At 38.5% G+C, this 288358-nt stretch overlaps 1 protein-coding gene across 1 annotated transcript; it reads right to left on the reverse strand.

Moving 5' to 3' along the window:
* Positions 1-55910: 55910 nt before the first annotated feature.
* LOC150091266 (uncharacterized) lies at positions 55911-212581 on the reverse strand. Its single transcript, XM_090383017.1, has 13 exons — positions 212119-212581; positions 137225-137488; positions 90309-90581; positions 87135-87401; positions 86137-86312; positions 81023-81165; positions 74202-74347; positions 72968-73049; positions 71247-71400; positions 64326-64551; positions 64034-64213; positions 60483-60602; positions 55911-56773 (listed from the first exon to the last, which is right to left on the reverse strand). The coding sequence occupies exons 1-12, from the start codon at positions 212198-212200 to the stop codon at positions 60499-60501; spliced, it is 2097 nt and encodes a 698-aa protein (XP_090239143.1). The 5' UTR covers positions 212201-212581; the 3' UTR covers positions 55911-56773; positions 60483-60498.
* Between the last annotated feature and the right edge of the window lie 75777 nt (positions 212582-288358).

Raw genomic sequence — 288358 nt, forward strand, 5'->3', positions numbered from 1 at the left:
CTCATTAAAAAGAAAAACATGGTTTTCACTGATGGCATGAAAGGAAAATTCAGACACACTGGTCCTTCTTGCCCTAACGGATGCCTGGTGTTGTTGAATTCACATCGAAAGATAAGATAATTTTGGGTAGAACCAATGTAAAAAGAGTTACATTCCCCATACGCAATGCTATAGACTATGTTGGTTCGTTCCATTCTAATGATTGTAATTATCTTCCTCATCTTCAATACTGTGTGCCGTTTACTTATGGGCTGCGCAACAATTTTAAATTCCGTGCTTTTAAAAATATTAATAAATTGTTTATACCACTGTTGTACATAAGGAACTTTAATTAAGTATTTTTGTGTAGTGTTCTTATTAAGTGAAACCGATTCTGATTTTTGTTTCACCTGTCGTTGAATACTCTCAATCGTACATAATGTATATCCCCTGTTCAAATATCTCGTAGAGAGTTCCCTAAGTTCATTATTAAGAGATTCCTGTGTAGAACTATATCTGTATGCATTATAAAATTGGTTGAAAATGATACTTCTTTTTTAAATAAAAGGGTGATAACTCGAATAATGTAAAAATTTTCTTGTGTTTGTTGGTTTGCGGTATATTTTAAAATCTATGTTATCGTTGACTCTTGTTAACGTTTGGTAACTTGGTTTTATTCAACATTATGGAATCACTGTTAAGCAAATCCCATAATGTATCGAGTGAATAATTAACATCTATATTAGTATATAATGAGAAAGTATATAATATACATTAGTATATAATCTAGGGAAAACAATATATCATCATCTAACTTTTTGTCTTTTAATTTATTAAAAAGTGACTCCGAATTTTTTATACTGAATTTTAAAATAAGACGTAAAGGTTTTTTAATATCATATTAATATGACGTGAGGGATGCAAAGGCCAAATTTTTTGTAGGAGACGTTAGATCCAATCGGATACCCCATTTTATGCAACTTAATTTGTCCAAACAGGGTAGGTACATTATTGGTTCTAGCTTTTAGATTCTTTAGTGTTGCCATTGTAATATAGTCTTTTTTTCCTGTATTCAGTTAGAGTGTTATTGTACTGTTTTATCAAGTTGTCGAATGTACTTCTATTTTCCAGTTGATAGGTCAAGTTATTGGATATAATATTATTTAAATTTCTCAATATAATCCTTCCTGTTTAAGATGGCCACAGTGTCCCCTTTATCCATTCTTTGTATTACAATATTATCATTTTTTCTTAATTTTTGTAAACCGATCCTTTCTTTTTTTTTGATAATTTGGGTATATTAGGGTCCTTTGAATTATTGATAACATTGTTGATCTGCTGTATTAATCCTTCTTTATTCTTACCATTTCTTAAGCCATATTCAAATTCAATTACTGTTTGTTTTTTCGGAAGTCGTGTAGATGGCAGATTATAATTAAGACCTTTATTAAGTAGATTTATTTGAACCGTGGATAAATTATACACTTTGCTCTTCCAGTGGATAGATAATGGAAATTGAATACAAGATTAGTTTTTAAGAAACCTGCATATATTAACAAAATTTTAAAGAATAATATCGTGTTGTAAATTTAGTCCTTTCACATAATGTATTAATTGGATCAATTTGATGTGAGTGTCAGGCTAAAGAATTTTCCTATCAAAAGGTATGAGAAGATCTTTATACTTTACAAACAGGAATAACATATATTTATTAGTTAAGTTTATTTATTTTTTTTTTATAGTAGCATATTTTCTTTATATAGAATATATATTACTACTTTACATTTTGGGTATATATGGTCATTACATTAGATATGTGGTAATAACCATATAATTATAAGATAAAAATAATTAAATATTAAGATAAATTCAAATAAGCAAAACTAAACAGATATTGAATAATAGTAAATCAGTTGAAGGAGAGATAACAGTTTACCCTGTTCAAGTTACTTAACATGAATATTGACAAATGCAAACCAGTCTTATCTCTACTGATGTCTGTAACCATGATAATTTTAACCATGCTATAAAGCACATCTAAATATAATGAGTGGGGAACTATTTTGGCTAAGAAATGTATGCATTGCTGAAAAACTAGTGGTAGTAGCATACTGCCACGAGACATTTAACTGTTAAACAAGTGTATTAATTTTCTACAGCTTCAATAATATTGCAATAAACACTGAAAAACTGTGTTAATTTTGCCATATTGTGATGTTAGATTACCCACAAGTAATAATATCACTAGAATATACTATGTGAAAATTACTTCATAAACTTCACTTACTAGGCCCAACACAAAAGTTTTATTAAAACTATTAATTCACTGCCATAGATATTCTTTTTAACAAAGTCAGAGAAGCCTTTATGCAAATGACTAAGTGTCCTGCCTTTTATACTATTTGTTTGTATAATATTTCTTAACTAAAGATTGGATGATATATTTTATGAGATGCTGGACACTGGTTCTCTGCTATTATTTTATAACTAAAACTTTTAATACAGATAAACCACAGTGATAGTAAATTTATGTTATTGTAAGTTACATGGAAGTAAAACTTATATTTGTTAACCTAAAAATTGACTTTTTCTCTTCCTGTAATAAAAGATTAAATCTATGCTGAGTGTTGTTGAAAGAGATTTGAAATTGTGTTAATATTTTATAACTTTGATATAATATTTTTATTATTAAAGTTATGAGAAAGGGTTATGTAATCAGGTGTAGCATATTTGAGTAAAATCAGCCTTGTAAATAGACAAGAATTTTAATTATTATAATATATTTTATGTTTATATATAATAATTTTGTGAAAGCCATATGCCAGTAAAACCTGAAATGTCTAAAATTAATGAAATGTAGGTAACTTCGTCTGTTAAGGTGTGCACTTTTACTGCACATAACATAAAAAAAGTAACTCTGTAAAAAAAAAAAACTATGTAAAACAGTAACTACATAAAGTAACCTTGCCTAATCTGAAAATCTTTTATTAGATCATTTACTTGGCATTTTGCTTTTCTTGTGTTATTAAACTAAAGCTTTCTTTCTTTTAACTTAATATTTTTTCAACTAATAAAATTTTTTGAAAATATGTATGTTAAATTAAACCTAATAGATGAATTAATATATATAAATTGTCTCTGTATACAGGAAAAAATATTTATTGGTTATTTTTTGTTGTGCACCCTTTTTGAGAATATAAGTGCTTAGCATGTATACTTCTGTTTATCTACTGAAATTTGTTATCAAAGAAAATGTCAGAACACTGAAATTTAATTTCTCAAATAAATTTCAAGTGTAATTTTTATTTTTTATAGTGATTTGTTCCAGCGTTTCCTATTAACATTCATACTAGTGATCTGAGCAAATAAAAGATAATGTAATTGAATGATATTTTTAGAAACTTTGAAGACTATTTACCATATATATATATATTTGTTTCTATTTTATATATACATTTGATGTATTTACATTCTTTTAGTCTGATCTATTTACTTTGTTATTCTGGTATACACTTGAAATTCCCATATGGCTTGCACTTCATTGTACAATGTTATTTAATAATATTAATAAATTATACTTAAGTCATTAAATTATAAATTATCTCGTCTAGATATTTCATGAATATTTAATTTTTTTTAGTAAGTATGTAGGAGCTTACCTCCTAAAGTTTTCCTTTACACACTAACCATGCAAACAATTGGAAATAGTTGCTAAAAAAATGGTTTATTTTTTTTTTTTTTCTGTGTTATTCTGCTGAAATAACAGCTCATAGAATAGAAACCTTCTTCACAGTTATTTATTTTGCTTTATTTTAATGTTTTAATAGAATTTGAGGAATTATTTTGTCTTCCAAGTAAAAAAAAAAAAAAAAAAGGAAAAAAAGTTTATAATAAACTTTTAAGTATATAGGGACTTTAGTATGGATAAGTCATATTGTTTGAACTAAATTAAAGTGCCAAACTACAAGTTGTAAAACAGTTACATTCATCCAGTGTGCAATCTAATTTATAAAATGAAATCATTATCTTTCATTCTATCATAGTAATATAACAAAGTGGCCTTTGAAATGTTAAATGAATACTCCCCCCAACTTTTTAACTTAGGTTTTTTTTATTATAATTAGCTCACTCACAACCTTTAAACAGTGAGCATTCTGATGTTATCATGTGAAGTGATGTGTGAGCACATTTATTATTAGCCATATGATGTAAGTAAGCCTGAGGCTTATGCTGCACCAGCCAAAAAAAAATTTCCAAGTTACCCTGAGAGAGAGAGAGAGAGAGAGAGAGAGAGAGAGAGAGAGAGAGAGAGAGAGAGAGAGCAAGTCAGAAGTAGAGAGGAATCACCAAGAAAGAGAAGAATGGTGATATCCAGCTCAGGACCCTGGGTGTGCCAAGCACGTGCTCACCAGATGTGAGCCCATGGGGTATTAGCATTAGTAGAGGCACATGATGCAAGAAAGCAAGCTTACACAGCCAAAAAAAAAAAAAAACCTTCCCATTTCACACATCCATTCATTCCAAATGTTTGTCTAGCTCTGCCTTGAATTTATTTAAGCTGTCAACTTCCACAACTACAGATGGAAGTTTGTTCCAGCAATCAACTACCCATTTGCTAAAGGCAAACTTCCACACATCTATTTGACAACTGTGTTTCCTCAGTTTCAGTTTATGCTCCCTCAGGTTTGTATTCTGGACAAGAGGAAGAATCCCATCAGCATTGAGCCTGCTCAATCCATTCAGGGCCTTTAACACCACAATCAGATCGCCTCACAGGTGCATACTCTCCAGACACAGGACTTGCAGGACTTAAGCTGTTCTTCATAAGAGCACCGATTTGTTCCCCTCCCAGGGGAACAACCATCCCAGGTCAGTGGAGTTTACAGTAAATCGTCTATACAAACTTTAATTGCATTTAACAGTCAAGGGATTGAACCCCGGTCCACTCAAAGGGCATGTGCTACTGCACTCTCACTCCTGACCACTTGGCTTCTCTAGGGTTACTGCTACCCACATGCAGTACTTTGCATTTGTCAATGTTAAACTTCAGTTGCCACTTCTCAGCCCATCTGCCCAACTTCTCCAGGTCCTGTGCCGACCGGGCTAGCCGAGTGGGTAAAGTACCTACCCGGCAACCCAAAGGTCGCGGGTTCGATTCCCGCCTCGGGCTTGGATCAAAGTACTGCAAAAACCTTGGGAGGTGCAATATGGCCACAGAAGCCGATGCGCCAACAACTACCAAAAAAAAAAAAATCCAGGTCCTGTTGCAGCAACGTACTGTCACGACTGTTATTAACAACCCTGCCAATCTTTGTATAATCTGCAAACTTGGACATTAAGCTTAATATACCTTCGTCAATATCCTTGATAAATATACAAAACAACAATGGGCCAAACACTGAACCCTAGGGTACACCACCACTAACATTAGTCCATGAAGAGCAGTGTCCATTGATTACCACTCTGTTTTCTCCCACTCAACCATCCTTTTATCCATTGCATTAACTTGCCCTTAATGCTATACTGCTCTAAAATGTACAGTAGTCTTCCATGTGCAACAGCATTAAAAGCATTCCTGAAATCCAAGTATATGATATCAAAATTATTTTTTGCATCCAGTTCTTTGTAACCACATCATAGTATCCAATCAAATTGGTCAGACAAGAATTCCCCTTAACAAACCCATGTTGTGTATGAATTATTATTGCAGTCTTGTCTAGATAATCATGCAATGCTTCCTTAACCAGTGACTCCATTATTTTCCCTGGAACAGAAATCAAACTAACAGGTCTGTAATTACTCGTGTCATGCTTTGATTTCCCCCCCCCCTTGTGAATTGGAGATACATTTGCCCATCTCCAGTCCATGGGGACCTCCCCTGAGTCCAAGGATGCTCTCCTAATTATGGCTAAGGGTTTGCTTACTTCCTTTGCTACATTCTTTAATATAACTAGATAGATCCGACCCACCCCAAATGCCTTTCTTATGTTTATCTTCAACAATTTTTCCTCCACTTTGCTTTCAGTTATTACAAAATCATTAACTCCCTGTTAGAGTTTGATAAACATCCATCTGGTCTTCTCCTTGAATAACTCCTTATGTGTGAAAGTAGCTGCAAAATACTCATTTAGTTTGGCAGCTATCTCAGAATGATCATCTACAGTCAAACCATTGATATCAAGTGGACCAATCTAATTCAATCCCTTCCTTTTAGAGGTATATAAGTAAAGAAGTCTGTTGTTTTCTTTGCATCCTTTGCCCAAAGATTTCTCATAATTTGCCTAATCTCCTTTGTGACTTGATTACAGACTAGCTTATATTCTGAGCTGGATATCATCTCTGTCTCTCTCTCTCTCTCTCTCTCTCTCTCAGGGAAATTCAGAATTTTTTGTTCTTTGGCTGGTGTAGCATAAGCCTCAGGCTTCTTTGCACCACATGGCCAATAATAATAATATCCACCATAGGATGTTGCGTCTCCTGATAATTTATATGCATCCCATGCATTTTTCTTCTCTGCCATGAGTCTCATTTGTGCCTAAACCTAGAACTGTATTTCTTAGTATGAACAAAAAGCCTAGTAGCTTCCAAGATTACTTCCTTGAATGCTTCCCATTTAGAATTTGCTGTTGGTAGCATCATCAGTTGGTCCCCCTGTATATATAATTTTAAAAAAATCTCTGAGACCATTGTAGTCACCTTTATGAAATCAAAAACCCTTCCCTTTACCCCTGATGGTAGTTACATCTTTAAGTAAATCTCATATCAGTAGACTGTGATCACTGCCTCCTAGTGGTTCCTTTATCTGTAAATTCTTAATGCATGAATAATCAGTGCTGGTAATCAGATCAAGAGTGTTACTCCCTCTGGTTGCCTCTCTAACATGCTGCTGTAAAAAACAATCATCCAATAAATCCACAAAAACCTTGCTAGTGTATGAGTGACCAACCCTCAAGTTCCAGTCAATATCTGGGAAGTTAAAATTCCCCATTTTATATAAGACATTCTGATTTACTGGCCCACTCTATTTCTCTATAATTGTTCATTGTACTGACCAGAGACATTAGGCCTATAACTAATTCCTACCCTCATTTTTGCTTTCCCAGTGCTTATGTCACACCAAACTGACTCAACATTGCACTGATATGTCAGCTGGATGCACTTCCTTAGATTTTATGTATTTTTTAACTAACAGCATAACCCCTCCTCCCTCGCTGATTATAACAGTATATGAAAATGTTTACATTCAAAACAAAGTTGAATATAAAGGGGCAAAACCAAACAGAATATGAATAATATGATTTTATTAAACAATAAACTTTAATGTATTAAATTTACTATGAGTATTATTAGGACAAATGATGCAAGGAAGCAAGCTTATATAGTATCAGCCAAAAAGGAAAAAACTACCCACTTCATCTGTCCCTCTGTTTAGTAATTTGTCCAATTCTTTAAATTTATTCAAGCTACTCCACTTCCACAACACCAGATTTTAGTTACTGTCTGGCTGAAAACGAATTTTTTCACATCGATCCTGCAGCCATTCTTTTGCAATTTCAGTTTATGTCTCATTATGTGTCTTGTCTGAGGGTAAGGATGCCATTAGCCTTTAATTTAAAGACTGAAGTGTTTAATGCTTTAAACTGATTTAAATATGATTCAATCAATTTAAAGTCTTAAACACTTCAATCAAGTCTCCTCACAAATACCTATTTCCACATGCTGAAATTTAAAGAACTGAAGTCTCATGATAAGAGTATTGTTTTATGTCCTCCAATAATCTGGCTGCTCTTCTCTGTGCCAAGACTTCCAGACCTGTATGCAGTACTCAAGATGAGGCCTAACCTTATACAGTACAATGGAATAATCACCTCCTCGACCCTACTGGCAAAATTCCTGTATATCATTGACAAAACCTCATCCTAGCAGCCTGTATGTACTACTCAGAAAGCTTCATCCAAGACTGTACAATTATCCCCCCCCCCCAAGTCTCTTTCATTTTCTGCTATTTTGAATGTGTAACTGGTATGTTAGGTGGTACGACACTTACTACCAGTATATGGATAGTAGTAATCCCATATTGCTACTGTACATATGCAGTACCGTGTGTTTATCAATGTTAAACCTGGTAATTCTCTGCCCAATTTTTCTAGGTCTTGTTTTTCTTTTTCTAGGATGCCTTGATTCCTGCAATTAATCACCCTGCCAACCTTTGTATCATCTGCCAGCTCAGACAACAAACTTCATATTCCTTCATCAATATTGTTAATAAATACTGAAAATAGTAAGTAGCCGAGCACTGAACTCTGGTGGACTTCACTAATAATAGTCCAAAAAGGACAGTGTCCATCCTTCTGTGTTCTGTCAGTCAACCATCCCTTTATCTATAGCAGTAACTTGCCCCTAATGCTACAGCGCTCCAATTTGAAGAACCTACTCTTCAAATTGGAGCAGTGTGGAACATTGTCAAAAGGTTTGCTGAAAACTAAGTGTATGATGACAAAATTATTTTTTGGCATCCAATTCTGTTGTTACTGAAATCCAATTCCATTGTTCTTGTCTGACCAATGATTAGCCTACTGTAGGCTAATCATTGGTCAGACAAGACCTCCCCTTAAAAAAATTTATGTTGTGGTCCATATAAATCTGTTCTGTCAAGATAATCTTGCAATACTTCTTTAAGCTCTGACTATTGTATTCTCTGGAACAGAAGTCCAACTTCCAGGTATGTAATTACTCTCTTTGCCCTTTGATCATCCTTTGTGCATCAAATCTATAGGGAATCTTCCTGGATACCAGGATGCCCTCATAATTATGGCCAAAGGGTTACTTACCTCATTTGCTGCTTCTTTTAATATAACTGGAGAGATTCCATCGACCCCATGTGCCTTATTTACTTTTAGCTTCAACATTGCTGCTAAAATCTCATTAATGTTTTTTTCTTTTCTTTTTCTTTTTCTGTGCAGTTTATTCCCATATGACAAGTTACTTCATCCCCTGATATAAAAGGTATCCTATTTTATAGGGAAAGAAAGGGAAGAGGTAGGACAAATATCAGTACAATATACCTGTGGTTGCTTTTACATACATAAAAGCTAAAAATCAGTGCAAAAGATATTGTTCATTACAAAAACGATTTGACTTGTCAAACTATTTTAGTTATGGAACAGCAGATGGCAGCACTCTACCCAAAAGTGGCAATCAGACGTTGCATATAAAAATTAAGAAAACAGTAACCAGAATATAAAACGAAGTTCAATTTTCATATTAAGTATTTTTGCACAGGGTGCAGGTAAAATCTTCATCCTGTGGCCTTTATATTTCGCTTTCGACAACCGCATGGCTGGATATCTTCATTCTTTTCTTTCTTGATGATTCCTTTCTACTTCTCTTTCTCTCTCAGGATAACTCGGGATTTTTTTTTTTTTTTTTTTTTTTTTGGCTGGTGCAGCATACGCTTAAGGCTCCTTACACCATATGGCTAATAATAATCTGATATGATATTATAAGGCGAATTTCTACTATGATCTTTGAATGTATTTGTAGTAGGATGATCTTTAGAATTATCGGATCTCGTTGGAACGGCTAACGGTTCTGTCCTTTCACCTAATCTTTCAGCTCTGCTTATCATTGGCCTTTATCAACTATAATCACGCTCATAATTTTTTTAATATGCACATTGCACATTTCTCGTCTTTTAAAAACACTATTTTGCATAAGCAACAATAATTTGTAGTACGTGAAGGGGCCAAATGCCACCGCTTAATTGTCTTATGGCTAAATCCAGCACTGGAGATGTATGGATAGCAGAGTCAATACTGTTGCAGGCTTAAAATGTAATGTTTTACTGGAAGAAATAAACTGAGTGATCACTGAATTATGACCACCCCTGTGAAAACTGAATGCGACCTTTTTACCATGTGTGGTACGAGAGTGCACAGTTAGTCGACCTACGTAGCATAGATAAGGTGTCAGTGGTTCAGTAAGCAGTAAACTTCCGAGCATGGGTAAAAGAAAGGATTTATCGGACTTTGATAAAGGACAGATTTTGGGAGCTCGACGAGCTGGTGCCTCGATTTCCGAAACGGCTGAACTGGTGGAGTGTTCGAGAGCCGCCATTTTTAAAGTGTACCAGGACGCGTCAAAATGGTCGAACAACGACTCGACTGCAAAGGTCAGCGAAATATCAATGTTACAGGTGAGTGCCGGGTCCGACGATTCGTACAGGCGCAGAATTGTTGAAGAGTTGACTACCCAATACAACATGGGCCAACCCAGAACAATATCTGGCATGACCATGCGTTGCACGTATGGGCTATATAAGAAGACGACCCCTACGGCATCCTCTCCTAACCAATGTTCATTGGCGTAAAACATTAGCCTGGTGCAAAGAGTGTGCAAGTTGGACGTTTGAAGACTGGAAGAAGGTGTGCTGATCGGATTTGATTTGATTTGATTTTGGGTTTATTGGCGCAAAAGTGCTGATCGGATGAGACGTTATTTACTCCACTGTGGATGGTCGTGTACAGATTTGGCGTCAACAACATGAGACTCCTGATCCATCATGCATGGTATCAAAAGTGCAGGCCGGTGGAGGCGGCTGTATGGCGTGGGGCATGTTTCACTGGCAGGAACTTGGACCCCTGGTGCATGTGGAACAACGTATCAGTGGTCTCCGCTATCGTAAACTGCTTGCTAACTGTGTACACCACGTTAAGTTACACTTTTTCCCGAATAGCGATGGTGTATTCCAAGAAGACAATGCACTGAGCCATCAGGCATTTGTGTAGTGCAGGAATGGTTTGAGGAACACAGTTCTGACTTCCAGAATATCGATTGGCCTCCTAACCCCCCCCCCCCCCACGATATCAATCTCATAGAGCACTTGTGGGACACTATGGAAAAGCATATCAGGCGTCTGGATACACCAATCACCTCCATACCTGCATTGCTGACCGCATTACACACAGCTTAGTTGGTCATACCTCCCGACATCTTGTTGAATCAATGCCACGTCGGATAGCTGCTGTACTGAGGGCAAAAGGAGGACCTACGAAGTATTAGGTAGGTGGTCATAATTCAGTAATCACTCACTGTATTTCACCAATGCCCGCCTTATAACCATATATATATATATATATATATATATATATATATATAATATTAAGTTTAATATAAAGAACCATTAGAATAAGCAAATCAATCCAATAATAATACCATCAGGAACCTAAGAAAACGCAAAAAATTATTATCGCTTTTTACCAACAATCTAGATGACTTCAACTGGGGCCAACCACCCAGAATGAAGGCAAAAAACGACAAGAGGTTCTCTGTTTCTGTGATGATCAATATATGCTAAGTAATTTAAATCTAAACCAAATATATACCAGTATAGGCCGAATGTAAATCGAATATAAATAAATCGAAAGATGATAATAAAAGTTAAGAAAATTTTGAAATATGAGAATCAAAGGTAAGAAATATAAGTAAAATATAAAAGTAAGCATATATTAATCATCGTTGACCCGACAGAGAACGTAATTTAATGATTAAAATAAGATTAAATATATAATACATACTACATATTGACCGTATCTAGGACATAATATAATAGTCGTCAAAATAATATGTGGTGCCCCCTATGTGATGGATACTGTAAAAATAAATAATTAAATTAACGCATAGAGAAACGTGCAGATAGTAAAAAGAAAAACTAAAGGAGTAGGAATAATAGAACCTGAACTCCACAAAGGCGAAAAATAGTAGTATAGATAAGAAATAGTTTCTCCTACGTCCTCGGATTGCCCTAATAATTTCGGAGAAATAAAGAGAATCTATTTCTTATCTATACTACTATTTTTCGCCTTTGTGGAGTTCAGGTTCTATTATTCCTACTCCTTTAGTTTTTCTTCTTACTATCTGCATGTTTCTCTATGCGTTAATTTAATTATTTATTTTTACAGTATCCATCACATAGGGAGCACCACATATTATTTTGACGACTATTACATTATGTCCTAGATACGGTCAATATGTAGTATATATTATATATTTAATCTTATTTTAATCATTAAAATACGTTCTCTGTCGGGTCAACGATGATTAATATATGCTTACTTTTATATTTTACTTATATTTCTTACCTTTGATTCTAATATTTCTAAATTTTCTTAACTTTTATTATCATCTTTCGAATTATTTATATTCGATTTACATTCGGCCTATACTGGTTTATATTTGGTTTAGATTTAAATTACTTAGCATATATTGATCATCACAGAAACAGAGAACCTCTTGTCGTTTTTTGCCTTCATTCTGGGTGGTTGGCCCCAGTTGAAGTCATCTAGATTGTCGGTAAAAAGCGATAATAATTTTTTTTTTTTTTTTTGCGTTTTCTTAGGTCCCTGATGGTATTATTATTGGATTGATTTGCTTATTCTAATGGTTCTTTATATTACCCTTAATATTATAGACATTATGGGTGTATTGCATGATTGCTTGCAACTTGCATTGACTCATAAATATTATTTACATATTAGTTACAGTTATTGTCGTTTTAAATAAATAAATATATATATATATATATATATATATATATATATGGTTATTATTGGTATTATTGTTATTATTAATATTCATACCAATAATAACCGCTTATCTTATGCCTAAATCCTATATATATGTATATAGGATTTAGGCATAAGATAAGCGGTGGATTTTGTTCTCTTCACGTAATACAAATTATTGTTGCTTATGCGATAATAACGTTTGTAAAAGACGAGAAAAGTGCAATGTGCATATTAAAAAAATGATGAGTGTGATTATAGTTGATAAAGGTCAATGATAAGCGGAGCTAAAAGAGTAGGTGAAAGGACAGAACCATTAGCCGTTCCAAGGATATCCGATAATTCTAAAGATCATCATCCTACTGTAAACACAGTCAAAGATCAGAGTAGAAATTCGCCTTGCGGTTGTCGAAAGCAAAATATAAAGGCCACAGGATGAAGATTTACTTAGAAGTCCCCGTGGAAAAACCCATTAAATGCCTAGGAAATAGCAAGTGCTGGATTTCTGAACTTTTCACAGGATTTTTCTTCAGACGAGTGGATAAATGTATTAAAAATTTTAAAACTCGTAACCTGCATTCATCTTTGGGTGCCTGCAATATCTGACTTCAAATTTGCGCGCAGCTCAGGGGGGTACCACATTTTGGAAAGAAAAGAAATTCAAAATCTTAAATTTGTTGTCCAGAGTAACCAAATTATTTGAGATTAGCATCGTAGATCGATAATTTGGTTGCAAAGCTTTATGAATGCTATCAGCCGCTTAACTATTTGAACATCTGGAGTTCAAATAAATGGGAATTTTATTGCCCAGAATAAAATCTCCTGGCCATAAGGTCATGAGACATTATGGCTAGGAGTAGAAAGGAACAAAATTGATATAGACAATATTTTGGTTATTTTGCAGGTACAAAGCTAGTTAAAAGACGATTAAGGTTTTTTTTTTTTTTTTTTTTTCAGCAGTTTTATGGAAGGTTACTTGATTCATACCAAGCAAAAACATGTTGAAAGCTACTGTCTGCCACTAAACTTTTCGAACGTCAGGGAAATTTTTCGAATCCAGATTATGCTTCGTATTAGACGGTGAAAGGAGCTGGATGGGACTATGAAACTTGCAATGGAGTGACACAATTTTTAGAAAATTGTGTCACTCTATGCTTTTTATGAAATGGGGCTGTTGTTGGATTTTACTCACATCAGCAACTTAGACCATATCGTGCCGTATATTTATATTTATGTGCCGTATATTTATAGACAGTATGTCTATAAATTGCCTGTGTTCTGTGGTCTATTTTTTGTGCGAAAAACCCTCGTTTCTGGGAGAAAAATCGTATAACTCTCGCCTGAGACCGACTAAATCAGCCAGGTTGTGAAAAATACCCATAAAAATTTCTGTCATTGGCGAAATTCGAATTCTGGTCTTTCCCACCCTGTATTTGAGAGAACGGTAATTATACTAACTGTGCTACGTACGAGGGTGAAATGGTCGCTCCTTCCGAAATGGTATCATGTGTTCGTATTCATCGATATAAAGAAATTAGGCAGATACACAAGGATGCTGTGCATGTACAAGAACGGGCAAGGCGAATGACTTAAGTGGCATTGAACGTGACGTAGTAGTCGGCGCCAGTATGTGACTACATGTATCTAGAAAACTAACCCACATAGGGTTTTCACGTACGACCTAGATAGCAGTGAACTTTTTCCTGGAAAAAGTATGGAAAGAATACTTCAGTCACTCCAGAGAGTAGGTTTTTTGCTTGGAGTATTTATCTCGGGATCTCCAGAAAAGATTATCATTCTGAGAACACTCATTATCGGCATATACACTGTGCTGCCACTTTATTAAGTACACCTACCTAGTAGCGTGTTGAGTCTCCTTTAGCCTTCGAAAGAGCCTGAATTCGTCTAGGCATGGATTGAACAAGTTGCTGAAAACGTTGTGCAGGAATGGACTACCGTATAGACATGAGTGTGTCACGCAGTTCCTTGAGATTCGACACAGATGTAGACCTGCAGCAAACAGCCCTTTCCAGCTCATCCCAAAGATGTTCAATAGGATTGAGATCCAGTGACTGTGCGGACCACTGCAGCAAAGAAAAGTCATTGTCATGTTCCTGGAACCATTCCATAGTGATTCGGGCTTTGTGCAGCCGCGCATTATCCTGCTGGAAGTAACCATCTGACTGAGGGTAAACTGTCAACATGAACGGATGCACTTGGTCAGCAACGATGTTTAGGTACGATGTGGCATTCAGACGTGAATCTATGGGTATCAATGGACACAACGTGTGCCAAGAAAACATTCCCCCACACCATAACAGTGCCCCCCCACCACTTTGCACAGTAGTCGTCAGACATGACGGGTCTATGGATTCATGTTGTTTTCGTCAAATTCTCAGCCTTCCATCAACGTGATGAACCAGGAACTTTCGACTCGTCAGACCAACCAACTGTTTTCCAATCCCGGATAGTCCAATGCTGGTGTTGCTGTGCCTATAGGAGGCGTGCTCTCTTGTTCTTCATTGATAACAAAGGTACGCGATGTGGCCATCGGCTGTTGTAGCCCATTCGCGACAAAGTGCGACTAGTGGTCCGTTGCGATATTTTGTTCTGCACACCAAGGTTGTCTTCTGACGTGATGTGTGACGTTGTGGCCCGTCTGTTTGTTTGCACAATTTTAGCCATCCTCCTCTGACCTCTCTCATCAACAAGCGATTTTCTTCCACAGGAGTGCCGTTGAGAGGACGTTTTCTGTTGGTGCACCATTCTCGATACACCCTTGAAACTGTGGTGCGTGAAAAGTTCAGGAGAACTGCCTTTTCAGAGATGCTTTGTCCAGCACGTTTTGCACCTACTACCATGCCACGTTCGAAGTCCGTTAGACCACTCCTTTTTCCCATTCTTGCTACGGTTTGTACGCTTAACTGATACCAGAAAGGTTGTTCTGCTGCATTTATATCCAGAACTGTGGTGATGTGACTTGCAACGTTGTGGGACAAACCATTTGTGTACACAGCAGGGATGTACCTAATAAAGTGGCAGCACAGTATATATTACATGCAGATTCTGGTAATGAAATTGTATTGAGTTTTTGGTAGAGGAAGTATAGGCATATGTGACCAATGGCGTGTAGCAAATGGTAAATTCAAATTCTTTAAAGTAAGTAAAGTGTAAAGTGCCTTATCTGTCTGAGGTACCAGGGGTTTCCCCCATCTCCACGTTGTATACTCTGTGTATCACAGTGTATACAACGTGGCCAGAGTATCACAGTGTAGGCCAGAGATTTAAAAGTGTGTGAGTAATGAAATGTCGCGTAGTGTTATATTCTGTTGTTCTTCTGGCCATTTAGCCATTGGACCCCTAGTGGGACCCGCCGTTGCCTGCACTTTGTCACGAGGAGGCAGGTCAGGCACCCAGTAGATTTTTTAAGTACTCTGGCAGGCCCTGCCACCTAGTTTCCGAAGATTTCAGTGGCAAGGACCTATATATATAAAAATTTCGGTGAATTTACAGCCGAATTGGGTAAGGGTTTAAGTGAGAAGGGTTAAATTTTGCGCTAGTTCAATTAAGTTACTTTGTGGGCATACTCGGTAAGTTAAGTTTGAGTAGGAGGGATAGACTAAAGCTGGAGATAGAGATAAGGGGACAATAGGGAAGGCGTCCCCGTGAAGATCAGTGGGGACAGGCCCCACCAGGAGAAGAAGGGGAGGAGAGGAGACGGGAACCCATCACCTTCCTCCCTGCCAGGGGTTGAGGATTTAAAGAAACCAGGTTAGGGTACCCGGTTTAGATCGCCAAATGGCGGAATATCAGATTCAGCATACAGTTCCCACATGACAATGCTGGGGGGACTTGAAGGTCATTCCATATGTTGGTATTTGTCGTCCGTCAGTTGTATTTCCAGTTCTTCCATTTGTTAGTTTTGGTTTTGGTGGGGAATCTTGTGCTACTAGTACTCGGCGCATTGTAGGTAGTCAGTTCCGGTCCATCAGACATGAGTCTAATTTGGGACGTATCGGTCATCAGTGTCAGGTCGCCATAGACATCCTCCGCTTTGTTCACTGCCTTCTCTATTTAGTAACGTGAAGTTTAGGTGTCATTTCTAAGTGTTTAGTCAGTAACTATTCGTTGATAGGGACACCATTCCCTTACTTAGGTTCCTTGCTGCTCTTTTCTTGTATGTTTGGTGCGGGTCTACGGTCTGCTTTGTTAATCTCCTGCGTTGTTTTGCAACGCGATCAATGCCCTCCTCCTTGCGAAAAGATCCTGCACAAACTTACTGAACACTTTGTATTTTTCCATGTCCAGTAAAAGCCGTTCCTGGTTATGGGGATGGTACGTAGTCTTGGTTATCAGGATACTTCGGAGATCCTCATAGTATTCAAAGTCATACATTATGTGTTGCCAAGTCTCTAACGCTCTGCATCCACAGTTTGGGTCGTCTACAATTCTTATTTTATTTAGCTTGGCATTTATGGCACCATGGCCCGTTAGTAGGTATTAGTGTGTAATCCTGAGAAGAACCAACGGGGGGTCCTGAGGAAGACTCTGCTGACTTGCGATATGAATTTTCTTGTGATTTCTCCTTTACAGGAGTAGGACTATCTCTCTTGTCATACCTGCCGCAGGTACAGCACCAGCTGCGTTTTTTCCTGCTTCCGATTATTTGCTGGATCTGCTGTGTACCCTATGAACGTGGTATGAACCATCTCTAGATCAAGAGGAAGCACGCCTGCCAGGGTCTGTAGGGCAAGGGTGCTCACTGTACAGCAGGCACGAGTTATAGATAGTAGAATATTTCTCTTGATGATGTCAAGAATTCTTTTGTTAACGGCTGTAACTGCCTTCGAAAACCATACCGGCGAGCCGTAGGTTATTGCTGGGATAAAAATCGCTTTGTAGTAGAGTGCCCGAGTTCTTCGTTTTTTCCCCAGTCTTTTCTAGTGATTCTTGTAATCATCGCCGTTTATTGTTGAGTTTCTCCTTCCGGTAGAGGAGATGTTGTTGAAGGATAAGTTTGAATCTAAATTCCAAGATACTTTAGTTGTGTGCTAAACTTGATGGTTGCGCCCTCGATTTTAATTTTGGGCGCCGACGAGTGTCTAGTGTCCCTTTTAATAGGATTGAGCCCGTCGTTGTCGGCCATATTATCAATGAGTGTAGCTCCGGGCCGAATTTCCAAAAAGCCTGCCCTTGAGTTCGCCTCCACGGTGAGGATGAGGTCATCTGCAACCGCTTGACTGTTAACCTCTCTCAGGTCCATCAATGGAAATCATCTAGAACTACATTCCACAAGAGCACCGAACCCTGCGGACAGTTTCTGTACAGGTCTGGTTATTTTCTGATACGAACTTCCACTTTTCTGTTCTGTAGATATGATCTTATGGTGTTGTATAGATTCATCGGTAGGCCTGCTTCTCAGAATTTGCCGAGGACGCTCGGCCGCTAAAGGGAGTCCAATGCCCCAGCAAAGTCAACGGAAAGCACAGGAAGTATTCCTTAGAATACTCTTTTCTGCTTGGATAAGGTTTTGGAGTGCATCTATTGTTGCTGAGCCGCCCGGTTTTAAACCATATTGTCTGCTAGACGAGAGGTTTGCCAAGTTGTAGTGGCTAATAATTCTCGTGTGTAGGAGCCTCTTGAACAGTTTGCTTACCTTGGAGAGCAGAGTAATTGGCCTATAGGAGTCCGACATATCTGGTTTCTTGGTTCGATTTTTTATAATCGGCTTCAAGTTTTCAGTTTTCCAACTAGTTGGAAATGTTCCTGCCTGGAAGCAGCGATTGCATAGTTGGAGTAGGTGGTCTGGGGCTATTTCTACGACTTTCTTGATAATCTCTGGCTCCAGCAAATCTGGGCCAGGACTTTTTTTTTTTTTCATTCTCATTCATTTTTTTCTCATTTACGCAGTTGCAGCTTGAAGTTCGTCCATTGTAAAGTGTGGTTCCATGCTATGCGTAGTATATGCATCGTTTGCTTGACAACATGCTCGTCTGTTGACCAACATGCTCGGTGGTTCCCGTAGAACTGTATTCAGTATGTTAGTCATTGAGTCCTCCCAGGTTATTGTTGTTATAGTACCTTGTGACCACTGGGATGCCGTTTGAACCTCTCCACTGGGGAGTTTGGATTCCTCTAGAGAGCATGTACATTAGCCCACAACGCACCACCTCTAGATCAAGGGAAAGCACGTTCGCCAGGGTCTGTAGGGCATGGATGCTCACCGAACAGTAGGCACGAGTTATCTGAGTATCCAATATTTAGTTGAATAGATACTATAAACTGTGATTTTTTTTATTTTTAGTGTTAATAGTCTTGCACTTTAAATAACTAAAAATGACAGCCCTCTCCATGGTTTTCTCGATTCGCGCCAAACCGTCGAAATAGCAAAAGGTAGGCATTTTTTCTTACCTTGACTCCATTTCCTCAACTGTTCAGTGCAAGTATCATTAACTTTGCGTGTAGCCCATGGTTTATTTTGGTCGCCAAGTTTCATCCAGAAACAATGAAAGTAAAAGAACAAATTCAGTTCTGAATTATCTGTAGTAGACTTGTGAATACAATTCACTATCCGATAGGAAGTTTAAGCCAATTAATGTTTCACTGGTGATTGCAGTGGCTTTTGTAGTCATACACTACTCGACAAAATTAAGAGAAGAAAATGTTTTTCAGGAATATTTTATTGTGAAGAGGTTATCCAAAGGCGAATATTTGATATAACAGGCATTTGTCATGGAAATTCTGAGCATTTAATAGAAATCGACCTAACACCTTACAGAACCGCACATTCTTCAAATTATTCATTACTATAAAAACACGGATTGCAACCATATCACTTCATTTCCGTTTTTTGGCTTGCTCAATGGGATAGACACATCTCCAATACTCAAGATGGCAAGTCACCGTTATTTAGAGCAGTGCACAAACTGGTGAAGGACCAGTTTCTTTTATTTCTAGTCCTTCGTGGACCGATACTTTTATAAAATACACATCATCGCCGACCGGTAACGGACGAATCGTCGTGGATGGTACCGGTCCGCAACGGTTTTCCAATTCATCGCAGACCGATAATAAACAGTTCACGGACCGGCAACAGTCCGCGGACCACACTTTGAGCAGCACTGGTTTAGATGATTCTTTGAGATGGCGAGCCGTTGGACGATTTGAGTGGGGCAGTCACAGGCGGTCGCATGTTGGCTTAATGTGCCGCAGTGTCGTCTCAGGCACTATGGAAGAGTTTCAGGGTAAAAGAACCCAAAAAGTTGTTTATTTTACCCGGAAGGCTATTTCCTCTACCTGTGTGTATTGTGTCTGTAAATTGCATGTGTTCTCTGGTCGATTTGCCTGCTTTTCTGGACAAAAAACCCCGGGTTCCGTGGGTAAAAACCTTGCTGTCTACACCTGAGACCGACTAACTCAGCCAAGGAGTGAAAAATGCCCATAAAAGTTCCTTGCCTCATGAACGGGATTCGAACTTGGGCCTTTTCCATCCGGTGTGGGAGAGTACGGTGACAATACCACTGTACTACCGTGAAGAAGACAGGAACCATTACAGGATCTGGTCAAGGCTGCCTGAGGGGTATGCCAGCCAGAACAGACTACTCTCTGGCTCTAACAGCAAGACGGAACCCTACGATGCCCTGTTATCAACGGTCTCTAATGGTCTCTTGAGGTTTCTGCAGACACAGGTGAAAACATTTCCAACTGGACTGCATTAAGAAGATTCTGTTCAAATAAACTCTACACAAGGAAGTATCCTATACACCCCAAACCACCATAGTGATAATCGAAACGGGCACCATAAGCATGTGTCTTGGAGCCCTGACAAATCAGATACAGTTATGTTCTAAGATGAGTCCCGTTTTAGCCTACAAACACCTTTTAGACGTTATTTCATCTGGAGACAACAAGGAATGCGGTACCATCCCTCCAACATCAGAGAAAGGGACACTTTCTTGGGGACTGACGTATTCTTGGAAATTCTCAAGAATGCTTCTGTCGTTATAAAACTGCTCAAATTTTTCTCCACATTCTTGCACAACAGGTCCAACAAAAATAAGATAAGAAACTACTTTAAAAATGTATGTTATTATTATAAAAAATAACACATTCTATATACCATAATTAGCAGCGGCGGTAACTATTGTATATTATTTTGCATTAAGAAATATGTAAACGTCAAATGATTAAATCATTTGCCTTTTAAATCACACCCAAATTGCCATAGTTATTCTCGCTTCATAATTTTACATACATGAAAAAGTTTTAAGCGTTGGACAAGATGTGAAATATGTCACACACTAATAACAAAATGCTAAGTGGGGCCTTGGTTTTGAGAATAATGCTGTACTACAGTTACAAGTAACTACGGTATTATTCTCGAAATCACTGCTAATTAATATTAACTAGTACCACTGCTAAATATCTAATATAAAACAATATTATTATATAAAATAACACTAATATTTACTAGTACTGCACTAATACTAACACTAGGTGTTAGATGACTCTCATCAACCGGTGCAATACCACCACTTCGCTTATTGGAAGCTTGAAGTGTTGAAACCCATGTTTAGTCACCAGAGCAAAGATTCCGGCATCCCTCCCTCCCAATCTCCTTTGACCCATGCACGGTACTAAGTACTATAGGTTTTGACACCTTTCGAATTTTCCGCTTTCACTAAAAAAAAAAAAAAAAAGAAAGAAATAAAGAAATCCACAAAAGTCTAGCTAGTGTGTTGGTGACCAACCCAAAAATTCCAGTAAACGTCTGGAAAGTTAAAATCTCCCACTGTAAGACATCCTAATTTGGTGGCCCACCACTAGCGTAGCTACCCTTTTTCAGGCCCGGAGGCAAAGAATATGTTCGGGCCCCTACTTAATTAATGAAACTTGCAAAAACAGGAGACAGCCAAAGACGACGGGCCCCTAAAGGACCCGAGCCCGGAGGCAATTACCTTGCCTGCCTACATGGTAGCTACGCCACTGTGGCCCACTCTATTTACCTGTGTAGCTGTTTAGTATACTCATCACAGTCATCAGGCCTATAACACACTTCTACTCTCAATTTTGTTTTCCCAGTGCTGATATCACACCAAACTGACTCAACATTGCACTGGTCACTCATGTCAACTTGATGCACTGCCTTAGATTTAATATTCTTCTTAACTAAGAGCATAATCAATCCACCTCTCCTGTCCTGTCCTGTTTCTCCTTCCTGTCTACTTTGTACTCCCCATATTCAAATTCAGCATCATTTATGTCTAAGTGACACCATGTTTCTGCTATCCCTGCAATGTCTGCATTTGACGACTAAATCACTACAATACCTCAAATTCATCAAATTTATTTAAAATGCTCCTAGCAATTAGTGTACATGCACGGGTTCTTACTTTTACTTACCTAAACACAGCCCATGTATTCATTTGTTCCATGATGACCTACAACAGGGCCTCAAATCCCTGACATCTTGCTTTCCAGTCTGCTGCATGTACCAATAGTAGCAATGCAAGAATCACTTTGAATTCTGCTTGTGCTCCAGTTACACTGTTAGTCTGTGTAGCCCCCAAGCTAGCAGTTTTTCGACCCACTTATCACTGCCTCGATAGCATCATCAAATATTCTTGCACCCTTCTATTCAAGTGTATCCCATCCCTGTAAAAACAGTCTCTCCTATTAACAAGGACAGATCACTCTGCGAAAAATTCTACCCCATGAGCGTTATACAATCTCTCCAGGCCCGAACTGATTGACAAGACTCTCAACATATACTCCCTCCTATCATCGCAACTTTTTTCCAATATTGTCCTGTACTTAATATCATTAGTGCCAACGTGTACAACAACATCACCTTTTTGTGCCCTTAAAAGATGATATATGCTCTACAACGTGATCTAGTTTTTCCCCTGGCAGAGATATCCCGGTTCTATTCCACCTATCCTTGAATAACATATTTCCCGTTTCACTGACACATTTTTTTTTTAGGCTGTGATGCGTTGGAGAATTGCCCCCTTCGGTTCTCCCCGAATCACAGCACTCCCGCTACTCTGCGCCCCTTGCTTTGCTGCTCTAGTCTGAAGCACGATTTCCGTTTAAATAAAATTTAGTTGATTAACAATGAAAATTAATAAGATTTATAAATTTAATTATTTAATGGACAGTACTACTCAATGCTAATAGATTCCTAAATGCAATAATATGTATTACGTCATCTAGTTTTACGTTATATCATGCGCTATCAAGTTTAAGATACATCAGTTCTGCTATAACGCGCATTTTCGCAACGCGAATTTGCTCTAATGCGACTGATGTATCAGGTGAATATAACGCAATATTCGCATTGGCTCATGCGCGATTTTGTCTGCGAGTAACACTAGGTGAGCGCAAAACCCAGCACCAAGCTGAATGTAGCTACCTGTGCAGCAATACAATACATACAAATTTACGAAACTTAAAAAATGTCAAACGTCGAATGTGTGAGAGCTATATTTCCCATTTACCGTAGTTGTATTGGTTGGAGACACACTGTTATCATTCGCTGTATCACAAGATAACACGTGATATTGTAGGCTGACTCATGTTTTCGGGAGCTCACATTTTTCTGTTCGAACAGAAATTTCGTGAGGCGTCAGAGTGTGAGCGGAGGAGCACAATTCTGGAGGTCACTACCATAAAATAATAAAAAAAAAAAAAATTGAAGTTCCCGGTTAATTGGGCTTTTCAGTCAGTGCAATCTAATTATGAACGGGCAGTAACTCGATCTTACTGTATTTGCGATAATACCGTTAGCTGGAATTGTGTAGGTTTTTACGTTATTATGGTGAAATGTTTCCCCTTCCATGAAATCTTCAATCATAAAAAACATAAATAAATTTTCAGAATCCTCTCTTCATTCCTGTATTTTTTAAGCTTCGTAAACTTGTTACTCCATATCTCAATTGTGCAATTTGTGTGTGTGCCGTTATTGATTGCTTATATAAGGGCGCCTCCGTAGCCAGGTGGGAAGGAACAGCAGTGCGTAGCATACGCTTCTTAATTAGACCGGGGTTCGAGCCCGTGACCACCAAATAAGGATGCAGAAAGGTCAGGGAATGACCACCGCATATCCCGGAGCAATATGGCCTTAGTTGCTAATGCTGCTAAAAACCAAAAAAACACAAAATTGATTACTTACTATGTTTTGACTTATTTTGATGTCGGGAAAAGAATGAATTTCTAGTGGAGCACAACTCTCTCTTTTGATAAGACATTTTTAAGCTGCGAATGGGCGAATGATGGTATTAATATCATTCCAGGTCCATTCCGTAACAGAAATGTGTCTGAATTATTTCTGGGACATCAGTAAATTTTTTTACAAAGCAAAAAACTTTTCGCACAGATCGCTTAAGTAAGTAAGGCGAAAAATATCGCAGCAACACCTTAATGGGACTTTTGATAATCTCTTATAAGTTCCTTTTAAGTTTAATAATCTCAGTCGTCGATTTAAAATAATGATTATACAGTAATCAGTTTTTATTCTACATCCAGTTGCCTAAAAACCTTTTTTTTCAAAGATGAGTTTTCTCTCTAAAACATGGCTGTGGTCACATCGTTGCTATAGTTACTCTATTTCAGTTATTTCATCTGATCAGAAGAAAGTGGTCGGAAAGATTTTTTTTTTTTTTTAATACAGTTAAAGTAATTAGTTTCTTTTTCTGTTTTTTTATTTCATGGGTTCAGAAAATGTGATTAAAAGCAGATAGAAGGTTATTGGAATTTCCTCAAGGCATGCGAACCAATTATTCAAACAGCTCCCCTGTGTTTAATTAAATCTGTGGGATCGGGCAATTTTGGCACACATGAAAAGCCTTCGGGCACGCAATTAGCAACAGCTATCGGTGCCTCTGGTAACGACAAAAATTCTGATTTTCTTCCGCAAGAAAGAATTGCATTGGTAATGGAAACGATAGCAGCAAAGAGCGAATAATAACTTCTCATTTAGCAATTCGCGGATTAATACACTACTCACGAACTAAGCGCAAATAATGATTGGATTCAACTAACCAATTTAAGAAAAATCGTTCCAATTTCTCTTAAATCCAACGAAAGATGATATATAAGTAAAAATTAATAGATTATAACCAACACTTCTTGAATTATTCCAGGATATTGGGAAATTTGAAAATTCCTTGGTTATTTGCTCCTCTGAATCCCAACTGTTTTGTTTCCCATAAGTTTTCACAAGTCTATTCGAAGCAGTAAGTTTGATAATTACATTGCATTTGTGTTTGCAATGAGGGGTCTCCATGTGATTCATTTATAACAGGTGTCCTGTAGATGGTGTGCTTCAAATGTAAATTGCTTGAGTGTGTTAACACAGTGGGTGGTCGGGCCTCGTACGTTCCGCATTGGTGGCTTTTGCAAGTCAACACGTAACAATACAATCATATAATATAAACAAAATGTTGTTTGGTTTTTATCCCTCTTGTTTCCCCAGTGGGTTCTCCTATATGTTAACGTGCCCAGTACAGAGCCTGACATGGAGTTTCATCAAATTCTCTAGTCTTATTTGCTTCTGACATGATAACAATCAGAAGGAACGTCGATTGGAGAGGGCTTTGCGTTTCATTCTTGCCCACTAAACAAACAGGAGAGAGCTAATTTGAGTTGTTTAGATTAGTTACAGTGAAGTGCAGACTATGCGGCACCAATGCTCCTGTTTGTAAATTTCTTTTAAGATTAGCTTGTCTGGCTGCGATATCAAAAACCTCGGAGACAATCGCTTGAGAAATCTTCCTCCTCCTGCTCCACTTGGGACTGCAGTCCTAACTGAATTGGCATCGCTTCACCTAATTCGGGGAATTTTAATGTAATCCCCCCCTCTCAGTCCTACAGTGTTGCTTATGTCTTTTAAGTTTGCTTTGCGATTGTGTACGAACTTACGGATTAAATAGTATGACTTTCAAGGAAAACTCCAGCGGGATTTTGGCAGGAGTAACTGGTCATTGGAATCTGCGTGTTGAATTTATTAGCAGTTTCACTCAGTGCCTCACTCCACCAACGGAGATGAAGGGTTAAAACGAATCGCTTTAAGTGATATTATTTAATAAGATAACTGTGACGTATCTAATTTCTCTGTTTTATATAGGTGCCTTCAGTGTTCCTCGTGAAACTGTCTAATTTCGGTGAGATATAACACAATTTGGCACTGATTTTTAGGAAGCTAGATAAAGTATAATGGGCCATAAAACTTACTTGTTCGAACCTGACCCATTGTTATGACTGTTATGACAATGCGCAAGAAGAGCTCCGTACCCATATTCAATAAAAAAGCTAGTTTTTACACCTTATTGGATATTGCTAAGCTATTGCCACAGTTTGCCTATGGATAGTGGTCCCCCTCTGACAATATAGTGGTTTCGGCACTTGTCACTCAGTTGGAAAGGTAGAGTCAGGTCCGGCGCAGAATGGAGGAATTTCTAATGACCTCCATTCTTTAGTTATGCTGTAGTTAATCGGGTAGAGTTTTCGCAGGAGTTATTCTAGGTCTTTCAGCCAACACAACATTCACATCAGCACCGGAACACACGTACACGCTTGTACAGACATAATACACAATGGCATAATATGGCCGAAGTCGCTAGTGCACCTAGATCATACAAATTCAAGGTTGCCGAATAACAAAAGATGGACAGTGAGCCCAAAATGCATAATATACACACAAAATCTTTTGAAAGTATGCGATATACTATATATTATTATATAGTATATGCCATACTTTCAGTTCTTTTTTTAAAAAAAATTATTCATTCAGGAAATTAATAAATGTGGGTTAACATTTGGCTTTAATGATACTGGATGTAGCTTCCAGCTGCTTACTCAAAGAGGAGAGGACCATGTTGGTTGTTCTCTGATCTGGTATTTCAACACATTGCAAAATGCTCCATGAGGTAAAGGTTAACCTCATGGAGCATTTTAACCTCATAACACTGCCTGATTAAGTCTGCAATCTGCCGAAGTTCAGGTTTAGTTGAGTTACTTCACGCCAGAGTATATGCACACGGAGATTCGATTTTTTCCGCTAATTTCATTTGAAAAAAAAATAAAAAAACACGAAATAAGCTTATTGAAATATGTTAAAAACTATCTATATTTAAATTTTTATTTAATAATTTTTAAATTAGTGCATAACAAGCGTGAAAATAATAATAATTATTATTTTTTTTTCTTTGAGACAAATGAAAAGAGAGAAACGCAGTTAATATTATGAAAATTACAGTTTTTTTGAGTAACTACGTAAAAAAGCAATACCATGAAATGAAATGTACCTAATGAAATTTAACTGCATTTTTCTCTCTTTCATTTTTCCCCAAGTGAAAATGATATTATATTTGCCTTTATTTATTTCTTAAGCTATATATTTCTCAATAGTGCAAGAGTTCGCAATACTTTGTAGTGACTACCACTGTTGTTATTAAGAAATTAATAACGACAAATAAAACGATACGAATGGAAAAATTACGTGTGCAATATATATAATGTATATATAATAAACACTTCTACATTAAAGTAAAATATTAGATATATCTCCACCTTTTATTTATCTTTTTTTTCAATACGTTATTATTTTATACATCCGTATTAATTAAATAATTATATATTCTTATTTTATAACGGTAGAGGGCAGGCTATTCAGTTCGTCTGCTTATTTGCATTTCGGTTCATAGTTACAGTACAAGCTCCATTTTGATGAACTAGCTCATTATAACGTAAGTCATTTTTTATTCAATTTTTTTATTTATATTGCATTTCTATCCATGTCTCCATTCTCGTTCTCTTTTAGATATAAATTGAAGTAATTTATTGTATTGTATTTCTGTTTATCACACTTCAGTGTGATAAACAGAAATATTAATCCTAATAAATATCACGAACAGATTGATAAAAAGTATACGACTTTTTTGTACAGGTTCTAAGGCTGTTAAGGCACAAAGCTACTAATGGATTTAAAGTACTGTACTTTCAAAACGAAAGTTATAGTACTAATTGCATTTGTGGTCTAGAGGTGAACCATATGGACATTAATACGCATACTGTATTGTGAAATTAAACCCGCACGCTGCAACGAAAATATGTGCAGCCCGTTATTAATTATGGGGTCACCCACTGCCAAGAAACATTTGGAACGAATTGTCACCTAGCCGCTTTGAGAGGTGGGAAGCGTTACTGAGGTCTAAAAAGAATTTATTATTATTAAAATAGAAAAACAAAACAGTGGAATTGAGTCAGAATTTCGCAAAAGATTTCGTCAGAATACAACAGTTCATGTAATTCATGCAAGAATACCAACAACTTTTTATAAATTATTTGATGCATTTACAGTATTAAAAATAAATTATACTATAATTTAAACGTATAAAATGATAATAAAACTTACCCGATTAGAAAATAAGGGACATTTATGTATCCAGAATTTGCTGAAAAGCCCTTACTAACTGAGCACGTTTCCAACTGTGAAAGAGGGGGTTGATATCTTCAGACATCAGTCTGAAGGTTTAGTTTTATTTAGGTTTTGCTGGAGAAACAAGAGTCCTCCGGTTGCAGTACGTATGTAGGGAAACGACCCCCCCCCTTCCAACACAATGCACCAGATTACAAAAGATAGATAACGAATGCGTGGTTTGAAGAGAATATCGAAAAACTGCATGGCTAGCACAGATCCAACTTCAGTCCACTTGATGTTGTGTTAGTTGTGCGTTAAGCCCCAAATAAAGTAAGAATTTTTAGTTTCTGCATGCGCAGAAAATAATAATATTCTTGGTTGCGCTGCATTGCACATGTGCAAGCCGTTGAACAGCTGTTTTTTTTAAAGACATAATTAATGAATTATCACTCTTTTTATTCCTTTACAGAATATCTGCGAAATACGTGTGGCATTTTAATTTTTATTAAAATCCAGGAGAGAAAAATTGAGTGAATATTATAAGTCTGTGCGGTGAAGTGAAAGGAATTACTTTTATACATTATTAGTTAATTCATTAAAAAAAAGTTAGTTATTTAGCTTTATTTTATATAAGCGCAGAAATGGAATTACCTATTTTTTTTCTTTTTAGATGCGTTGGCATATATATATATATATATATATATATATATATACTGTATATATATATGCTAAACGCCTATTGTCTTTACCATGTCAGTCCTTCAGCATGTATCAGAGAGACTCCCAGTGGACGTATGGACATGAAATTTTATATTTGGGCTTGTTATAAACCCAATTTTATTCAAATTAAAATCGGACCAATAGAAATCCGGCAATTATTGTTTCCTTTTTCCATGCACTTTGTATGTAAAAAAGGAAATTCATAGATGAATGTAGTTTTGATGCAGTGTTGTTAGCTTTAGGCAGTCCGTGCACGTTCGCGTGGATTGTTATGTAAGACTCGTGCACGTGATGTCGCTTGTGAAGAGATGACTTTTAAGTGTTCAATAAAGTTAAAATCTTAGTACTGTAATTAATTGATAAGGAGATATTTACTTTTCATTTCTATTAAGTGCAGAAAATGAAAAAAAAAAAAAAAAAATCCTTTAATTTAAAAAAATAGAACGTGCCCGAAATGAACCTCACTGCGTACATTAACTAACTTGTTTTAATTTCACTTTCATACTGTGATTTGTGATTTCTTTTGCAAAGTACTGTCTTGCTCCACTATTCAGAGACCATATTTTTCTATCAACTAAAATCCTCTAAAAAAAAAAAAAAAAACACTGAAAAAAAATATGCTTATACAGTATTAATCAGTTAATTTATTACGTGAGAATAAGCAATAAGGTGTTTTCTGTATTCATATATCGCTTATAGTGGTTTTAAGTTTATTTATTTTTATTATTGTTTATTTATTATTACGTTCTATTTATTATTACTGTTTTTTTCTCATTCGAAGTACGTTTATCTATTCATATCTTTTTTCTCTTTTATTTATTTTTTTTAATAATTGATATGGTGATTTAGTAAGTTATTGTTTCATTGATTAGGATCCATGTTTGCTGTATCATCGTTCGACTTGTAACAGGCAAGTGAACTGCAAGTATTTATTTATTTATTTTAGGTTATGTTGCGCTACAATAATGATAATAATAGTGCATAAAAATGCACTATTACGAGGGCACAATTTTCTTGAAAATTAAAGGTGAACATAATATAGACTGCAATTCAAAACTTATTAAGTTCTGAATTATATTGTGTTAAGTAAAATCTACGTATGGCTGTAAAAAAAAAAAAAAAATTAAGCATGGGCTTGAATTTGAATAAATTTATTTCCGTTACCTGTTGGTTCTTCATTTATGTGAGAATGAAAATCGTTCAGCAGCACCTTTAAATGTATAAACTTAATATTAAATCATTGACCATGTATAAAAAATCCTTTTTAACATTTATGTTAAAAAAAATCTATATATATATATATATATATATATGGCTTTACTACGTGATATGAACCCCCTGTTTTAAACTTGAGTAGAAAAACAATTAAAATAAATAAATATATATATATATATATATATATATATATATTTTTTTTTTTTTTTTTAATTCATATAGTGTTATATTGTTCATCTATTTTTGTTAACATATTAATGCGTTATATAGTGTTTATATGATCCAATTTTTTTAAATTCATGTTTAAAATTAGAATCAGAATTTTTTTAGAATCAAACCACAGGGTTGCCTTAGTGCATATAAAACTCTCAGATTGGAACTACTTTACCAGATTCTACTCAAAATGAAACGGTCTTAGAATGGGGAGTTGGGGGAAAGAAGCGAATATAAATCTTTTTACTGGTTTTCAGTTTAGAATAAGAGAATTACGAAGTATGGTGATGAAAATTTTGAGTAATTTGACTTTCTTTTAAAGTCTAACCTGAATGGGATCCCGTTTCTTGTTTTGCAAATATAGTTACAAAACAGACTATTCTTTACTTTATTTAAATAAAAAAATATCTAGTTTTCCATATCTTCGTGCCTTCCGTCATAAGCAGATGAAACAAATCGTGAAACTGTCTATTTCATTTGCTTTGTCAATGTCAATGTCAAGCGGTAAGACAGATTTATAAGAACTGCAGTGCCTCGGAGGGGTTCATTAAAGATGTACCATGGGAAAGTTAGTAAACCTCACGAGAAGCATGATTTATAGATACCCTTGCAGCTGGAACATCGTTAATAGCAGTGGAGTTGACCCATGTATCCACCTAAACAACGTGTAGGGTATTTAGTCAGTCACTGTAATGGAACGAATCCAGCAAGGAGAAGAACACGTCCAACCGGAAGAAATATATATGTATATACATATATATATATTCTGTTTATACTCCGGGACGGCCAAACAGTCAGAGGAGTTAACAAGATAGACAGAATACAAGAAACAGCACCGTATTCAGCAGTCACGGGCTTTAACCCCGGTCACTCAAGGCACGTGTACTTATGCACCCGCCCGCCTGACCACTAGGCTACGGCGGCCCTTATTACGATCCAACAGATATGTCGACTGCTGTGCACGCAAGAATCGGAAGGAATAATGCAGACAATTATCAAATCCTCCAGTGCCGGTTGGCAGAGATCAATTTCCACCAGCAAAGCATACAAGAGCTCAGGACAACTGGTCTACGCAGCTGCACGGCAATCTGTGGGTTTAAAAGACGGATCCGTTTTGAGTAGTACCTGAACCGACTCCATTGGTGAATACTGTCAACCTGTGATGTGTCAGACGAATTACGGTTCACATTACATGTACTTAACATTGCGGGCACATGAGAATGTGAAGGAAGTAGCACATGAAGTATTGGATCGCTAATGAATCCTGGCTTCTTTTGAGTTCGTTGTTGGTCTTCTTATTTGGGGATGCCTTGACGATACAGGACGAGTCCTCTCGTTATTTGGGAGTTTCGTGTCACCAGAAAGGTATTTCTGAATATTCTTGTGAACCAGGTTCGTCATATAATGATATTTTACCCGGACAGGGACGATCGTTCTAAGGCAACAACGCCACAGGGAAAAACGAATTGTCAGATATGGTATGCAGAGAGCACTCCAGCGATTTGCGGTATCTGTCATAGCTCTCCCAATTGTTAAACATTCTGACGAGAGTCTGTGGATCATCAGGAAGATGCATTGGAGGTAACCTCCAGTAACGAACGAATATTTGCTGCCATTGTTGCTAAAGGTGATATGCGGTTTTCCTAATATTTTGGTAGGACAATATAATTCGTAAAGTACGTCTGCTACACTTCATAGTTAGAACGATTTTTATGCCCATTTCGTTCTTTTAGAGAGAGAGAGAGCTGTCTTTTTTTGGATAAGTTGAGAAAAAACGTAAAATTTAAATGCTATTTTATTTTTAAGCTCAGTGTGAGATTTGTGCAACAAATCCGCTTATTAAATAACTATGAGCAGATATTCTAACTTTATCACTATTTGAAGATAAACAATCCTTAGAACCTTCCATAAAACATTATCGTAATAACAAAAGTAGTCCTTAAGGAGTGAAGTGAAGAAAGAGAGAAAGAAAAAAAAAAAATTTTTTTTCTACCTATTGATCTTCGGTATCTCTTAGCAACATGCACCTCAGTTCTTGTTAACATGGCTATCGTTGATGAACGTAACGGGGGGGGGGGGGATTAACAGATAAAAAAAAAAAAAAAAAAAAAACTCGATCATTTTAATCAGGGATTTATCTATTTAGGGCTCGTTTGCTGCTCAGTCTTCGACCTTGATTATTGATTGTGCACAAGACATTCAAGGTGTACGTTGCAGCGGTTCGCGATGATAGGCTACGACCAAACAGTTTCTTTGAAAACTAGTATTGGATGCGGTTATTAGTACACATTAGTAGACGTTTCCCATTAGACAAAAGAAGTGTATTCAGATAGCGGGACAGTGTAAATAATTCATCGCAACTACTGGAGTTCTTGGTCCGCAGATCAATAACGCATTTTACCTTCTGAATACTGATACAGGCCTGATAAGAAACGGATACTGATCAATAAAAGTCTCATTTTTCCTGCGACCGTTATTGAAAGAGGGGATACTGCTTGTCAAGATCGTTAGTGGCAGTACGTTAGTGCCATCTAGCGGAAACTGAAACTTCACATTATTTTCGCTCTTGAAATAACCATAAAAACGCCGAGAAAAGAACGCAATTGAAATGAATGTCTTTACCAACAACTTAAACAATCTTATCATTATTAACTAGACCATATCTACACCCAGACGCATTTTTCTTGACCGTCGTATCCAGTGTACCGTAGAAAGTCAACACTAGCATTATGCGTCTAGTTAAAGCGATCAAAACGACATCTATCAAGCAGAATCATAACCTTCCACTTACCCTTGATTAAAGGGTAATGCCACACTATTGTCTACTGAAGATTTATTTATTACTGCGATTTTACGATTGGGAAGGGAATGAGGGGAGAAAGCGCATGAAAGACAGATAAGTAAAGAACGAAAGGATGACAGTGATACAATTAAAGTACAGACAGTTCGTGGCCGTTGATACCTCTCGCACTCGGCTATTCATGAATGATAAATTACAACCTCTGAATCGAGTAATGTCTAACGTTAGTGTCGCTACGGTGTCAAGGTTAGAGTTTCCGACTCCTTGAGTTCTGGTTCCTTATTCCGCTGATTGCCGACGCCTATATTTGGCTCTTGACACCGTGTACTTTACGGCAGAGTTTTAAAACGATATAAAACGAGAAGAAAAAGAAGTCGCATCCGCCGGGCAAACTCATCCAGTAGTTTATTACGTGTCCGCGGCCTCCCCTCGGCACCACCCCATAGAGAAGTGACGTGCGTCAAAATAGTCGAACCCGCCTTCTTCAGTTCAGTCTGCAGACGTTAGAGATTTTTCCCGAAACGTCTCTCAAGAATTCGGATGAAGATTGGCACCGGCTGTCACTTGTATTCAACGTCTGTGTAAAGCGGCCAATTTTGAACTCCCTCCGTAATTAACTCACCAGACTATTCATCCTTTTCTCAAAGAAAGCGTCAATTATTTTCGTCGAGCGACCTGTAGGTGTTCCCATTAGCGGTTGTTTGCGAATCAGATCGTAACCCAATGGAGGATAAAGCGAGATTTATTATTGTTATTTTTTGTTGAGTCCCTCCTGACCGAGAGAACTTGTAAGAAATGTGACGGCTTCGATAGACACAAGGTGCAATAACTTCGAAACTATAAACATTTTTATAACCTGGAACCACTATAACCTACTTGCCAGTGCTAGGTTTACTGGGACAGCTACATTCGCCTCACCCCAAAGACCAGCTGTTTCCAGGAGTTGGTGTTGTCGATGCAGAACAAAAATCTTCCACGAAGGAAGACTGAAAATGAAAATTAAATAAGTGAAAGAAAGAGACAGAAGCATTAAAAATGCAGAATATTATGTACTTGTTATTTTTCGTAGAAATAATTATTCATATTTTAAATATTAATAATTGTATGGTAGCTAATTTTCGCGTCTCTGTGGAAGATAAATATTGATTTTGTTAAGTGAAGTAATTTACTGTACTTAATTTTGATTTCATTAACACAAATATGCATAGCACTACTTTGGACAATAACGTAAGAGTTAACGAAGATGGAATTCAGAACTGGTAACAGTAAGTAATTTAAGTATTAATAAATTAAGAATCGGGGAAAACTATGAAGGTAAATAAGTCAAAGTAATCTCTGCCGGTTGTGGGAACAGGAATGTTTCTATTTGAATATGGATTGCTATCCGGAGAGACCGACAATGAAATAATAGTAATAAATGGGATAATATTGGCACAGTAAACCTACTCCTGGGTTTTCATGAATTCGGTTTTACAATTGGACTAGAGATTTGTTTGTTTTCATTTTTTGTGGTGAATATAAATCATAATGCGACAAGTCCAACGAAGAGAGGAATACACAAGTAAGTAAAAAAACTCGACACACTCACCCTCGCGAGTAGCACAGCGAATGCAATCACCATCCTCCGCCCTTTCGGAAGTTGGTAGAATCGTCGTTCTACTTCCCAACTGGGTGGTAGAGACCTGAGTTCGAATCTCCTCAAAGACGCGAGGAATTTCTGCTGGCCTTTCACAACGTAGCCGAGTTAGTTGGTATCAGGCGAGGGCATGGTGTTTCCTCCCGGAAATTTGTGTTTATCGTCCAGAAAACAGCAAATTATTATTATTATTATTATCAGTTTATTTCTCTTAGGAGAACACACGGTTACAGACACTAGCTAGGGGGTGATCATACATATACAACTATGTTACAAAATGTAATACAATTATAAAATACATGAAATACATAATATCTGATTTATAAGTACATTTTATCTGGAATATAAAATATTTGAGTTATTAATTACTCGCAAAGGCTTTTACTACTTAACTACTGTAAACTGGTAAGAACATGATACCGTGACAATTGAAGCATACCTTCTGCTTAAACACACACACAAATGGGAGTTTCACCATATTTACATAAACACAAATATTTACAGCCAAACAACGTACAGTATATGAAACAACGTGACAACAGGAATGGCCGCGATACAGTAAAATAAAAATTTGAAAGTTCAATTTTCCAGCAGTCATCTTCTTCTGTGGGGATTAGAGTGGGGTAGGTAGGACAATCCTGACACCTATTTCTTGATGCGGTCGGATTTCCTAAAGCCCAGTGGCTCGTGCCAGGCCGAACAAGGTGCTGAAACTGTATCCTTACATCTGTATTTGCAAGTAAGAGTTTCTGAGAACTTCCTTTCTGTAGGATTTCCAATTGCAGAGCTTTTCAGGATTGATATTGAGGTTGTTGAATAGCTGGATGGTGTTTGTTGGAAAGAATCTTCCGAGGCTATCCAACTGCGTAAATTCCGCTTTGAATTGCGCTTCCTTCTCTGCAACTCGTCTTGGTTTTTCGCTGGGTATTATTATCTACTCTCGGGCTGAGCAAGCATCATTATATTTCTTGACGTGATTATTTGTCTCCAGGGTGTGACCTCTAAATTGGAGTATAGTATAGCTCTTGAGATGGTAAAAGGCTTAGCTGAAATTCTGTTCAGCCATCTCAAGAGCCAGTATTCGAGTCCTAGAAAGGCTTTGATACTGCTTTCGGGAGCTGAAGACCAAATTTGTGCCGCGTATAGGGGAATAGGAGTAACACATCTGTTGATGTATTGCTTCATCAGACCGGGGTCTCTAATACCGGTGAGTTCCTGCCTGGTTGCCCAAAGCGCCGCGTATGTTTTGTTACGGATGTATGCGAAGTGCAGGCGGAAGGTCAGGCCTTCTGCCCACTTGAGTCCGAGATCAACGTGTGACTGCGCCTTTTGGACGAGGATGCCGTTCACAAATATTTCCATTTTGTTTGGCTTTATTTTATTTATGAAAGTCATTTGTGCCGTATTTTTTTCATTCAACTGCAGCCCGATACAATCTAGATACTCTTTAAGTTCATTTATTTTAGTATTAGCCACTTGGTTGTGGTAGTCAGCTGATTTCTGATCTTCTGAGGCAATAAAAAATTTTATATCATCGGCGTATGTGATGAAGTGCTCCTTGTTCTGGGCTATCACAGAACACACGGTTTACAGACATAATATACACGATGCAATATCGCCTAAGTCGCGCGTAAAACCCCACAACAAGCAAATACCGTCCTTCCCACACGGGATAGCAAAGGCCCCGTTCGAATCCCTCGGTTCAGTGAAGCGAGGAATTTTTATGGACTTTTCTCACATCGTGGCTGAGTTAGTAAGTCTGTCTCAGGACGAAAGTTTAATGGTTTTATCTCTTAAAAGAGACAGGTAAATCAACCACAGAACACAGCAATTTAGAGACACAATATACTGACCCCTCGTAGACTTATTTGTTTTGGTGATTAACACACAAACATACCTCGACACAACCCATTTCAATAAGAAATTTGTTATTATCTCTCCTTAACTTTTTGTAGCTTTATTTAACTTCCTTTAGTGCCTTCTTTTACTTTGTTCAGAAATTTGGTTAATGTTCTTTAAGGCTCTGTTTAAGAGTCTTTTGACTTTCCTTAGATCCAGATTTGACTTTTATCAGAGTCTCATTTAACTTTCTTAGAGCCTTGATATTCTTTAGAGATGGTTTGAGTTCCTAGTTTAGCTGACTTCAGAGTGCTATTTGCCATCCTATTTAGGAAACAGGACTCCAGACCCACTTCCAAATTTCCTTTAACTTTTCTTTAAGTCGTGTTTTACTTTACTTAGGGACCTATTTATTATGACGTTATTTAGAATCCGATTTATCTGCCTTCAAATTTATATTTGACTTTCTTGGTCCTATTTAAACGTTTCATATAATCCTATTTTGACTTTCTTTAAGAGGCCGTTAAACCAGGTTCTTAAACTTTCTCTGTTTGTAATGGAGCATTATCGTGCTGGAACATGGAGGGTCGTCCCGGGGTGATCCAAGGTTTCTTGGGAAATAAACTGATTTTAATAATAATAATAATACTGAAGTGTGTGTGCGCATGCACACACACTTTGGCAATTCATACTTACCTTTCTTCAGAATCCTGTTCGATTTTAAGGATCGTTTCAGTCCTATATGACTTTTCTTAACTTACCTTAGTTTTTAACTTCTTTAACCTTTCTTTAGAGCTGTATTTGATTTTTTTAAAAGTCCTATTTGACTTTTGTCATCGTCCTGTTTAGCTTTCTTACAGTCCTATTTGACACTTTTCAGAGGCCTATTTCGTCGTATTTCCTTTTCCTTACAGTCCGATTTAAATATCCTTAGTTATTTAATTGAAGTCTGTACAATCTTTATACTCAACGAGGCAACACGTCATCACCCCCCCACGTCACAGTTTTCTGTGCATTTATTTTGTCTTTGTCACGAACGCATTATCTGTCTGTGATTGTCTTAATACAGAGATTCGTATTGTATTTTTTTTTTTTTTTTTGTGCACCAAGCACGAAAACATGCTTAGAAATGCAACACACTTTTGTTACCACTTGTTGCACTATTCGTATAATTTAACTAGATTATTGTTTTATTTAAAAACTATTTATTCGAAATACAGTGTAAGGTATAGGTTTTTTTTTCGTCTTTTTTTTTTTTTGCTATACTGATATACACCATATTGTTAAAAGTAATCGAACACCTGCATGTTTCAAAGAACCTTAAATTGATACAATATTTAATAACGTGTCGGCCCACCTTTCGCCTTAATTACACTTTGTATCCTCGTCGGCAGCCTCTGAACCAGTTTTTGAAGTAGTAGGGGGGATCGTATTTTGGTCCATTCCTCCTTCAATACAGCAGTCAATTCAGCTGCTGACAGCGGGCATGTTGGCCTGGCCCATAGCAGCGCCACCTTCAATTGATTGTTCTTAAGGTGGCGCTACCCATAGTCGGTTACAGTTCACCCCAAAAGGTTACAATGAGTTTGAGGTCAAGGCTGTGGGCGGGCCAGTGGAGTTTTTGGGCTCGCATGTCTTTATGCCAAGTCACTACAGACTATAATCTGTGACATGGTGCATTTATTTATTTTAAAAAATACGCTTAACAGGAATGAAATCCCCCGTTTACAAATTGCAAAACGTTATGTGAATATTAACATATTTTATCAATGTACACTGAATTAATTAAAATAAGGCTCACAAAAATCGTCAACTGAAAAACAAAAAAGGAAAGGTAGCATCGTTTTTTCTCCCAGCAAATCGACCATAGAACACACGCAATTTACAAATAATAATATATATATATATATATATATATATATATACACACACACGGCGCAATATTGCCTAAGTTGCTGATGAGCCTAAAACACTACAACAATCAAGCAACCATTGGTTATGTAGTGCGATGAGTTGGTATTCATCCAGTAACAGTAATAAAAGAATTAAGAGGGAGGGGGGCTGTTTCTTCCATACTTAGTTCTGAACGAGTTTAGATTATGAGTGTTTTGGGAGCGTTTAGATTTATATCTCCTAATAAGTAGTATTTAAACAAATACTGTTTGTAACGTTGCACATTAGTTTTAATCCTTTGGATTGACTTCCAGAGATGAACCCTGAGGCACTCCAGTATGATATTTAATTTGTCTAGAGATGTTACTTTGATAGGATTTGATATAATCTACAGGAGAGGAGATATATTCAATTATCCAAAGAAGAACTGGGATGTAACGCCGTAGGATTGCCATTTCAGTTTGATCTATTCAATCAAAAGCCTTAAATAGGGAGGTGTAAATAACATCCATCCATCTTCCCCTGTCGATTTCGGTAGTAACGAAATGTCAGAAGCAGGTGAGGTTTGTGATCACAGGCCCACCTGGCGAAATCCATCTAAATCAGTCGATAAAATAGGGTGAAAATATTGAGGAGGGTTTGTGATGAATAATATATAAAAGTCTTAGACTGTTCAGCAATGTGATTGACCGATAATTATAACTTATAGTTTCGAACTTTTTTTTTATGTATGGGAGAAATAAAAGCTAATTTAAGATAATTTGAATTTTCTTCACTATCTTTTAGTAATTTGTTAAATATATTCTAAATGTTCTCTCAGATGTTTAAATAGCATTTCCAGAAGATTAGGGGTATATCATCCCTGACCATCCCTGAAGTCTATCTAGGTCACTCTGAAGAAACTCTGCTTGGCGGTGATAATTAACTACTCTACCAATCTTTACATTATCTGCAAATTTAGATATCACGCCCTCTATCCCTTCATCGATGTCATTTATGACAATCAAAAACAACAGTGGTCCTAATACTGATCCTTGGAGAACCCTGCTTCTTACCTCAACCCAATCCGAGGGATAACCATTTATCACAACCTTCTGCCTCTTGCCCTGAAGCCTTCCTGCTATCCATCTAAGAGTTTTCCCCAAAAGCAACCGCTTATGTGGGACTGAGTCAAATGCTTTGCTGAAATCTAAATAAACAATGTCGAAAATAAACTGCAGCCATTATAAATAAATAAATAAATATTAATTTATTGCACAGCACATGAATAGGGGCATATAATAATACAAAGGAAATAACATAAAATAATCGAATACATAGCAGATTTCTTATAAACATTAACAATTACTAGGAATTATACTTGTGAATTAAAAAAGAATTTGCAGAACAGGACATTTGGCTTTCGGTTGCAGTTATTGGGTTAGAGGCAGGCTGCTGTTTTTATTTCTCTTCATTTTATCGGATATCTGACTCCTGTAGGCTTCAGAGTTGAGTAACCTGTTGCAATCAATGTTGTGATGATTTATGAGGTGAAGGGATGCATTGGGGAACATTCTGTCCATTTGTTTGGGCCTGGAGAGGTTGGATTTAAATTGTTGGACTTGGTTTCTTGAATTTTCCCTTTTGGGAGCAGCCATTATATTGGCTAAGTTTGGTGAATTGCATGCAGACTTTGCAAGAAGCATGACTCTATACTCGTTGAACATCTGTTGCAGAGGCATTATCAGTTCACTGCAGGATGTAAGCCTCCTCAACGATTCATGTTGAGGGAAATGGGCCATAATTTACCATCTGGTATAGTTCGGGTTGACAGATTGACCATATTTAGCAGTCAGGGGCTTGAACCCCGGTCTACCTACTCAAAGAGAGTGAGCTATTGCACTGACGCTCCTGACCACTCGGCTACGGAGTCGGCTCAAATGTTAATTGTATTTAGCAGTCAGGGGCTTGAACCCCGGTTCACTCAAAGAGCGCGTGCTACTGCATTCACGCTCCTGACCACTCGGCTACGTCAAGTGAAATTATTCCCTAAATCAAGCTCACGAGTGACCCTGTCAAAATGGCTAACCAGATTTGTTAAACATGATTTTCCCTTTACAAAACCATGCTGCGTATCCTTCAGAATTTCATTTCTATTTAAATGATTCTAAATTCCACCCTTGATCATTGCCTCCATGATTTTCCCTACTACCCAAGTTAGACTTATCGGTCGGTAATTTTCAGCTGCACTCTTAGAACTGCCTTATGTATTGGAGATACATTGGCACTTTATATGTTAGTTATATCTGGTAACGTGTACTCTATAGATTCCTCTGTCTTAAATGGGGTATGTGTTTTACGCGACCGGTTCTACATTGTTCGACAAAATTAACAGAACACGTAGAAAACGTGGTTTAACTCGTGCAGTTTGCGATGAAGCTGGACAAAATTTGGTGTGGTGGTGGTATATCAAAGAATAACGATAAAATGAGGAAACACCAAGAAACTTCGGACAGGTATAAGGGACATTTATAGGGGTTGTATAAGAATTACCATAACGGTCACGGCGCTGTGTCTTCTACAGACATTCTGTAATGTCTGTAGAAGATTCTCGAAAATATGGTCACATGACATCAGTACGGCATGTGATCCCCTCCAACGGCTAAACACCCCTGACAGAGCAGTGAACTATGCTCGATATAAGGGTGTCTATAAGATTCTATGGCAACAAATCCCATTCTTCCACCAGAGCAAACCTTAGCTCATCAAGTGGCAAAGGAGTTGGCTGTCGACGTGAAATGGGATGACGAAGGGCGTCCTACACATGTTCGATCTGATAAGTCTGGTGATCGTATTGGCCACGGCAGTCGTTGAATATCTTTAGTTTCAAGATATACCTCCGGGCCTGCGGAGAACCTGAAGACTGGGATCACGTGATGCACTCATGCAACGTATACTTAGATCTAAGAATCCAACTACTCCTAGACCTCCACACTACATCACTTCGGCCAGAAACCAAGTTATTGGAATCTAATGATGCCTTTCGTACACTGACCAGTTATGCCAACGAGGTCTTTCGTCGTCGCTGGCATCACCTGCAACTCCCGAACACTACTCCTGGATAACCTCCTCTAGACAGCAACTGATACCCAGCACCGGAAACTTCCAGACATGAAACTGCAAATTGCGGCCAGCCCTGTCGACGGCACTCCGTGATTCTCCATTGTTACGATCCTGATCTCTTTAATTTGAACTTTACCTATCCTCTTCTTCCTACCCACAGTCCACAACAGCATCATAACTGTACTAACTTCTTTCGCAAATTACCATACAAAATTACCTCTTCGCTTACATGGTAACTTCCTATAGACAACCCGACAGCTGTGTTATTATATAGTCAGTCTTACAAGAACTTCAAGTAACCACAAATTGTATGTGTGGAATTAAGACAATCATTTCAATATTTCCCAGTACTAATCAGTTCTATTGGTTGACCTATATCAAGGCAACCCAAATATGTTCACTCATACTTTGTCTTCAAACCAAATCAAAACCCTTAACAAAATTATCAGTTTGTTATGTCTATCTTTAATCCTAAGTAAAATAACCTAATTCCAGCCTGTTCAACAAGGAACAGAGCTTCAAAAGATCAGTTAGAAAAAGAAAACTCGTACCCATTCCAGAATAAGGTGAAAACCAAAACCACACTAAATTAATAAACTCTAGTTATTTCTACCCAAAAGTCTTTTACGTCTTTTAAACACCTTATCTGCAAAACTAGAGAAGACCATATAATTTTCCTTTGTCCAAACGAGGTAAGTCACCCTCCAAACGAGGTAAGTCATCCACCAAACGAGGTAAGTCACCCTCCAGGTAGACATCAGTCAGGACTTGTAATTCTTGTTTTAGATCTACGTACAAGTTTCAATTAAAAGCAAAGTGTTCTATTTTTTCTGGGACACCACACATAAAGTAGTGAGGCAGCCAACGCCAAAGCTTGGAGTTCAGATTGTCATGCCCTGAAATTAGAAATGATAAATTTAGGCCTGGACAAAACCAGGACACCTTTTGCTTAGGAAACTCTGACACATTTGGAAAAAATTGAATGTAGCTCTACCTAAATCAGCAACCGTCCATGAAGACTGCCAACTATTTATAAGTTCTCTCCTAATTCTTTCATTATTTTCCTTGACAGGCATATTCAAATCTATAGCATACTCTCCTAACCTTGCAGGAATAGTCTTCCTACGAAAAACTGTAAATAATAATAAATGACCTCACACTGAATAGGAAGCCTTTCATTCAATATCTATAGAGCTACCGTAGACACACCTCTGCAGTTCCTACTTATGACTAGAATAAAAAAGTGCTGAGCCTGAGTAAGAAATTTCCTAACTGGGTTATTATTTATCTGGAAACCCCAAGCGCCAGCAGCATAACAAATAATGGGTAAGAAGACACATTTGTAATACAACTTTAAATTGACAGGTTTTATACCGCATACATTCTTGGAGATTCTCATGATCTTTCCAGTCAGTACTTTAATTTTTTGAACAAAATACCAGGCATGAGCGATGAAACTGAACCGATCGTCCATGATAATACCAAGATACTTATAATTCCTGACTAATTTAATGGTTTGGTTATTCAATTTTAAGGTAGGAGGCCTATTTAAATTTAAATTTCCCTTAAGAAGCATCTACTTTGTTTTATCAATTGAAATTTTTAACTTATGAACAACACACCAGTTGTCCAAATCCTGTAGAACATTGTTTGCACGTTGTTCTAATTGAGGCCGTAACTCTCCAAAAGTTAATATCACCAAGTCGTCAGCATATGCTACCCTGATAACATTTTCCACTGGCTGTCTTGCGTAGAGTACATTTGAGTTGAGCATTCTTAACACAGTCTAGTTAGAAATGTTTTCACCTGTGGCTGCAGCAACCTCAAGAAACAGCTGATGATAGGACATTGTTAGGGTTCCGACTTGCTGTTAGAGCCAGATAGCGGTCTGTTCTGGTTGACGCAGAACTCGGGCGACCTAGGACAGCTCTCCTTGTAATGTTTCCTGGATCCTGAAACTGCTTACATGCCACCTCCATCTCCGACTGTTGGCTTGAAGTCGTCCAACGGCCCACCATCTGAAAAAATCATCTAAACGACGATCATTTTTCCATTCTGTGTTTTGGAGATGTGGCTATCCCACTGAGGAAGCCAAAAAATGGAATGAAATGATGTGGTCGCAACCCGTCTTTTTATAGGCATGAATAATTTGCATAATGTACGGCTCTGAAAGGTGCTAGATCGATTTCTTTTGGATACTCGGAATTTGCATGCCGGAATGCCTATTGTATCAAATATTCACATTTGGCGACACTGTTCACAATAAAATATGTATGGAACACATTTGGTTCTGTTAATTTTGTCGAGCAGTGTAGAAATTATTCAACAGTTTTCAGAAGTAATGAGGATTTTTATTTTTCGACAGACTATCTATCTATAAGGGATGCTGCAAAATTTTTACGGCACTGAGTTAATAGGTATGTTTTTCTTCAAGTGGCAAATTTATTTTTAGATTCTGTATCCCTTGATTTTTTAACTTTGTTATGGGTTTTGTCCCAGTCGTCGAAGTATGAATCACGAGAAACAACCCCAGACGGTGACTGCACCTCCATCAAAGTTCACAATTCGAACGACTCTGTGGTGATAATGTTCTCTGAACGTTCACAAGACCCAAAACCCGACCATCATATCGGAAAGTTATGTTCCGTGATTTGTCATTCCATAAACTGGCTTTTCAGCGTTTCAAGACCAATTACAATGGGTTGTTCACTAGCCATGATGACGCTTCGCATTTTGTGGTGCAGCTCTTTCATAAAATCCCATGGATCTAGTGTGGGGAAGAGAAAAAGTCACTGTGCTAAAGTTATTGTTTTGCCACCATGAGGTTATCAGTTATAATATTATAACAAAACCATTTTCGTGGAAATGTATTTCTCACTTTTCAAGTGGTAAAATCATTGTTTTGGAGTAGTTGGGGGGGGGGGGGTTCCTGCAATGCACCCGGACTCCGGACTGAAAAGGAACCAAATCCTAACGGGGAACATCATTCCAGGCAAGGAAAACTCCTCCTTGTTGTAGTTTCCCCATCATTAATTTTCACTCCTGGGTCATCTGAATTCTAGGACTCTGAATTTTATATCTCCAGCCCAACTTATTACTCACTTTTGTCCCTGTGCTCATCTCATTATCAAACAAATTTACAACAACCCTCTGAGGAAATTTCTTCAACTGCTGGCGTACCCATATAATCCGCCATGACATTAAGGAGGAAAGACTTTTTCCTGAATTTCTCAAAAATACTTCAATCGTATTGGTGGCTCCGAGCAGCACCCCCCCCCCCCGCCACACTGGAACATTTGCAAAGAAAAGTATTAAAAATTAATACCAGGGCAGTTAACAAAGCAAAAAGCCATAAAAATGAAAAAAAAAAAATTATAATAATAATAAAATTGTATGCTAGCAGCAACAGTTGCATCTCAGTGCCACAAAGGTTCTTTCCAAACTGCTCCAAATATTTTAATTTATAGCGTGTATTTTTCTGTTAGAAGTGTTAGATCGTGGCCGACTTGCATGTTGTGAGGGCTGAGAAGTCTGATAATTCAAGTGGAAACCCTTCACCCTCCGCCTGAGACTGGCTAACTACAGCCTCGATTAAATAGGACTTTAGAAATTCCTCCAATCAATGAAGGGAATCGAACTCAGACCGACCCAAATTAATGGATGTATCGTATTTACCGACTGAGCTTCCACGGATGACTCCAAATACAACAGATCCATCATCTACGAACACAGGTGGCGTTCATTGTCTACTATGACAGCAACCATTTACATCTTCATTCAAGTTCCAATCACATCTCTAGGTAGCATCGATCAGTCGTGAAACACCCTCATCACGGATAAGCGTATGCTGTAATCATCCAATTGGATTCTGTCAGATGCTGTACTGTTATTGTCTAAATTTTCTCTAAGAACTTTAAGTTGAAAAATCCACTCCTCTGATCGATGAAGAAATAAACTGCAACTTACATCCCGAGACGATGCGTCCTTATTTTGCCATGTAACGAGATAATTCAATTCGTTTATTATTTTATCTTGTCATCCTTTACTTTGCTGAATACAGAAGGTACATGGCAATCTTTTAAAATTGCTAATTACGTTATAAAGCGTAGCGATTCTTGCCCTTTGAGCTTCTTAAGAGTTATGTATATATTTCTTTCTAACGATACCCCTACTGTCTCGCTGTGAAGGACTTAGCATTTTGTACAATAAAGATTTGTTTGTTAAGAATAATTCTGCGTTACCTGTAATACGGCAATTCTTTGATCAGGGGATGTACTTGTATCAGTATGGCAACGTCTCAACTGTGTTTATAATTGCATGTTTTCTTGGGTACATTTGCTATTTGGTGGATGAAAAACCCGAGTTTCCGGGAGAAAAAATCATGTGACCCTCACCAGAGACCAACTGGCTCAGCCACCTTGTGAAAAAGCTCATCAAATTTTCTCGCTTTATTGAGGATTCAAATTGTGGCCTTTGCCACTGGCTATTTGAAGCAATATAGTAAAGTAGAGAACCTGATGTTTGCAGCCCAAAGCCCAGTATTTCAAAATGAAAATACTTTTTTCATTTTGCGTTCCATTACATATTGAACTAGTCTGCATCCGACCCGCAAGCACACCGGTATCACCAGTCAAACAGAAGTCGCCCATTCCATTCGAATTCAAAGATCATTTAAAAATGATACCGAAATGATACCCTGACTTGAACACCGGGTATTCGTATAAAATAGCCTCAAAGCACAGAGAGTTGACGGTGTATCTTCTGTGGATTACATGATTTTGTGCATTTATATAATTAAGTGATAAACATTTATGTTTGCAGTAATGCTCTTTGAGTATCCATCTTTATTTAACTATATGATACGGAATATTATCTTGTGCTTAAGAATCACGAGTATATTGAGACGAGTATGTTCCACAGGAAAATTGATCAGACAGGTCTTCAATATATATTATAATGGCAAAGGCTTGCCGGAAAGACAATTCTTTGAAGAAACTTTGATTTATCAACAGTGATTTATTCGTGTTACTGCCAAAATTTTACATTCTGCTTGATTTAAAGTTCTGCAGATGAAAGAAGAGATAAAGGAAATTGCTTCGCGTTATTTTACTTTAAATCACTAGCATCGGCGCCTGCCTAGAAATATACAAATTCTGTACAGAAATGTTTTCAGAAATGGGCTTATAACTCGTACTCGGCGACAGGATTTCTTAGACAGCAGAGGAAAGAAGACAGAAAATTTTATCATTGTTACGCATCATTGCTGTTACTTTATAGACAGATCCGTGGGCCTTTCTGAATTATACTGGTACTGTACTGTACCAGAAGTGAGATAACAGATCAGAATAGTTGAGCTTTACTGTGACAGCTGTCATAGATTGCCGATGAAGATCACGGAATACACCGTATTTACATTCCAATTTTATCTGTAAAAATGGCCATGATCTAGTTTAATATATATCGAAAATAAACATCGCTAATGCACAGTTTACATTCCATTTCATTTATCGAAGTAATTTATAACAAAGGAGGCGTATATATTAAGGTCAGATTTAAATTGAGAGGAAGGTTCAAAATGGATCAGAATTATTTTATTGACAAGTAGTGCAAACATTTTAACTTCTCTTGATAGACTTCCATCTTTAAGCACTTCCATTTTTGAATCTCTCCCGACAAAGCGCAAAATACCAAATGAGATTTTTACATTTCAACTGGTTAATTCATTGGCTTTTAAGTTGGGCTACAGAAAAAGAGTTTTGTTGTTGAAAAGAGAAACTTTTACAACTTTATTAATCTCTTATATTGCAAGGTTGTTGCTGCCAATTACCCTTTTCTATTCAAATAACGCTTTGAGAGTACTGCTATTTATTTATAGTGCCTTTCCACCAGTGAAGTGATAATAACCATCGAAATGGATGTCTTGGAAACGACATTGCATTAACGTAATTAGTTATCTAAATTGTTTTTGGAACTTCGTAGACCTGAGCTTATTACGCTATAAATGTTCAAATCTTGTTAACTTTCCACCATATTTCATGTGGCATAACTTCTTTGATGAAGTTAATCTTTGTCATATTCATCCATGAATGCAACTGTCTGTAAGCGAATTACATATACTCCTCCAATTTCTTAAAATTTACACTCGACTTCCATATTAATAGTTCGCATGAGACTTAAACTGTGTTTTTTTATATCAGAAGCGCCTAGTGCATATCCTGAATGTTTAACTACTGGAAAGAAAAGTTCCGCGCAAACAATATCAGTTATGCAACCCCGTGGTGTGATTTTCAAAGCTTATACCGACAGAAACATTTAAAAACAGCGGTACCATTCTGTTTCCACAAACTTATTTTGATGCCTCTAGCGGTGAGAAATTATTCTTTCGGTCAGTCGTTGTTTTAGATATTTAATGGATTTCTCATCTCCATAAATATGAAATTTTTCATCCTTGGCAGTCGCTTACATTACCAGTCCCTTAGATCTGCTCTACCGATTAACCCAATGTTGGCTTAAACTTTGAGACCAGCGTAACAAGATTCAAAATGGATCAGAATTATTTTATTGACAAGTAGTGCAAACATTTTAACTTCTCTTGATAGTCTTCTCTTGATGTCACTAATGCGCTACGACTCAGGAGGTACTTTTGTAACGTTGGTGTTCTTTGGTTTACAGAAGATTAGATCCAACGCTAGAGTCGAAATCCATTTCCATCTTCATCTGTTGTTTGGTTTTGTGACAAAGCAACTAAAGCTATGGTGGTGTGAGTTTATTCTATTAAACAAATCTTCAGTTTATACTCTGGCGCGATTTCATAGGTCTGACTATTTTACAATTAAATCGGTTATTTCAATAAACAGATACGGGTTTGCTTATCTGTTTAAATAAATAGAAAAAAAAAAAAAATCTGCAGCGGGAGGGACTCATGCAATGCAAGCTCCGATTAAAGTATGTTGGTTCCCGATTTGTTAGTGACGCTACGCAATCAAATGTGGAACGATACTGGCAACTTTTGTGGAGACCCCTTCCAGTTTTATTCTGTCGAGTCAGGTAATTTTCTTGAACCATTTTTTTCTCTCTCTTATTTATTACCAATCCTTCAGGCTTCTGCACCTCTCACGTGTCCTGGAGTCGACCCTGAATCAAAGCTCATTCAGCGTGTCATTTCCTACATTGAGCTGAAGCCGTTGCAAGCAAACTGGATCGTGCATATTCATTAAACTTTATTCGCGCACATTATTTAGTGCAACAACAACGATCCACTTGATGGATTATAAATAAATTTTTTTTTCTGTTTATACTCCGGCACGACAACCAAGTCAGTAGAGTTTACAATAAATCGTCAATACAAATATTTATCGTATTTAGTAGTCACGGGCTTGAACCCCGGTCCACTCAAGGAACGCGTGCTTTGCACTCTCGCTCCTGACCACTGGGCTACGTCAGGCCTAAATATCTAAAAAGTGAAAGTCCAACAGTGCCTTCTTACACCACGATTGGATAAACTATTACGCAAGTGCGTGTGGCCCGGACGACAAAGTGAACTCACCGTTGGCTGACCCTACTGAGCTTCAGTAACCTTCATTCAGACCCCGGAACGTTGTTTTGGTATACTGCGGTCCATTCTGAACTCCACTACCGATGTATGCGACGAACCGGAACGCTGTTCCGGTCCATCACACACCGGTGGTGTCATATACGTACTTTATTAAAAATAAGGTATTTTATTAAAGTGCGTTACTGGATATTTTTGGAGTAAATTCTAAAGATATTTTCAAGAGTTATATATTTTTGGAAAGAAACTATTAAAGGATTCCTATGGAAAATATTTTGAATCAACAAGAAGCTCTTTGATCATTGATCAGCTGCAAAACTATTATACCGTCAGGTCCGCCACGGCGGAGATACGAAAATGGTTAGAGGTGACCTGCCAGTTGGTTTTTACAGTTGTTAAAAGAGCACGGGGGCGGGCGTTCGAAATAAGAGGGCCTAGAATTTGAAGTTTGCTGTCTTTGATGCATCTAAATGAGTGGAAATGTCGATTTTTCGGGGAATGAGTGTTCTGTTTTCGGAGTAAACACCTTCAGTAGCTACTTTAAATGAGTTCTGGTCAAAGAACAGTGGGATAAGTTCCTTGGAGTTCGGTGAAAATGTTGATGAAAATTGTTTGAAAGAAGAATAAGAGCATATCCGGGATATATTGTATCAAGTTGGTAAATTGGACTTCAATGTACTATTCAATGTTGATCTCAAAGAAACGCACCTATTTCCAAACATTGAGGTTGGAATAAGAATATGCTTATGTTTACCATTCTATAATGTAGGGGGAAGAGAGGGTGAGAAATAGAGAAATTGTTCTTAAATTAATATAACTGATTCGCTGTAACTAAGTATTTTTTTGCGCCCGGGTAAAAATACTAAATAAATCGAACCCTCCCCAGTAATAGAACACCTCCAGTTATATATTTGTATATTATCTCTGCAATGAAGAATATTTTTATTTAATTGGCATGGTTTCGAATGTAGCATGAATCATATTGATCGGATTTGATTCAAGAGCTAAATCGTCTTCGGCTCTGCTAATTCACGAGTAATTGCTTACGAGATTTATTTGATCTCTTTTTGAACGTTTTAATATTGTTTCGTGATTTTTTATTTAATTTTTGATAATGTAGAATACAAAAAGTTAAATGTCTTGCCATTTACGATTGGGTGTGGTCCACGAGTCTCACAATTCGGCCCTTTGAAACTATGGAAGCTGTAACCCACTCCATCGATCAGCAGGGGTGTTCAGCGTTTTAGTATACATGTATAACATATTTCTCGGATGTACGCAATCGTACTCTAGTTTGCGTGCATTGAAATTTAATAATGGACTTCTGTTAAGACTAATAAAAGTCTTAACAGAAATTTATTTTGTTTAATAATAATACAGTTATAAAAAACCGTAAGATTCGTATAGAATACTATTCATTTCTCAGGAATATTTTTCGTTTGCAGTCAACCAAAAATGATTTCGTGATCGGACGTATAGGCGCCCTGGGCTACTACATCAACAATTGATCGGCAAATTCCAGACATCGTCTGGAAAAAATTTTTATTCCACGGAGCATTATAAGAAAAGCGTCGAGAATAATGTTACATCACAATCCATACAAAATTGGTCGCCATCAGAATGCTTTAAAGCGGCTGATAATCTCGGATTTGATTTTGAATGGCTTTTCTATGTATGTAAATCATGAAAAATGAAGTTCATTTTTCAGGACAATTCACTCACATACGAGTACATCAATAGTCATAACTGCATGTGAATTTTCAAATCGCATCGGACGACCATAACAGCCCATTCCACTTTACCAATAAAAGGCCATAAAAATGATTCTGCAGAGTAATTCATAATATCGTTGTACTTTCTCCGGATGGATTTTTATTATTATTATTTTTTTTTGTTTCAAGCCTTCAATTCCACTTGCCAGTATAGCGGGCTCCACTTTTCACTCGTTTTCAACGGTCCGAGTTCGAATCGCATCGGAGGAATTCAATAGAATTATAGCCTCTTCAATAGAGGCTATAATTCTATTGGTACTCTAGTTCTTAGGTTTTGTCGTATATTATGTCTGTATAACCGTGGAAAAACTACTATATCGCCAGGTTCCACCCATGGGAAGGAGGTGAAGTGACCCCAGAATTCCGTGAGAGCATAGGTTTCACTACTTACCACCCATTTGGAGAGGTCTGGGTTCGATTCCCGTCGGTGACTGGAGGATTTTAGAAATTCCTCCAGGAATTTCTAAAATCTTCTTCAATTGAGGCTGTACTTAGCTGATTTCAGGCGGGAGTACGGCTTTCATTGAGATACTTCGGGTTTTTCAGCCCGCATAATATTCAGATTGGTCACACACACTTCTACAAGCAAGTTTACTAAACGGATATAAGTTACGCTCGGGAACAGTTATAATTGTATGCGTGCACGTTGGCAAGTTGACTCATGTTATGCTGGCATAAAAACCCGTATTAACTCAATCCGCCTGTGACCTATTAACCATAGTCCTTATTGAAGAGGCTTTCAGAAATTCCTCTAGTGTCCGCTGAGTTCGAATCCGGCAGTATTCGAACCCAGACTTCTCAAACGAATGACAGTTGGCTAAACCACTCTACTGTCATACAGGACAATCAATACATGTAAACATTTTTAGAGACAGAATATAAAATTAACATATGAGCTAGCATAATACTATTTGAACTTGCACGCTATAACCAAAGTAGCCGATGCTCTGAAAACCCTCCACTAACAACCAGGAGCCTTCGGGACGACGCTTTCACGACTAGTCTTTCATTAGTGCCATGGGCCACTGCCATCTCTCTATTGCTGATCTTCAAAGTTTGTTCAGAGACTACTGTTTGATGTATATAGCCAAGGGGTTCTTGTTCATTGTAAGTTATTTAATTCAATATTTTTAAAACTGAGCTGAGAACTTTTACTTCATTCCCAAACTTTCCTTTGTATTAATTTTTGAACATTGATCATTCATGTATCGATAATTTTGAATGTAATTTTTACGATGATAGTATTGTATCCCCCATAATTGTTAGCTGCTGCCGATGTAATGTCCCTCTAGAATCATGCTGTCCGGGGATGACATCTGTGATTTCATTATAATTAAAATAAAGATCTAGGATTTATTTATTTAGGGCGTAAGTACTTTCCAAATCTGAATTTGATCTGTGTCTGGCTTTCTGGGGACCTTTCTGCAAATCAACCGAAAGTAAAAGGGATTGTCCCCAACTCTTGTGGAATCAAAGAATACAAACAACAGACGTGTGGATATGTTTTTTAAATTATATTCAAAACGTTTCGTCTTTGTGAACATTTCTCTGCTTTGGTTAATAAGTATTAACGCATACTTCATCTCGCAAACAAAATTTGATAGTACTGCCTCTTGCTCCTGAAAAATTGGTCATGTATAATATAACTACTCCAGATTTAGTTTACAGCTACTGGTCGAACTCCGTAGAACACTATGCTCTGTCTTATCAAGTTTGGCCTCACGGTTAGCATAGTGGATAGAATCACCTTTTTTCTTCTATGGGAAAGGCCTGGTTTATTTCCCCTTTTACAGGAGGAAATGAATCGGCTTTTTTTTCACGATGTGTTCCGCATAGTTATATATATATATATATATATATTTTTTTTTTTTTTTTTTTTTTGGTAGTTGTTGGCGCATCGGCTTCTGTGGCCATAATGCACCTCCCAAGGTTTTTGCAGTACTTTGATCCAAGTCCGAGGCGGGATTCGAACCCGCGACCTTTGGGTTGCTAGGCAGGCACTTTACCCACCCGGCTAGCTCTGTCGGCCACATAGTTATAAGTAGATTTTATAAGCAAACAGACCAAATAATACACATAAATTCAGATAGAATATACCGACGCCTCACGGCTTTGTGTACACACAATAATGGAACACTGAGTTTGTGTAAATCACTGCGCATGCTCAGTTTTCACTAATTACTTCGGTTTTCTGTCTTGAAAGTAAACTGAAGCAATCTGAGATAGAGACGCCCCCGCTAAGCACAAAAAAAAAAAAAAAAAAAAAAAAAAAAAACGAAAAAAAAAAACGAAAAAAAAAAAATGAAATGTAGGCTCTGAACAAATTGATGGCGACTCTTCTTTCGTCAGTGAGCTACGAGCGCTTTGTCCCTCGGGCTATGGATCTGAAGCAATCACTTTAACACAGCGCAAATACAAAGAAACATTTCCATGTATCTCTTTTATTTTGTAGCATGTGAAGACATTTAATGGTGCAAAAAGAAAAGGCCACATTAATGCGATTTTGACTTATCTATCATTGTAAATATAGGTAGGCTATTTACTTTCTTTTGTTTAGCTTTTTTTCATTAATTTATTTGACTAACCGCTTAAATATCATGGTGGTTTATTTCTTACAACAAAAGTTTTTTTTTTTCTTAATTTTTAACCAGCCGAACCAAAAAAAAAAAAAAAAATTAGGTCCCCCCCACCCAAGATCACCAGTGTGTATGTCTGTAAATTACCTGTGTTCTCTGGTCGGTTTGCCTGTTTCGCTGGACGAAAACCTCCACCTTCTGAGGGGGACGTTGCTATCTCGCCTGAGTCCAACTAATTCAGCCACGAGTGAACAAAGTCCATAAAGTTATTCGCGTCATTGATGGGATTCGAACCCGAGCCTTTTCCATCCGGTGTAGGGAAGACGGCAATTATAGCCACTGTGCTAACCACCGACCAGAAGGAATCAACCAGTCCAGTAACACCAGGCAGTATTTGCAGCCCGAATCAGTTGATTTTTCTCTTTTAGTCCACTTGTTGATCAGAAGCGCCTGCTCAAAGGGGGACACGTTACCATTTCAGTGCCCATACCAAAGTATTACGAAATTGAATAAAAGTCCTTCGTTATCACGTAAGTTAAAAACCCAAAGGCCTCAGTTATCAAATAATTGATAACGCCTTGTCAATAGCTTTTTTTTTTTTTTTTTTTTGCCCATTAAAAACATTTAATCTTTTAGAGATTTTTTTTTCTGCGCTAACTAGAATTACTCCCGTCGATTGGCATTTTATTAAAGATACCAGCCTTTCTACGGAACCTGATAAGTTCAGAATGAGAGTAACAGTAAAATTATTCACAAATGTGATCTATATTGGTTATCGATTAAGATAACGCTCATGTGAGATTTCATTGTCCACTTGCAGCAACTTCATCATGCCAACCGTCAGTCAGATTAGCATAGAAAGTCATTTTATCTCGCGCTGAAAGCCTCCAACATTTGTAGAGCCGTTACACAATCTCAGTAAATGAGAGAGGCTATTTGATTTTCGAACAGAAATACTTCAATCCTCGCTGGAAATGGCACATTTTTATTCCCTTTTCCTTACCTCTTCATCATTCATTTCCTACCAAAAGTGTCTCAAAGTATTGGCATTGTACAGAATCGTAAATTAGTTTTTAAAGTATAAAATTTTTGAATTTAGTTTTAAATTTACATGAACTTTCATCGAGTGTTGTTGAGTTTGTTGGTGCATCAGCAACTGTGGCTATAATGCACCTTTCATCGTATGGTTTCTTGTAATGAAAATCTACATAATGGAAAAAATAATCACAATCACATAGAATAAATATTTTTTTTTATTGTTAACCCTACTTAATTACAAAACCACCCGGTCACAACCAATTGGATGTGTACTACGAGGTACAAAGTACTAGAAGAAAACAAATTCTACAACCGTGGCACTTTCTTAAGTGTCTAGTACTTTGTACGACGCAGTATTTCTTTTATATTATTAACCCCCAAATAACCGATTCCCATTCATATATTAAGTAGTTTTTACAGTGTCCAGTTTTAGTACAACAGTCTGGGGAGATCGGCGCTGGTAAGCACATTGTATTTTATACGTGAATGGACAATGAATTCCTAAAGAGAATCCCTGGTTTCTCCAAAGATTTGTTGGTAGATGGAAGGGGTCGGAAATGGTTTATTTAAGTGGAAGTGGACTTATTATTCAGCTACTTTGTAACTTAGCTTATGGTTAGATGAACTTTTTCTGAATACTTGCCCATTCTTCCAAGATCGATACAAATTAGGTTGTATTTTTTTATTTCTTCCTTCTTTCAGTAAAGCACTGTTCAGAAACCTAGAATGCTGTGCATAATATGAAGATAATTACAGAGAATTAGCCTTGATCTTGGACAGTATTGGCGGTTTTTTGTATTGTGTTATAATAATTTTCTGAGAATTTGATTTGCCAGAACAGTTTTTGCTTGAAGATTCAGTCATGCCACAAGGCAGCTTTTACAGTTTCATATAACGAAATTACTAGAAATATTAATTAGAATAGTATCAACCATTTCCGATCGTCTCCGTGAACATATACATGTGGAGGATAACACTGTGCACCATTGGGACATCATTTTGAGATGACAGCTAACGGCTATTGATCCAGTTTCCTTTTGCTGTTCTTCTACTGTCCAATATCTCCAAAGAAAATGACGCTTGTCTCTTCTCTTGTGAAAAATGTGAATGCATTGTCCCAACAGTTATTCACGCACACAAAACAAGAAAAAAAAACAAAAAAAAAAAAAAAAAACAGCGTATCTCAAGAAACTGGTCAAAGCTAGAATTGATAATATTCAGGCAATGAAAATTCGCTTGTTTTAAATACATCAGTCACGAATAACAAATCTTCAAGGATGCTGCTGAAGTGTTTATTTGACATAAAATTGTTCAATCTCTGTTGTATCCATTGCACAAGAAATAATACAAAGTGAGTGGTTTATGAACGGTATCAAAAGATAATGTTGAACTACACAGCATTCTTTTTGTTGTATTATTGAATAAATAATGGAAGTGACTTTGGAAGGATCGATAAATTAATTTGAAAGCACAATTATCAAAATTTCTCTGTGAAGAACAGATTTTGATATAAACTCTTGGCGGGTTTTTAGTTCATACGTCGATGAAACAAACAACTGGCAAAAAAAAAAAGTTCCGTAGCAATGGGTGACGAGATATCAAATGATGAATACTGCTGCCAAAAAAAAAACAGCAGGAAAAAGCATAGAAAAGTGGGAGACAGGAGGAGACAGGTTGATGGATGAAAACGGAGAGCAGATGGCATTTGTGCAAAGAGAAAGAAGTAAAAAATAAAAACGCAAGATGGCATCTGCAGCACTTAGAAAAGGGGATAAAAAGAGTGGGGTGTAAAAGCCACAAATTAATATTATCTTTATCTCTTTGAGGTGCAAATAGGCGAGGAGTGATAAGAATTTATATTTAATATTGTTTTCACACAGCGCGAAAGAGACAAACCTCCTATGTAAAACCGTAAACTGATTGTCTTGCAGTAGAAAGCTAAGGGAATTCGATTTTGAGCAATCCTTTTTAACGAACGTGTGTAAACTTTTAAGACCATAAAACGAATAAAAATGAAACACTCGAAGAAAAAAAAAAACTACTAAAATCCTGGCTGTCTCACGGTGAAGAACTAGGTCTGGTGGCCTACACTTCATAGGGCATAACTCCATTGATCGTTAGCTTGAAGTCTTGGATGGCTAACTTGTAGAACACAATTTGTAGTTCGTAGTTGTTTTCCGGAGAAGTTCCGTGAGTTACGAGCTACACACGTTCACTCGCTCCTCTTCGTCCATCCTATTGTGTTAATAATTCTCTCCTGTTGTGAGTAGCAAGGCCTTCGCCTTTTCCCATGTGCACGAGGCAAAGCACAGAAAATGTCATTCTACGCCTTATACCCGGTCAATACTGCACCGTGTCGTGTTCTAAACCGTCACCTCAGAATAACTGCAGGCTCCGCTGCCACCAGACTGCACTGCATGGATGCTCCACCGAATTAGAGTTTGTAGGATCGCCCTAAGGAAATAAAACGAAATATTTTAATTACACATTTTGCAGAAAGGTCATCAATAAAAATTGCATTAAAATATGGATAAATATGCGCTGTAAATCCAAGTTAATGTTGATATTTTCTAAATTTTATTAATTTTTCTAAATTGTGAAATCACCTTATCAAATATCTTTGATAAGGCGATCAAAATACTTGAATTTCTGCAGCTTGTAATTTGCAAGGAAATACGTGTGAAGGAATGTTGTTCCAAAGAATGAAATGGATAAATGAAAGAAGAAAAGTTAGTTGTGCGAGTTTAGAATTGGGCGGTGATTAGATGTTGACTAGTTGAGGCACGTGTTTGGACTGCTTTGGAACAGAGAGGAATTGCAAATGTGCCAGTTCAGAAAAACAGTGGCCACGGAAATATCCATAGAAAAGGCATTCAGCAGAAACAGAACGTATGATAGAGAGTGGTGAAAATTTGGCAGAGGGGGATCAGTGATTAACCTGACTGTCCATTTTTTTTTTTTTTTTTTTGATATCGTCGAAGATAAAGGTGTCCACAGGTCCCGGTTTGCAATAATTTTAAACATATCTATAAGCAGTCGTAGTTGTGCAGATTGAGTGCACAGGCTCCAGTGGGCTAAAAAGACGGAATTCCACGTGGACAGACAATCTATCTTGCACTTTCCACTGACGTTATTCAAAGATGCAATATTATTTTCATTACGAGTTCAAACTTTGTGATTTTTAGAATTTTAGATGTAACATATAACAAGTTATTGAAGTAATAATATAATTAATTAATTTTTATAATTAATAAAATGTAATTCGTTCGGACACAGGCTCTCAGTAGTATATAAAATCACGATATTTGTGATTTTATATAATACTGATTTTATGTCGCAGTTTCTATGTGCAGTTACTCCCACATTTGCGAATAATTTACATGATGCTGTTGCACCTGAAGGATGTGTAGGCTATTTTGTTTCATTAACGGTTAATGTGAATTTTAATGAAGGGACTCCTACTTTTCGGAGAGGAACGTTGTCTAACGGGTTGAACTTCATGTGTGCATAAAGCTTTAACTACCATCTTATCAATGCCACGCTGTTTGCAACAGATTCGCTTAATAATCATTTCTGCATATAGTTTATCTTGTATAAATACACATTCGTGCATTTGGCATACTGAAATTATAGGTAATCCAGATAATGCTTAGTTGCGCATTGGCTTAGCAGCTGCCAGTCAAATAACATGTCGTTTGCTTGTCATTAGTTGCCTCGTAGTGTTGATAGGCAATAGAAAGTGTGTATTCAATTAGTATTAGATTTATTTTTAAAAAATACCGAACATTATGTAATTGAAAATTATGGTATCTTACTTTCCTGAGTTCGAATGATAGGCCCGTGTGTTGCTAAATTCTTTACATACGGGTGTTGGCATACATATTTTAACGGTCCTTCTGTTCAGAAAGTGAAATTAGTGACTAATATTTGCATACCAGTCGCTAGTATGTTCATATTTACAGTTCCATTTGCACTGCGCCGCCATCAACATCCGGATACTTGAATATCTAAAAATAACCTTTATATTTCCTGTAAATAAAGGTTATCTACAAATAACCTTTATCTATAGGAAAATTAATAAATTGTGCTGAAACCCTTAGCCTTTATGACAGCTGCTAGTCTCCATGGAACACACTTCAGATTTTTTTGTCTTCCAATATTTTCCCCATTCGGCCTGAAAGCGGCGGCCAATTCAGCTCTGTTTTTGGGCAGCCTTTCCTCACTCCCACCCACGATTCAATCCATCCCAGAGGTTCTCTACAGGATTGTGGTTACTGCTGGCCAGTCTAATTTTTCGACGCTGATGTCTTTAAACTAGTCCGTCACAATACTAGCAGTATGACATACAGTGTCGTCCTGCTGATACAAGTATTGGCCTTCCCCGACGTGTTGACATAACGTAGATAAATGCACTTTGTTATGTCAACATAGTGTTACTTTGTTTTAACATAACGTAGATGGTTTTGGACAAATCCATGGTTTTGTCCAAAAAAATAAATGGTCCCAGGCCATCACGCTGCCAAACTTAATTGTAAATTCAATAGAATCCGGCAAGCAGCTTTCTCCAGACCTCTGCCACACCCAGGCACAACTGTCTGACTGGTAGACCATGTACCGTAACTTGTCGCTTCAAAGCACATCTTTACATTGCTTTACAGTCCAAGAACAGCAGGCCTTACACCAAGCTAGACGGTGTCTGGTATTAGTCTGGATGATTTGTCGCATGTCGAAGGTGGACGACCATATATCATGCAGCCGTCTGCCCACTGAGCAGACAATTCTTTGGAGGGCTCTTCTGGCATGTTCCATCAGCTTCGGAGGATTTCCGGGTCGTTTCATGATGGATTTAGTATTACTATTAGCAAATGATGCAAGAAAGCAAGCAGATTGACTATTATTGTGCCTTGAATTTATTTAAGCTATCCACTTCTAGAACAATAGATGAAAGTTTGTTCAACACCCGCTGGCTAAAGACAAACTTCTTCACATCTTTCTGCACAACCATCCTTCCTCAATTTGAAATATGTCCCCTCAAATTTCAGTCTGAGCTAAAGGAAAAATCCCATCAGCATTGAGCTAGTTCAGTCTATTCAAAGCCTTATTACACACCTCAATCAGATCACCTCCTCGCAGGTGCCTAGTCTCCTGACGCTGCAGCTTGCAGAACTGAAGCCTTTCTTGGTAAGAGTACCCCTTTGTTCCCCTCACCAATTTCGTTCCCTTCTCTGTACCCATTCCATCAGCGCTACATCCCTCCTAAAATGAGGCCTTCAGACCTTTATACAGCATCCAAGATGCGACTTAACTGTAAAGCCGACCGGGCTAGCCGAGTGGGTAAAGTACCTGCCCGGCAACCCAAAGGTCGCGGGTTCGATTCCCGCCTCGGGCTTGGATCAAAGTACTGCAAAAACTTTGGGAGGTGCAATATGGCCACAGAAGCCGATGCGCCAACAACTACCAAATCAATCAAAATCACTTAACTGTGACCTTGTACAAAAGGGATAAATCACCTTATCCCTGCCAGCAAAGTTCCTGTATATCAGTGACAAACCCCACTGAGCTATCCTGGCAACGCTGTTCAGAGGATTTCATATCTTACTGCACAGTTACCATCAAGTCGTTCTTTTCATTTTTCACCATCCTTAATGTAGTACCACACAGTTAGTACCCGACTGTGGAGTTCCTGATACCCATATGCAGTACCTTGCATTTATCAATTAATCGTCGACCTAAGGATCTTTAGTGCTGGAAATGTTAAGTACAGACTTACTCCTTATGCGGTATCCTATTACCATTCTGCGCTGGATGTCTGTTAACTCCGTCTATAGTGGCATCTTGCATTTATAATCGTACTGCTGTGTACTCGAAGACCTATGAGCATGTAGTTGTCTGACGCATGATGCTTGGATTGGACATTACCAATTCTGAACGAAGGGGTGCCCCGATATTAATGATAGGATAGTGTATAAGTGAAAGACTTATGCACTTAAACTTTCTGTTTATACTCCCGACTGACACGGTCAGAGGAGTTCACAAGATAGAAAGATATACAAGGAACAGCACCGTATTTTTTTTTTTTTTAGATATTATATTGCTGTATTTTTAAATTTTAAAATAAATCAAAAATTTTTCGAAACGCTATAAAACATGAAAACTCACTTACTGCGATCGCTTTTACTTCAGAACTGGCGGGATGCCGGCCTAGGAATGTTGTATACTACGTCATAAATTGGCGATTCCAAGGGATTGTCGTAGTAATATTGGTCAGGAAGCCTGCTGTCTCCTATAGGATTCGGAATAAAGTTGTACAATTAGCTTAATAAAAAGATATACTTTACACAAACTATAATTAAAGAAGAATTATCTTAATATCTCGGTACTTAGAACTTCTTGCAGAGACTGTTTCATTATCGTTAATGCTGGACTTATTTTTTCGGAGTATTTCATTTAATTTCGGAATAGAATATTACGCAATGTTTGTACAAACAGTAAAATGTCCTCGCTTCGCATTTATGGTCCTTCATTACCACATGTGGTCTTGTCGTTAAACAAGAATTTTGAGACATTCATTATGAACACACAAAAAAAAAAAAAAAAAAAAATTTGCACAAGAGTGTGTAGGCAAGAAATATTTAGTTTAGTTTAGCACCGGAAATAGCCATCTTCTGAACTACATAAAAATTAAGTGGATAATTTAACGCGTTTTTTACTTCTTCTCTCTTTAATGGTGGATTCTTAATACACAAAATTTATTTCTTAGTAATGTCTCAGAGTGCTCTTTCGGATCTCTGGAGCGGAATAACTTAAAATCAGCTATTACTACTTATTATTTGAAAGGCTATCATCAGCGTTAAAAATGTAGTCTTTCTAAAAATCGTGTCGTGAGTTCACCCGCTTCTAATACCAGGTTACATACACCAGTGGAGAAGCTGGATTAACTGGCCAGCGTTTGCAGTTTATGTGGATTACCTATTTATTCGTCGATAAACATACAGAACAAACATGACCAAACCACGGCTTTCAGACAAATATGGACTGGAAAAATTAATGCCTCAAATTAATACTTCAGTTAAGAAGAGAGAGGGGGGTAAAATAAGACACGCGAATAAAAACCGAATTTTTAAGGATTTTAATACCACTTGGCATTTTTCAAGAAACCAGCATAGAAATACGCATATAGACAGCTGTGTCTTGCCTTAGAACTATACAAAAAATTCTCAGAAACTATTATTGTGCCTTTATTCATGCGATGCTTCGCTATTGTAAAGGGCATGGTTTCTTCCCCAGAAAAATCTGTTATCTTACTTTTTAACAGCTCTTAATACGTATTTGCTTTTGAATTGGATTAATTTTTCTGTTTATACTTCAGAACGACCGTGGAGAAGCTGGATTTAGGAGTTTATTTACAAAGACATAAAGAGTAGAGAGAGAGAGAGAATACAAGAACATATTTAAGAGTCACGCGAACCACGGTCAATCAAAACGTGTGTAATACTGAATCCTCGCGATTGAGCACACGCGGCTGTGGTGCCATTGAAAATGACCACAAAAATCACTCCGTTCATTTTCCAGCTTGGTTATACCGTGATAAATATAGTTAAAAATCGTGATTTGGAAATGCCTTGATCTGGAACGTAAAACTTTTATTGCCTACGTGAATTTTATTTAATAAAATTGTTGCAGGCAAAAAAAAACTGTTGCGAACGGAATAAAAACACCTAACCGAAAGTTTCTTGCTGCATTCAAAAATCATCCTACCATTCCTTCCGGTTTCACCATTTCCATGGTAAGTATATTGCAAGGTGAATATGAGGGTGGGGGGGACTGGGTCCGGAGCTTTCCTTTTTTTTTGCGATTGCGAAAAAAAAAAAAAAAGCTAGAAGTCCTATTGCTAATAAATCCAGCAGATTGACGCATTTGTGAATACTGAAAATAAACTTAAAAAAAAAAAAGAAAGAAAAAAAAAAGTGCACTGATCTTGCCTTCAAAAGTAAATCTTTAAAAGATCTTCTTGATCTTTTCACATGTCGCATACAATAATCAATTTAAAGACTTTTTTCACAGATTAAAAACTACTTTGTTCTTTACATTAAGAAATTATTTCTGTTGTTAGCTAATAGCATTTTGGAATATTAATCCGAGCTGTAATTTGTGATCCGAAAGTAGTAATTTGCTACCCTATTCATCAAGGAAATATATTTATCTAACATTCTTGAAGTAATAAGCGAAATACCAAAAGTTCACGTATTCGTTAAATTATTTCGCTACTTAGTCGACTTAGACATAACTTAATTAGGTTGAATTTATTACTACTAATTATTTAAGAGAGAATCACATTTCATATACACTTTTATGTAAGTTAATCCTTAAAAATGAGTTATCAGCGCATCGTTACTGTATATCAATGGTTAATGTGTGTAATCCCAAAATGAAGTTCGTCATCTGTGTCGTTAATTATGTATTCATGAGGATTTAAGGCAGTCCAATTTACAACGATCGCTTTGGTTGGTTATTCATTAACGTAGGATAACCTTTGTTATTTTTCAATTCAAGAGATGCTATCGTAACTTCATCTGCTTAACAAACTGCAAACATTTTATTCATTTCCACGAATATTATTTTGCTGATATATAATTTTGTTGATGTCGTCTTTCACGAGAGCCCCTTGTATTATGCTGCAGCCTGTTGTACGTGACTTTAACAACGTGAGCGCGTGATGCAGCTCTGCAAATGAAACCGAATAGTCAAGTACTGCATTACACTGGCGGCTTTATTTCTGCTTTCATTTGTTTAACTATGAATATGGTACGGATAGCAGTGAGAAATTATAAATGCATATTTGTAACTCGAAATAAACGGACGGTGTTTTAAAGGGACGTATTATTTTAAATGGCACCTAGATCATAGCTTAACGGATGAAAGGAGGGAAGGAAATGCCCGCGTTATCATTACTGAGAGCAATTACACAGACCAGAGTTACGGCTCAGGACATTCTAGTATGTACGTTCTTCACATGTCAGTCATGGCCAAGAGCACTGTCATTAGACCTAACGGAAGTCGGTGACCAAAACCGGTGACTTGCTTAGAAGGCGTGAGTGAGAAAAGAAATAAATTACACAAAATAACTGTGTATGAGACAATTACTATAACAACTATTTTTTGCGACAATTACTGTTACAAAAAAAAAAAAAAAAAACTATGTTTATACTGTATGCTCATCGAAGCAAAATTACACTTTTGTAGCGGTCAACTCAAGAAACTGATTTCATCACCCCCTAGTTAGCTGTGCAGAACTGGAGAAATCGCAAGACATTCTACTAATCAAGTTCCTTAAGATGGCCGTTTCTGTCAACCACGTGTTCGGCATCCGAGGGGTTTGGCAGTCTCATTTATGATCTGCATGACTCACGATCATCAGTATATGCACATGATCAAAGGGAGGACTTGGATCTCTAGTAGCGAAAAAAATTAAGCGACTTAAGAAAGAGACCTTTAAACGTGGCGTTCGCCCACTGATTCCTAATGAAAAACAAATTGGTTAGCAAATTGGCAGAAAGTATTTGCGATTAAGATGTCATCACTGAAATACGAATTAGAGGGTAATGGCAGCTTGGATTGTCTTCAGTCACGCTATTTCGCATGTCATGAAAACATACGCTATGACGTAATAGTCACATATCCGTGTTATTTGGTTGCAGTAGTAAGGACACTTACTTCGAGTTGAGTACAGCATGTCAATGCTATGACTGGTGGCCTTCTTCAATTTATTCTTCTTCTTTCTCCTCCACACAGATACCCAGGCGACCAGCACCACCAACTGAGTGAAGAGGAAGATTGAACACGCTACAATTAGGCCTATCATATTGACACAGCTGGGCTGGTCGGGTCCACTTCCTAGAATGAGAAGAGAAAGACATATTTCAGCTCATATATAAATAATGGAGTACCACTACATGTAACTGACAATAAGGAATAATTAATCTGAAATATAAATCGTCCTACTAACCTTCCGTGCTTCTGTCCACACTCGGATCCGAATCGGTACTTAGTTTCCTTTCACTTCTGTCGAAACCAAATTTGTCCGTAATCCGAATGGTTTGTATCACAATTACGTCTTCCTCCTCTTCTGTTTCTCTCTTATCTCTCCGATAATCAACGAGATCCCTTTTTTTACGTCCTACGGAGTCTATTTTACGATGAATACCATCATACGACCTTACAGAACACTCGGCCTACGTTGCAGAAAGGAAAAGGTTATTACGAATATTCAGTGATTCATAATGTTTTACAATGGGAAAAAAATAAAGTTAAATTTTACCAATAAGAATAGAAAAATTGTGTCATTACCGTGTTTTACATCTTCTGTATGATATCCAATGAGGTCTTACTATGGTATTAAGACTATTTTATAATAAACTCACCTCTTATTGGTGTATATCAATGAATTTTATCTCCTAAATAGTCGCCAGGTGAAGCCGTACGCTTTAGCCAACGATGCTGAAAACATTTCTGGAATTCTTTTGAAATACACTATATTCTCAAAATATCGTCAATGCTGGAAAATATTTTTTCAGCTTAGATAAAGAAGTTGTAGGAGAAATCTGGCGAATAAGACAATCAACTTTGGGTTACGTTTTTTTCGACAAAAAAGGGGTATCCCTAAAGTGCGTTGCGGTGGCGAAGAATCCATTTCCGAATCCCTTCCAGCATTTGGAAATCACAAGCTCGATTGGCCGTTCGAAAATCGGAAGAATTCCAAACGAAAACTGCTGTCAATATCTTAGAAACAATTAAAAACAATGTTTTTATTTTGAAGTCGTGGCTCTTGACTTTCGGAGGTTGAGGACTTTTCCATTAAACATTGCAGACGTTTTAGTTCTAAATCTTTCTGAAACAACCATGTCTCAACCACAGTTATTATTTCCTGCAAAAGATTGTCTTCTTGAACACTGCGTGAAAGGCCAGAACAGTTTTCCGTAGTTTTTGTACTTAATTCAAAATTTGTTGAACCATCTTGGTAAGACCTTTCCTCCTGTTCAAGTATTTCATCAAAACGAGTATTCCTTAAACTAAAGTTAAAGAGCCGCAGTTACAGAGCGGCAACCTGTGGCTTATGGAACTTCAGAAAAATTGCCGATGGAGTATCTGTTGTCTCTTCCGCTTTTTCCAGAATTTCTTTAGAATCAGCCGTTCAAAACTTCTGATTTTTAACTTTATTATTCCAAAACAACGTATTTGAATACTGTAATTTGCTTCAAATTGATTATGAAAGTTTTTTTTATAATGTTAGAAAATATGATGTCCTCGACACTTCAGAAAGTCGATATATTTCTCCACCACTAAGCTACTTTAATAAAGGGAAATATGCTAAAATCATGTTGCCTATTGTATGTTCAGTGACTCTGCCATTTAGATCATAAGAATTTCTGGATGAACACATCGAAGATGAGCTTGCTTCCTTTTACGTATTAGCGGCGCAAATTAACAATCTATGAAAGTTAATATGTTAATTGAATAGTAAGATGTACTCGTATGATAAATTAACTATGGAAAACATTTTAACAGTTTTTTTTTTTTGATATATTTCTTAAGAGCATATAAAAACCATTTTAACAAAATTGCTGCCCAGGGAAGAAAATCATGAATTATTCTTAAATATATTTTTAGCAGCAAGGTGCGCAAGTATATAGTGAAATAATGAGCATTGGTGAAATATGTAATAATGTGTAATCAAAATTAAGAACTTTATGTAAATCGTATAACTATATGTCACTTCAGTCACTGAAGAAGTGATACAGGAAGTACAACGAAACGTCTGAGAATAAAATCTAATTCTTTAAGAAATTAGAGGCAGATTTAAGTTTTGTTTGTTATATATATGTTATCCACACAGATTTAATAGTGAACAAAACTCGGATAAGGAGCAAGATACCCACATTCTCGTAGCACATTAAAGCTCAGGTTTGAAAGCCAACGAAATCAGATCTCCATCCAACAGCATTCACTATGCATACAATCTAAAAAACTACCCTTTCTTAAAATGAACACGAAAACTAAATATTCAGAGTAAAGTAAATTAATTTCGTATTCCCTTTCCCTCTTTTTTTGTTAAATTACAAAATATGTTCTTAAGCGTAAAATTACTCGCTAACAACTAGTTTTATTAAAACACTGTTATTCGTAAAATTATCGTTCCGATGAAGTTAAATCTTTTAAATCAGCGCATATATAGTGCGTGATTTATTTTGATTGAAAAAAAAATATATATAATAAATAAATAAAAAAAAAGAAAAAAAAAAGAAAAAAATCGAATAAACTTGTCTCAATTTTCATGCCAAACTGAAAATTAAAATTTAAGCTCCCTCAGCACCCAAGAATAATAACGATAATTTAATCGAGGAAAAAAGTCTACACTACATGACAAGATCAGTTAATCGAAAAAAATCTCTTTTAAATAATACACTCAGTTTTTTTTTTTTTTAAATGGACCACAGTGATTTCATTTACTTTAACATAATTACTATGTAGTAAATTAACACGACAGAAGGGGAGACAAATGCGATTGCGCAGATTTAAATGTAGTCACAAGTTGAGGAAGGATACTAAAAAAAGATTGGCGATCTGTTTCGGATTGAATTAATCGCAGTTATATTCCTTTTGAGATAAATGAATTTCCTTTGATCGTGTAAAAATTAATGTAGCGTTTTGCATTTAAATTGCAATGCTTATTCAACACCCGGACACATCTAGAAACCGTAAATATCAGGAGATCCATTCCAATTCTAGCCTGTTCTATAATACCTTGCAAATTATTGAAATATTTAATTTTGAAAGGGATTTATTTTATTTTATTCTCCCTGACGATGGGGGGGGAAGGGTTCAGTGGGATGTTGTTTACTTCTTGTTGGAAATTGTCTGATTGGTATCGGCTCAAATGATGCCCATAGTTGTAGGCAATGCCAACATAAATTTGAAACAATGCATCAAGAAGAAAAGCAGAATATGCTCTAGAATGTAGTTCATAAAGTTATGCGTACTACTTCCCACAGAGTCCAGAACCTTTTAAACTTACTGCCGATTTTCAATAGCTTTAAGATATTTGCATTCCTCAAACTTCAGGACATCTTATGAATACAATAAAATCTTTTTTTTTTTTTTTGTATGCGAATTTTCATGGCGAGTGCACATCCCATGAAATGTGTTCTCTGTATGACATTACGTATGGTTGCCCTCAAGTTGGTTGCGTTTTGATTAAACTTGTATTGATCTCCCAGAATTGAACAGGACGTTAATAAAAAGTAAACAAATATACGAGACCTCGGAAAAATCAAAAAGTAAAACAGCTTACGGGGGTTCATTTAGTTAAAGGACAATGGCCTAAAATTGATTTCTGCTATCCGCAGCCGACATTTATTTGGCAGCGTTCCAGTCTAAATAGCTGTCATTCCACGAGGAAAAGTGGAGGTACGGAGTACGAAGGGACTCGCATTTGGACTGAGAGTGGGGATCTTAGAAACTAATAAATAGCGTATTTGTTAATGAGAAAGATTCGGAGCGTGTGTTATAACCTCGCTCCAAATCCATGAAATGTCCACATATAAGTTATGTTTGGGGTTGTTATTAAAATTAGCAGAAATAGCTCATTTAATATGGCCATGGCAATATAGTAAATGCAAACTCAAACAACTTTAATAACATTACTAAAGGAAAATATGCGAATATTGCATATTTTATTATATGTAAGACGAAATGCAAAAATAGCTTAATTCAATACTTTTTTGGGGTGTTAGCTTATGTTCCTATTGTCCTAACCATGTCTGTCCGTCCGCATACAACAACCAGACCCAAGGAACGAATTTTCATGAAATTTGAGCCTGTTAGAAAGATTTGTAGGGCCATTCCAAATTTCATTAAAATCGGACCAATAGGAATCCGACAATTATGTTTTATTTTTTTCATACACATATCCCATAGTCTATCCGTATATTGCAGCTGAAGCAGTGGATATTGTATTTATTTTAATGCGCTGATTGGAGGAATGAATATGTAATGTGACGGATACATAGAAACAGAAGTTCTCATTTGGGGCATAGAAGTCGTTGCTTTTAGTATTTTTAGTTATTTATTATTATTATTATATTTTTTTCCTATTTGCTAACGCGCCTGAAACTTAACAAGTTAATGTACTGTGTATATTAACTTGTCATGTTAGACAGCCACTTTATAATTTGGCTTTTCACTTAGTACAGTGTAAGTTGTAATATAATCGAATAATATTATGGATGAGCATATCACTGCATATTTGTGGTTGTATTTTTCTATTTTATGGAACTATCGCGGAAGTCTTTTTACAAAAATAATGGGCGAAAATATATATTAAATATTTATTGATTTGAAATACTTCAATATCGGATTCGCTAGCATTGAGATGAAGAGGTGGCCCTTGAGAAGTAACAGAATCCTTATCCCATAATTCATCTTGGGTGAGAGGGTATTATTCGTTATTATAGGTTCGTTCTTGGTAACTTCACTGCTGTATAGGAAAAGAGTCAATACAATTGTAAGCTAATCGGAGGACGGATTCTACCCCCGACTCCTTAAAGTAAGTAACATGGTGGGAGCCATGCGCCCTACTGTCGAATACGTTACAGGTCTGAATTTTCGGATTTTTATACTGGGAATATTATTTGGACAGAGTGGAATACTGTTTCTGCTAAATAATTAGCAAACTAACATTGTATGCCTAACTCCGTGGTAACATTTTTTTTTTTTTTAACCAGTTCTGTCGGGGGGGAGGGAACAATAATATAATGATAGATTTTATTTGAATTTATCTTGAGTGTTAAATTCAAGGATCAGTTATGATGGCTTGTGAAATACATTAGAAATCACCTCCATCCAGTAATGTTATATGGTTTCACCATCTGGTCGATTGTATCTGTTGGGAACTTCTAAATAGGACAGTTTTAATTTCTCGTAAAATACTGCTGACATGTCTGAATGCACTGTTGTATGCATCATGTGTATTACGTATTGAAAGAAATTAAAGTTAGGTTTCAGTATGTTGGGTGTTTTGTGTTTGTGCTACTGCAAATACTGCTCTGCTTCCCCGTGAGGGTATAGAGCAGTGGTTCCCAACCTTTGTTCCGCGACTTTTTCAAGTAAGAGATTAGGAAAAATTCCATTGAGTCCAATGGCAATCACAATTTCGGCGTACCGTTAATATTCGTCTTTTAATTTAATGTGTGACTTGAGTGACAAAAGATTTAGATCCACTGATATAGAGGTTTCACTACTTGTTACTTATTTAGAAAAGTCTGAGTTCGAATCCTGTCAATAATTGAAGGAATTTCTAAAGGTCTCTTCAATGGAGCCTGTAAGCGGAGAAAGTAGCTTTCTCCCACGAGTTATTCCAGTTGTTTTATCCAGCAAAAATCGGCAAAAAAAAAAAAAAAAAAAAACACACACACCCTTGTACAGATATCACTTATGACGGAACAGTATTGTCTTAGTCACTGATGCTCCTAAAACCCAATAACATCAACTGCTTTGCTTTTGAAATGTACCAGTTACCAACATGCAGTAATTCGATGTTTTTAATCTGAGGGAGTAAAATCCTCCAAGCAAAAGTTGCAGAAAAATTGTGTCAATCACGATTACGATACGGGCAATTGCGGAGATATATGTGAAAGGATTAGCACAGTTGATGAACATTGACGCTCTCTTTGAGCCTGAAAGCATGAAGCTTAAAACCAGTTCGTCATCCATGATTAAGAAATTCCAAAGTGTGCCGCCTTCTGCCATTAAGAGTTTTGCTACTTTAATGGTCCGTCATTGAACAGTATTAGCACTACCAGGATCGCGGCAGCCTGCTAATATCGAATGGTATTGTGTCATGCTTGGAGAAAGGTTCAAACCCGCTATTCGCACAAAACGTTCACGAACTGCTCTCAAAAATGGTTATTTCGTCATGACTACGCTCGACCATTGCAATGATACGAATATTGAAATTTGAAACCCCATCCATATAATTCGGATCTTTCCACTTCTCAGACCACTCAAAGAAGCATTAAGAGGCCATCAATTTTCAAATGAAGTGAAAGACGCGTTTGCAAGGATTTGAGCCCTTTTCCAAACTGGTACTGCGTGACACATATAGGAAATTGTGACATCAATAAGAAGCTACTGAGTTCACTATATGCGAACACTCGTTGTAATATCGAATAGAAGAATGATGCCCGTTAATCGTCATTATTCGTGCAGATGGCCTACCTTGTTCATATTTATTTTGTATTTATTATTTAAAAAAAGGGGGGCCCAGATCATGTCTGAAAGGTGAAAATGGTGTCCCCATTGACATTTAGAGTAATATAAAACGCCAATTTTCATTCTGAATTTTCTTGAAGTCTAGGACGTCGGATCCATTCCTGGGCATGTTTTCCGCTGGTTAGCGTAATTTGGTGTATGAACAGAAATCCATGGTGAATATGTAAGGCATTAATTAATACATGAGAGAGAGAGAGAGATAGAGTGAGTGTAAAGAAACACAAAAATAAAAGATGGACACGCATATTCTACGGTTGGATTTGAATTGTTTATTGATTGCGGTTCATAATCGCTTCCTTGGAAGTATTCACTTCATTAACTGGAAAAAAAAAAAAAAAAGTGGGGGAGGGAGATTTACTGTTTAATGCAATGGGCCTATAACCATAAGCAATTTTCATTCATCATATATCATAAAGAAAGCTTGATGCTTTTTATCCAGTACGTTATTCTGGCATTCTGCCAAGATTAAAAAAGTAAAGTATTGTCAAAAAAAAAAAAAAAAAAAAAAAGAAAGAAAGAAAAGAAAAGCAAAGTAAAGCAAACAAACTGATGAACAGTAGGCCGAATTCTATCTACTACAAATAGAAACAAAATAACTTACTGGTTCACACTTTGGAAGACATGGCGTCACTAGGGCCTTGAACTGTACAATTTCTGATGTAGGAAACTTGAAAGCATCAAAAGGCGCTTGAAGTTTTTGGCCATTATTGTTAATTTTAATTAAAGGTCCCATTATAGCGCCATCAGTGGGACACCTACAGAAACAAATACAATAATCAAAAATCGAGAAAACTCAATTATATGCACACAGTTTTACAATCCAATAATAAGTTCTCTTTTTACACATTCAGTCACAAACTTAGCTAATGAAAAAATAAAATTAGGCTGTTGTTGACAAGCGTTATTTTCTGCTAAGAAAGGTCTTGTTCAAAGACCGAATTCTTGCGAAACTATCCCGCTTAGACATCGATCTCCGAACAGCGTCCGCAGAGATACGACGAAATGGCGGGGGCCAATAAAATCTGTTGTGGGCGATCATTAAAACCGTTCCATAGAACCCCGTAAAGCATGCTGCGTACACGGACAGGGAACACTCCAATAAACAAATTGCTAACATGGTTGACCTGAAAAGTGTCGCTCGCGTGCAAGCAGAGGGCGTGATCAACAATAGAAAGTGCCACGCTACTTCACAGGAGAAATCTTTATTTGGAAGCAATTGATCTTTTAGTGGGCCAAAGTGCATTCGACTCATGGTTCATTTAATCCGTCGAATGAACGAGAGTGGAGAGACAAAGCGCGCATGCGCCCGCATTAGCGAACTTTAATTTGGTTGCCGAAGTGGCGACCATGGTCTGACATTAGCATAAAAGTTGAGTTCAACTTTTGTTATTGAATTTTTATCTGCGTTGTTTAATGCAAATTCGAAATTCCGATAATCGAATGATTTTCCACTCATTTAGGCTCCTCGTGCGAGCCCTTTTCCGATTACTCAATGTTTCGATTGCTAGCGTTGCACGTGATCTTACCTTTGAATTCAATGAGAGGTTCGATTTGTTTACACCTCTGTAAATATTCACTTCGCTACCACTTCAACCTTGGAACAAGCAGTTATCTACTGGCAAAGTATTTGTAGTGTTTCTTTTTAATCTTCTTTTCAAATGTTATCCCGAAGTGCTTAATTATGTTTATTTTCATTGTAACATGACTTAAGTAATTTTCCTTGAATTTAATCATCTATTCATGTCTCATTAATATTACAGTAAACTATAATCTTGGTTAGAGAAAACGCATTTCTTTCCAAAGGGAATATATTGCGCGTTTGACATTTAACAATGGAATGTAGATGGCGCCACTTCGATATGCGTTCAGTCGTGAATTTATACTTTTTCCTTCCCATAATAAATCATATTAGGATTCTATAGTATCGCTGGCAGTCATTCTGGACAATATAGATACGCCCGCTGAGCTCAAATCTGAAATTTCAGCCATTGTTGATCAAAGTTTGGAACCTTTCTCCATTATCAATAAACGTAAGTTGAAGTGGACAACATCGACTGTCTAAGTCTTGGAACAGGTCAGAAAAAAAGTTTGAGTTTCCTTCGTACTTTAACTTTTGGCATGAATTCTGGACAGCTGTGCACTGTCTGATCTTCTAAATAACGCTTCCGATATGCGTGTTTTAATGAACAAAATAAAATTATAAAAAAAAAGAAGTAAATGAAAGTATCATTTAATAATACAAAAGAATATAGATGGCGCCACTTTACTATGGACTGGGCGGTAGCTTTCTTATTCATTTCCCTACGAAAGCATCAAACTTACCCCAGACTGTCGATCAGCATGATCTCGCTGCTGTCTATTCCATCCATGGCAATGAGTTCTCGGACAAAAATTTCGAAAGGACCTGTAACGGATTAAATATAAAGAATACTTAAATAAAAAAGAATATGAAATAAAGAATACTTTATGCGTTTATAACCATTTTCACAAGAATCCGAAGACGAGATAATACAGTTACCAAAATGTTAGTTGTCAGTATTCAGGCGCTCTAAATTTGGAACCACCGGCTGGAGAAATGCAAAGGGACATTGCAAGGAATTTTTAGATGGATGGGGTGGAAGGGTTGTAAAACGAACATACGTGTCACTGGGGCGTGTGACCCTTTTGGACGATGTTTTCTGTATGCCGAGCAGCGGATTTTATTGCTCAGTTTTATAAAGCGTGCACTGCGCTTTATAAATAGCTTTATAGACTTAAAAATAGATGAGCAACAACGTATCTTCGTGTTACCATGGCCACGTTCTAGCCACTAAAATTGTACTGGAATACCTTTGAGACTATCGTGGGTTCAAGTATGCGGTGTGTTTACCACAAAAATAAGTACGTCGATATATTTTTTAAATTATTTACTTCTTATCAAATAAAATCTCTTTGCGGTTGGGTATGCAAAAAACAAGAATGAAAATCTTAAAAACTCAGAGGGTGGATCGTTTTTAAATATAATCGCTAAAACAAGAGGACCGCGCTTTAAGTAAAGGCAAACCGGATATTTGACAGGATCGCTAAAAATGTAGACTCGCTAATATCTTTGCCATTGTGCAATAAAAATTAAAAATTCACGTATAAAAATCTCATTCTTTTTGTTTTCCATTGAAAAAACATAAAGACTGGATCCGCTCTTGGATGGCACCAAAGACCCCATGCCTCAATGAACCTTTGAATTGTTGCTGGCTCATATCCACATGGCCCGGAACACGTTTATAAATGTTATCGTTCTCGCACTCAAAAAGGCAGAGAAAAAGGAATGTCTGAAATACAAATGTCTTTTTTGAAAATTTTGTAGATTGGCCATAGCGAGTCTCATAACCCGATTGTGTTTCACACAAATATTCTCTTTACATCGACGACATTCAGCTGCGCGCACAACCGTTTTAAATCTATTTCTCCAGCGAAAAATTCAAGCGAGTAGCTTCGTTCATCCGCTGCCACGAGAGTTAACTTTATTACCGAGACATTTACGACACTTCAACAAAACACACACACACAGTTTACTTACTGTTAGCGTCCACTATTTGAAACTTGAGCGACAAAGGATCTCCGACTTGTGCGGTAAACACGTCGTTGCCCAGACGGTCAGTAATTTTCATGGTGACATTTGGCGATGCGACAGTGGCCGACTTGGTGCCAGCCGTGTCGACCTCCCTGTCAATACAAAGATATTTGTTATACAGAAAATCCTAGCTTCAATTGAGTAATATTCGCTAGTTAGAAACAATCTTTCTTTTCAAAGTATCTTAACTTCCTAAGTAATTAATGTCTAGACGAGAAGTTACAATTCTAGCACAAATTATCAATGAAAGCGGTCAAAATTTCTTTTCAGGTATTCAAATGTGTTTTGACTCGCTTAATATATTAAAAATGCCGTCGAAGTTATAACTTCGATGGCAAGTGTTATCTCAAAATCACTTTAAATAATGATGTCAGTATTCTTCGAATTTTATAAAAATCTCGCCATAAAAGAAATTAATTCAGCTGTTGCGACACATACAGGGTACTTTTACAATAAGGCTAAGCATGTAAATATTATCTTTTATCGAATAATCACTAATAAACGTACCGGGCCTGTGGCATGTCGCGTTGATAGACGCTGGAGTTGTCTAGATACACAGCCATCAATAACGGACTGTACTTGGTTGGCGAAGACAGAAAAATGGGAGTTCCCATCGATCTGTTGATTAACGGTGATCAGAGGGCATGCCACGAAAGCAGTCCCCAAACCATAACACCAACAGTGAATCCTGGTGCCAAGGCCTTGTGTTGCTTTTTTCCAAATGCGGATACATATATCAGCATGATAGACGGGATTCATCAGACCAGGCGACAGATTTCCAAATGTCGGTGGTCTGGTGTTGGTGCTAATGGGCCCATGCAAGTCGCAGTTTCTTGTGTGCATATGTACCCGTGAGGGCCATCGAATGCCACTGAGTATTCGAGCTAATGTCCTGTGCATAATTGATCTTGCTGTTCCTGCTTTGTACTGGGCCGTTAGCTGAGCGACTTTGCTGCGTTGCTGCTCTGTTACCAAACGAGACAAACAACAGTTACCATGGGCATCGACCACACGTGGCTGTCCCACGTGTGACCTTTGGGAGGTTGTTCAATCGCGGTGGACTCGTGACACCTCAGAACGGAGCACTTAACCATGTTGGCTGTTGTCGAGATACTGGCACCTGCTCGTCTTGCCTCCACAATCATTCCACGTTCGAAGTGGAAAGATCTCGAAGCCGACCCATTCTTCCTCGCAGACACTCAAAAACTGATCGCCTCGTGTGCGAACTACGATCCTGTATTAGCTATTCCCGACTTTAAGCCTTCACCAGCGTCAGAGACCAATCCATTCCTACACAAAGGGATGTGTTGCTAATGCAAATCCAATTCATTGGCTGTGTACGTGGTGGCTTTGATTACATATCAGCAGAGCATTCCTGGATTGGTTTCTCTGTAAACAGTTCCTCAATATGGATGCACATTGATATGAGAAACTGACAATCTCGAAATTACGTTTTGGGGATTATTCAAACAAAATGATCCCGAAAACATAACTTCCGATTAATCCCATGGATGTTTTTGTTTGATAAAGAAAAAAAAAAAAAATAATAATAATAATTCTGGTTTGAAAAGGCGAGCAACAATGTATGTTTTTTTAAAAATATATATGTAATAAATTGCAATATTAGTATTAATTCTTATCTTTCTAACACTAAGCACGTTTTTCAAAAAAAAATTACGATTTTATACTCACATATTAGTCGGCCTTAATTTTAGACAATTTTTAATGCTTTAAAGGTCTACTTATGCGCCGCAATAGCCAAGTATTCAAACTCGTGGGTACAGAAATACATGCGTTTGAGCGTCCACAGTTGAAGCCCACGTGATTACTAAATACCCAATATCCTTGTATTCTCTCTCTCTCTCTCTCTCTCTCTCTCTCTCGTGACCTCCTCTGATCTTATACATTCGTTGCGGAGTATAAACAGAAAATTTACGTATATTTGAGTTGTACTTAATCCCACAACAGAAACCATTTCAATAGTAGCTGTTCCTTTATGCTGATTCACTCGTCAGTGGGTTGAATACTCACTGTGTATCTGAATATCCGAACAAAGTTTGCCTGTTTTTAATGTTAGTGATATCTGATATAGAATAGAATAAAACATAATCGTAATGTATGCCTTTTAATAAGCTTAAATCAAATACAGTAAAAGTTAATTTTAAAACATTTCCCCCTTCCCTTCAGTTCAACTTACTCCCTTACATTTTCAGGATTCTTGGTTAACAATTATTGTGCTCTGATACTATTGCTACATAACGGACTTTCTCCTATCAGTCTGTTTTTTATAAAAATATTTTATGAAATTTCAACATATCGGATTATTCTAGAAAGACAACACACACAGCACAGAGAGTTCTACCATTTAAAGTTTAATAATCAACAACAGGCTTTCATTTATTTTTATCATTTACGATAAAAGACAAAATAAATTATTTTATTATCCCAATTTCTCATAATTGAAAGCAGCATTCACTAAGCTCTTCCAGACACTAGAATTTGGGTCATAGCCATAAAAGCTTGGGAACCAGCGTGCTAACGTAGCAGTCTGTTGAAACATCACACTTCATGAATCTCGCTGATTGAAAAGCTGCCAGTCTTCGTCACCTGTTATGAATGTCATCGGCAGTGTTTAGTTGCGATCCATACTATGCTCAGTAACGTCTTCATTTATCTCTTTCCTTTAATATTTTATAAATATCTGTAAGGTAAGGAACCAGATGCAGTTTTCTTGAGACAATTGATGTAATTTGAAGGCGGAAATAGCGAAAGGTTAGGTTGAGCGCCAGCTGTCAATCACCCGTTATATCCATTACGATTCATGGCACGCTTCGAACGTAGATCACTCACTAGTGCAATATCTTAGTGTACCTTTGCCTCTTCTCGAAAATAAAAAACTAGAAAAATAACAATTTTTTTTTAGTTGACTGATGATTTTTTTTCTCTACCGATAAACTGTTAGATTTTAGCTCTGTAATGAAAATTTCATGATGAATCACTCTTTGAATTAAAGCGCTCCCTCATTTTCCACTTGGAATTAAGTCAATAAAAGATAGGTATTCCCACAAAACGAACTTCCATGGTTAATTAACCCTTTCACAGGCCCGTGCCACTGAGTAAACTATTAACTGGTAAATAGCGTATAGAAAATAAAGGAAATAAGATTCCTTAAGTGTTTTCGATAGTCTCTCTCTCTCTCTCTCTCTCTCTCTCTCTCTCTCTCTCTCTCTCTCTCTCTCCATTCATTGATTAGCTGATTTCTGTCGATTTCAATCAAGCCAGTAAAAGAAAGAAGAAAATTTTATTTTCTTAGTAAATTCAAAAACTGAACTACACTGTCTGATAAAATGGGAGAATTTATCGATTACCTATAAATAAATTCCTTTTTCTTAGCGTTCTCTTTCTAGCAGAAAGTGCACGCACCAATAAACACCATCAAGTAATTCTGGCAATGAGTGAGAGTTGATTCGAATTTAAATACAGAAATGTTTTTGAAATGATGGGAAATTATGGAACTGAAACCATGATTCACCAATTTTTTTTATTTTATTTTGATTAAGACTATTAAATATATATTCTGATATCGTTGGTCGTTTGCCACTAATGGTCAATGATAGTGTGTAAGGGTCCTGGAATTTGAGCTCCTGAGACAGAAACTGGTATTATTTAAGTACATAGTAAGTTATAAACTATGATTCCAGATGCACGAGTGAATAGAATCCATCGGATATCGGTGGAAACGTGCTGACCTTATACTTCTAACTCCATAATCTGTGCAGTGTTTTAATTTATGTGCATTAAAGATCACTGATATTTGTTGATATTTCTGTAAGATTTAGGTGCGCCAGCTTCAGCTCTCTCCATCACTTGGACAACCTGAGTCTTAGAAAGGTCAACGTATTCCGCTCCAAAGAGAAGGAAAATGGAGCGTTAACAGCAAGGCATTTGCATACTGTGTATAGAGGGGGTGTTAACGGAGAGAATCGTTGATCGATGGGATGCTCACTGCTGTAGTGGATGCTGGAAAATTGCTGGCAACAGCATCATTCAAGTTCGACGAAGAAGCAAATAATTTACTATGGTCGAAACCAACGTTGTATTTATCTGTTCATTGCCTTTTTGGATTTATTCGTCACAGCTGCCTGGTAATGTTGCATGAAGGAGAATTCCCTTCTAAACTGAAGAAATCGCTCGGGGTTTAAATCAGATCGGAAATCCGAGACTTCTAAAATTGAACAGTTTCTCAGTCGGGAAACTTTGACGAAGTTTTTATTGATCGTCACTGAAGAGTCTCTTCAACCGGGTTATTTGAAAGCAACGATGGGAAATTTAAACATCAAAATTCAGAAAAATAACATGGTAATTACTTTTATCCAAATCCTTCATTCAACCAACCTACTTTTCACATTTCACTAGCCGAACACAATTTGTTTTCTTTGCCTTTTTTTTTTTTTTTTTATCAGCAGAAAAACGATTTACATCTTCAAAAAACTGTTTATAAACTAGAAAAACTTAATAAGAGATCTGTTCCATTGCTTCGAAAGGACGTCGGTGCACCGCATGCACACGTTCGATGCATTTTCCCACATAAATAAAACAGCTTAGCTGACGTTCAACAATAACCAGTTTTCTCTTAACCGAAGGCTCAAAGTGCATCTGTACAGTTACCAGTAGAGTTTGCTGCCAACTAATAAACTTTTATGCAGCTTCGCTTTCCCATAGTTTCTTTGCCACTCCAAACTTTCCCAGCAGCTTTCGGTCTTCCTATTGTAGGAAGGAGGAGCCGAGGAAACTGCGTGCACTGTCTGTTATTTTTAGATTATCCAAGGTGCTCTTCCTTGTATTCGAGTCTGACATTATCGTAGTGGAGAAAGTTTTAATGTTAGCGATTTTTACGATCTTTCTCTTCTGCCAATTACTGAGGGTGCCCTTTAACAATTGTGGCTCTTGTTATTTAATATCTTAAGAGGTCGTCGAGAATGATGGTGGTGTGACAATTATTCTCCCTGCTGTGTATGAATGACCGTGTTTTGCAAGGTCACTTGTTTCATAAAAGGTGAAACGTAACCTTACTTGACGAGCCACTTTAGGAACATGTGAAGAGACCGCACGTGGAAAGTCTCTCACTTCCCTCCCACTCACCCACCCACCGACCTTACATTACGGGTTAGAAGGTGGAGCGGAAGCGCTTCATAAGTTTTCTTCCGTGTTTGCCTTGCATGAAAAAAAAAAAAAAATAATAAAAAAAAAAACCAGCTAATCTTTCAGGAAATAGTGCGGCTCTTAGGCTTTCTCAAGGTCAGTGGCAGGTGATATTAACGAAGAGATCTCGAATACTGGAATGAGAAATTTTAGAAACAGACTTTACATAATTGCCATATACAGGATTGCAAAATTAAGAAAACGGGGGCTGTTTTCTTAACTATACAACAAGAATAAATATTTTCCAAAAAAAATTTTATTTTTCAAATAATTTGAGAAAATTTCGCTTTTATTTTGTCAATTAGCAAAATATAATGGTATGGAAAAGTCAAGTTGCTGCTGAAAACAAAGTATGAAATACAATTTCACACAACAAATTTTTATTAATGCCAAATCTTCCTGTATTCGTTTAAGTCTTTAAAAACAGGCTGCAAATATTGTTTCGAAAATGGTTCACATGGTTATATTCTTCTCTGGCTGCATTTGCTCGGCTGCTACCCTTTCTTTATAAATACTAGATGAATTTTGTAAGCCCCAGTTACATCTGATACCATATGATTTGTATCAACTAGTGAGCGCCAAAAATGATAAAAAAAATTATTTATTTGAAGTTTGAATAACTGGTTTATAAATACTGCAAATCTGTAATTTTGCAAATTCGCATGCGTTTTAGATGGAGATTCAGATTTTAACTATTGAAGGGGTTGGACCACAAGAAATTTAAAACAATGTTTGCTGTGTACAGTGCAGGTCCCAGATAGGGAAAAGGGGTTATAGGCCCCACATGGAAATTTGAATGGTGCTGTTATATCTACTAAACGTAGCCGTTTTGCATCCAACTCTTATCATCCCTTCAAAATATTCCACATTAAATACTGACGACCGTGTAAAGTCAGAGGAGTTCACACAAGAGATAAAGACTACAAGAGCATCACCGTATTTTAGTAGTCGCGGTTACTTGAATCAAGATCGCGTTGTATTTTTTTAACCGCATTTAGTTCTTATCCTCGAGCTCACTCAAAAAAGGCATAGCAAAGCCACCATTTTAAAAATGGGGAGAAATTTCATAAGTTCTTTTTTGGCACTGTGAGGGCTGCACCGTAACTTTGAAGACAGTTTGAAAGAACAACATCATCTACTGCCTCCAACATTGTCACCGTTCTGATCCTCTAGGATGGAAGTTGTACGGACACAGTACAGTCACCGAAACCATGTTGAGCCTATAACCCCTTTTTCCTATCTGGGACCTGCACTGTATACAGCAAACATTATGTTTTAAATTTCTTGTGGTCCAGCCCCTTCAATAGTTAAAATCTGAATCTCCATCTATGTGAAATGCCATACGAAAAACTACACACACAAAACCATAACAAAGAGCAAACGAAACGAAGCAGGTCTGGTTATGTACAGCATACTGACGTTTGGGTTCAAATGTACGTGCACATCCGTTTCCCCACCCTGCTAAGAACTGTTACGCGTCGAAGTAAGATATACTGAGATAAGAGTGAACACTTAAATGTGTATTTCCCCTTTAACTCCCTTAGATGATTAAAGACAATACTTACCCATTGACGTCGAGCTTTACTCCATGAGAAATGCTTTTATTGGTCAAATCATACTGGCAGTGCAGGGACACACCCAAGTCCTGGTTAGTGACAATCATATCATGATGTTGGATTACTATGTCATTAGAAAATTGACTTGTACCCTACAAATGAAATATAAAACATCTATAAATAACTCTTTAGCCTAAAGAATCCAATTTGATTTACGAGATTCCTTTAGAATTTAACATTAAAGTTTTTACCATTTACGATATTAGCTATTTTTAAACAGTACTTTTGAATTCTAAGACAAAGAATTAAGTGAAAATAAAGTGAATATAAAACGGAGATCACTGCATCTCATTTAGTGCTGGGATTGAGTTTTTAATCGCAAACAAAATAAACAAATTTTCGCACCACTGCTTGTAATCAGAGTTGGCAGTCTTGCCCATGAAATGGTGAAATTGTTAATCTAAACGTGAGAGTTTTCCCAGTATTCGCAGTGGCAAACGTCGTGCAATATTGCCTCAATTTATATATCCAGACCTGTTATCTTCTCAGCTATTACGACGCGCTCTGCTAGCTTTAATGCGACAGTCAAACACCGCCGATATTTTAAGCCAGTCACCCATAGCCTCCTCAGTATTTGGAAAAGGCTTCGGTCGCTGGAGCACTTTAGTGTATCTTAAGAAATAAGTTTGTCTACTTCTGTGTGTTTTGTTAATTACTTGTGTTGTTTTTATTTGGTAATTAGATGAAAGGAGAGTAGCTGGTCGATGTTTCTGTGGATGAACGTTGGGAGCTTTTAGACCATTGTGTTATAACCCACACGTACTGTACAAACTTTCTTCAGTAAACTTCCACAAAAAATCTTTACTCAGTACCAGGATTAGGCAAACTTGTGCCTGTTTTTCCTCTCTGTAAATAGACCTTTTTTGGCACAATTTTAAGTCTAACTTCGCATTTCCCTCTCTCAGAGGTATGTATTTAACAGAGTCAAGAAGAGCAGGTTTCAAACCTTTTAAAGATCAAAAGCCGTTCTTATCTTTCTTTCTTTCTTGCCTCAAATGAATATTTCCTTCGGTTAACTTGCATATGTACTTACAGAAGTTGCAAAAGGTCTTGAGACACTAAATTAAGAATTCTTATCGTACCATACACCAGGTCGTACATACTATAGTGTCTTGGTGACTAGGCATCTGTTTGTTGGAAAGGTTCCAGTTAGAATCTCGTGATACAACTGAAGTTCCTGACGACCATTTCACTCTTCAGTCAAGAGGAGGTGCGGGTTGCTTTCCTTCTCTTTAAGTAAGCCTTGAACACACGTGGCTGCAGACTTGTAATGAAAACCATAGGAGCTGGGGAACCACCACATTATTTCTCTCTCTTTCTCCTGCAACAATTGTCCAACGCCAGCAGATGAAGATATTCAATCTGTTGTAGGATGATTCATAGTGGCGAACTTTGTTAGTGTTATTTCTAACCCACTCGCTATTTCGAGATCTGTAATATGCTGTAACTTCCGGGATGGAGTCGTGGGGTCCAAAAATTACTCCAGAGGTAAGCATTAATCTTGACGAAGTTAATGACTGGAATAATAACTACCAGATGTAATTGAGCTGATCAGAACCCAAAGGACAACCACAGTACTGAAGCAGACATTCCAAGAGAAATGCAAGCACCTGGAATGCTTCCCCAGAGAGATTTGGACATGATCAATAGTTTAGGTTCAACTGTGATAAATGCAAGGTACTGCATATGGTAGCGGTAATCCCAGAATAACATACCATCTGGGTGGTACCAAATTGAAGGGTGTGGAGTATGAAAAAGATCTAGGGGCAATTGTACAGGCCTACATAGTATTCTCTGAATAGCACAGACAAGCTAGCTACAACAGCCCATGGGGTTCTGTCAGTGAATATACAAGAACTTTGCCGGCAGGACAAAGAGGTGAATACTGGATAAAAGTAGAGAAAAACCTCATTTTAGGAAGGGCATGGGTTTGTTGGAAAGGAAGGGAAATAAGATTAGATGGAAGCACAAAAATATATTCTTACCAAGAGACTGCTGGGGTTCTGTAAATTGCAGTAGTCTCTGGAAACTAGACATCTTCTTGGCTACCAATTGAAGTATATAAGGCTTTAAAGGGGTTAAATAAAGTAAATACTGATGTATTTACTCATTCCGAGTTGTTGCACAAGAGGACATAAATTTAAATTGTTAAAGGATGGTTGTAGAATTTATGTGCAGAAATTTGAATTCTGACAGTCAAGTGTTGGAATAAACTTCCAGTTAGTGTTGTAGAGGTGGGTAGTTTGAATAAATTTAAAGAAGGTTAGACAAATTATCGAAAAGAAAGGGAAAATGAATTTTTATTTTATTTATTTATTTATTTATTTATTTTTTGAGGCTCAGCTTGCATCATGTTGCTAATGCTAATACACAAGGTCTTCCAGCAAAACACATTACGTGTGGCTTCAAATTGAATAAAATAGATAACAGAGACCTCTTGGAAAAACAATCCCAGGTTTCTTATCCTTGGGAGGAGGAGATGGCAAACTCAAAGCTTCTGATGAAAATCGGCATAAGAACAATTATCATCGATATTAATGAGAACTGCACGCGTTTGTAGAAGGCTTTATTCTAAACCCCTTTTATAGTGAAAGATACGGAGTTATGAAAATGGCTTGAAAGGGAATACAATAATAACTGTCACGAGGTACTTATTCGTTATTATATGGAACATAGGCCCTTCACCAGTTAAGTGTATATTTATCTTTAATGGCGAGGTTATCATTTAAAAGTAAAATAACGTTTATTCAGAAGGAAACGATTCGCTACTCGCTCGTTAAACTGAAGATATTCCATTTAATCAGCTTTTAAGGGTCTGATGATACGTGCGGTGGCATAACCATTTACGGTACTCGGTCAGGGTGAAGCGGACGAAATCGGCGTTTGAGAGATTTACTGCAACGTTTGAAACGGCTACAAAGCATCGAAATGGCTTCCGATACTTGAAAATGCGGGCTATAAAATCCAGAAATTATTTTGTTGCTGCGTGTTTGTGCTAAAATGCCTGGCAGTAAGTGTTTCAAAAGAGTCATCTTAAAAGTAATCTCCTACGAAATGTTCTGTAATATACGACCGTAGTAAACTTACTCACATAAATCGGTACACGAATAATTCCAATGCTTATGCACTAATGTGTAAGTAGATACATGTAAGTTAAGTTCCTTAATCATTGCTGTAAATTTTCTGGCTTAATCTCGCAAACAGGGCTAAAAATGCAGAGTTTATAAATACTGTAATAATAAAAGTTGTGCAATGATCAGCCAAAACCAGCATAGTATTTCTTTATAAGTAGAGCCGATCTTAACTACAAACTGGTCTTGGCTAGGTGTCACTGCCTGCGGGGCACAATTTAGGGTGGTGTCCATCCCTAGAAGCAATTACCTCCGTCGCTTTTAGCGTTGAAGATAAACTTTTTGTGGTTTGAAAAACAGGGCCTACTTTGGGAAAATGTTGTCCTCTCTCTAGATGGGGGCTTTCGAGAGACAAGTTCTTTGCTTTTTTACTGCGCATGAGCATCTTAGGCATTTTACTTCAGTGTAGGGCATCTTTTCGAAGTGCGTATTCATGGACGGAGTTTTAAGTTAGTTATTCGGGGCAGAAAAAACCCTACTCCCTCCACCTGAGATTGGTCAACTGTCGCCTCGATTGAAGAAGCCTAGACTTTCTAAACAGGATTCGAATCCAGACTACTCCAAACGAGTGACGAAACCACTATATAATCACGGACGACGGCGAGACAAAAATCATTCAAGATGGCCAAAATATTCCACATCTTGGATTCCAAATAATAATAAAAAAAAAAAAAAATGACATTTGACTGTAATAATTAGCCTGCGCGACTTCCACATTGCCACCTGGTTCAACCTTGAACTATTCCTTCTAGCAATCAGTGAGTGTGTCCTGCACATTTTTAGGATACTCATATTCAGGCAGGCTTTCGCAACTTAGTTGGTAACGATGCGTGAAGAATCTGCTCCACACACGACGTCACAGTTCCGCAATATCTGAAATGTTTCGATAGAGACAAAATCCGGAACCTTTTCGCCTGCCTCCCACCCACCTTACTAGTTCGGTCTTCGACACGTGGATGAAGCTGAAAAGTAGGGAAAAAAAATCCGCCGCAGCATTATCACTAGTGAACTCTTTTCGATGTTGAATAACCCTTCTTCGAAATCGCTGCTTGACACTAAAGCACACCACTTTCCACTAGCGTTCGACTTCGCTGACGGAGAAGATCCGATAACAGCTGCTTGAAGTCATTCCAGGCAGTCTGAAATTGACAGCTGTCAAGTACAAGCGATAATTCCCACCGTCACCTTTGCTGGCCAATTTATTCCAGGAAACCTCGTTCCCCCCGAACGACAGACTCAGTGGGGTTAAAAGAAACGAAATGGGGGGAAGGATAAAAGGGGGAAGAGAGTGTCAGTGTAGTTAGTTTTTATTATCGAACGAAGAGAGTTACTGAAGGAAAAAAATGTCATGATATTATGATATTATGGTTTATTCGTAGGATTAGTTCTTCCACCTAGCGGTGAAGCATCGCATTGCACTTAAAGAAAATTGTCTTTTACATCTGCTGTGTGTCAAATGACATATGATAAGAGCCCAGCTAGGCCATTCTTACTTTTAAATAACCTGCACCCTTTTTTCTTTCTCGCAGATATAATAAGGTGAATAGAAAGAAGATAAAAAAATTGCACACGCTGAGAATATGCCAGGAATGCTGGTTGAATTACTTCTTTTATATATACGTGTCACCATGAGAAATGTCTCCAAAGTCATTACATAAGACTTCGGGAAACATACATTTGATGCCGGCCTTCGTGCTTAATAAAATATCGTTACTAGTTAAGTTTGGCGCATAAGGGCCGAGATGGTAGGCTTTGGAAGATTTGATGGAATCTTGTACACGCTGATGAGCAAAAAATTTCTGCCTTCCCTGTACACGACACTTTCCTGCAGTAATGCAATTGCAATTTTTAAATAGAAAAATCGTACGCTCATATAATAAATAAATATATTTTATTATAGTATTTCGGGTGAATCCATCTAGAAACACTCACCTCTTGTTTAACATCGCAATTTAAGTCGTGATACGCCATTTTGATTTCAAACTCCAAGCTGTTAATAACATCAGTTACACAAGAATTTGGACGGGACTTAACGTACACTTTGCCATTAAAAATCTTGCTGGTCTTCACGCGTGCAACCATTTCTCTAGATCGACACTGAATTGTCACTGAAAGAAACAAGAAAAGGTGAAATCAGTCATAAATTAATGCTGTTGTAATTTTTACAGATACAGTTATTCGATGTATTAGGTGATTTTGTTTGCTCCGAAACTTGGATCTCAAATTCTCTCAACGAAACAGTCAATAATTCCTTAATTATACTGGAGAAATGTGATATGTAGAGTACCACTAAGAAAGATTTAATAGAGAAGAAGAGTTCCTCAGTGTGATACAGCTGGTCTGTCCAGTCTCAGTTTGGTCAAGTTTTAGAACTCCTTCCGAATTCAAAAATCCAGTAATGAAGAAGACGGATTTTAATACTGAAATTCGAAAAGTAGCAAATTTTATTTAGTTTTTGGGATTGTTTTGGGTCCATTTGTACCAATTATCCTTTGCATACCAGATAAACTAATTATAATATTTACCTACATGAAATAACGGATTTAGCATTTTTGGCCCTAAGCGGGAATGTATTTTAGGATCCATTTGTATAAAAATATACAATTTGATAGTGGTGGAAAACATAACAGATTTTGTAAACGAATTCATTTCGAAATATGAAACAAACGAGATACAAAGAATGGTTATGGGACCCAGGATTGCGATTTGAAAAGAAAGACTATGAAAAAAGTTAGAGACAACGAAGAAGGTGTGACACATAGGGCCATCTGATGTTCAGTTGAAAAAGTACATGTATTGGTATACTTGAGTTTTTTTCCTAATTCGCATTTTTGTATAAATTATCTCAACGGTGATAAAAATTATAATTATTAAATACAGTTCTGATTTTGAAATAACTGAATGCCAAACTGAAAAAGGATGCAACTCACCATTATAGCACGAGGCTATTTCGTAGGTGGCAGCACCTGGAATCTCAAGGTACGGTTCTTGGATGTGAGTCAGAGAAGCTGCGGCATGGTGGCTTATACGACACACACTGGTTGATGAATCTCCGAAATCGAAGGAGTGACATCGATAGTTCACACTAAGACATGTTTTTCGACATTCTTCTAAGGAAGACACATCTTGATAGACAGCATCCACAGTCTTAAGGATTTTTCCGTTCACTTTACGAAACTCGCACAGTCGAACAGGTTCTAAAAAATAATAAAGATCATTAAAATACTATCAAAATTGTTTAATCGAATGTGAAAGGGTTAAATTCAAGAATGAAGACAAAAAAAAATTCTTTTAAATGAGATAATGCACCTTTCTTAAATACAATGTTCGCTGTATCACTTGCTGGACGTTTTATCACCTTCATTATAAACTGTTCACTTGAATCTGATATGATTATCTTCCACTTTGTAGTTTAAAACCTTCTTAACTCAAGATTTCACTTATTTGTTCTAAGCATTGTTCCTTGCATGCCAAATCATTTCCACCACTTGAAAACAGCATGATTTTATCAAACTAGCTGTCGTGTTCGGTTTTCCAACTTTCTCACGAATCGTAGCGTGACGCTTCAGCTCTTTATGCACCTGCAGAACTCCTTCAACTTAATTCGGCCCCCACAACACTTTTCGTTTCTTGACCCGCTTTGCAGCCATCGAAGCAAAAAAAAAAAAAAAAAAAAAAAAAATCCAAATCCGGGTCTCCAGTAACCCTTCAATTCATTAGTTAGCTTAGCTGGAATTTGCACGCGACACCAAGGTGAAAGAACACACACACACACACACACACACACAGTGATAACTAAACTATTGAAGTCCAGTTAACTACACCTAAAGCTAATTACATCCGGGTCAGCAGAGCTCAAGCTCAGAAAAATAAAACCCTTCGTTGAATTAAAAAAAAAAAAAAAAAAAAACCTGCCTCACTGTAATTTCGACATAGCAGAGATTACATAGTCCAAAGCGAAGGTCTAAAATCTTTCAAACAAAGGGACCAAGTATTTCTGGTGTATTAGCTGTGTGCAAGAGATGTATCAACACGCGTAAGCTTTGTGTGTGATGTGTTGACATTAACGAGTTTTCACTCTTGAAATAATGCCGACAGTTTTAGGAAGAATTCAAAGGGTAGTTGGCCATCTGATAGCTTCGGGGAAACTCCATAAATTAGCGTAAGACACAGACAACCAATTACGGATGATACATTTACGTAACTTGGACACAAACCGGAACTGTCTGGGTTTGTGAAATATGCTTTTAGAACAAAGAAGCACTCTGCAAAGAAGAAAACTCAAGTTCGTATACTGTCTATTGAGAAGAAGGATGGATTATGGGCTCTAAGGGTAAATTTTTGGCACGCAGGTCACGACAGTGTGGCAAGAAGAACGGGGAGAAGCGACTTATCTTACATATGCACGGCTGCACTAAGTCTTGGAGTTTTTTTCCCCTTCTTTTTCGGTTTCTCTCTCTCTCTCTCTCTCTCTCTCTTTTTTTTTTTTTTTTATCTTTCCCATACTGAACGCTCTTTCCGCCTGACAAAGTAACATCGTCTGCAGTTTCCGTCTGGAAGAGCTCGTTATGCACCGGTAGAATGACCCACTCGATCTCTTCGAAGAGACCGATTGCATTCAAATATCTCGATCTATGTCACCAGTTCTGTGCTGATAAATATTGTCGTGTTTGTTCCCGTGTGTACTTTCTGCCATGGGAACAGAAGAGTAAATAAATTTCCGGTGGTTTTGGTTTGGTGGGGGATGTTTTGGCGAGGTGTGGCGTGCAACAGCGAAAAGCTAGTGCGATATGTTCTTTATAAACCGGGACTCAGGACAACTGGAATATCGCCAAGCTGATTTTAGATAGGTACTGAGAAATAAAGTTCCCGGTTATAAATATATTTTATTATTATTAACAGTAAACGATCGTTTTAACAGGGTCACTTAGCTTTTTTAAAAACTGGGCAATAAAAAAATAAAATAAACTGTTACGAATATTCAATAGGCTTATAATATTCATGAAAGATTCATCCTTTGACCACAGGGCTACGTGTACAGTATCTGAAATTCCCGGCGTTATGATATTAGTGGGGCAATTTTAAAAGCCCCTCCTTCCCGTTTTCCACCCCTGTTTATTTTGAAATGCACAGGCATTAAAAAAAAAAAAAAAAAAAAAAGAACCTTTTAGCTACTCTTTTGGACGTATTCATGTTAAATCCTGTCGATGATACTTGGGGTGCGTACCTTCTTTTCTCTTTAGAAAAAAAAAAAAAAATTCAGCCTAAGTAGAGCACATGTAATTTATAATCATGATGTACTAACCTCATGTTCCGACTTACTCGAGCACTAATACAAAACAATCCAGCCCAAAACGAAAAAAAAAAAAAAAAACATCCATCAATGTCGGGATATTTGTTATTTATTTAAGTGTGCTCTGGCATTGTTTTTATACTAACACAGAGGTTCCAAAACTTTTATACCCTCCTTGAGCCCCCTTAATTTTTCTTAAATTTAACGTCCTCCTTCAAGTTCCAGAAGAATTGCAAATAAACAGATTTTCCCTGAAATTTAGCTATGAATACTTTTATAAATTAATATATCCTTCAATACATTTAATCTGAAAGAAATAAAATCCGAATAACAGAAATAAATTTAAAAAAAATGCTTTTTACCTGGATTAGTGGAATAGTTTGTCCATATTCCGTTAAAAAAGTGCTTCAAGAAAACAACCCCTTCCCCCGCCCCCCCAAAAAAAAACAATTGTATCTCGGGGCGCCCACCCTTTGGCAACCTCTGTACCGATACATATAAATTCATTCCGGGATTTGTTACTCCGCCGCTTGTGTTTCTCGGTCCAAACCCAACCAGTTATAATGTTGCCAACTGCGTAGCTAATCCACCTTCTTAATGAAGATGGATTAATTACATGCTTAATCTTTTAAGGGATTTTCGGTAAGTGCAGAGTTACTGGCATAAGTTTGTAAGTAGCCTTCTTTATAGGATAAACAGTAAACTGTATAGGATACAGTATACTCAATATTAAAATGTTAATAAATATACAACATTGGGTTATATAAATATTATCTCATTAGTACAAATAAATATTTGAACCTGTACTTACGATCAACACAGTTGTTTTCCAAATAATCAACATCTTCGGTGGAAGGGGCAAAATATCTTCTTCCGGGAATGGAGTGTCTGTCCATATCGCTAAGAAAGCACTCCTTGGTTACATGGTGGAAGTTAGCTGAGCGGCACTCGAATTCTTGCTGGGACAAACAGAACACCATACAATCCTCAAGGGACTCCGTATTTTGTTTCATTCTCGCACGGTCTACTAATTCGTAACCTTTGACCCTCTCAAATTGCCAGTCTCGGTCACAGTAGGGTTCCCCTGTGAAATATGGAACATAAATTAATAGAAAAAGTTCCTACTTCTAATATCAAAGTTAAAGGACAAATGAGTACGAATCTACGTCCAGTGCAGATAATTCAATATCATCAAAACCAAAATTGTACTTACATTTTTTTCTGCCATTTATGTTCTAATTATTGTGCTGTAGTTTCTATTCAGTTCGAAATAAACTTAGTTTTGAGTCTAGTAACCAGTGCTACTGCACTGAACGTAGATATAACGTAGATAACAAATATTTCTTACCTGTTTTCCAAGAGAAAAAATATGACAGAATGGTGTGAATGGATATAGTAAAGTTGTTTGATCGTTCGAGAATGCTCTTTAAGCAAAGTTTACTACATTTTAGAAACACATCAGGAGGAGGTAGGTTAAAAAGAAAGGCTTGTAGGGCATAAATTATGGCTTATAAGATCTCACTATCTCCAAAAGTGACCAGTGTGCCATTACGCAACCTTTCGGTACGTTGACGGTCAACTAAGGACATGCCATGACGTGACCCATCGTTCTCATCAATCACTGGATGTAGTAAAACGTGCCGGTAGGGCCATTGCTGGGGACTAATATAAAATTAGGTTACAGGACCTTTGCTAGTAGGAAGAAGGATGTCATTTTTCCTCTATACAAGATGATGGTTGAATCATATTGGGCGTTGCATTCAGGTCTTGAGACTGCACCTGAAAAAAGACAGAACTTCCGGAGAGGGTTCAAAGAATGACAGCCAGAATGGTGATGAGTGCAGATCGATGCACATGTGAATAATGACTTAACAGATATGGACCACAAAGTTTAACAATACATCTGAGGAGAGGAGATCTAGTTGAGGTGTTTAAGATGCTGAAGGGGTTGAGCAAAATGAACGAGGAAGGTCTGTTCTCCTCCCTTGTATGTGAGACAAGAATCAACGGGCATAGATATAAAATATCACGGAATAACAGTACACTGGTCCTCATGAAGTTCACCTATGGGCAACGGGTTGTGGAACCCTGCAATAAGTTGCCTCCCTAAGTGGTAGAGGCAGTGAATCTGGCTAAGTTCGAAGCAGAGAATTGGATGAATATCTTGTGGGAATGGAAATAGTATGAATATTCTGTTTTTCGCATATAGCTGCGGAGCTATACCTACATTTTCGCAGTTAAATACAGATTGAAATAACTTTACTACTAATAACGAAACATCTCACCCACTCTGAATAAGAGTTGGAAAAAGAACATGCAGCGAAAACACAGCATCCGAACTATCTTCCAAGAGAATAGTGCTTATAGTCTTCCCTCATTGGAACAATCTCTAAGGAAACTAGTTTTTTTTTTGTTTTTTTTAAGGAAGCTGAAGTTTCCATCGATACCTAACGATACAGAGAAACATTATCAGAACCTACATACTATCATTAAAGAAAAAGCATGAAAGCAAGCTCACAGGTAGAGTTTTTAGCTTGCTTTTACGTCACGAGGTAGAGTAATTATCTTATGAAAACTCTTGTACATGTAGTGAACTCGGTATTGCATGGAATGCGGTAGGTGGCATTGGTGGATACTTCCCTTACTGTTCCGATTTCCATATTTTTGGACTTCTGAACAAAGGTACTGAAGAAACTAAATCCAGTGGGCCACCGGAATGCAGCAGGCTGTCTGCACTTGACTGATTATGGATAAAAAGTTAAAAATCAAATTAAAAAAAATCTATAATTTTTGGTCTTGTTGATAGAAAAGCTTTTTGAATTTTATGTTATAAAGTCGTTTATTACTTAGATTTTGTTTCATATTCAGTATGAAACAAAACACAAATCCATAATCTGTATGGGATTCAATTGAGAAAGCTTTGTCCTCTTTTTAAGTGGACAATTTACCTTATGGTATCACTGAATGACGTCGGTGTTGTACAGTACTTAGCAAGTGATTTCTGTCTAATCAGGGTGCCAGTAAGCATTACATTCGGACCCATAGGGTCTAGAACAGTGTTTCCCAACGTGGGTCCCACGCCCCACATGGGGGCAATTTGATTGTTCAGGGGGGCAATTCAAAAATTGCTCGTCTAGAGTTTAAAACAACCGCCTACTATGATTTAACTTGTACAAAAGAAGAATTGTTGGTATCTCAATTTGAAATAAGCATTCGTTAAATGTTGTACTTTCTATAGAGCTGCACTTGAAAGTTTGGAGTAATATCAACTACAGTTTGCTCGGAGAGTATTGCTTACTATGCCTAGTGAAGGAATAGTACATACTGTATTGGACGATTGCTTATGGCATATGCAATGTGCAAGCAAAGTGGTTGTCTACTGTAGCCTACCGCAAACTCAGCATGTTATATGAAATAGGTAATTCCTTTCATACAAACGCTCGTTTGGGCATCGTGACTGTACATTTGGATAGGTTTGACGATCTCAGATTAAAATAAAAATTACTTTGTCCACGCACAGAATTATTATTAATGAAGAACCGTGATATACAATGGTATGTATTTGTCATATATGTATTTCTGTGGTCTCAGTAAATAAGCAAATAAGTCCAAAAACTCGAATTTGCAGGAGAGGAAAAATAAACTTCACACTCTCATATAAACACGCATATATTCGAATATACAAATATTTATTACTCACGCTAAAACTACAATAACGAAGATAGCTGCGTGTCACATAATAGTAAATAATAAATACTTTATTATAGTGCACTTATCTCATTTTTGACAAATTAGACTTATCTGCTTGTTCACAGAGACCACAGATTTAATAGCCCGAATTCAGTAATTCGTGTGATTTATTCATTCAAAAAGCGTACTAATAATTAATTTTGATATATTAAAATAAAATTAAATTAACTTTAATGCATAGTTTATTTTTAGTTTTTGATTTATCTTATATTTATTTCTTTCAGTTGCGCAGTAAAATGAGTAGTGCAAGTAAAAAAAAAGTTCGTCAGTATTCAGAGGAATACTTAAAATTTGGTTTCATACCCGCTATCCACGATCAAAGGTCACCTTTTTGTCTTTTATGCCAACAATGCTTGACCAACGAATCAATGAAGCGAGGTCGTCTTGAGGCGCATTTGAAGGCGAAACATAATGCTCATGTAAATTCAGATTTAGATTACTTTCAAACTTTAAAGAAGAATTTTGAAAAAAGAGCAACATTAAAGTCTCTGTTTATTGCTCATACTGCAACTGTCAATCGTACTCTTGAGGCTAGTTATGAAATTTCTTTACTCATTGCTAAATCTGGGAAAAATCATACTATAGGAGAGAATTTAATCAAACCATCAATATCAGCATTTCTTAAAACAGTTCTGGAAAAAGATGACAAAGACGTGAAAGCTATGCCACTCAATAACAATACTGTTAGCAGAAGAATAGATGAAATGAGTGAAGATATTGAAATACAACTTGTTGGAAAGCTGAAAACAAGAAAATTCTCAGTGCAAATGGATGAATCAACTTTGAGAGACAGTGAAGCCGTACTGATAACTTATGTGAGATATATTGATAAAGGTAATTTTGCTGAAGAAATGTTATTCTGTAAATCATTAGAGAGCACCACTACCTCCAAAGATATATATAATAAGCTAAAAAATTACTTAGATGACAATAATATACCAATGAAAAATATAACATCTTGCGCTTCAGATGGTGCTCCTAATATGATGGGCAAGAAAAATGGCTGCTTAAAATTGATGAAAGATGAGAATCCAGAAATGCTTCTTGTGCATTGTGTTATTCATAGGGAAAACTTGGTAGCTAAAAATATTTCGCCTGTTCTTCATGAAGTACTAAAATCAGTTATAAAATGTGTCAATGCTATTAAAGCTAATGCCAAATGTGAGCGTCTCTTCAAGCTTTTTTGTGAAGAACAAAATGGAGACCATGTGAGACTTTTACTTCACACTGAAGTAAGGTGGCTCTCGAAAGGGAACTGCTTGAAAAGATTCATGGAACTATTTGATACTATTAGTGACTTTTTAAGTGACAAACCTGAAATGAAGCATCTGTTAACGGTCGATGGTAAAGCATTTGTGAGTTATTTAGCCGATATCTTTGAAAAACTAAATATATTAAATAAACAACTTCAAGGAACAAATAAAACTCTCGTCGATGCAAAAGCGAAGATATTTGGTTTCATTACATTTATTGAATTATGTCAAAAATATATTTGTAACAAAAATTTTGAACAGTTTCGTTGGCTGCAAAAATGTGAAGTGACTGATACCGCTGTACTTGTTATTGTCGATCATCTGAAAATTCTGTCCGCTGATTTAAAAGAAAGGTTTTCTGATTTAAAACAAATTGATTTTCCAACCTGGATGATGCAACCAATGTTAGTGGATTTGTCTGATGTATCAATGCAGTACCAAGAAGAACTCTCAGAAATGCAAAATGATGAGTCAGTTAAAACTTTATTCAATATAAAAGGAGCGATGGCATGGCTTTGTGATGAAACAGAAATTAAATACCCAAATTCAACCAACTTTGCAAGAGAGCTATTGTTACCGTTTCCATCTTCATATTTAGCTGAATGTGGATTTAGTGCCATAAATGATTTGTTCCTAAAGAAAAGAAATCGACTGGATATCACAAAACGGGGAGACTTGAGACTGAAGCTGACTAAATTGGAGCCCAATATAAAATCTCTCTGCGGCAAGCATCAAGCACAAGGGTCTCACTAAATTTAGTGCACTCATCTAGAAGTGACTTCACATGGAATGTTGAAATTATTAAACAATTAAATAATAATTACTAAAAATTAAAATATAAAAAAATCTTTCATATAAATTATTTTGTACTTGAATTTTAGTTGTCCATTATATGTTTTGAAAATTTACTTACTGTTTTTTTCTTAATAATTTCCTAATGATTTCTTCCTAAAACCTAAGTTTTGTGTCCTGAACAAGTTGTAATTAGGCTTCATTTAGGAAATAATTCAATTTTTGAATATAAAAAATATGTATATCGGTGTTTCCCAACGTTACATAGGGGGCATCAGAATTTTAGAAAGACTTAGGTGGGGCATGGTAAAAAAAAGGTTGGGAAACACTGGTCTAGAACAATAAAGTCAAATCACATTATTCGACCTTATCTATTGCTCGCTTCTGTATTCTTTTTTTATCCCCAAACTGGGCAGATATATCGCCGCGTGCATCGAAGTTCAATGAACGAGACATCGAACGAATGTATCTGATAAGAATGAGAAAGTAGGAGCATTTATTTTGACTTATCACGGAACAAGTAATTGGCTTGTTTCACTCTCGTAGAACATTATTGCCTTTTCCATGTGAATACGTCACATAATAGCCTGCTCACGACGTCGCAAATTCGGCTGGTATTACGTTATGGATTACGAATGCTGTCTGCAGTCAAAACAGTTTAGCATCACGATCGGCTAACTGGTACAGATGGATGATCACTATACCAACCATTCGCTGTTTTTGAAGTTAGAATTCCATTCTCATCCTCCTCCTTTCTGTGGTCATTTCTGCAAGATATTCACAGCCAAAGGCGAGAATTGGCCGATTACTCCGTTGATTATAATTTTACTCTTGGATGAATGCCAATTCGCACAGTCCAGAATACAATTGACTGCAGATACTATCTCCGATCAGTAGCGAGATAAGATAGATGTTCCTCGTGAGCGTGCTTTTCGTGATGGCGGATCATTCACAATTTACAGTAAAACAGTAGAGGAATAAATATAGGGGAAATAAAACCTTCAATGATGACAGTAAACACTGCCTATGCAAAGAAATACGATGAGCATTAGAGACAATTGTAAATAAGGATTAGAAAGTGGCATGGGGATCAAAGTTTTAATGAAGCAGATTCCACGATTATTTTTATTGTTATAGGCCGTAGCTCAGAGTATCATGACTCACATTTCCCCCAATAAAGAAGGCGGTTTCCAGTTTTAGTGAAATAATCATATTCAGCTACTTGGATTCGTGCGTTTCAGAAATCTGTAACTACCCCTCTAATAGATACTTTGATCCCAGCGAAGATTGCTTCCTCCTTATTTCCATCAAATCAAACTTGCAATTGAGTGATGACAGCGTAATCCCACAAGAGTTTTCTCACAGCTTCTTTTTTGTACTTGTAGAAATATGTCTCGAAGAAAGTTGTGTGGTGATGAGGAAGTTAACATTATTGGACTATAACAAAAATTAAAAAGAGCGGCATGCATGAATGATTCTTACACGCTGAATGGGACTGTTATTGCACCCGTCTCTTTGAGAGATACCGGAATTATATAGTTCTGTAGTAAACAAAAAAAAGTTGACATGTGGTGTTTGTAGCATAACAAGACAATCAACCCCTCTGTTTTGCAATGCAGGAATGTAATTTGTGTAATGGTGTGTCCCACCTTGGTCATTAATTTCTTCTCCCAGTAGAAGTTGAAATTGGTTTTCTGTTTTTGCTTTATAGGTATTATTTTCTTCGTGTGGGAAGTCTTACCGCAGCATACCTGTTTAAAATAAAACAGCGCATTTTTTTCGCAAAAGGGAAGATGGCGATACTTCGAATACAATCCCAGGAATTCATTTGAAGTTTGGAATTATTTAGACTCGTTTGTAACTAGAAGAGCGCAGGTTACAATTTTGGCAACATCAGGTGGGCCAGAGTCTCGAATTGAGACATTACGATCACAAATGGAACTGGCTTACCTTCCCGTGGTGTGGACGAGTACCCAGAATCATCTCTCCGGGTGATTGATGCTTCTGAGTAGCTAAGTGGCCAGACAACAATAGAGCACACACGTAATACACACAAACCTACGTCACTCACATATCTGGCCCATTTGTAGTGATACTGTTCTTCACAGAGATACGAAGCGGAGTTGAACCGACGGCCTTTACAAAAACACATGTCCACCTGTCTAAGTTTAAATGACGGAGTAAAACTGACTTTCAGGTGCCTTCCTTCATTAGATACTACTACTATGCCTAAGTACAAACTGGTAGAAAACGAGAGAAAAACCATGACAGTCATCCAGCGAATTGGGGTGCAGTTTCATGAATGTCATCAATTTTTTCATAAATAATCGACGCCATTTAAATAAATCTCAATGCCTAGAAAAGATGTACAGATTCTGCCACATTCCTGAATATGGTTGAACTATGAAAGACCTTCGTATTGCATTTTCGGAAAGAATTATTTATTTATTTTTAGTTGGTGATCTTCCCTTTAGCTATTTATGGAAGCAGCAATCATCTGCTGAAAAAACATGTCGAATTTTTATGCAAATTTTACAGCAAGCAAAATTGGTGAGGGCCATCGTGGATGGCCCTCACCTGATAAGCTCCTGGCATTCCTGCCGTGAAGGGTACATTGTATACATCCCTTTGTACACAATAAAGGTTATATATATGAAGCGTGGGATTAATGAATGGTTCAGTATTAGTCTCATACTTCGAGTAGTAATTTATTTCTGCTTTTAAAACACCAGGATTATATAACGCCTTGCATCTAACCATTTAAGATTGCTGGGAGCGAACGTTATGAAATCAGGATAATGATTTCTGTTGAAAAACTTTTGCTATTTCATTCTGTGTACACTCGTATATTAATTTCATCACTAAAGGGATACATTTATTGTTGACTTCTTTGCCAGTACATTTGCACTTGCTGACCGTTTTACGGACGCTCCTATATTTAAGCGATTTATATACAGTACTATTAATTTCACAATGCATAACATCACTAGCGTAGCTAACCTTTTTCGGGCCGGGAGGCAAAGAACATGTTCGGGCCCCTACTTAATTAATGAAAATTTCAAAAACAGGAGACAGCCAAAGACGCCGGGCCCCTAAAGGGCCCGGAGGCAATTGCCTTGCCTGCCTACATGGTAGCTACGCCACTGCATAACATCCTGACGGAGAATTAGCCCATGGTACTTCACAGGTGGCGCAGCATGCCGGGACAACCAACGGTTCGCTGCGCACAGAAAAATAACTCTGGCATTTTTTAATTTTCGTTATAGCGAAATTTGCTATTCGAGTTGAACTTTCTTTCAGGTGCCGTCCTACATAAGATACTATACATTCGTATTGAAAACGATACTGTCGTTGTACAGAAGCAATGAAGCAGAAATGGAAGGTAGAGAATGAAATATGCTTAAGAAAATAATATTGTCATGTTTAATTTTGCGCCAAGAGCAGCTGAGGCCATGAGGCATCAGTATATCGTCTGTAAATTGCATGCATTCTGCGTTTGGTTTGCCTGTTTCGCGGTATGAAACCCTCCTTTCAGGAGGGGGGCATGCAATCCTCCCACGTGCCATGGTATGATCAATCAGACGGGGTTCGAACACCGGACTTTCCTGCACGGTGTGGAAGGGCAGATCATAACCACAGTGCTAGCCGTGAGGGCCAGAAGTAATTGAAAGTGCGACTTAAATCTGGCATCTCTTACAGAGTTGTCCAATGTCGGCAAGTTTTAATGACAAAGGGTTAAAGATGCTGAAGACGTGGACTTTCTGGCTTGTTGAGCTTTCTGTATCACAAAGAAATCGTAAGCAAAGAGAAACACGTCACTACACCATGACAGATTAGCCCACAGCAAGTTCATGACTTGAGCGTGAAAAGCCAGTCTAGTGGACTCCTCGTGCATGACACTTTGTCCAGGTCATCAGTGTAACTGCGGGCGGGCTCCGTACTGATTATGTTACGTCCAATATAAGTTCCCCAAAGTCGTTTAATTTATTATTTAATTTTCCTTGAGCAGCAGTAATAATACGCGTTCTGTTAATATGTATGACTGCAGAGTACAGACCAGTACAGTTGCAACATCATTACGTAGCAGATCGATAAGCTAGGAGAGCGAGTTCCAATGCACGTGCACAACAAAGAGAGAGAGAGAGAGAGAGAGAGAGAGAGAGAGAGAGAGAGGCATACCAGCGGAAACTGCGTTACACTAGTAACCAGTTCACGCGTTCAACCGACAGGGTTCTCGAGCAAGATGGGCATTACAATCCCCCTCTCCCTGTCAGATCAGATACTGTAACGATGCGTCACTGGTCAAGCAGGTGTAAATATAATGAACTCAATGCTCATCAACTCGCTAATTATAACGCTGCATTGCTCTTATCCTGTAAATTACACAAACAGTTTCATATCGGTAAAACAGAACTTTTTAACATCCGGAAAAGTCAAGAGTAGCTAACCAGATACCCGTGAACGATCTCTAGACACCTACGAAGCTTCCCAGAGAAAGTCGTTAAAAGAAGTCGGAAACAAAGAGGAGATTCATGGGTTCCAGAGAACGAATTGAGTCGGAGTATTCCAGACTCATTAAAATGAGCATCTGAACTCGCTGGCCCGCCTAAATTGAAGTGTTTGCGAGAATTAACTGCCCTGTGTTTCCTGCCCGTTTCTGAAAGAGTATTTTGGAGGTAGGATGAGTTATATATCAACGTCTTGTGTTTCTTACTTATTCTTTCCCACGAAAGCAGTAGACAAAGACGCTGTGGTATCATTGTGCAGTCTGTTCCAAGTGATTGATATTCTCTCATTATCAAACTCTGTCTTGTCTATTATTAAATGTCTACCGATTCGGGAACTGTACGTTGCACACCTGTTCGTTCGTAATATTAATAGCAATATTAAGGGGAGGTACCAATCCTTTTGGAATGGCTCGCATCGGTGACATTAATCTCCCATAGCTGTATGTATCAAGTCGCTTCTTTCTTTCTTTTCTCCCCCCCCAGACGTAGTGAAGACCTCTGCCCATTACATACCGGACAAAGTACCTTGTGATAACAATAAGCAATATAAATGACAAAGAAGCAAAAAGAAGTCCCGATAAAGCCTTGCACGAACCCATTACCTCCCTCCAAGTCAAGAGAGACAGAAGCGATTCTCTCAAGACGAAATCTAAGCCATTAACTATTGTTTGGCTTTCAGCAAATCCCAGTAGATTTCGTTCAATTTTAATTTCATTAGAAAGGACGGAGAGTGTTATGGGAACTTCTGCATTTAATTCACGAGACCATTACTAATTAAGTTCATTCATTTCTCATTTGCTCAGTCTCTCTTTCGTTAGGTATTCAGGAAAAAAAAAAATTATATACGTTGAAGAGCACAGCTTCACCACTAGACGTCGCTCTAGTCCCGAGCGGATTACATCCATTATTTTTGATAACAAAATGTAAAAACAAAGCTAAAGAGATGTTTTGCTTCGGCCACTGTTGATATTTGACTACAGCCCCTCTGGTGGTAAAAATGCAAACCATGATGTAATAATCCAGTCCACAACTTCTCGTTATACTAACAGCTTATTCCGTTGCTAAGTTGAGTTGGAAAGGGCTTAAATTCCAGCTGTACTTTCTCACGAAAATCGAGGGTGACTGACAGTAACGGCTTTGTTGCTAGGATATTGAATTCAGCCACCACTAAGCCCATTATTCCTCCAAGAAAAAAACCTATGACGTTTTCCCCAAGAAAATTTGCTATGTAAATGATTTAAATCCCGAGTTGTGAACACAAGATATACGGATCGAAGTGTAGCGCACAGTTTCAAGAAATTGGTAATTTAAAATCACTATCAATCAAACACTATCGAAAGAGGCGTGTTCAACAATCCTAGATGGATGATGTTTTCTGTCACGGTAACGACAGAATGTCTTATACAGCTGCGCCTCCAGCTAAACCAGATTAATTCTGGAAGCAGACCGGAGAATATTCACCAACATGGGATTACTGTACAAATTATCGGTTGCTGGGAAAGGGTGTAATTGTTGATGTTCGCCAGAGACGCCATAACAACGTGCCCTTATTTGAACCGTGCTGTCAATTCGAGAAATGTAGAGAGCATTCGAGTGGAAACTTATTAAGATGGGGATATGACGTCAGCGAAATAAATTACGTTTCAAATTGGACAAACAGATTAATCTGAAGCGAATAGAAAGACGAATGACAAAGGTGGATGAAGTTGCACCGAAAGACGACACGAACGTGTCGTGCGTGTGCGCATGTATTTCCATTACGTTATCATCGTGCTTGTTTCTATGCACCCGTTTAAAATTGATCTGTATCCTCCATATCTTTACGTACATCTGTTCTGGAGATTAATCTTCGATCTATTACTACTGGCAGACTGGAACCACGATCTCGAAAACTTCCTACCCTTCAGGATCAGCAGTACAAAATAAGGAGCAACTGTCAAATAGCGGGGCCATCCGATATTGTGAAACGACGCTTACTACAACTTGCTCTTGAAATAAGTCCGTGTTAAATTTACCGCTACCCATTTTGTGCATGGTATCCGAACCACACGGAAAATATCCTCGTGCAGTGCGGTAATCCTACTTTATTACTATTGATTTGTAAGTGGGGAGGGGGATGGAAATAGGAAATAAACTAGCTACCTCTGTTTGTAGCCAGGCCATTAGGAATGACAAATGTACTTTCTGTTGGTCGCCTTACTCCGGACCTGGCAGACATAATGGAGACAAATAAGATGGCTCAGGATCTAGAGGAGGAGGAACTAAACATGCTCTTCGTCCGGGGATGTTTTAGGGCCTTTTTCATCACAATCTCGGCATTCTTTGAACGCGAATGCTTTCTTGCGCTTATAAGACACAGAATGGAAAAATAAGAAAAAGAAAAGTAGCACAGCGATAGAAAGAAAAGACGCTATAAAAACGGAAAGAATGGTAATGTTAGTTAACCTCTTCTGAATTCATCCCAGACGAATTCATTAATTAGTAGCTTTTTACATCTGTTCGCATCTACAAGCAGGAGAGAATTTTAAGATAGGTGTTGTTTCTTTGCTGCCATTTTTTTCTTTCAATTCTTTTCTCGTTTTTTGTCCCTGGTGGCTGTTTATGCCTTCCCTTAAAAAAATAAAACTGTAATTTAGAACCGATCCGAACGGTGAACAAAAAAGCCTGTTAGAGTGAAAAAAAAAACATGGATTAAGAAAAGTATCAGAAATCTGACTTTAGTTTTCCTTCGGAAAACGAGTCAAAGATTTCGGATGCCTGTTATTCTCAGGTCACTTGGGAAATACAGTAGATAACCCGGATGGTTTAAAAGCATCCGCTACGTGGAAAAGAAGAATAAAAACAATCATAACCATTTAGTTTTTGACTGAAAGTTCAACCATGCAGTTGACCTTACAGACATTTCAGAAATATTATTTCTGAAATGTCTGTAAGATCAATATTTCTGAAATATTATTTATGAAATGCATCTGTAGTGGATAAAATTTTACGTAATATAGAGTAAAAGGATCTCAAATTAGTAGTAGATTTTTGTTTGTTGAAATCAATGATTCAGATATATTCGGTTATACAATCAGAGCACTGAATTCTGAAGGAAAAAATAATTATAACAATATAGCTCATTTTTAAGTATTTATCTCAAAAGAGCATTAAAAGTAGCTCATTAGTTCCAACCGAGCCGTTTCACCTTATCTAAAAATGTATAACAAATTGAGTAATTCAGACACACTTCCTTGGATTCTTCCCATTTCTTTGGTGAATTGAGACCTTGTCGACTGCATGCATGAGGAGTTTCTACTTTTGTTATCAACAGCCGGAAGAGAAGTTGAGAAACAGCATGAAATGGCCTGCTGAAGGAATTCTCCCTGCCTTACAGGGATTTCTCTTATTATTACCATCCCTTTTCCTTTCCCCCGGTCTTTTCTCTACTTAAAAGCCTACGAGTCTGCGTATGGAATGGAGCAATGACCGCTTGTTACCTACAGCAGCACGGAAGGGAGGGAAAGGGGGGAACACCCCTAATACACCTCCGTAGGGTCTACGTAGAAAGATGAGTTGTCTTGTGCCGATGCCCCTGAATGACTGGTTTTATAAATTATCGTACGAAGGCTGCTGATGCAGTGTCGCGACTACCGAGCAGCCGTACCGTTATTGGTACCTTAATAACCTTGGCTTATTCTTCACTGGAATGGATGGAATTTGTTGTTTACTGCTTAAAATAAATATCAAAAGTATCTCCGGAACAGTGCAATACCACTAGGAGATCACAGCCTGTAACAATTCTTATTAAGCTTGGGTAGAACGTAATTATTAAGTAGTCTTCTTGCACTTTGATAAAGTTTTACACTTCGGGGTCACTTTTATCCCACATTTAAAAATTCTTCCTCGAAGTACAGATAAAGCGATGCTCGTGAAATTCACCTGTCTCTTGCATATCGCAAATTTCTGGCATTGGGACTTCGATACGCGTTTAAAGATATACCTACTACTCTGGCATTCAAAAGCAAATAGATGAAGTCAGCAAAATGGAAGAGAAGGTGTAGCCGAGGCTATTGAAGGAGACGACTTTGAGTTTCCAGGCCCGACACGAAGCAAGTCACCCATTCAAGAAAATGAGGAATCGGTCCATTATCAAAGAAATGGTGATCATCGACTAGGAATTTCTGGCCATCGAGCAAGCGATCCAGTAATAGACCTGAAAGAGAGGAGGATACAAAAAAAAAAAAAAGAGAGAGAAAAGAAAAAAAAATTAGTTCTGGTTTCTTAGCTCTATCTATCTTTCTCATTTTCTTATGCTTGTTTCTTATGGAAAAGAGAGACTCGTGACTTGATATATCCTACTCCACACATTCATAGTATTTTTGTATTTGAATTTAATAAATAAATAGAAAATGCCAATCTTAAATCTTTCTTTGCAAATAATAGGCGAGCAAGTAGGAATATAATCCAAATGATTGCGTCACTGCACGCACTGGCGTGAAAAAAAGAAAAAAAAAAGTCTTAACGGCACTGACGAGAACATCGTTAGTAAGACCAATCAGTATGAAATCTCACGAGAAACAGTTGTCAGAAGGGAAAGAAGGAAGTAATTGATAAAAAAAAAAAAGGAAAAAAAAGGAAATCTATGGATTATAAAGATAGCAAATCAACCTAAGTACGATGTTGGAGAGAAGCTCAAAGAGTCTTAACCCTATTCGCATTATCATTTCCAATTGTCCTTTGAGGGGCTGGTTTTTCCACATTTCTGTTTGCTTGAGTCCCATTCATTCTCATGCATTTAAAGTACCACTTTACGGGTTGACTTAACCCGACGCGAAAATAGTTCCGGGCATTTCCGTGTAGAGGGAGTAATAAAATCTTTTGAGACCTTTAAGGTCGTACTTGTGTAGACAGCTGTAGAAAAGAAAATTCTCTCTTAGAAAGGAAATGAATACGCGGATTTTGTCGATCGTCCCTTTTACGGTGATCTCGATATCAAAAACGTGGAGAAGAAAATGGTTGAATGATTCTGGAACGAATGACACCCGAAGTTAAATTTCAACATAACATTGAACTCTATAAATTTGCAATTATAATTGTTTATGGTATTTTGTAGTAAAAAACTTCATGATTTAAACTCAAAATCAAACTACAAACCTTTTTTCTACTTTGAATAAGCGTGAACGTACTCTGCTCGTATGAATCATTAGTAGAAAAGGCCAAGAAAAATACTAGTGAACCACCTACTTCTAGAGTTATAACGGACTTCCTTTTGCTGTATTAAATATTGGCTTTATCACAACTCAAGTTTTAAATCTTTGCAATGGCTTTTACTGGGATATTCAGGCATTAGATGTTTTCATACAAAGGGCCCTTTCAGATGTAGTATAACACCGGAACTCTTGCGAGGATTATAATCACTTAATCCATTTCACACTGCTAACTGACAGTACTGTTTTTTTTTTTACTAAGTAATTAGACGTCAATTTTTTCCTTTGGTCTAATGGCCACGATACAACCAGGAAAACTTGGAATTTTCCTCACACTTCTACAGATTAAGGAGATGCCGTCAGTTATTAAATCCTTCGAAATTACTTTCTCCGGTGTAAACGTAGGAAGCTCAGTGCACATCTGCAACGTCTTAATGACAGGCGCCAGCAGTGATTCTTTGGATGATCATTTAGCTTACCAAATAGCTGTCATTATCATTATAGCAAGGCAGGTGTTATTTAATCGGTGTGTTTGGCCGATGGAGCCTTTCTGGGGAATACAATGGCGAGTGCGATAACTTTCTTCCTCTCTGAAATATTGCAGAGTGGACAGAGGAAGTCCGGAAGAACTCTGCGGTACTTATCAATCTAATGACTGTAGGCGGTATATTATATGTCGAGAACATCGCACGGAATTTTGGGTTGTTTCAAGACTTCGTTTCTCTAAGTACAGAAGATGGATTGAGAAGAAATACACTGCAGATACTTCTATTAAGTATAAAACAACTGGAAGAGGAATTTAGCGGCATTCCTTGTTGAAAGATATGAAGTCATTCATGGAAAGTGACCTGATACGCACCATTAATCCTAACACAATCTGTTTCACACACAGAATAGTGTTAAAGGATAGCTAATGTTTCTTTGCTAATACCATGGACTGTCCGTTCTTTTATTTGGGATTGTTTCGATTATATTTGAATGTAGCCAATTCAGGTGATCTTTTAGAAAACAGGATAGAACTGTTCCTTGAAATTAGACCTCTAGCCAAACTTTTACATAAATCCGTTGTATCTCTTGCTGCAAAACAAGACATATTGCTTCATCTTGTTGGAATTTTCGGGGTCCGCAAGAAGCCGGATTCTGCTCATTATGTGCTCCACAAATGAGTTATATAGCAATAAAAAAAAAAATAGCAGGGGAATAAATTTTTAATTTTATTTTTTAAATTTGCATATTTCGAAAGGTGGAAGAGAAAGTCTTGAAACCGAGTTATAAATATTTTTGTTTATCGGTCAGTGTTTTATTATTGAGAAAAATAAGACAAAATTATATTTTATTTGGGGACGGGGGGGGGGATGTGCTGATATACCACGGAACTAAAATGGGTTCGTTTGCGTGACACTGATGTAGAGCATCAGTGCACCCACCTGTCTGTCCCTCCATTTTTACGCGCGTTTGCATATATACACTGAATGATCACTGAATTATGACCACCTACATAATACCGTGTTCGGCCACCGTTCGCAGGGATAACAGCCACTATTCGCCTAGGCATTGACTCCGCCAGATGTCTCAAGACGTCCGTAGGGATCTCCACCCATGCTACCTGCAAGGCTTTCCACAGTGTCGGAATAGATGAGTTACGTGTCCATACGCCTGCTTCCCGTTCCAAAACATTCCACACGTGTTCAATTGGTTAAGGTCAGGAGAATTTGGACTCCAATCAAGAGAGGTGAGGTGATCTTTTCACTGTGTTCCTTGTGCACAGTGCGGGCCGTATAACACGGTGCATTATCGTCATGGAAGTTTCTGTCTTAGAAAAAAATTCAACGTAGCAGAGTACAAATGGTCTCTTAAGAGCTGCCAGTATATAAGGTATATTCGAGTCAAACGGCACCTGGGGTTTCTCCCATCTCCGCGTATGCACATTACATCGGAAACAGAATACTGTCAAGCGAGAGATTTAAAAGTGTGTGGGTCGTGGGTTGTGTAAGATGTTGTGCCCATTGTTCCTCTGGCTTATTGGCCGCCGGGCTCCTATTGGGAACCGACGTTGCCCATACCCCGCCACGTGGAGGCTAGCCAGGTGTTACCAGTAAGTGATACTCTGGCAGGTCCTGCCACCTACTTTCTTGGGATTTCAGTGGGCAAGGACCTAAAAAAAAAAGGTTGAAGTGATTGTGGTTGATTTAGGTAAGATTTGTTAAAGAGCGCTGCGTGGGGTTGCACGCTGAAAGGACGAGTTCTAGGAGTCTAAAAGGTCGGGCAAAATTTTGTTGTAATTTAAGTTTGGACGTGTGGGACGAACGCTGTGTAGGAGAGAGTATTGGGAGGGGAGACTGAAGACTGGGGGGTTGAAGTAGGAAGAAGGGGGTCGATAGTCAAGGTGACCCCTTTTTTTTTTTTTTTTTTTTTCCCTTCAGTGGGGCATGCCCATGCCCCACCAGAGTGAAAATTTCGGGAGGCGAGAAGAGGGGAACTCTCCCCCCCGGGAGAGTTGGAAGAAAAGATCCGCTCAAGGGAGAGAGGATTAATAGTCGCTAAGAGGCCGTGTCTATATCAAAGCCACCATAGTAATCCATGTCCAGGTTTTGTTCATTTGGGGGGGGAGGCTGGGGAGTCCCGTCCGAGAGTCAATAGTAGTGAGGTTAGGTTCGGAATAGTCCAGTATTCCGTGGGGAAAACAAGATTCTGTACTTGAGTCCAGTGCTGGAGTTTTCGTTGGTGGAGTGGGCCATTTGTTCCTTCAGGAGCAGAGACTTCCTGTCTGTGCCTTCCTTTGAGACAAAATCCCACCTTTGGTTTCATATTGTGATTTTTAAAATGGTTTATTCTTTAGTCTTTGGAGGAGAGACCAGAGGGAGCCCATCCCTGCATACTTGACATTAGACACCAGTAGACGTTTGTCTGTTCCGATGTGACGTTCATGGGATCAGGGGTTCCATGTTAGGGTCCTCGTATATGGAAAGGCCTTTGTGTTGGTATTCGTGGTATTTGTGTTTGTGTTGATATTGTGTTGGTAAGAGCTGCCAGTAGACCTCACCAGTGAAATGTTGGTCCATACTTACCAGGGGTCCTAGTTCTTGCTAGCAAAACGTGCCTCATATTAAACAACCACTGCCACCTGCCTGGACAGAGGGCACCATGCGCGATGGGTCCATGGATTTGTGTTGCTTGCGCCACACACGGTCGCCGTCGGCGTGTTATACTAGGTATTTGGATTCATACGACCAGCACACTGATTTCCATTCCTCCAATGTCCAACCATCGGGTTGTTAACACAACAGCATTTGCCGTCGACGATGATCAGCGGTGAGGAGTGGACTTTTTTTTGGACGTCTGCTGTGGAACCCAATACATCCGAGTGTGTGGCACATTGTTATTTGGGACTTTGTTCTTGGATTCCCCATATTGTATTGCGATGTCAGTTATTGCACAGCGACCTTCCGTTGAGCCCGTACAACGTGCTGCACCCTTCGCTCACGACGAACATCCACCCTGTGTAATCGTTTACAGTTCTGTCGGCGCTAGTAGTTTGACACCATTGTGGGACGAACACATATATTTGTATATCTTAATCACAGTGGGGGCATACCGTTTCAGACTTGCACGACCAAATGCAAATTATCACTGCCCTAGCTTAAGAAAAACTTTTTGATTTTTTATACTGCGCGCGATTTTAGTTCTTTCAGAAAGATTTGTTGAGCCATCCGAATTTCATTGCAATCGGACAAACAGAGATCCGGCAATTGAATAGGATATATTGCTCTGTATATATATATATATATATTGCTCTGTATATATATATATATATATATATATATATATATATATATATATATATAGTGTGTCTGTAAATTGCGTATGTTCTGTGGTGGCTTTACCTGTCTGCTAGACGAAAAACCGACTTCGTGGGATATTAAAAAAAAAAAAAAAAAAAAAAATCATGCTGCCCGCTACCGACTAACTCAGCTACTTTGTGAAAAAGGTCTATTGAAATTCCTCATGGCATTGACGGATTTGAACTCTGGTATTTTCCACCTGGTGTGGGAAGGGCGTTGATTATACCAGCTGTGCTACCAACGAGGGCTAGCTTTACACAGTCCGTGCACACTTCTTGCGTATTCTTATGTGATATTGGTCAACTGCGTACATTAACTAATTGGCTTTTTTCTTGTTTATACTCTGGAATGACCACCAAGTCAGAGGAGTTTACAATAAATCATGAGTAAAAATCGTTAATCGTATTTAGAAGCCACGCGAGCTTGAACCACAGCCCACTCAAAGAGATGTTCTATTGCACTCGCTCTCCTAACCTCTTTGCTATGTCAAGCCCAACAGTATTAATCTCTAAGTTGAGTATAAGATCAAGCCTTATTGACAAGGACTCGGATTTCTTCCTACGGAGTTTTGGAGAGGAAAAAGCTTATTTTTGATAGTTATTACAGCGGCGTCATCTTCATCAAAAAAGTAAAAGCTGTTTGTACATTTCTGGATGCATTTTTCTGGCGAAAATTCCGTTTGCTCACTTGGCCATTGATTCAAATGGCAATCAGCCTCATCGGACATAGAGCGATATTACCACATTTTGATTGTCTTTAAAGTTTGACAATAGCGAAATCTGATCCATAATCCGTTGATTTAAATTTCTCTAGATGTTTAAGTCTACAAGGAACTTGTCCAACTAACATTCCTGTCCACTGAAAATTTGTTAGACTTGACGGACTCTTAGATTTTTAGGGCTTTGTTGCGAGCAGCTTATAGATGCAGTTATTCCCGTTGTTCTTACTAAAGAAGTAAGTTAACTACGTCGTGCATCGCTTCTGTGTAGGTCTTTAACGAGTTATTGCCTAACCTACAAACTAGGTAATATAAGGCGTAAATCTCCTTTGAATTAGCGCTGAACAGATGTACTGATACAATATTTAAAATAAAAGCAAATCAAAATGGTTAGTCCTTTCCGGTAGATTTTTGCAAATACAGTATTCCAATTACGTGAAGCAATGATGAAAAAAATTGGATTTAATATCACTCAAGTTATTCGCACTTAAAATTGCAACAGATTCGTACGTTGTACCATGGAAAAAAAAAACAAGACAGACTGAGTATTAAACCTCTGAATATTCAACTTCCTTGCTATAAAAGGATAGTTTCAGTTCGTAGCCGATTATCTTTTGAAAATTATTCATTAGATTTGATTATGGAATTGTTGCACACATCAAGGTAAATTTAATCCACTCAAACATAGCCATGTTGGAAAAGCAGTACACGATTTTCAGTCAGCGATCTAAAGAGCAAAAAATATCAGCATTATTTTCCACTTTCCCTTCCTCTAACGAGCCTAATAATATATCATATACTGTATATTTTGTTAAAGATCGCGGTACCTGGTGTTAGGGCTAAGGAGACTTCCTTCGCAATTCGAAACCACCCTTGTAGGCTAAGGTTAGTTAAACCGCCATATATAATTATCCCCTAAAAGCATTTGACCTGCGTAGTATAAAGGCACTTCATCATTGCTGTTCGCATTGTGGGAGTGCCTGGGATTAATCGGAAGTTTTATACCGAGTTCATTGACCTGTTCGAGTGCCATCTTTGAGGCCTTTTTTTTTTTTTTTTTTTTTTTTATCTCCTGTAGGAGAAGCCATTAAACAGTTTTACATCCTCACAGTCTAATAACAGGCTCGCTTTTCGGTTAATTCCTATGCGAAGTAGGGAGTGGAGACTATGGGGAGGGCAAGATATCTTACACTTTGCTCACTTGATCCACGATATGAAAACAGACAAAAAAGTTGCTTCATTCCGACAGTAATTATAAGGGAACTTGAATGCTGCCGGTGGGATCGTGGCGACATGGATGTGCAAACTGGTCACACCGAATGGGGCCCCAACCCATCGGCAAATTCTCCGTCATGAAATCGAGAATACGAAGCATGAAAGTGATAGATGACCTTCTCATTCCTTCTTTTTCTTCCTCTATTTCGCTATGCCATAGCTGTCAAGGCAATGCACCATCACTGGTCAAAGGTGGGCAGTCGTCAGCACTCTGCGAGGTGTTCACAGGAGTGAAGTCTTCCTCAAAGTGTTCTGAATACCCTTTCAGAAAAACCAGCATTAGTACATTCAACGACACACTGTGCATAAGCAGAGAACCAATATACGAAGATCAATTCTCCCTTTCTTATTGGAGCCGCTATAGTTTAGTGGACAACAACTTCAGTTTTCAACGGCAAAACTGAAGTTGTTGAAGTTGAAGAAGAATGGTCTCGCATCATGTCGATAACAGGAAGAACTTTTAAAAAGGTTTTGTTTATACTGAAGCACGTCCTTTAATTTAGGAGTTTGACAAGAATATTATCATTAATCGTAATTAGCACGTAGGCTTGACGCGGTCAACTGAAACGTGTGTAATTCTGCACTCTTGCATTGACCACTCGGCTACTAGAATTTTTATTAGATGCCGAATTAGCTGAAGGTCATTGGGATTTTAAGCAGACAGACCAAACGTTAGAATTATCAGCTTATAGACATTACGTTCTTAGTTGCTTTACACTTCTATAAATAATCTATTTTGTTTTATGGGGGAGCAGTAAGAATTATGTATATTAAGCCCAAACAAATGGAAAACCAGAAAAAAAAAACTGGATGGAAATTTAGTCCCAATTTTATTTCTTCATCGTGGGATTCCAATTTGCCTCATTCCTCCTTCAACCTCATATTCCTTTTATTTATCTTAATGACAACGTGCAGGCAAATGTTGTCTCTTGGATCGAATACTTACTAAATGTTTATATAAAATTATGAAACTTCAAATATTTATTTCTCCAGTAATTGAAAACAGCTACAGCCTAATTCAGTATCAGAGTAGTATGACTTAATTAACACTGCTAAATGTTGGTTAACCGCTTTGAGAAAGGTGTCTTATGCATCACCAAAATGAATAAGCTGAAGGCGATTTTGTATGAGGCCCCATCTTGTAAAAGGGTGCATATTATGTGAAGTTTAGGTTGTTTATACTGAGCCGCATGTTTATACGTGCGGAACACATAATAGTTACGATTCCTTTCACTCCAAATGTGATACTCGTGCATATGTCCATTCCGATATTCCTTGTAAGAGAGACTTCTTAATCGGAGTCTCCTCTTTTTGGTCTCCATTGGCTTAAAATCCTTTTACTCAATTCTGTCAAATTCATTTGTTACCTCTGTCTTTCTTCCAACTTAGCAAATTGTCGTACTTGGACTTATTTTGAAAGTCGACTTTTTCCAATGTAACTTTCTTACAGTTAGGTAATTTTCTTTGGCGATTTTAACATTCACAACTCCAACTGGCTTCGATTTTCTAGTTACACGAACCAGATGGTGGAGGTGCTGAGGCCTTTGCGATTACTCAACTTTTTAATTTAACAACCAGAATACCTTAACCCTCAACACTCTTGATCTTTTGCTCGCCATCAGCTCTTCAAAGTACACAGTCAATGTTAATGGTCACCTCTAGGATCACTGCTTAATGGCGGTTTTTCCTCCAGCAGAGCTTCTTTCGTAGGTATTCTCAACCGCGTGTCATTTGGCGTTACAAGAAATGTCAAAAGAGGAGGAGGGTGCGTGAGTGATATTCCTCTTTTTCTTGGTTAGATTACTGTTTTATATCTTACAATCCTAATGTTTGCTCAGAACGTGTGAGTTAAATTATTCTTGTAAGGATGAAATCCTTCATTCCGTATTTCATCCTGAAATGTCTCCGTTTATGGGAATCTTAAATGTTACAATAAATGTGCTAAGGCTGTTCAGGATGAGAATGTAGCATATCGCACTTGGCTTGTACCCAAATCTTTAGTTTCATTTTCTGCCTACACTAAAGCTGGCAAGAGTTGTAAAACAATTACTAATCGCTCCAAACTCGATTCTGAACAGGCTAAGAATAAAAAAAAAAAAAAATAAAAAAAAAACTTTCTAGTCTCTGGCTAAGGCTATTCGCCGCAACTGCTGTCCATCTACATTTACAACCTGGTTCTATTTAATCCTCAACTAAAGTTAAAGTTGACTTATTATCCTGCTCTTCTTCTAACTCTTGTATCGATGATCTTGATAATTCATCTTCTACCACACTAAATACACTCTACTCACGGCTTCCAGTGGTCTTCCGATTAAAGGATGTTAGAAGAATTCTGAAAAATATCAATGCCAAAAAAGCTCCAGGTCCTGATGCCATTTCTCCACTTGTTCTCAAAACCTGTACTCCTGAACTTCCTTCACCTTTTTTGCACTTTCTTATCCAATGGTATTTTTTCTTCCACTTGGAAATTTGCTCGTATTTATTCAGTCCCTAAAAGGGGTGACATCCTTCCCATCCAGTTATCGTCCCACTGTACTGACCTCTACTCTTTCCAGAATAATGAACAAATCCATAAACCGCCAACTCTTAAACTTCCCGGAAGCTTTTCATCTGATCGGTGACAGCCAGTATGAATTCGGTTAGTGTTGATTCACTGGTGATATTTTGGCTTATGCTACTCATCTTTGGATAAATCTAATGGAAAATTTTGGTGAAGCTCAAGCAGTTGGTCTTGACATTTCCAAAGTTTTTGATAGTGTTTGGCATAAAGGTCTATTAAAGAATCTCCTGTCCTATGATTTGGGGTCTGTTTTTATTTTGCAGTTTGATTACCACTTTTCTGTACGACCAGTCACTGCGAGTGATGGCACCCAACTAATGCTAATATTACCCCCACGAGAACCTGCTTTCTTTCTTTCTTTCTTTCATTCATTCATTTATTTATTTCTTTCTGTATATTAACGACCATCTTCCAGTGACTGGAAATCCTATCTATAGTTTTGTTGATGATAGCACGTTGCATTCCACCTTCCACTTTGAGAAACCTTTTCCTGCACAAACAGCTTCAACTTCTCGAAAATCGACTGCTGATCCTTAAATTATTGATATCCAGATAATCCTCCATTTGCGTAAAGAGAACTTAGTTAACTCTGTAATCTTTGGCAAAAGATGCTAAGAAAAACAGCAAGGATTTCTTTACTTATATAAACTCTAAATGGAAGGGGCTGAATCTGATTGGTCCACTTGATATCGATGGTTCGACGGTTGATGATCCTGCTCAGATAGCATACAAACTGAATGAGTATTTTGCATCTATATTCACACATGATGAGTTATTAAGGTTTGAAAATGGCAGAAGGTTATCAAATTGTAGCAGGGAGCTTAATGATTTTATAATAACTGAGAGCAAAGTGGAGGAGAAATTGTTGAAGTTAAACATAAGAAAAGCACCTGGGGTGGATGGGATCTATCCAGTTATATTAAAGGAGGCGGCAAAGCAGCTAAGCAAACCCTTAGCCATAGTTATGAGAGCATCCTTGGACTCAGAGGAGGTCCCCACGGACTGGAGATGTGCAAATGTATCCCCAATTCACAAAGGGGGGTCGAAGGGTGACACGAGTAATTACAGACCAGTTAGTTTAACTTCTGTTCCGGGTAAAATAATGGAGTCACTGGTTAAAGATGCATTGCAGGATCATCTAGACAAGACTGCAGCAATAATTCAGACACAGCATGGGTTTGTTAAGGGAAAGTCTTGTCTGACAAATTTGATAGGATATTATGATGTGGTTACAAAGGAACTGGATGCAAAAAATAATTTTGATATCATATATTTGGATTTCAGGAAAGCTTTTGACACTGTTGCGCATGGAAGACTATTGTACAAATTGGAGCAGAATGGTATTAAGGGTAAGTTGCTACAATGGATAAAAGGATGGTTGAGTGGGAGAAGAAAGAGGGTGATAATTAATGGGTGCTGCTCTTCGTGGACTAATGTTATTAGTGGAGTCCCACAGGGTTCGGTGTTAGGTCCTCTGTTGTTTTGTATATTTATCAATGATATTGATGAAGGTATATCAGGCTTAGTGTTGAAGTTTGCAGATGATACAAAGGTTGGCAGGGTTGTTAATGACAGTAATGGCAGTGTGCTACTGCAACAGGATCTAGATAATTTGGGCAGATGGGCAGAAGTAACCGCAGAGAAACGTACAAACTGTGTGGTACTACACTTAAGGTGGTAGAAAATGAAAAAGACCTGGGAGTAATTGTGCAGTCAGATATGAAGTTTTCTGAGCAATGCAGACAGGCTCCAGGGCAGGTCATGGGGTTTTGTCAATGATATATAGGAATTTTGCTAGCAGGGAAAAGGAGGTGATTGTCCCTCTGTATAAGGCAATGGTCAGGCCATGCCTTGAGTACTGCGCACAGGTCTGGAGGCCTCATTTTAGGAAGGATGTAGATTTGCTTGAGCGTGTACAGAGGAGGGCAACAAGATTGGTGAGGGGATTGAAGGGATCCTCTTACCAAGAGAGGCTTAAGTTCTGCAAATTGCAGTGGCTGGAGACTAGGCACCTGCGCGGTGATCTTATTGAGGTGTATAAGGCCTTGAATGGGTTGAGCACGCTGAATTCTGATGGGATCCTTCCACTTGTTCAGATTACGAACCTAAGGGGGCATAAATTCAAATGAAGAAAAGATGTGCGGAAATTTGCCTTTAGCCAGCGGGTGGTTAATTGCTGGAACAAACTTCGATCTGCCGTTGTGGAAGTTGATAGGTTGAATAAATTTAAGGAAGAACTGGACAGGCATTTGGAGGGAATGATGTGATTTTTTTTTTCTTTTTTTTTTTTTTTAGGCTGATACTGCATAAGCTCATACACTTGCTTTCTTGCATCACATGCCACTACTACTAACTCCAGCCCTTCTAAAACTCGGTCCTATCTCATTTCTTGAAAAAAAAAAAAAAAAAAAACAGTAATGCTCACCTTCGATGACACTCAGGTTTCTAGACAAGATCACATATCTCATTGGGAATTAACTCCTCTAAACGTTTGGCATAAGCATTTCACAAATATTGTTACCTCTACATCGGGGAAAAAAAAAAAAAAAAAAAACTGCTATTGACTGTCTCCATGGGCCTTGTCCGGTCTCCTGAACGTTGGCGATTACCAAGGAACTATCTTCGGCTAGTCTGAGGAGTTCTACATTTCGAATGTCAGTTCACTGTTGAATGTTATGTAGCCAAGACGTTCGCCTCCTACTAATCCCCGTTTGCCTTCAGTCTTGCCTTTTATAACCAGTAAAGGTTATAAAAGGCAAGTTATTTGTTTGTTATTTGGTTTTTAGGAGCATTAGCAACTAAGGCCATATTGCTCCAGGAATATGCGGTGGTCATTCCCTGACCTTTCCGCATCCTCCGTATTTGGTGGTGACGGGCTCGAACCCCGGTCTGATCAAGAAGCGTGTGCTACGCACTGCTGCTCCTTCCCACCTGGCTACGGAGGCGCCGTATATAAAAGGCAAGAATGAAGATATTTGACTCCCCACAGAATATGGCCAAGATAAGAGATTTTCCTACATTTGATGGTAGTTATTAATGTGGTTTCTGTTCTTGTTCTGCGGAAGATTTCGTTGTTGTTTATGTCCATGGTATTCGCAACATCCTGCGATGTATCCACATTACGAGCGCCTCTAGTCGGTTCAGGGAACTTGCCTTGAGAGTCCATGTTTCGGAACTAAAAATGAAGTATGGATCAGATGTGGCATTTGATCATACGCTGCCTTAATTTCAGTTTGAGGTTGACAATGCAAAAGAGTGTCCTCATTTTTTTGGATGTTGCTCTGGCGATTTTAATGCGACTTCGTATTTATTTTTCGGGATCTAAGTTCTCCGTGATAATGCTTCCCAGGTATTTGAAATGACTCACACGTTCGATCGGTTTGCCATTGGTGAGAGGTTTTTATTTTCATACTGTTTGCGGCTAAAAAATCATGAACTTGATTTTCTTTTTATGGTGGTCTCCAATAACTACTATTGAGAGTTGTTGGAGACCACCATTGGTGTCGCAGAGAATGAGAGTGTCGTCCGCATATTTAATATTGTTTATGACAACTCCATTGATTTTTACTCCTATGTACACCTTCCAGGGCCTTTTTGAATATTTTTTTGGAGTACAGATTGAACAGGAGAGGCGAAAGGATGCAGCCTTGTCAAACTCCTCGTTGGATGTTGATGTTTGTTCTTATTCCTCCGGCTTGGGCTGTGGCTTCCTATCTCCAATACAGATTTTTAATAATGCGGATATTCTTTCCATCTAGATGGGACTCTGACTCTGTACAATTCTCAAATCCGTCCTGCCATGGAACAGTTTCCTCACATCCATGCAAGTGTCTCGAAAAACCCCTCTGAAGCTCTTTGATCTATTCAAAAGAGGTGGGGGGGGGGAGGTAGCCAGTCAGCTTAATTAGTAACTAGTCTCCACAACGACTCTCAGACGTTCAGTTTTTGCTGCATGCCTTTTCCATAGATACCTCCACGGTCACTGCTCTTCTGAATTGGTATCCATACTTCCTCCAATCTATCAGTCCCATCACGTGCCGGTAGCAGTCGGCATCCATTCACTATCCAACTGCAAACTTTTAAAGAACCAACTTTTACTCTTCCTCATTCATTCCTTCAACTTCTGTTTTGTGATACAACTTTCCTACATACGCATTTCCTGAAAATTACAAATCTACAGCATTTCAAGTCTAATGTCAACAAGTATCTTCTCTCTTTTCAACCTTTAACCCATGCAAGATACTAAATATTATAGTTTCTGATATCTTTCGTGTTTGGTATTTTCATAAAAAAAAAAAAAAAAAAAGTAATTTAAAAATATGAACGTTGAATACTCCTGGCAGTCAGATTAAGACTTTCCTCGCTCTTGTGTGAAAGGAGCTTTGGAGGGACAAGTTCTGATAAGTTCCTTTGCTCCTCCACTATCGCCTTTCAAAAAAATCAGCTTTGCAGTCAACTACTTACAACCAGAATTATTCCAACACGTGAAGTCCATGCACCCTTCCTCATAGCTTGACTAGACTCGAATTAATAGACCAGGTTACCAAAGTATTTAACGAACAAGCACATTTGATGATTTTTTCGGTTATACAAATGTTCTAGAAGGCAGCATGTTTGCACTAAAATATAATTATAACTGGAGAAAGCAGAGGTATCATTGACAATGTAAGAGAAGCGGTGGAATGCTTATAGGACAGGACTGAGCGTATAACACACTTTGGATCCTATTAACATTCTGTCTGGAATATCTTATGTAAGTGGAAGGCACTTGGCTAGGTCCAAATTGAACGTTCATCAAAAAACAAATAAATATACATTAACTCATGAGATTTATTAGTGTATACAGTATATGTATACACTAATAAATAAAACTTCATCAGTAAAACTTCTGATGTCAACGTTTGCTCAGATCGTGTCAGTGAAATTATTCTTGCAGGAATGGAATCCTTTATCCCACACTCCACTTTAAAATCTCGTCCTTTATCTAAACCTTGGTTTTCCAATAAATGTGTTAAGGCTGTCCAAGAGAAGAATGTTGCATATCGTAATTGGCTTGTTTCTAATTCTTCAGTTTCATTTTCTGCCTACACCAAAGCTCGCAACAATTGTAAAGCAGTCATTAATCAGTCCAAACGAGAGTTTGAACAGGCTAAGAGTAGAAAACTTGCTTCTTGCCCTAATGGTAGCCGAGCATTCTGGTCTCTTGCCAAAGCTATTGGCCGCAACTTTTGCCCATCTCTGCTCCCACCTCTGTCCAAACCAGATGGTTCTGTTGTCACTTCAGCCAAGGATAAAGCTGACCTGCTAGCATCCCATTTTTCTTCCAGCTCATGTATTAATGATCTTGGTAAAACACCTCCCACCATTCCTAACACGCTCCATTCAATGCTTCCTGTGGTCTTCCGTCAAAAGGATATCAGAAGGATTTTGATGAATCTTGATGCTAAGAAAGCTCCAGGTCCTGATGGTATTTCTCCACTTGTTCTCAAAACTTGTGCTCCTGAACTTACTCCTATTCTGTGCCGCCTTTTTTCACTTTCTTATTCCAAAGGTGTTTTTCCTCTGCTTGGAAATTTGCTCATATCCAGCCAGTTCCTAAAAAGGGTGACAAATCCCTCCCATCCAATTATCGTCCCATTGCAATTACTTCTACTCTTTCTAAAGTAATGGAGAAATCAATTAACCGCCAACTCTTAAACTACCTAGAAACCTTCCGTCTGATCAACGATCGCCAGTATGGATTCCGTCAGTGTCGATCCACTGGTGATATTCTGGCTTATGTTACCCATTTATGGACTAATTCGATGGAAAGGTTCGGTGAAACTCAAGTAGTTGCTCTTGACATCTCAAAGGCTTTTGATCGTGTTTGGCATAAAGGTCTTCTAAACAAGCTTCCATCTTATGGTTTGCCAACTGTTTTTAGTAATTGGTTATCCAGTTTTCTCTCTGATCGCTCACTGAGGGTGATGGTAGATGGCTCTCTGTCTTCTAACTTCTCCACTAATGCCGGTGTCCCCCAAGGTTCAGTTTTTCCCCCACTCTTTTCCTCTTGTATATCAAGGACCTTCTTCCATTGACTGGAAATCCTATCCATAGTTTTGCCGATGATAGCACATTGCATTCAACTTTCCATTTTGAGAAACCTTGTCCTGCTCAATCAGCTTCAAGTTCTCGAAAATCTGCTGCCAATTCCTTAAATGCCGATCTTCAGGTAATTCTCCAGTGGGGCAAAGACAACTTAGTTGATTTCAACCCTTCTAAAACTCAGTCTTGTCTTATATCTCGCAAAAAGAATTCTTCTGCTCCTATGCTTATCTTTAGTGACACTCCGATTTCTAGGCAAAATGATATATCTCTTTTGGGGATTACCCTGACTTCTAATCTCTCTTGGCACAAGCACATTACAAATATTGCTTCCTCTGCATCTAAAAAACTTGGTTTTCTCTTTCGCTCTCGGCGTTACTTTTCTTCCAAACAGCTGCTCACTCTGTATAAATCGCAAATCCGCCCTGCCATGGAATATTGTTCCCACATCTGGGGTGGTGCCCCCAAAACCTCTCTCAGGCTTCTTGATTCCATTCAGAAGAGGGCAGTTAGGTTAATTAATGATTCATCTCTAACAGAGTCTCTCCACTCGCTTTCTCATAGACGTACTGTTTCTGCTGCATGCCTCTTCTACAGATACTTCCATGGGCACTGTTCTTCTGAATTGGCTTCTATAATTCCCGCTCTCTCTTTCAAAACAGTCCGAACACGTGCCGCCACCAGCCAACATCCATTTACTGTCCAACTTCAAACCCACAGAACCAACTTTTCATCTTCCTCATTTATTCATTCAACTGCCGTTTTCTGGAACAACCTTCCTTCATACGTATTTCCTGAAAATTACAATCTACAGAAGTTCAATTCCACTGTCAACAAATATCTTCTTTCGTCTTTTCAACCTCCAACCCAAGCACGGTACTAAGTACTATAGGTTCTAATACCTCTCGTGTTTGGGGTTCTCATAAAAAAAAAAAAAAAAAATGTATAATATCAAATCCTAACTCAATATTCCCAAGGTGAGGGTAAATGCTTATGACAGTGTTCAATTGGTTGATTCACAATTCCGTGAGACGAATTAGTAAGGTGTGTGTGGAGTTAGAGGGAGAACCAGACTTGCCTAGTTAATACTGTTTTGCTGGAGAAAGATTTTTTGGGTTCGCCACTCTATTGGGAAGATCTGGATTCAAAACCAGTCAGACACTGGCAAAACGGTTAAAACTTTTTAAATCAGGGCTGTAACCAGCAGTATGTAAATTGGCCGTGAACACGCACCTTGTATAGACACTATAAACTAAGAATACAGTGCACCTGACGTGCGCGGAGATTTCTGTTTGGCAGAAATTGGTCGTAAAGCTGAGTCATGGTAATAATCCTCGTGTGGGAGGGATTAATGGAGGTGTGTGTGTGTGTGTAAACTGTGTCGGGGTGGTTCCCAGGCAAATGCCCATCTCCACCTAATTCTTTATTTTACAGAAAGCTGTAAAGTGGGCCTGAAATATAGCTAAGAAATTGAAATTCCAAAACAAGAATTTTTAATGTGTAAATTAATTTACACTAATATATCCAATAATAATGACCAAAATTTGAATAGGAAAGATTACAATAGTATTGAAGGAATGTTTGTGAGCTTAATGTGTTGTTTATGTCAGGTCACTCTGCCATCAGGAAGCAGCTGACAACTTCAGCTGCAACCTGATGCCCGTCCCCGGCACGTGGAGCCGGACCTGCTTCTACTATTATACTCTAGAGTGCTGCTAAGCACAAACATGCACCCAACAGAAGAAGTGCAATACTGTTGGGTGCCAACATCCCTGGTCTCAGGCCGCCCAAACCCAAGAACCAGGGAAGAAAAGGAGAAAAAAAAAAAAAAAAACCACCGTAGTGGTACATGTTCAGGAGCCCCAGACCGAACGAAAGCCTCCCGGACTGAAGCTCCCGAACCCAGATGCAATCATGCATGATGCAAATACGCTGCCAACTCTAGATCTGAAAAGTTTCTGATTATAGTTCTTCTGGCGAACACCGCAGCAGCAAACCTTTGTAAAGCCTGGAAACTAGATACATCTTTCAAGAGGATTCCTACGTTGTCCTCGGCAAAGGGAGAAACCTCATCAAAGAGACGACGACGTTCCGACCCGTAACAGGGGCAATCAAACAACACATGTGTCCAGGTTTCTGTCTCACCACACGAGCACCACGGGTCTGGCTCCAATCCTCTTGAATACAACTTATCACGAAATGATCCGTGGCCAGTCAAAACATAGCTTGTGGACATCGAAGGACAAAACCAGGACGACACTGTCTTCGATGTAGCGAAATCCACAAGTGGAATAAATTTCCTTGTGATCTCGCCAAAACTAGAAGAGCTCCAACGAGCCCTCCACATAGCAATCAGAGAGTTCCAAATTTTAACTTTCTCGTCCTTAGCATTAGCAGTCAAATCAACAGAGATACCCAAACATTGAGCCGAGATACCTTTTCTTAGAGCATACAACATGCCACGATATAGAATGTACAAATCTACAGGTATAGTCCCTGCAAGCACCTGCAGTGCAACCGTTGAAACAGTCCTAGGAGCATGCAGAAAAGCCAACAATATGGATCTCTGCAACGACATTAGCTGCCTACTGATTCTAACCTTGGTCACAGCCTCCATCCATACACCAGCGGCATATGCGACTATGGGCAAGAAAATAGCCTTGTAATATAATGCCATTGTTCTTTTATTAAGACCCCACTCCCTCCGAGAAATCCGTATGACAAATTAAGTAAAATTCTTCAGCTTATCTCTCAAATGTGAAACATGCTGGTGAAATCCAAATCGGTCATCCAAAATAATACCTAAATACTTGCTACTACTTACTAGAGGAACTTGGATTCCATTCAGCAAAACCCTAGGTGGACGCTTGTAGTCGAAATGGTTTTTGAATACCATCATCTTGGTTTTCTTAGATGAAATCTTAAGTTTATTTAAGTTTATTTTATTAAGTTTATGTGGGAGGGATTAATGGAGGTGCAGCTAAGTAAACTATCAAACAACTGTCTTCACTTCTTACACTACTTCCTTTTTCATAAGAGATACGAGTCTCAGCAGCTTTTGCCACGAGTAATTACTTATAATGCGTTTCATTATGTTAAACCAACCCACAACTCCATATAATATGCACGTGGTCTAATACAAAAACAAACACTTAATTCCCATGGTGCATTACACACGATCATGTCTCTCCTATCTTTTCTTTGATTTAATTGCGTATACAATTAAACCAAAGAAAAGGTAGGCGTGTATTTTGACCTAAGACTCAAGCATTGCTGATCACTGTTATTTATTATTAATATCAATTTGTTTACAAAGCAGGTTCATCTCGGAACAGTCTTTGGCTAGAAGTGTATAATAACAGAATAAGAGGTCCAGATGTGATAATTGAGTATAACTTTTAAAGATTAAAACTTACACATTCTTTAATTCTAAGAGTAGATATTGTTAATACTCGTGTTGTAAATTTTTTTTCCCACACATTTAGATTGCATTTGGCGTTAATTTTCCTCCGCTCTTCTTATTATAATCGAAATGATGTTTGTATGCCCATCCATTTTGCCCGAAATGAGCTTGCGGATGTACTGTGCGGTGCCAAGTGAGAGAAGGGCATGAGGTTGCATCAGACAAGTTGTTTCAATGGTGTGATTTGTAGATCCACGAATAACACTAATTTAGGGACTGTTGGTGAGTAACTTTGTTAAGCTATCGCAGGATCCAGTATTCCATACTTAAAATGAAGCGGTTAGTGAGATATGCGGGGGAGGTCTATATAACCGATTAGTATAAGACCTATTGGTGTTCGGCATCTTTGTTGAAAATGGACAGTCCTTTCTGAGTTATTAAATCCAGTATGCTCTTGCTTTATAATCCACAGAAGAACCACACTCAACGGCAACATCATCCCCAATAAGAGACTTTACTTTAAGAATGAATTTGTACACTATTAACCAAAGCTATGATACTGTTATTCTGTTTCTTTTTGGTGCAGATCATTTAAGTTGATGGTGTGCTTGAGAAGTACAAGAAGCTCTTGTTTTGTTTATGCCAAAGCGGCTAAGACTATGAGGCATCAGTGTATCTTGTGGGGGATTTGCCTATTTCGCTGGATGAAAATTTCGAAAAAAGCTCCGGGGGTGGACCGCAGAATACTTGCCCGAGAAACTAACTCAGCCAAACTGTGAAAAGCCCATAAAAATTCCTCCTCTTTTTATGGGATTTGAACCTTGTCTTTTTTCCACAGAGTGTTGAAGCATAGCGATGATGTTCATCGAGATCTGAGCGCTGCTAAATAGTGCACGATTTACAAGATACCATTAAGTGGGAACCATCATAACAAATAATAATGCATTTTTCTGCAGCGGTGTGTTTAAAGAAGATATAGGCCTAAACATTGAAGGCTACGTAATCAATATTGTCAAAGAATGGAATGGAAATAATACAATACTATATGAATAATTTAAGCTCAGTTTTGGAGACTGCATATGCACCCTTGCTCCGTCTTGGTTTGTGAAATTATTCGAGAGACTTGTTATCATTCTATAGCTGACATTCTCTTTCATAGACATAAAGCATGGCTATGTCGGATGTGACGTCAGGAAGATTTCCAGCTATTTTTCTTTACTGCGTCAGGAAGATTTCCAGCTATTTTTCTTTACTGTATATTCTGTTCGAAATAGTTTTCCGCCCGGCATTTTTCTGCGTTGCTTGTGTGTTTTTTTTTCCTCACAAACACTATTTTAGGCCTGTAGATGTAGATACGAAAAGCACGCTTTGTACATACCCGATTCAGAGTGGCTGACAGGGAAAATTAAATAATTACTCTTTAGGGAAAAATGCCGGATACTGCTAAAATTGCCGAGGATGTCTTTCTGAGCAAGCTGTCAAAGAATGATTCAAAATTCACCACGTTGAAACATCTTGTAATGAGATACAAGGAAATTACACTAAGATAGATTTAGGTTCTCGCTGCATTTCTTACTTTACGTTGTGGTTTCAATACCGTGCGTCTTCAATGGCAAAGTGACAGCAACTGTAAAATGAGGAAGTATTGATATCTTGCTGTTGCGACACTTTCATTAAAATGCAGTACTCTGTCTCGAAGACGTGTATGTGGGCACGTCTTCAAGATATATGTGGGTATGCACGTATGTGTGGGTGTGTTTTCGCGCACGCACATATTTGTTCAAAGCACTGAATAATTTATATCCGGTCTGTAACCATAGTGATGGTTTTTTTCCTTTAGTTTTTGTCATTTTGGGAAGGTTTTCCCCAGAGGGGAGAAATGTCATCTTCGTTTGACTTCACGGGTGAAGCCAGCAGATAAAAAAAAAAAAAAAAAAAAAAAAAACAAGCATCACAACAAATACCAGAACATATAAGCAAGATTTTGCGATAATCTATCTTCTAGCCAAGGTTGATTCATTGACTGGGAGCAACGCGAATCCTCCTGAGATCCGCCTTCATTTTCTTCACAACATCCTTTATGCGATCAAGACGAATAGAGAGAAGTATGGTGTGTCTTTTTCTTTGAGTTTTTTTCTTAGCTATCTCGAACGAAAAATATAGTAATCCATCCCCAACTTCGGATTTGGAATAACACAGTTTTATATTTTTTTTATTCCACGTATACAAGATTCGGTCCAGGCTAATTACTATTACCAGTTGAAGTTCGGTATGCTCTGATATGGATTTTGAGTTGATTTAAATGTTATTAAGATTTGATTTGATTTGGTGTTTATTGGCGCAAAAACAACTAAGGCTATACTGCGCCAGGAAATGATTAAAATAACACTAAAAATGAATTCTGGTAACCTTTAAAAAGGTTACCTCGTCAAATATATATATATATATATATATATATATATATATAAAAGCAGTATAAGTTTAAAAATAAATGATCCAATTTATATATGTGTGTATATATTAATAGCTTGTAAAAACTTAAACTGCTGACACGTGGTCGTTAGACTGCCATGTTTCTATTACAGGCTTTATTTGATATAATTTATTTGTTCTCTGTCTCTGCCATAGTTCTTGCCATTGGGAATATATCTTTTTGCCTATTATTTGCCTGTAGTCTGTATAGGGGACTGACAGGCAGCGATTATGAGTGGGTGTTGCTGATTTGGCTGCAGCGTCAGCCAAATCATTTCCCTTTATCCCAATGTGGCTAGGAATCCAGCAGAAGCGGATATCAAACTTGCATTCATGAAGAGAATGTCTCTTCTGCTGAACCCGACAAAAAACTGGATGAGAATTATATCTCGTAGATAATAAAGCCTGTAATACACTCAAAGAATCAGAATATATTATTGACCTTTGGAATTGACAAGTTCGAATGTGATCCAAGGCTAGCTCTTAGCATATAGCTCTGCAGTGTATATGCTGGATTCGGGAGGAATCTGCTGAGATATTATAGTGTCCGGAAAGACAGCAGCAGATCCTACGCACGATTCAGACTTCGAGCCGTCTGTGTAAACGGGCAGGAAGTCTGAGTGCTCAGCTTGGTGTGCAGAGTAGAGCTGCTAGTAGACAGATGATGAGGTCTCAGACTTTACCCATTTCTTAAGGGAAAAGTCGCACGGTGGGGGATGAGCATGCCAGGGTGGAGTAGTTTCTTTTGGTGTTTGTGCCACCTTGTCTACCATGATGTTAAACTCACTGATTAGCTCTTGGACACGAATACCAAAAGGTCGGTTGGCAGTCTGATGGGTATTGTACAAGTTTTCCCAACGTGGCTCAAAAACCGATGTCCACGTAGGATGGTCTGGCAGGGATTTCAACTTTAAAGCATAGTTTAAAGACAACTGCTTACGTCGAAGGGATAACGATGGTTCGTTTGCTTCGACGTATAAGCTCTGGACAGGAGATGTTCGAAAAGCTCCAGTAGCGATACGGATAGCCTGATGGTGGACAGGGTCTAACCATCGGAGGACACTACCTCTAGCTGAAGAGTATACCTGGGACCCGTAGTCTAATTTGGGTCGTACAAGTGCACGGTAAAGCCGTAGTAGGGTGCATCGATCTGCTCCCCAACGCGTTGAGGAGAGAGAGCGGAGGATATTGAGTCCCCTCGTGCAGTTTGTACGAAGTTGACGAATATGTTTGAGAAAAGTCAACTTTTTATCAAACACAAGTCCCAAGAATTTTGTGTCTGACACTACTGGAATAACATTTTGTCCGAGCCTTAATTCAGGTTCAGGATGAAGATTACGCTTGCGACAAAAGTGTACGCAAACGGTCTTCTCAGGCGAGAACCTGAAGCCATTACCAAGTGCCCAGGAATTAAGGCGATCAATGGCTTTTTTCTGCAGTTGTCTTTCAATAACCCTCATGTTGCATGACTGACAAAATATGCTAAAGTCATCAACATAGAGGGCACAGTTTACAGTTGGAGGAAGTTGTTCTGTGATGGAATTGACTTTGATGGCAAAAAGCGTGACACTTAATACTGATCCTTGTGGTACTCCCTCCTCTTGGCTGAAGGGACGAGAGAGTGAGGATCCCACACGAACTTGGAAAGATCGATTGGCTAAAAAGTTTTGAATAAAAAAGGGGAGATGCCCCCTAAGGCCAAGGCTATGCAGATCTTTTAAAATGCCAAATCTCCAAGTTGTGTCATACGCTTTCTCCATGTCAAAGAACACCGACACCAAGTGTTCGCGTTTTAGGAAAGCATCCCGGATGGATGCTTCCAATCTAATAAGATGGTCCAAAGTGGACCGGTTCCTTCGGAAGCTGCACTGGATGCTGGAGAGAAGGTCATTTGATTCTAAATACCATATTAAACGAGAATTGACCATTCTCTCCAGGATTTTGCACAGACAGCTAGTCAGAGCAATAGGACGATAATTGGTGGTAACTTTTGGATCCTTTCCTGGCTTAGGAAAGGCAAGAACGATTGCCTTTCGCCAGGAATCCGGAAACTGCCCCTCAGTAAAGATTCTGTTATACAGAAGGAGCAGACAATTCATAGATTTTGGTGAAAGATGTTTAATCATTTCATAATGGATGCCATCTGGCCCAACAGCACTTGCTTTGGAAAGAGCGAGGGCTCTTTTCAGTTCCTCTATAGTGAATGCCCCGTTGTAGGGATAGAGGCCCTTGGTCTTAAAATTAAGTGCTTGCCTTTCCAGTTTATGTTTAAGGACCAGGAACTCTGGGGAATACGAAGATGTTGCAGAGATCTTAGAGAATGTTTCCCCAAGAGCATTGGCTATTGCAGTTGGATCTGCAATGGCGCATCCATTATAATCTAGGATTGCAGAAGGGTGGGAGGTATATTTTCCCTTCATTTTCCGGATTTTATCCCAGACTACCTTAGAGTTGGTAGACTGGTTAATAGATGATGTAAAACGGATCCACGATTCCTTTTGACTCTGACGACGGATGTAGCGTGCTTTGGCTCGTGCACGTTTGAAGGCTATAAGGTTGTTCGTGGTAGGATATCGGCGAAATATCCCCCACGCTTTGTTTTGAGCCTTTTTTGCTGCTGTGCATTGTGAATTCCACCAAGGTTTGGGAAATGGTGGAAACCGGGCTGATGTTTTTGGGACAGCATTAGCAGCTGCTTGGACGGTGATTTCTGTGATGTACTTTACTGCATCATTGATCGGCTCTTGACTGACTGTGCTAAGATCAAAATTTGCCTGAGGTTGGAAGGCAGTCCAGTCAGCCTGATCAATTTTCCACCGTGGTAACCTGAAAGGAAGACGGTCTCCCACTGTGTAACAAGGTTATCACGGGGAAGTGATCGCTTCCGTATGGATTCTCCTCCACTTCCCAAGTAAGTGAAGGGAGTAGAGAAGGGGAGCAGATAGAGAGATCAATGGCAGAAGAAGTACGGGTAGGCATGTGGAAAAAGGTGTTTGTTCCAGTATTTAGAAGGGAAAGGTCATTGTCATTGAGCATACGCTCTATGACTCGTCCCCTTCCGTTGATGTTAGCACTACCCCACAGGGTGTTATGTCCATTAAAATCCCCGAGAAGTAAGAAAGGGGGAGGCAGCTGCGTTAGAAGATCATCAAGGTCTGCCTGGGAGATGTCAGTCCCAGGTGGCAAATAAATGGAGCACACAGTTATTAAAAATCCCACTGAAAGGCGAATTGCAACGGCCTCTATGCTGGTTGTAATTAGTAAGGGCTGCACAGGGGTCTGGTTACCCACAAGGATAGCCACTCCCCCATGTACAGAGCCATCCGCAATTCTATACTTTCGAAAAACTGTGATGTTGTGCATGGTGGGATCATCATTTGCCTTTAGATATGTCTCCTGCAAGCAGAAGCAAACTGGCTCGTGCTTTTGCAGGAGGGCCTTGATGTCATCTATATTTCGCCGGAGTCCACGACAATTCCATTGTAGGAATTTAGCCATTATTTTGGCTTGGTGGGTCCATCAGGCGGCTTCCGAGGTGCTGAGGGCTTACTTTTATCAGTCTTGGATTTATCTTTTTTGGGGAAGAATGGACGCTGTCCCGTGTCCATTTCATCCTCCGCAAAGAGTTCCAAGACTGACTCTTCGGGTACCTCCTTCTGCTCGACATCCATCTTTTCTTGGGAATTAGGGGGGACTTGCCCTTTCTTATTCTTTTCTTTCATAACTACCTTTGTAATTTGTGGAGCATTAGGAGGTACCGATATAGGAGTGGCAGCTGATTGGTCCTTTTGTGCAGGTTTTTGAGAACTTAATAGATACCGCGCGATGGGAGTGAAAGACTCCTTTGGAGGAATGGTCATGTCCGTCTGAGTTCCGACGGAACATCTCCCTGCTACCTTCTGGGCGTAGGTAGGTTTGTTGATATTCAGGGGTTTGACCGATTTCCTTGCCTCCTGGTATGATATGTTAAGCTCTGCCTTCAGCCGTTGAATCTCTTTTTCTTCTTTCCACCTCTGGCATGCTCGTGAGTAGGCCGGGTGTTCGCCTTCACAATTAATACAGGTGGGTTTTGCGGCTGAACATGCTGTTGTTTCGTGGTCCTTTGCACCGCATCGAGCGCATGCAAGGACTCCACGGCAGGCCATTTGAGAATGTCCATACTTCTGGCATTTAAAACACCGTAAAGGGTTCGGAACGTATGGACGCACTGAACAGTTGATGTATCCAGCTTTGATCTCGTCAGGAGGTTTAGGAGAGTTAAAAGTCAGGATAACGCTCCTGGTTTTAACTATTTTTCCACCCCTTCGCGCAGTGATTCTCTTGACGGCAATGACTCCCTGTGGTTTTAATTCGGAGCAGATTTCCTCCTCGGTGACGTCGAGAAGGTCCCACTCCGAAATGACACCTCTCGATGAATTGAGTGTTCTGTGTGGTGTCACTGTTACAGGGATTCCTCCGATTGATGTTACTCGGAGTAGATGTTCGGATTGCCTGTCATTTTTTTGTTTCAATTAAGAGGTCTCCGGAACGGAGCCTCTTAACTGATTTGGGAGAACCTACTAACCCATCTAACCCTTTTTGAATAAAAAAGGGCGACATTTTACCAATCGGTTTTTCACTGATGGAATGAATAATTAAGAATCTTGGGACAGGCCCTGATGATGATGTTTCAGTTCGCTGCCTCTTTGTTGCAATAATATCTGCCTCTCCGTCTATGTTTTCAGATAGGGACCGGGTTGGGGCCCCTGAAGAAGTAAGTTTATCAGGATTCATAGAGTTTTTTTATATTGTTCAGTGCCCGGGCTCCCCACCCACCACGGAGCCCAAAGGGAAGCCCACTACCCGGCATGCAATAAATGCGCTCGGGAGTGGGACGCCAGGGCTACCCAGACACTATACCCGCACCGCCGCCAGCCTGAATCCTGTCCCTCGGACCATGAGGGTAGGGGCGTGGCATTGACACGGTTGACCCTCGCAGGCGAGCCTACTAGCCGATTGATCCTAGCCGGGCCTTCCAGGACCACCCGTCTTGTTGAAGCTGGGCCCCTCAACCACCAGGATCCCCCTTTCCGAATTTCCACGGGTCGCAGCGCACGGCAAACACGCCGGATTCCATTGATGTAAGCCTGGAACCTGGGCTGTGGGCGTTGGATCCCAGTGATGCTAGTCTGGAAGTCCAGCAGCGTCACTGGGAGGTCCCCTCACCACGTACAGGTGCCCACGTCGAGGGGAAATGTTATTAAGAGCATAGCACGTAACTTTAAAATAATTCCTCAGCATACCGTAGATATCACAATTCGAAATCTCTTATTAAGGTGGGATAGCTGATAGCCTGCCCTTCTGTAGAAAAGTGGAAATTGATCCTCAGTTGGTTTCTGAAAAATAGTGTAAAAGTGCAGTAATACGAAAATGTCGATGCAGTTCCCGTACGTACTGCAAGCACATTTCATTGATTGTACAGTACAGCAATTTTCGTACAGTAGTAATTTTCGACCTTACAAACATTAAATTGTCATTAGCGAATGGGAGGAGATATCTATTTTGAATACATTAAATTTTTATTTTTTCTGACGTAAGAAAGTACATCACCCTTTCTTTATTCTTTAAATAAACTAATTACACCTTGACGGAGGCAAAGCCTCAGGACTGAAACAATACAACAAAAACACCGGTAATTTCTTCACCTTTGATCCCGGATCGCACATTAAAAGGAACTTTTTTTTTTTTTTTTTTTTTTAGAAGTTAAATTTTTGGCGATTTTGTATTATGCATGATGGTGTTTTAAAATTGCGGATTTAAGCATAAACAGACTCTTGTAGTTTTAGAATTTAGAACCCCCCCCTCTCCACCGATTAGCAAGGGTTAGAGTACACTTATTTTAATTTCAGCAAATTAAAATTACTTATCACTGTGAAACCTACAGGTAATAACAAAAATAAGGTGCAGGTAGAAAATGCAATGACTACTGAAGGTATGAAATAATTAAGTTAAGAAACTGCCACAGGAATCACTGAAATAAAATATTTACTCCAAGACTACACATCGTGTAAGAGTAAACCATATCGTCTAAGAGTACGTGCCTTTAACAAATTCGCATATGGATTTTCTACCTTTATAATCCTCGCAGGCTTAACTATTCGGCACTATATCCAGCCCTGATCTCGAAGATCTTTTCATAAATTCTTTCTTAAATTAGTAAGAGAATTGGTAAGTTAATCACAACTCAAAGACGTTAGGTGCTGAGCCTTTGCTTTCGTTTAAATCTACAGACCTGCGCATTTATTGGGAATTTAATTTTTGGTTTGAATTTAATTGAATTTAAATGTGGGAACTGTCTTTATTTCTGATTTCCTAGAATTTTTTCAACATTTCTGGGCCCTAGGGTTAAAGATTTTGAAAAAGGTTGAATTTGTGATTAAAGAAAATTCTTGAGCAGCTGATGATTGTTCTAAAATTGGAAAATTAACAAAATCCGAACGTTAATGATTTGGTTATGAACTTATTAGGAGAAAGGATAGCGTAACGTGATGGTGCATCATTACGATAACTTTCATGGTTGTTGCATTTTTAATTAGAATGGCTGGGGCCCAAAAAGGTATAAAAATATAATTAAATAGACTTACACATTTTAAATGAATTTACTTGGAAAATACATGCGGATGTCTCAGTGTTAATAATGTTAGCGCCTGACATTTTGTTCCTTAGATATAGAGTAAGAGTGGGTATCGGGTAAGAGAGTGCGCACCCATCAATTTACAAATGAGAAAATACATACTGTTTGGACTAAACTATAGCTTAAAATATCTCTAGCGAGAAAATTTATGCCTCAGTGCATGTCGTTTTCCAGTTGAAAAATTCTTTTCCTTTAAAATATTTACGAAAATATTTTAAAATATAAAAACTTTTAAAATATAAAAAAAGATGATTTTCAAAACGTATTATATCTCTTAAACAAAATAAGTGATGTACACCATACTTAAGGTTCGTATAAGCCACTGTTTTTCAGGATTTGACATTAACTAAGCACGGCCTACGTTTAAATAACAACATCAAATCAGTTTTTTTTCTTTTTCTCATTATTCGAGATATTCCGACAAATAATACTATCAAAAATATAAAATTACAAAATGCATATTTTAAATATCCATGTGGAATGGAATTCCTTCTTAACTCAAACTCATTAAAATTCCACGTACCGTACTCTTAAATTTCCACTTCAATGTTTCTGTTACTGTTACCTTTCCCCAACTGAATTAGCACAATATTATTAATAAATCTCTCTTCCTCAAAAAACTTTAAAATAATGGCCGGTTGCGTGAGTACGCGCTGTGCGTGATAATTGTCGTGCAGCTAGCGAATAAAATGCTTTTGCAGCACGCACTTGGTGTATTTGAATTCTAAAGATTCATGCAAGTATTATTTTTTCCCTCATCTGAAAATCGCTGTAATTTGATTAAATATTTAAAGAAAAAGAACCCACTCAACGTTTTCCCGGAAATATTACACCCCATTAAGCAAAATGTGCAATGCAGATTATAGGTTATGATTCTTTGATAAACATACAGCAAAAGACAGTGAGAATGAGATATACATTCGAATACTTAAGTAGATATTAATATTCAACGCGCATTTTGTTTAAGAATCAGCAGGGATGAAAAATTAGGGAGGCGGAAAATTATTTTCTTCTCCAAAACTTTCTCTTCTAGATAATGTAACCAAATTAAGGAATGCCTTTAATACTTTTACAAATGGCACGATGTACTGTTTGTTAATTTTATTCGAGAAGGTTCTTAGTAATTCCAATTTCCCCAAGGACTGCATCAGCATAAAACTCATTAACATTGATACTAAAATCGGAAAAGTTTCACTTGGAAAATAGTGATCTTGTGAACAGCTATAGCATTTTCTTTGAACTTTTCGATCTTTGGAGAAAAACCATACAGGATGTTTATATTCGATTTCTCCATTATGGTTTACTAATTTTTGTACTCTTTAGTTGTTACAAGTGTTAACTGAGCAATATGCTACCTCAATTTGAAAGAAAGACTGCTCAAATGTTTCATTTTTAAGAGACGGGGAGGGCTACAATTTTCGTCGTTTATGGAGCTATAATTCTAATTTCAGAGAAATTGGTTCTCTTGTTTTTAAGGCCGGTGGGCATTCTTTAAATGTCTTAAGAGTCAATGTAATTGCATTTTTATGGCCACTTGAAAGAGCAAGGAAAAATGACGTTAAAATTACTTGGAACAAACATTTCAGACCCTAAAGACAGCTCCACGCCTCTTGGAAAAGAGCTAGAGCGATTTGAACAATGCCTGTGGCTGATTTTGTACCTCAGACAATTCAGTTCAATAACCCAAAGGTTTGGGAAAATATTCCAGAAAGATTTGGATTAGAATATCAAAAAGAGATATAGGGCAAGGACCTGTGGTGGGGTGGATTAGCACAATGTTACTTATATAAGAAATAGTTTGGAAAAAAATTTCTTTTGCCCATAAAATTCTAAGCAATAACGTTTGTGGATTCCACATATGAATCCTGTCATTAAATCCAGTAAAGCAAAGTGGGGAACAATGTGTACAGGGAAAGGCTGAGGGGACGGAGAGTATAAGCCATAATTAACCAGGAATAGTTAATTATATGGAAGCGCATGTTAGCTGAAATGATCCTTTACAGAAATCTCACAGAAATACTTGTCATTCAAATCTTGTCAAACTCCAAATACTTGTCAAATTCTTTCTTTCCTCTACCCTTCCAGACAATTTATTCCATAGTAATTCGTTCATACAAAGGGCATTCGCCAGGAAAGAGAAAGTTTTATGACTGCTAATGTACTAACCGTGAAAATCGACAAAGCATAGCGTTAGGATGACTGGAATACAGCTAGGTTACCTAGGGGGGGGTTAAGTCCTACTGCCCTAATTCGTTACTGTGACTTTGTGGCACGTCCTTGTCAGACGTCAATTTCTACTGGCAACACAGGGTCTCGACCTTGTCCATTACTCGGGAAACTTTCTCGTCTATAACCAACAGGTGATCATTTGTCGCACTGTTTTGTCCCATCATCAAAGAAAAAAGTCCCCAGTCAATCACCCCAATAAACATTGCATGTCGAAAGATCTGAAAGCATCTTTTGACCCTGAAGAAAAGATGTCATGCTACGTTGAATCAATTAGCTTGTCACAACCGAAGCGAACTTGAAGCCGTGGTTTCTGACACACGTGACAGTAAATGGTTGCTTTCTAAGCCTCAGTATGGAAGCTTAACCTCCATGCTGAGATAAAATGCATGTAAAATTAACCAGCAGTAGTTTCAAATATTCGTGATTAATACTGTCAGCTGTATTATCACTACATTAATACTGCAAGGACGCAACCTTAACATGCTATACTGTTATACATCATGCAGGCTGATTTGGTTATTCGAGATAAGCAAGGCCGGTTTGGAGGCGCTAATACATAATTTCTGTTTGCACTCTAGACTGATCTGCTTGTAAGTGCGAGGCAAATGCCATACCTCCTACTGCGATCAGCTAAGTGCAGCTCCGACTGGGGGAAAATAAAAAAAGAAGCTTTAACAGAAAACTCCTCTCGAAAAGTGGGGTTTTCTGTAAAAGCTGCTTTTTTTTTTTTTTTTTTATATATATGGATCCTTTGAAATCCTGACAAACTTCCAAAATAGTAGCAGAAAAAATTCGTGTACTTAATTCGAACCCCCCCCACCCCACCCCAAAGAACTTTGTGGATAGATGAGGACCACTAGCACAAAAGCTCCGGACAAAGGAGGGCAACATCACAATCCAGCATATACACAATCGGTTCTAACCTCCTCCCTGAGCGATCAGGTCTCTGAAGGGCAAAGAACGCCTAAGAAGAGACCAAGATTGCAGACCTGAGTAATCTCACTTATGCAAAACAATGGCATCTTTTGGCATTTTGGTCCCAAAATCTCTCAAATAACTCGAGTATGACCTTGGTAGCAATGATTCGTACACTTCATGGCTGTTAAGCTTTGACTGTCATCAGTATCTAGCATCTGAAAAGGAATCATTAACCTATCTTCACTTCATATGCCACTGATGTAATAAGCCGTTATTACTCGCAGTATAATTATATGACCAGTGCCTTGATAACAATGCTTATAATGAGAGAGTTCATACCAAAAATAAGCCAAAATCGGGAGACACAGATTACAAATACTTGGGAAATTTTCATCACTATGTGTTTATTATAAATACTCTTCTTGTCTGTATTATATTGGATCCTAATATGTAATAATGGAAATATTATTCAAATCTCCTCTTCAGAGATGTGTAACTGTTTCCAGAAGAAACTAAATCAAGACTACTGTTAATACTGCATTTGCGATTACTGAGAGACAATAAAAGAACTTCAATTTTGAAAAACTTTAAAACAAATTCGAAATATTTGTCAATTTATGAAAGAAACTCCTTGGACCACTTATAAATGGGTTTTACTCGTCCACTAAATCGTAGAAGCCAACATTCCAGTTGCTAAACTGGCCCATCAGAGAAACAAACTCTGGTATTTACTGTGTCTTTAAATCCATGCATTTCGAAATGAAACGTTGCGAAAACAATTCAACGCACTTAGTTCCTCTAACATTCACTAAAAACCTTGCCACCGCATGAAGGAAGTTTGCACTTACCATGTAGTCATTACCGACTAAGTCACGAAGTCCGGCCTTGACATCAACTGATGTAATCCGAGATCGCTTTGAATAGAACTCCTCTTATGAATACAACTTATTGCATATATTTTATTTATTCATTCAGTCAGTCAGTTCAGACTCTTATCTTACCCCCCGGGGATGAATGTACCTGCACCACCAAGTTGTCTTGAGTAATAACTTTCTGCGAGCATGTTTTTGCATAGAAGAAATCTAGCTGGCTTGTTTAACACAACGTTACCCACAACTTCTGGTACAGTAAACCTCTAGTGAACGACCTGTCAGGCTTGCTTTGCTTATCGGACTACCACACTTGGCTCATGAATCCTAAAGCGCCACCTTGGTGGACACCCAATAATTTTGTAGATTTTTTTTTTTTAAGTATTCATCAAGGGGGACTTTTTTTTTTTTTTTTAGTTTTTCTTTGGAGTGATGCTCGCAGTGTTCGATCGAGAAATATTTACTGGTTAAAAAAAAAGAAAAAAAAAAACAAAAAAAAACAGTTATTTGTTTTTCAGGTGACCCTTTTATATCCCTGAGGATTTCCTTTTATATCCCTGTGCAATTGATATAAATATCACAAATCAGTATTTAGTTTTAAAGTTCAATTTACATATGACTGCTAACAGCCAGTCAGTTAACAGAAATATGTAAATTGGTTTAATTTTTCACTGCAGAGTTTTATATGCTGAGTGATTGCAAAATACGAGTTCTAAAGGAATTAGACCAGATTACATATTTGGAATTATGTACAGAAGCCACTTAAGTAATGATCGAGAATTATATTTGTTTTTCATCTGAATGTCGGCTTCTCTGATTGTCTTGGTAAAAGGCGAATGTTTGCTTTGGGGAGAGGGGAGGAGGGAACAAATCCAACCATCTCCACTTAAGCCGATTTACTCGGTGCTGAGTAATAAACCTTAGGTTCCTGCAATCGAAGTGAAGGTAACGCAAATGAGAAAAGTCATGTGTAATCCCTTGCTTGCGACTTTAGGTCTGTAGACCCACGGCATAAGAGGGACAATAACTACGACCAAAAATCTGCTACTAATTCCTTTTCGCCATTCTTAATTGTAATTTTCAAACCCCCAAAATGTCCAGGTTCATTAAATTAACTAAATGCCATTAAAATTCCATTAATTTATTTTAAAATAAAGAATAATGGAAGCTAAATACAATCTGTGAATCTTACCTGGTAAACAGATCTTCTGAGCGTAGATCGTAAATACTGGGAACTGAGAGGCAGTTAGAGCGCTTGGCCGCTGGGTGGCGCTGGAAGTGAAAAGCACACAAAGTCCAGTCTCAAAATTAACAGATTCACAGGTATCATTGTCCCGACAATATGAAAGACAGTCCGTCAGGTGCAGAGTACCTGGTAATAAATCGATTGTATCACCTGGCGCAGTATATACATATCCGGTGACCAGTTCAAAAGTCATATACCCGTCGTGGCACTCTGAAAAGTAAATAAAAAAATGCAAACGTTAACTAATTTGAAATGTTTTTATTAGTAAAAATATTAAATTCATATCTGAAAGCAGCGAAGGCACCCCTTCACAGGGGTGCCGACTAATTTTATGGCTCTTAGTGTATGCACTGTTCTTTCGAGCTATTTTGCTCGTTTGTTCATTTATGACTTTAAAGTATTTTTAAGTTACACTGTTTCCGAGGCTATTGCAATGTTTTCTTTCAGTGTGAGTTTGGTTTGGAACAACAGCGAGGCAATTGTGTTACAAGAAATGCAACAAATTATGGTAGCAGTTGTAGGACCGGATATGTATCAGTGGTAAAGTGATTTGGTGCATGACTGAGACGTTTAAAAAACAAGAATCTCTGGGATTTGCGGTTGAAATGACAACGAAATTGACCATTGTCTTCTGCTCCAAAAAACAAGCAAAATTTTAGGAGTATTGTTAACCAGATTGGCCACACACACAGGGACGAAAGGAGATGAAACTGGTCTTGGCTGTATGATTGATGTGACGGAAATTTTAAAATCGATATAGGTCGCCGCTTCCAGACTAACAAAAAACGAATTAAGAATACTAAAAGGGAATGCAGTATTCCAGGTCATTGAATCAGTGGGTAAGTGGCATTAAAGGAATAATATTAACTGAAAACGACTTGAAGGATTTCTATCAAAAGAAAGAAGATGAAGAGGAAAAAAAAGAAAGAGGGAAATCACACAGAGGGATCGTAAGCGTGAATCGACCTGGAATGAAAGTACAAAGCTTGTAAATGAAGTTTTCCCCAGCTTTACAAAATTAAAAAAAGTCTTCGGTCTATAATGATTTATTGTACAATAAGTTGACAGAATATTAATTGCCGCTTTGAAGGTTAACCTATCTCATACTAATTAATGAATATTAACGTTGACAATGCAGTAATGCAACTTGTCACATCATAACAGAAGATTAATACTGTGGGCTGCATCTCAGATAAAATCGACAAATTTCTAAATTATAAATCAACGTGGGTTGCAGATTGGAAAAATAATTTTCTTGGCACAGATAATAATTAAAATGTTTCATTTTAACAATTTTCACAGATATTAGAATGTACGCGACATCTTTTTTTTTTTTTTTTCCCTCCCTTTCTTCTCCCCTTGATGCGCAGTTCTCAATTCCGAATGCACCTTTAAGTTTACCAAGTTATTTTATGACTAGTTAACTGATCTACTGACAAAATCACAGTCAACACTGGATCCAGGTCGCCATCTCCACCTGGACTCCTTTATCAACTGTGAATTTTTTCCCTGACAGATCCTTCAACAGTGTAATGGGTCATAGTCACCGGAAAAGATTTGGTCTGGTTGATGGACAAGCCGAAATCTTCCACCCAGTGTCGCTTGAACAACAGTCAAGTTGATGGTTATCATGGACAGAAAAATCATATTTTCGCACCAATTCTGGTGTCTTTCGATAAACAGCTTCCTTTAATTTTTCTAGCGTGGGACAATTACCGGTGACATTGAGGTATTGTACCTTAGTGCTTGTTCATGTTTCCACCATCAGTGCCATGTCTGTTATTCTATTACAGTGGGAGGATATGACGCTCTACTGTTCCTATTCTTTGGAATTTTTTGGCTTATCAATTGCTCCGGCCATTGTGCATCATTTGTCATGATACTTCAGTTCATGCAGTTTTGTTGTGTACTATATTACGTCTATTGAAATGTGTGTTCACTGGCCGATCTTAATGTTGTGCGGGATGAAAAATTCGGAATAACGCTCTGGGGGAAACCCTTTTTCCTCTGTCTGGGATTGATCAGTTACAGCCTCAATTGAAGAAACCCTTAAGAATTTCTTCGACGTCATTTGAACTCAGACTTTAAAGTGAGTGACAACGGAGCTTCAGCAGAATGCAGTTTTAACACTCAATCTGTTCGCGCTGCGGCCACCTGTGATCTTGGATTTTGCAACACTCTGGATCAGAGGTGAGTAATGATGGTACTCCACCTGGTAAGAGACGGGACGTCTCTCGGAAGAATGACAGATTTCAGTCCTCATTGAATACTGTCAGCCAGGAGTTCAGGGAGGCTACAAGAACTGATATTTGTGCTAGTCCGATACACAAGGAGCTGCAAAGCATCGGATTTTACGAAGATGCTGCAGCATACAAACCACACATAACAGCACGCAATGCACAGCGTTGACTTTCCTGGTGCCCAGCTTATCGTAAATGGTCTTGAAATTTTGGAAAGCTGTGTAACGGAGTGATGAATCACAGTACACCGTTTTCTAATCTGCTGCTAACGTTTCGATCTGACGGAAGCTAAGAGAAGGTCATTTACTAGAGCGTGTCGTCTCAACCGAGAATTTTGAAGGAGGCGCTGTCGCCATCTGAGTTTATGCCATTGGTCTCGTTTCTAGAAGACAATGCCATGCGCTACATTGATATTCTGGACGATTCCGGTCTTCCTACGCTCTGGAAACAGCATGGGGACAGATTTCCCTCCATGGTTTGGAAGACGTGGATGGGTGAGGGCTTAATTGGTCTGCTAAAGCTCCGACCTTAATCCAACTGAATATCTGTAGATAAACTAGAACGTCGGCTTCGGATTCGGCCAACACTCCCTCGATAAGAGCTGAATCAAGTGTTGTGCTGAAGGAGGAATGAACCAAAACACCACCTTCCTGTTATGAAAAATTCGTTCGGAGTCAACTAACGATGATACACTGTGTTGTTAAGGCCAGTGGGCCACAGATTATTAAATATTGCTTAAATAAGAGGCGTTTGAAACATGCAGGTGTCTGGTTACTTTTGGCAATATAGTGTATGTATAATTGAATACAGGAATTCAACACAAATTGATGTAGTGTCAAAATATCATGCTGGTTATTGCGAGCATGGAAATATCCCCTTCTTGGCACATGCTTAATTATCCTTAAAACCGTTCCTTTGAAAAAATCAAAAACATCAAATGATAATGTACAGCTACAAGTTTAAAATAAATCTAGTTTGGTTTTTTTTATATACATTAATAATGCGCTAAAGTAAGATATTATATTGGTCTTCCGTCTTGTGGTACTCACATAAAGTCGAACTTCTGTGTGTATCATTCTCTCCTATTTTTATTTTTTCCAAAGAATTAACCTCTGCTTTCTTCTGCATATATTAGTGCTGCTAGGCCGAACTTCGTTAAGCTTCACACACGTGTTAATGGCTTCAACACCTTTCATGTAACTCAAGGCCATTCAGCAATTCATTTTTATTTTCCTGTTTTTGTGGTCCTCACTTTATATTTGGAGTTTAAGACTTCCTACGAACAAGAAGTTGCAGACTGGTTTTTATGGAACTTCTGAAAGTTTCAAATTGTAATTTTTTCTTTATAGGAAAGAAGGCATTCTAACGCAAATCAATGGTTACACTTTTTCTCCTTTTTTCGTAAGGAATCGATGGTGACTCATTAAGAGAAACTTTTAAAATGGGGTAAAAAAAAAAGAAACACTAAACTTGATGGGTTGGTTATATACGCCATTTTAATAGGCACGCAGATGAAGAAGTTACTTTCGTTTTGAGTTCGTTAATTGATTTTTCCTCTTGGAAACACTTCTACTTTCTTATCTGTCTTCTTACTTTGACTGAAATTTTTGGGGCCATATTGGTTCTGTTTTATAACCTAAATCTTTGTTATAAATTGTTAATAATTTGTTATTGAACTGTTTTATAACCTAAAGTACTCTCCTATGACACGATTTTTCTATGAAATGGGTAAAATTTTGAGTTAGGATCAACATTTATTCACCATGCCACATCAGTGAATGGCATACCACAGTAGATCACGCTGTTTGTTGACAGTTTTTACTGAGTACTCCATCCGCATAGGGATACTTTTAATCTTTTCTATTTGTTTAGTGAATCAGGGAAGTAATTCATAATAATCCGAAGCAGCAAACCCTATTTGTAATCCTCTGGCCATGGGGCAGTAAAGGGCTTTGCATTACCATTAATTTTACTTAAGTGTAAAATTGAATGGTTTTTGCAATAAAGATACTCTCTTTTCCTCCCTCCTTCCCTTTTTTAAGAACAGATATCAGCAAAAATCTTGGGTAACAACCATGTGGATGCTTCTGCGACGAAGTGTGTAAAACAAAGACCGGCAAAATACTGTTCACAAAGCAAATTAGCCCGGCCCTCTGCGAAGCACAGTTATTAACATCTAGATTTCAATTTCCAAACTGGTTCTTCGATTAGAAAGCTAGCGATTGTTGGCGTTTCCTACAAAAACATAGCTTAGTTTTTGTCTATACTTAATGGGTTTTATTGGGGGATGTTCCAGCTCGTACTTTTTTAAAACATGGATCAAGTTTGTTTGTTTTTTTTCTAAGTATTAGTTGACCATTTGGATGACCATAAAAAGGCGATTTTTTTTTTCTGTGAAATTGTGCAGATCCCGTTAATAAGGCTTGATATTTTTAGTTTCTGTCTGAAACCATATATTTATTTAAGACTAGACTAGTTATTTGCGTTGCAATTTAATTTTGAGGTATATCTTAATACTTTCAGCTGTAATTGATATTGGAGACACTTGTTACCAACCTCCTAGATTAATGATGTACTCCAAAACAGCTAGTAGTTAGTTATACGTGTTGTTTTGTATGTGTCTTTCATGTCCTAAATGAGGAAATATTCGGTATTGTCTTACTTTTATTTCATCAGAAAAACTCTCCTCTCAGTTATATCGGAGTGCATATTCTTCTATTTTTTGGTGTTCAAATAATCTGGTATTATGACTGTTATTCTTACATGCAGATGAAACAAATTATCCTCGGCTCTTTTTTTTTCCTCAGAAGAAAAGGAACTTATTCAAGTGAGCTACCATTTGTCGAATTGGTCACCAAAAAATAAACGATTACTTAATGAATAATCGATAATTTTTTTTTTTTTATAAATATGCTGTAAGGAACCAATTTTTCCACCCTATCTAGTCATAATGATCAAGGAATTTTTTTTTTTAGTCATGAAACTGAAGGATTCATTCGTAGATTCCCCGTTTGCTGAATAATCCTGCTCTGTTTCATTAATTATGTATTCATCATAGTTCTAACAATCTTAATTCCCATCGCCTCTCTGGGTAGTGATTGGGCCCTTGAGCGTGCATACTCCAGAAAGTAATCGAAAAGTTGCTCGTATTTTTTTAATATTGTATCATGCATTACTTTTCCACAGGAAACTATTTTTATCTATAAAGATTTTGCTCAGCAACCACTGTATAAAGGTTGGTGCCAATAATTCAAGACATTAATGCAGTAGAGCCTGGATAATTCGAATCTGAAGGAGCATTAAAATAATTTCGAATTATCCAAACTTTTAACTAACAAATTCTGATTTTTTTATAGAATGGAAGTTTCAAGGGGCAAAAATAAATAAATAAATAATAACAATAATTCGAAATAATCAATATTTCGAATTCAGCAATTTCGAATTATCCAAACTCTACTGTAGTTTTAAAACAAAGGAATTTGTCTCATAAGGAAGTATTCCCATTTCATTCCCCCATACAGCTTAAAATTAATGTCCAGCCTTGATGTAGATCAAATGGTTCCAACATAAAATTAAGTACAGGTCCTCTGCATAGTTCTCTGTAAGAGAAAAGGGTACCTAAGCCAGACAAATGGGGCCGGGAATTGTAAACGACACGTTCCTTTTTTTTTTTTTTTTTTTTTTAGTTTCTCGTCAACTAGTGAAGAAAGTTTTTCGCAGTGTTTCCCCTTCACCGTTTTTCGCTCAAGAAATCACTTGACCTTAGTGGGCATCCTGACGTGTCTAAGCGGCTCTTGTTTCCTTTAGACCACTCTAGCGATTCTCTCGATCGTTAAGCTTAAGAGCAGTGGCGAGGTCTTCTCAAGAGGCTTTATAGTGAAATTTGTCTCAAGAAAACTTTCTCCCGAGGTTTTACTGGCAATCCACCAACATCTATCTCGTGATTTTGGTAGTGCACCATAGTTCTATCTTGTTTTATAGAACTATAGTGCGCTATCAAAGAGTCTGTAATTTCGAAATTGTGTTGCATATCGAAGACTAGTAATGTCTATTAGCAAAGTACATTACGCAAAATTAATTTTCCTGAAATCCTATGGACGCTAACCATGTCCTAATCCTTCCATAAAGAGCTTTGCGTTATTCTACTGACTTGTTTTTGTCATCCAACTGTGTGCACATGTTTACAGCAAGCTCTTAACCAAAATCTGTTTACCAGATTTTGGAAGATTAGCATTGGAACGATGTTAATGTTTCTAAATGTGATAGGGGGATCACAAGTTTATAACTTCCGACTGACAACTCCGATATATAATAATATTTTTTAATTAAATGACTCTCGTTTAAATACATTCTTTTGAGGGATGATCTCAGAGAAAAATTATGATTGGGAAATGCTTAATGAACATGCATCCTGAAACATTTCGATTCATTGTCTGGTAGAATGAAGGTGTGTGCCCATGTACACTGAAAGGACAGAATTCATGGGATGCCTGGTTCATGTGCAACGCGACGCTGTCACTCCTCTCGCTAGTCGACGAACCCACCGCTTAACAGGTATATAGGTACACTGTATTCACATAGGAGGTAATTCGATGTCAGTACGGATAAACGTTGTGAGTTAACAGACTTTGAAAGAGGGATGGTAGTTGGTATCCGACGCATGGGTCACTATCGCTGAGGTGGTAAAGAAGTTTCACTATCCCCGTTCGACAGTATCAAGAGTGTATCGGGAATACGCCATTTCCGGAATAAAATCTCACCGTGGAGAGCGCTGTGGGCTGTGAAAGGTGGTGGATGAATGGCCGTCGACGTCTGTCTCTCATTGTTTCAGCCAACCGGAGAGCGACAGTGGCACAAATCACCGCCGACTTCAACGAGGTACCAGAAACGTCTCCACCAAGGCCATCAGGCGATCATTAGCCGCAGTAAGTTATGGGAGCCGCCGACTCACGAGAGTCCCATTACTAAAACCACTACCCAGGACTCTTCGCCTCAACTGGGCGAAAGAACATCGACACTGGACCTTGGATCTCCTGGTCTGATGAGTCCTGTTGCCAGTTATTTCGAGCGGACGGGAAGGTACGTATCTGGCGGAAACCGGACGAAGCTATTTGTCCGGTTTCCGCCAGATACGTACATGTTGACATGACACCTGTCATGTCAACAAGGAACCGTTCAGGCAGGTGGACGGTCGGTAATGGTTTGGGGCGCATTCAACTGGCGCACTTTGCGACCTCTGGTATGCCTACTCATCTCTGAACGGTCCAGGTTACGTGCCCATCCTTGCAGACCATCTGCATCCCTTCATGGTCATCGTGTACCCACAGAGCAATGGAATGTTCCAGCGGGACAACGCGGCTTCCCACAGAGCCGAGGTTAATAGAATATGGTTCGAAGAGCATTCCCCAGATTTTACCACCATGGAATGACCTCCCCGTTCACCGCCCTGTGGAGCATCTTTGAGATGCTGTGAAAAGGACCGTTCGAGCGTTGGATCCTCCACCCAGGAATCCTACGGAATTATGGACAGCGGTGCAGCAAGCGTGGATTGAAATACCTGTGGAAGGCTTTCGTGAACCAGTGGACTAAATGCCTCGCCGTGTGACTTCCCTTATCCGGGCGAAAGTTGGGCCTACCTGTTACTTGGTAGGTATCCCTATTACGTTCTTCCGTCCACACGTTTGACTTCAATAAAAAAAAAAAAAAAAAAGTATTATTCAATAAGGAATCCAGAAACGTCATTAGTTATTAAATCGTTCTATTTGTGTGAGAGTACTTATATGCCAGCTTTTCAAGAAATGAAAAGCCGGCTTATGAGATCAACATTTCTGTATATTTCTTGTTAATAAAATATGTTTATTAGGAGGAGATGCACAGACATGATCTCTTAAAATATATTATTCTTTCAACTAAAACAAAATTTACGATACTCGCTGGAGATCTGGGTATTTTACTCTGAACCGCTATCTAAAAACAAGATTGAAATAGGCTACATTATCCATCTTCCAACGTAGTGTTGGAAGATGGGCTCCTTTTTTACCATTTCACTTATGTCAAATGGAATGTCGTCCACGAATGAAATGTTACAGTAGTAACCAATATTTGGCGAATCAAGTCCCTGGTGGAAAGAGAATAAGGCGAAAAAGTTTCAGAAAATGGTGACCGAAATGTGCGCTGTCAGATAAACCGTTCCGGGCAAGTCACTTGGGGGGGGGGGGAAGAAAGAGATTCTCCACTTAAGTCTAGCCATTTTATTTCTTAGCTTGCTTTTAGATAGGTTCGCAATTCATATAGAAAATGGCAAAGTTCAGTGTTTGATGAGAACGATTTAATATTGAATCTAGAAGCCATTAACGAATTGCAAACTGGTTGTTGTCCACGAAAGCGATCTCCAGGCGTAACAGATCTGGAAGCAAAAATATTTATTTTTCCCAGCTTGCAAATAAGTGGAAGAGCATACCTGTCATCCTGAAAGAGAAAGTGGAGTTGAGACAGAGTAATGTGAAGTAAGTTCCACTCACGAACTTTATGAAAAGAGACTGGAAGCAGAATTCCCAAGCGAACAGATATCAAGTTGTGTTTCTCAAGAGTTAGAAATGGGAAATAATCATTATTGAAATGTAACATTTATTTTTAATCCTTAAATTGAAACCTTACAGGAAGTTCCTTACACAGAAGCGTGTAACTTCTCCGAAAGCTTATCCCCTTTGGACATTCTACTCAATTGATACCATACAAGGTGATTTCATATATTCCGAAACCGTGTACATATACCTCCATACGAAAATATGTGGCGCAGTGATTTTTCTGTTACTTCAGATTGTCGTAGGGAGCAATAATTCATCACGAGATTGCAATAAAGATAATGTAGCTTTATTTTCAAAGTGGTCCACCAATCAGGCAGAACGAGATGGTGTTCCCATAAACATGGAGTTCAAATATTCGGTGGTAGATTTAGTAGGAGGAAAAGTTGTGCTTCAAAGGAGCATTACGAATAGCAGAGAATATCCAGGCGTAAGAGAGGCGGTTCGGTTTATTTCCTGGAAATTTCTTCATCGCTTGCCAATTCAAAATATATCCGCTGAGTGTGTATCCGTGATAAATCGCACCTCGTGGGGGAGGGGGATGCTGCTTCGATGAACGTCGCTTGGCATGATACTGCATATCTAGACGTCTTTACAGCCCGTTCTAGTGCCTTGGTCGCTCGTGCTCAGCGTTTGAAGTTAGGGTTTTTGATGCGTCGCATTTAAACATGTCCAAGAACAGAACAACGTGTGGTGCATTTAATTTTTCATGAAAATCTGAAAAATGGCAACCAACACTCATCTAGTGATGCAACCAGCATTTAAAGATTCAACAATGAGCCACGCACAACTTTCAATAGTTCCGTCGCTTTAATGTAGGGTGAATGTCAAAAGCGTCGGGCGTTCTAGACCCTTTTAACCAGCAGAAACTGGCAATATAATGTGAAGTGACAGAAAACTGACTATTCCTGAAATTTCTCAAGTGGGTTGCGATTTCTTTTTGAACATGTCACGGCATTTTAACTTAAGATTTTAGGATGAAGCAGTTATACCTGTATCTGCCCAGCTTCAGCAGGCGTTTTAGTTAAAACAAAATTCTGCAGCAAATTCGTTATTCCTTCTGCAGGTGATTCTATTCACACTAGCAGTCCTGTCACTAATGATTAAGTACATTTCCACGTAAGTGCATTTGTCAGTAAACAAACCTACCGATCCTGACTACTGAATAACCCACAGCAACTACGCGAAACACTTCAGAGTAAGTGTTGGTGTGCAGTGTTTTTTAAATTGTACTAAAACACGCACATCGCTGGCTGTATGAAGAATAGTATTTGCATTGAGATGATGCAACATTTTCATAAGCAAAACTTGCCATCGACTTGATTTCTGAATAGAATGATATTTCATTGTCCTTGTGCAGTGTGACATCGCAGTTTTTTTTTGATTTTTTAATATAGCTTACAAACAAATGTAAAGTGTACCACAACAGACCTCAAAACCGATAAAAAAAAAGATATTTAATGTACAGAGTGCATTCCTTCAGGCGCGTTAGATTTTTATTTCTTCAATTAATTGAATTTTTTTTCTGTGATTAATAGAAGCGAAAAGTAAATAGCTAATTATCTTGTTACCAATTAATTACTAATTGAAACTATAAATATATAAAAGTAATTGTTTTCATTTCAGTGCTCATACCTCCCGAAGTAATATTCACTCCACGTTTTGTAATAATTTTAATCAACAGTTCGTGAAATGCCACTTGTATGTTAGGCTCTGTGATTTAATAACTTAAAGTCTTTGTATTAACGCTTTCTTAATGCAATTTACTTATTTCTTCCTTAACAAAAATTGAAACTATAACAAAAAGTAATAATCCATGATTTATGCGTTTGGAATGGCTCGACAGTTCTTTCTGAAAGAGCCAAATATAAAAATCTAATGAAAATCTTTCCACTAGGAGTCGCATTATTACATGCTGACGGACAGACAGATAGTCGGACATGGTGAAGACGTGGCCGCTTTAAACATATATCCTAACGCGCATAAAAATGACAGTACAGTAAGCATATTCCACACTTTGGCGAGTACGCATTATTTCGTAAACAAATATTTAAAAATTCGCGCATTTTTACCACCTGTTTCCTATGAACACTCATTTATGCGGTCTCGATATAAAGAGAACAGCGTATACCAGGGATGAAGAACTTTTAATTGCATGGTGCCAAATTGTTGTTTTAATTTAGCAGCGACTAATATGTAAAATTTTCTTAGAACCCAATAAGGTTGCGTATTATATGATTCAGACAAACTGAAAAATTCATTACAAAAATCTCCTAGCACGTTAATCAAATTGATTTGCTTAGCTTATAAAATTAATTGTAATCGTGAAGATAGATTCTTTTGTTTGGGGGGGGGGCGATTTTGATTTCTGCCTGAATCCAGCTAACTCGCCACAAACTTACTACACTTGTTTAGGAAGAGAGGTGACGTCTCATTTCTCTACGACAAGAATCGCTAGTTAAAATCTGTGTGTAAGTTAGTTTCTTGTGGGCTGTCTGCGATGCACCTAGTTTATAAATTAAACGCTTTTGGCTCTTTAAAGAGGTGTCTGGCTAATTATGCCTATAAGGCCTTTGCGAGCTTCGTGCGATTCACATACATTTAAAACAAACAACGAATTTGGCTCTCGGGATCCGCTGTTGAATCTTTCTAGAAGAAATTCATCTTGTTTTAACAGCTAAGATTGGCTGAGGGATTATTATTATTAGGCGCGAAATTATTCCCAACTGTTGGAATTTTCTCTTGAACGATCAAGATATGTATATTACTTAACTTTTTGAAATATCGGTTTTTTAATTAACATTTAGAGTGGAATGTTACTTAAACTTAGGAGTTTGAATTCCGTACTAGATAAATAAAAAAAAAAAAAAAAAAAAACTGACTTTTAACCGTTAAGAATCGCTTCTTCAAGGTGAAGAAGAGATTTTTAAAAGGAACTAAAGAACGTCGACAAAAAAAAAAAAAACAAAAAAAAAAAAAAAACAAATTTTAACATTTTAGAATTAACCTTGCCGGAAGAACATGGCTACATTTCGAGCTTATTTCTATTATTTTAATTAATTTATTTTTTATACAGCGCGCCGGAACCTTAAGCAATATTGCTCCAAATACGGCTTAAGATTCTGAGCCATACTGAGACATTTCATCTCCATAGGTCCACAAACGAAGCTATTCCTAAGTACATTTTGTATTCGTTAATTGAACCGTACCAGGAACAGTGTAAGCACAAGCTTCTGTCCATAGAGCAAACGGTCCGATCGATATAACTGACCTATTGCTATGCAAAATATGCAGATTTGAAAACATTCCGATGCCACTGTGTTATATTAATTTCAGTGCAGCGATACGTCTGGGACACCTTGTAATTCCTAACGCCACAGCATTTTAGAATATAAACCGCCCAACTACAGTGCGAATCTTATCTTTCCTTCTATTTGCCATCTCTCTAAATTGGTCTGGTGAACAAAGACCTTGTGGAGTTGTTCACTAGCAGATACGATTGGTTTGGTGTGTTCTTGGAACAAAAGATCCGGTCCCTATCTTGTGCACTATTACATTATACTTTCATGATCTGTGCAATCAGGAGAAAACAAATCTGTAAAGTTCACTCCAATCGTCATGAATACAATCCTGAATTTGTTCACGACCGTGGCATGCCAACAGTTGAAACCGAGCCTTTGTGGATACAAATTCTTAAATCTTCATCTTTTGTTTGAAACAGTTGCAATTTGTCTTTATATTCCAGTCACATGCATGACGCTCATTGCTGTGAATAACTACCGTTATAAATCAGCTGCCATCAACACAAGTGCGGGCACCTCCAAATGCTCTTTAAAACTTTTTAAATTTGTACATTTCGACTCGTGCGTGATGGCCGTTTCCTTTCACGAGATTGTGAAAGAGTGTCCAATACAGCGAATGTTATTCGCCGAGAGAAGTTTTAGAATTGTGATTTGTGATCTGTTTATTGGATGGTACACGGTTGATTGCCTATGTTTTATCTGCTTATATTAAAGAAAGCGTGTCTGGAATTTCCTGTTGACTCTAAGCGTGCAATTGGAAAGACGGCCGATTTAGTTTTAAAACAGATGAACGGTCAAAGGCGGATGTATCTCTAAGTCTTTGGCGATCCTGAGCCAAGACGCCATTACCATGATAAAGCAATATATTACGGCTACGGGGACGCTGTAACGGCCTTCAGATCTTACAGGATTAAAGGAAGCTTTTGAGTATCCAAGAGAGCAGCAATGAGGATTCGGAAGTGTGAAAAGGAAGACAACTCAGATGAATAAATATGCAAATTAAAGGAGAAAAGATGCTGGGCTCTGCAAAGTAAATCCCATACTCGTATATCTTCGACTTTTCCTGGATAGAACTAAAGAGAGAGGAGAGAAAAAAAAACCATTAGATTTAACATTTTATAACTAATCCTACCGGAAGAACGTTGTTGGTGTATATGGCTGATAATGCCAGGAATTCCGTTTTTGTTAACCTGGATAGATTTCATAAACGAGGAAGTTGTAATGTTAATAGTTCAGAAAAATAAAGATTTTAAACACGTTTCTTACGTAAAGCTCTTACTGTATTATAATCGTACAAGCTATTCAAGTCAAACTTAAATAAGGCCCAGTGCGAACTTACATTTTTACAATGCTGAAGTCTTGTGCCACCAATTTAATGGTAACCTTCTCTCCTATGGCAACGGACACTAACTCACAATAGTTAGACTTCCATTACAACAGAAGGATTCGTGAATCTTTTTAACACTGCTTATTCCCTTCCCCCCCCACCAAAAAAGTTCCAGTCTCTTCTTCCTCACCGACTTTTGTCTTATTTTCATCTTTCAGAAGTGTGTGTTCGACACGTTAGATTTTAGTTTGTTAATCCGTCTCCTTTCTCTTTTCGGCTATCGTCAATCTCATGTTTGAAAGACAATATCCATCCTAGTAGTCTAACACTAAAATACTGCAGGAAACTTGTTTTCTATTTGGATTTACTTAACACTTAAATCAAATTTTGGCAGAACTCCAACGCATAACGTGACCTAAGCTCTAAAGTTCGAAAGCAAGGCCAAATGTTTCTCATTGCGCGCAGGCAAATGTTTTAAGCTAATGTGTCGAATAAAGTACAGTATTTCGCATTCATTTATGTTCATCAAGTATTAAACTTACTAATTAAATTATATTAGATTACGAAGAAATAATTGGAATTTGACCACATTCTTTTGGAAATGAAGTACTCCACTCAGAGAGAAATTATATTAGTTCAGCTTACGTTGTAATAGGACGAATGTCTTGGAGATAAACCCCTAGAATTCCACGTCCTTTATAGAAGCGAGAACAAGAGAAAGGCTGCAGTAATTATGAATCTTTACGCATCCAACAGCTTGTGTCCGATTCTTCCGTCGTGTTTACTGAACTCCGGTTGCATTTCCTAAAGCGAGAGGATAGCTTTATCCATTAAAATAACCACAGGGCAGGGGAATCGGGGGAGTTGAGGCATTCGTATACCATAATAACGCGCTACTAAGAGTGCGGAACAAAATGTCATCTGTAAAGGCCGAAGGAACCTTTAATATCAACATCATTGGGTTACCATAGCCCAGAGGGTGGCGGCATCCTGCGTTCCAACCCCGATAAGTAGGAAGAGATAATGGAAGTCATCAGAGCCAGTTATGCATCATCTTTATCGGATCTTTCGTTCGATTGTTACTGTCTTGTAGCTATAAATAGTAGAGCTCTGAGACACCAATGTTTACTTCATTTTCTATCGTTAATTCCTTTCTTAATAAAGGAGAAATGAAGTGTGTATATTTTAAGATGATGGCAGCTTTTACTCGGGAAGAGTTCTGCATAACTTGTAGCGGAAATGTAATCAAGTACACTGCTAAGAGTTTTCTTGAAACCCCCTTCTTCAGTGGAAACTTCATAAATTACGTGATAAAAGAGTTCTATAAAGATGGCGCAGTATCCTACTCAACTACCCAATTGAAGGATTATACGAAGCATAACGGTACAAATTAAAGGGATTTAAATTTAATGGATTCGTTAGCAAAGAATTTACGTGCGCCATGGTAAATTAGTTTTATAATTCCAAACTGCAGGTTTAAGAACTCAGGACTACTTACTTAAGTGCAGGATTATTTTGCTATAATTCAACTGAAGTGTACAACTGGATTTTAATAATTCTGGTATCATCTGGGTTGAAACGTGACTTAGGCGTTATAATTTGATCCTGCTTTCATATATTAATTTCTGTTTCATGTTTTATATTAATCATGAATTTTAACCATTATTATTTTAAGTACAGTACAAATATTATTTCTGAATATACAGTTAAATTCTTCTTTCCATGTGAGGCCATTTCGAAGTATGAAGAGTATTTTTATTAGTGCGTTTACTATATACAGTATGTGAAAACAAATCAACACCAATATGATCTAAATGCCAACCTATCGCATTATGTGGTGTTAACACTCACCATTACGAATCCTCGGTGTTTGGAGTTTTTTCATTTCGCTTTTCTCTTCTTTGATAGACATAAGGACTCAAATTAACTGTGTGATTAAGGAAAAAGGCCTATATACGATTATGGTGTTATTATATATGGGTTTAGGTTGGATTCTAATCCAGCCAAACACCACATTAACATCTTATCCGTTCCGTACATCTCGTTGTCTTTTTAGTGTCCCAATACTTTTGATAACAGTGTACCCATGAAAATGCGAATATGAGAATCTGTAATTTGATCACATGTCACAGATACAAGTTCTGAATACAGTGTAAACTGATGAAGTTTTTTTAGTTTCTTTATTTAATAGAGATTAAATTTTTAATCCAGCGCTCCAAAGGAGAGTGTTTTAAATTGTGGTTAAAATAACAACTACATTTAACGTGTTTAGTCAAAATACGGCGCCTTTGCTGGATAAGAAACGACAGTTATGGTGACACGGAATAAGACCGTTCACCACATGATAAATTGCTGCACTCAAACGAATAGCCAGTATCCAGTTCTGCTTGCTACAATACGAGAAATATGAGAACTGGATTCCCAACAGCTACTAACAACCTTAGCTTTATTGATGGCAGATGTGAAAAATCGAAACTTTTACGTGTCTTGTGACAGCTTCTTAAAATATATTCGCCGACAAGACATGGGAAATGACTGTCAAGAGATGGAAAACCTGTAATTTCAAAGGGAAAAAAATCAATTGGACGTTGGCCAGTTAGTCGGTCTTCTATTATACTCCTAACCGGAGACAACAAACGTTGTTTATTTACAAAGCTGGAGTGGGTGAAAATTCCTTCTTATGAAAGCGCAAAACATCTGAGAGATAGCAGTGTCAGTCCTTGATGAGAATAATTACACTCCTGCAAGGGCATCTCTGGAACTTGACTGGCTTCCGATGCTTCATAGACCGCCTGCGTGATCTTTCATCTGATCAAAGACACTTCCTTTTTACTTAACGCTGATGAGCAGGATATACAATTGATTTCTTTCCGAGTATCAGGCGCCCGAAATTCTTTGCGAAAGTCCCTATGGACGGCCTTAGTAGAATTGCTACTTTGATGGTACAATTTTGTGTGAACATTCTTTATCCCTCATGTTGTACGACTGCATGTTGGTCTTCTAAGGTGGAAACACAGAACCTCAATCAAGATTATAGTTTAGTTGGCCATTTGTTTCAAAAAAAAAAAAAAAAACTTCTTTTAATAGCAAAATGCACAAAAATGGCATTAGTAGATTTTCTACATTGATTGTGTCCTGGGGTTCTCCCGTGCACTTTCACTAACATCGCCCAGATTTAGTATCGAAAAAATAAAATAAATAAATAAATTTAAGAGTGGTAGATGACTTTCATCAACCGGTGAAATACCACCACTTTGCTTATTGGAGGCTTGAAGTGGTGAAACCCATGTTTAGTCTCTAGAGCAAAGTTTCCGGCATCCCCCTCCCCCCATACTCCTCCTTCAACCCATGCACGGTACTAAGTACTATAGGTTTTGATACCTTTCGTGTTTGGGGTTTTCATAAAAAAAAAAAAAAAAATTAGTATGAAAAAAAAATCGAGATGAGAGTGCTAGTAATGGGGTTTCATTGACTTTCTGTTCGATTTTTTTTTTCTCAATTTGCATAACTTGCCAATCAGTTTTTTTGTTTTTTTTTTTGTAATTTTCACTCTTAATGTTACCATGAAAGCTATTTCACCAAAGGCAAAATAATTGCCAGAAATTTCGCACAGCATGTTATTTTATTATTATAAAAAAAGTTTTTCTCCTTTATGGGATTTTTCCGTCTGTGATGGGGTGGGTGCTTGTGCCTGGTTGCTATTATTAATGTTATTGCTGTTGGTCGAGGAACTCTCTTACTGTCCTATGTGTGTTCAGGATCGCGGCTTTCTGGAGTTCAATGTAAATGTTCTCTGGGAGGCCTATTGCCGCTAATTTCTTATGGAAGCTCTTTGGTACCATGCCAGTGGTTGACACGATGATCGAGACAGCCATTACTTGTTGCATATGCCACATTTCTTTGACTTCCTGTCTTAGATCTGAGTACTTCCTGATCGTTTCCTTGTATGTTTTCTGAAGGGTGCTGGTGTTGGGCCCCGTCTATCACGTAGGTAGCCATTTCCTTCTTTTCGATGAGGGTTATGTGTGGTCTGTTGTGTGGGATAATCTTGTCCATTATTATGGCACGGTTTCAGTATAGTCTGTGAGTAAGGGTTTCTAGTAGGGCCTGAGGCTTGTACTTGTAATACGACCTTTGATCAGCTGGCATTTTTTCGCTGGCTTCTGATGTATTATCCTGGCGACTTGGTCGTGTCTGTGAGTGTACCCCGTCTGGATGATCGCCCTGCATACTGCAGTGATGGGCTAGATTGTTTCTGGGGCCAGGTAACGTCATCGTCGACATATGTCATCTGTTACTCAGGGATCCTTGGCAATGTATTTCCTATAGTTCCTGGTGTTTATAACCTAGTCTTGTCTTGGATGGCGAGCATGAATCCTTCGCTCTCCGGGACGAGCCTTTCGTTCGTTGGAAACCATCTCATCTGTGCAGTCTTGATGGAGGTCATTGTAATGCTTGCCATGGAGTGCCTTCTTCGCCAATCTTTGTCTTTGTTTCTTCAGTCTGTGTGAGTGCGGGCTTCTTTTTGAGATTCAGTGTTGTGCGCCGTTTGTCTATCTTTCTTTTGGCTTGGTCAAGCAAAAAGATCCAGCAAAACATGAAATCGACCACAGAACACACGAACTTACAGACATTATATACGGAGCAATATGACCTTAGTCGCTAATGCTCCTAAAACACAATAACAACAACAATAACAGCAAACTAAATTGTTGATGTAGCACAGAGCGGAAGTCTCATGAATCCTGGTTATCGGCCTTCCTAGCTTCTGCATCCAATAATACTTAAAATTGAGGATGCATCTACGATCCCTGCAATGAGTTTTGCTGTCAGGGCAGGATTTACTGCTGAAATCTGTATTTTCTACGAGAGTAGGCCGAGGTTCGGGTAGACACTCGACCTAGAGATGATTGTTGTTGTTGTAGAGTTTTAAGAGCATCGGCGACTAAGGTCATATTGCTCCGTGTATAGTGCCTGTAAATTGCGTGTGTTCTGTGGTCGATTTTCTGTTTGCGGGACGAAAAACCCGAGTTTCGGGAGAAAAAAAAAACCATGCTACCCTCGCCAGAGGCCGACTAACCCAGCCACGTTTGAAAAAGGCTCATAAAAAATGTCCCGTCATCGACGGGACTCAAACCCAGGTCTTTTCTACTAGGGCCTAGAGATTGTAAACGGTGGCCGTTAATCGGTTGACTCACATCTTTATCCAATATTTTAGCCTATTATATATGCTGTGCTGAGCTGTGCTTGTGTGGTTGAGTACCAGATTATGGAGGCAAGGAGTGTAATCGGAAAGAGGCATCTTTGGATGTATTGTATCATTAGTGTAGCGTCCCTTACACCCACTTATGTAAGGGACCCTACACTTAGCTTTTGCCTAAGCGCCCACATCGCTGCGTACGTCTTGGCTTTTAAGTATTGTTTTTCTTTTTTTTTCTTTTTTTTTATTACTGTTTTCCGAGTTCTTGACTTATGAACCAATTAATATGCAGCCTTTCACTTTTGCATCAGGCACAGATTGTATATGCTTGAAGTTGGCACCCTGAGGATTTAATGCATTAAATAAATTGTTTGACCAGTCCCAGCTTGATATAAGACTCTGTCTTTGAATTAAAGGATTCTTTACTACATTCTTTGCATCAGGGCTGCAACTAAATTCTCTCAGACCATTCTTCTCCTGTAATATTGATTTATGCTCTTCTGTCCCAATGGTAGAGAGATGCAAGGAAGCTTTGTGAACCCATCTTACAAATCCTATAGGAACCCAAACATTCTAAAGTTCCCCACAGACATCCCATTTGTACTGGTCATACTTCATCTTTTCTAACACATGCGTCACATTTCGTAGCTTTCTTTAATATGGACACAGTATGCAATAGTAGTATGATGTAATTGCGAAGCAGCTTTCTTTCAAACTTCTACTTGAACTGTCTATGAAGAGAGAGAACTCTCCTGCATGGAAAATAATGCCAATTTCTTCATAAAGACCATTCAAATGGTCTTTATAAAATAATGCCAATTTCTTCATAAAGACCATTCAAATGAAAATGATAGCGTACAAATCTGAAATACCGAAAAAGACAATGCGCATAAGTAACAAGTCTTTTTCTTTATGTGGATATCTTGTAGCTGGGATCCAGTAGATTCCACTCTTTTGAACGAGATGTAACTAGTTCTGCACTAGATTTGGTTAGATCTAAATCCTTATTCTTCCTCCAATTCTGAGACGTCTCTGTTAGATGGATTGGGAATTGGTAGGTCTTCATTGTGGCACGGGAACAATAGAGGATGGTATATTGGGATAGAGCTTTTTAATCTGCAGACTTTAAACTTTGATATATCCACCCTATCTACTGCTTATCGGAAATTTTCCGTCCTCCCTCGCACTTACTATTGAGAATTAAAAGGCCTCTAACTTCTCATCATCGGATGGATATCACAATCTGAACCTTTTCAAATTATTGACAGGGATAGCCGTTATAGTTTCGCTGTGGAAAGCATTAACGTACCAAGGAGTATTCATACTTTTTTTTTTCAGCCTGCTTGACAAAAATGGTTCATGAGATAACTACTTTGTCTGTGTGTGCTTCTCCTCCTCGATGTTTTTATTTCGGTCCACCATACTGAAACAAATCGGCCACCACTCAAATTTGCAATCCAAAACCAAGTTTACAGTACACGGGAATGAGTTCAGAGGTTTATTGACTTTAATTCTGGAAAAAAAAAAAAAAAAGTAACAAATAGGTTTCCTCACCCAGATTGGTGAAGGAAGCGGAGAGCTAAGCACTAATAGTTGTACTTTGTTTAATTATCGATTTATTCATAATCACTTTCCAACATGGTCGTGTCACGACTTTTAAGCATTTGGAAGCGAAGAAATTTCATCCATCAGAATATGAAATAAATATCAGCAATAAATTTTATTGAATATTTTCTATCTATATTTAACTGCACTTTTCTCCTAGTTTAGCGGTGTTTATCCCCCCCCCCCCACTCTTTATCAAACCTCAAAGGTTTGTTCTTTTTTTCTTCAGTAATTTTCAGCTGGAATGTAAACTTTCCATATCTGATTTCAGCTTGCTTATTTGTTTGGGAGCATCGCAATAGTCTCAGTTTCGTGAGAATGAAAGAGGAGTGTGTTCCTTTTATCCCCCCCCCCCCAGAAGGAGGAGAGAGACGATTTAAACTTTTTTTTTTTTTTTTTTTTTTTAATGCGCTTCGCTTTGTCTGTCTGGAAAAGAGAAGTTTCTGGTTGTATTGGATATAATTCCATGAAACAAAGGCTAAGCCGAGGCGCACGACATGCATTTTATTTTTATAGATAATCAATCACCAGCCGTTGATAACAGTAATTGGATCAGATTTATGCAATAATCATATTTAATAATACTTAATAGTACTTAGTCTGAAGAAACAGAAAAGTAAAATACCACACACAAGCGCACGCTCGACTTTAAAAAAAATATAATAATAAATAAATAAAATATATATATAACTAGCAATGATAAATATTCCTCATGAGAATATCATACATGGTTCATCACTTCAGGTCCCTACCGCTTCCATCCACATGTTAACACCTGAGCTTTAATTTTAACCATTTAGGTGTACGCAACTTTGTCCAAATGGAAATGCAGTGCATTTAAACTGCTCTATATGGATGGGTATAGAGGCGCATGGTTGTCTATCCGTGTATCAACTGCTAACAGACAGTAAACCAAGCAGCTGATATCCTTAATCGTCGAATAGTCTGTGCCCCTAAGGCAAAGAACGACGAATGTAACTTACCTATGCTACGAAATTGTTTTACGTTTCAAAATAGCCCAGTAGTGTGTCCAGTGTTGCAACTAATCCCACCAGAAACAAACTTATCGTAAGTTTACATCCATTACAGAGACTAGTAATACTTCTAGAACTTAAGAGGTAAAAGTTTAAGTTATAAGCTGTTAGTCTCTTAGGACGTCTGCAATGTCATTCTTGAGGTACGAGAGCCACAGAATGGCTTATTTTCGATCTTAAGCTGACCTGTAGGTAGTTGTTCAAGTATTTGTCGCTTGTACATCTTTTCATCAGAGAATTAATCTGGATTTATTCTAAGACTCTTAAAAATATTGGAGAATATATTACCTGGAAATGTCCTTTACACACACGCGGGTTATGTCGTCCTCATGGGAGGGCGCCACTTTTGGTTGGTTTTTCTTTTTCTGGTTTGTAACCGAGATGAAGTTGTCAAAGAGGAAAAATCTATCACACTAGACAAGTTCCACTAGAGGAGAAAGATTTCTGTAGAAAGAAGATTGTCCAGGATGTCATTTTCGTATTTGTAAGGCGGACCTGGATATTAGTGATTAAGGTGAATCATGCCATCTTATCAAAAGACTGCTTAGTGCAGCACATCGACAAAACTGTAAGGAAAATAGCTCTTATTCTAAGTACAAGATAGAGGAAATCGATGTATAATAACGCTGCAGACGTGCACCAACTTCCCTAAAGGATTTTTCTGGAACTTTCGTGCTAATTAGGTCTCCTATAAACCAGATCCTAAAGGGCTTTTATAATAAATGAAATATTTTGCTTTTTAAGGTCAAAAGGTTGAGTTTCTACTGGAGAAAATAATAATAAATAGCAGAAACTTCAGTTAAAGCAATCGCCGGTATTTGACTCAGTGTCATTTTATCAGTAACTCACCACTGGTCTGATATTTTAGGAAGAGCTTAGCTTGATTAGAGGGAAAGTAAAAAAGATTATCTAGCGGGCCAACATTTATTTGTACCCGAATTTCGAAAACCCTTATTTTTGCCCCTTTATTATTACGATTTTATCTTTATTGCGTTGCCTTCTTGGTAAGAGATGTGACATTTAATGGGCTCGGTACTCTATATATTATACCCGACATAAGAAAGCATGTCATCTTCTCTTTGGAACTCCCTCTAGAGACCATCTGAAGCAAACAATAAATCAAAGAAACGCCTGCACAAGCGCAGTAGCTTTTTAATAAGCGCGTTCCATGTCTACACGAAGTCAATCGGTAGCGGTAGTTGCAGTGAAGTTTTAAAGAGTAGAAATTGTTCCATAAAAACATTCTGTGGCTACTTTAAGATGTAAACCAACCAAACTGTCTCAGGGACTCGCGTCTAGTGGCTCGATTATACTGACTATCACATAAGGGACTTGGACGAATTGGGATCTCGATTCTGTCAAACTGTCAAGTCGATTGATAACCCAGTTGTTCCGTCAACAAACAGGGTCACTAGCAAAGGAAATACTGTCAGTAATTGCGCTCTAACATTTCTGTAGATTATCTTCTGGGTAAATAGAACCCCTAGGAAGGTTATCTATTTCTAAAGGATGGATACGTAAATCCTCCGTTGTTTGCTCCTAGACGTGAATCGGAAATAAAAATCTACGTTTGTCCCAAGTAGCGAATTCTCTTTAAAGTTAAGATCAGAATTAATTCATAAATTCAGTTTCTGCAGTTGAATGCAATCTCTTGCTTATTCGAGTGCGCTTTAAAACCCTCGGCAATACTGTTGTCGCTGTACATGGCCCAAAGGCATCTAAATCACCAAGCGGAGTATCTGAAAGTTGCTTTCATTAACGGAAAACTGTCAACGGTTTCGATCTATTCTATTTACAGAACTTTCAGCACCATCTCTCAAACCCTGAATCGCTGTCTCGCCGCTGTAACGTACTTTGATTTCAGAGATAATTTTAATTTCTATTTGCTCCAGAAACTTGTACTATTTCAGCAAATAACGATGAGAGTCTAGATTAAAGTGATATATATTAGTCCTTAAAAAAGTAATATCGTATCTCTTTTAAAAGAACTTCTTATTTTACGCTGACTCATTTAAGTTTCCAGGCGAATTAAGATGCAGTACGCCAGCTACATTTGTGTCTGTAAATGCATGTATTTTTTGGTGGATTTACTGTTTGTTGAACGAAAACCAAATTTTCGAAATAAAAAACAATGTCCTTTCCTGAGACCGACTAACTCGGCCACGGTATTAAAAAGTCCATAAAATTCCTGCCGTCTAGACTTGGCCTTTATAGGCCCCTAAAATCATCATAATATGCTTTGCAAGCAGTGGCTACTTTAGTAACTAAGAAAAAAAAAAAAAAAAAAAAACTGACGTATAACTTGAACTTTAATTAGAAATTACATTCTCTCCTGGATGCAAAATAAAAGCGATGTAATTGAAGGTTAGCAAAATAGTTCTGGATGATCTCTTTTTCAAAAAGAAGAAAATTTAAGCCAAAAGGGGAAAGATTGTATCTAAATTTATCTGACAGCAGTTTCCAATCAGTACGTATGACGACAGGATGCGCAGTAATAACAAGTTGCATGTGCAAGTAGGTGATGAAAGGGGCAGCTGTTTACCTCGTGAACACAGTCGATCGATTGTACAGGACGGTGTCCATCGAGTGGGCTATAATTAGAGTAAGCTGCTAGCCGTCTAGTTAGATTTTTTCTTGTTTTGTTTTTCAACCAAGTATCGAAGAGTTCAACGTCCTATCGGTTCCATTTTTGGTGCATTTTATGAACTATTAAAATGCACATTTATTGGAATAGAAAAAAAGGGGGCAGATACTTTAAAGCAGAAGTTTTCTGTGTTCTTAATAGACCTCATCTGTATCGTTAGGCGAAACAGATAAAATGGAGCTCGTCAGAAAGAGAGGCAGAATAATTTAAGGTTCTGCTAGTGGTGTTTGAATATATTCAACAACATGTAAGACATGAAAATTATATTGAATCAAATATTACTTAAAACTAACAGGAAAAGATGGACTGATTGGTCAAAAAAAAGTCTGATTTGGAGTCTTGTTATACATAATCCACCAGAGAAAAATTAACTTTTAAGTTGTATTCACTTTCAACGAACGATTTCGCCAGTTACTTCAACTTACCAATGGCCTCTTTTTATACCTGTTTACATATGCGAATGGGACACACTTGTAGACCTCGAAGTAGAAGAATAAAACAGTACGTAATACGGAAAAAAAAAATTGCGAAACCCACCAAGAATTTTCTTTGAACTCCGAATCTACCCCATACGCTTTTCCATAATGCGTGCAGTCTCCAGTTGGAGAAATGACCCCGAAAGAAAAGAAAGTAGCCGTCCAACAACCAACCTGTAATTCCTGTTAGACTCAAGCTCCTTGTTCACTAACTCCAGGCACGTGCTTATCATGTCAATTTTAAGCTCTCACGCGATGCACAATACAAATTTCCGAAGTTATTTTGCTCCGCAAGTACTTTCTTGATTAAATTTTCTCTGTGTCCATAATTAGGCGAAGTAGTTGAGGGTAATAATCACTATTTCCTGTGCTTAGCATCCCTGGGTTTAAACAACAAGGAGGAACGAATCGGGAGAGATTAATCTCTGTAAACTGAGCTGGAATTAATGTTGCTTCCTGGTACTTGAACGAGGGCCTAGAATTACGCTTCCGTAGCAGGACTGCGAAAAACGAGCTGAAAATTACTAATTACCTTAGCAGCACGTTTTGGCAATTTCATAATTTACCTTTGTCAAGTATAAACGGCAGTAGAAGATAGTTTTTATCCAAAATTAAAATAAATACATGTCATGTTTAAACAATTGCACAAGTTCAGTTCAGAGTCGTTTTCGAAAATTTCCTATTCAAACAGTAATGGAAATTGTTCAGTTGTTCAGACATTAATTGGAAGTTTAAACCCATAAACGGACAACATCAAGTGCCGTAAAGGCCCTAGGAACTTCTTCATTAAAGAACGCATTAAAATAAGCAACTCCTGGCCATGTTCCAACAAAGGCAAGATCCCCTCTTCGTTCTCTACATGTGGTCTGAGACAAAGATATATTTTGGTCATTAATTCTGCATTTGAAGCCCTGGTAATAGTCGCCATTGTTACAATAAATAAATAGGGGGCATTGTACAAACCCTCATTCCTCTCCATTGCAAATAAACAAAAGCGAATGAGTTGTGATCAGATTTTCGTAATCTTCCAAACTAAATTTGTAATTAACTAGTTCACAAACTCTGGACATCTCTAGATTTGTGGCAAACTTTGCTGAATTATTATCAGTGCGAATCATTCTGCTGCAGGTTCTCTCTCATTAACTCGTTTGCTTTCAATGAACTGGCTAAATCAATTATTCGTTGCAGAATCTATTTTCTCAGAGCCTGTTAACAGTGTATTGATCTGCACCAACAAACCATACAATGGAGTGGCTGTATGATAATCTAAGTGCATCTTCTAGTTGCATACTGAGCAACTGGCAGCTGCTCCCAGTAATTTAATAGTTGAACTGGAATAAAGGAGCAGCGAGAATCTTGGAGGATTATGATACTTGCATAATGGGTATCCCGTAAAAGAGTAATGATGGATTGGAGGGTGCGAAGAAGTTGTAATCTTTTGTCTTAGAAATCGAATACCATCAAAAATCGTCAACCATTACAGTTTTCAGAGCCTTTTCTGTAATAGGATGTTCGTCGATTGACTCTGGAGTGGCAGGATGAGAATAAGAGACCCGATAATTGCTAACATCGAATTTTAATTTAGAGTTGCCATGAAACGTGTGGAATCTGATTATTATTTCTTTTTTTCTTCTCCAAGTTTGGAGGAACAAACGTGATTGAAATTACTCTTGCGCCCTTGGCAGATTTTCAATTTTCCTCTTAAATGTCTTTGATGGAAGTATGCTATGATTGAGGGCTGGGTGCTTATGTGAAGAGCCATCAACATCTGCTTATCTAATTTAATAAATAAATAAAACAGACTGACGTCATCTGCAAGTTATTCTCCTCCTCCATCCCATCATCATCTTAGCTTACAAGAAATGGCATCTATTACAAAATGAACTACGATGTACCATCAATACCTGGCACGTGTTTATGGATGTACTCAAACTAACGACCATGAAAACGATCTGTCGACTTTCTACTCCTGTTTTCTTACCTACGTCAACGGACACCTGTCATAAACAGTTAAAAAAAAATTATAAAATAGGACGAGCATAGTTCACGAGAGATATAACGTTTCTGCTTCCATTTTTTTTAAATATTCGAGTGTTTCCATCGCAGTTTCATCTCTTATAGCAGAAATATCCGCAGTCAAAGTTTAAATATTTGCATTGTAAATTTAGTTTATCCACACAAGGCAATTGACAAGTAACAGTAAACGTGACCTTGAATACTTGGTGTGTATTGAGCACCAAAGCAACTAAGGCGTCATTATATTTTGTCTATAATTGCGTATATCTGTTCTGTGGTCGATTTGCTCGTTTGCTGACGAAGAACCCGACATTCGGGAATATAAAACCTTGAAACCATCTCCTGACACCGACTAACTCAGCGACGTTGTGAAAAAGGCCCATAATTCCTCGCGTCGTTTCCGGGATTCGAACCTAGGCCTTTTGCGTCCGATTTGGGGAGGAATTATACCCACCGTGTTACCAGTCTTGAATAGTGTTCAAGGTCATATTGAAATACCCAAGTAATTTTTATACAAAAAATTGTGAAAAAAAACCGTATAGTCCCTCGATTAATTCTGTTGTTACAAAAGTCATCGACTGCTTGTCAGAAAAGTTCAGCCTACTGTGTTACTTTTTTTTTTGTCTTTACCGGCAGTCCTGCTGCTGATAGAGACAAAATACTTTCTGCAGAATCAAACGCTAACCAATTCTTTCGTTACCAGCAGTCAGGGCGCCTTCTAGAGGCTGATTAGCGTCAAATGCTACCTGCGCTTTACACTATCGTAGATGGTTTTTATAACGAAAAATTCAATCCGTTATAGTTGGATTATCTTCAAACGGCTTAACACGAATGCTTGCCATACACAGTTCCTGGACAATGATTCAAAGATCCGCTACGGAACCACCTAAGCGGAAGGAATTGTGTTCGCCGCGATGGGCAATCAACTGGAGCGAGATTTGCGCGTCACCTGCAGGTTATTTAACCTGACACACCAATTATTTCCTCCAATAGGTTGCTCCAAACAAGAAGCAATTTTTTCTCCCTCGGTAAACCCGCTTTATCCGCGAAGGAAACCAGATAAGCTGTTTTGATTCCTTATCTTTTTTGTTAAGCCCGCAGGAAGAACTCAGTGGCTGACATCCTAAATAATTAACCGCATTCACCAAGCCTGTTGAATGCAGGAGACAGGTTCATAATCTTTGTGTGTATATTTTCTCCCCTTCGTTTGCTACGGGGTTGTTTGGTCTCGCAAAGTTCTTGTGGGTCGGGGTGATTTGCTCCGAGTACTCAATGTTTATTCTCTAAATGGTTGACCTTCAAAGTCAGAGTCCACCAAAATGAGCACTTAACATCGGATTGTTTTGTTAATGTCCTTTTATTTCGAATAATACGTTGGCTGTCTATTTTTAACCCAAAATCTTTTTCATTTTCATTATCGATGATCTATGGGTAGAGGACAATTATTTTTCTTTAAAGCAAAGTCTTCAGACACGGAGTTCTGAAGTGAACATTCTGTATCCAATGAAGGGCTAGAATTGTAGTTTTCAGATAGGACACATCAAACAAATAGAATAAGGGAGGTGAAAGCGTTTAGCGCTAAATCAAGTTACTGTCTGTGAATCTCCAAGACGAACTACATACAATGATTATTTCCAGTTTTTTAAATTTATTTCTGTTTCTGCGCTGCTGTTTGTTCCTTGGCTCGTATTCTAACGAAATCACATGCTAACGAGCATGAACCGGTGCGGACAGCATTTGAAAGTTTTTTTTTTTTTTTTTTTTTCCCATGTCTGTTTCGAATGCCTTAATATATCTCGCCTGAGATATTCTACACTAATTAAGAGAAAAGTCTTGAGCATAAAGAATGTAAGGTGAAGACCCCATCAAGCGGAAATTTTAATAAGACGATATCACTGGTATTTTTGTAACAGAGCAAAAAGGTGTTGTGTGGCAAAGATAAAGAACTGGTCAAAAGAAGCAAAGAGTATAAAATCAGTAAGCATGGAGAGTAATTAGGTTGTCAAATGAAGGAAGATTTCAGCTTAAAACAAATGTTAAGTCTAGCTTAGCAGTAGCTGATTTGTGTGTTAGTTGTGCTTATAACGATTGCCTCTTAACCGCATTTTCTTAAATTATTTTTAAAAGATTTTCTTTACTGAACACCTGAGCCTATAAAAAGTTGGTACCAATTTTTTTATATCAGGGTCAAAGTCCCGAAACTTAATTTTCGGAACGCATAATGTTCCGATTTTCCGAAATTTTAAACAAAAGTTTAACCAGCAGTTTTTATCATCTCCCTTTTCAAGAATTCATTTTCAATCTCAAACTAGATCTATTAAATACGACTTTATAAAAGACACTGGATTCTAAGAAACTGTGGGTGTCAGCTGGCCGTATAATATTTCCTTCCTTCCTATCTATAAGCGATCTTAGTGGTGTAGACTGAGTGCACCCGCTATGTCGTCTGCAACGCACCCCCCGTGGTCTAAAATGTGGAATTCCACAAGGACAGTGGACAAACAATCTGCATTATCTGGTAGGATTATTTGACTTACAATTATCCATTCATCTTGTTCAAAGATGCGATCTCATTTGAAATTATTATAACTGGCCACGCCAGTATTGAGTTCTCAAATTATATTTTAGGAAAATGGCGAAGTTTTTGTTTCAGATTTTAACCTCATTTTATCTGTGCATCATACTCATATAAACTGGAGTGTCACGCGCCAATTAGCGTGGTACTCAAGTACATCGGCTTACGTCGTCAGCTGAAGAAGCCTTTGGGCTAAGAATTTGTACTTTCTTCTGATGTCACCATAAGAAAAATCATTCAGAGATTCTGAAAAGATCAATCACATTCTCACACACGATTCTCAAACTGTGGCGCTACAAATGAAGTGCACTTTCCCTTCACCTTACAGATGTTTTGTATATTGTTGCTATCAAAATAGCTCAGGAAAGGAGGATCAAAGGCTTGCTTTCTTAAAACTAATTATGAACTTATATTATTTATAATAATATAAGTTCATAATTAGGTCTGTTGGTTATCGTTCTTCAAATTTCAGGAATGTATAATTCTGAATACTAAAAATACACAAATCTTAATAACAGGGTACTTAAAGCTTGCTCAGAAATTTATGATCTAACACAGAGTAAGATAAAAATAGCTTCACGACTTAAGTTTGTAAATGTTCACTATAGTGAACTTTTCATTCACATGTATTGACGGTAGTAAAAATAGATAGAATTGAATTCGGAGTTTTCATGATCACTTTGAAGTAGCTACCTTTACCTGTTTACTAAGTTGAACAGCTGCTTAAACGTTTTAAGGGACGCGTGCACATTCCACGTCACAGGGAACGTGAGAGAGTGTGGAGAAGTGAAAAACCCAACGTAGTTTTGGGACACGTACGAGTCAGCTTCAAAGTTAACATGTTTTATACTTTAAGTTTCAGAAACAACTTACAGAAACGTTGTGCATTTATAGAATGACTAGTACGCGTTCCAAAAATACGAACTGCTTAGGATGATCCCGACAGCAATAAGCTCTTCCAACAAAACATTGCGTCCACTCACTTCCACATGGATATTCGAGGCTGTTTGGTTATTCACTTTCCAAGTCGATGGGTAGGGTTCCACAAGTTCAATTCTGTTGCTAGCTAGCTCACTGGACCTCACACCTCCCTATTCCCCTTACCAACTGAGGTGAACGACTTTAAGGGAACACCGCAGATCAGCAGTTACAAGAAGTTTGGATGTGTGTTATTATTGCTGGAAAGTCATATGGAATTTTTTTTTCTGTCAAAAGATGCTAGTTTTGTGCTAAATTCTACGCGCACAAGATCTAGGTTTGCTAATATTAAGAATTGCAATGTTTGATAATAAGCACCATCAGTTGTAATAACAATTCGTTGGTGGCTGCCAGCTAGTGAGACGCATTGCAGTTCTCGCCTCTTCTCGGTACAATTGTTTTTCGCTTGGCGATTTCATTCCCTCTTTGAAATCTCTAAAGAATAAAAGAAAAAAAGGAGAAATCTTCTCTTCTCTAGATTTTTTAAGTTCCTTGTTTTACCACACTTTTTTTTCCGCTTGGACTTGTAGACAACAATACAAACGATGCTCTGCTCTCTCGTGGTTTCGAACATCACCTAGACAAATACAAACAGCTCCATCCGTTTCGTGTAATTGAGAATAACACGTTATCTCCATACACACACTCATGTAGCACTACTGAATCTCCAATTCCCTCCCACTCCCCGTTTTTTGTCAAGGATGACGTTGAAAGTTAGTGTCTCATTTCTTCTCCTTGGCATCGCTTTAGAAGAAAGAAGAGGGGTAAAATGAATAAAAAAGAAGTTTTAATTACAGGTTCGTTTCCCGGAAGTACTTCCGCACTGGCTAGAGGGAGCGGAACATTCAAAAGCACCTTCGCAACCTTCAGAGAAAGTTTCACCTCTTAGTGCAAGTATCAAAGACGCGCGTGTGTTTTGCTTTACCTTTTTTTTTTCTACCTTCCCCCTCTTCTTTCTCTCACTGCTTTTCTTCACTTTCTCCTTGGCAGCACCCGGCATACTTAATTGCCCTCATACTACGAAACCACTCGCACGTGCATGGAAACAACATCGAATCGCTAGACTGTGTTATGTAAGCTTGTGTGTCGGCTTCGACCTCTACGGAGGTGAACTACCTCAAAGCTTGGAGACTGCAAGGAAGAACTGAGAAAGTGATTGATATTCTTGAAGAGGTGCACACTTTTTTCCCCGTTTCGTCGTTATAAGTTTCACGTATAAGGATGGATGGAGGTCGCTGTTTGACCCTCCTGTGTGATTCACGAACATTTAGCTTCCTGTTGGAAAAAAAAATCGGTGGGATGGCAGTGGGGGGGGGGCGAATTCTCTCGCATATGAACATCTGTAAGAATATACTTTTTATTTTATTTTTTTTCTCTGTTGAAAACTTCAATTGGCTCTCAAAAAAAAAAAAATAAAATACTCTCCAGTAATGTTCAAGAAGACGACGCCATGCCTTGCCTCCTACTGATTTCCGAAAGACATTGCTATGATATCATTGATAGTTACGGTCAATGTTTTTCCTTTAAGACGTTGTATTTGAGTGGCTTACTTAAGTTGAAGTGCATTTGCTTCTCCGGCATCATTGACATTGACAGAAACAAAATACTGCTGTTGCGAATGATATCAATTTTTGGACATTGGAACGAAGCCAAAATGTAAATGTCAATGGAGTTAACGTACGTACACACACTTAAAAATATTCGCTTCCAGACAATATACTGATATCTCATTTCCTTAACTACCTCGGTGCTTAATTTGAACACACCATAGATGTAACTTGTCTTTTAATTCCGTGGAATGAAGTACTATGTGAAAGAATCCTCCAATCCTCCCCTCCACATCCTAATTTTAGGATGTGGAGGGGAGGATTGGAACTGCTGAGAGAAATGTGGAATTATAATACCAAAATGTACCTTGCACTCTTTGGAGAGGGGGCAAAAACTACTTGGGAAAATGTGTCAGTCTGTATTCTTCCCTTCCCTCGTCAGTATGGGAATAATAACAATGAAAGTTTTTAATTTTAAATTATTTGGATAGATTTAATGCAACGTCTAGCTACTTCATTAGACCATGAGCTAGTAGACATTTCGACCGCTGTTGGCCCTGATTTACTGCTCCGACACTACGTGACATGGGTTCAACAAAGTTGGCGCGAGGAATATCGGACCACCGATGCAGCGGAGCTGTCCTCAGTTCCTCAAGTGACGTGACAGAAGCCTGGTTCTAACGAATACGCCTTTGCAGTTCATCCCACAGTTCGAATTCAGCTGTCTGGGACACATGCTTGAAGTCACAAGTCACGTGTTCCTCAAACTACTTTCACACATTAGGTGCGGTGGATCCTGAAAGTGCCCCCAATAGATAGGCAAAAACATTCAGCTTTGTCAGATGTGTCTGATCTGCAACATGTTATGATGCCTTCCGTTAGAGCAGGAGACAAAAGATGATACCACGAAAACATTCCCCACACCATTTCCTCTCATACAATAGCTTGTACTGTCTGTGCACAGCAGGGCGGGTTCGACGCCTTATGTGGTTTCCTCCATATGCGCGCTGTTCCATTGGTGCTGAAAAGCTTAAATCGGGACTCATCTGACCACATGACTTATCTACACTCCTGCGTCCTTGGCACCAATGCAGCCGTATTCTTCGGTAGGTGTCTGAGATTAGTGACTTCCGTGAAGGTCTCCTATATCCGTAGTGCATTCTTTCCACAGTTCTTCGCACTTTATGGATACTGATTCCTTGTGTTGTTTCCCGCATTAAATTCAGAGATTGTTTAGCGATGATTACACCGACAGTACACTGCAGCCATCAAGAATCAAGTGTCATAGGCGCTTGCCCACAAAGTATGGAGGCTCATGTTTAGGATAAGACTAAAATAAAATATTTTAATTTTTGCCGTAGCCAATTACAGTCGTTCACTCATTTAAGTTGACCGTGGTTCATGTGACTGCCAAATACCGCAATTCTTGCATTCATTCAATTTTGTAAACTCTTCTGACCTTACGTGATCATTAACAAAGAATTTATTTTATGCTTCTTTCAAAATCTGTGAGCCCGTTTCCAGTGAGCTCATTTCAATACTACTCTACTACACAAAAAACAGCACCCGTGGTTGCACATCAATACAGCTCTTTCCTGCACTCTTCACACACCACATGACCTTGATTTGCATATTTCTGCACTGATGTTGCATATAGCCCAAAACTGCAAGGCTCTAATAAAGCGGCCAGGCAGTGCAGCAGTTGTGACGTGGTGCTTTAACAGATTTCACCAGCTGACATTAAATACTGATATTTATATTGATTTCTGTATCTATTAGGTTGATCATACCTCAGAGAGGCTGCTCTCCCATCTTTATGATGTGATCTTGCTGTATTTACGCCTATAGAATAATGGCGATAGAGAAATTTCTTTCTCACCCAGTGATCAGGCTATTCGTACCAAACATTAACGTAACATTCATCTCTTCCCCCCAAAAGCTATCTCCCCATACAAATACAGATGGCACCTCCGTAGCCAGGAGCAGCAGTGCGTAGCACACGCTTCTTGATCAGACTGGGGTTCGAGCCCGTGACCACCAAATACGGAGGATGCGGAAAGGTCAGGGAATGACCACCGCATATCCCCGGGACAATATGGCCTTAGTTGCTAATGCTCCTAAAAACCAAACAACAACAAATACAGATGTTATAGTCCTATACACCAGCCCTGACTGCACCACCGATATCATCAAGATAAAATATTTTTCTTACTACCCATGCCAGCAGGCCTTTACAAGAATAATACATCGAGCTTCTCAATGTATTGTAATCAGTTTAATGAAATTGTAATCAAAATTGCAACTGGCTAATGCTATCAAGGGCAATCTGTTCAGCTCAGCTCAATAGAAACGTACGAATGTGTTACGAAGGAACAAAGTTGCATTCACTGAGCATCAAATCTCGTTTGGTCTAAAGAATTTCTAAATAGGATTACGAAAAGGCTGAAGCTCGTTAAGATGTTTCAGAAACGAAGTTGCAAAACTTTTTTCAACTCTCCCAGACAAGGCCTCTAAGCAAATCGACTGGATACCGAGTTAAGCCACTGATATATTACTGAAAAGGGAATTCGTCGTATATTGTTGAATTAGAATGGCTGTTGTAAATAAATTTCAGTTGCCTTCCTCGACTTTAACGACTTGAGAGAGTCCGCGAAGGTTCCCACATCCTATAATTCTCAAAACGCACGTCCAAATGGTAAAAGTATTACACAATGCCTCCCAGCAGTGACTAATCTTTCGGTGTTGAAATGTCGGATTATTCTCTGGGTAATCAGACAGCCACGAGGATATTTCGGCCATCTTTTAGCTCACTGAACGATCTGTGATGGTTATACGAAGGTAATGCAAATTTCATTCGAATTTCGTAATACATAATCGCCATCCTAATGTTGTTTGAACAGCTACCTCGTTATAGCGTTCATTCAGTTCTCGCGCGTGTGCGTGTGTTCGTTAGGATGAGTTAGGTCTGATATTGGTAGCCGTATCTCAAGGGAAAATTGTGCACAAGAAGTTCCCCATTGCCGTAACTCATGCCATATGTTGCAATGGAGGGGGGGGGGGGGGCAGTTTGCCGAAGTTGTCAGATTTTAATGAAGAACGTAAGTTGTAATCTCCCGCTTTGGACTTGGCAAGTTAATTAAAAACGATCGTATTTCAAGACAATCTCTTAATTATCTTTCGTGGGTCATTTTTTTTTTTTTATTATTTTTTTTAATTGTTTCTTTATCTCTGAGGTTTTTACTAGAAAAACGCTACAGTTGAAATGGTTCTTTGGCATACACATTTTGTTTTCATCCTGGATAGTGACGTTAATAATAAAATCCGAAAACCAGTTAAGAAAAATAACCTGAGGATAAAAAATATTCGATACTTTGCAGTGCCATCTGTCGGCACAAAGTTATTTAGGATTACAAGTTTAATTTTTGGAACTGTGGATGGTTTAACAGGAAGTAGTTTAAAAAAGCGAAAACTTAGAAATGCGTTTTTCAATTTTAACTATTCAAGGTCCTTTACGAAGAGCTTGTCATAACTCACGCAGAATACTTTTTAGCATAAAATTCTTTTGGCTTAGATTAGCTATCGCTGAAAATGACGAATCCTGCCTTACTTTTCCATTCTCTTATAAACTTTTGTGACAGGTCGTGTTGGTTTTTTTTTTTTTTTTATTTAATATTGCAAAGGAAAGAAAAAAAAAAAAAAACAAGGGAACAGCAATCGCTTGTACGTGATAAAAGGTGGCAACGTGAAGCGCCAGATGACAAGCTAACCGAACAGAGATCTGAAACTGCGCATGACGCAGTGGTTTCGCTTTTAGCACGTAATATCATCGATTAAGGGAACTGGGATTGAATTTTGTGGTGGAACCTTTTACTGTTCAATTTTTAAGAACAGAAATGATATTGGAAAAAACATCGAAGGCAATACAGTGTTGTTTACGTTCTGTATCTTCCCAATTTACGAAATTGCTTTATATGTCCATCTTCATTAAATGAAAAAAAAAAAAATATATATATATAATTTTTTTTTTCCCCCTGTATTATATATAATACAGAAATTTCTGTCATCGGATGCTTTGGTTTAATAGAACTGCTTCGGTTTTTTCTTCCTCTAAGTGCAAGTCATGAAAAAAGTCTGAATTTATTTGTCGAGGGAAACAAAACCTTAGCTTATTTGTTCGCTATGCAGTTTAATTAGAAATTTTTGCTAATTGGTCAAAGTTAAAGCTTATTTCAAAAAGTATTCATCGGAGAAATCAAAAAAAAAAAAAAAAATTATACATAACACGCAACCAATAGGTTAAAAAAAAAAAAAAAAAAAAAACCACACCATCTCCCTGTTTTATTGGATTGCGCAACATGATGGTTGAAGTTGAGGGTGCAACGTCTCTTGAGTTCCGGAACTGGACGTTGTCGAGACAAGTTTGCTAAAAGCCAGTATTTCCAAATCGAAACAACAACAAAGCAACTTATAATACATGTGGCATCTTTAGTACATAAACTGTTGCAAAACAACATGTTGGTGCACTTTTTTTTTTTTTTTTTTTCACTACGGTTTCGAACAAACAGGGGAAATAGACCCTTCACAGCAGATTTCAGTTTAAATCATACAACAAACAATTTCAGAACTTGAGTCTGAAAACACATCCATAGAGTTAGTTTTCTAATGGTGCGGTTTCATAGTAAATCATCTCTTATGCGTATGTTTAAAATTCATCCGGGTTAGAGGCCAAGATGTGAGGATGCCCAGATTCTTTGTGGAAACACGTAGAATTTCGCTGCATCTCCTGTGGATTTTTCCGTTATGTTTCTGTCAGAGTTTTTTTCGCCAAACACGACCAACAGTAACATTTTCTCACCCGATATTTTGAGCTTTGTGGAAATCAGATAACCTCTTTTAGTGCAACGATATCAATTCCAGAAAAGTCTTTTCTCTTCATGCAGGGCGACCTCTACCCTCACGTTTATGGTACCTTCCAGAACACTTGGCCTCGAAGTTCCCTCGATCACAACTCGAAAGGTGACTTTTGGTTATAGGGTCTTTCGAAGGACACAATCGATGTGAATTAAGTGTTACGTATCTTATAATCATATCTGTGGTGTTAATTGCCCCAGGCATGTTACGCAATGCCATGGATCGTTCATTAATACTTTTTATTGCCTGAAGACATGCTATGGCCCAACTAAACGACTCTTTGAAGATTTGGAGCCAATTATTTTCGTAACCAAACGTTTGTCTGAACCTTTTTTTTTGTTATGTACAATAAAATAAGTTCTCAATTTCGTCCTTCTGAGTGGGCACCACACTCACAGTAGGATCGAAAGCCACTCGCCAGATGATAATTTCCAAAATATGGCACTCCTAATTCGGGATGTTATTCTACGGAGCATTACAATATACCAGGGGCCACATATATATTCCCCTCTGTAATCGCTTGAATTAAATTTGTTAAACCTGTAATTCAATTTTACAATCACAACGCTATGTATTTATCCATTTTACACCTAGTGATCATTGAATTGTGACCACTTATCTTTAATACCGTGTTGGGCCACCGTTCACAGAGATAACAGCCCCTATTCGCCTAGTCATAGACTGTACTAGATGTCTGAAAACGTCAGTAGGGATCTACACTCATGCTCCTTGCAAGGCTTTCCACAGTGTCAGAATAGATGATGGTTGTTTGTCCATACGTCTCACTTCCCGTTCCAAAACATCTCTCAGGTGTTCAATTGGATTGCGGTCAAGCGAATTTGGACGCCAATCAATATGAGTGATATCTTCACTGTGTTACTCGAACCAGACGTGCACAATGCTGGCCCTGACTCGGTGTATTATCGTCTTGGAAAATCCTGTTTCTGTCCAGGAAAAAAAAAAAAAAAAAAAAAAAAATGTAAAATGGCTGAGTGCACCTTGACTTGGCCCATTATGCCCTAAACTGCCAATGCACCATAAAAAAAAAATAATAATAAAAAAATAAATAAATAAACCAACCAGCAGGATTCACATGGTCTCCTAAGATCTGTCGATAAATCTCGGCAGTGAAACGTTGTCCATACGCACCGGGGGATGGGGTCCTAGTTCTTGCCAGCAAAATGCTCCCTATCAATCAAACACCACTACCATAAACGATGGTTCCACGAACTCGTGTTACTTGTGCCACACATGAAGATGTTCGTCCTCATGTTGCACCAAGTTTTGAGGCTCATCCGACCAACACACTCGTTTCCAATCCTCAAGTGCCCAATCAACGTGTTGTTCACGCTACAGCATTCGCCGTCGACGATGATCAGGGGTAAGATGCTGGTGTCTCTTTAGTCTGTTGCAGAGTTCCAAACAGCTGAGTGTGCGGTGCATTGTCATTTGAGATATTTTTCTTGCATTCCCACAATGCATTGCGATGTCAACTGTCGCATAATAACCTGCTGTTGAGCCCGTACAACGCGCTACAACGTACAACAGAGGAGATTTAACCCTGCCCTTTTGAAACTCCTTGATATCTTTACTGTGTCCTATAGCTGCTACTTTATCACTTGCACGACCAGATGCAAGTTGTCACCGCTCTAGCGTTTGAAACTGTTCGGCTTTTTATACTTCGAGCTATGCGGTATAGTTCATTACGGATAGGGTAGTCAATTCAGTTATCACCGAGTGTACTGTATATTACAAAAGCGCAGATGTGGGAAACCACCAGTGGCGCTTTCCACAAAACACTATGTATATTACAAAAGAAAATGTTTTTTAATCTATACCCAGAAGTTTTCAAGTTGGATTCAGCGAGAGACTGAGAAGGCAAGTGCTAGTAAACACAGCGCAGTGAATGATCAATACTGTTTTAATAGACCGGCGAAGCTATGTATTAGCGTTTGCATTGCCCATTGACCTCTTAAAGAATAAACGAATATTAATGATTGAATATTTTTTCACTAAAGCGTGGAGCTTTGTTTTTGCATACAACAAAATAAAAATTATACAGGGTGATTAGAAACTGTTTTAAGTCGCGTTCGCAAATGTGTAACGAAGACAAGTCCATCTATCCGCCCGCACGAAATAACTCTACTTTCATTCAGTAGAAATGAAAGCAGAGTTGTTTTTAACTGAAACGCTTTTTACGAAAGTGTTTTGATTGTTCTAGCATTAACTCAAGATGGAAAAGTCGATAGCCAGCAAATTTTGAGCGTATGTTTTCTTAGTCCCTGGAAAGGTTTTCAGCCCAATTCCACAGACTCCAATTACTTCCTATAGGAACACTGATATAATTTAAAACAGTAACTAACCCTTTTCAGAACTTGTGATATTCTTAGGGACATTCGTACCAGATTTTAGTTGATAGGTTAGCTCATTTCTTTTTTGTGTATCTGTCACTCCTTCGAGAAGTAGCTCTGCACCGATCTGAACACAGGTTCCAGCCAGATATGAAGGATGAGGATCAACTCTTCAAAGATGGTGGCGATATAAATAAGGAAAAAATGCGACCAGAATCCTAAAGCCATTAAAGTTGCCACCGCACACTGATGATGAGATCTGTGGAAATCGTAGTAAGTACCAGATGAGGATATGAAGGGTGGTTTTCTATAGGAGCGTAAAACTGGACTGATTTGCTATTCTGTACATCAAGTTTTGAAAACAGAAAGTGTAAAGTACATTATGTACAGAAGCTTTAACCAAGGGACGGATAGAGATTGCCGAAATCGTGTTTGGATAATTTGAGGACTGGCAAGACCTCTTAAAGATTTATTTTTTTGAGATGGAACTGGAAACCGGACATAATCGGAAGAAACAGTGGAGAACAGCCAAAGCAACGGTATAGTGTGCAATGACGTATGACAGAATTTACGGCCCGTATGTTGCTCTGGAATGCAGTAATTCTTTAAGCCAACTAAAACTCACAATGCACAAAGAATAGTGTTAAAGACACCAACTTGTTGCTTGCCGATGTAGCCACACAAAAATTTGGATGAAGTCTCAAGGTGTGCTTGCAGCTATGATTCCGTAAATCCTATCTACTGTGCCAATGATTTGACAAAGAATAGAGGCTCGCAGATTGACTTAATAAACTCAAAAAACACTGGCTACAATCGTAAATTACCCGGCTGCGCCTCGAACCAGGAAGATCAAACAGATAAGAATAGCAACAAAGAAAGCTGAAATTTTATAAAGCTTTAGAACCAATGCAGCCGTTGATGGCGGAATGGTACGCGCAAACATTAATAGAACAGCTGCAGAGATTACGAGTCGAATCACCTGTTTATGGAAACAGGAAAAAACTGAGACCCTCGGATTATTTGACGTTTGAAATGGCGCAACTTAAAGCAAAAATTGAAAGGAATTATTATTATATTATTAAATGAGTTTATTGTAGTTTGTTTCACCCCTAAACAGCCTTCAGTTAGGGGAATAAACGGAGTGAAGTATTCAAAATGCATAGTGCATAGTATTAGGGTCAGGCGCCACCTGTGGTTTCCCACATCTGCGCCATACGTTCTCTGTGAAGGAATACAGTACTACTGTAAATGCCAGAAAAGTGTTGTGTGTTGTATATGACATAATGCGTTAGGTTCTGTTGTGTGTCCTGGCATTTTGCCGCAGGGCCCCTGGTGGGACTCCACGTTGGCCGCACAGACCACTAGGAGGTGGTAGATGACTTTCATCAACCGGTGAAATACCACCACTTTGCTTATTGGAGGCTTGAAGTGGTGAAACCCATGTTTAGTCTCTAGAGCAAAGTTTCCGGCACCCCCCCCCCCCCAATACTTCTCTTTCAACCCATGCATAACCCAAGCACGGTACTAAGTACTATAGGTTCTAATACCTCTCGTGTTTGGGGTACACATAAAAAAAAAAAAAAAAGGTAGCCTGGCTGCCCATTATTCTTTGGCTTGTCTCCGCCAAGGTCGCCAGAGCTTTCTAGACGGAGACAAAAAAAAAAAAAAAAGCTAGAGTCGGGGAAGTACAGAATGTATGCAAGAAAGGAGGTATAGCTAGAAATATGGAGGATGTAGGCGAAGGCATCCTCGAGGTTATCAATGGAGCAATAAGCGCCATCAGGTGAAAGGGGAACCCGGGAAAGACGATGAATAAGACACAGCAAGAGAGAGATGCGTGTAAGTTTCCACTAAGGAATCAGGTGGCCCGTATGCCTGTTGATCCTATCCAGGTTAAGATCGGTTGGCCAGTTAGGTAAGGATCAGATGTTTGGGTTGTTCCTATTTGTGTTGGCAATAGGGTGCTCCGTCTTGTGCAAACTTGGTAAACTCATAGTAGTAGTTTTCTTCTGTGATGAATAAGTGTTCAGTTCCTTGAGGGTTATCTTGTATACGAGTAAACAGGATGCTGCAGAGGTCCTCATAGTGTTGACAGGTATAAACTAAATGGTTCCTGTCTTCTATTTCACCACATGCACAGTAGGGGTTGTCAATGATTCCCATGGATGTTAGTTTATGGTTTATTGATCCGTGTCCGGTAATGAGGTAGGTGGGATAAAGACCAGGAGAGAACTAATTTGGAGATTTGGGAAATACGGCATTCACATAAGGTATAAATTTCTTGGTGGATGGGCCCTTGTCGGTAGCAGTCTATCTATCCTGCCAAGTCTGAAGTAGTAGGATGGCAATTTGTTTCTTTTCCTGCCTGCTTTCATTCAGGTTATTGATGGAGTGTCCAAGGATAGTTGCTGGTATACCCCTGGATAGACAGTAGTGGAGGCCCCTTCGAATAACCTACATATCAAGCGGAAGGACGCCCGCAAGAACCTGAAGGGCTGGGTTGCTAACTGTGCAGCATGCCCTTGTAATAGTAAGATGGATGGTGCGTTGGATGGTTCCCAATTTACGTTTGTTGTTGTAAAGAGTTGCCCTGTGAAACCAGACCCCAGATCCATATACGTTATGAAGGGAAGGAACGTTGATTTGTACAGAACCTTAAGGGTGCGTCGGTCAAAAAGCATAGTGACATGACATACATATCATAATGCGTTCACATAATTAATGCGTTTACACAATTAATATACAACACATACAAATACAGCCATTAATAATTAAACGTAGACTATCCTTTCAATCATCTGAATGTCTAGTACTCTATACCAACCAACCAACTTTGTTACCTACGAGGGCTTAATGGTCTTACCATCCGCTTTGAAGCAACTGTTACTTTCACTTGTACATGCCTCCCTATCCAGCAGATGTGCATCATACCTGGATAGAGAATCAAGAGATGAGCTACTACTTCATTTGCTGCACTCCATGCTGACACTGGTTGCGGCGATTTTAACATGCCCAACCCTCGGTATGAGGAAGTCAAAGCTGAACTTGGGAGAGCACTGTGAAGCTTCGACTTAATTGAGGAGTGGAACAACAAGAGGGGAAAAAACAACCCCTCTGGACGATTTACCTTTGTTAATAGTCAAAGTCTGTAGCGTTTGCATGACTGAAACCCTTGTGGAAGTTTCTACGCGCGAGCTTAGGACGGAAAAATTTCCTGCAGGATGAAAAACATATTTGGTCACCCGTGTCAAGAGAAAATCGCAACCTAAGGATCACAAAGATTTTAGACACATTTCTGTTGGTTGCTCACTCGTAAAGGTTTCGAGAAAGCTATCCTTCCCAAGTTCATGGACCAATGCTTTCCTTTTAAGTCACCTTAACTGGGTGTAGTTCAGGATCACTCGACAACCGCTAACGTCCTGGAAACGCCTTTCAAGATTCAGAATGCCAATGCTGCAAAGCTCAGTCTGATATAATCCTTTTAGATGTCAAGGCAGCTGATGATAGCATGAATATCCTGGCACTCCTGCATGTCCTCTAAGCCTATTTTGAAATATCTAATGGAGTTCTAACGGTTACTAAAGGGGGCTCACATTTGGTGAGTATGGGCTTGGCACACCTAGGATCCTGAGCTAGATATTATAATTTTTCTCTTTCTTGGCGATTCCCTTATTTTCTTTTCTTTTCTTTTCTCTCTCTCTCTCTCTCACTCTCAGGGTAACTCGGAAATTTTTTTTGGCTGGTGCAGCATAAGCCTTTCAGCAAACTTCTCGAACGGATGATCTCCCATAGAATAGAAGCCCACGACAATGACGCTGGTCTCTCCTCACCTAACCAGTACGGTTTCCGGAAAGGACGCTCCACGGTAGATGCACTGGAAACAGTCATTGAAGCTGCTACCAACTGCAACTCCAAATACTTTCTACTAATCGCCTTCGATTCCCTCTGGTGGCCCAGCCTCCTGGGCAGGCTCCGGAGGGCACAAGTCCCAGAAAGCTTATATAGATGCATCAAGACCTATCTCCAGGACAGGCGAGTTGTCGTGTCCGCTCCCCACTGCAGTGTCTCCAGACCAGTCTTCAGCGGATGCCCTCAGGGATCTGTCGTGGGGGCTTCTCCTCTGGAATCTGGTGCTGGATGATTTCTTGAACACCAAACTCAACAATGTACAGACCCAGGCCTACGCAGATGACCTGGTCATGCTCTTTTCTGCCAATAACAGAGCCCAACTAGAAGCAACTGCCAACCAGGCCATCTCCACCCTTCAAGCTTGGGCAGAGCATAACAACCTAAAGATCTCTCCAGAGAAAACCAATTCGATCCTACTAAAAGGTACCCTTGATTTGAGAAGAACACCCCAAATCAAGGTCAATGGTGTTACAGTAAAACTAAAAACAGAGCTTAAATATCTAGGTTTGATCTTAGACAAAAACCTTTCCTTCACTCCTCATCTAGACCAACTCAGGATTAAGATCAGGAAGTATGCTGCCCAAGTCTCAAGAGTTGCCCGGAAGGACTGGGGCTTAAAGAAGAGAACGTTGTACCTCTTCTATAAGGCAGTTTTCATCCCGGTTATCACCTATGCCTCTGGAGTCTGGTACAAGAAGGCCAATACAGTAGTAAACAGATCGCACCTAGGAACTATCCAGCGCTCTCTTCTCCTTCTGTCCTCGCGTACCTGTCACACTGTCAGCACCCATGCGCTCCAGATCTTCACTGGATCTCTTCCACTGGACCTGGAGATTGTTCGTCATGGGTTGCTCTACCAAATAGCCAAAGGAAGAGCAGTTACGTTTGCGCAGGTTTCACCACTGACCCAGCAAATAATAGAAATGCTGAAAAGAAGAGACTTAATGAACATCTAACAGACACCTGGCAAGAAAGATGGCAGACCTCCATTAAAGGCGCTGTCACCAAAAGATTCCTCCCAGATGTCAGGGCCTTATACCCCCTCACACCTGTCTGGTTTTCACCGGGACTCTATGCTACCTACCGCCTCACTGGACATGGCTCCTTCCAGAAAAAACTACATGACTTCAGAATTTCAGACTCACCCCGCTGCCACTGTGGACAGGATCAGACGTGGGGGCACCTTGCCCGCAGCTGTGAAATCTAGATTTCAGGAGGATCCTAATAACGAAACTACGCTTCAACTACCAAAATCAAGAACACCTCACCCTACAGAATGAAGAAACTTACCGAGCCCTGACTCAATTTGCAATGCACCTATTTACCAGGCAGAAAGCACTACCACCACCTTAGTGTCCGAATCAATAGGTCATAACAACCATGACTGCCAATTGTTGCTGCGGCATTATTGAGCCATGGATGCTAACGCCTTGGACCAACTTCCACAAGACCTGACCAACAAACCATCTGGAGTACAGAACCCAACTTGATCCCTCACATCTCAAGTAGTCAACTGGTCTCCCCACTTGGTTGGGACAATACTAGCAGTACAATCAAAGACAGGGTCCACACATACCTTAACAAATTCCTCATCATTGATTCCTGGATCAGCTTCTCCCGGCCAGACGTGACACATCTTATCAAGAAGAGACCTACCATCGATCCCTGGACTTGACCATCATGTCTTGGACTCCCGGTTTTGACCACCCCACTATTCGTTATCATGGACTACTGGACCAGCCCTCAGTCTGGATGCGACATAGACTCACCAAATGGAGTCCCAATGACGACACCTGGACCAGACCTTCCACCATAGCAGCACTCACCCTGCTGGATTTCCAGCAAGTTGTTGGCTCCAACTGACTGGCCGTGCTAGCTGTATCTACCCCGCACTTGCGGCTCTCTCTCTCTTTCCCCCCCCGGCTTCTTTCTTCTCTTTCCTACCATCCGTCCTTTAATCCCCCCCCCATTTTTTTCTCTTACACAATGATTTTTTTTTTTTTTGTGTGTGGGGAGGTGGTTTTCAGCCACCTGCCACCCCACTCTTCTCTCTGGTGAGGCACTGGGCATGCCACATTGTCATCAGGGGCCATCTTCCCTATTGGTCCCTTTCTTCTATTTCCTACCCTCCAGTCTTCTGCCCTCCTCCCTTACTTTTCTCTTGCACAACGGTTTTTTATTATTTTTTTTTTATTTAGTTTATATATATATACACACACACACCCACACACACCCCACAGGTCTAAATCTAAAAACATCAAAATTACTGCCCGACCTATTTGACCCTAGAACAAGTTATCAGCGAACAACCCTACGCTCTGTTAAAATTACAACCGTTGCTCAAGAAACAGCGATCATCTCATTCTCAAATCTGGTCCTAGCCACTGAAATCCCAGGAAAGTAGGTGGCCGGACCAGCCAGAGTACTCTAGCATCAGTGGTGCACCCGGTCAGCCTCCCCGTGGCACAGTGTGGTAACGTCGGGTCCCACTAGGGGCTTAGCGGCTAATAGACCGGAGGAACAAAGGGCACAACACAATATACAGCACATGACCCCCACACACTTCAAATCTCTGGCCCCGATACAATGTATATCCGCGGAGATGGGAGAAATCCCAGGAGCCGTTAGACACTAACATACCTTACATAAGCCTCGGGCTTCCTTGCACTATGTGGCTAATAATAATAATATTCAGTACCATTTTTAAAATTCATTGTCTTTTTCGATAAATATAAAATTTCTAGCACTTGGCACGAGTTTAAAATACCTGGCCCTATATTGATCTATAAAGCAACATTGTTTATTTGATCAGTTTAAATCATTCACCTCGGAAAAGGGTAACATCAAGTTCATGTATTTCAAATAACCTTATACCAGAAAGTACATAAAGTTATGCAAATAAAGCTTTCAGTGTGTATAAATTGTTTTAAAGCTATTTGCTTCACACCTTCAAAGCACACCCTATGCTTAGGGTTCAACAGAAGTTGAAGGGGTACGAAACACAAGGAATCCATAACTTAAGAAAGATCCTAAGACGTTTTTGTACCTATTCGAAAACCCCGAGTTAAACCGTATAAAGTGTTATTTACTAAAACCAGCTACCAGTGTAAAGAATGTCAAGAAGGTGGGTGTACTTTAGTGTAAACGCTTTCGGAACAATGTGGGGCTCTCCCCTTAGACATCGCTGACGTAGCGCACAATTACGCTGTGGTACAATTACCTCACTCAGCTGGACGGTATGCAGCTTCAAGGAATTCGGGATTACTAAAGCAGGTTTCACCTACAAGTCTTCAGAATGCCTGCTGGTGGAGTTTTCTTTTTTTCATTGCCCGAGGAAACAAATCCAAAAATTACCAAGTGGTCTGTACACAATGAGCACCGATTAAGATACTAAACGGGGTGTTTACTTGCCCTTTCGTTTATCAGTCCGTTCAACCCAAAGCGTTGATCAAGGAAGTCGAAGAGTATCAGCGAAATGGAAACGCTGAGGGACATTCAATGCTTGATAAATGACCGGGCTTCAAGTACGGATAAATTGTATAAGTTGTTTTAAAGAAGTAAAATAATTTATACGGCATTATATTATAAGACGATTGTTCTGTTACGTTTGTTACTATCAGAATAAATTCCTATCATGGAAACAAAGTAACTTTCATGATAATTTATTTTTCTTACGTTATGCAATCCAGCAACTTCGTTAATAGGAATCCTCCTACCCTTTCATATTACTTATTAACTTTTATTACTACCCTTTTACGAAGTCAGCAGTATACTAATACATATAAAAAAAAATAACAAAAAAAAAACCGACTTTATTGTAATCAGCGCTTCGGTTTTTGTTACCACTTTTTCTGCCATATTCGCGCTTATGTATTCGCTACAACTGCGCACGCGGTTCACGCGTGCGCAGTGGTAGCGAATACGTAACATTCTAATTCGTTCTTGATCTTCGATATACGTTGCGTGTCCATGTACTGCTGTTGTTTTGTACAGTTCGTATGGTTGTTGGTGTCATTACTCTGTGAAAGAAAGTACTGTATCCCTACTCCAACCAATCTGACTGTTTTAGAGTAGAGCATTAACCCTTTTCTAGTTCTTGATTTAAATATTTTATTTTTGTTTTTAAAGGTTTGTACCGATTTCTAGAAAAGTTGACAGATTCATTTTTTATTGATGACTTTTCTCGAAGAAATAGCGGATAATGAAATTAAGATATTTTATATTGCTTGATGTCCACTTCCATCATTTTTTTGTACACATTTCCTTTCTGAATTAATGAACAATGCAAAACAGCCGAGGCATGTCGTGTCTTACTCATTTAGCACGAAATGTCTGGAGATTAATAAGTACGAGAAAAATATCTAAAAATATCCAACCATCAATTCTGTCGAACATAAACAGTGCACTCAAAAGACAGAAACTTACTTTCCCCTCTCTTCTCCTCTCCTCTCACAGAGAAGGATGCACCGGGACTGAAGAGGCTTGAAGATAATATGAGGGCAATACACCTGACAGTGGTATGTAATTAATACATACTTGTGTCAAATGCTACACGCACAACTCTGACCAGAATTATGCCGGGCATCATGGTTTTCATTCTTCTTAACAAAAGGAAGTTTTTTTTTTTACGTTTTTAAAGGTTTAAAAAGTCACGCTCCAGCCTGCTGTATTAAACTGTGGTGAATATTGGGTCACGCAGTTTTGTTGGTAGCGTTTTTAACGTGTCTAGTCGATTAATCAGTTAAGTTTTTTTTTTTTTTGGGGGGGGGGGGTATTTATCGAGGCTTGATTTGTTTCACCTTCTCGCTATAGATGTCATTCCATGCTTTTACGTTTAGACGATTTTAAAGGATTCTTTGCCATTAATTAATTCAACAGAAAACTGTATAACAAATATTTTTTTTATTATCGCCAATTTCTATTAAGTTTCTATAAAATTACTGGGAATATGGCTGTCGCTACCTGAAGTTTCACTTTTAGTTTCTATAAGGTAGAATATTGTTGCTACCTGTCTTAAATATTTGGTGCTGCTTTTAGCATCAGTGACATAGGTTCTCGACTCCCATACACTACCAGATTTTTTTTTTTAACAAAGACATCATGGACCCTGATGGGTGGTGGACTGGGAATCGTTGTCAGTGCCACTCGCTATTCCCACCATTAATAAAAGCATTTAAAACAACTATTCAGTATTCAGTCCACGTGTATAAATTGTTGCTTTTCTTTGTTCAGAGTAAAACTGAGCTACCCACGGTTGAGCGGTGATAAAGAAAGGTTGGCGTACGCCACAGGGAAAAATATCTCAGAGGTTTTGGAAGTTGAAGCCTGCCTTAAAATCAGAACTGAATACGGAAAACATCAGATTAAAAAAAGAATGGAAAGCGAATTGGTTAAGACCTTCAAAGGCTTTGGCAAGAAAGATGAGATCTTTCTGCTAAGGGTAGCGTTAGTTACATTTATATTATCAGCGTGGAGATGGACTCAGGGGAAAAAAAAACTGGTTGAGGTTAAAGCTGATTATCTCGATAACGTTAATTGGATATGGTCTAAATAAAAGGGCAAAGGATTGTAATTTAGTGCCTTTTGATAAGTGTCTTTTTTCTTTTTTTGAGATATAAAGACCCGTCTATATATTGTGATGTTTTGTCCTATGTGTACCCGAAAGGAGTATTGAAAACTTAGTTGGTTTCTCAGATGAAACAGTTTCATTTACTCTGTGACAATAAGCCGTTTTTTGAACATTTCGTTAAATTTGTCAACGGAGTTGGTAGGAAGCTGAATTTGCCAGGAGAAATATCGCAGGTAATTAATGAGATATTTGGACATCTGAGATCCATCTTGCCAAAAGCCAAGCTGGGAATCGTGCGCCGTTATGCGGCGTCTTCAATTCAGATTTTTAAAAGATTATTTAAGTATAATTTTACAATATTAAGTTATGTAAATAGCCGAATATGAATTTAATTTTTATTTTATGAACAAGATTTCTATTTTCAAAGATTTTTAATTTAAAAGTGTCCAGAATCATGTATGTATGGAGGTTTGCCCAAGTAGTACTTTTGTGTAGTGGCGTATTATTGCAATGAAAGATGTTTCATGAGATGTACTATTATTGGTTTAATTATAAATAATGAAATACTTTCTTAAATATGATTATTACTAAATGCAAATTTATCGAAACATCTTTTATTTTTCCAAAATAAGATGCTTACAGATAACTAAATTTCAATAAGAAATCAAATAAAAAAGTAGTTATTTTTTAATGCAAGAGTATGATTAATTGATTATGAGTATGATTGTATGTGCGTATGAATAATTTAATGCAGGAGTATTTTTAATGCAAGAAGCCATAGTAACGTGTACATAACATTGAAGTAAAGGTGGGGAGGAGAAGCCTACAAAACAGAAAGTGAATTGCATTACTGATAACGAATGCCGTTGTTATTGATTTAATTTCAGGCATGACTCTAACGAACTCTAGTACAACCGAGCATATTTAATTAGAAATTGTTGCATTTTTAGCTTGAAAATGGGAAGTAATCGCATTAAACATTCCGTTTATTACGTTTTGCAAACATACCTTCCTTTCATTTTAAGAAATAAAAATAGTTTCCTCAAAACGAAACTAACTTAAATCTAGCATTCTTGAATCGGTGGATTTACATTTCCTAAAAACTGGAGTTAAAAACAACTCGAATTTTTAGGAAATGCAAACAGTTGGACACCAGATCAGTGTGGTTTCATTCCACAGTACCGGATGCCGCTGTTTGTTAGTTATTTTTTAATGCAAAAGGTGACATTGTGTGGTAACGTGCACGAAGTTAACGGATTTCTGCGAATAAAGGATTCCAAACGAAACTCGAACATCTCTACCACCATTCATCCCCCTTGCCTTTATAGAAAGACGGAAGTACGTAGAGATAAGGAGTACCGAGGAGATAATCCAACAATAGTGCTGGGTATTAATGGAACACACTTAAATATATTACCGATAAGACAGAAATTGCGAGACAGACTTTATGGATTATTTTTACACATTTTATCCATAACTACCGTTGTAGTTTATATGAGAAAAAAAATAAAATCCTCTACAAGACACCTTTAATACGTCGATCACTATTTACAGAACGCGAACTTTGTATACTAGTAACCAGTCAAGTTTAGGAAGAGTCTCGCGATAAATATCTGAGCTTTCACAAGCGCTATTTATATCCATCGAACTACTCCGTCTATTGCCAGATTCCTCTGATAAAGTCCATACGCGAATTTTTGTCATATTCATCCACGCATTCACTCCATCATCGTAGTAACGTAGCAATAATGGAGCAATGATCTGATTTTAGCAGCATATTTCGGAAGACAGACATTCTTTTCAATGTACTTTTACGTATATCGAAAAGAATGTCTGTATATGTTCTAAAATACGTGGAGAATCTTATGATGCTCCTTGTTGGATGCTAAAAAATAATCGCTGAACTACTTCAACATATTTAACAGCTGTTTATATGCTACACAACTAATATTATTTGTCTACACAGTTTATAAATTACCAAATCCGTTCTTGAATATGTTTATCCGCGAGAGTAGCTTGGAGTTTTGCATCTACGAAGTTAACTCAAAATTTCAACCAGGAATCGAGTTTATGATATTAAACTAAATTTTATACTGATAACAGTAAACATTTTCATGCGTGCTTTTATTATTCCGGATATACGTGATCAATTCCCGAAATCACTGAACGTTGAAATGGAATTTTATTTTTGAACCTTTGTAGCCTTTTTATGGGGGAGGAAAGTGAATATATTACTCAGGGATAGTAGGAAGGCAGGGCCAGGTCAACTTGCTTATTTCATTAAGTATTTTGACTCAGCAGCAATTTCAAAAATACGAGTAAAGCCTATCAGGTATCAGTAAAAGTTTATAGTTTTCAACCAGTTGCATTTTTATTGAAATGTTGCCAGTTTTTCAAGTTTTAATAAACAGCGAAGTATTAAGTTCTCTTTCCCAAGTTGTTAATTATGCATTATGTGACTCCCAAGATTTATAGCCTCTTTTCGGGCGATTAGAAACTTAGATTAAAAATATTTTCGAAAAAAATTAAAAATATATTCAGGATATCGCGTTCAACTGTTGACAATATTTATGGACTTTGCGGCAATTAAGTTGATTTTATTTTTATTTTTTGGGGTTTTTACTTTCAGGAAAAATTCGTTACAATTTACCATACTTTTTTTTATCATTTGTAGATTAATTAGTTCCATTATTAACTTACTCATAGATTATAATACAAATTAATGGTTGAGTTTGTTAATGAAAAAGTTTTTAATTCGCTAATATTCATAATGAAGTCGAAATGCAAAAACTTTAATCTATCTAATTAACTGCTATCATGAGGAAAAAGATTGTTGCATATCCCCTTTTGTATGAAGATATAAAAGATAAGGGAACTAATTGATCCTTTTGCATTTAAAAAAGGACGCTTTTGAAATTAATATTAGACAATTAAAATTCATTACATTCTGCATCGTTCTTTGGTTTTGAACAACAAAAGGTTTTAGATTAATAACCGTTGCTGGTGGTTCCCAGATGTTTAATTTTTTTTTTGTATTATTTAATTGTACAATAGATTGGGTTGTTTTAAAAGATATTGGGGTGTACACGTATATGTTGCTGTGTTCATAGATACTGGAAATTTCCATTCCCAGAAAATGTTTAAAACTTGATTAAATCAAAAACGCAGTCCAATTAGCCGAATTTAAAAGCTCGTAAAAAATTATCAAGATCATCTGTAGAGTCAAAGAGCATGCCCTCTACCTAAAATGTCAGAACTACCGCTAACGTAAGTCAAATTACAAAAGTACTTCTTTCTGCATTAGCCGTTGTCTGCTTCGAGATAATACCGAAGGGCTCGAAGGGCACGCTGTTCTAATGGGTACCTGTTAGGAGACCAAACTGCTCCAATAAAAACTATTCATCTTTTATGTTTCGTAGACACGAGTAGCTTTGGTACAAGTTATGCCTAGGCCTTAGCGATATGATTACATCCCAGGAAAGAGGGTGCACGTAGTGGTGATCTAATTAGGGAATTTATGGGCCAATGGGGATGAAAATCCCATAAAATTGCGTATTTACTACCCTCTCGTGTCGTTACAGCCGTTCAATAAGGCACGGTGGTATTACAGTTAAAGAGACTGGAGCAAAGAAAACGATCTCATTGGAATCCTCTTTCCCTCCATCTTTGCTAATGAAAGAAGGATTTACTGAAGCAAAGTAACCATAGAAACCGAGGGAAATCAGGGCTCCCGTTATTGACCAAACTCCATTCAAACTCTCTGGACTGCTTGTTATCGCCGCGTGGACATGGCTGAAGCAAATTAAAAGTTTGTTTAATCTTTAAACTTTTCCCATCTGGAGCCATGTTTCAGCTACCCAATCCCATGGAAATAGCTGTGCACACACAGGGATGGTGGTAGCATCAAGATGATGTGATTTTCATTTATTTCATCTTTATAGGCACGTTACATTCACCCTAGCTACATTACTGCTGCATGTCTCAAACTAAACATGGATCCAAAACACGTCGATGCATATTCATCATTGCATTTTCTTTCCCTTCCTTTCTTTCTTTTGTTATAAAGAAACTTTTCTTCATTCGATCGGAGCTGTCTTAAAAATGTTTGAGATTGTAGAATCGGGGTTAAGAGAATGATAACGGGCGGCATAATGCTTTACAACATTTTGTTGATTTCCCTCCTTTTGAACTATTAAATTAATCGAAAAGTGATCTCATTAAAACGAGTTTATATTTTTCATATAGGAATTCATCTTTACGGCACTCCCCCGCACGTTTCATTTAGCTTAAGGAAACTAAAATCTTATTTGCATCACGCCCCCTCCCCAAAATTTGGTTATTTCGCCACCTTGTAGAATGAGCGAGACCCGTCACTCTTCCGTTTGGAAGAATGAGATTAAAATTTTGATGAAGCCAAAGAATTTTATTCTATTATTCTTATTTATTTTCTTATTAATTATTTTAATACCATTTTATTCCGATTTGGAAAAGCGGATATTTTTGTAAATCACCTTCACCAGCGGTTGACTAATTCAGTTAGAGTGAGAAGAAAGCCCAAAAATGTCTCTACTCACCCCAATCTAAATTGACAATCCCGAAATTTTTGAATTCGGTTCATAAAGATCGTAGGTCAAGCCGACAGTGAACGTGTTAAACTATATGCTACTTAACAGCATCGTAATTTAATGGGAAAAAAACTGAGGGTCTGATATTTCAAGTTTTCTTCAAATTTAAATTAAACAAGAAGTATTCCAAAGAGCTCCTGAAATACTGAGACTTCTTACGAGATTTAGGAAAAATGATCCAGAAATAGCTCGCTGAATTTCGAGTAATGAATTTCACAGATGTTGGCTCCAGCTATCGAAACAGCCATGTTAGCTATCAGGGTAGCCTTGCGATTTATTTATTTATTATTATTTTTTTTTTTTTTTTGTTTTGTTCAGAATATGGTCGCCTTTTGTTATAACTGTTTAACAACATTTAGGGACTCTTCCTTCTGTATTTTTGTGTCAGGGTCCGGTGCATTTCATGGTCGTGCTTAAAATCCGAAAACATTGGATGACCTCGCCCGAATACTAAATTACTTCCACCCAGTATTGAATAATTTTGCACAAGAGGATATTTCGCTGCTGATACCGAACTATTGCATTTAGGTAAATCCCAGTAGTAATTTGTGGCATGTCGGTGATTCAAGAGAATTTTTTTCCCCTAACGTTCAAGTGTAAAAAGAGTTGAGAACTAACCAAGCAAGACGTTTTATCCATAGCTTCTCTCATGCTGGAAGTTTGGAACATTGTCGGGATCGGAATCTTTGCAACCTTCTTAACTCCTGTTTGTTTCTGTATCTGCAAATGTCGGTGAAGTTTCCACTTTGAGTTGCTTTTATTTCATCAAGAGAGTAATTGTAACATGTTCCAGACTGTCTAAACATCTTGCCCTAACGGGTATACATCAGACGCACAATGAAAGGTCACAGGGGTGTACTTCGGGAAGTAAACGGTTATGCAGATCCCGGTTAATGACATTGTCCTTATCCTGGATTTGTAAACGTTTTCTTGAAATAGTCTTCTTTTGAGTGTCTCCTTGATGAAGCTATTGATTGCAACCTGAGACAAAGTAATAAGTTGTATGAAGATAGTATTTTATAGTCATTGAATACGTTATTCCACTGAAGGAACTCTTGATTGGAAGTCCATAATTAAACTCATCACTGAAATAGAATACAATTTTTTATGGCCTGGTCTTTCGTTATCGAGCCAAAGATCTGCAAAAAAAAAAAAAAAAAAAAAAAAATGTTTTTAATGGCCTCTGCAACTTTTGTCCAACCGCATCCAGCTCCGATCTCGCGTTACTTCTTCGATTTAAATTTTGTAGGCCTGCCGCTAGGTCCTTGGTAAGTTTTCGGCTTCTCTCGCATTATTAATAAAACAACAAGAAGTAAATATTAGTTACTTTCTTGTTTCGATTAAAAAGGGGCATGTCTATGACATTTCTTTCACGATATAAACCCCTGAAATCTTAGGGATTTATATCGTCAAAGAAATGTCATAAGTGACTTTACTAAATGAAAGTTACCAGAGAATGATGTATATATTTTTCGAACACGAAAAAGGAAACTGCAAAATGACATTGCACTTAGAAAGATTGCTGGCCTACACCAGCTAATGGCTGATCTGAAGAGATTATGTTAAGTTTATGATAATGTATTCTGCCTAAATGGATTCCCGTCAGTCATAGTCCGCACAGAAGATCCATCGACAGTAACAACTTTCTTTGTTCGTTTTCTTCCTTGTTTCTGAAGCTGCCGACGATCAAAGTCTTCCCTTGCAAATATTTGATCACAAAGTCCACGCCGAAGGTTATTACGAGAATTGATAATATTTTACTTTTAAAATAACACATAATCGCAATTCCAGTTACCACCGAAGCTAATTGTGGAAACACCTCTTTAAAAATGTCTTTATCTCATTGATATAAATTTAATTATCGCAAGTTTTCGTCAGATAATGGTATTTAAGGCTTTGTGTATGTCTCAGTGAAAATTTTTTAATGACGTCAACGCTGCCGATGTTGCCTACTGGTGTTTTCCAGGTTATCAAAAAAGTTATGTTGCTCTTATTTGTGTTTGAATTATTGAATCCAAAGCCAATCGTTCCAGAATTTTTATTATTTGAAGAAGAAATGCTGAAAGTGGGTATGGTGAAAGCACGAGACTGAAAAATGCCGCCGGGTTTGATATACTGCTGTAGGCAAAGCAGAAGAATCTACCAACAGATGTCTGTTTGTCAACCTCACATAGACCGATGCATCTGAATATTCCAGTAAGTTTTCCTAACATAAATCTCGTGCAACCAAGTAGTGCAGGAACTTCTAAATAATGTGTCGCGGAAATATCGCTGCCTTGAAAGGAGAGTCCGATTCCCCAAAGGCCGAGGATGCTCGGAGCTTTCAAAACACGGAATGTCTCTCACCACAGGAAGTAGACCGTGTACCAGCTCCAAGAGTCTGTCTGTTCGTTTCACGCGGGCCCGGTTTCCTTGGCAACCCGCGCGTATTTGTTACACAATCCAACTTTGTGGTTTATAGAGTCGAAGACACGCGTTCAGCGGACGCGACAATGGCTCATCTGACGGCAAATGACATGTGACACGCATTCCTTTCATCTTCCATCGAGAGTCTTCGCCACGGACAGCTTCCATTTCGGTTCGGAACCGTTGGGTATTCGAAGATCGTCGTCTCCTACTTACATGCCTTTCTTTTTCGTTTCGGGGAGACGAACTCGTCATTAGCGGAACAACGTATCATAACTCCGCTGCAGCATCCATACATCACCAAGTTCTGTGGAAGGGGGTGGTGGGAGGGAAGCCAGGTAGTGGTATCAACGTAAGGAGACAGGTGAGTTTGAGCGCGTGCATGAAGAAAAGCTTTTAGCTTAATTATTGCTGTCAGTGGATGATGCAGTCTTCTTGCATCTGCCCTCTTGCGACATGAAATAGTCCCACTCGTTTATTGGAATAAACCCGGCATTTGTAAGTGTACACTGCTCTTCGAAGCAAATTTGGCTGGAAGTAACAGGTAGGGTTAGTAGCACTTGCGCTCTTATTTCCCAACAGGGATTTATTATTATTATTATTTTTTACCTCTTTCATCAGTTTCGCAACCACTTTAATCCTCTTAAGGATGCTTGGAAATTTGTCTTATTAACCGGAAACTGTCTTTAAATGCTTTTCACCACACGGTTAATGGAGATACTTATAAGAACTTATCTCAGACTACTTATTTTTTAAAAGTACGTATAAATTATTGAATATACACAGTCTCAAGTAAATGGGGGAGGGATTTTGAACGGAATACAATCAAACGCTATGTCATACCGGTTCAATGTAAACCCAAAAAGAATGATGCATATATAGGGCGAACATACGGGACAGATGGGAAATTTTCGATTGTTCTGGTGTCCCACTCAATTCTGGAATTGTTTTATTGTCTCACCAGTTAATGAAAGTTTTTTGAAATAGATCACGTGGATGTCTAAAATTATTATTTTCAGTATCCGCATTGTAATTATATTCATTTTGTGATATAACTTCTCGAAAGAATAAAATTCTAAATGTGATGTTTGATTATATATATTTTTTCTAACAACAGCTACGCATACAGCCACTTTATAGTCACTTTTAAAAGCTATTTAGTCTGAAGATTGACAAGTCGATTTGGTGGTTATATCTTTTCTTTTTTTATCCAGTATTTACATGAATGAAAACCATCACCAGGCAGCCTCAAGGCTAGAAGAGCGAGAGTTACATTACATATTGGTATTGATTTAATGTGATATTACAGGAAGCTTATTTTGCATATCATTATTTCAACACAATCTCTGGTCTTTTTGGTGTAGTCGCTTTTGTTCAAAATAAAATTTCGCAAATGGTTGATTTAAAATTTTCTTAAGCAAGTACAAAAAAGCGAAGGTATTGTATCTAAACGTACAAGGTGATTTTTTTTAATCATCATACTGTTTTTTTTACCTTTTGCAGTTTTACAAGCTTCAAATTTTTCGTACCAAAAACATTATTACTCTGTAGAGAAAGGTTCGGAGAGTTCGTTGGCGACAAATGAATACTGCAATTGTCCTGGAGTTTCTGGATGAAATTTGACAACAGGGTTGTTTCTAACTGCTACTGTGAGGTGGTGTGACAAAAGACTGAGGCTACCTAATTTAAACCTTTGATTTTTATCTCTGGGGTTATCTCAAAGACAGTGTTTTAAAAGAATCCAAGAACAATTCCTGCACTGAAAAAAAAAAGCGATAGAAGGCGAATTTTTTTCTGTATCAGAGGATTCTTCGTAACTGTACACTCAGTCTGAGATATATTATTGATAAATGTGGAGGACACGCTGAACACGTTGTGGCATGAATTTCCCAACACTAAACGTATTTGAAGTATTAAATTCTGCTTCTAAACAATATTTTAGGTTCTTAAAATTAGTAAAGTGGCATGATGGATAAAAAAATAATAATAATAAATCATCGTGTATTAGCCCATTAATAAACAAGACCTGTGTAAAGAGCCTTGGGGAGTAAGTTTGTGTGTCAGCTAATATAGCAGCCAGTAAGATAATGCTTAGCCCACTATTGAAATTTATTTTTGTATGAGCGCGAGTTGAAAAATCAGGCTACAATAATTATGAAGTTGCGACACGTCTCTGTGTCCATTCATTGAGGTGGGAAAAATAACATCGAATGCTAAAACAATACTAAACTATATATAAAGCGCCTCCGTAGCCAGGTGGGAAGGAACAGCAGTGCGTAGCACACGCTTCTTGATTAGACCGGGGTTCGAGCCCGTCACCACCAAATACGGAGGATGCGGAAAGGTCAGGGAATGACCATCGCATATCCCCGGAGCAATATGGCCTTAGTTGCTAATGCTCCTAGAAAAACCAAATAACAACAACTAAACTATACGTTCCGGTTCATATCCTGCGACCTTCTTCAGTGGTATTAATATAAAAATTAAACTGCGAATTACATATTGAAGCAAAAAACAACAGCAAGCTTGATGGGGAGGTTTTGCCTTTGAGGGAATTAAAGGATTTCGAAAGTTTGATTGTTTTCTGTTGTAGCAGAGTCAAGAGGGAGGATGTAGAAGTGTCTTTGAGTGACAGTGGTTCAAAGTCCACGTGACTAAATACGGTAATGTTCTTATGTCTGTATCTTTCAACTGTTCTAACTTTATGTGGTAGCCTTGAAATATCAACAGAATTTTATTTATTCATTTATTTTATTTTTTTAAAATAGATTTGTGGATTATAAGAATCGGATAACTATTATTAATTAATTGAACCTCAGACTTCTAAAGACTTTCCAGAGTTAAATTAGCTCTCACTGAGTAATGGGATTTGCTGCTTCACTCTTTAATAGGCGGTCTCATTAAGTACGAGAACAACACAGACAGCAGTGGTGTTTATAGTCCCCTATTGACTACTTTTAGGTACGTCTGTCGGAAATTTCATTTCGGGATTTTTTTTATTATAATCGTATTAGTGCGTATAAAAAAAAAAATCTCCTTTTTGCCTTTGGAAAAATTCATTTAACACTACCATATGAATTAAAAAAAAAAAAAAAAATTGTTTCTGGCTTTTGTGATTATCTTAATTTCGTCCATCGGTATATTTCTGATACGTGGAGTATAATCTCTACGTATCTAGACTACTCTGAAGGTTAGGAACTACTGTATATAGTAACATTGTTCTGTTTGGTTTTATCTGGCACGAGCCTTCACGTATTCCTCTAAACTGTGTTACATGAGATAGACCAGACTGTATTTCTAACCCCTCAGTGCCATTTGGAGTTAGCAGAAAAAATCCACACTTACGAAAATGATTGATGGACTCGGAAGTATAAACAAATTGAAGCAGCCGTTGTGTGTATGTGTGTGTGGCGTTCACGGTATCTTACCGAGAGCATCAATATTAATGGCTGTGCTATACGTGAAGAGATAAAAGAAACCTTTTAAGCCGTGTTCAAAGCATCGTCTCCAGTGAAACTTCAGACGCGTACTAAATAATTCACTCCTTATGGTGTTAGAAAGGTCTTGCAGATGGTGCCCATGCGCAGAAACCAAGTAATTTATCTACCGCGTATTTGTCACTGATATAGCTCAGAAGTAGTTTGTTCCTAATGCCGGGTTTGACCAATCTAATCCTGCAATACAGAAACTTCGGATAGTCGTGTATATATCGCAGTCTATTCATTCTGATTTCAGCTATTATGCGTAGCTCTTCACTGCAAGAACAATCAGTTCTATATCCCCATAAACTGCAGAAGACATGATGGATGTCTGTTTTCGACCAGTGTGGTCCAAATTTGTAATTCATTTGTCCATGCCTTACATGCATGCAGAATGTCTCTGGGGGAAATTCTAAACGGTTTAACACCGCCTCAGTACTGTAGATGGAATATCAAAAGGGTATAACATATTGTATTGTTCTTCACAAAGGATCAATTTACATCTTCATATGTGATAGTCTGACGCAGTTATTGTCCATGTATTTCGGCCTCTTCTAAACACTAATCCGTATAATGCCATGAGTCTAATGATCACTAGTAAATGGATAGCTGCTACATTGTATTTCCCGTAGCTATAAACAACTAGTTAATAGGCACCCGCTTTGTTTGGTTAAGTGATTATCAACTATGAATTGAAAGACGCAAAGGAAAGTGAACCACTATTCATGTCTGTTGTACATTGGCATACAAAGTACATCGTATTAATTGGTCTTAGTGTAAAGCAAGCACAGTTCAAGAACACGATTTATCGGTCATTTTAAATGTTATTTTTTATTTATGTAGATGCCATGGCATCCAAGTGGCAAGGGTCCTTATCGCGTTAATTACGGGAGAAATTATTGTTGGAGGAATAAGTTTTATCTACTGACAAGAATAGGCCATCCCCAAATGTGTATCGGAACACCAAGTTCGAAAGATAATGCTCCGTTCCAGGAGGGCACATGACAGATGGATGGTAGAACTGGTTTCAAGCAGTATATAAGAGCACAGCGGATGAAAGAGGTAGTCAGACTTATTTATTTTTTTATTAAACCAGGCGATCCTAGTCATCTTTTACAGTGTCCCCCCAACTATTTACATTACTGTTCAGTTTTCAGATTTATCTAAGTACTCAAGGACGAGTCGCACTCTACACTCACATAGCCGTGGAATACAATTCGGAATCATAGAATATTCACAGAACCTGTCCATCCAGCTGCTATTCAGATGTAAGTCAAGGATCGACAATCCAATGCACCACAAGGAGATGGAACAAGGAACACTGAGTTAGCTGTAATTCATCCCTAAGTGCATTCTGATCATGAGAGAAGACAGATGTGATGTCCCAGTAGGATTTAGAAGATAGAAGTTCTCTGCGCCACAAGGAGACACAGGGGTAAGAGTGATCATGATCATACGCCACAAGGATGACCATTGAGTACTACGGAAGTAACACATCATAGGATATGCATCCCGTTGCGCCACAAGGAGACGTAGCAGCGACTGTGGATGAGACTGTTGTATGCTTATTCGTCAGGCAGTTTTCGCACGTTTTCAAGCTGTTTTCGCACAAATATTGAAAGACACACTCAGAGCATCTCGCCATTTGAGACGTTGGATTCTCAACTGGCGAGACTTTCTAATAACAGTTGCTTCTGCTGTACCAACTGTTATTAGAAACAGTTGGTACAGCATTTGTGGCAAGTGCCAAAGCAACTAATGCTATGAGGCTTCAATATGTTATCCGTAATATCCTTCGGTTTGCTGAATGAAAAGCCCGAGTTTCTGGTGAAATAAAACCATGCAACCCTCGTATGAGATCGATTAACTTGCCCATTATGAAAAGGACAGAGAGAAGTTTTCCCCTGTCGGAACGGGATTAAAACCCATGCCTTTTCGACACAGTGTAGAAGGATTGTATCGTAATCACTGTATTAACCTTCTGAGTGCGGTCAGAAGACCCAAGTTTCCACTGTATCTTCATCCAACTGCTGTCATGTAGAGCGGAATCAGCGGATATTAGTATGTCTCAAATGTAAAGCGGCACCTGGAACTTCAGTTAAACTTCGCCATGACATTACAGTAGTTTTTATTTATTGTATTATGCAGTCTACCAAAGTTTGGCAACACCTCTATCTAATATACAGATAATTTACATAACTGTGATATACTCACTCTCTTGTTTTCGCACAATTAAAAAAGAAAAAAAAAAAAAAATTCTGTTTATACTCCGACACGACAACCAAGTGAGTAGAGTTTACAATAAATCGTCAATACAAATATTTATCGTATTTAGTAGTCACGGGCTTGAACCCCGGTCCACTCAAGGAACGCGTGCTATGCACTCTGGCTCCTGACCACTGGGCTACGTCAGGCCTTACATGATGGGAAGACCCCTAAGACGACACATTAAACTATTAAAACGACACAAAAATAGATATACAGGGTGTTTCAGTTAAACGTTTCAGAACTTCTAAGAGGGGTAGGGTACATCCTGACAACTCGAAATCATATAGCAATGTGGGGTCGGAAATGCTTTCCTGAAGCGGTGTTGTACACAGAAGCACCATAAAAAGAAAAACGATTTCTCACCGTAAGTGAGAAATCGTTTTAATAATACATGAAAAGAAGCAAAAAAGGTACATGGATTAAAGTAAGTGTTCGAAGTTTCTTCAACCTCGTATTGCTTTCGCACAGTGGTACCTTGGAAAATGTGCTACAAATCCCCTTTTTCCTGCTGAAGTGTTGTTTTCCGATGAGGCATCCTTCACAAGGGAAGGAATTTTCAACACGCATAACGACCATATCTGGGCGGTCGAGAACCCGCATGCAATACGACGTCGTGCAGCACAGATTCGATTTTCGGTCAATGTATGGGCCGGTATTATGGGAGATCACCTCATCGGACCTTACCTGTTACCGTGTCGTCTAACCGGACCTATCTACTTGATCTTTCTGCAGCAAGTATTGCCACAACTTTTGAGAGATGAACAGATTTCTGCATCGACGCAACGGACAATGTGGTTCCAACACGATGGAGCCCCTGCCCATTATAGCGGAGATGTTCGTAACTACCTGGATGTCACATTTGGTCAACAGTGGATCGGACGTGGTGGTCCCGTGCGTTGGCCTGCTCGGTCACCCGACCTATCATGTCTTGATTTTTATTTCTGGGGTCATGTGAAATCGCTAGTTTATGACACCCCTGTTGACAATGCTGAGGAGCTGGTTGCAAGAATCGCAGTAGCTGCCGAAGAAATTCGAAATTCGCCTGGAGTATTCCAGAATGTTCGGATGTCCATGCGTCGGAGATGTGAGGCGTGCATTGTAGCCCGTGGAAGAAACTTCGAACACTTACTTTAATCCATGTACCTTTTGCTTCTTTTCATGTATTATTAAAACGATTTCTCACTTACGGTCTCTTTTCTTTATGGTGCTTCTGTGTACAACACCGCTTCAGGAAAGCATTTCCGACCCCACATTGCTATATGATTTCGAGTTGTCAGGATGTGCCCTACCCCTCTTAGAAGTTCTGAAACGTTTAACTGAAACACCCTGTATATAGAAAACAGCCTAAAGCATCCAAGTCCATATTATAAATAATTGTCAGCCCATTTCAAAGTCCACAACGTCATCAATTAAGATGGCCCACAGTGAACCATACAACACCACAAATCAAAAGCAAACCATAGTGAAAAAAAAAAAAGAAAAAAAAAATAGAATCTTCTAACTGTGGCCCGTAGCTCAAACTATAGGGGGTAAATATGGAGGAATGAATCGTGCTAAATGGTTGATTTTGCTGAGTTCAGACGTTAATGTCAAACTCACTTCCTAGGCAACGTAAAACTAAGGAATAAAATAAGGCAGAAACTTTTGTTCCTACGCTGATATTTTTAATTTCTTGAACAAAACCCACTGGACAAATTAAACCAAGCGAGCGGGAGAGGAGTTGAAACAAGTCCCAGACTGTTTGCTACGGCAAGGCTATTTAATAATCTTTTAAAAGCATGTGGTTAAGTACTAGCGCGAACCAGAAGGTAAAAACTGGATACACACGATGCTGGAGAATTTTTCGACTCTGGTCTATCAACGTATCGGTGCATGAGGTTTCAATGACTGCGCAATACTTTTTCAGACGTGGATCAGCGTATCTCAGCTGTCAAAAAAAGTTTTCCGCAGGAAGAGGCTGTACGTATCAAAGTGTTCCAGGGTATTACTTTTCAAAAAGGCAGTTGGTTGCAGTAGGATGTACTACACATAAAATTTGACACACCGAGAAGGAGAGGGGGAAAAAAAAGTACACAGTAAAAACTACGGACGCGTCTCATTGGATTATGTTACTCTTTCTCAGCGAGCATCGCGTAAGTGCTTCCTAACAAGAATTCCGAAATCAGGAGTCTCCTGTGCGCGTGCATAATATTCGGGCACCATATAGCAATAAAACAGCATCTCATTAGAGATTTTTTTTTTTTTCCCTCTTTAGTAGTTTGGTTACGTTTCCAAACAGTGTTTATAGTTAATATACATATTTTTTTTCTTTTTTTTTTCCCCCCCACCAGTCCCTCCTCATGTTATCGTACCGATCGATCATTATAAAAGTATACAGAAAATATGTTTTTGAAATAATCTTTTGGGGGGGGGGAGGTGATTATTATCCAAATTATACCTCTGTGCGCTCATACACACGCACACACCGAGTCGCCCTTAGTCTGTACCTTTTCTCTCCCTGAGGAATATTGAGAGAAATTCTTTATTCATCTCAAAGGATTCTGGAACTTTGAACAATAGAATTGAACAATAGAATCTATTGATAGGAGAATAATATTGCATCTAACAATGTATAAACTCCACATTAATTTCATTCCCCTTCATCCACCCTTGTACAGATTGAAATATTCGTAGAACACTGCCAACCTAGTTTTACCACGAGTAAGGATGCAATTGATACAGCTAAAATGTGGAGCCCTTGTCACCTTGCAGGGAAAACTCGGGCATTTTCCACTCTGATATTCTCGAGCACCGAAGTGGTTGTAAAACGGTGTTTGGCAGTACCATGTCCACTGCCTAATGGGTATGGACAGTCTCCATTTGAACTGATAGGCATTCGAACACGAAAGATAAAATGATTTATTAATGTGCCCGCAACCGGAAACCTCGTTAAAGGCTTGTATGCCTTTCCCACATGCTTGTCCCTTCACGTCTTCAAGGACGAATTCTTCTAAGGAGAACCCTAAAATCTTATATCTCGTAAGAGAAATTACCGAATAGATTTCAGTAATAGGCAGTCATCATTGAAAGGAATCGCCTAAACTTGTTGCATAGATTAGGAAATAATTACTTTTTCTGATTAATTGTTGTTTACCCCAGAAATAGTGATTTTTGAGCATTTGTGATCCTAGAAGAAAACTGATTCTCATGAATACTGACTAACCTAGTCAAGGTTTTCTTGATAACAGTACAAATTATATGACTGCATCAGACCCTGCTCTTTCTACTTTATATTGTACATTTGCATTTTATTTTTAAATTTTGACAGAAATTAGTATTAAAATTTCCGAATTGTAAGAGGTTTGCATGCACTTTGAACCGAGTCTCCCGAATTTTCTAAGTCGGCTCCAAACCTAGTTTAGATGGAAGTGATTGAAGGGGGTTTAATGCCTACAGTATCAGCCACAACTCCACTGTACCCGGGGAGGAGTTGATACTGAGATGCAGGAGCTCCTCCAATGAGTTATTCCGGTTTTTCGTCTTGCAGTCTACCTGTGAACGTACGGTTCTCCTGCTATAATATATTTGCGTTAGACCTTAAATCGCCGCGGCTGTGATAAATAAATATTCATAATGCAATAAGAGAGATTTATGCCTCGCATCCACGAAATATACAAACAATGTGGGCTGACTATTGCTTGCAGTCGAAAGAAGCGCTATCCTTCCAAACTGAACAAATTAAAAAGAATAATTTTACCTTTCTTGCCGTTTCGATACAGTCATATTTTGTCTTAACAATAGGCTATGTCAAGAAGCGGGGTGCGTGTCCGAACATCTACAATCTGCTAGCATGTTTTCAATGTCTAGTTCAAGGGGTCACCAATTATTGAACCGGCAACGGTTTTCCACGAACTGCGAATGATCTGAACTAATAATGCGCACATAAAGTAATTTACTTTAATCAAAAATTTGAACGAGCCATTTTTCTTCGCGAACGTTATCTATCCATAAAGTTTAATACTAATTTCTTACATTCTTTAACCACAATAAAATCATTTATTATTTAGTAACACGTTACAGCACCTTTTGCAGAGCCTTGTTTACTTGCATATTTGATTAAAGCTCAGTACACACAAATTCCCCCAAAAAAATGCGACATCCAAGAATAGTCCCAAACTCAGTCCCCAATTTCTCAACTGTTTTTCAACTGGTTAAAGTTATCCAAATCTAGTTGGAGAAGGACAGAGGTTTGTGTAATTTTAAATATTGAAAATTACTGAAAATTACAATCTACAGAAGTTCAAGTCCAATGTCAACAAATATCTTCTTTCGTCTTCTCAACCTCCAACCCAAGCACGGTACTAAGTACTATAGGTTCTAATACCTCTCGTGTTTGGGGTTCACATAAAAAAAAATATATATATAAATAAAATAAAAAATAGTTTGTGTAAAAAATTGAGTTGAATATTGGTGACAGAGTCTGAGACTATTCGTCCAAGTTAGAAATCTCCTTAGGGGAATGTGTCTAGGTTACAGTAAAGGTGCTGTAACTTATTGATAAATAAATGATTTTATCCAGGGTAAGATGCAACAATTAGTATTAATCTTTACAATAATTATTTTTATTTCGCATTTTTTGTAAGTTCACTTAATTTCGTGTGCATATTTTAAAATTCTATCATACGTTGTATTGAATGCACCTTTCTTCGTATTCTGTAATAAAAGGAAATAAAAATACAGTATATCATAATCATTATTTTACTTTTTATTAATGTTATACCGTAAAGAAAATTAATGGGATAAAATTAATTTTGAAGAATCACACCTAGTGTGATTCTTCAAAAGAAGACTTGAAGCAGATTGCAAACTACCGTGTGGCCACTGCCCTGAATAAATTTAAATTATGAATGAATATTTGTTTTGTTGGTTCTTCTAATTTAACAAATGCCATTTTTCACAGTAACTTAATTTATGTTAAACTAATTTCCTCTATTAAATATTTACGTTAATAAATATTTATTACTTAGTAATAAATGATAATATTCATTTATTTAGTAAGAAAAACGTGACTCGACAACGAACTTAAAAATACAAAAAAAAAAAAAAAAAAAAAATGAAGGCCATTCATCACGGAAAAATTATTTCTGCTTGAGATTTTAAATCGCTGACTGCAATTTTTCCTGAACATACAGAACCGAAAATAATGCGTAGTAAGTTATTTTAAAAGTTAAACTTTTTAAATTTTAGAACATTGACTTAAAAAAAACACCTCTTTTTAGCTTTTTTAAGAAAACAAAATAAAAAAATCTATTTTAATTTTATGATTATTTTCTGTTCTCGTAGTTTGGCAGACATTAATACCAATTAATATTGTAAAATTAAAAAGACTGATAATTTTTTGACATTAATTAAATAAAAAGGAATATGTATTTAAGCTCTATATTAAAAATCTGACAGAATAGGGAAAATCTAAGATAGTATCACATCTTGTTTGACTTTGGTGGAGTAGAAGTAACATGGACGTATTAGCGGATCGGCAGGATGGAATATGAACTCTCAAATGCCTTCATTTGCCTCAACTTTAAATCGATCTATTTTTAAAACAAGAAGTTCTGAGTAAGCAAATTTCCTGCTTTTATGTGTTTTAGTATATATATTTAGTTTCTGTATTGGAAGCTATTTCAATACTTTTTCAAGTAGGCCTGCTCTCACGTACAGTAAGTTTCATTCCGTTTGGACCGCAAAGACATGTTCGAAATGAGTGGCGGCCATCTTGTTTTAAGATGGCGGGTCGAAGTAATAAATATCATCCAAATACCCGAAATAATATCCACGTATTGTGTAACATTATACTTGTACTGTAATTACTAGCATTCGACCCGGGACGAAAACTTAGCGGACAGAATAATAAAATAACGATGGATAAAAATAGCATGCGCAGTGGTCAAAGCGAAAAAACCAGGAATATTTCTTGCAGTAAAATCACAAAGGTAGTGAACAAAACAGATAAAAGCCTCTAGTTCCACCATTCTCCTTACATTTCAGAAGGACACTCACGTTTCTGTAAAAGCACCTTATTTTAAAGTAATGAAGTCGTAGCAGCCTGACATAGCTGCATTTCCCAGGATCCAAAAAAGACGTCAGAAATAACTTCGGAAATTCAACTGGGAGCTGCAGAAGGAATACGTCCAGTAACACTCTGTTGCTATCCTTCTCGAAGTGAAAGTCCCCCACAGCCGTGACCAGACTCCGTAATCCGTCTGACGCCATTCTCAGCTACCTGCACTAAAAGTGCCGCTACGAAAAGGGAGAGTTAAAACTTTTGCCCCCTCTAAACTCCTTCTCTTGTCCCCTACCGTAAAGTTCGTGTCGCGGTGCGTGTCATCTCTTTCCTTGGAGAACGTTCACACGCCTTCAAACTTTCAGACGTAGCGTTTCAAAAGTGTGACCTTGAGCACTCCTTCATTCACGGGACTCTCGGACTACTTCTGAAGAGCGCGTATTGGCATGCTATCTCCCCTCCCCCCTCACTAGAAAGTTAGAAAGTTGCTTTCCTAGGACAATGACTGTCTTAAGAAAGCTGCCTTTTTAAGAGAGTGATGGCAAAATTTTGCATTCGGAGTAGGCGAATGAATAAAAAAAAAAAATGAAATAAAAGGAAGATTGCAGAGAAATTCAAGAGTACGTGTTAAAAAAACAATTCCAAACAGCTGAATTTTATATCGCGTTTATCATCTTGACGGCTGTTTCATTTGGCGCGAATGTCCACCTATCTACTTGAAGTGCAACCACCTGCATTACGTAATTCGTTTCTGGGCTTTATCACGTGATGTAATTTATTGCTATCACAATTTAGCATCGGACTTTAGAGTACAGGTATGTCTCGAATCATCAGTCGTAAAAAAAAAAAAAAAAAAAAAGACTGCACTTGAGAATAGACTGTATTGAACTGTCCCGGGGCGATTTCTCTTATCGAACCTGCTCAAGCCGGTCCTAGAAGCTTCCTGTTCACAGCATGTGTTCGCGATGCGTTATGCAGGTACGACACGCTGTGTGCCGCGGGCAAACTACAAACAGTTTCATTTTCAGTAACTTTATTTCTCGAGTAACAATAAATTTCCTTCCATTCGGGAAAGAGCACCTCTTAAATGAGCAACAAACTGCTTAGCAACTGTCATTTTTGATTAGCAAAAATTACTCCAAGAGCCCTGTCCTCTCTACAGTTAATTCATTTACTACAAGGAAAGTCTGCTGGGTCTGAGAGGAACAAAATTTATCCATTAAACAGTAGCTTGGCGATTTTAAATGGAATAGCAAACAGGAGTTCATTCAGTTTTAACAACTGTTAATTCTAATCTGCCGAACTGGATGAACATTATAAGCGTCGTCAGAAATTTTTGCAGTGGAAGGAGTGGACCTACGAGTAGACACTGGCATTCGTAATTGATAACCGGTGTCTCTCCTTTCAACAGCCTGGTGACGATGTCCGAACAGACCAACTCGTGTGTCATTAGCCTTGACGCCAGCAGATGGCGTTGTACTCATCTAGCTGTTTACATTTTGCACGTTTTTCTGTTTCCGTTTGTTTTTGTTTCCAAACGTTGTTTTGTATTTAGGAAATTGCAAAGGCGATGTTAATTCACACGCACGTGACGTATTCCTTTGTCTGCCCTTAGGGCAAATCCATGTCTGATCAACGAACAATAGACTACATGTATCCGAAGTTTTCTTCCACCTGAAATGCTGCTCAAGGTGACTGCACTCACCCTGACCTCATGCACTTCTCTTTTTAAGTGACAACACTTTCTACGCAGATATTTCTCTAACAAATATTGTCTGCTCCCTAACTGTGGGGCGAGCAACAAACGTATATATTAATTATTTGTATTAAAAGTAGGTTTTGTACTTTATCGTAAAGTCATTCTTTTTTTCTAATATGAGGATAATTTTGTGGCAATTGATGATAATTAATTACCTTTGATAACCAGCAAAAAAAAAAAAAAAAAAAAAAACCATGGTGCCCCCGCCCGTGACTAACCGAGCCTCGTTGTGAAAAAGACCCATAAAAATCCCTCTCATCATTAATTCATTCGAACTTAGGTCTTTTCCAATGTGTTCTTCTATTTTAGTGAAGATTATGTTTGTGTATTGTGCTGTCACACGTTACCAAAACCCCGCTAAGTACAATGAGTGACCTCACTAAGACTAATGACAGGTAAGCAATTTAGTCATATGCCTGGTAAGTAGTCATGTTTTGGGACGTTGATATATCTGAGGGAACCTCCCTGTTTCCTTTCATGAAGATAAAAAAGAAAAAAACAAACAAACGTATTTTGGAGTCTCTTCACATCCTTTGGCTTAGGGCCTCCACATGTCTAAATCTGGAGGCTGCAATGTCTGGCCAATAACGAGGTTTTAAGGTATTTTCCATGTAGGATGAATCTTGTGTAATGCCGTAAGGCTTCATAACTTATACGTATTGATTAGAATGTGGCATGATCAACTAACTTCTTCCCATCAATTCGCCCTGGCATTGGCATTACTTTTAGAAAAATGGCTAACTGTCATTAATTTAAAAGATGAGACTCCTCTAACCTGTTTTGGTAGCTAGTAGTTTCTTTTAAATGAACGGTTAACCTTTTTGGCAATGTTTAAACCAGTGCAATGACAGGAAAACTCGTTGTGAAGGCAAAGTTTCTTCCTTTGCGAGCCATATGTTCATTTATATATGTTCACTAATTGACTAAAAAATTAATTGTGCTTACAGGCGACAGTAAACAAAATATTACATTGACGTATCTGTTTTCACAATTGTCTCAGTCAGAAATGCCAATAGTTCATCAAAGTGGAGCATCTCCGAGTTACTCTCTGTTGATTTAATTTTATATGGAAAAAATGAGTGAGAATGCTGCTAAACATTGGGCGTACCCACGAACTACGATTTTTCTTTCATGATTTAATTTTTAAATAAATGTTAGGTCAGGAGCGAGAGTGCATAGCACGCTTTCCTTGAGTGGACCGGGGTTCAAGCCCGTGACTACTAAATACGATAAATATTTGTATTGACGATTTATTGTAAACTACTGACTTGGTTGTCGTGCCGGAGTATAAACAGAAAATTTATTTATTTATTTATTTAAATTAAATGCGAGAGGTATATGATCAATAGTGGGGAAAACAACAGTCGGGGGTGTACAAATGTAAACTCTTAAAGAGTTACAAAAACTCCAAGGACTTTGGTGTATCTCACTCTCCTGTTTAACCAGAACCCCAGAAAAATCAGTGATGGCAAAAATTTTCTGCCCTTCTTCCACGCGCACATTTACGGTATATAAAAGCGCCTCCGTAGCCAGGAGCAGCAGTGCGTAGCACAGGCTTCTTGATTAGACCCGGGTTCGAGCCCGTGACCACCAGATGCGGAAAGGTCAGGGAATGACCACCGCATATCCCCGGAGCAATATGGCTTTAGTTGCTAATGCTCCCAAAAACCGAATAACAAACAAACAAACGATATATAAAAGATAGCCAGCTAAGCTCATTTATTATTAAAAATCCGATAATTGGCTACTTCTTAACCGGAAGTTTGCTTCTGTGTCAGTCCTAGCATCCTCACAATTCTTGCAAATAGCCGTTGGTCATACGGAAATCTTTCTGGAAACTATGTAGAGAGGAGTACAAGCTAGTGGGCAGGGGATAGATTAGAATTCTGCATGTAGAAATTCCATTTAGCGGTTCTCCTGTAGTCTAGCTGGAGAGAAATATGGCAGCAAGTCTTAGAATTTGTCTAAACCACGGTTATTCCCTCGTGGTGAAGATTACTCCGAGAATTGATTGAATGAGATTCCCTCTCCCAGCCAAATTTTTGCGTTGCCCTGTTGTTATGCTATTCCCAACGATCGCAAAATCCAGCGATGTCACTGTGATCATTTATAGGTTGTGTCAAAAATGTAACTGACTGTTCAATAAAGAACTACAAAAGCTAAGATAATTTGATTGTTTTATTTGATATTTTCATTTTATTGTAACTTATCATAGGCTATTTTAGATGACCATCCCATCCTCATTGAATCAAGATTTGTGCGCGATACCAAGTCCATTTGATTGCGTAAATAATGAGTTTTCTTTAATTACACAGACTCAATCAGTAATAGCCTATCCATCTATGTTATTTTGGTTCTTTGATTTTATTGATTTGATATGATGAGACGACACAGTACCTCCTACTTTTAATTTTAGCTGCCTGTTTGGGAAGCAGACTTCCTCACAGCGATATACTGTGGTTCATTAATTATTATTTAATGGAAGAACCTCAGGACATTGCAAGAAGATTAATTTAGCGAGATTGAAAACCGCTTGTAGATAGTGTGGATTTTAATCAAGAGCAATAGTTATAGATAACGTAACGATCTATATCTGTTGATCGTGCAATAATTCAATTTGTACTGTAATTAATAATAAATATACTAAATGCTTGTGATATCCTACAGAAACAGGAATCCAAACACTCGTTTATTTAAAATACTAATTGTAATAACCATTGGATATCTTGATGTCAGTTTTCGCTCCTTCTGATTTAAAAGCTTGAGATAAATTCAAGCTTAGTTTTCAGTCACATTCATAATATTGCTACCCCCTAAAAAAAAAAAAAAAAAAGTCTTCATACACCCCAGACATGCGTTTGAACCCCAGGGACAAACGTCACCTTGGAGTGCGTTTCTTTTTGCCTACTCTTGGGTATCTGTATACTCAAGCGTTCATCATTAGATTTATTTACCTGTTTTGAGGCCGATTAATTCAATGCGAAGTGCAAGTAAAACCCGAGCTAAGGTCATTGACGGAATCTCTTGCCATGGGGAGTCATTACCGACTAGTTTTTTAAATGAAAGCAAAAGTGCCAAGGGAGGTACTAAATCTTAAGGTTCCTTACCTTCCTGACGCTTCGTCACTTAAAATGTTGATTAGATTCGAATCGGAACCTGTATCTTCCAAAAAATTTATGACCTATAGTAAATAGAAAAATAATAGGCGGCTCAAGTTCATCCGCATGCCCACTCAAATGATATATTACTTTACGATATATTATCGTTGAAAGTTACCATAAAAGATTACCAGCACAAAAATTCAAAGATCGACTAAATTTCCTCGTCTTCCCCAACTATTTCTTTAATTGCTTCATGTTATCGTACTCGTATCTTCTGAATAGTTTCAAAAGGGACTGAAAGAAATTAGTTCCGGCACTCTTAAACGAAATAATATTATCTTCCGATAAATATACGGAAAGGTCACAGTTTTATCACCTTTGCGGCGAAAATCAATAACGCAAACCGGTTTGCTGTCAAACTTCATTTAATTCATTTATTCTGGGGGTGCGTCCACTTTGGGTGTGTTCCTGCTTAAGACACCTGCTCATAAGTATGCTACACCTTATCGACTCTGGGCAATAACAACAACACTGTTTTTGATGCCTTTAACCACGCTTGCAAATCATAAGGTGGTTGGACGTGTGTGTTTTACATTTTGTTAATGGTTTGTTTGCGCAATAATTGCCAAGTTGGATCCAGTTCATTTGAAATACAAACTTCATTTAAATATTGAATACCAAGCCTTACTTCACATAGATATCGTAACCATGGATTAGTGTCATTGTCTTGTCTCTTTACGAAACTGGTCCTAACTTTTGCGTGTACTTTGATACTGCAGCCACGATAGGACCCAAATCCCAAAGATGTACTAGAGCCAAGAAACATTTTTTTGAAAATTATATGGCTTCTTCCTATGGAATCGGTGGATGAGAGCCAATAATTTATTTTTGAGGCGTGGTCGATTTTTGTCGTGATGGCAGTGAACTGAGTCACCAACACAAAGAACACAATAACGGCTTCGTGTTGAATAGTCATGGGCCGAAACTTTTGTTAAAGCAAACGCGTGTACCACTGTACGCATTTGGCCATCTGGATAGGACGACCTCTAATTATTTCAATTATATGACAGAGTCAGAAAAATCTTGTATTCCGGGAGAATGAAGCGGTTTCGCCACTTGTGACTCGTTTGGAGAGGAGAGGGTTCGAATCCTTGTCAGACACTGGAAAAAAAAAATTCTTACGTATAGCTGGTCCATAGCTTTCTCAGCTCATGAAAATTATTAAATTTTTGGGTTTTATAAATGTCAGGAACATCTGGAGGGGGGGAGTTATTCAAATAGCGGGACAGCCCACACAAATCACAGTAAGGCAAATGAACAAACTGTACCATGGATGTTGCCTCAGGTCGGAATGGGAAAGAGAAACTGCTAACGAGCTTGAAAATGATGCTGATAAGCAGGCTGAGAGCTACAGTTCATAAAACCACAAAACTCGTAGGCTGGGCTAGCGCAATTTTCTCTCTCTCGACCTGTGGGCCGACGTCTTCGTTATTAAGAGCAATGCGTGCGAAAGTGTTTGGCTACGTTAGAATCCGTTAACTTCAAGGTGTGCTATTACACAACTCTTGGAAATCATATTGCGGTTCGAGTGGGAGAGTTCGTAGGTTCTTCGCTAATAAACTGCAATCACTTGCTGTTAAAGCGGATAGTTTGTAATATTTTATGCAATATTTTAAAGAAGACATGACAGGAACTCTCCAAAGATGACTCAAACAAGGGTAAGTTTGTACTTATTGAATATGTTGATAACTTACCAAGTCAGCGTATTAGAAAGCGTAGTTTTATTCAGCAGAGGAACAGATCATGTACGACCAGAGGTTAACCAATTTAAATTCCTAGTGTGATATCTAATGAAATATGATACATATATTCTTTAAAACGAAGCTATTTGTCTTTCTTCGTATTTCTGAATCGGAAAAAAAAAAAAAAAGAAGAAGAAAACAAAAAAAAAAAAAAAGATTTTTATAGCGATGGAAAAAACTTTTCTCATCTCAAAGCACTCAAGGGTTAAACAACCTTACAATATTTTAAAAGCTGCTTAAGGAGCTGCTGGAGTTATCCGGAGAGTATCAAAAGATTAACTTGAATGATTGCTACGCTGTGGAGTCAGCCAGAGGTCACGTGATAATGTGCGAGGAAAATTGATGTCCCGGATCGTTTTTGGAACGCTAGAAATCGCTGCCCTTTTACTCTGCCACATTAAAAATTATCAAAGCCATCCCTGGCTGTACATTACAAAAGCTGAAGGAAAAAAGGAGCAGATTAAGTAGTATCCAAGTGATTTAAAACTGCTATTTCTTATTTTTCTGCTTGAGGTAAATTCCCTCCAGGTGGCGTAAAGTTCTTTCACTTGACCTGGAAAATTGTGTGCCGTTAAAATAATTTAATTCCACGACAAACTTTCGCGAGGAATTTACAAAATCGGAATTGTTACGCAATATTCTGATTTCAAAGCACCACAAACATTGCCATTAATTGCTTGGCAACAGATATTTTTCATTAGGAAATTGTTCCTATTGTTTATGGAGTACTGAGACTGCCAGTTCCTTATTAATTACTGACAACATTTTCTTATGAATTCTGAATAAGTGCTGATAAGCATAATGATCTTTTTTCAGTATGTAAAATAGCGCTAATTTTGTAAAATTCAACGTGTCGTTCCTAAAGGGGTCAACTAATCGATCATCACACGATTTCGTCGATCTGGAAGGTTAATACGAGATTAAATGGACCTCGAAATTAAATAAGATAATAAAATTAGATCGAAACGCTTAAAAGAATATAGAAGAATTTTAAAATATAAAAATAAAGAGGTAAATTGGGTACAATAAACGAAATGTCGGAAAAATATTGTCACATTCAGAAGATAACAAAACTATACAAACAGAACTTACTTTGGGATTGAGCTGTGGACAACAGGACTCCGAACATCCACATAAAGCTCCAGCAACGTAATTTGCAAGGTTTACCTCCCATATCTGAACAGTTTGTTGGCAGCAGAGTTCTTAGCACACCACAGGGGGAAGGAGAAGTGGGGAAGGAAATTAATCGCTCAAATCACCTGCCGGACATTGCACAAAGCGGCGTTACTTGCTCACGAAGAATGCAGTTTAGGACAAGACAGTAGCTCAAATTTCCCACGCGAGCACACATCTTACCAATGACCTATCTCCATCTCGTGCTGTTCGGGAAAACTATTCACTCGCCGGCGACCAACGCCAGTTACTTGTGCCGGAGTCGAAAGAGAGAGCGCGCGCGCGCACACACACATACACCCTTCACTCGCACGCACCTGCACGTTTTCCTCACGACGGCGACAGCAAGAGCGATAAATGTCGCCGCATGTCCAACCGTTCACTCGCCGAATCGGCAACTACCTGCTTCCACCGCAGTAACCCTGAACTTGGAGTGGCAAAGGCGATCACGTGACGCAGCTCGGGAAAACGCGCTGCGTTTCCTTGCCTGCCGGTGAGAGGCGTTCCAGTTGCGAAGGGTCAACAGCCGAGTGAGAGTGAAAGCCACCATCTCGTGCCCCACGGGTGCGGCCGGTCTTAGTTGGCAGACAGGATCTGGTAACATCGTTTTCGGATCCGAATGATTGGGTCACACCCGATACGAGGACCCCCACGTGACTGCTGCTTCGAAGATGTCCGGCTCCATACGCGGCAGCGAGGGGAAGGGGGGAGATGTGTTATGCCGAAAACAACCAGTCCACACATCCGGAAAGAACAGAAGAAGAAAAATAAACAAGGTTAAGGGATTCAAGTGGAGGGGCGGGGATGAGTCGCCCGGTTATAAGCCAGTAAACAACGCTTTCTGTTAACAAGTTAGACTGAACAGCTGCAGAAGGGTGTAACTATGAACTATTCGCTAATAGATGGTAAACTGCCATCATAGATTTCACCATAACTTGATACTCGCGCGGGTTATTTGCGAAAACCCGTGATTTTTGTGAGCGAAATGAACCCGCTTGTATTAAATATTCCTAAAAGCCTGCGTCTCCGGAAACAAGTGCGCCAGTTCATTAACAGCTAAATTAGATTTAGCGCCTTGCTGTGACTGTAGTGAGCGCAGAAAGAGGCACATTCTGATGGAAGGAATTATACAAAGTTAAATAATTCCGCGGTACTGAGTAGAGCTAATAATTGGTTGTAAATAACTGAGTTCCGGAAGAAGATTTTCTCTACTGGGGTTGGTCGTGAAACGTACACTGAATTACTCGGATTGTAATATTCTATGCTCTGATCGTACATTACCTAACAACCCTCGGGACAGGGGGTTGTTAGGCAATGCGATGTTGTTTTGCATTTCACAGCTACGTTAATGGGCAGAAATACAACGTTAAACCAGAACTGGTTCCGGTGGGTTTTATAATTTGGGAAACACGCAGCTGTTTCCCCTACATTCTTTGCAGCATATAAAGTAGGGAAGATAACGAAAATAAAATTGCATTAGGGAGCGAATTTTTGGAACGTTTGAAGACATCGAGGTTTTTTTTTTTTTTTTTTGGTATTTCAGGTTTTTAAATGTACACACGTTTGTCTACTTGGACGAACTTATTTCTTGTTGCCGAAACAGATTGAACAACCCCACTCGTTCAATTTTAGATTTCAAAGTATTTGTGAATTTAAATGTTTAATGTTGTATCAATTCAAGAATTTTTCCAAGCATATCACGGTACATTTGGATATTTTTACTACGGGGTTATCGACCATTTTAGGAGAAACTGGTTTCTCAATAAATATTTAGATGTGCAAAATAACGAAGCAAGGTCATTTGTAAATAAGGAAGGAAATATTTTCAGGGAACTAAAGACGGTGGGTTTAATTATTTCGGCTTATTTTGAAGTTTTACAAACGTTTCAGTTTGTAAAACGAGGTGGTATTTCAAGGGATTTTAACACGATTTTGAACATGAAAATGTTTTTGGTTCAAACCATTCTTTCTACAGCCGTCCTCACCCTATTTTGTGTCAAGGGGCTCACATCTGGTTAGTATGGACTTGACCACCCCTGAGCTGAATATCATCATTCTTCTCTTTCTTGGTGATTCCCTTCTACTTCTGTCTCTTCCTCTGGAGGTAATTCAGAATTTTTTTTTTTTTTTTTGCTATTGCAGCATAAGCCGCAGGCTTCCTTGTACCATATTGCTAATAATAATAATGGTGAGTTACATCCAGGGCTGTAGCGGAGGGTGTACGCGGATATACGCCGTATATCCTCTGGATTTTTTTTAGATGAATAGCGCATACTTTCAGGTTTTTGAAAGACTTGAAAAAACAAATATTATAAAATAATTTAATGAAAATTAAAAAATAAATTTATTAGAATTTGATTCTTAGGCAATACTTATTGTTTTTTTTTAATATATATGCCGTATATATATAAGTAAGTAACTGTGCCATATATGTGTGTGTGTGTGTATATATATATATATATATATATATACACACACACACACACACACTGCCCTACCATTAATATTCGGACACCTGCTTTTAGACAAAAAAAGAGAGCTTTTATCGTGTCATTTAATATTTTGTGCTGAAACTTTTTGCTTTTATGACAGCCTTCAATCTTCGCGACATACTCTCAACCAGCTTTTTATAAATGTCAGGTGATTTGTTCCTCCACTCGGCCTTTAACGCAGCCACCACTTCGGCCTTGTTCTTTGGACGGTCTCGACGTGCACGTACCCGACGATCCAATACATCCCAAAGATGCCCGATAAGGTTCAGATCAGAACTCTGGGCTGGCCAATCCAACTTTTCCACACCTATGTCCTCAAACCACTCAGTTACGACCGGAACAATATGGCATGGCGCGTTGTCTTTCTGATATAGGTATGGGCATTCCTCGAAGTATTGTCATAATGTTGGAAGTGCATGAATGTCCTGGTATTGCACAGAATTCATGGTTTTGTAGATAACGACTAATGGGCCCAAGCCAAACTATGAAAGGAGCCCTATACCATGATACTGCCTCCACCAAATTTCATTGTTTTGAGGATACAATCAGAAAGGAACTGATCCCCTGGCATTCGCCAAACCCAGGAACGGCTCTCAAACTGGTAGAGTGCGACTCTCGGCTCCTCTGTCCATAGAATTGTTTCCACTGCTCTACGGTCTAGGATTCGTGATCCTTACACCATGTTAATCGGCGTCTAGCATTTGTTGAGGTGATCAATTCTGTTGAACATGTCATCTTGCATGCCCACTTTTGCAATTGTCTGTTCGAAACCCAGTGTGCATATTTATAGCAGATTCTATGACATGTTGCATGCATAAGACCTGTTTCCCTCATCCATGGAGGGGTGTCCGGATATTAATTGTAGGGCACTGTATATACTATATATAATATGGGTATACACCGTGTACCCTCTGGAATTCGATTAATAAGCACAGTATACTCTCTATACATAACATTTACAGAGTATACCTTCTGCTAATTTTACTACTACAGCTGGTTATACCTGACAGTTGTCGACGTCAATGGACGGCTACTTTCCAGGTGATAATGCAACCATCCACCTCACAAAACGTATGAAAGAGTGGCGTTTGGAACACTAGGAGGACTTCAAGCATCTGCCCTGACCACCTCAACTTGCTGATCTTAATACCATTGGACATCTGTGGGACGAACTAGAGAGGCGCAATCATCTCTTTTTTTTTTTTGGCGCATCGGCTTCTGTGGCCATAATGCACCTCCCAAGGTTTTTGCAGTACTTTGATCCAAGCCGGAGGCGGGATTCGAACCCGCGACCTTTGGGTTGCCAGGTAGGCACTTTACCCACCAGGCTAGCCCGGTCGGCGCAATCATCTTGGACAAATGATTGTGCTGACGTGTTCGTCAGCACAATCATCTGTCCAAGTGACGCCACGAACTAAGGATCGTTTTTTTTACATGAACAGTCCAACATTCCTGGCGTCACTTTTAAACATTTTGCTCTCTCCATGCCCCATTGTGTCTGAGCAGCAACTCTGACCAGTGGCGCTCCTTTGCGCTATTTGATCATGATCCAAATGAAACGGCCAGGCAGTGTGTAAAATACAACGACAAAATAAGTGCTGGCTTGCGTTGTAATAACTGTGATTTTTTGCTTTTTAATTTCTTATTTTGAACGTGTTATTTCTTTATAGTTTCTGTTTGTATTTCGGCACGAATGTAACCTGTAATTCGGGTGCCATGGGTGCGCAAACGTTTGTTGGGCAATTTGGAACTGATATTATTCTTTTTAACTGTGGTAGCGATGTTTTGGTCAGATAAATAACCATCTGCCTTAAATAACCCTCTGCCTTGTGAAGATTTTTAAGAGCTCGGATGGGAACAAGGAAATACTGCACAAAAGAGACCAATTGAAACGAAATATCCAATGATTTGTTCATTTTCATTCTCTTCGTCAGATGAAAACGTGAAATTTATGGATGGAAGTTATCGGGAGTCTTATTTTCGGGTTAAATTTCCAAATTCTTAGAAAATAGACTTTCGATATTGCTAATTTCTTATAGTTCCATATTGGGACACTGTGTACAGAGAAACAATTTGTGGCACATTACTAAACAGGCAAAAGGATTGGCTCCAAAGTACACAATAGTATCAGTAAGAGCGATGTCATATCGTTTTACCTAAGCCTGTAGGTTTGTTTCGTGACCCTCACCATAAGGGAGAGGGAGTACTATACACGCTTACCGCTTTCTTTTTACTGTTTAGTGTAATGAAACTTTTTGCTGTTTAGTGTAATGAAACGTTTTGCTGTTTAGTGTAATGAAATGTCACAAGGTAAACTTTTAAAAGAGCGGAAACAATTAATACAAATATCATGTGTTTCTTGAGATTTTCACCAAAAATAAAACTTCAATTTATGCCTAAGTTTCAAGATAAGAAAAGTCCAATACAAAGAAAACGGCGTAAGATCTCGAGAGGAAATAGAATACTTCAGAATGCAGTACCTCAGTAACTATCAATAACCACCAAGATGACTTTTCTTGAACATCCTTTCAGGGTGAGCAAAAAGAAAGATGGAGTGTTATCAGAATGTAAGCGAAACCAATGGAAAATAAGCACCTCTTGTTCCAGATGAAAAATCGCAAAAAGGGGGATGAAATGTAAGCCTAATCCATCACTTCAGATGCAAGTAAGGAAGGAAGCGAATGTGTGAATAAGCGTGCTGTGTCAGCAGAGGACTTGGAAGTTGTGCCGTTGCATTGATCTCCAGAATCGTGGTTCACCATCTGCATGACAATTGAAGTGATTCGCATAAAGGAGAGTTCCTGATGGATGAGACCGGGCTGAGAACAATGAATCCTCCTAGACAGAGGTATACAAAAATACAACTAAAATTATAACCAGAACTTTCAGGAATAGAAAGATGGACCTAAGAATAAGCATTTATACAACATCACATTTAAAATCATGGTGATATAGTAGGCGTATATCGACTTATATATAATGACTTATAATGTTCTGTACCTTATTTGCATATAACATTTGGGGAAATAGTTATTCACCTACACCCCTCTGCATACAACTTTGAAGCCAAATGGTTTAATTTAAACATGCAGTCAATTCTAAGATTATATCACCTTATTAAGTCAGGATTTTAGAGCCATGTTTGTTGACGTGCTGGATGGTTCTCTTCAAATAATTTACCAATTATTCAAATAATACATTCTCTATTTTGTTTTTTAAAACCTCTGCCCAATCTAGCCGTGAATGGTATTTTGCAAGTGTACACATTATCTCGGAAATAAAGAATATTTATTTATTTATTTATTATAATTTTAGGATTAAATGTTCAAGTAACAAGACACGTACTGGATGATTTTCTCACAGGAGTCGGCTTGCTTGTTTTCCTGGCTGTTTTGAATTGGTTACAACCACCGTTTTCAGGGAGGGAAAGTTTCCTTTCCTGGTATCATGATGGATTACACTTGAGTCCACATTAGATTAATCTATTTCTGACGTTTTCTAATAAAAAATTATTTAGAAAAACAGTGGGGATTGAAGTTTCTTCAGCTTGAACTGTATCTTGACAACAAAAGATACTGACTTATACTAAAGCTACGAATCTGTCTGCGAATATCATCCTCTGAGTTTCCTCGCAAACGTCTTAGAACTGTAATTATTAGTAAACATTCCATGGCAAAGTGGAAATTTCTTTCTCCCTCCACTGGGTTTGTTGCCCCGAACAAACCCTTTACCTGATGGTAAAGAAAACATTTTCTACTGCGCATATCCCTAGCTAAATTCCCAACTAGTCGCACCCACAACTTTTGCTGGCTCATAGTAATTTTCAGTCACTGTGCCCATATTCACGCCCACCACTGTAATAATTCTTTTTACCACACCCGTATAATGCAGTTCCACTCCTCACACGTAGTTTCTTTGTGTCACTGGGGTGCAGCCATTACCTCCTGACCTACCTTACATTATAAATTCAGGAAAATTTGGATTTTTATTTTTTTTTCTAAACCTCAGAAAGAGAAAGACTGCTGGAAAAAAATTAAAGTGACTACAAACAACATGCATTCAGTTATGGAATTTCATATGGTGAGATGTTTTCTTCGATTTGATGTTTTATTTTTTTCCTTAAAAATATAACGAATGTTATTTAGTTGTTGTTGTAGTGGGGTTTTAGGAGCATCGGCGACTAAGGCCATATTGCTCTGTGTATATTGTCTGTAAATTGTGTGTCTTCTGAGGTCGATTTTCTGTGCTGGATGAAAAACTGTAGTTTCCGGGTGAATAAACCATGCTACCTTCGCCTAAGACCGACTAACTCAGCCACGTTGTGAAAAAGGCCCATGAAAATTCCTCGTTATCGATGGGACTCGGACCCAGGTCTTTTCCACCCGGTATGGGGGGGGGGCGATTCTACTAACTGTGCTACCCACGAGGACTTTATTTAGTATACATGTACACTAATTATTATTGCTTCTCTAAAAGCGGTAAATTGGTTCATGAGGTTGATTATAGATTCCAAACAGTGCTTTAAATATTCGTTGCTGAGGGAGGGAAGTGCATTTGGGATTTGTAGGATTTGGGCTGTGTTAAACTTTTGGTGAATACTCTCGCGAATTTGTAGATATCTTACATTACGTTTGAGATGAATCCACCAACTTGGGTTTTCTCACTGGAGGACTCTTACACAGTTGGAGAAATGATGTCTGGGAGGAAGGGGTACTGAATGCCCGCTGGCCCTTTTTAGACTCGCTTTGAATTTTCAGTATTTTCATTCCTTCTTTAAAATTCCTCATTTCTTATGTCATTGCCTCTCGTGGTTTGGAGAAACGTTTGAAGGTTGTTAACTTTACTATCGTCTTCCGCAGGAATTGTCACATAAATGTCCTTCCGACAATAAAATCTTCCAAACAATGCTAATAGGCGTTAATTGGCGAACCAACAATTCTTGGGACCAGTGAACTGGAAACACAACGTACCCTCGAACAAAACGTATCGTATCCTCATTCCACGTGATAAGTGACCTTGAAATGCGCTTCGCCTTGTTAGCTTATGATCGGTTATGAGCATTAACTACGAGGACGCTTCGTCACACTTCAAGAAGGATGAGGGGACGGCATCTCCTGAGTCAACTCATTAACACTATACAGAGGGACTTTTGCTTTCACGAGGTGCGGACGATTTTTTTTTTTTTTTTTTTTTTGATAAATAAACACTGACCGGAAAGAATGAGAAAAAATTACGATGCGGGAATTGCTAATAAACTGTTGATCAGTTTGAGGCGATCGAATTTCGAAAGAAGAAAAGAGAGACAGAATGAAAGAAAGAATCAGCTTAAAACAATAAGTGACGCTATCAATTAAAAGTGATCTATAACTCGATGACATTCAACCACACCTTAGAAGAAAAAAAATCGTAATCCATATTTTTATGTGTATAAAATATTCGGTAAAAAAATAAATAAATGAAACCAATTCATAAAAATCTGAGGCTCATTCCTAATAAACTTAGTAGCTTAATTATCACTAGGTGGCGCAACTTTGCTCGTAGGTTATCGGCTGGTTTACTAGCTATTGTTGAAGGCACGATTCTCAAGCTTTTAGTTTCAGTGACTATGGCGTAACTACTTTTAATTAGTTTATAATTACATTCTGACAGTAATTAATATTATATACACTACGTTATAATATCATATACTATGTGAATTATAATATTGTTCAGTATTAATAATTAAAAAATTATTAAACAAAAATTAAATTATAATATATAATTATTTGTAAAATTATCATCCAAAAGCCTGTAGCCTTTACAATTGTAGTGATAGTTTACGAATACTGTAACTTATAAATTCGGTTATTCTGAGTGTTTTCTCTAGCTGCATTCTCTGGCTGGGGCAACATTCGTCATACTCTGATTACGCCACTGGTCAAACGTGTCTAAAAAGTGAACTTGTGCTTTCCACTCCCTGTTTTCAATAATGAATAAATTAAATTTTTGTTTATACTCCAGGGACGGCTACGTTGGGTCAGAAGAGTATCACAAAGGTCAGTGAGGTGTGCAGATTAAATACCGTCATTCATTTTCAATTGAATAATCTCGCTATCCTTGTTAGGTCTAATGACTAGAAGAACTCTGAGTCTATGTCAGTGAGGGGTTCCAGCAATGTCCATGAAACATCCCCTAAAGTCATGTGTAAAAACGCATGAGGGAAGGAACTTGACCAATATATCCGTCTAGATTATCCCGATTAGTTAAGAGATTCCAAGATACAGAATGCCTAGTAACTCGACGACGAAGTGGGAGACCATCAGCCTCCACCACAGATGCGGTTACTGTCGAAGGGCTCAGCGATGAATTACCATTATTTCTATAAAGCATGGTCCCCTCATCTTAGTTAAAAACTTAAGGTCCTGTATCATAAAGTTATCAAGAATGCCACAGTATCTCTAATTCTATGTTATATCATCCTCAAAATCCATCGGTCCCACACTATCCTGCATTGAAAAACAGGTTAAAACCACCAGACTTCTCAGTGACTTTTCCATTGGGACAGTGCAGTTCTTTTCAGAACGTTCTCTGGACTATGGCACAACCTTGTTCTTCCATCTGATGAAAACAGCGTATATTGGGATTCGTTGCTATATATACACACTCACGAACAGTAGCGTAGCCAGTGGCGTAGGAACGCCTTGGCATTGGGACAGGTGCCAAGGGCGCTGGTATCAGAGGGTATGGTCGCCACTGACAGACCATATCAGTTCCGTGTCAAGCTATTTCGACACCCGAGGCTAGCTGATGAAATGGCGCCCCTAGATGTCGCATCAGGGTGAGAGCAGAGAGCGGGGTGAAAATTAATTTTTGCCAAATGGCATGTTGTCAGAGGGCGATTCAAGCCTGCATGCATCCTTAAATCTGAGTACATACTGCATAGCAGCATACATCTATTTCCCGTCCAGAACGCAACTTTCAAGGGACCATCAGGCGACCGCTTCATTGGTACTTGCTCGAATGTACAGCACTTCGCCATTCAAGAACTGTGTACGTTCTGAGATACTGAATAAGTTTGAAGTTATAAATAATGTGTATTTTCTGTTGTTGTGCTTTTTAAATGGTTGATCGTGAATATCGTGATTTTTAATTTAGGTGATATAAAAGCCTATGGTAGATATATGCTGGTCTGTAATCAAGTCAAAAGGGAGGTTAGGCAGGCAAAGGCAGATTACGAGAAATCTTTGGCAAAAGATGCAAAGAGTAACTTATGTAAACTCTAGAAGGAAGGGGATGAATCAGATTGGTCCATTTCATGTCGAGGGTTTAACTGTTGATGATCCTGCTTAGGTAGCTAACAAACTGAATCAGTATTTTGCATCTACATTTACAAATGAGGAGTTATTCTGGGAGGGGAATGCCAGAGGTGTATTTTTTTAATCGTATGATGTGAGCAATACACGAAGGAACCAGTTTTTTCCTGCTTCGTGTATTGTGGCCGTGAGATCCAACCGGATAGTGCGGCACCATCGTGATATCCAAGCCCGAGGCGGGATTCGAACCCGCGACCTTTGGGTTGCCAGGCAGGCACTTTACCCACCCGGCATTTGTAAATGTAGATGAAAAATACTGATTCAGTTTGTTAGCTACCTAAGCAGGATCATCAACAGTTGAACCCTCGACATGAAATGGACCAATTTGATTCATCCCTTTCCTTCTAGAGTTTACAAGTTACTCTTTGTAAACTCTAGAGGTGTATTAAACCCTGGCAATGAGAGCCAAATGGAGCAGAAATTGTTGAAGATAAACATAAGAAAGGCACTTGGGATGGATCGGATCTATCCAGTTATATTGAAGGAGGCAGCAAAGGAAGTAAGCAAACCCTTAGCCATAATTATGACAGGTTCCTTGGGCTCAGGGGAGATACTCATGGACTGGGGATGTGTAAATGTGATCCCAATTCACAAAGGAGGATCAAAGGGTGACACAAGTAATTACAGACCTGATAGTTTAACTTCTGTTCCAGGGAAATTAATGGAGGCATTGGTTAAAGAAGCACTGCAGGATCATCTAGACAAGACTTCAATTATAATTCAGACACATCATAGGTTTGTTAAGGGGAAGTCTTGTCTGACTAACTTGATTGGATGAAAAAAATTATTTTGCTATCATATACTTGGATCTTAGGAAAGCTTTTGATACTGTTGCACATGGAAGACCACGGTACAAATTGGAGCAGTGTGGCATTAAGGGCAAGTTGCTAGAATGGATAAAGGGATGGTTGAGTGGGAGAAGATAGAGTGGTAATCAATGGACAATGCTCTTCGTGGACTAATGTTATTAGTCCACGAAGTTCAGTGTTGGTTATCCCACAGGGTTCAGTGTTGGTTCCATTGTTGTTGTCTGTATTTATTAATGATATTGATGAAGGCTTAATGTCTGGGTTTGCAGACGATTCAGATATTCACTTCAGCGAAACAACAGATCACCCTTTGTTGGAGTAGAGGAAAACCACACTCATAAAACTAACAGGGTGCTTACAGTAGAAGATTGACCAGAGCCTATTGTCCGAATGTGGAATACCCCTGATATGCCCACTGGCTATGGATACACAGAAAGTAGTTGACCAGCTCGACTTCTCGGTATGTGGTAGTAGAGGTATGTAATACAAGAAAGCAAGCTTATGTAGCATCACCCAAAAAAAAAAAAAAAAAAAACATTTCACGCATCCATTCTCTCTAAATGTTTGTCGAGTTCCTCCTTGAATTTATTTAAGCTATCAATTTCTATAACAGATGGAAGTCTGTTCCAGCAATCAACTACCCGCTGGCTAAGGCAAATTTCCGCACATTTATTCTGTAATGTCTTTCTCAATTTGAATTTATGCTCCCTCAGGCTCGTAATCTGAACAATAGGAAGATATAATCAAAGTTTCATGCGACGACCGACTAACTGATTAAAATAAATTTATTAAAATAAACATGATATATACATAAGATAAAACAGAAATAAGTAAGATAAAAGCGTTAAAATACATAGTAGCTTTCGAAGCGAAGTGCCTCTTCATCAGCTAGTCTATGAGTGGTGTACTTCAGTATATATTGATGGTTACAATAGCACAAATCAGCTGGGCATGATCATGTATATATCATATTATTTATGTATATATAATTTTTATTTTAATAAATTTATTTTAACCAGTTAGTCGTTCGTCGCAAGAAACTTTGATGATATAATGCAACCCGACGCACAAGGCCTGTTTTTTAATGGGAAGATCTTAATCCCATCAGAATTAAGCCTGTTCAACCCATTCAAGGCCTTATACGCCTCAATCAGATCACCACCTCGCAAGTGCCTAATCTCCAGAAGCTGAAATTTGCAGCGCTTGAGCCTTTCTTGGTAAGAGAGAGAACCTCTTCGTTTCCCTCACCAATCTTGTTGCCCTTTTCTGTGCTTACCCCAACAGCTCTGCTCTACATCCTTCCTAAATTGAGGTCTCCAGACCTGTACATAGTACTTAAGGTGTGGCCTGACCATTGCCTTATACAAAGGGATAATCACCTCCTTATCCCTGCTCGCAAAATTCTTGTATATCATTGACAAAATTCCATGACCTGCTCTGGCAGCCTGTCTGCACTGTTCAGAAAACTTCATAATTGACTGCACATTTACTCCCAGGTCTTTTTCATTTTCTACCACCCTAAGTATCATACCACACAGTTGGTACGTTTCTCTGGGGTTCCTTTTCTACCCATATGCAGTACTTTGCATTTGTCAATGTTAAACTTCAGTTGCCGCATCTCAACCCATTTGCCCAAATTTTCTAGATCCCGTTGCACTAGCACACTGCCATTACTGTTATTAACAACTCTGCTAACCGTTGTATTATCTGCATACTTGGACATTAAGCATGATATACCTTCATCAATATCATTGATAAATATACAAAACAACATTGGGCCCAATACCGAACCCTGGGGGTCTTCGCTAATAATATTATTCCACAAAGAGCAGCGTCCATTGGTTACCACTCTCTGTCGTCTCCCACTCAACCACCCTTTTATCCATTGTAATCTTTTAAGCCAAAGAGATTGTGTATAAGTATAGTGCGAAAGCATCAATAATACATAGCCAAATCTGAATGAACAGAACATTAGCAAAGAGGCATCGTTTTAAGTTATATCTCATATTGTGAATACCTTCACAACGAGTTGCCATGATATTGCACTACTTCGAATAAGTAAATAGTCTTCTCCTCAGGTGAAGCGTTACTTATTAGAAGTAGTGCAATATCATGGCAACTCGTTGTGAAGGTATTCACAATATGAGATATAACTTAAAACGATGCCGCTTTGCTAATATTCTGTTCATTCAGATTTGGCTATGTATTATTGATGCTTTCGCACTATACTTATACATAGTCTAGACTTTTCCATAGCTTGAGGCTTACGCCCTAAACGCTTTATAGCCAAAGAGATTACCATTGTGCTTAGCAACAGCATTGTTGCCTAAATTTCTTGAAGGCGAGAGGGGTGAACAATGCGTACCCAGTTAAGTCTCTTGTAATCCGTTAACCACGTAATCTCATATAGAAAATTTTCTTTGTTCTACAAACACTATTTTAAATGTAATTGCGAAGAGGAATTCAAAAAAAATTCGTTAAACACAAAAATCTGGTATAAAGAAGTTCGTTAAACAAAGGTCAGACTATACTTATTATTATTTATTATGAAAATTTAATTTACGTGCCTTTTTAGGATAGTTTTACTAATTATCGTAAAAATGCGGGTAGCCACGAATTTTCCAAGGGAGCCAGAAACCTCTGAGCGTAGCTACTCTTTTTCGGGCCCGGAGGCAAAGAACATGTTCGGGCCCCTACTTAATTAATGAAAATTGCAAAAAGAGGAGTCAGCCAAAGACGCCGAGCCCCTAAAGGGCCCGGGCCCGGAGGCAATTGCGTTGCCTGCCTACATGGTAGCTACGCCACTGCTCACGAGCCAAAACATTATGGCCACATGCATGATAGCGTGTTGGGCTGCTTTTCGCCGTGATAAGACCGCTTAAGGTATCCTCAGACATCTTGGACCAGCTGGACAGAAGAAGTTCCGGAGATAGGCAAACGCCAGTTGCGAAGCACTGGCGTTTCTCCCTACCCATCGGTGACTGGCGAATGCTGCGTACCACCTCATCCCAAATGTTCGACGGGTTTGATGTAGGAGGAATTTGGGTGTCAGGAGAGCACACGAAATGCTTGAACATGATTCCTGCACAATGCTGGCATTTTAACACAGAGCGTTGCCTTGTTGAAAGAGTCCAGTGCCTTCTGGATACACGGTCACCACGTAGATAAAAACTTGTCTACATGGTGACTGAAGTAGATATGTATAGCATCTTATGTAGGGCGGCACCAGAAGTTCAGTTCAACTCCTCCTTGGTACGCTATGATGAGTACAGAACTCTGTAAAAGACCAGAAATTTGTGTAGTGTTATGTTTGTGCAGAGTGCGTTTTTTCCAGCCATTTTATCAAGAGGAAGGCGATAACCTGGAAAGCCTGCCCAGTGTCTGTCTATGCCACGGGAAGGTAGAGAGCTAGGCCACAACTACGCATGTGCCATGGCTACCCTAGAAAAACTGTTTTACAGCTCATACTGCCCTAACAACAGAGCAAAAGAAAAAATTAAAAAAAAAAAAAATAAATAAAATAAATAAGAATAAAATAAATAAAAATGCCAAGGTAGGATTTGGCAGTGAGAGTGTGTTGAATGGGGATGTGGGGATCCAGCAATGTCCATGACAACTTCCCCTAAACCATGGTGCCGCCGGCCTGTTTTTGTCCAAAAGTGCAGTCTCTTTGTAGCTTTTCACCTGCTCGCTGTTGAATAGGCACCTGTCCATTGGCATGATGGAGCTGGAACCTTGATTCGTCAGACATGCGACTCTTTTCCAGCCGTCCAATGTCCACTAACGGTACTTCCACCCATTTCAGGTGGAGATGTCGATGGCGGCCGGTCGGCATGGGCACACAAACAGGTCGCCTACTTCTTAGGCTTATCGGCAAGAGCATCTGTTGGATGGTGTGCTCAGAAACATTTTGTAAGAACAAAATTCTTACACTTATCCTAGCGAATGTTATGTTATAAATATTATAACATAACAAGAAAAAAAAGATGTAAATAGTAAATAATATTATTTACATAGGATGATTTTCAACCCGATTTCGATCGCTCTGTACCATACAGTCAAGTAGGGGAGGATTAACGTAACAACGGGGGGTAGCAGGACGGTACACAAGACAATGGAAGCACTGGAACACTAGTACAAAGGGAGCACCGCAAGGCCAGTTCATGGTCGCATAAACAGAAAGTGAGCAGCTCTTTGGAAGAAAGAACAAGGGAACCGACTCCCCCTTGTGGAGAGGAAGATTTTAAGAACTAGGAGGGTGAAGAAAACCCTGGATGCGATATACACTATGTAGAAATGGCTGCCGCTATTTGAAACAGACCGACTCCTTGAGCACTTACTAATTTCAAGGAGCGGTAGAGAAGAAACAGAGTGGACTAATGGCGGTAAGTGAATCGGGAATGATCACAAGGAAATATCTAGAAATTTCTAGACGCCCTGTAGTTCATCGAAGTTGATGAAAATTTCGTAAACAGGAAGTTACCCCAGTAGAGGGAGGGCCAAGAAAAAACGGAAGAAGTGGGAGAGAGCGAATGAGAATAATGAGATGATGGAGAACGAACGACGATTGGATTAAAATAGAATGAGCGGCTGAAACAAAAGGCAGATGCAAGAGGGAAGTGAGGAGTTTTATTGGGAGAGTTAGGAGTTTGTGGGAGAGTTGTGAGTTTTGGCAGTGTGGAAGTTTGGAGAGTTCCCGTGGAGATGCCTGAGTGATGTGCGGCTGGAAAGAAATCCCGAGAAGTGCCGGGAGAATCGCCAGAGTAATGAGTTGTGGGAGATGCTGTTTAAGAGTTGTTGAAATAGGAAGGAGATAATCCTTGAAAGATGGAAACACCTATGCTGGAGCTGAGTAAAAAAGGATCGAAAAGCCTCACCATAGAACGATAAGGAAGAGCTACATAGCCAGGCTTCTTAATAAAGCAGTAAGAAGAGTCCTGATAATCCTATTATGCTTCCCAGTTTCGTCGAACTGATCAGACGCCCAAAAAGCAGGCCGGAGCAACTTATTTAATAGCCGTATGGAAAGAAGAGCGAGTTCCTGAACGTAGGAGAATCCCTGTAGAAGAGCAGCAGTTCCTTTGCCGATGAATACTTCCAGTTGGAGCCTGATGATGGCCTATGCTGTCGATGATGAGTCGCCCCTGAACTGAGAAAAGGTAGTGTAAGGAGTGATTCCCTAAGTTAATATGTAAGTACGAGATAATAATTTTAAACTAGATTTGAAGAGAAGGACTTTAGAAAAATGTTTATTTAGTTGATAGTAGATTTGGTATTGATTAGTATAAAAGGAAGAAAAGGGTTCATAGATGTATGTACTTCATCTCAAGGATAAGTTAAAGCAAGGAAGAATTAGATACATGTACTTGAGACTGGTATGTTCTAAGTTAAGATGTAAAGGTGTTCTATGTACTAGAAACGTTACAAGATATTAAGATTGAATTATTTTGGAAGGGATAAATTAATGAAAGATTATAGCGGGGATTTATAAATCTAGGACAATATCCATAGAGGTGTTAAGCCCACTGAGGTAATTCCAGTTGGGAAGTTTAACTGTTAGAAAGTAAAAATAATGTTATGAGATGTAACCTAAACCAGAAGGAGAAAAAGCAGAAAGACACGAAGAGACATATTATATCATTTGCTATTAATTTTACATCTTAACACACATATAATGCCAGTTATTAACATTATACCAATTGATGTTGTATGATACAATTCTTTAATGTATATACTGTGAAATAAACAAATTTGTATATGGTTATCATGTGTAGTATTGAGTCATTCTGAATACTCAGCCAGTCCAGAGGAGACATACACGAACTATTATTCCCCCAGAATCTGTGATCTTCTGTGCAGTATACAAGTCAGGTGTTAACGTGGAGGGGAGGTAAATTAAGGGGGAAATTTAATTGAGAAATACAAAGTTAAAAGAGGTGGGTCTGGAAGGATAACGTGAGATAACGAGATTTATGATTACAGAAATAAATAAATAATAAATAATAAAAGAAAAAAGTATTATCCCCTAGAATAACTAACACCACAAAACTAACCATCCCCCACAATTGGCGAGCAAAGCCAGGATATATCCTCACGACGGAAGGCTGGTGTTCAGAACGACAGATTAAAAAGTAATTCAGTTGCTGAAACTGAGGAAAAAATTCAGCTGGCGAGCCAGAAAAAAGAATAGTAAGTATAATAGGTTGATTAATTTGAGGTAATGTGCATATAGTTGTGAATTGATTAAGATATATATAATTTTGGAATTAAAGAGGAATTAGATTGTTAGTTAAGTTAAACCCCCAAAGATAAGTCATGGCTACCAGGAGAGCGAACAGCAGTAGGGATAGAGAAATGGAAAATAATAATGGACGGGAGACATCAGTAGAAACTATTATTTCCAGTGTAGGGAACGATAGTAGGGGGACACTCAAACTAAGTAAGTTTTTAAAAACATTTAGGGGCGAGCCATCAGAAAGCATAGACTATTTTCTACGGAGACTAAAACTGATTAAAGAAAAGGAAGGCCTGTCTGAACTGGAAATAGTCATGATGGCGGAATTCAAGCTGGAGGGCAGGGCCCAGACTAAATATTTAGAGGAGACCCAAGCGATGGAGGTGGAAACCCTAGATGAATTTGAAAAGATATTAAGAAAGCTATTTTCCCGGAAAAACTCTTTTCTAGAAGGAATAGGTATATTAAATAACTACTCTCAAACAAGTAGGGAAACAGTAGAAGAGTATCATAAAAGATTTATAAATGTAAAATTAAATACAGAAGTATCGGAAAAAGAAAGTAGCGCTTTTGACAAAATCCTGATGGGGCAGTTTTTGATGGGGGTCAGGGATAAATACAAAAAAGAAATTTTGAGGAGAAAACCAAATTCATTAGCAGAGGCCCTGGAACTAGCCGTAGAGGAGCAAAAATTAGATTTCCAAAGTCGGGGGGCAATTAGAAGGGACATAAATATAGTATCAACGGGAGAAGAGACAAAACCAAGCAGTACTAAAGAAAAAGGGGGCGAAAATAAGCTAGAGGGACTAGAGAGACAGATAGCTGGGATGGAAGTTAAATTAAATAGATTATTAGGAGAATTGAACACAAAAAAGAACGCTCAAGATCAAGATAATAGACAGTGGGGCGAAAACACTCAAACGGGGCAGATCACAAGAGGTGGATACAGCAGGGGGTGTATAGGAGAAGTCAAAGAAGTTAGGCGAGAAAGATATGGAAAGAAATGCTATATATGCGGGCGAAGCAATCACTGGACTAAGAACTGCTGGTACAGGGATAGATATCACGGGGACAGAAATAAACACTGCCAAGACAGGGGCACAAATCAAGGGCAGCATATAAGCATGAATGCTCTGCATCTTAGACGCTGGAAAAATAATTCCTGTGGAAAAGGGGGGAATAAATCAGGCAGCACAAGGACGATGCCACACACACTTAGAAGTAAGTTTATGAATAAAGAACCAATAGTTTTGGCCACCCTAGAACATAAATGGAATCATCCAAGGCAAGTGAAGTGTTATAGGTGTAGCAGATATGGGCATATAGCCAGATTCTGCTGGACTCAGATGGTGGATCAGGGAGTCAAGTATGGGAATACTGATCCCAGAAAGTCATGGAAGATCAAGACAGGTCGATTTTATCCTTGGCGCTCAAGAAACTTCATATTTGGTCCAATAGAGTGCAAGGATAGGCCAGAAATGAGAGAGATGAATTATGGAAGTCCGGTAGGTGAGAGAAACGATAAGAGATCAAGCTCGGAAATTGAAAAGAAAGAAAAGAAGTGGAAAGAGACTGAAAAAATTGATGTGAAAGGGCGAAAGAAGGGACCCAGACGGCGGAATAGAACCAAAACACTACACGTGGGAACATTAGAAGTAAAGGAGAAAGTTAAAGAGAAACATGAAGATAGCGAAATGTCAAATAAAGTGGAAGAAAGTGGAGACGAAAAGAATGACAACTTGGTAAATGAATCAACAGAGCAGAAAAGAATCGAATGGCCATGGAACCACATAACTGAAACTTCTTATGGGGAAAGGGCCCTCAAGTTGAAAGAGACAAACAGGCTACAACAAATGTGTTTAGGAGCAGCATTTAATGAAAACATGGGATGGGAATAGTTTAGTGAAGCCCAAAATATACATTTAATTAATGTACGTGTGCATTGTAAATATAATATTAAGAAGGGCTAATAAAGGAGTTGCAGGGTGCTTAAAGACAGATCAAGAGGGAATATAGAGTTGTTGTTAATAAGTAGGCCATGGAAGTAGACGCACAAGCAGGGAACCTGTAGAAAATTTATAATAGGGCTATAAATTTTAAAGGGAGGCGGAAGGAATGTAAGAACAAAATTCTTACACTTATCCTAGCGAATGTTATGTTATAAATATTATAACATAACAAGAAAAAAAAGATGTAAATAGTAAATAATATTATTTACATAGGATGATTTTCAACCCGATTTCGATCGCTCTGTACCATACAGTCAAGTAGGGGAGGATTAACGTAACAACGGGGGGTAGCAGGACGGTACACAAGACAATGGAAGCACTGGAACACTAGTACAAAGGGAGCACCGCAAGGCCAGTTCATGGTCGCATAAACAGAAAGTGAGCAGCTCTTTGGAAGAAAGAACAAGGGAACCGACTCCCCCTTGTGGAGAGGAAGATTTTAAGAACTAGGAGGGTGAAGAAAACCCTGGATGCGATATACACTATGTAGAAATGGCTGCCGCTATTTGAAACAGACCGACTCCTTGAGCACTTACTAATTTCAAGGAGCGGTAGAGAAGAAACAGAGTGGACTAATGGCGGTAAGTGAATCGGGAATGATCACAAGGAAATATCTAGAAATTTCTAGACGCCCTGTAGTTCATCGAAGTTGATGAAAATTTCGTAAACAGGAAGTTACCCCAGTAGAGGGAGGGCCAAGAAAAAACGGAAGAAGTGGGAGAGAGCGAATGAGAATAATGAGATGATGGAGAACGAACGACGATTGGATTAAAATAGAATGAGCGGCTGAAACAAAAGGCAGATGCAAGAGGGAAGTGAGGAGTTTTATTGGGAGAGTTAGGAGTTTGTGGGAGAGTTGTGAGTTTTGGCAGTGTGGAAGTTTGGAGAGTTCCCGTGGAGATGCCTGAGTGATGTGCGGCTGGAAAGAAATCCCGAGAAGTGCCGGGAGAATCGCCAGAGTAATGAGTTGTGGGAGATGCTGTTTAAGAGTTGTTGAAATAGGAAGGAGATAATCCTTGAAAGATGGAAACACCTATGCTGGAGCTGAGTAAAAAAGGATCGAAAAGCCTCACCATAGAACGATAAGGAAGAGCTACATAGCCAGGCTTCTTAATAAAGCAGTAAGAAGAGTCCTGATAATCCTATTATGCTTCCCAGTTTCGTCGAACTGATCAGACGCCCAAAAAGCAGGCCGGAGCAACTTATTTAATAGCCGTATGGAAAGAAGAGCGAGTTCCTGAACGTAGGAGAATCCCTGTAGAAGAGCAGCAGTTCCTTTGCCGATGAATACTTCCAGTTGGAGCCTGATGATGGCCTATGCTGTCGATGATGAGTCGCCCCTGAACTGAGAAAAGGTAGTGTAAGGAGTGATTCCCTAAGTTAATATGTAAGTACGAGATAATAATTTTAAACTAGATTTGAAGAGAAGGACTTTAGAAAAATGTTTATTTAGTTGATAGTAGATTTGAAGAGAAGGACTTTAGAAAAATGTTTATTTAGTTGATAGTAGATTTGGTATTGATTAGTATAAAAGGAAGAAAAGGGTTCATAGATGTATGTACTTCATCTCAAGGATAAGTTAAAGCAAGGAAGAATTAGATACATGTACTTGAGACTGGTATGTTCTAAGTTAAGATGTAAAGGTGTTCTATGTACTAGAAACGTTACAAGATATTAAGATTGAATTATTTTGGAAGGGATAAATTAATGAAAGATTATAGCGGGGATTTATAAATCTAGGACAATATCCATAGAGGTGTTAAGCCCACTGAGGTAATTCCAGTTGGGAAGTTTAACTGTTAGAAAGTAAAAATAATGTTATGAGATGTAACCTAAACCAGAAGGAGAAAAAGCAGAAAGACACGAAGAGACATATTATATCATTTGCTATTAATTTTACATCTTAACACACATATAATGCCAGTTATTAACATTATACCAATTGATGTTGTATGATACAATTCTTTAATGTATATACTGTGAAATAAACAAATTTGTATATGGTTATCATGTGTAGTATTGAGTCATTCTGAATACTCAGCCAGTCCAGAGGAGACATACACGAACTATTATTCCCCCAGAATCTGTGATCTTCTGTGCAGTATACAAGTCAGGTGTTAACGTGGAGGGGAGGTAAATTAAGGGGGAAATTTAATTGAGAAATACAAAGTTAAAAGAGGTGGGTCTGGAAGGATAACGTGAGATAACGAGATTTATGATTACAGAAATAAATAAATAATAAATAATAAAAGAAAAAATTATTATCCCCCCAGAATCTAACTTCAAACAAACCATCCCCCACAATTTCTCTGTGCTCCCTGGTTGTAATCTGCCATTAATTGAGGGAAAGTAAGCTGACTCTTGGCCCGGACAGCATGTGCCAACCACCGTTCACCTTGACTGTGAACTAGTGGTGTTTTCCCTGTTCCAGCATGTCGGACTGTGGTTTCTTTCTTTCAGGATTTTGAAGAACACTCCAAAGATATGCGCTTGTTTTTTTAGAATCCATTCATCTTTGAAATAAAATTATCCGAAATTTATCAGCTTAATCTTATCGACATGTCCATTAATGATGAACTGAACGCTTTTCATTCAAATACTCGCACAAATTTGTACAAATGTTCCTCAAAAATCCATAATATCAAAGAACTTGCAAGGGGAAAAAAAAAGTTGACTGTTTTTGGAAGCACTTGACATGTATGAGTAAACATTGTCAAGAATGAAATTTGTAAAATCAAAATTTCACTCAAGAATGATTGATGACTATTACTTTATGCATACCCTGTCATCAACTTTCCAACAGATATCTAAAATTCAGTCGCAGTCCTTCAAAGTAGAATGTCAAGCTTTTTAATTTGTTCAAGTGTTGGTTTGGATTATTTTTATTTCTAAGTTGTGTTCATTTTGTCAGTTAAGCTGTAACACAAAAAACAAACTATATATGTATTTTTGCTTTTTATTTTATTATTATTATTATTATTTTTTTTTTTTTTTGTATTTCATAAAAGGATTTCATGTCTTCCACCTAAATCCATCTTATAGCATTCACTTGGTATTTCGTGGTTCGTAGCAGCTACTAGTTGCTTTCAATTTTTGTTGTAGAATTATTAATACCGCAATCAGCGTTTAATGGAAAAACAAAAAAAAAACAAAAAAACGAACAAATGGAACCATAGTATATTTGATCCCTTTTTGCCGCTTTCACTTAACTTATATGGCCCACTTTTACTTCACTTCTGAACAGTGTGGCTCGTGTGTACAAAACGCTTTTCCACCCTGCTAGACAGAATCCTTTTCCATTCCTCCTAGCACAGTGCCATTATACGAAGTTGAGCTTTAACTTTTGTAATGCACAATTTCGGATGCAATGGCGCAATGCGCGGAAGAACTTTTTACCTCTGCGCTACATTATTTTCATAATGAACAATTTGGATAAAATGCGTGTGTTTGTGTGCCCTAATACTTTTAGGTCACAGTATATAAATATCTTCAAAAATCAAGGAGCTATTCTAAAACGAGACGAGGGCTGTTCAATAAAGAATGATTATAATTTTTCATTAACAACCGTACTGCTTGCTGTTTCTACCTGAGCTGCGGAAGTTAAGACCAAACCAAGTTGTATCACATAGCAACGGCACGGTGACTGCGCAGTGACTCGTGCTAACGGTGTGACTGTGGCGGTTGGTCAAGTTTATACCTGTTCAGTTTGGCCTACATAATAATGGACGCAACACGCCAGGAACAGTATGATGCTCTTAGATTTTTTTCGTCTCAAGAAAACATCAGCTGAAGCGTATGAATGTTAAAAGACGCTTATGGTGAATCTGTGCTTCCATATAGCGCAGTTCGCATGCGGTTTAGAATATTTAAAGATGGTGATTAATTCATAAAAATCCACAGAAACGATAAACCATCAACAAGGAGAGTAAGCAACAAAGCCCTGTTTGGAAGTCTACGTCATGCCAACACCGAAAAAAGCAAAAGTTGTGGCTTCTGCAGGAAAGGTTATGGTCTTCTTTTTTTTTTTTTCTTTTTTTTTTTGACATTCAAGGGATGATTTAACAGCATGTTGTTAAAACGCCGTACGACTGTTACGGGACCTTACCAGAGAACTGTACGGCACACTTTGCAGGATCACATTCGTCACAACAACCACAACAGCACGCAGGTGGCTGATGTGGACATGTGTATATGTAAGGGCTGCACCTAGAGTTTGAATTTGTTCACCTTTTGTTCACCTGGAACGTTTGTTCACAGCGGTAGTCCTCCTCGTTTTGTGTGTATTATGTGTGTGTTCTATTGTTATGTTCTGGCCTCTTGGCTACCCAGAAGCATCAGTCACCTGGAGAGATGATTCTGGTACTCATCCACACCATGGGAAGATGGGCCAGTCCCAGAAAAACAAATACCATCTCAAAAGAGACTCTGGCCAACTTGGTGTTGCCAGCAGGTGGGCCAGGATCCTCTGGGGGCGGGTCCGTTCCAGAGAAGAGAGAGACCCATCCGTGGTACCGGTTGTGAAAAAAAAAAGGTGCAGGTAAAAAAAAAAATAATAATAAATAATAAAAAAAATAATAATAAATAATAAAAAAAAAAATAATAAATAAATAATAATAATAATAAAAGCTAGCAGCCCAGGTAAAAATAAAATGAAACAAATAATATATATAAAAAAATTAATAAGAAGCATGGCAAATTTAGCTAAAATAAAAATATAAAAAAAAATTTTGAATTTAGCCTTTCTTTTCACCAGTGAAATCTATGCTGTAGAATCGCTTATCTGGTTTTGGTTGGTATTGGCATACAATGTCTTCCACCAGGTAAAAATGTCAGATGCAGAGGCCTGCAGGAAAGAAAGATTGTCTGGAGTCTGGATTAGTTGATCCACCTGGTTTGGGGAGAAGTTGAGAATTCCTCTCCGAAGTTGATCTCTGAGATCCTCGTACAAATCGCAATCAAAAAGAAGATGATGTCATTTTTCTTTGGCTCCACAAAACCATAGGTCAGTAGCAAGAAGCCCCAATTGGTATAGCTTTTCATTCAGGGAGCCGTAGCCGGTCACCAAGAAGGAGGTCTCAAGGCTGAGAGAGAACGAGGATCTCGCGGTTTTGGTCATTGTAAGCGTTATCTCGGGACGGAATGGAACTTTTGGTTGCTGTGCCTTGTGGCGATGCATTCCACCTGGTTTTCCAGATGTTGACCAGTTCGTTGTAACATCGCGTTTTTTCACACTTAATATCTGCAGTGAGGTTAAGCTCAATATCCAGAATACAGGTTGGTATTTTCTTTTTGATTCTGAAGCAGAGCCCGCGTAAAACTATAAACAAATGAAGCGGGAGAGTTCCCGCAATTACCTAAATAGCTGCCGTCCTGCAGATTTGGTGGGTGGCCAGGATCAATCCTCTTTGAATGGAGCTGAGTTTGTTTCTCATTGTCATAATAACTGCACGATGGAACCACACACCGGCGACGTAAGTTACAATGGGTAGAATCTGCTTTGTAGTATAGCGATAACGTTCACTTGGATGAACCCCAATCACTTCGAGAGATCCTGAGCACGGAGGCAGAAAAACCTTTAATTTTGGTGCTGAGGTGTTCGAAGTGTGGGTAGAAGCAGAGTTTGTGGTCAATAGTGACATCTAATACCCTTGCCTACGTAACTAAGGGCAGTTGCACACCCGAGATCTTTACTTGCGGCAGGGGTGAGCGGTGGTGAGTTTCACCCCTGGTGGAATAAAATCCCCTCCCCGGTGAAAAATAGTAATTTTTATTTTATAAAACACGAATTCAATAAATTTATGTCAAATAAACCAAGAAAAATCACATCAACTAATGTGGTACTTATTAAGTGGTACACGGCGAAAATAAATCACTAAAATTCAAAAGACACCAAATTTTCAAAATAATTAAATGGGCAATATTTCTGGCTGCACAAATTGTAACTAAAAGCCACTATTTCAAGTGTCCACATTTTCGTTTTATGGTTTTTCAGGTTGCCTTTATTTTCACACGAACCATTTCTTGATAGTCTTTCACAGAAACGGTCTACTTGCGAATAATTCTTTGTTTGTATATCGCAAACAAGATTGCAGGCCGCGAATAGGTTCGACTGAATTGGTTCCTGACAGATGCTATTGTAATTTTAATTATAAAGTGTCCCGCGGCTTGAATTAGTGAATTCAAGGAAGGAATAGTGAAGTGAATTCGCAGATTGATTAGTGGCTGCGCACTTCCCTTCAGGGGAGTCTGCAGCCACTAATTCAGAAACATTGGAGGAAATGCATTTCATCAAATGGGGACAACTTTGAAAAGGACCATCGAAATTTGGATGATTAATAAAGGTTTGTTGTGAAAAAAAATTCTGGTGAAGGATAGAAATATCGAACGTATCACTATTTTTATATCTAGAAGACAGTCCTTTAACCTGTTAACAGAAATATCATTAGTAAGTTCAAAACTTTTTGTGAGCCAGTTAAATGTGCCGAAACTATTTTGATCTTATTTCCAACTGTCTAGAGTCTAGACGATACATTTCTTTCTTTCTTTTTTATTTTAGGTAAATCATCTGTTGTCGAGACTAAAAGTGAATTGTAGTCAGCTGACCTCCTCGGGATTTTTAGATCAGGTATGGGATTTTTTAGCAAGACTTGTAACTAACTATCCATGAAACAGCCGATGGCTATTTAATAAGTAGAATCGTTAAACCTCCCATAAATTGGGACTGTACGTCCTTCAGACCTTCCCAGTTGAAAAATTATGCCCTGATGCCGCTAGGATGTCAGTGGCGCAAGTAAATTAGATAAAAATTGTACAAAAAATTAATAACAGTGTTCCTCGATTTAAACCATTTGCACGCCATAGACGTTAGCGGGTCATGTATGGTAGTTTAGTAAGCGCAGAGGTCTGTAAAAATTCCCCACCTTTCCACCTTTTGCTGTTTTCGTAGTATAAGTACGTCCTATTATAAATTATCCGGCAGAAAGCTACCTAATGTTTCTCATTTTCCTTTAACCTGAAACGTTTATGAATAGTGTTCTTGGAATAGACACTGCTACCTTTCAGATAATTGATCAAATAAAATTCTTATGAATTAAACATGGCGTATAGTTTCGAAATGGGGGAAAAGTTTTCAACCTTTAAGCATTACTTAAAATGATTCGTTCCAGTTTTCGTTTAAAATTTTGGACAGTCATCATTATGAAATTCCATGTAATATTCTGTAATCAGTTGAAAAATATATTTCTGGTCCTTCTTTTGAATCCACAAAAATGAACAAAATCTTGTAATTAATTGCCGGATTTAATGGGATGTGCCAAATTTATTTCAGCTGGTTTTATTTATTTATTTTTCTTGTTCAGTCAGATTACTACATGAAGGGCAAAATGCTTTTAGTTTTATGGATTCCGCAGAAATGGGGTTATTCAAGCGAGAAATAATGGCTGGTCATAATTTTAAATGAAACGGCAATAAACAAATACACAATAATCAAAGGATGTTTTCACCGGAGTGTCCAGATTTTAAATTAAAACAAATTAAAATTTGAAATAAAAAAAAAATTACCAAAGTGCACTTACCTCAAACTCGGTTTTTTTTAAAAATCAGTTCGAGGCATACTCATCCGAAAAATTTTTGAATTAGTAGTAGTAGTAGCAAATGATGCAAGGAAGAAAGCTTACACAGTACAGCATCAGCCAAAAGAAAAAAAATTCTATCCTTTCTGTGAAGAGCTTCGATAAGGGTGGAAATGTTCAGTTTGATTATGGTTAATATCCACAACTAACCATAATCATTTCAGGTTAGCATGAGCAATATATTTCTAGTTAGCGGCTTTCCGAGTAGCAGTTCAGTCACCTCAGAATCCAGTGTTCCACAGATTGGAATCTGCAAAGATGTAGGAGCAGAGGCCCTTAGAGGGGAGACATATAGAGCGAGTGGGGATACAAATCTCACTACATAGTGCATTACAAAATTTAAACACCGTATTCAAGTAAGCTCTTTTCTAACACGCAAACACCTCACTGTGCTCCAAAAGTTTTTTTTTTTTTTTTTGCATCTGTAAAGTGCGGGAAAGATGTGTTTGTCATCCCATACCATATAGACTTGTAGCATTATGGCCTTAGCTGTTAATGTGCCATCAAACATCAATCAGTCAAAAAACCCGTACAATAACTAGATCTTGCGTTGTCGTACTCTCTGGCAGCTGGCTACCTCCTGGCGGTGTGTGCGGGCAACGTGGGGTCCCACCAAGGGCCCTGCGGCCAATTGCCAGAACAACAGAACCCAACAAAATACTACACATTCAACATAGAACACGTTTTCTGGCATTTACAGTAGTACTGTATCTCTTCATATATGGCGCAGATGTGGGAAACCACAGGTGGCGCCTGACCCTAACACTAACACTATGCACACTATATCTAGTGGAACTTTCAACGGAAAAGGTCCTGGCCTGAACTAGAAGTTACCAGACTAAAAAATATCCATAAAGACCTGCGGTAAGAATACGTAAAAGCAACTGCAAAACTAAAACTTGCCTCTTGTCAATATTTAGTGTTCAAGCTACAGGAAATTCTGATTCCTGGGGTCTATTATAAAATTAGCAAAAATAAGTTTTACTCTCATGAACTGTACAACACTGTGGTCAACAACGGCACAGAAACCACTAAATGGAATGGTTCAATAAATGCCATCCTGGATCGTTTGCTTCCCTAGATGATCTCACTACAGAAACTCCAAAGCAATTATCTATTAGGAATTGCAACTCAACCTAACACTCCTCATATGAAATGGACCTATTCACTCTTCTTGAGTTAAAGCTGGCTGTAAGCAAAATCCAGGTGGAACGTTATTGGAAATAACGTTCCACCCTTTGGTACCTCAATTAAAGCATCTTGGCGTAATTTATTAGATGACAGATTAACCTTCTCTCATGTTAATTACCTCGCCTTGACGATTAAGAAGTTCACTGCAGCAATTCTCCGCATTTTCAGATTGGATTGGGGATTAAATGGGAAGACTCTCTTACTATATTATACAGCAGTATTCGTTCCAGTAACAACGTATGCTTCTGGAGTCTGGTTTCATAAGCCGTAATGTTAAATTTCATTCTAAACTTATCGCCATTCAATGGATTATGCTGTTTGCCATGCTCCGGGCCTGCAGGACAGTGTCCTCTGCTGCTCTGCAGGTTCTTGCCGGAGTCTTACCACTAGACCTGCATGTCATCTTCAAAGGATCGTGTTATCGTCTAAAGCACGAAGTTCCTGGCGATGTTCTCAGCATCTCGTGGAACCTAATTGCTGACATCAAAAACAAGAAACAGAGAATTTGGAATGAACTTGCCAATGTGTGTGGCAACGATGGGATTCCAGTACTACTGGTCAAGTCACCCGCTCTTTTGTACCTGTAGTTGCACAGTAGACCAGTGCGAACCTTAAAAAGAGACTTGCCACCTGTACGAACTCCAGTTACTATGGCTACTACCATTCAAATTGTTTATCAAAATGCAAGGAGTATGTGTAACAAGCTAGACATTGTCGAACAGCTTCTCCTCTCTAAAACCTTTGATATTCTCTGCATTGCCGAAACGTGGCTTGGGAATGGGCGGGACTCCCTTGCCTGTGCTCCTCAGGCTGGGTACCAGATGCTCTGTTTCTCCAGAGAGGATCGTAGAGGGGGGGGGGGAGTCGCAATATTCTATAATACTGCTATCTTCTCATTGGCACATTCTGTGGTAATCCAATCCCTTGCATTTGAAGCTGCTATGGTATCCCTCAAGCTAAATGCCAACCTGATAGACATAGTAACAGTATACATTCCACCAGGCCCAAACAGTGACATCATTGAAGATGTGATCCACTGGCTGGTAAATCACCTCCACGCCTCTGCTAAGCACATTATTTGTTGAGATTTCAATCTTCCACCTACTCTCACACATCGTAGTAGGAAACTCATTAGCAGTATGGATTCATTGGGTATCGGCCTGCTTAATTGCCACCCCAGGATAGGATCTAATCTCTTGGATCTGATATTCTCTTCAGCACCATGCGACCTCGCATGGTGCTGAAGAGAATCGATCACGAACAATCCGATCACGAACCCATTGCCATACTCCTGCACTTAGCCGCACCTAACTTTGATATCCAAGGCCCAAAAAAGAAAAAAGACATCACAGCACCCAAATTCATTGATCCACCATGATGTCTCGAAGCTGCATCCTCGATACCTTGGGAGGCTCTCAATAATTGTGATCTCGAGCTAGCTGTGGATCTCATGGCCAGATGGATTCGAACCATTGCAAGTTATGGTGCTACAAAGACTGTCTGCATCACTCCCCGTTCGAGAGCTTGGTGGACACCAGCATTGAACAACAGCTTTCAAGAAAAACAAAATATGCAAGAAGGCAATACAAGATCGTATTGCCTTCTCCAGAGCCCAGGCAGTTTTCAACCGCCAGAAATTATTTGCAATTAAAAAGCATTAAATGCAACCCTACGAAAAGGCAAATCGTTTTATGACTCTCATCACACAGGAATTCCTAAAACACTGGACCTTGAACTGTGGATGTATGTATGAATGTATTTAACTGTCGAAGGGTGGCACCCGGACATACATCCATCTCCACCAATTTATCATATAATACCATGTTCTCATAATGGCCTGTTAGTGTAAGTGTGTGTACACGTGTGTATAATGTGTTATAAGTGAAACAGGGTACTCTGCCACCAGGTGATAGTCCATTGGGCAATTACCACCTGGTGCCCATCCCTGGCACGAGGAATTAAACCTGGGTCTACTAACTCTGGCGGTGCATATTGCACCTAAATCCCGCACCCACCAGTAAGGGTGCAAGACTGGTGGGCGCCAGCAGTCCCGGTCCTGGGATGCCCACACTCAAGAGCCAGCAAAAAAAAAAAAAAAAAAACATGCACCAACTAGGAGAATACTTCTTACTAGTGACTGCAACAATCCCGCCTCATGGTCATTCCACAAAGCCTGCAAAAAAAAAAAAAAAAAAAAAAAAGTTTTTTCCCCGCCTATCCATGCCTATCCATCCAGAGAAGGAGAGGAAAAAAAAAAAAAAAAAAGTACAGGTCTTTAGTCAGTATTAGTAACCACAGATATACTCCTTTTATTAAATGTCAACCTGCAAAACCGTTGAAATTCTACAAAATTCCTTTCATTAGACAACCAAATTAATTCAGAACCCCTAATAAAATTAGGTACCAAATTAAATAAGTCTAATCTAAATTCATCATACAAATTGCATTCATATAAGATATGATCCCATGTTTCCAACCTTCCACAAACACAGTAAGGATATTCCACTAAACCAAATTGATGCAACTTACTTTTTAAGGAACCATGCCCCTAATCAAATATGAGCATTCCATACTTGGATAAAACCAGTAATGCAATTTGTTATTAAAATTAAATTCGACACTAGGTATAAATAAATAAGTTACTCTACCAGTACTACTGGAATCCCAACGGTTCTGCCATAATTTAATTAATTTCACCAAAATTTCATTTTTCTGTTTGCTGATTGCAGAAGAAACTTCATTAGTAATCCCCATAAATGTAGTTTGTATTCCTTTACGTATAAAATAACAAAAAGCTCTATACACGACTGCTAAATCCAAAGGCAATACCCCCGCAATCACCTGTAGAGCATTAGTCGAAACGGTCTTACAAACACCCAAAATAGTTAACATTATTCTTTATATTGATAATAGTTTTTGTTTAAATTTTACATTGACAGTACGAACATACTAAATTGATGCAGCATACGACACAATCGGAATAAAAATAGCTTTATAATATAGATACAAAATGCGTTTACCTAACCCCCAATCTTTTCTGGTAACCCTAACTATAGAAGCAGTGTAATTTTTTTTTATTTTCCTACTTAAATAATTCAAATGTTGTGAAAATAATAACTTATCATCCAAGATAACCCCTAAATATTTTACCTGGGAAACAAGAGGAATTTATTTGTTTACTGTTTACTAATAATCGAGGTGGTCTGTTGTAGTCTAATTTTCCTTTTAATAACATCGTGACAGTTTTAGTAGATGAAATTTTTAGTTTATTTAATGTAGCACAATCAGTCAAATCCTGAACAATAACCTCCATTCTACTTTCTAATACTGCTCTAGATCTTCCTGTCGCGCACAAAACCAAATCATCAGCATAAGCCACCTTATAACAATTAGGGATTGTTTTACTTAACCACTGGTTTAAGACCAGATTCCATAAAATAGGACCCAACACAGATCCCTGTGGACAACCGCGATCAATAATTCTATTAAATGTAGATGTTGGGATCTTATAATAATCTGCCTATTCATTAAATAACTTTTAATAATTTGGTATAACAAATCGGGACAATTTAATTCTCTTAATGAAAAAAGAACACTTTGATACCATACAGTATCAAATGCTCCTTCGAAATCTATAAATAATGCTAACACATATTTCTCACCAGAATTTACACTAAAATTAATCAAATCGCGTAGGGCATCCTCTGTTGAACTATTTCTCTTAAAACCATACTGATATTTAAAATGAAGATTTTCTTCGTTGAACAATTTCTCTAGCCTTAACAACAACAATCTTTCCAATATTTTGCCCAAATTTGCTAACAAAGAAATGGGTCTATAACCCCTAGGATCAGTAAACAATTTGCCAGGTTTTTGTAATAATTTTAACAAAGCAATTTTCCAAAATCCTAGAAAAACTCCTTTCAATAAACACTTATTATACATATTAACCATTATTTCTGGACGCAACTCACAAACTTTTGAACTGTGTCCATCCTTGGACTGTGAATGGACCACATTGCACGGTTTTCAAACACTGTGGCCCCGATGCACCTAGGCAACTTACCCATCAACAACGTTTCTACTGATATGCTCGCCACTGTTCGCATTACCAGAGGAAGCAGCTTATAACTGCTATAAATGGATTGCCACCCACGGCAACTGCAGGCTCCGATCTTGTGCCACAATTCATGATTAAATGTCTTAGCTCGTTTATCATCGATCCTCTACTATCAATTTTTAACCGTGTCTTAACGCAGCGCTACTTTCCCCCTCTCTGGAACAGATATACTATGAGGCCACGCCCTAAATGCCAATCTGCAACCCTCATTAAACAGTTCAGGCCAATCTCTCATTCTTCCAGCCTCTTGAAGCTCATGGAGAAGACATTACTTTCCACCATCACCAATCAAACCATGCTTCTCAAACCTCCACAGAATCACTATGCCATTCCAGGAAAATCCACAGTTACCAATATAACATCTATAACCAACACCATTCTCAGTGCACTAGAAGCTAAAGCAGAGCTTGCCGTCACCTACATCGACCTGGAAGCTGCCTTCGACTCCATCAGTATCCCCTCACTTGTTCACCTCCTAGAAAACTTCTACATAAAAGGTGACATGTTGTGGTTTATCACAACCCTGCTCTCTGACAGAACCATTCTTCTTAAAGCGGATCAACACACAATCTGGAGAAAGATCACTGCGGGAGTTCCCCAAGGCGTAGTCCTCTCCGGAGCATTATTCACTGCAGTTATTATTCCGTTTGTGCAACAGAGAGAAGACATACTGTACTATGCCGATGATATTAAGATATATACTCAGATCAACCCCGGCGAACATCTCTCAAACATCAATAAAAAGATCTGTGAAAAGTTACACAACTTAGGATCCTATCTCCATCAATTTGGCCTCCTCGTTAACCCTGCCAAATCAGCAAATTGTCTTTTCTCTGAAGCGCAAACCCACTGAAATCCAAGCTTCTCTAGACGGCATTCCCTTCCCAGTGGTCAAGATGCATACGGACTTGGGAGTCGTCTTCGACTATAAACTGAGCTTCAACCCCCATTGACAAGCTCATAGTAAAATTCTGTCAAATGCGCTGGACCACAAAACAGCAACTGCTCCACGTTAGGGATCTGGATGTGACTCGACGGTACATATACACCTCAGTATGCTCCGTCGTATTGTATGCCTCGGAAATTTGGGGGTCCGCGGCCCCTACCAACATCAAGCGCGTGTACTCCGCCGAATACTGACTCCTTCGCTGGATCACGCAAAAACATCGTCGTCCACCCCAGCAAAGGACAACTGCGATGGCGATGTCACTTAATTTTGTCCGACTTCCAGATCTTGTATTTGAAAAACGCCTTGTTCTCACTGTCAAGATGACAACCGGAATGGGCTCGGAGCCAAGCATCTGGGAACTGTGTGGCTGGAGGATTCCTCTACTCGGACTGCGGTCAGCTCCCACGCTCACAGCTCACTATAACAGACTAGCGCTCAGTGACCGCTTTCTCCCCAGGGAGATGCTCGCCACAATCCATTAAATTGACAGCGACTTCTGTAGGTTTGCGAAGGATCGGAGGTACCGAAGACAGATCCTTAAGAGCCTGACATTGGCCAGGCAAAGTGCACATTGATAAGGGCAGCATAATAATGCCCAATATATTGTAAATAATGTTCAAAGCACAATGTCTTTATGAATGTGTTGTAAATAAATTCAAGAATATCTTTATGAATATAAATATTAATATAAATATAATATAAATATAAATATGAATATCTTTATTAATTCATTGTAAATACTGTCAAAAGCATATATCCTGTAAATAATCTGACACTGATTCTATTTTATTGTTGGCTCTGGGGGATGAGCCCAAACTTCGATGTGGGCCCCGTCTCCCCAAGGCTATTGTCCACCAACCAATGTAAAACCCCTGGCATTGCTGCTGTGAAGGGTCTGTTGTATATACCACGTTTGTATACAATAAAGATTATATATATAGTTACCTTCCGTCTCAACAAGAACGTTCGCAAATGGTTTTCTCCCAATTTAACAACGTCATATATACTTACTGGGTACGGCCCATCGATCAACTCCACACTATTTCAGTTTGGCCTCTTTGACACTAACCTCCGCTTGTGTGGTGCTGAGGAAACCTAGATGCACAATGTATCGCTGCAACATGTACCATGACGACAGATCTACACTACAAACTGCTGTCAGAAATTTTTCTGAAGGAAATGAAGTGGCACTGACTGAAATTCTCTGTCGTTCTCAGCAATTCATCTCTGCTGTTTTTACCAAAAGAAAGCAACTTTTCTCGTGTATATCATCATCATCTCATAACAACAAGAACAACAAGAAATCAACTCAACTTTAGCAACGTCTATCAGTATCTCTAGAACTGACTTCATCTGCGTTAGAGCATCTTTGTTTAAATCTAAACCATTTAAAAATGCACTGCTACTCTCATCTTCTATTCTTTTTTTTTTAATTATTTTTTTCTGTTCTTCTTTTATTTTCTGTTTATTTCTTTTCCCCTTTTTCTATTATTTATTTATTTTCTTTTCCTTTTTTTTTTTTTTTTTTTTTTTGTTGGTACCCTAGTTTGGGCAGTTGTGTGTACGGGATTTGCTGGCACCCACTGCTATAGCACTACTTCCAGTAGGTGGGGTTTTCGTCCTTCCTAGGATAGACAAAGATTGCAGGGGCCCACCTCCCTGGTGGGCTCCTGCAATCTTTGTCTGGTTAGGTGGTTAGGGATACACTTAGTTGTGGCCCACTTCCAAGTGGTGTAGACGGCCATTGGACAGTCTTTCCAGGTGATCGCCTTCTTGGTGACAAAGAGGCCAGAAACAACTAAACAACACAGCAATGCACAAACGTAACATTACACTATTTTTGGCCTTTTACAGAGTTTCTGTATCATCACAAAGTTCCAGGGCGAGTTGAACTAACGTTCCGGAGCCGCCGTACTTAATATACTATACATGTCTATATGTCTCTAGCAGAACTGTGAGAGACCACGCTTGACCCTAAACACTATGTACTATGTCGCACTCTCGGAACCGATGCCCATTTAGCGTGACACTAATGTCTGTCTTCAGTCTTTTCATATTGAAGCAAATTTGAGTAGTCTTGTTGGGGTTAAGGGCAGACCAGAGTTATTGAGGTTGAAGGCTAAGTCTTCGAGTTGTATAGAGGCATTCTTAGAGATATTTTTGGCATTTAGATTGTCACCGGAGGAATGAACATCTTCAGGTCGTCGGCATAGGAGAGGCAATTCGCATGCAGAGACCGAAAGGGGTCGATAGCACCAGCGAAAGAAGTGTTTTGATACAATCGAATTCCCAGGTTGATTTCAGAGAGCACTTTAGGTATAAGCAGTAAGTCTCCAATACACGACTGAATTTTGGATGGATTATACTTCTGTGAAAAGACGATTTGAATTTATTTTCTGGGATTTATCAACAGTTTGAAAGGGTTAAATATTCCACAAAGTGCCTGTAGTTTTTAATTTACGAGTATAGTAATACTGTATTTAAACTCTCCTGGTCATCAGAAAAGGAAATTATGGTGAGAGCCTTTAAGTAACCTGCCTACTTGACCAACCGTCACAAGAACTGCAGTGAATATGACTGGAGAGAGGACATCTCCCTCAAGGCAATATCAGGCCTTTGCTTAAGGTTGCCAGAAAAAATCTTTAAATTGATAGCTCTGTTCTATCCTTATCAGCTTAGTTGACACAAGATACATCTTCATATGCCACTCTTTTGGAAAGGCGTGTATGATAGTGTATCTATCACAGAAATAATTAGCAGGATCTCAGGTGGAGGGATTTTTCCTCGTAAGTTGATCAGGATTTTTCAGACCTTAAAATATGCAAATTGCCCCTTGAACACATGTATGAGTAACGATATGAGCAATAATCTTTGGTACCGTTGAACGTAATAATTATTTGAATTTATATCTCAGCACGACCACATAGATCAGAGTAGTCTAAAAATAGTCATTTTGATAAGAATGTTATTAACTGTATTTTAATAATCAATCAAAAAAACCACCATAAACTCAAAGCATGTACTATTGTACTTTTGCGTTGGTCACTCGACAAAGAATAAGTAAAAACTCCCTTCACAGCGAGATTTCAGGAATATTAAATGATTCGATTGTATAAGTAAAATTGTAATAAGGTTCAGTCTGTCTTCTCTTATACTCCGGCACGACAACGTAAGTCAGAGGAGTTTAGAGTTAGTCACTTTAACAATAAATTTTTTACATGAGCTGTGTTTAGCAGTCATGTCGGCTTGAGCCATGGTTAACTCAAACGCTATACTACTACACCACCGCGCTAGCCACTCGATTGGCTGCTCATTAAAAATCAGTATATATAGAAATAAAGAGGAATTTACCTCACTGCTTTTTTGTAGAATGCTTCACTACAACATCCTCCTTTACACTTTATAGTCTGCGCGGGTAGCACAGTGGTATCGTCACCGTCTTCCCCACACCGCGTGGAAAAGGCCCGGGTGCGAATCCCGTCGATGACGCTAGGAACTTTAATTGGCTTTTTTCACTCCCTGGCTGAGTTAGTCGGTCTCAGGCGTTCCCCCCCAGAAACTGGGGCTTTTTCGCACCGCAAAACAGGCAAATCAACCAGAGAACACACTTAAGAAATTACGGGTGGCTCTAATATAATAATTTGAATTTTACACTTTACAACCCACTCCTAAATTCAATCGGACTTAAAAATATTACTCAATGGTTTCTTTCCCTCACAGACATATGAATGGTGCGACGTATCCGCGATCAGTAGTCAAGATCTCCCAACCCGACCACCAACACATCAAACCACCACTACCACATAACCCTGAGAGTCAGAAAACATCTTGTCTAATAATAAAATCATTAAACCTATTAAAATGATTGCGGCGTATAAAAGTTAAAATCTTTAAATTAGCTAAAATAATTGAACCCAAAAATGTAGAATTCATTGGGCATGATAGCCCTGTTTTATTTATCCTAATTAAAAATCAGTGTATTCAATGTAGGACAGGGACATTATTTTTTACTTATAATAATGATCAATTAACAGCTCGAGAGTGTACTTCTGACATTAGGAGTTTAGCATTATTCTTCTTAAAACCTCTGGGGACGTGTCTAAGTTCGGATGTCCGTTCAGATGTCCGTTCTCTTCTTGTTCCTAGGAAGTTTTGATAAGAAGCTGAGATTTACTAAGAATACCCTTCAATAGTTAAATGCAGAACGCCCTTTTTCTAACCGCCTACCTCTCGATCAGGTGTCGACAACCTTTCAGGGGTGGTGTGCGTGGTTCACTCTGGTGCCAGGCTCCCTTTGGTGTTGGGTCTCGAGTGCCAGTGATCTTCTGAGTGACTTTTTTTTTTTTTTTTTTAAATTAGGGTGTCTTATGTGAAATGCCTGCTGTTATTTTGCTAAAAATGGTCGGCCACTGGATGAGGGGTAGTTTCTGGTGCCTTTAAGGTGCATCACTTTGAATTAGGACACTCACCTCTCTGCCTTTGTTGCAGTTCCCTGTGAGGATAATTTAATGAAATTGTTTGCTATACCTCATTTCGCCATCGCAGATTTCATAAATTTTGTATCTTTTATCTAATAATTATCTTTTCTTAAAATAAATCTTTACCTCGTAACTTATGATTTGTCTGAGAAAAAGTACAATACTAAACTAATGTCAGCTGTAGAAATCGCGCTATAATTATTATTAAATACAAAATGGAGAATGTAAGATGGCGCTATGATTGATTCAGGAAAATCTTCAATTGGCGTCCTGAATAACTCTCGCCTAGCCTACAACCCTTTCAAATGATCAGTGCATATGAGGTATGTACGTGTGAGGAGGGAAGGGAGATTCTAGGGTATCCTGACTATTTCTATTTCGATTGGCCATCCTGAGGAAGAAAAAAAAAATTAAAAAACTTGCTGTTTCCTCATTCACTTTTAACATTTTGATTCGCATGGCTGTCTCCTGATATTCTGTTATCATCCTTTCAGCAACTCCTTTGTTCTGAGTTTCTCTTCAGTTACTTTTTTGTATTATTCATGAAAATCGCTGGTGGTCGTTGTTGAGAATTAACTTAGATCCATCCACAGCACACTAGATTCCATCGACCAAGGACAACCCTAGAAAAGTTTTATTTTTACAGTTCGAATTTGGGTTACGTTTTATATGTATAACGTATTTGTTTTAATAGATATTCGATAAATGTGGAAAATCATAAAGTCATAACTGCTTGCGTTACAAACTGACCCATTGGCTTTGTTTTCACTGGTTCGCAAACCTCTTTCTCTGCTGCATTTACTGTATGTTTTGCTCACTTCGCCAACACATCGGAATATCTGATTTATACGCACGACATCCCTGAAGCGTTTCCGTCAAACTGCTTGAGTTCCGAGAGAGAGTCCCTCGCAGTTACTCTGAAAGCTTCTTTCTTCCAATAGAAAACGCGAAGAAAGATGTTTTCAGCAGCAGATATGATGCTCTCGTTCTACCTGAGGGATACACGCATTGCTGTCTCTAATACGCATTATCCAATTGTATGTCATAAGAACGAGTAGTTGCTTGAATGTTTTGATTTTAGTAATGCATTCGACAGCTTATATCAGAAAGAAAGACAAAAAAACTTATACACTGTTATCCTTTTAAATGTGTCAACCCAGTATCAGACAAGGCCTTAAGGTGAATTTTCTTTATATTTATTTAAATGTATCAATTTCTTTTTCGCTGTTTTATTTCTTCTTTTTGACACCAAACACGAAAGGATATCGTGGTACTTCACGAAGCCAAACAATGAAAGGACATCTAAGTACTTCAATCACGAATGTTGAAATATTAGAAGAAAAACTTGATTTGAATTTCTTAGGAAATGCAAAGAATTGAAGGTGAAAAATTACTTCATCCTCGTCGATAAACTCCGAAATATTTTAATAACAGGAAGGCAGTATTTTGACCATCGCTCCTTCAACACACTGGTTAATTCGGATATTAATTGCAGGCGTGTTGTCCTGAAGCCGATATTCCAGTTCACCCCAAATGTGTTCAGAGTTAAGGTCGAGCTCTGGGCAGGGTAGTGAAGCTTTTGAATGTCGATGTCTTAACTCTAAGTCACTATAGCTTGTGCAGTATGATATGGTGCGCTGTCATGCTGAAACAGAAAAAGGCCCCTCCCCAAAGTTCTGACATAGCTTTGGAAGAACGCTTGGAATTAGTGTACTGTATAGTATTCATTGTTCCAGAAACGATAACCGATGGTCCTAGCCCAAATCACGAGAAAGAACCCTGGACAGAGATATCATATCTTCCAAACATTTGTAGGACATGCTCTGGTAACGTTTTCTGAGCGTCCGCCAGACCCAAATAGGGCTGTCAGATTGGCGAAGTGTACCCTGATGGATCACTCCATAACAGAGCTTTACAACATGAAAATGACTAATTAGGATGGGTTGTGCACCAGGCAAGTCGACACTGTGCTGTTTGGTTCGTATGCTGCAGGTCTTCCGTGAAATACGATGTCATGCAGCTTCATGCATATCGTACTTATACTGTCAATTCTTGTGGCCCTCTTTAACCAAGAATTCCCTGAGGCCACAGGGAATGTGACTTCTCTGAACAGGATCTCGTGGGTACCACAGTTGTCAGGATCGCCATCCTCCCAACACCAGGTGGAAAAGATCTGAGTTTGAGTCCCGTAGATGATGTGAGGCATTTTTATGGGCCTTTTCACAATGTGGCTGAGTTAGTCGGTCTCAGGCTTGGATGGCATGGTGTAAACTCGGATTTTTCGTCCATCAAACAGAAAATCGACCTCAGAACACTCGCAATTTACAGATAGTATACACGGAGCAATATGGCCTTAGTCGCCGATGCTCCAAAAACCCCACTACAACAACCTCTCTGAACTCCTGATTCATGGAATTCGATAAATACTACTGGCTGTGCACCAGGCAAGTCAACGCTCTGCTGTTTGGTTCGTATGCTGCAAATCTTCCTCGAAATCCGTCATGCAGCTCCCTACATATCGTCCTTCAGGCCGGCCTCAGTTCCTGTGGCCTCTCCCTGAACCAGGAATTCATTGAGGGGCCGCAGGAAGTGTAGACCTCTCCGAACTTCTGGCTCAAGGAATTCGATGAATACTGCTGGATCAACGAACTACTCCCTGTCTTTCCGCCAGTTGTATATTAGCAATATTGACTGTAGTATCACTAAGACGTTTCTTGTTGACGTCGGCCACTGTTGATCCGGGGCGTTGCAATTTTTCTGCAATAGCACGAAAGTATTAAATGCTAATTGGGCAACTTATGATAACTCCTCTTTTGAATTCGCAAAACTCAGTGTCTCGACTCATCTACTGTATTTTGCCCATCTGTTCTCTTCCAGAAGTTGTTTTTATGCTTATTCTCATGCGTATGGCGAGTGTGGCTCTTTTTTCCCCCCCAAATCTCAGGTGTCCAAATACTTTTGGTAATATAGTGTATACGTATATACAAATATAGATATATTTAGGCAGTGTGGTTTGCAGTTAAACTATTTCGCCTTCTCCATTTTATAGCTAGCCTCCTCAGTGGCTTCTAAATTATTTCTTTTAGGTTATTGTAAGTAAATAAATCAATATATATATGTTGAGTGAGCCTACTTGAGCTGAAACGTAGATAATTAAAATCCAGCTGCTCAGATTTATGAGAGATGTAACAAGTTTTTAAAGTCCGCAACTTCCATAATACCTGAGGACATCGCATTTGGTCCTTTCATGAATAATGCATTGCATGACTGGCATGAAAGAAATAATCTTCTGTGACCACAGCGGTCGCTTCATTTTATATACACGCAGTATAGCTTTGGAGAGATAATATTTTTTTGTCCATTCCAATTTTTTATTATTTTTTCCCAACTTTCTCGAGAGACACATTCAAATTCTCTCGCGTGGAAATTATTTGTCGAACGTGCTTACACTGCGCGATCTTCTCCGACAATAGAAGTGAAGATGATGAATAAAGTCTCGAATATAGCCACGTGACAAAAGTTTACTTTCCTATTACGATTCTGACGGCGTGGAAAAGGAAGATACGGACAGATATTTTACCGAATGTGTTTGAAAAGAAAGAATTTCTTCCATCAGTGTTGCTGCTTACGGCAGGGATGCTTTTGTACGTGGTGGAATTTCTCTTTCTGCTTATTAAATCACTGGTTGATAAAAATGCATATTTAAGCTAATGATCTGACGTATAATAAGCCACTTCAAGCTTAAAGTATGTAAGGAAGTAAAGGTAAGTACACCTCAGATGAAACCGCTCTGAGTGCGCATGCGTCTTGTTAGTGTAAAAGCGGGCCCACGTTTCCTTGGTAACATCAGATCTATCTTGTTTCGAAAGTTTCTAGGAAGATGTCATCTTGATGCGCATTCCCTGCAGCGGGGAGGATACATATAAGAGGGAAAGCGAAATGTAACAAAATCAACGATTTTGTTACACTTTTAGACTTATATTCCATTATAAACATTTTATTAAGTTAATTTCGACACGTGAAATGTTTATTCTTATGAAAGATAACGGAAGACAGTGAGCACAAAGTAGCGTTATAAATCTAAGCGCCTTTACAGTGGCAACATCAAGTATTACTGACCGACCTGGCTAGCCGGGTGGGTAAAGTGCCTCTCTGGCAACCCAAAGGTTGCGGGTACGAATCCTGCCTCGGGTTCGGATCAGAGTAGTGCAAAAACCTTGGGAGGTGCATTATGGCCACAGAAGCCGATGCGCCAACAACTAACAAAAAAACAAAACAAGTATTACTGATTAAAATTATTGTATTTAATAATTTCGCGTTTCTGTTTATACTCCTGGATAGGCACATTACGGCCAGCCAGAGGAATTTACAAGATGAAGAATATTACCACATTTGGCGGTCACCCGAGTTCGAAATGGAGGCAGTTCTTTAACCTTTTGAATGGAACTTCCTTAACAGTCTTAGAGAAAGAATCTAAAATGACATAAACGAGATAGTTATTTAACTTTGTTAATTTCAAGATTATTCAAGAAATATTTTATGATGTTCGGAATTTAGTCCTGTGTCATCTCCCATGCATGATTCCATATTTCCTTAAAAAAGCCATCTTAAAAAAGTAATACATACTTTCTGTGCAGTCATCGGATGGTTTAGTTTTTATTCTTCAGGATCTTTTTTTCTTCTGCTCATCCGTTTCCAGTTTACTGAGAAAAATCATCCACTGACATTTATTCCGCATATCTTCGGGATCCTGTCTGTCAGCCATCCTTACTTCCTTCTCCCCACACCGAGTAAAACCATTTGATGCGAATATTAATGTTATATATGCATGCCATGAATGTTCAATGAGATGCTTACTTGAAGTTTAGCACCGCCATTTCACTGTTTTCCCACGCATGCGTTTGTGGTTATGGAGAAGTGTTGTAATCGTTCACCTTGACACTGTTCTGCCATCCTATTTTAGAGAGGCAGCGTATCCAAAATTGACTTATCGACTTCAAAATTCCACTAAAAATCATACAGTTACACGGAAAGTAATTACTATTGATCAGTCCTTCAGAATTTTAAAATGGTTCTCATATCGATAAGAAAGTGCAAAAAAAAAAATTGGAGAAATATTGTAAAACGCTCCGCATCATCTTAAACAAAAAGCTGCCGTATCCAAGGGAATATAGCAAAGACATATATCTGAATCGAAACTCCTAAAAAAACATCTTAAGTGCTTTACTGTTTCCTTCGTCATTTTTTTTAACTTCCTCGTCTTTTTTGAGGTTTTCGCAAGACTACCATTATTCTTCTAGCCCTTCAGATTCCAGAGACTAAAGGCAGACTTACTATCTTTCCTGAGACGTGTAAAACCCACGTTTTGAAACACAGCAAATCGAATTTCTGTTTGTTTACACCTCGGAATCCGATTTTCTCTTGTAGGGATTACAGATACTCCTGGAAATAGGAGGATTATTAAGACTACCATTCTGGTATCGTAGTGGTAGTGGCTAAGTCTGCTCGTGGACTCTTCACGGGTGTATATTACTGTCGAACACGAGAAGAGAACATCTGTAAGGTTTCTTTTCTTTTAAATTAATTGGTGGGTAAACGTAGGATTGCTTCCTGAGAACCACCATCAATTGGTTGGAAGGAATCGTTGATAATTTCACAGAATAATAATAAAATTAAGTAATGAGATTAATATTTATATTTATAAAATTAAATGAAAATCCGTTAATTGGGAGTTGAATTTATTACATGTGGGCGAAAGGACGGACATAGTGAAGCTGATAAGCAATTTACATATTTGCGAATGCATTTTAGAAATGATAAAGACTTTAAAAATAATAATAATAAAAGGATCAGATACTTACAGAAATTTTGACAATTTACCAAAGGGTGGCACAACGCCAGTACTCTCCACTTTATCCTAATATCAAATTCCATCTGTTCGCTTGTTTTAGTGGGTGCCAAACCAATGTTTCATTGCAAGTATCATATTTTATGCGGAATCCATATTGAATTTTTTTGTTTATTTAAATGACAAATATCTGCACAATCACTACATCAATATCTGAATAGAATGTTTTCCTAAAAGAATATCCTGTCAATGATAAATTATTTCACGAATAACAGTCACGAGAAAAGAGCCTCGCTCGCGTGAGCAATTATTAGATTGCTTGAATTCAATCATTCATACATAACGTGCGCTGAAACAAAATGCGCATAAATAATAAATCTGTTCTGCCCATAAATAATAAATCCAAACATGATAGAGAGAGAGAACGTTTTATAAAGCAGGGTTATAATTTTTTTTTTTGACGTATTATAAATATATCTTTAATTATTTTATTGCCAAAATTGAGAGAAATGAATAACAAAAAAAAACAAAAAAAAAAAAAAAAAAGAAAGCGAATGTAATCAATAACTTCGATCTCACCAATTCATAAAAAAAAAAGTCACGTAGCTTTTTGGGGAATTGACGTTGTCCCTACTTCAGAAGACCACGAAAAGCTTTGTAAACTTGATAACACCAATAATCGATATGAAGGAGAGCTGGTGTCTGGTATCATATTTTAATTCGACATGAATTTTTAAAAACATGTCAATAAAATTAGTTTCCTTTTATAACTGCCACGTGAATAAGGTTAATCCCTTCCATATTCAAAGAGTTAAAAAGTGATAATAGTGCCTAATAAATCTCCGTAATCCTTTAAATAAATCTACTTAGCAAAATAGACCACACAATTCATTTATTGTACAATTTTGTTATTGGCGCCTTCTCTTGAGGGAGAGGGGGTCATTGCCTTTCACCGCTTCTTTTCCTTTATTTCCTTGTAAGATACATACAGTATTAGATGATTCTTCAGAGTTCTATAAGCTATTTCTTCCTGTAAGTAGGCACTTCTGCAAAATTCAGACAGAGAACGAGATGAGTTCAGAACTGATGCCTGTCTGGGTGACTGATGACGGTCTTTGCCTCTTCCGGGCGTGGCACTTCATGCGGTCTTCTGATTTATTAGGTGATGCGCTCGTTGTTATTGAGGTGGGGGAAAGAAAGAAAGAAATGTGTTTCTTTTGCGTTTTACAAGCACATCCATTACATAGACTTTCTGTAGGTGCACGTGGAACACAGCAATGAAATAGATGTGTTCCATTTTCTTTCCTTTGTTGGTCTCATTATCGGAGCAGAAAGGATGGAACACACACATATAGAGTGCATTACTCATTGAGTTACCTCATTCTTTTATAGTCCAGGGATGTTTTAACGTACGTTTAAATCATAAATATATTAAAAATCGAATATATTGATCGTCTTTCAATGATCGTAACAATTGTTATCCACCATTGAAAGACGATCAAAATATTCGGTAGGATTGAAATAAATTGGATATCCCATCCCTTGATCTGATAAAAAAAAAAAAAAAAATGTAAGCCGATGAAACTTGTAGAGATGATTCAGAATGACTCATATCGTTTGAGTAACGTGATCACCCCTTTTCGAGCGAATGGACTACTGAACAAACTCATTCTAATTGGATGGTCACTGCGCTTTTACTTTTCCGGTGCCAAGACTATTGAAGCTACTACCTACAGCAACAGTTCCTGTGCATCACTGGCGTACAAATTCACTGCTCCCATTATGCGATCTCCATATCATTGTTATGTTTTCTGGGCATATTTCTATTAAATTGCTGATTTTTACCTATTTAATAAATTTAGTGGGAAAGTAAACAATTATTCTAATCCCTTCTGAAAAAATCGCGGAAATTGGTGTTAAATGTAGTCAACTTTTTGCTGCAGTAGTTTCCGAAATGATTTTTTTTTTTTTTTTTTTTGTAGTTGTTGTTTTAATATAGAAATTGTGCACGAAAACCTGCCAAGTGCAACTCTTAGGCTTTTGTTTGAACTGTGGCATAGCACCGAAAAAGTGTCGACTGTGTTTTAGAAAGATTTATTATTTTTACATAGCAAAGACGATAACACGAACCTTAATATTTTCTCAAAATGGCCGCTACTCTGAAGAGGAAATTTCTCGCGCTGTGAGAGGCGCCAAATTTAAAATAAATTTAAATAAACCTGAAAATGGAATTAATTAATAGTATCGAAAAAAATATATATATAAAAGTATGGGATATGCTTTTAAATTGTTTAATAATATTTATACTGTATTCATAATAAGCACAGAAATATATGTGCAAATGCGTTTGAAATTTCGCCAATTTAACGAGCTTTTAAATTTGGAAAACGGAAGGGATTCATTAAGAGACTGAATTTTTTTTTTTTTTTTTTTTGTAATTTTCAATATAGTTAATGATTAATGATTTTTTCATGAAAATAAAAAAGTTTAAAACGCACAGCGGTTTTAAGCATTTTAATTTTCTTTTAAAACTTGAGAACATACATGCAGTAAGTGTTACAGTCCATTAAGAAAAGATGAAATATTGGCATTTGTGTGGACATGTGTTGTTTCTTACTCAAGGCGGCCCCTAAGCGTTAGTTCATCATCGCCTTGTTCTCTGTGATGATATACAAGACTCTGTACAATGGCCAGAAATGAGTGTAGTGTTATGTTTGCGTAGTGTGTATGTTGCTGTGTTGCTTAGCTGTTTCTGGCCGCTTTGCTACCAGGAAGCAGTAATCACAAGCAAGGCTGCTTCCCAGTACCCGTCCATGCCACGAGGAGGCGGGTCCAACTATACACGTACTAAACTAAATGTAATATTTCCAGCACCCATAGGAATAAGCGCAAGTCCTATGGGTGCAGCAGTCTCCTATAATCCTGTCATTTCCCTGCCGGCGAATTATATAGTTATGTTGTATTTGTATAAGCTCCTCAAAAGTTCGGTCAAATTCTGGATTACTTTTGGAATTAGCGATTTTAAAGTAGTGTTGCCGACTCCATATTAGTTGGTGAGTTAGTGAATGTATTTTTGTGGTTAATTTTTGGGGAGTGAGAAGTTATTAACGTTTTTCTAATTTTGCTTTGTACAGACATGCTATCTCGTTGTTTTTTGTATGTAATGGCCGCTCCCACTGTAGTACTGCCTATGGTATGTCTTGTATTGATTTTTATAGTGTTAGTTAATATGTTCCTGCTGCTTGTTAGTTTAAGTAACTGTACTTTTGGAACACTGGGCAAATTGTTATTATTTCTATATAATTTCTACTCACTACCAAGAAGACTATGGGGTTCTTAATATTGTTACCACACGTTACCGATAAATTAAGTAGCAAATAGTCGGCCATTGCTTCTTCCGGAAACAAGTCACGTGAACAGTGCTTTCTCCTGTGATTGGTTGCTGGAATTCCTGGATTTGAGAACTGCCATGAACCTATATTTTAATTATGCTGTTGCCTATTTGCTTAGATTTATAATCCCCTTATTTCATAATGTGTTATACAGTATAATGAGTGGAATTAATTTGTCTCCACAATCAGTATAGTTAATTAGTGCCTTGGAAACTTGATCAAAACCTTCTGAACGTAACAGCGCCTATTCGCAGCGCCCCCTATCAACTGTGCTGCGAACTTGCTCCTCAAGTGCAAATTAAAAATTATCTCCTCAGACAGCCCAACCCCCAGCCCAACAAGCTGCTGGTTTTCGTCATTGTTGCATTTCATTGCTACACTTGTGCTTTGGTTTTCATTTTGCACTCCCTCCACCTGACATGAGCGGGACGGAAAGTTCCAGTTCTGCTAGTGAGGAGGAGCCTGAAACAGTTCTGGAGAATCCCCCTCCAGCTAGTATCCCGCCAAAGACCCAGCTCAAGAGCGGATATCTTTCGATGAAAAAAGAAAAGAAAAAGAAGAAGGCCAACAAGAAAACTAAGGAGACCATGGAGGCATGGGCTGCTCTCCTCTGCTCGGAGTTAGTGACCCAAGATGAGGGGCAACCACTGGCATTGGCCCCTGACCAAAGCCCTGTTGCTGAATCCACTGATGCTGCTCCTACTACTGGGGCAAAAGTCTCCACCCATATAGAGGTTAAAAGCGTTGCCCAAGCTATCACACCGACAGCTCTTGCCAACGCTATCACAGCTGGGTTAAAATCCTTTACTAGACTGGAGATACCTCCTCCACTTAGTGTCCCAGAAGGTGGACCCACTTCAGAGCCAGCTACCTTTCACCAAACAATCTTTCGACTTCGTAGGCAGTTGATCGCATTCCTAAACCACGACTCCAGTCGTTTCATAAGAAGTGCAAGTAACTGTGTGCAGGAGTTGTGGTCCACCCTTGAGTCAATTACAACTGAGCTCATCATTGACAATGAGAGGTTCAAAGCTATGAATGAAGAACTTCGGTTCAAAACTGTAGTCCTGGAAAAGGTCATTGATGCTATTGGCAGGCCCCAAAATTGTACTAACGCTGACCCTGACTATATTGAGACTCCGTGCTCCCCTGGGCCTGCTGCGAGTGTCACTTCCTATGCTGCTGCTGTGAAGTCGGGACAGGAGTCCCTTTCCCATGGCATGATACAAACTCTCCATATGCACCATCCAGAGAAGAAGCCACAGCCTTGGAAACTTGATCAAAGTTTCCAAGGCTGTGGCTTCTTCTCGTGTGCCTAAAAAGTGTGCCAGGAGTGGGCATGTTTAAGGAGAATGTTCCCACCGTGATGAAGAGCCCTCTTGTGTGAATTGTAAAAGGAACAGGCGAACACATAACCATTATCTCCGCGATGTTTTATGCCCAGAATACCAAAGGGCTCTGGAGGTATCACTTGCTCTCAACAGTAGCATCTACTACTACTGTTGAGAGCAAGTGATACCTCGGAGCTCAAGACTAGCAATGACGTCAAAGATCTGGTGCAAAGCACTATAAGAGCTGATTATAAGAATCTAAAAGTGAAATCCCTGAGACCCATTAGAAACAAAGGAGTCCTACTAGAGACCGCAACAAAAGAAGACCTAACACGTATTGCCACATGTGGTACTCTCACAAATGCAGGAGTGGTCATAGCTCCTCCTAAAAAGTCAAATCCGTCAATCGTAGTGTACGATGTTCCAAAGCACAGTTCCAACGATGAATTACTTGAGGATCTGTTCCACAGAAACCTACTGGACCGTGGATTCTCCTGGGAGGAAGTTAAGGCTGAGACAACTTTTAGGTTTGCAACAAAATCAAAATCCAGCTGTACAGAACACAAAGTAATTAGCTTCTCCCCACGGATTTATAAAACCGTCCGCTCTACAGAAAGAATATTCCTTGGTTGCAGCGCACACAGGTTTCGTTCGTTTACAATTGTCACAAGGTGTTTCCTATTCTGGGCTATGGGCATACCTCCCAACGCTGCTCCCACAAATCCCCATTCTGTGGGCATTGTGCCAGGAGTGGGCATGTTTAAGGAGAATGTTCCCACCGTGATGAAGAGCCCTCTTGTGTGAATTGTAAAAGGAACAGGCGAACACATAACCATTATCTCCGCGATGTTTTATGCCCAGAATACCAAAGGGTTCTGGAACTCGTAAGACTAAGGACCGCTGATGCCTAAACCAACAAGAAATACCGGTCGTGTCCCTGCTCCAGTCCTGCCCACTCTTCCTGGAAGCCTAAGAGGAGCCCCCGTATCTTAAACTAAATACCTGCGAATGATGCAAATAAATGGGCAAAGGTCCCGCACAGTTGCGGATGAAATACGTCCGGCCACTGAAGGAGCATTCAATTGATGTTCTGATTCAAGAGCCGTATGCTGCAAGAATACAACCCCATCCAACCTCTAAAATTACTGGCTTTTCCATACACACTCGAGTCATTCAACCTGTCCCAGTGGACCCTAAAATATGTATAGCAGTCATAAATAGGGATCTCGATGTCCTGGTTGTTCATGGCCTCTGCAATCAGTTCTCCTCCTGTATCCAGATTACATATACAGATCAATCATTCTATCTGTATGTCACTCTACAGCCCTCCCTCAGGTAACATCAATGAAACACTAAATTTTTTGGAATTTGCCCTGAATTTTATTGGCTCCAAACAACTCCTGGTTGCATCTGACTTGAATGCAAAATCTCCCTTCTGGCACAGTGCGGTTACCGATGGTCGTGGCCAGCTTCTTGAGGACTTCGTCCTCAGCCAAAATCTTATTATCCATAACCAGCCTAACCAGTTCACTAATTACTCAGGTTTCACTGTCGCTTCCCCTCCTCGCACTCCTTTTCCTCCTGGTGGGACATGGGTCTGCCCCACTGACCACAGGGGTAACCTCCCCTATCGACCCCTTACTTCCTGTTTCCTCCCCTAAGCGTTCAGTCTCTCCCCTACTCTGTTCACTTTCACAGCGTAACCCCACACAGTCTAAATTTGAAACTTTGACCTGGGATCGCCTTCCCTATCGGCTCCATATTTCTGACTCCCCCCCCCCTCTACTCTGCCTAAACACCAGCGAACGCCCCATACAATGTCAAAATTTTAAAAAAATTTCAAAATTTCAACTGCATACGAAAACCCCTTTCGGCCCAAACTTTCAGCGACTGCTTCCCAATATTATTAAATTATTATTTTTTTTAAATTTTCATCGTATTTATTATTATTTATTTATTTATTTATTATTTAAAAAAATAATAATAATTTATAATTTATTTTTTTAATTTTATTTTATTTATTATTATTATTTTATTTTTTTTTTTTTAGGTCCTTGCCACTGAAATCTCAGGAAATTAGGTGGCAGGACCTGCCAGAGTAAATATCTAAATACTGGTGTACCTGGTCTGCCTCCACGAGGCATAGTGTGGACAATGTTGGGCCCCAGCAGGGGTATAGCAGCTAAATGGCCAGAAGAACAACGATACACGACACTGCACTTACAAAATCCATACACTTTTAAATCTCTGGCCTTTACAGTGTTCTGTATCACAAGACAATGGTGCCGTTAGACACAAACACACTATACACTATACTGTATATATATATACTTACTCTAGCTCCACTGGTGAATCTAATATTGACTTAACTCTCTCTACAAAGGACCTACGTCAGTCAGTCAGCTGCTGGGAGGTAACTCCGGATCTGACTGTTAGCGACCATAGAGCCATACTGTTCCATCTTGACTTGGTTCCACCGAGAAACAACAACGGAGCAAGGGCACTGACTTCATCAGATTCTCTTCGAGAAACGTCAATTGGGAAGCGCATGATAGTTGCATAGAACTGGACTTTCCAAATACAGACCCATCATAGATGGACTCGCTAAATGCAGAGGACTTGACCACCTTTATCCAGCACTCCATACTCAGAGCCTCATACAGGTCCTCGAAGAAGGTGTTCCGCCCAGCAATCTGCCCGTGGTGGACCCGGGAACTTACCAACCTTCGCAAGTCAGTCCACACTGCATGCAGGAACTACCAGCGACACCGTGATTGGCCAGCTCCTGATGTCGAACGCTTTCATAGGGATTATATCGCCAAAAAGAATGAGTATACCAAGGCAATTGCAGCCAGAAAGAGAGAAACTTGGGAAAATTTCGTAAAAGAATCCAACTGTACAAATCCATGGGGCCTGGCATATAAGATCTTGAGAGAGAAAACCTTCTCCCTGGAAATATTCAACACTGTTTCAGTAGACGCTCATGAAACTAGGTGTTGGCAGGATTCTGCCAACCTTATTCTAGACAAACTGTTTCCACCTGATGACATCTCTGAGGATCACCCAGAACATTCAGCAATTAGAGCTGTCAACAGCAATTATATAGCAAAAGAGCAAGCCCACCCATTTACACTAGAAGAACTGGGAGCAGTCCTTAAAAACATTAATGTTCAAAAGTGTCCGGGCCTTGACTACAGAATAGAATATATCTTCATCATCCGCTTTCACAAACTGCAGCCGCACCATCTGCTCCTTCTCTTCAATAAATGCTTGGATGAAGGATGCTTCCCAAAAGAATGGAAGTTAGCCCTTCTTTGCCTCATCAAGAAGCCTCACAAACCACCAACAGACCCCCGCAGCTTCCGGCCTATTGCCCTGATGGCTAACCTTGGTAAGGTCCTTGAGCGACTCATGGCTCTCTGGGTTGTCTCCCTGCTACAGATGCATGATTTGGTCTTACATATCGAAAGTTATGAAGAAAAATTCGAATTGGCCATCTTCATAGACTTCGACACAGTCTGGTGGGACAGTGCCTTTGCACGCCTTCGAACTGCCGCTTGCCCCCAGCAATTATACAGCCTCTTCCAGAATCATTTTTCCGACCGAGCAGTTATTCTCAAGTCAAAATTCCAGCAAGTCACCAGATCCTTAAATCGAGGTTATCCCCAAGGGTAAATCCTGGGACCCCCTCATTTGGAATATAGTCCTCCAAGACTGGCTCTCCCGAACCTTCAGGAATGCGAAAATTGTGGCCTTCGCTGATGATCTCACAGTGGTGGTGTCAGGGAATTCACGGAAGGCCATCGAAGAAAACGCAAACCAGGTCCTCGACGATCTCTCAACTTGGGCCGCACTTAATAAGTTCCATATCAACCCAACAAAACCTAAAATAATGCTATTCAAGAATAGACTGGATCTCAGGCGCCCACCGCAGGTAAAGATATTTAATGCTCAACTGCCAATCGTCACCGAAACCAAGGTACTTGGGGTGATTATTGACCACCAACTCAGCTTTCTTCCACATCTTGTTCATCTAAGAAACAAAGTTAAGAGATTCTCATGAACCATCATATGCATCTCTAAAAATGATTGGGGACTCTCCAAAACGTCCGTGCGGTTGTATTACAAAGCAGTATTTTTACCAATTGTGACCTATACAGCCGGAGCCTGGTTCCATCGGGTAACTCTTATAAAGATGCGAGACAAGCTTGGAACCATCCAGAGGTCAATGTTAATGGCAATCTGCCGAATGTGTAAAACGGTCTCCACTCCTGCCATTCAGGTCATCGCGGGAGCACTTCTGCTCGATCTATATGTCATCTTCCGTGGGTTGTGCTTCCGAATTACGAGAATATTCCAACAAGGATCTTCGACATTGAGGTTAACCTGAATGCTGACCACAAGGCTGAGATGACCCGTTGCTACAACGAGCTCTTCAACATTTGGCAAACTCGATGGGACAACTGAACACTGGGGATTGTCACAAGAAGATTCCTACCTGATGTAACCTACGCTGCTACTAAATCTGTACAGTCTTGGTTTACCCCTTCACTAGAAACGTCATGCCTGATTACCGGACACGGATCCATGAATGAAAAATTACACCATCTGGGTCTCCAACCAACAGATCTCTGCCATTGTGGAGCCAAAGAGAACTGGTGGCACATACTGTTCGAGTGCATTACGTACGCGGATCTGAGACAACCTTGTCAGCTGTACATTGATCTCTGGCGAGCATCTAGAGCTCTTCCTACAGAACCCTAGCAACCTCAATGCACTGCAAACCCACTCAGCTTAAGTTTTTAAGCGCAGACGAAGGATTAACAGGTCCCCAGTGGCCAACATCGATGACATAGCAGTGAATTGAAACCGACCATGTATCTCCCCCCCCTCCTGCTACATGGGCTGTAGAGCTTGTTTCTGCGGCCTGTGTGCAGGACGGAAAACAGTCTCTCTTTATTTATTTATTTTTTATTTCTTCCCATCTCTTCTTTTCTCTTCGCGTTCTACAGTCAGTGCGGCTGTCACATGGGTTTTTTCCCCTCTTTTCTTTTTGCGTTCTTAAGGGTTGCTATCACATTGTTTGTTTGTTTTTTAATTTTATTTATTTATTTATTTTGAATTTTTAATTTTTTTCTATTTATTTTATTATTTATTTTTTAAATTTTATTTTGTATTTTTTTTTTCTATTTATTATTTTTTGTTTTGTTGTTTCGCGTTCTACACTAATATCGCATTTTTTTTCCCTTCCCATCTCTTCTTTTCTCTTCGCTTTCTTCAGTGTAGCTGTCACATGTTTTTTTTTTTCCCTCCCTCTTCTTATTACGTTCTTCACGGTTGCTGTCACATTGTTTTTATTTATTTATTTATTTATTATTATTATTATTTATTTTATTTTTTGTTGTTTCGCGTTTTACAGTATATCACTCTTTTTTTTTCTTTGCACCACGGGAAAAATAATTTTTTTTTCTCTCTCTCCTCTGCAGTGGGCCACTAGAGGAATCTGGCCTACCTTTTGGCAACATCAGGTGGGTCAGAGTCCCGTATTGAGACAGAACGTGTTTTCTCGGACTGGCCCACCTCTCCATGGTGTGGATGAGTACCCAGAATCATCTGTACAGGTGACTGATGCTTCTGGGTAGCCAAGAGGCTAGAACATAACAACAGAATACACACAAACCTACGTCACACACATATCTGGCCCATTTGTAGTGATACTGTTCTTCACAGAGATACGAGGCGGAGTTGAACAAACATTCTAGGAGCCCCTCCTTACAAAAACACATGTCCACATGTCCTATAATTCCTTACAGTGGTGAATACCACAAAGAATCCATCCTACATCCACTGGAGAAAGTGTAATAGCAATGGATGCCAGCAGTTCCCGTACTCAGGGAGTCAAAATATGGGTACAAGCAGTTTAAAAATCCCGTCTCTAATAAACTGGAGACCAGCGATTCGTGCCCCCCTAAGGGACTAGCAAAAAAAAAAAAAACTGTTCCCAAGGGACTAGCATAATTAACAATTTTAGGAGAAAAAAAATTAATGGACAAAATATTATTACGTTTCAAAAATAAACATAAAAAAATAAAATAAAGATAAAATAAATAAATAAAATAAAGATAAAATAAATAAATAAAATAAAGATAAAAAGATAAAAAAATAAAAATAAATAAAATAAAGATAAAAAAATAAAAATAAATAAAATAAAGATAAAAAAATAAAAAATAATAAAATAAAGATAAATAATAAATTATAAATAAAATAAAGATAAATAATAAATAAAATAAAGATAAAAAAATAAAAATAAATAAAATAAAGATAAATAATAAATTATAAATAAAATAAAGATAAATAATAAATAAAATAAAGATAAAAAAATAAAAAATAAATTAATTAGATAAAATGTTAAAATAATTAATATTAAAGAAAAAAAAAGTGGCTTTGTTGAGTATAGAAGTCAGCTCAGTAATCCGCGTCGTCTGTTGAGCAAACGTGTAGCAACCTGTGTAGCAATTTTTTTCTATCTGTGTAGTAAATTCCTTAAGGCATGAGAAGGCATTTTGATTTGCAATAAGATATCTTTCATTTCCAGGAGAGAAATTATGCACTGTGCTAGATAATGTTTGTCTTAAATCTTGGTAAACTGGGCAGAAGAATAAGACATGACTCCAGTCTTCGGAGGCGCCGCAGAAACAGGTATCTGACGTTGCTAGATTGAATTGAAGAAGACGAGCGTTCAAAGAACCGTGGTCAGTTAGAATGTATAATGTAAGAAGGTTTGGGTAGAACCAAAACTGATTACTTTTTGAGGTAGTGAATTTAATATCAGGTATATAAAACTTCTGGTCACTGCTCCTTTGGTCGAGGAATTCCATCTCACTTGCCAACCTTTATGATGCTCAGTCCAACATTTTGCTCTTTCATTCTTTGGATCGGCAGTGGGATGATAGGTCAAATCGGAAAAAAGTTAGAGGATATCCTTTACGAATATAGTAAACAAAGCCTTTGTACGTAAGATACAAATTCAGAGGTAATAAGCCTGCGATGGCTTGCAAAGATGAGGTTTAAATTGTTCTACAAGTTCTCAGGAGAGCTAGCAAAAAAGGTCCATTGGGGACACTCTCTAGTTTGGTTTGAACTGTAATAAGTTTGGTTCTGTGAAACCATATGCTGGCTGTATATGTAACGATTGGAATAAACACTGTGTAGTATAGAATTCTGAGGGGTCCCTTTTTTAAATCCCAGTCCTGCCGAGAGATTCTGAATAACATGGCCGTAAAAGTTTTCACTTTTTTGGGAAGATTCTGGATGTGTGGTAAGAATGACAATTTTTCATCAAAAATAATACCAGTATGCTTATGAGTGGTAACAAGTGGCAGAGATACTCCATTAAACTTGACAACTGGAGGTCTATTATGGTCTAGTTTTCCGTGAAGTATCATCATCTTGGATTTAAACGGTGACATGCTTAATTTATTTTTCAGAGTCTAATCCAGCTAGTTATCGAGTACAGAGTTAGCCCGTTGTTCCAATTGGGACCTGGAGTTACCATGTACTAAGATGGAGAGTCGTCGGCAAAGGCAATCATTTGCACATCATCCGTGTTGGAGGAAGAAGACAGCCAATCATCAAGGACGAGGTTCTACCCAGGGGACCAAGAATGGAACCCTGGGGACACCCTCGAGAAGCAGCTTTAGATACCGACTGATGTTTGGTTTGGATGTAGACAGTACGTTCAACAAAGTAACTTTTGAACAAAAGGAAGAGATGTCTAGAACAACGAGCGATTCTAAGACGCCGCTTAAACGATTGGCATCTTTTAAGCAGAATTCAAAAAAACAACCCCAAAACGTTTTTGCCAAAAGTAAAAAGAAAATGGACACCTGTCAGGTGCTATGTCACTGAATCGCCACCACTACCGGGTTAATCTCTTTTAGTAACGGAGCAGAAGAAAATAAGTTTACTATGAACTATAAGTTTACTATGATAAATGCAGTATACCTATGGAAGAGTAACATAAAATGAAATTGCATTATTTAAAATTTTGGAATTAAAAGATATTCACAATTCTTGAATTTTTTTTATTAGCTTTTCTTGTAACAATTACTTGTTAAACATATTTACCTAATCACAAAGCAAGCATACAAAAAATTTGGACTTCATTAATCGTCCGACTCATTTCTGCATTGCATAATTCTGACAACTAAAATTGGGATACTCTACTCCATATTGGATTCTCAATATGGACTAGAGTATCCCAAAATTCTCAAACCATACTCCATTCTCAAACTCAGAGTGATAAATTAGGGAGAAATACAAATTCGAATCATAGGTCTACTACGACTAGGCACCATTACCCATTATTACAGTAAACTTTACAATTAATATTGTAAAAACATAACATGGTATCTTTTGTTAAGGGAGAAGTTGGGCACTGTTGTACGAGTAACCGTATTACAAAGACCAGCTTTAAGTATTCCAACGAATCAATTTTTATTTTTTGCTAAATTTTGTGAACATTATGGTACACATTCCTTTGATTGCTTTTTCTAATCTTAAACAAATATAAATTGGATATACTGTATAAATATGCTAAACAGTTTAAAAGATATACTTTTACAATAATATTCGTGTTGATCCAGAGCGTACATTATTTATTTCTTATCCTGCAATACGCTTGATCATCAAAGCATGCCTGTATCATGCAAACAAATCTCTATTTTTATCGTTTACTAATTTAAAAAACTGTTATAATATATTGAAATATATTTTATCAAGTTTAATATGGATGTAAAATCACTTTTTATTTAACTAGACTATGCTTAAATGCTCCTAATTTGGGGTTGTGTCCATATGCTTCTTTATTGCTGTCAATTTGCACCTGTTGAAGGTAGCCCGTACTCTAGAGTATAATACCCTGTCTTCAGCAGAGCCTGATTGTTTTCATAATTTGTGGAGTATTTGTGTTTGAGTAAAAGAGGACGACAGTTGGGGGAGATCCACCATGACCTGGACCTAGGTGTAATGTTAACATTTCTGGATGCTGAAAATAATGCAACGGTGATTAGCCATCTTGTTATGAGCTCCACTGCAAGATCTAGAGGATAGATCTTAACCGTATTCCACGGGATGTTTTGTTCTCAGGAATTTCTAAACGTCCAAAAATTTTGGAGATATTGCTCTCTCTTTTTTTTTTTTTTCTTTTCATTTTTCACATTTGGGACATTGACATTGGGGGTCGGTACTAGAAAGAAATAATAGGCTTGTGGTCTGATATGAACGCAGCTCAGGCTAAGAATCTAAGTTACAATCAGTAGAGTCAGGATTAAATCAAGTCTATTCTGCCCTCTGGTTGGTTGATCATTTATTAATTTTAGGCCAGCAGGGGCAATCATTTTGAGCATTGTTTCCAGTAACTTATGTAGTTACGGAGTCAGATTGAAATTGGCGCATATTATATGACAGGATGACATATGCAGCCGGGTCATTAGCCATCCTATTGCAGAGTTGATGGTTTCATCATCTGTACTAGGTGGGATATAAATTACTCCTAAGTCGATTAGTATGGCATTGAACTTAATTGTGACCAGTAAAGCTTCAAACTGGTGAATCTGTCTAGAAGCAGAGTGTACAACTTGTGTATAATTAGTGTACCTCATTAAATAGAAATGGATCATTTGTTTCCCGACATGGATGAGTAATGGAGATAAAATCTCACTAATTCAACATCTTAAGAATTGAAAAACCTGAATACGCTGGCTTTACTAGCATTTTCTTTTTTTTTTAAATTCTAGTACAGTATACAGAACACACAGTAACAGAATCATCACACAGTAACAGTCACCGTTATTAACCAGACGAACAGGTTTCCATAAATCGCAATTTCTTGACCTCCGTTATGTTGCGATGAGAAGTCAAAAATGCCAACTTTAACTCTACTCAACGGAGCATGGCGAAATATACTAGTTCTCGGTATCGATTTTCTCTATGTCTGTTTATATATAGAGTATATACAGGAAACTAAGATAATATGCAGACACGTTATCTTGGTTTCCTGCAGCGAAACGATGCTGTAGCACAACCCATCGCTAGCCAATCAGAAAGTGCAGGATTACGGATCCAGTTGTTGTTTCTATAAACGTATTATCTCCTTATAAGGGGCCCGAGGCAAAGAGAAGTTCACTGTTTTAACTCTGTTTGTTCTTCGACCCCCTCGATGCAATTGAAAGAGAGACACCCATTATGGGTATCGACGAAGCCCGACTGATGATTAACCTTCCAGCTACGAGTAGAAAAATGTGCTTTGCTATCAGCAATTCGCGAGTGATCCCGACAAATGTTGACCTTAATACTCGCCATCACCATTTCTTCGACATTTCTCTGCGCTTTTGCAGTCATTGATATTCCCCACAGTGAAGAACCGTCATCATCGTTAACTACCGACCGCCGGAGAAAATACCCACTCCCCCTCTCTCTTTCTCTCTCTCATTCACTCACTCAGTCACTCTCTCTGTGTGTCTTTCCCGTTTTCTCCAATTCTTCTTTCTCCTCCTCGAAGCAAAACTCCGACTCTGTCCGCACAGCAGCAATCAATAAACCTTGAGACATTCGGTTCTAATAAAAGAAAATCCCTTTTTTTTTTCTTGTGAAAAAGCATACGAAGAGTGCATTAGATATCAATGGTGGAGGACACGGCTGATGAGCAGGTCGACCCTTACTTTAGCTCTGCTCCTGGCCAGTCTTAACAAGATATCTGAGTAAAAGAAAAAGAAAGACTTTAAGATTATGTCATATTCTTATCCCTCCCCTCCCCTTCCCTCCACATCACTTCATACAAGGCGCGTCATTGTCAAAAAATTTAATTTCAGAACATGTTCAATACTTTGGTGTATCTTCTGCTGTGGGAGGCGGGAAGGAAAAGGAGGGGGGAATTTATGTAATTTTTGAAGCTGGCGATAAAATTAGTTTATTATTTTTAAAAAAATGCTTTCAGTTAATTTTCCCAGAGTTTCGAAAGATTTACAGTTTTATTTAATTATTTCTTTTTTATACACAAAATGAGAAAGCTTTTGTCAGTCATCTTTAGAACTATTGTCATTTCTAAAGAATCCGTTATAGGCCTTTTTTACTTAAGGGATAATTTGAATTCCTCATCCTACCTTCCTTTATCTGCATACGTCATAGTAGCGAAAGCTTCGGTTTCGAATTGAATTTTTTTTTTCAAGATGGTTCTTGTGGTCGAGATACCGGGAGATGTATTAAATTTCAAAGTTTCCATCTTATGGAAGAATATTATTTTGCTGTTTGTTTGTTTATGTTATTTTGTTTACCATGGAAGAATTTGATGAGGTCTCTTCATCGAACTCTAGATCTGTGCCCATTTGTGGTAGATTTTGACATCCATAATGTGTATGATTTATAGTATATCAGACTGCTACTAATTATTTGATTGATCACTTTCGGGATCTATGGTCAAGCAACAACATCTAGATCTCGCCTTTTATTTAAGGTCCTAGTATATCTAATATTCCCAGGAAGGCTCCGTTATTTCTAGGAACATACCCCAATTTGTTGATGAAATAACTTTGATTCAAGTATTGTTTTCTGTCCATTGGTTTTAAATCAGCGGATTGGGGTTCTTTGAATAAATTTTTTTTTTGCAAATAATAACTAGGAAAAATTCAAATATATTTTAATTATTAATTAAAATAATATTTTAAATTATTATCTTTCTCATGTACTCACATGGAACTCATCTATAAGAATCACAGTACAAAGTCTGATAGGAGCCTCTTTCAATATCAATCTTTTGGCCCGAAACTTTGTATCCACTAATTTTTGCAACCTCCATCAATATCAGTTTGAGTTTTATGGATAGATGGACTACCTCAATCTGTGGTCGATTTGTTTGTTCTGTGGTCGATATGGATGAAAAGTCCGAGTTTTTGGAAATAAAAACCGCGCTACCCTCGCCTGAGGCACGTTGTGAAAAGGGCCCATAAAAATTCATCTCGTCATTGATGGGATTCGAACTCAGATCTTTCTGCTAGGTGCGGAGAGGACGTTGATTACATGAACTATGCTACTTGTACTTTTCACTGTTTTGTATGTTTATGGATTGAATTAATAAATTAGCACAGAGTTCAGTTCTGTTTCAAGGGCCTCGAACTACCGAACGGCGACTTCATTAGGCCCTGTCATGTTTTTAAAATTCTGCGATCGTTGTATCTCCTTTCCCCAAACGCTCGAAGTTCTCTATAATCCTGCCACACCTTTCTACATGTATAATTGTAGTACCCACTTCGAACTTAGTTTTTAACTGACAGGTGACATTATTCGAAACTTCACGAGAGTAGTTAATTACAACTTGGCTTTAGCAGTTATAATTTTAAATGTCGACTGACTTTATAACAGGTTGACAGGGACTCAGACCTCATTCGACTTCATTTGATCTGACAACACTTTAGGGGTAATTCGCTCATTAATAAAGAACTGCAAGGCACTTCATTCGTTTTGAAAAGAAAAGTGTGAGTGGAATATCTTTACCTTTAATGACAGACATTCTCGGAAATCACAAACACTCATTGATTAAGATTTAACAAACAACTAATTTTTAGGTTACACAAAAGCGGGTAATTCACTTGACTTTCCCCAGTTATTGGGGGTGGTGAAAGGATTAAAACAGGTCTTCACTTTGCACTGTTTTTATCTCAGTTAGCGGGTTTTGTGACGTCAAGAACTCTAAGAATTTTAGTCTTTTTCTTTCTTCTTCTTCTTCTGTTTAAGCTTATCTTCCACCTAAGGATGGTCCACACATACACGTGGGACTCTCTCTGTGCAGTATAATCCATCTAGTGAGCACGCACCGTGGGATAACTACAGCTGATAATCCGTTTTTATTACCTCGGTCAGAATCGATAAGAGTGGTCATCTGCAATGAGGACTTACGTGGGAGACGGATGTAAGTTTGATAGCTTCTCGTGATGCCTGTGATTCCCCAGGCGATAGGAAAATATACGCCACAACTGACACCGGGCCAATTCGCGATTAAACACGAGGAAATGTGAAGTAGAGATGAGCGAGAAAAATTTCTTTTTGTATCCACTTTTTGCGTTCGCTTCAGTCATGCGCTTTATCTTTACTGCTTCATCAAATAAAACTTGTTCTGTGTTCGCATTCACTCCATCCTACGTTCCGTACATCATTTATCTGTACTTTTAATTTTTTTAATCTTCTTCTTTCTCACTCTCCTTTTCTTCTTCTGAAATCTTATGTCTTGCCTCTCCTTTTCCTCTCCATGATTTCGCTCTGTCAGGTGATATCTCCCTTTCTATTACTTTGATTCATGCTTTATGTTTCTCTCTGTTTAATGTATCTCTACGCGCGGTATTGTAAACTGGATTACTCTGTATAGTGGAAAATAAGGGGAAATAATCGTCCTAAAAGGCTGTATACAGGGATTAAAACTGAACAAATAAAATAACATGTTCATGTGTAACAGATGTCTTTAAAAGAAATCTGTACAAAAAGCTACTTTAATAAAATAATGTAAAATAAATTATACTTGGTAAGGAATTTCAGCTAAAGAACATTATTAACGTACTTTTCTGTTGGTTTCGAAAGATCTAATTCAAGAAGATCAAATACTCAGCACATAACTAACACCTCAAGGCCCCACTATATACTGAGTGGCCAATTAATTAGGTATGTCTAATAGGGAGTAGGTCTTCCTTCAGTCCTCAGAATAGTTTGCATTTGTAATGCGGACTTGAGGTGCCCAAAATGTGCCACAGGGACACTGATCCCTGTTGACTGAACTGCTTCTGACACGACGAACTAGACGTTTTCGGATCTCTGCACCGAAACATTTTTCCGCCTCATCCAAGTACTCGATTAAATTGAGATCTCATGACTGGGGAGGCCACCACAATAGTCTAAATTCACTGTCATGAATCAATTTTGTACAGTTCGAGGTCTTGTGACATGGCGCATTATCATGATGGAAGAACCTATTCGCAGGTGGATACATTGCAACCATTAAGGGATGCTCTTGGTCGGAATCAGTTTCCATTACGTGTGGCGTCGATATGTTGCTCCACTGGTATCAGGGTGGAATTGCCCCGCACTTTATACTGCTATTGTTGACACCCAACAGGAGAGGATCTTATGATCTTAGAAGTCCGCAGATTCATGCTATTTTCGCCATGTTCTGGTCCTCCTATCATCGTGAAACAGAAAGAACCGGGATTTATTAGCCCAACTTTTTCTTCACAATCTCCACTGCTGAGTGCTGTTGTTCCTGCGTCCATTATAACCACACCTTCTTGTTTTGCTGACAGGAGTGGAACCTGGCACAATCGTTGGCTGCGATACCTCAATCCTGACAAGATGCGACGAGTTGTACGTTCTGAAATTCCTCTGCGATTACCACTGTTGTACTGGGTTCTTATTTGACTGACTGAAGCTTTTCTGTTTCCGTGCACAAGCTATGTAAGACTCCTTTAGCCTCTCCCATCAACGAGCTGTTTCGAACCACAAGATCGTCAACAGCGATCTTGTGGTTGGCCAAATTATTGGTCGTGCAATTTAGTTATTGGACTAATCTCGATTACTCAAGACACAGAAAACTCCAGCAGGGTTGCAGCTTCCGAGATATTCATACCAGCGCGTCTGCGCCAACTACCATGCCACGTTCAGAGTCACTTAAATCTTTCATATTGCCCGTTCTCATACAGCATCCCTACGCATCTGTCCGCCTGATTTATATAGCATGTTACAGACATGTGAGGTTAAATTTTGTGATTCGTGATCTCAGGCCGATTTAAATCGATAGAGTAAGTTCTCGGTTAGAACCCATATTTCAAGGGTTTGAATTGCCTCCAACATTTTTTTGAAGTAGTGGAGATTTGTTTTACGACTCTGCACAGAATGAAATGGAATGAGTTGTGCTTATGGTAATATGGTGTAATATTTTGCTGTAATTCTTAATGAAATGGAGAAGATTGCTGAAGAGTAATTGCACGAGACAAAGGAAGAAATGTGACTAATGATAAGCTGGTGTATTTTTAGGTTAGTTTACTGGACGAATAATCTGCGTTTCCTGGAGGAAAACACAGTACAATTTTCGCCACACCGACTAACCCAGCTATGCTGTGAAAAAAAAGCCAATAAAAATTCTTCGCGTCATCGCATGCATTAAACATAGAAGAGTTTTTAATTAAAATGGGAGAAATTTCGTATTTTTGTGGATGACACTGAGCATTTAAGAAGACAAATTAGTTTTTGTGGAACCGAATCAATCAGTTCGTGCATCGTGGACAGGTGGATTCAATTAATGCTACAGACCATTCTTATTAAAAGTGATGGTGTTCCAAGCAAGAATTAGTAGAGCCAAACTGGTATGACAATACAGAAATTCCATTGCTTGCGACTTGACAGCGTCCTATGTAAGCAAGACGAATAAAACAGAACCAGAGCATGCCCCCCCCCCCGGGGACAACAGTACATCGTATCACTCATCCATTTATGTCTTTCAAGGATACAGATGGATGTATTGTTATCCAGGCTGGAGGTAATGACATTAGAGACAGATTGTCTGAAGACCTATTCCCAAGTATATGATGGGATATTGAGAAAATGTCACAAACGCTGTGGCTTAAGGTAACATGGATAACGTGTCCGGGTAAAGTTTTGTCTAGGCATTGAACGAGAGAGGTTTATCACTTAATAGGAGAGAAGATATGATAGGATCTTATCGCTCTAGGCTGGAGAAACTAACTCAGGATTATGGAGTGAGATTTTTCTCAGCATGACTTCCCATCTGGTTGGATAATAAAATCTTTGTTCTAATGAAGTGCATTATCAGAAAGGCACAAGAAGATTTGTAAATTTAATGTGCCAGCTTTAAAAGTTCAGGGATACTATTATTAACTTGGATAAAAAAATCCAATCCAACATGTTCTTATTAAAAGGGTTATAGTGTATTGTTCATGCCTCCAAGATCAGTTGGGGAAGCGCTGGAGAGAATTTCATTATGTTGATGCAACAGATGAAAATAAAATTATTACTAGTTTCAACACGAGTGTTGAAACTAGTCTCAATTTTAGGTAAAAGGTTATGGGAAAAGGATCTGCCAAAGATGTATTGAAAGGTATACGTAATATATCTTTCACACTATTGAATGATCAAAGAATTAATGAACTGAAATAATTTAGAGGAATGATTTTTGTGGAACCGAATCAATCAGTTCGTGCATCGTGGACAGGTGGATTCAATTAATGCTACAGACCATTCTTATGAAAAGTGATGGTGTTCCAAGCAAGAATTAGTAGAGCCAAACTGGTATGACAATACAGAAATTCCATTGCTTGCGACATGTATTTATTAGTGATGGGTATAATCTCGTTTATACCCATCACTAATAAATACATGTCGGTGGGAATATTTGTAGCACAAAGGACTATAACTCCAAATTTTTTTAGGAATTGTGTCTCCTGCGTTTATCAAATTTTTCGCTAAAATTAAATAAATAAATAAAAAAAAAAAACAATCATCTAAAATTTACTCGAGGTTAGCCTGCCATGCAGGATTGGGTACAGAATTGCAGAGGACTTCGAAAACTACCATGAATCAAGTACCAAGTAATCATGAAGTAAAAATTCCGAGTGATTTTAAGCAATATACTTTCCACTCTAGCTTTCACGAATGGCGCAGTGGAGAGCGTCTCTTCTTCCTCCCACCGCAAGATAAAGGCTGGTTTTGAACCTTGTCGCCAGCTGAACTTGAGAAATACTTCTCGTCAGGATATGGGTTAAACTTTTATGGGCTCTTTTTATATAGTGGCTGAATAATCGCTCTCGGGCGAAGGTTGGATGTATTTTTTTCCATCCCGACATGTAGGCAAACAACCACAGACTACTCAGTTTGCAGGCAAGATATAATGATGCTTCATAGACCTTCACTGCATTGGTTCAAATTCTAAACAACTAAAGCGGACAATATCTGTATAATGGATAAAACATGATCGCGCGATTTTTTTTATTTATTTATTATTTTTTATTTTACACGATGTGTGCAAAGTATTGATTTTATCATTTTTGTCAGTAGTTTACAGTATTGATAAAATAATCATAAGAAAAAAGTATCTGAAGAAAAGAAACGACGCACTGCAAGTCCTGGAATATTTTCCACAGCAACGGGCAAACGCTTTTTTCCCCTTTTTAAAAAAAAAAATAAACTGATGGATGAGGTTTTCATAATAGTTAATCCTCTATACATAGATAAATTGAAGAGCAACGTATATTCCTTACTTCATATTCTGAGAACTGCATGCGCGTAGAAGGATTGTTTCATTACTGCGCGTACATTTTTGAGGGTTGAATCCATCAAAGTCTGCATTTACCGGAAATTGCTCTGACAACCGGAGGAAAGGAGCGCTTGGGTAGCAAGAAGGGGGGAGGTGGACGAAAGAGTGGGGGAGAGGATTACAAAATACATCATAATCAGTCAAAACCTCTCTACCACCCACTAGCCAAATATCATTAGGACAGCAAGAGAAGGACAATTACCCACAAAACTCGTCCATTATCGAGGCTAGTAATAAGCTATTAATTACGCTTTGTGTAACATCTCTCCTGAGATAAAACGGTTCCTTGTAAATAGCCCGCTAATTTCCTTCTCCTACCCGAACGCTACGTAAACACATAAAAATGGAGAGCGTTATTAAGGTTTATGCTGCACCCCACAGCCGCTGCCGATTCACAGACAGGCAATCAAGCGCTGTCTCTGGAGAGATTTGCCACAGAGCAAGCCATTAATACTGCGGCGCGAGCCATTATTCATTCCCGTCGACTGAAGCAGACACGAACAGGTTAAAGTTCGAACGAAACGTGCGTTCTCCTTCTCCGCTCGTATGTTTTGTGCGAAAAAGGGATGAAAATCTTCTTAGCTTCTAGCTCCGTGTCCAGTTGAACGCTAACTCCGACACATCGTAACCTACCCGGTGAGATAAGAACGGGCGATTGAACTTTACAAAACAAGTTTAGTCCATAAAAGTTTGTATTAAAAGTAAAGCTAGGTAAAAACGTGCTAAAAGGTACGGACCCAGTGGCTTATCTTAACGAAAACCGCACGCGCACTAATAAGCTGGAAGTGTGATTTTAAATACTACCAACACTATTCAGCGAGTACGACGTTTAGGTAATGATTCTTCAGTCTTTATCAAGTGCTGGTTCTCGGTATGTTTGCTTCATTCGTTATTCCACACAAATTGATTCTGTTGTTCGTTTTAAATGTTTATCGTTGTTATTTCATTATTGGGAGTTTCAGAATATTAAGCGCATTCTCGTGAAGTTCAACCCTTTTAAAACATCTAGCAAATTAAATGAGCCATTAAAAATATCCCGAGACTTATTGAACTATAAATTTACTTCTGTGTAAACATATCTGAAAATGTTGGACACTGTTCTAGGTTTAAAACTTACGATAGGGGACACTACCAGATAAGGGTTTTAAATGACTTTGCTTAGAGTGCGTAGCAAATGACATCAGTATTTCTGTCATGAGGCGCCATCGTTTTCGGGAGCTTTTATGGTCCCAATGCTCTTATCAAAGCAAAAGCCGCTGATAAGTGACGCGTATGATTAATGTTCTTCTGTTTGGTAAAAGTTTTTCTATTCATGCTGCGCATTACTTCGCGACATGATAAGGTTTTTAATTGACAACGGGAAGTGACGCTATTCTTCTCTCATGACGAGCAAAACGTTAACTCGTGTCATGACCTCGAAATCCAGGCTAATGAAAAATGTCTTTTAGATTTACAGATAACATTCACTTTAAGACTCGTAGTGTATCAGCATCCATTATTTTGGCATTGATTTCTGCAGATAGCTGCTTTCTGTCAACTACAACGGAACAGGCTGAAGATCAGTGACAGATTCCTACCTGGACAAGTACTTCCTACAGTACAAGCCCTGCTAATGATCGGAGTTGACCTGCAGAAATTCGCTTCTGATCGCAATTACAGGCGCTCGTTGGCCGAACTTGTTCCCCTTTTGTTTGGCCCCTGATGTCGACTCATACTGATATCTCCATCTTCTATCTCCTATGAGGTGCATAACGGCACGTCGCAGGAAAATCGACGAACTGTCTTCACAAGAAAATGCAATACCGAACAATAATGTGGCACTGTGAAATTTTCTGACTTGTGTGAATATGCTTAAATATGTGCTTTGTACATATGAACGTGTACATACCTTGGTGTACTGTCTGCCTCACAACTATGTACATACTCATATCTATTGAATGGCTAATGCTACGTTTTTAATTGTTATGTAATATTTTATACTGCACAAATTTTTATACTGTACATATTTTTATATTTCTATATCATTGTCAAGCCCCTGGCCTCCTGGCTGTGGCGGGCACATTATTGTATCTTTACTGTACAATAAAGATTTTCTTCTTCCCAAGTTAAGGAAAACCATTAAAGATAAAAATCTCTTTCAATAGATTTTTTTTTTATTGTTATTTTTATCCGGTAAAAGTTCCGCAGCTTTTATTTTCGATATATTAAAGCGCCAATTATCAAACCACTAAAATGATTTAATTCTTAATAAAACAGTTTAGCCTCACAGGATCGATTGCAGTATTGTCAACAACGTGAAAAACAAATATGACATTCTGATGACATTTCTAAGGATCTTTGACTTTTTTGTTTTTTTTAATTTAAGTTTATGAATGTTTATTTTTCTTTTTATAAGTTGTGCAGTTAATTTTTAATTTATTCAAGGAAAACATTTACGTTGTTAGAATTTCCACTTGTTTTTATAATAACCTTAGGGATCAGATATTATGGTTTTTAGTAAGCGTTAGAGACAGATAATTTGCTTAAGAAATAGCGTACTGTAAAACCGGATAAAAAAACAGTACGTAAATGAAATTAGATAAAGAGGTTTGCGTTTTTTGTTTATTTTCCTCTGTTTTAATTAAGTTTATTGAAAGAAACATACACATATTTAAATCAGAAGACCAAACTAAATAGAAAGTATCCCTTTTGAGGATCCATCAATATTAGTGCTAAGCACCTGCAATGGCGATAAGCTATCTGTACTCTAGCTGGATTCAACAGAGATCTCTTTTGGGTTGCGCTTTGCTAATATCTTTTTATTCGATCGATTCCCGTTTTATCAATTGTACTTCCGAGTTGCAGCCCATTTGAAGGGGAAATGCATTTTAACTACCTCGTTGTATCCCAGAACTAGAACTAGAAAAGATAACAGGAATATACTGTATTAGTGATGCAAAGTCACATCTTTGAAAAATGCTTTCCTTCGTGCGGTATATCTTCCGTTTACGGTTCGGAATTGTGTGAACTTTTACGATATAAGCCGTTAAGAAAGCGAGTATGTACAACAAAGGTCGTATTAGTGGTGGGTTGGTAATGGAACATCTTTTGAATAATACTTTTTTTCTTTTATTGCGTATATTGAAAATATGACTTTTCAGTAAATTACACTATTTGGAAAATATTTTCGATATGGTCTTAATGATAGCATGCTGAGTTATCAAAATTATTAACTGGTATATCCATTCAAATTAAATTTATTACAGAGTATATCCTTTAAGATGAATAATATTTAATTTTTTCCTACTTACTTTAATACATTTGCACTATTATTTTTAACGCTTTATTTATTTATTTTTAAGTTTTACCTGAGTAATGAAATAAAATATTTTTATCTCCACCTATAATAGCGTACAAGTTAGTGCGATAACATCATTTCTGTACGTAGCCAACTGCTTAAGTACAGTAGTTATAAATTGACATCATTAAGTGTACTGTATCTCATATTCGAGGTAGTGCACCTATATTTTAACATGAACAACGTAAAACCGCTTTTGATAATTTATGTGTAAAATGTTTAAACAACAACGTAAGGCTCGTTAATAAACTTTTATTTGTACAGCTTTTGCGTGTCACGAACTGTTTTAAATATAAAATTGAAAATTTCGATATTTATTAATTTTTACGAATTATTTATTTAAATAGTTTATTTTTAAAGTAATTTTACAGATGTGTGGAGGGATGTGTTTATTGTATTGAGTTCTAAGAACGAATTGCTGACTGGGAAAATATTATTTCTTGGCTTAAAACCATAGTGATATGAAAACGAAAATACTGAAGATAAATTTTCGCCAAGAAGATGTTATTCGACAACGTATCGAAATGCTGTTCTTCCAAGGACATTACTACTGTTTATTATGGTGAAGTACTGATTACAAATGTAAGGAACTAATAATGCTAAAATCATGTTAGACATCTCGGGCCAGTGATGATGATGGTGCTCCGGGTTATCATTCTGATATCAAACACTGAAAACTAAATAAATATATTTCAGTGAAATTTCACGTTCGATGTTTAAAATCAATCGAATAGAAAGCTTTCTATAAACAAGATTATTTGACTGTACGGTAAGTCTCTCCAGAACTGAATGATATTTCCGAACAACATCTGGTAATCGCGAGAGAGAGAGAGAGAGAGAGATGATTTCCATTTGAAAAGATAAGGACATCTACATATATATATATAGAAGGAAAGTTAAAGGTCAGAGGTACCGCTACTCTCCTCCAAACATATACCTACTTTCAAATTCTAGAAAACAAGGCTTTTCTCCTAGTTGATTGGCTATGGATTCTTTTGTCATGTCTTCTTCTCGCGTTAAAGAAACGTAGGTATGCCTCCACCTTCACTGAAAACACAGTAAGAGGACGGCAGCCTACATTAGTTTCTCGAAGTGCATCTTACATACAATCAGAGAAGGGGAGAGTTAGATCTATATTGTGGGGTTGGTCTGTCGTCTATGACGATTTGGAGTCCCGGTTTAATTGTACTGTACATTGCGCGTGCTGGAGAGCTGCCATCCGGGTCTTTTATTTCAGTAATGGAATTTTGGAGTTGTGGAAAACGTGAAGGAAATAACACTAACTTCCCAACTCGGAGAGAGAAAGGGGGGGGGGAACGGTATTTTCTTCATGTTTCTAACGACTTGAGAATTCCGATACTAAAATAAAAGTCAGTGTTCAACTATGACATGTGAGTGTGTTTATTTTGAAAAATTCAACGGAAAACCGTTCCTTGGTGAGGTCGTGCACTCCAGTTGTATGTCATGTCTAGATATTATTTTAAGAGACGTCTTTTAACGCTAGAATAAACCCTATCAGAATCTTTCCTTAACTCTTACTTTGATCCGTCGGTTCTTTTTTTTTTCTCCTTCGGATACAAAGAACCCGCTTCGCGAGAAAGGAGTCCCAAAGGATAAGTGCACTCGCATTCCGTTATTTCTGCCACAGTCAAACGATATTCCCTATATACAGTTGTTCGGGTCATTTTTTATTATTATTTTTGTCTCATTTCCCGTTCGCTTTCGTCCTTCTCCCTTTGGTATTTGTTGAACCACCAACATAGTTACAGACTTAGTTCTTAAGCCTATTATTAGCTTTTACTGGTTGTTGTTGAGGGAACAATGGCAGCCCGGAGACTTCTTTCTTTCTTTATTCTCTTTCTCTCTATGAGAGAATGAATTTGCTTACCTCCCTCTAACGATTTGTTCTGTTATTTAAACATTAATGAAGATGCCGTGAAAGACACCTCTGACAATGACAGCGGGCAAGTCCCAGGCTCGTCATGCTATTCCGTGAGATGACCCCTTGGGTTCATTTGTTTGTCTCCCCACCGTCTCTCTCTCTCTCATCTTACACACTTAACGACTCTCCCTAGACTGAATAATACCAGCAGGACATAAACTTTCTCTGCTAGTGATTTATCTTCGCCATTTCCTCCGGAGGTCAAGAGGTAACAGTTGAGTGTCTTCTCTCGGTTATTATGGAGAAAGGGAAAGGGGCTTCGTAACTGTAATGCTTGTCGCAGTTTAAAAGGAATGTGGAAAAGAAGACGGAGGTATGTTCGCAAAATGTGGAAAATAAGACACGGCCGTGGTACTAGTATTCAGAGAGCTGGAAATGTTAAATACAGCATTTTAAGCTGAGTAAAACGACTATTTGGTTGTTAATTTGTTTGCTTGAACAAATTCTCACCACGACTTAAATAATGACCATTCGTGGCAAAAACCACGCTATTAAAAAACATAATTGTTGCTCTACAGTGGTTTTAACTTCTATTAGCACCTCCGAAAAATTGTCCAGGCTTCACCTTAAAATCACATACAACGCAATCATTAAATCTATATGCGCTAGTTGCAGTCTAAATTATATTATTTCCATTTTAATAATCTATATGCAGTGATCACTGTGGTTTTAGTTTCATTGATATTTATAGTACTGCAGCGAGAACTTGTTTAAGTAATGAACGGTTAGTTAGTTACTTACTTGCGTACCGTTACGTTCACTGTTTATTTGTATTGAGTTTAAACCCCTAAACTGAGGTAAACTCTAGAAATAGTTCTCACAGAACAATGAATGTTTTTAACACTAAACGGTCTAAATTAATAGTTATTTGTAATAATTAGCCAGTTTTTGCTGGCTAATTATTAAAGTACAAAGAATTACCAGGGGAAGAGAACGTCGATGTTTTAAATATAGATGCCAGTATTCAGGTTGAGATTTATTTCTTTATGCATTTTTGTTGTCTAGTAATAGGCCTTTTTTATTGCGAATCAAAATATGGGGTTTTTGACACGTGTGGTGAGCCGCTTCAAAATGTTGAATGAAAATGGGAAATGGAACTTCCAACAGCAGTTCCACTTAGCGAGTGATGAACTCGTCGTCCCATGTTTATATTTGTAAGCATGATGTTTATATTTGAGTTTTTCGATGCGTAATTCACTTCTACAACTCTTATCAGTTTAGAATTCACAAATAATCATTTTTACTTTACACGAAGATTCCCTGTGGGTGGAGTTTATCTTAGCTGATACAACAGTATACAGTACACTGAGTGGACAGAAATCATGGGAATACCTACCTAGTAACGGATAGGCCCACCTTTCGCCCGGATGAGAGCAGTCACATGACGAGAAATTGAATCCATTAGTTCACGAAACGATCCACAGTTATTTCCATCCGTGCTTGCTGCACCGCTGTCCATAATTCGGTCGCATTCCTGGGTGAAGGATCCAAAGTTCGAACGGATTCCACAGGATCCTAAAGATGCCACACAGGGTTCATGTCTGGTGAACAGGGAGGCCATTCCATGGTAGTGAAATTTGCGAAATGATATTCGAACCATGTTATTGTCACCACGGCTCTGTGGGGAGGCACATTGTCCTGCTGGAAAAGTCTATTGCCCTGTGGGTGCACAATGATCATGAAGAGGTGCAGATGTTCTGCAAGGTTGGGTACGTAACGTGGATCGTTCAGAGATGCATCTAGAAGTACCGGAGTTCGCAACGAGTGCCAGTTGAACACACCCCAGACCATTACCGACTGTCCACCTACCTGAACAGTTCCTTGTTGACATGACGGGTGCATAGCTTCGTGCGATTTCTGCAAGATACGCACCTTTCCGTCCCTTTGAAATAACTGTAAACGGGACTCATCGGACCAGAAGACCAGTCTACACTAATCCAAGGTCCAGTGCCGACGTCCTTTCGCCCAGTTGAGGCTTAGAGTCCTGTTTCGTGGTGTTAGCAATGGGACTCTGGTGAATCGGCGGCTCCCATAACCTAGTGCGACTAAAGATCGCCTGATGGTCTTGGTGGAGACGTTTCTGGCGCCTCCTTCGTTGAAGTCGGCGGTGATTTGTGCCACTGTCCCTCTCCTATTGGCTGAAACAATGTGAGACAGATGTCGACGGCTACCTTCATCCACCACCTTCTCGGCCCACAGCCCTGTCCACGATGAGATGTTATTCCGGAGGTGGTGTATTCCCGATACGCTCTTGATACTGTCGAACGGGAATAAGTGTAAAGTGTATTTAGTGTCAAACGTCACCAGGGGTTTCCCCCATCTCCGCGTGGTGTTCTTTGTTGGTGTAACAGATCACCGTTAAGGCCATAGATTTACAAGTGTAAAGTGTGTTTAGGGTCAAACGGCACCAGGGGTTTCCCCCATCTCCGCGTAGTTTACATTGTGGGTGAACCAGTTGACTGGAAAAGCCAGAGATTTAAAAGTGTATGGATATTGTACATGTGTAGTGTTGTGTATCGTTGTTCTTTTGGTCGTTTAGCCACCAGACCCCCACTGAGGCCCGACACTGCACCACTTTCGCCCTGTGGAGGCAGACCAGGTACCCACTAGTTTATAGTTCACTCTGGCAGGTCTGCCACCTAATTTCCCGAGATTTCAGTGGCTAGGACCTTAAAAAAAAAAAAAAAAAAAAAATGATCGCATACGCGTCGCGGGAAGCGCTAGGGAGAAGTCCTGAATGTTCGGCGAAATTAATTTAGATTGGTGACTTTAGATTGTGTGGGGCGTGTTCACGTTGCTGTCAGAGAGAGTGGGGAAAAGGCTGAAGACTGGGGGGGGGATAGATAGAAATATGGAGTCGAAAGGGAAGGCAACTCCAGTTTACAGTGGGGCATGCCCATGCCCCACCAGAAGGAAAAAAAGGGATGGCAGAAGGGGGAGGAGACAGCAAAACCATCTCCTCCCCCTCCCACGCTGGGAGAGGGAAAAATAGTAGGCTAGACAAGGGGACTGGCCCAGATCGCCAATAGGGCCTGGATGCAAGAGGCTGCAGGCCAGGTGCCAAGGCAACAGGGTTGTGCCATCTAGGAACCCAGGGAGGGTGTTTCCATCCAAGGTTTTGGTCTAGGTTTGGTAGTGATTTATGTAAGTTCTGGTTACGTATTCACTCATGGGACACAAGTCCCGTCCGTTGTTCAGCGAGTTTGTCCTCGTCGGTAGTGACTCCGTCCATAGATCGGCAGTAGGAAATCCGGACAGTCAGCCAGGATTTGGGTGGTGGTCCATGCAGGTTATGTCATTCGTTGGTTCAGTTCTCTCATGGGATCAATGTCCCGTCCATGGATCAATATTCAGTTTCAGTATGTATGTATGCTGTTTTATTCTGGTTCTGGGTTTGGTGACATAGGTGGAGTCTGTCGTCTTGCAAATAAGCACTGTGCAAAGTTAGTGAGGGCATTGTAGGTTGCCTCGTCTTCTAGTAGATGGTGCTATTGGTTTTTAGGGTTGAAGCGGACTCGTGTGATGAAGTGATCCCGAAGATCTTCATACAACTCACACTCGTGCAGCAGGTGGTCCCAGGTTTCAAGGGAGCCACACACACATACTGGGTTATCTGTTAGTCCGAAGAGGTTAAGCTTATAGCGGATGGCTCCATGTCCAGTGAGAAGGTAGGTGACATGGAGACCAGGGCAGAGCCATGAGGGATATTTTGGGTATACTCATTGCAAGTTTGGGAGGAACCTTCGGGTGACGTCTGCTTTGTCAGACATCGTCCAGCGTTGTTGCCATATTGATGTTAAGTAGGTTTGCAGCCTGTACTTCTCAGCTTTACAATTATTTGCTGGGTCCATGGTGTGGTCCTGGAAGGTTGTGGCTTTGCCGCGTCTGAGTTGCTGAAGCATGCCGGTGCGAGTCACCTCAAGATCAGGAGGGAGAGCACCCGTGATCACTTGTAGTGCATGGGTAGAGACTGTTTTGGATTATCGGGTGAGGGTCAATAGAATGGGTCTATGTATAATATCCAGTCGTTTGCGGTTTACCACTGTTGAGGCTTTGTGGAACCAGACACCGGAGGCGTATGCGATTGCCGGAATAATGGCTGCTTTATAAAGGATCGCAAGGGTGCGCCTTTTTAGGCCCCAGTCGCGACGTGTGACTCTGGCAAGCATGGCAGCATATTTTTTCGTCTTAGCTTGTATATATTTTAGGTGTGGGGTGAAAGATAGATTACGGTCCAGGATACCGTAATCCAGATAGCCACAGAACTAAAGTATCTCGGGACACCCAGATACTTTAGTTCTGTGGCTAGCTGAATTGTTCTATTGTTGATTCTTATTTGCGGCGGTCTAGTTGGGGTTAGGTAGCCCTTAAGTAAGATGGATTTGGTCTTGGTGGCCGATTTGGTAAGTCGATGCCTTTCCGTCCATTCTCGCAGTATGGTTACTGCTGCATTCGTGAGAGTTTCTAGTTGGGCTCTTGAATCTGCAGTAAGGGTTAGGGACAGGTCGTCTGCATAGGCCAATAGTAGAGGTCCTAAGACAGAGCCCTGCGGGCATCCCCGGTGTATTTGTCGGCCAACCTTGAAATAGGGGGCCTGTACGAGGACCCGTCGGTTGGTCAAATAGCTTCTTACGCAATCATAGAGGTTTGTCGGCAGTTGGGCAGCCCTGAGCCTTGCGAGGACGCTCGGCGCCTCCGTAGCCAGGTGGGCAGGAGCAGCAGTGCGTAGCGCACTCTTCTTGATTAGACCGGGGTTCGAGCCCGTGCCCACCAAATACGGAGGATGCGGAAAGGTCATGGAATGACCACCGCATACCCCCGGAGCAATATGGCCTTAGTTGCTAATGCTCCTAAACACCAAATAACAAACAAACAGCGAGGACGCTCGGCCACCAAAGGGCGTCGAACGTCCCTGCAAAGTCAATAGAAATGAGGAGAAAGAATTTTTGTCGACAGCTCTCCGCCATGTTAAGGATGGATTCCAGTGCGTCGACGGTGGAATTTCCTGACTTAAATCCAAATTGTTTGTTGGCTGTTAAGCTAGCAGTGGTGTATTGCTGTTAAGCTAGCAGTGGTGTAGTGCACTTCAATCCTCTGTCTGAGCAGCTGCTCCAGTACTTTGCTGAGCACAGACAGTAGGGCAATTAGTCGATAGGAGTCCGATTTATGCTGTGGTTTGGATGGATTTTTTAGGATCAATTTGATGTTTGCCACTTTCCAGTCGAGAGGGAAACAGCCTGAATGGAGACAGTGGTTGTAAAGGTCCAGGAGCAGGTCTGGGGTGTACTCAGCCACTTTCCTAACCAGCTCTGGCTCAAGCTTATCTAGCCCTGGAGTTTTCCTATTTCTTATCTTGCTTATGGCAGTTTGTAGTTTTGGGTAAAGGGCTCCTCCGTTCTGGGGGATTTGTATACTTCATTGGCCTGGCATAGCAGTTGCTGTTCAGGAGTGTTGTTGCCTTCGATTGTTTTGAAAGTGACGTTTAGTATGTTATTAACTGTGTCATGCCAGTTGTTGGTCATGACACCTTACCTTGTGGTGTTACGGTGGAAGGGGGTTACCTCCCCCCCTAGGCAGCTTGTTTGTGGTTATCCGGTAGATAATTCTCCAGGGATCAGAGTTGCCGACAGTAAAGACCAGATGCGCCCAGGACAGCTTTTTCCGCTGCCTGATCA

Source organism: Mastigoproctus giganteus, chromosome 1 (genome assembly GCF_048544385.1).
Source record: "Mastigoproctus giganteus isolate SK-2022 chromosome 1, ASM4854438v1, whole genome shotgun sequence".
Classification (NCBI taxonomy): domain Eukaryota; kingdom Metazoa; phylum Arthropoda; class Arachnida; order Uropygi; family Thelyphonidae; genus Mastigoproctus; species Mastigoproctus giganteus.

Excerpts from the sequence above, each read along its gene's own strand:
- LOC150091266 (XM_090383017.1), bottom strand. The coding sequence starts at position 212,200 with ATGGGAGGTAAACCTTGCAAATTACGTTGCTGGAGCTTTATGTGGATG. Across the intron at positions 86,313-87,134 it reads AATAGCCTCGTGCTATAATG|TGACAATTCAGTGTCGATCT; the intron begins GTGAGTTGCATC and ends TGTTTCTTTCAG. Across the intron at positions 64,214-64,325 it reads TGTGGACAGAAGCACGGAAG|GAAGTGGACCCGACCAGCCC; the intron begins GTTAGTAGGACG and ends TTCTCATTCTAG.